Raw genomic sequence first — 284,034 nt, forward strand, 5'->3', positions numbered from 1 at the left:
CTGGGACAGTCAGCAGCACCTAGAGGAGAGTGTGAGAGGAGGACCCTGGGACATCAGCAGCACCTAGAGGAGAGTGTGAGAGGAGGACCCTGGGACAGGCAGTCAGCAGCACCTAGAGGAGAGTGTGAGAGGAGGACCCTGGGACAGTCAGCAGCACCTAGAGGAGAGTGTGAGAGGAGGACCCTGGGACAGGCAGTCAGCAGCAGCTAGAGGAGAGTGCGAGAGGGGGACCCTGGGACAGGCAGTCAGCAGCACCTAGAGGAGAGTGTGAGAGGAGGACCCTGGGAAAGGCAGTCAGCAGCACCTAGAGGAGAGTGTGAGAGGAGGACCCTGGGACAGGCAGTCAGCAGCACCTAGAGGAGAGTGTGAGAGGAGGACCCTGGGAAAGGCAGTCAGCAGCACCTAGAGGAGAGTGTGAGAGGAGGACCCTGGGACAGTCAGCAGCACCTAGAGGAGAGTGTGAGAGGAGGACCCTGGGACAGCCAGTCAGCAGCACCTGGAGGAGAGTGTGAGAGGAGGACCCTGGCACAATCAGCAGCACCTAGAGGAGAGTGTGAGAGGAGGACCCTGGGACAGTCAGCAGCACCTAGAGGAGAGTGTGAGAGGAGGACCCTGGGACAGGCAGTCAGCAGCACCGTGAGGAGAGTGTGAGAGGAGGACCCTGGGACAGTCAGCAGCACCTAGAGGAGAGTGTGAGAGGAGGACCCTGGGACAGCCAGTCAGCAGCACCTAGAGGAGAGTGTGAGAGGAGGACCCTGGGATAGTCAGCAGCACCTAGAGGAGAGTGTGAGAGGAGGACCCTGGGACAGCCAGTCAGCAGCACCTAGAGGAGAGTGTGAGAGGAGGACCCTGGGACAGGCAGTCAGCAGCACCGAGAGGAGAGTGTGAGAGGAGGACCCTGGGACAGTCAGCAGCACCTAGAGGAGAGTGTGAGAGGAGGACCCTGGGACAGCCAATCCGCAGCACCTAGAGGAGAGTGTGAGAGGAGGACCCTGGGACAGCCAGTCAGCAGCACCTAGAGGAGAGTGTGAGAGGAGGACCCTGGGACAGTCAGCAGCACCTAGAGGAGAGTGTGAGAGGAGGACCCTGGGACAGCCAGCAGCACCTAGAGGAGAGTGTGAGAGGAAGACCCTGGGACAGCCAGCAGCACCTAGAGGAGAGTGTGAGAGGAGGACCCTGGGACAGGCAGTCAGCAGCACCTAGAGGAGAGTGTGAGAGGAGGACCCTGGGACAGTCAGCAGCACCTAGAAGAGAGTGTGAGAGGAGGACCCTGGGACAGTCAGCAGCACCTAGAGGAGAGTGTGAGAGGAGGACCCTGGGACAGCCAGTCAGCAGCACCTAGAGGAGAGTGTGAGAGGAGGACCCTGGGACAGTCAGCAGCACCTAGAGGAGAGTGTGAGAGGAGGACCCTGGGACAGTCAGCAGCACCTAGAGGAGAGTGTGAGAGGAGGACCCTGGGACAGGCAGTCAGCAGCACCGAGAGGAGAGTGTGAGAGGAGGACCCTGGGACAGTCAGCAGCACCTAGAGGAGAGTGTGAGAGGAGGACCCTGGGACAGGCAGTCAGCAGCACCTAGAGGAGAGTGTGAGAGGAGGGCCCTGGGACAGTCAGCAGCACCTAGAGGAGAGTGTGAGAGGAGGACCCTGGGACAGTCAGCAGCACCTAGAGGAGAGTGTGAGAGGAGGACCCTGGGACAGTCAGCAGCACCTAGAGGAGAGTGTGAGAGAAGGACCCTGGGACAGTCAGCAGCACCTAGAGGAGAGTGTGAGAGGAGGACCCTGGGACAGTCAGCAGCACCTAGAGGAGAGTGTGAGAGGAGGACCCTGGGACAGTCAGCAGCACCTAGAGGAGAGCGTGAGAGGAGGACCCTGGGACAGTCAGCAGCACCTAGAGGAGAGTGTGAGAGGAGGACCCTGGGACAGGCAGTCAGCAGCACCTAGAGGAGAGTGTGAGAGGGGGACCCTGGGACAGGCAGTCAGCAGCACCTAGAGGAGAGTGTGAGAGGAGGACCCTGGGACAGTCAGCAGCACCTAGAGGAGAGTGTGAGAGGAGGATCCTGGGACAGTCAGCAGCACCTAGAGGAGAGTGTGAGAGGAGGACCCTGGGACAGACAGTCAGCAGCACCTAGAGGAGAGTGTGAGAGGAGGACCCTGGGACAGTCAGCAGCACCTAGAGGAGAGTGTGAGAGGAGGACCCTGGGACAGCCAGTCAGCAGCACCGCGAGGAGAGTGTGAGAGGAGGACCCTGGGACAGTCAGCAGCACCTAGAGGAGAGTGTGAGAGGAGGACCCTGGGACAGTCAGCAGCACCTAGAGGAGAGTGTGAGAGGAGGACCCTGGGACAGGCAGTCAGCAGCACCTAGAGGAGAGTGTGAGAGGAGGACCCTGGGACAGTCAGCAGCACCTAGAGGAGAGTGTGAGAGGAGGACCCTGGGACAGTCAGCAGCACCTAGAGGAGAGTGTGAGAGGAGGACCCTGGGACAGTCAGCAGCACCTAGAGGAGAGTGTGAGAGGAGGACCCTGGGACAGGCAGTCAGCAGCACCTAGAGGAGAGTGTGAGAGGAGGACCCTGCGACAGTCAGCAGCACCTAGAGGAGAGTGTGAGAGGAGGACCCTGGGACAGGCAGTCAGCAGCACCTAGAGGAGAGTGCGAGAGGGGGACCCTGGGACAGGCAGTCAGCAGCACCTAGAGGAGAGTGTGAGAGGAGGACCCTGGGAAAGGCAGTCAGCAGCACCTAGAGGAGAGTGTGAGAGGAGGACCCTGGGACAGCCAGTCAGCAGCACCTAGAGGAGAGTGTGAGAGGAGGTCCCTGGGAAAGGCAGTCAGCAGCACCTAGAGGAGAGTGTGAGAGGAGGACCCTGGGACAGGCAGTCAGCAGCACCTAGAGGAGAGTGTGAGAGGAGGACCCTGGGACAGTCAGCAGCACCTAGAGGAGAGTGTGAGAGGAGGACCCTGGGACAGGCAGTCAGCAGCACCGAGAGGAGAGTGTGAGAGGAGGACCCTGGGACAGTCAGCAGCACCTAGAGGAGAGTGTGAGAGGAGGACCCTGGGACAGCCAGTCAGCAGCACCTAGAGGAGAGTGTGAGAGGAGGACCCTGGGACAGTCAGCAGCACCTAGAGGAGAGTGTGAGAGGAGGACCCTGGGACAGTCAGCAGCACCTAGAGGAGAGTGTGAGAGGAGGACCCTGGGACAGGCAGTCAGCAGCACCGAGAGGAGAGTGTGAGAGGAGGACCCTGGGACAGTCAGCAGCACCTAGAGGAGAGTGTGAAAGGAGGACCCTGGGACAGCCAGTCAGCAGCACCTAGAGGAGAGTGTGAGAGGAGGACCCTGGGACAGTCAGCAGCACCTAGAGGAGAGTGTGAGAGGAGGACCCTGGGACAGCCAGTCAGCAGCACCTAGAGGAGAGTGTGAGAGGAGGACCCTGGGACAGGCAGTCAGCAGCACCGAGAGGAGAGTGTGAGAGGAGGACCCTGGGACAGTCAGCAGCACCTAGAGGAGAGTGTGAGAGGAGGACCCTGGGACAGCCAATCAGCAGCACCTAGAGGAGAGTGTGAGAGGAGGACCCTGGGACAGTCAGCAGCACCTAGAGGAGAGTGTGAGAGGAGGACCCTGGGACAGCCAGTCAGCAGCACCTAGAGGAGAGTGTGAGAGGAGGACCCTGGGACAGTCAGCAGCACCTAGAGGAGAGTGTGAGAGGAGGACCCTGGGACAGCCAGCAGCACCTAGAGGAGAGTGTGAGAGGAGGACCCTGGGACAGGCAGTCAGCAGCACCTAGAGGAGAGTGTGAGAGGAGGACCCTGGGACAGTCAGCAGCACCTAGAGGAGAGTGTGAGAGGAGGACCCTGGGACAGTCAGCAGCCCCTAGAGGAGAGTGTGAGAGGAGGACCCTGGGACAGCCAGTCAGCAGCACCTAGAGGAGAGTGTGAGAGGAGGACCCTGGGACAGTCAGCAGCACCTAGAGGAGAGTGTGAGAGGAGGACCCTGGGACAGTCAGCAGCACCTAGAGGAGAGTGTGAGAGGAGGACCCTGGGACAGGCAGTCAGCAGCACCGAGAGGAGAGTGTGAGAGGAGGACCCTGAGACAGTCAGCAGCACCTAGAGGAGAGTGTGAGAGGAGGACCCTGGGACAGCCAGTCAGCAGCACCTAGAGGAGAGTGTGAGAGGAGGACCCTGGGACAGTCAGCAGCACCTAGAGGAGAGTGTGAGAGGAGGACCCTGGGACAGCCAGTCAGCAGCACCTAGAGGAGAGTGTGAGAGGAGGACCCTGGGACAGGCAGTCAGCAGCACCGAGAGGAGAGTGTGAGAGGAGGACCCTGGGACAGTCAGCAGCACCTAGAGGAGAGTGTGAGAGGAGGACCCTGGGACAGCCAATCAGCAGCACCTAGAGGAGAGTGTGAGAGGAGGACCCTGGGACAGTCAGCAGCACCTAGAGGAGAGTGTGAGAGGAGGACCCTGGGACAGGCAGTCAGCAGCACCTAGAGGAGAGTGTGAGAGGAGGACCCTGGGACAGTCAGCAGCACCTAGAGGAGAGTGTGAGAGGAGGACCCTGGGACAGACAGTCAGCAGGTCCCAAAGAAGAGCAGCGGAGCTATAAAACAGTGCGAGAGCAGCAACAGTTTGAGAGCAAAGGTGACTGAGGGAGTTCAGTGAGGAGGACGAAGTGCCCCTTTCCTTTTCTACCTTTCCTCAGCTGTGGCCTTGGTAAGTAGGGCCTAGTGAGTAAATTAGAAAAGTGCAATATTTTTAAACAAGTAGCTATACTTGCATTTAACTGAGAAGCACCAGGAATAGGGGAAACTTAGGACCAATATAATAAAGTAATATAAATGATCCAAAGTAGAATAAAGTTAACGCAATGGAAGTAGAGTTAAGACATGGCAGGGCAGCTCATGCGTGTCCTGCAATATGTGTGAAGTCATGAATACTACCTGTATCCTAGACGACCACATGTGCAGCAATCAATTTGGCTAGAGCTAAGGAACAAAAAGGGTGCAATTACATTGCCTGGTGTAGCCTATAGACTGTCAGATAGTGAGAAGGATGTAGAAGAACAAATCTGCAGGGAAATTACAGAGAATTGCAAGTATTATAGAGCAGTTATAATGGAGCACTTTAATTACCCAAAGATAGACTGGGACAGTGGAAGTGTAAAGGGCGGAGAAGGACAAAACTGTAGAAGCTTGAGCACCGGATTTCAGAGCTCGAGTCACTGTGGCACAACATGAGGCTGAGAGCTACATGGATAGCACATTCAGAGAGGTGGTCACACCACAGCTTCAGGGCCTGGAGACAGAGAGAGAATGGGTGACCACCAGGCAATCCAAGAGAAGGAGGCAGGTAGTGCAGGAGTGTCCTGGGGTCCCGCTCACCAGTCGGTTTTCTGGTTTGGAAACTGGGTGAGGGTGTTGGCTCTTCAGAGGAGTGCAGCCAAAGGCAAGTTTGTAGTACCACCAGCAGCTCGGCTGGACGGGAGGGGAGGAGGAGAAAAGGAAAAGCTATAGTGATAGAGGATTCATTGGTTACAGGAACAGATGGGCATTTCTGTGATCATAGGCGTGACTCCAGGGTGGTATATTGTCTCCCTGGTGCCAGAGTCAAGGATGTCACAGAGCAGCTGCAGGACATTCTTCTGAGGGAGGGTGAACAGCCAGAGGCCATGGTGTACTTGGTATAAATGACTTTGGCAAGAAAGGGGATATGGTCCTGCAATCAGAAATTAGGGAGCTGGGTAGAAAATTAGCAAGCAGGACCTCACATGCAGTAACCTCTGGATTACTCCCAGTGCTACGTACCCGTGGTTCGCTAATGTCCTTTAGGGAAGGAAATCTGCCATCTGTACCTGGTCTGGCCTACATGTGCCTCCAGATCCACAATAATATGGTTGACACTTAAATGCCCTCTGAATAAGGGTGGTTAGGGAAGTGCAATAAATGCTGGCCTAGCCAGTGACATTCGCATCCTGTGAACAAATAAAAAAAAATAGGAGGATAACGCAGGTGAATGTGTGGCTGGAAAGGTGGTGCAGGAGGGAGGGCTTTAGATTCCTGGGACACTGGGACTGGCTCTGGGGGAGATGGAACCTGTACAAACTGGATGGGCTGCACTTGAACAGAGCTGGGACTGAGTTCTTTGCAGGGCGTTTTGCTAATGCTGTTGGGAGGGCTTTAAACTAACTCAGCAGGGGTATAGGAACCAGGAGAGAATATCAGAGAGGAATACCAGGGTGCATAAAATACTGGGAGAGACAGTTAACAGAAGAATAGAGAATAGTAAGTTAATAGTAAAGTCGGGGTAAGGGAGAAAGTAACAAAATCTAAGTCAGGGTTACTATGCATGTATGTGAATGCAGGGAGTAGGGTAAATGAGATTGGGGAGTTACAGGTGCAGATTGCCATGTGGAAATATGATGTTGTGGTGATAACAGAGACCTGGCTCAAGGAAGGGCAGAACTGGGTGTTAAATATTCCCGGGGACAAGGTGTTCGGAAGAGATAGGAAAGGAAGGACAGGAGGAGGGGTGGCATTATTAGTTAAGGAGAGCATAGAGAAAGAGGATGTCCCAGAGGGTTCAAAGACAGGATCAATTTGGCTAGAGCTAAGGAACAAAAAGGAACAATTACATTGCTCGGTGTAGTCTATAGACTGCCAAATAGTGAGAAGGACGTAGAAGAACAAATCTGCAGGGAAATTACAGAGAGATGCAACCATTATAAGGTAGTTATAATGGGGACTTTAATTACCCGAATGTAGACTGGGACACTGGTCATGTAAAAGGCGGAGAAGGGCAAAACCCCTTCGATTGTGTTCAGGATAATTTTCTACAGTATGTGTTCAATCCAACAAGAAAAGATGCACTGTTGGACCTGGTTCTTGGAAATGAGGTGGGCCAAGTAGATCAAGTGTCAGTGGGGTAACATTTATAAGGCAGTGATCATTCTATTGCATGTTTTAGGATGATGATAGAAAAGGATGATAGGCAATCCAGAGTAAAAATAATTAACTGGACGAGAGTTGACTTCGATGGGGCAAGAACAGGCTGGGCCAGATGGACTGGAACAAAAGACTGGTGGGAAAAACTGTAGCTGTAGAATGGGCTACCTTCAAAAAATAATTGTTTCAGGCACAGTCAAGGTATATTCCATCGAAAGGGAAAGGTAGGGCAAGCAAATCCAGAGCTTCCTGGATGAAGAAGGAGACAGAAATTAGGATAAAGAAGAAAAAGTGTGCTTTATGACAGGCGTCAGGTAGAAAGTACAATTGAGAACCAAGAGGAATACAGAAGGTTCAGAGAGGAAGTGAAAAAGCATATTAGAGAAACGAAGAGGGATTATGAGAAAAGACTGGCAGCCAACATAAAGGGGAATCCCAAAGTCTTGTATAGACATATAAATAGTAAAAAGATGGTAAAAGGAGAATTAGGGCCAATTAGGGACCTAAAAGGAAATTTACATATAGATGAAGGGGCCATGGCTGAAGTATTAAATGAATATTTTGCATCCATTTTTACCAAGGAGGTAGATGCTACCCAGCTATGGTGACAGATAAGGAAACTCTGTCACGAGAAGGGTCCAGAATTGATAAGCAGGAAGTGTTGGATAAACTGCCAGTACTTAAAATTGATAAGGCACTGGGACTGGACAAGATGCAGCCAAGTATATTAAAGGAAGTGAGAGTAGAAATTGCAGGGGCACTGGCCATCATTTTTCAGTTTCCCTAGACTCCGGGGGGTGGGGGGTTGGTGTGTTGGGGGGTGGGGGGTGCCAGAGGATTGGAAAATTGCAAATATTACGCTATTGTTCAAAAAGGGTTGTAAGGATAAGCCCAGTAATTACAGACCAATTTAACTTCAGTGGTGGGAAAGATTCTAGAAACAATTATTTGGGATAGAACTAGTAGTCACATGGAAAAATATGGGTTGATAAGGAACAGCCAGCATGGACTCCTAAAGGGAAAATCATGTTTAACTAACTGGCTGGAGCTTTTTGAAGAGGTAACAGAAAAGATCAATTAGGGTAATGCTATTGATGTGGTGTACATGGACTTTCAAAAGTCATTTGATACAGTGCCACACAACAGACTTGAGAAAAGGCATTGCTCATGGAAAGAAAGGGACAGTAGCAATGTGGATACAAAATTGGCTGAAAAATAGGAAGCAGAGAGTAATGGTTAATGGATATTTTTCAGGCTGGAGGAAGGTTTGTAGTGGAGTTCCCCAGGGGTCGGTATTGGGACCCTTGCTTTTCCTGATATATATTAATGATTGAGATCTTGGTGCGCAAGGGATAATTTCAAAGTTTGTGGATGGTACGATGTTTGGGAACTGTGAGGAGGACAGTGTAGAACTTCAAGAGGTGGTAGATTATTTGGTGGAGTGGGCAGATAGGTGGCAGATGAAGTTCAATGCAGAGAAGTGTGAGGTGATGCATTTTGGTAGGAAGAACGTGGACAGACAATATAAAATAAGGGGTGGAGTTTTGAAGTGTGTGCAGGAGCAGAAAGACTTGGGTATATATGTGCATAGATCATTGAAGGTGGCAGGTCAAGTGGAGAGAGCAGTTAATAAACTATGTAGCATCCTGAGCTTTATTAATAGGGGCATAGAGTGCAAGAGCAGGGAAGTTATGTTGAATTTGTATAAGAAAGTCATTAGACCTCAGCTAGAGTATTGTGTACAGTTCTGGGTGCCACATTGTAGGAAGGATGTGAACATATTGGAGAGAGTGCAGAAGAGGTTTATAAGAATGATTCCAGGGCTGAGAAACTTCAGGCATGAGGATAGATTGCAAAGGTTGGGACTGTTCTCCTTGGAGGGAAGAAGACTGAGAGAAGGTTTGAAAGAGATGTTCAAAATCATGAGGGGGGGCTGGACAGAGTGGATAGGGAGAAGCTGTTCCTGCTCGTAAAAGGATCAAGAACGAGGTGGCACAGATTTAAAGTGATTTGCAAAAGAAGCAAGCGTGAGTTTTTCACACGAGTGGTTTGGGTCTGGAAAGCAGGGCCTGGACGTGTGGTGGGGGCAGGTTCAATCAAGGCATTTAGGGAGGACATTAGATGATTATCTGAATGGAAACAGTGTGCTGGGGCATGGGGAAAGGGCAGGGCAACAGCAGTAGGCCATTATGCTCATTCGCAGAGCTGGTGCAGACATGATGGGCCAAATGGCCTCCTCTGTGGCATTTCACTCTTCTTGGACGTCAGACATTCTCCCTCAGCCACTTTTTAAAAATTTGTTGGTGGGACGTGGGCAACACTGGCCCAGCCAGCATTGACAGCCCATCCCTAATTGCCCTCGTTCAGAGGGCAGTTAAGAGTCAAGCACATTGCTGTGGGTCCGGAGTCCAGACCAGGTAAGGACAGCAGATTTCCCCTCCCTAAAGGGCATTAGTCAACCAGGTGGGTTTTTACAACAATCGACAATGGTTTCATGGTCATCATCAGACATTTAATTCCAGATTTGTATTGAATTCAGATTTCACCATCTGCCGCGGTTGGATTAGAACCGGGTCCCCAGAGGGTTACCCTGGGTCTCTGGAATACTAGCCCAGTGACAATGCCACAATGCCACCAGCTCCTCCACTTACACCACCTTCTGCAGCCAGAATGCCGATTTAAGGGGTACAGGCTGGCTCTGCGTAGTTCTTGCCTTGCACAAACCTGGTCTCCCTGTTGAAGCAGACAGACACTCAGCAGTGTTTATGATACTTGGACTGCAGGCTGCTATCATTTATGTTAGCAGGCTGCTCAAAGCTTGCATATGGTTCGCATTGTGATGAACGGGTTTGGGTTAATCACACAGCCTGATCCCCGCACCCGTTTTTGAGCCTTATCCAATTTTTTCAGGCTGTAGGGCCGCAGGTGAGATTGTAAAATCTCTCCTTGCTCCAGGGCACAAGAATTAGCACGGTGCAAATGCTCCCTCCTGTGGTAGATGCAGAATTTCAGCTCACTTGTCTGTCGTGACTTCTCGAGCTATCCCCTGGAGGTACTGAGTTCCTTGAAGATACAATCCAAGACAGCTTGCCTGGAAATCTTCACATCATCTGTGATCCCAGGGCAAAGGGTAGTTTGCTTCTTTTTAGGAATATTAGGAACAGAACAAGGTCATTCTGCCCCTCGAGCCAGTCCTGCCAATTTAGATAAATTCCAATCTGTATCTCAACTCCACTTAGCTCCATGATCTCTCGATATTCTTACCCAACAAAAATCTATCGATCTCAGCACTGAAAGCTTTAATTGTCCCACACATCCACAGCCTTTTGGAGGAGAGCTTTCCAGATCTGCACTGCTCTCTGTTTCTCTTTCTGCTGCAGTTGTGGTCAGCATCACAGAGTAATATCCATACCCCACCAACATTTATATAGGTAACACGAGTTAAACGAGGCCTGACCCGCTGATATCAAAGTGCTGATAATGAAATCTTATAAATGGAAATAATGCAAGGAAGGGTCTTGAAGATTTCAAGCGATGGGGCTGTGACTGTTCCCTTTGGCAGCTTATTCCCTAGTGGGATTGTCTTTGGGAAGAAAGACTTGCTACCCTGTCTTGGAAACAAATGTTCCTTCCAGTTTGTATGGATGACTACCTCATGTTTTGTCATTGCCGGAGGGCACCAGGTACTTGTTCCTGTCAATTCCCATCAGTTCTTCAAAAATTATTTTACAGGCTGTGGGCATCACTGGTCAGGCCAGTATTTATTGCCCATCCCTAACTGCCCTTGAGAAGGTGATGATGAACCTCCTTCTTGAACCATGTGGTGTAGGTACATTTACTGTGCTGCTAGTGAGGGAGTTCCAGGATTGTGACCCAGCAACAGTGGAGGAACGGCGATATATTTCCAAGTCAGGATGGTGAGTGGTTTGGAGGCAAAATTGCAGGAGGTGGTAGTCCTATTGCATCTGCTGCCTTATCCTTCCAGGTGGTAGATGTCGTGGCTTTAGAAGGAGCTGTGGTGAGTGAGTGAGTGGAAGATATATCCCAATGAGGAAAAAGGATTCAAAGGAGGGGATAAACCAATCATGGTTAACCAAGAAAGTTAAGGATAGTGTCAAATTGAAAGAAAAAAAACAATGTGGCAAAGATTAGTGGTAAGGCATAGGATTGGGAAAGTTTTAAAAACCAACAAAAGATGACCAAATTAAAATAAAGAGGGAGAAAATAAACTTTGAGGGTAAACTAGCAACTAATATAAAAATGGACAGTAAGAGCATCTGTAAATATATGAGAAGGAAGAGAGAGGCCAAAGTGAACATAGGCCGGTTAGAGAATGAGACTGAGGAAATAATAATGGGGAATCAGGAAATGGCAGAGGAGCTGAATAAATATTTTGCTTCAGTCTTCATGGTAGAAGATACTAATAGCTTTACAAAAATACTAAATAATCAAGGGGCAAAAGGGGGAGGGAATAAATACAATAACTATCACTAGAGAAAAAGTACTAGGGAAACTAATGGGGCTAAAGGCTGTTCGGCCCCCTGGACCTGATGGGTTGCATCCTAGGATGTAGCGACAGAGAGAGTGGATGCACTGGCATTAATCTTCCAAGAATCCTTAGATTCTGGAAAAGTCCCAGAAGATTGAAGAACGGCCAATGTAACAATTGTAATCTAATCAAGCAGAGTCTGCACGGCCTCATGAAGGGGAGATTATGCCTAACAAATTTATTAGAATACTTTGAGGAGGTAGCAAGCAGGATAGATAAAGGGAAATGAGTAGATGTAATATATTTGGATTTCCAAAAGGTGTTTGATGAGGTACCACATGTGAGGCTATTTAATAAGGTAAGAGCTCATGGTGTTGGGGCATGGATAGAGGATTGGCTAACTAATGGAAGACAGGGAGTTGGGAAAAGGGGGGCATTTTCAGGGTGGCAACCTGTAACTGATGGGGTGCCACAGAGATCAGTGCTGGGACCTCAATTATTTGCAATACATATTAATGACTTAAAGGAGGGAAGTGAATGTACTATCGCCAAGTTTGTGGATGACACAAAAATAGATGGGAAGGCAAGTGGTGAGGATGACACAAAGAGTTTACAGAGGGATATAGACAGGTTAAGTGAGTGGGCAAAAACTTAGCAGATGGAATATAATGTGGGAAAATGTGAGGTTATGCACTTTGGCAGGAAGAATAGAGGAGCTGAATATTATTTAAATGGAGAAACACTGCAGAAAGCTGCAGCACAGAGGGATTTGAGGGTCCTTGTGCATGAATCCCAAAAAGCTAACACACAAGATCAGCTGGTGATAGGGAAGGCAAATGAAATGTTGGCCTTTATTTCAAAGTGAATGGAGTGTAAAAATAAAGAAGTCTTGCTAAAACTATACAAAGCACTAGTTAGACCACACCTAGAATACTGTGAACAGTTTTGGTTCCGTTATCTAAGGAAAGATATACTGGCATTGGAGGCAGTCCAGAGAAGGTTCACTAGGTTGATCCCAGGCATGGGGGGATTTTCTTATGAGGAGAGTTTGAGTAGGTTGGGTCTGTACTCAGAGTTTAGAAGAATGAGAGGTGGCCTTCTTGAAACATATAAGATTCTTAGGCGGCTTGACAGTGTGGATGCTGAGAGGTTGTTTCCCCTCGTGGGAGAGTCTAGGACCAGAGGGCATAATCTCAGAGTAAGGGGGCACCTATTTAAAACAAAGGTGAGAAGGAATTTCTTCTCTCAGAGGGTAGTCAATCTGTGGAATTTTTTACCACAGAGGACTGTAGAGGTTAGGTTGTTAAGTATATTATAGGCTGAGATAGACAGGTTTTTACTCACTAAGAGAATCAAGGGTTATGGGAAAAAGGCAGGAAAGTGCAATTGAGGATTATCAGATCCGCCATGACCTCATTGAATAACAGAACACACTCGATGGGCCAAATGGCCTACTTTGGCTGCTACGTGTCATGGTCTTATGGAGTTGCTGCAGTGCATCTTGTACACTGTGTGTTGGTTGTGGAGATATTAGATGTTGACCTGGTGCACGGGGTGTCAATCAAACAGGCTGCTTTGTCCTGGGTGGCGTTGAGCTTCTTGACTAGTGTGGGAGCTGCACTCATCCAGGCAAGTGGAGAGATTTCCATCACACTCCTGACTTGTACTTTGTAGATGGTGGACAGGCTTTGGGGAGCCAGGAGGCGAGTTACTTGGTGTAGAACTCCCAGCCTCAGACCTTCTCTTGTAGCTACAGTATTTATATGGCTAGTCCAGTTCATCTTCTGGTCAATGGTAACCCCCAGAATGTTGACAGTGGGGGGTTCAGTGATGGTACAGGCATTAAATGTCAAGGGGAGATGGTTGGATTCTCTCTTAAGCATTGTGCAATAATGGCCTGAATCATCTGGTCGGAGTGTGGGGGCGGGTGTGTGTCCCGACATCACCGCGCGTCATTTCAATCTTCGGTTCAGTGGGCGCACAGCGGAGTCAGCTGCACACCCAACGAACTGTCAAAGGCCTATTAAGGCCATTTAAATACCAATTGAAACAATTAACAGGGCGGCCCATCCAACCTTAAGGTTGACGGGCAGGCGAAGAGCCCAGGCGGCCTCTGTATTTTTTATGGAACCTCATCCACAGACGTGATGATGTTTCATGAAGGGTTTATAAATGTAATAAAATTCATTGACATGTCCCAGCTCATGTGACACTGTCACATGAGGGGACATGTCTGAACAATTTTTTTGTTTCTTTGTCTCAAGTTTTCCAAATCAAATTATTCTCCCTGAGGCAGCTTCTCCCTGAGACATCAGGGAGATTTCTGCGCTCTTTCACGTACATGCACGAAAGAATCCAGACCCCGACTCTCCCTCCTCCCCCCGCCCGCACAGGTAGTGCCAAGCTGGGCAGGTCTTAATTGGCCTGTCCATGCAAAATGACGGTGCACAGCCGATCACGGGTGGCGATGAGCTATGCACCTGCCTGTGCCCATTCCCGAACCACCTGCCTGACAGGGAGAAAATTCTCCCCAATTAGTGAAAATCCCCACTTCCGAACTTATGATGGAAGGAAGGTCATTGATGAAGCAGCTGAAGATATTTAGGCCGAGGACACTGCATTGAGGAACTACTGCAATGATGTCCCAGGACTGAGATGATTGATCTCCAACAGCCATAACCATTTTCCTTTGTATGACTCCAACCAGCAGAGAGTTTCCCCCCCTGATTCCCATTGCCTCCAGTTTTGCTAGGGCTCCTTGATCCCACGCTTGGTCAAATGCTGCCTTGATGTCAAAGGCGGTCTCACCTCACCTCTGGAGTTCAGCTCTTTTGTCCATGTTTGAACCAAGGCTGTAACGAGGTCAGGAGCTGAGTGGCCCTGGCAGAACCCAAGCTGGGCATCAATGAGCAGGTAATTGCTAAGCCAGAGCTGCTTGACAGCACTGTTGATGACACCTTTCATCATTTTACTAATGATCAAGAGTAGATAGGGTGGTAATTGGCTGCGTTGGATTTGTCCTGATTTTTGAGTATCGGTCATGCCTGGGCCATTTTCCACATTGTTGGGTAGATGCCAGTATTGTAATTGTTCTGGAACAGTTTGACCAGGGGCGTGGCAAGTTCTGGAGCACAAGTCTTTGGTACTATTGACGGAATGTTGTCAGTGCCTATAGCCTTTATAGTATCCAGTGCCTTCAGCTGTTGCTTAATATCACGTGGTGTGAATGAAATTGGCTGAACATTGGCATGTGTGATGCTGGGGACCTCAGGAGGAGGCTGAGATAGATTATCCACTCGGCACTTCTGGCTGAAGATGGTTTCAAATGCTTCAGCCTTATCTTTTGCACTGGTGTGCTGTCGTACACCAGTGTTGAGGATGGGGATATTTGTGGAACCTCCTCCTCTAGTTCGTTGTTTAATTGCCCATCACCATTCACAATTCGATGTGACAGGACTGTAGAACATAAGAAATAGGAGCAGGAGTAGGCCATTCAGCCCCTCAAGCCTGCCGCACCATTCAATAAGATCATGGCTGATCTGCCCTAGGCCTCAACTCCTCTTTCGTGCCATATTTCAAAATCTATCTACCTCCTCTTTAAATAATTTTAGTGATCGAGCCTCCACAACTCTCTGGGGTAGAGAATTCCAGATATTCACTGTCCTCTGAGAGAAGAAATCCCTTTACATCTCAGTTTTAAATGAGTGTCCCTTTATTCTATAACTATGTCCCCTTGTTCAAGATTCCCCCACCAGTGGAAACATCTTCTCAACATCTACCCTGTCAAGCCCCCTCAGAATCTTATACGTTTCAATAAGATCCCTCATTCTTCTGAACTCTAATGAATAAAGCCCTAACCTGTTTAGCCGTTCTTGACAAGTCAACCCCTTCATCCAAGGAATCAGCCTAGTGAATCTCTTTTGAACTGCCAGCAATGCCAGTATATCCTTTCTTAAATACGGGGACAAGAACTGTACACAGTACTCCAGGTGCGGCCTCACCAACACCCTGTACAGTTGTAACAAGACTTCCCTATTTTTAAACTCCAATCCCCTAGCAATGCAGACCAAAATTCCATTTGCCTTCTTAATTACTTGCTGCACCTGCATGCTAACTTTTTTTGCTTCATGCACAAGAACACCCAGATCCTTCTGTGCTGCACTTTTTTTGAGTCTCTCTCCATTAAATAACAGTCTGCCTTTTGATTCTTCCTACCAAAGTGCATGACCTCACATTTTCCTACATTAAAACCATCTGCCAAGTTTTTGCCCACTCATTCAACCTATCCATATCCCCTTGCAGATTCCTTGTATCCTCATCACACCATGCCCTCCCATCTATTTTTGTATTGTTAGCAAATTTGGATTACATTACACTCTGCCTCCTGCTCCATGTCATTAATATAGATAGTAAATAACTGAGGCCCTAGGACTGATCCTTGTGGCACTCCACTAGTTATGTCTTTCCAATCGGAAAAAGACCCATTGATCCCAACTCTCTGTCTTCTCTGTGTTACCCAGTCCTCAATCCATACATTATCATGAGGTCCTATCTTGTGTGATAACCTTTTATGTGGCACCTTATCGAATGCCTTCTGGAAATCCAAATACACTACATCTACTGGTTCCCCTTTATCAACTCTTGTTATATCCTCAAAGAATTAGCAGTTCAAAAGAGATTCACTAGGCTGATTCCTTGGATGAAGGGGTTGACTTATCAAGAACGGCTAAACAGGTTAGGGCTTTATTCATTAGAGTTCAGAAGAATGAGGGATCTTATTGAAATGTACAAGATTCTGAGGGGACTTGACAGGATAGATTTCCCTTTCACAAAACCATGCTGACTATGTTTAATTGTGTTAAGCTTTTCTAAATGTCCTGCTATTTCTTCCTTAATAATGGACTCTAGCATTTTCTCAACGACAGATGTTAGGCTGACTGGCCTATAGTTTCCTGCCTCCCCCTCCCTTCTTGAACAGAGGTGTTACATTAGAGGTTTTCCAATCCACTGGGCTGGATTTTACCGTCGGCAGGCGGGGGCGGAGCCTACTCACCGACATGTATAATGATGCATGGTGACATCGGATGGAACTCATCGATGTCACCTCACCCCATTTAAATTTTCAGCAAGGCAGGGGTGCAGCAAAATCAGCTGCACACCCGCCGACCTGTCAATGGCCAATTGAGGCCATTGACAGGATCATTTAAACAATTAAAGGACCTGCCCGTCCAACCTTAAGGCTGGCAGGTCAGCCAGGAGCCCCGGCGGGGAATAGAGAAAATATGAAACCTCATCCACCGGCAGGATGAGGGTTCATGTAGGGTTTTAAAAATTTTAATAAAGTTTTTTTGGAAACTATGAACATGTTCCAACTCACATGTAAGGGAATGTTTTTTTTCTATTTTTAATATTTTTGAAAGTAGAGGTGATCTCCCTGAGGCAGCACTTAGCCACAGGGAGATGAGTGCGCTCTATCGTGTGCGTGCGCAAAAGTGCACACTCTCGATTTTAGGCATTCCACCCCCCCCCCCCCGGCCCACACAGGAAGTGCATAGCGCTTCCCAGCGGATGTCATGATGGGCAGGCCTTAATTGGCCTACCCACGTAAAATGACGCCACGCCTCTGAATGGGGGCGCCAATCGGAAGCGCACCCACACGCACCCGCCCATCAACTTCCCCCTTGACGGGGGTAAAATTCAACCCACTGGAACCCTCCCGGAATCCAGAGATTTCTGGAATATTTTGACCAATGTCTCCACTATCTCTGCAGCCACTTCCTTTAAAACCCTTGGATGCAGGCCATCAGGTCCTGGTGACTTGTCTGCCTTTTGTTCCATTAGCTTGTCAAATACTTTGTCCCTTATGATAGAGACTGTTACAAGATCTTTCCTCCCATTAGCACCTTGATTATCTGATATCTTTGGGATGCTTATAGTGGCCTCCACTGTGAAGACCGATGCAAAATATTGGTTTAAATTATCTGCCATTTCCCTGTTCCTCATTATCAATTCTCCAGTCGCATCCTCCAAGGGTCCCACGCTCACTTTAACCACTCTCATTCTTTTTATAAACCTGTAGAAACTCTTACTATTGGTTTTTATATTTCTTGTCAACTTACTTTCATAATCAATTTCCTCCCTCTTTATTAGCTTTTTAGTCATCCACTGCTGGTTCCTAAAAAATTCCCAATCCTCTGGCCTACCACTAGTATGCTTTGTATACCTTAGTTTTTGATTGGATACTCTCCTTGACCACCTTTGTTAACCATGGGTGGTTCAACCTTCTCATCGAGTCCTTCTTTTTGACCAGGATAAATGTTTGCTGAGCTTTATGAAATATCTGCTTAAATGTCTGCAACTGTCATCCACTGACCTTCCCCTCAGTCTATTTTCCCAGCCCGCTTTAGACAACTCCTACTTCATACCTCTGTAACTGCCCTTATTTAAGTTGAGGACACTGGTTTGAGACCCGAGTTGCTCGCCCTCAAACTAAATTTGAAATTCTACCATGTTGTGTTCGCTACCCCCTAGAGGATCCTTAACTACGATATCTTTTAATTAATGCCACCTCATTACATATTACTGGATCCAAAACAGCCTATTCCCAGGTAGGTTCTGCAATGTATTGCTCTAAGAAACAATCCCTGATGCACTCTACAAATTTGTCTTCCATGTTACCCCTGCCAACCTGATTAGTCCAGTCAATATGCAGATTAAAATCACCCATGACATTGCGCAGCACTGGCACCGATCACCACTGTCATCGCCTACCAAGCCGGAGTGGTAATGTTGCTGCCCTCCTGCGGCCAGAGCGGGGTTTGAGGACATCACAGCAGGCCTCCATGACATCCAAAATTTGCTTGAGGTCTGCAGTCTTCTTGCCTTTTGGGGCCATGTCTTCTTTGCTGCAGTCCTGGGCTGGAAGCAGTGAGCGCAGCTGCTCTTTAAATGTGGTGCCTGGCATGATGAAGCGGCGAGGTGACAGCATGGCAGGTGAATCGGAGCCTGTGAGTATCCCGGGAATGCATAATTAATGTAGTGGGTTTGGGATGATATGGAGTGAAAAGCCGCCATTGCAGCCGGCAAGTAAAATGTCTTCTTTTTCCTGCCAGCTACCCAACTTGGTGCAAATCTGGCACGATTCCACTCAATGGTCTCAGTCTTCCAAATATTTAATTGGAGAAAAACTCTGCTCATCCAGTACTGGCTGTTGGATAAGCAGTCTGATAATGTAACAATAGTGGAGGAGTCAAGAGAGGTGGTCCTGAGGTAGAGCTAGGGATTGTTAATGTACATGCTCTACGAGCGCTGGACGTTACAAGATGGTTATGTCTTAAAATGTCTCCTGTGATTTAAGGTGAAACAGAATATTCTGGAAAGGGGGGTGGTGGGGTCATACTAAACACCTCTGGTCCGAGACAGTCCCACGTGATCTGGTGACCATGGGAGAAACTCACACAGAAACCTATTGAAATATCAAGTGACAGTTTTCACACCTGAGACAACTGCTTTTTGAAACAGAGAGGAGGTGGAGGTGGCAGAGAAAGAGAGAGAGAGATAGAGAGAGATAAAGAAGCTACATTTGTGGGAGCAAGGAGCAGGGAGAACCATTTTGGTGTTGATAACCAAGCAGGATGTATGTAAGATTTGCTCTTCTGTTTGAATGGAAGGGGGCAGAACCAATCAGACTTTTGGAGTTTTGAGGAACAAAGAGTTGTCACTGTGGACCTGGTTGGTGGAAATTGGACCTGGAAGACTCAGGTTGAGTGGAATAATTTTCAAAGGACACTGGAAATTTTGACCTAGCATGGCAGGGACACGCGAGCTGATGGGGAGCTAGGAGTTGCAGAGGGACAATACCTGTAAGGTTATATAACTACCACAAGTGTGGTGCATGGCAAAATGTGTTATAAAACATACCTCGATTGTGTTAGTTATTTAATGCAAAATATCTTCTCTTTCCTGTAGTTTGATGTATTAGAGGCCAGTCAAATAATGTTTGATCATTGTTGAATTTAATTTGTTTGTTACAGTAAAAGTCTAAAATGTGGAATCCTGTCCTTTGGTTATTTCTGTTGATCACTGGGAAATTCACCTGTTTTTTTCAAAGTTTTTGATCTGAGGATCGTAACAATGTGAAAACTGAAGCTGTATTTTCAGATGATGTCACCAAGGGGGCATGAAGATAAGAAATGGGAGGGGCCAAGGTTGGATTCTTGGGGGACACCAGATGTAACTGTGCATGAACAGGGAGAGAAGCCATTGCAGGTGATACCCTGGTCGTGATTAGATAGATAAGAATGGAACGAGGCGAGTGCAGTCCCACCCAGTGAAGAGGTGTTAGAGGACGATGATGCAAACAATTGTGTCAAAGGCTGCAGGCAGGCTGAGAAGGATGGGGAGGGATTTAGCTTACCTTTGTTTACCTTTGTCACAGTCACGTAGGATGTAATTATATCTTTGACAAGAGCTGCTTTGCTAACATAACGGAACCGAAAAGTGGCACTAATCAGGTAAAGTGATTTGAAGTGTTTCAATGGGATGGATATAACTGTGTCCAGCCTGAACATTCCACCAGTGAGTTTGAGGTTGTCACTGCAGTGTCAGCTGTGGCTCTGTGAGTCGCACTGTCCCTTTCTGAGACCAAGAGCGGAATCGCCTGGTCCCGTTGGTAGCGGGCGTCATGGAGGGCGGGGGTGGGGCAATCCACCGGAGGTGGTGGGGGCGGGGCAGTAATCAGTTTCACGTGGCGTGACAGCACAGCGGGATCATCTGATGGTGCGGACAGAACGTGAGTCCCGCCGGAGGCCGGCATGAACCCGATTTGCATCCTGCTGGCGGGAAAACATGCTGGCCCAGAATACACCTGGACAAGCGTGACATGCTGAAGTCAGGACTTACCATTAGGGGCCTCACTCAGATCACGGACGTCCAAGGTAAATAAACTGTTGGAGTCCTGCAGCTACCGGACACTGGAGGAGTACACACATCACGTGCTGGGTGGATCCTGATGGATGTGGGTCCACCGCGAAGCAGCTCACGGAAGGCGGAAGGTCTCTGTTGATGTCTCGGGGCCTGCTTTGGAATATCACGGCCTTGGCCGGGCGCTGCCATGCATGATTGATGAGGTGGGAGGGGACAGGAAGTTCTAGCTGTGAGTGGGAGAGGAAGGCGTATGAGGTGGGGTGGGAGAGGGAGGTGTACGGGGAGGGGGGTGAGGTTGGGAAGGGGAGGAGGGAGTATGGGGGAGGACAGTGTAATGGGGGAGAGTGCAGCAAGTGGGGAGGTATTTGTAAGGGGGGAGGAAAGTGTAAGGAGGGAGTTTGGGGCAGGGGGGCAAGGAGTTCGAAGGGGGAAGGTATCTGGGGTAGGAGGCTGTTCAGAGGGGGAGAGGCGAGTTCAGAGTGGGGGAGGTGTCCGGGGGGAAGAGGGAGTTCGGAGTGGGGGGGAGGTATCTGGGGGGAGGAGGGAGTTCAGAAGGGGGAACTGTCCCGGGGGAGGAAGGAGTTCGGAGGGGGAAGGTGCACGGGTACGGAGGAGAGAGTAAGGGTGGAGGAGGGAGTAAGGGTGGGGTTGTCCAGGTGAGCATGCGAGGAAGGGGTCTGTGGAGTCAATGACTGACTCCTGGGGAGTGAACAAGAGTGGACATGGTAGAAGGGAATGGTGAGTATGAGAGGAGGCATAGGAAGGCGGTAGGGTGAGAGGGTGAGGGTGCATCGGTAGCAGCAGAAGGGACAGCAAGTATGGTTGGTGGGAACTTGGATGCAGAAACAGACCCCAGGAGTGGAAAGGAGTTCAGGGAGGTCAGTGTAGATGGGGGTGGAATTCTGAAGAAGGAAGGGAACATGCACATTCACCTGGACATCCTGGAAAGACAAGGTTTGAGGTTAGTAGGTGACGGTGGGGATGTGGAAGGTGATGCCAGGGGGGTCGACAGTGATGGGAGAAAGGGCATGGGTGACTGGGGGAGGGGAAAGGACAGGGAAGTGAACAATATACTTCGCCAAGACCATGATTGTCGAAATTGAAAGTGAACGGAGCCTCAAGTTGGACGGGCACACGTGCTGTATGGGATTATGAACAGTGGGTGGACGGAGATGCAGGTCAGCTCAGATGGACAAATGCCCAGCACAGTGAGATGTGATGGAGGAAGGGTCTGCATGCATGGGCGAATGCTTGCACAAGGCTCCGAAAGGCCCAGCCAGACACACACTGCACTATATGCAGCTGAACTGCTAGTGGGGGTGGGGGGGAGATGCAATGGGAGGACTCGTGAAGCCTGTAAATAAAGCTGAAAGACATCATTACATATTATTCAGCAAAAGTGAATATATTTTCAGATTATAAAGTGTCAAAATGTGTTCACCCGTGCAACAACTTGCGATCAGAATTTCTTAACTTTTCTAGGCCTACCACTTCTAGGTGCTGCCCTGACATCTGCAGCAGGGGTGGAGACAGCCTGTGCAATGGTTTACCCTGTTGCCTCAGCATGTGTCCTGTGGAGAGCTGAGGCCTTGAGGGCCCCTTGCTGCCTTGGCTGTCCTGTTGGCTAGCTGCTTCTCCTGCAGTGACAGAGAACGAGGTTGAGGGGGGTCACAGGCAAATGGGACTCAGAGGGAGCAGACAGCCTGTGAGATTCCTGTGTGGATGACCCAGGGGTATCCAGCTGCTGCTCCTCCTCCCTTCAGGTGCTGGAGTGCCCTGGCCTGATCCTTGAGGGGTAGGAGCACCTGGAGGGACGTTGAGATGTCCCATTTCCCCCTCAGGTTGCCACAACAGGAGCTCACCCACGGCTAACACAATGGAGTGCAGGTATACATGCATCTCTGCATTCTGCTGGCCCAGGGTCTCCATGGCATCCACCAACCTTCCCAAGGAGACCTCATATGTGTACATGTGGGCACCATTTCACCAGAGAGCAGACGGATGCACTCCTCCAACTCATGTGCCACTCTGTTGAGGGCTTCTAACAGCCCTGCCTGATGTTCTCTGCCTTCTGCTGACTCTCCAGGATGAGTTGGAAGGCTAAATCCAGAGGCTTGTCACCTGACTCAGACCTCACAGATGTCTCTTCCCCAGCAGTCTTCCGAGTGCCGGGAGCTCGGCTGAACCTGCCTCCTCTTCTTGCAGAAACATGTCCATGTAGTGACCACCAGATTGTGAATCTGAGCCCGCTCTAGATCTAGTTCCCACCGAGGTGTGTGTCTCTGTGCTGGTGAAGGGTGTGGGTAAGTGCTATGATGGGTCTTCCAGGCTGCTTATGTCCAGTTCTTCAACGGAGAAGATGTCCTCTTCACTGGAAGTGAGGACCTGTATGGAGCTGAGACATTGGCTGGCTGAGGGCATCAATCACTTGGCAGAGCTCCGTGTGAACCAAAGTAGAGGTAATTAGTGCATGGCAGCAGAGTCAAAAACAGGAGAGGGAGCACTCACACTTGCATTGAAAGGGGGATGATGTGGTGCAGGATCTTCATGTAGGTGTTCGCCACAGGTAACGTCCACACCCACAGCAGTCAGTGCGATGGCACACTCCTCAAGGAGAGTGAGGGGTCTAATGTGGGCCACTCCACCTCCGGTCTGGGAGCTCTCCCTGCTGTTGTGAGCCAGCATCTTCTGCATAAAAGCAGATGGAGAGAGTGTGAGCAGGACGCATGGCACTGAGTGGAATGTTTGTGTGCTGAGCGGAGCCATGGGCGGGATGAGGATATGATCTCCAGAGGGTATGAGCCTGATGGAGATGTGAGGGTGTGTGTGAGAATTAGTGGTTTTGTCCCCTTGATGTGTGAGATCCCTGTGAATATGTGAGGGGTTTGCGAATGTGTGAGTTGAGAGTGATGAAATGGTTGACTTACCCTGGCTGAACAGATGAGACCATTCACCCTTTTCTGCACTGGATGGCTGACCTCCTCTGTGCTATGAGGGAGTCAGGTGACGTCATCCTCTCAGAGGCTGAGATCTTTGCAGAACTGGGAGAAGTGGTGAAAGGAACCAAACCTGCTCTGTGTGAGAGGACCATCGCTGGCACTGACCATCGCTGCCACCACCTCCCAGGCCGGATTGGTGACTCTGGTGGACCTGCTGTGACCAGAGTGGTGTTAGAGGGCATTGCAGTGGCCGTCCACTGAGTTCAGCAGGCACCCCAGAGAGGCGTCACTAAATTTGGGGGGCTGCTGTTTTCTTTACGTTTGGGGCCACCTGTTGCCTGGAGCAGGCCTGATCTGTAGATATGAAGCAGGCATGTGCCTTGGTGCACTTTAAATACAGTGCCCGGAGCGATGAAGCACTGAGGTCACAGGCAAATCTGAGCCCAACCACCTGGCGATCTGGGATGGTTCCTGTGAATGCATTAATAATGAGGCCAGGAAGGGGACGATATGGTGTGAAAACCCGCCAATGTGTCTGGCAGGTAAAATGACATTTTTCACGCCCACTACCGCACTTAGTGCAAATTTGGAATGATTCCACCCAGAAAGCTGTCCAGAATCCCTGTCCAGAAATTCAAGCACTTAAATTTAGGTTGGCACTCCCAGTAGAGTTACTGAGGGAACAATGACAGAGATACCATTTATCAGATGAGATGTTAAATCAAGGCCACTCCTACCCTTTCAGGTGGACATAAATGATCCCTTGGCACCATTTGAAAAGGAGCATGGGAGCTCTCTTAATTTAGAAACACAGAGTTTGGATACTAGGCTTGTTACTAATTGGCTAGATATAACAAGTGGTGTTCCACAGGCAAGTGGCCTTAACTTTTCACTATCTATGTTAAGGACTTGGGTAGAGGAATGTAGAGTTGTTTATCTAAGTTTGTAGATAACAGTAAGTTAGAAGGCACAGTGATTGTGTGTGAGGGAGCACAAAGTTATTAATGTACTTAATCAGAATGAGTAGAAATCCTCCTTTGTGTCATGTTGCAATATGACTGTGCTAAATGGAACAGTTTCAGAACTGATCCAGCAGCTCAAACCTGGGCATCACTGAGGTGCTGAATCCCCCACTATCAACATCCTGGTGGTTACCATTGACCAGAAACTGAACTGACCAGCCATGTAAATACTGTGGCTACAAGAGTAGGTCAGAGGCTGGGAATTCTGCGAAGAGTAATTGACCTCCTAACTGTCCACCATTTACAAGACACAAGTCAGGAGTGTGATGGAAAACTCTCCAGTTGCCTGGATGAGTGCAGCCCCAACAATACTCAAGAAGCTCGACACCATCCAGGACAAAGCAGCCCACTTGATTGGCACCCCATCCACCGCATTCACCCGACGCACAGTGGCAGCAGTGTATACCATCTACAGGTATGCAGAGGGAGTGATCCTGAGGGGAAACAGTTGGAGGGACCATCAGGTACGAGTGATGGCAGAAAGCCAACATGTTTTCTGACTGGTGGATCTTTCAGTCTTTCCAAAGCAGGTGTTTCTTTTTCTGATCAAATCAGGGACAAATCTTAATGTTATTCCTTGTAAGTTTACACAGCAGTCTACTGAATAGAGGCATTTAAAAATATTTCCAGAGTTTTAGCACTCAGTGCAAGTTACTACCAAGTGAGCAGATCGATCACAGGAACATTGGGGTTGTTAAAGTGGATGGTCATAACACGATTCCAATGCACCAGCAGCAGAAAGAGCGACTACCCCGTGAGGATCACCATGAGGTTTCCTCCCTCTTGAACACCTCCAGGAATATTGTAAATCCCACTTCGAAGGATCCGCTGCTGGGAAAATCCTGCAGGCAGAAGGTAGCTGCAGCTTTACAGAATTGGAAAAGGATTTGAAGAAGGTACGATTGATGGGTGCACCTCCTTCGCTGTTTATCACCGCCACCCAAATGGTGTTACACATCCTTGGCTTGCGGCTTGGCCATTGGTTGTAGCCATTGCTTATGTCTTCACAGGACAGGCTTCAATGAAAACAACAACCACAGGAGAGCTCCAACCCTAACAGGATAAAAGGCTGAAGCCCACACAGAGAAACCCCTCCCTCCAAAATAAAATATCACTCAAAGAATTGCAACTCACACTCCTCCTGGGAAGACCATCACAGTCTCTCCCCTGCCAGGTAAGTTAGAGAGAGAGAGATGCACTCAGGGAACTTTGGCACTACCTGCCTGGTCCTCCATGTCTATCTGGAAGTTACCCATTCCTTCTTTGCCTGCACACTCTTAAGGTGCAGCAGTCCACCTGAAATGTGTGTTGTATCTTGTGGAGGATCCACAAATAGTCCAGCTGTTATTCTATTTCCAAAACTTGAACTCCTTGCTAATGACACTTGCTACACATGTGTTTTTTTCCAGGACAGAAGAAGCATTCTGGAGTTCCCACGTGACACAGATGCATGTTAATGGAGTTGAGGTTGTATAATGTTTCTATTTATTAGACCACTAACTAAAATGATGAGAAATAAAAGTAAGACTTAAAAACTTAAAATTTAAAATGTAAAACTTCACATTTTTCAAACCCAGTTTAATCATTCTAGTTCCTTATCTTATATCCTTGCCTCAATAGTGATCTTAACTCCTTAGTATTAATTGTATCAATTGAGATTAAGTACATACAGGTGAAGGGCATTGATTGGATAGTTACTTGAGCACATATAAAGAGACACTGACACAAAAGCCAAGTGGAGTCAGGAGATATGTACCTAAACGTTTCATTCTGTGAATAAAATCTATTACAAGTAAAGACTGGCTCTGGTTTCTTCCTTCATCAACTGGCTATCAGGAGTATAATACCCAGGGCTCAGCTCTAGCTCCTTGGTTATGACGCTGCTTGTTCACTCTGTAGTTTTTTTAGTGATGTCCTGTCGATCTCTCTGTGCCTGAACTGAATTAATGTTCCCTGATCCTCAATCCTCCCACAACACTCTCAGTAGATCGACAAAAGCTGTCTCTGTTGCTTGGGGTGTCTAACACTAAGGGGTATAAACCAAAAAATAGAGCCAATTCTTTCAAGAATGAAGTAAGGAAACACATATAATCAAAAGATGGTAGACGTTTGGAACCCTCTTGCTAATAGCAATTGATGCTCAATCAATTGTTAATTTTAAATCTGAGGTAAATGCATTTTTGTTAACCAAAGGTATTAAGGCTTATGGGACAAAGGCAGGTTTATGGAGTTAGGCCACAGCCCAGCTATGATCTCAGTAAATAGTGGAACAGGCTTGAGGAGCTAAATGGCCTACTCTTATTCCTATATTCCAATGCAGCAATGTACTCAGGTTCCTTTGACAGCACCTCCCAAACCCATGAGCTCTACCTTTTAAAAGGACAAGGGCAGCGGGCGTGAGGGAATATCTGCAATCACCTCTCCAAGTCACCCACCATTCTGACTTTAAACGATATCACTGTTTCTTCACTGTCATTGGGTCAAAATCCTGGAGCACTCTCCCTAACAGCACCCTGGCTGCACTTACATCATACGGACAGCAGCATTTCAAGAAGGTGGTTCACCAGCAACTTCTCAAGGGCCATAAGAGATGGGCAATAAATGTTGGCCTTGCCAGTGATGCCCACATCCCATGAAGGAATGCCAAAGATATGAATGAGAAACATTATGGCAGATGGTGTTTAACATGAGGAAGCATGAGAGCATCATCCTTAGATTCAGGAAAGACAAACTGGACGATCTTCTTAACGGTGAGATACCCGGAATCACAGAAGGAGGCTATTCAGCCCATTGTGTCTGCACCTGCTGTCTGAATAAGCTATCTCATTAGTGTCATTCTTCAGCTTTCTCCCCATAACTCTGCACATTCTTCCTTTTCACTAACAGTCTAATTTCTTTTTGCATACTCGATTGAACTTGCCTCCGCCACGCTCTCAGGCAGCCTTTAACCACTCGCTGCTTGAAAAAGTTACTTTCTCATATCACTTTTGCTTCTTTTGAAAATTACTTGAAATCTGTGCCCTCATGTTCTCGATCCTTTCACGATTGGCAATAGTTTCTCCCCATCCAAGAAATTTCTCCCTGTTACGGTTGGGATGGGAGGAGCACGCAGTTTATCTACTCCACAGGTTGCAGCATTAGTTTGAAATTTTAACTCACCCACAAAAATAGCCAATGATTTACCTTCGCTACTGTTAGACCCAGAATGAAAGAGACTTTAACCAAGCTTCTTACAATAAACTCAGAATGATTGATCCATTATAAAACAAAACTTCTTTTTTGAGACAAGTTGCAAGAATTGTTTAAGACATAATTTATAACCTGGAAGTGTAACTATCTAACCCTCTTTAAATTCCCCAGCACCACACACACACACACACACATACACACACAGATAGGGTCACGAGAAACGGGTGGTTGCAGAAAATACTTAATAAAACAAAGGATAAAGTTCACAGGGTTTTGGCACTGTCGATCTGGAGCTCTCTCATGTAAAGACGTGTCGCTAGTTCCAATAGATGCCTGGAGATTCTCATCAATGGAGCTTCGCCTGGAGTAGGATAGAGCCGGATTAATCCTTCTCATCTTAGCCCCTCGGGTTTCCAAAGGCTGACAACTTCCGATGAGATTTGGATTCCTAACTGGGTACTCAAAACCACTCTATTTCAGGCAAGGCAAGTAGAGCGTGAGCTGGGCAGCTTCACTTTCTCAGTTTATTCCCAAACGAGTGCAAAAAAAGCCAAGTTCAAAACTTAAAGCTTATCTCCAGCAGGTGATCTCCAATAAATCACTAGTCTTTTCCTTTAAACCAATTTTTCTTCACATCATTAAAGTAATTGGAGTTCAAATAAGCAAAGAGCTCTCACCCCTCAAGGGCGATGCTATTCAGTTAGCTGAAGTTATGTGGTTTCCTAGATAAGCCATGATTGTTGGCAGTCCAAGGGGAACTTAAGGCCCTTTTTAAAAACATCCAGGTCAGCTTCCAAGTGTCCAGATAATGCAATGTCCTTGCATAATTCAACAGAAATTATTATGCTAGAAGATATGGTTTTAACATCTCCTTCTCCATCTGAAATGGGAGACTCCTTACTGTTAAACCATGCCCCCTAGTTCTAGATTCCCCTAGGAGGGGAAACACCCAACCATCATCTACCCTGTCAAGCCCCTCAGAATCCTGCGTATTATAGGTGACCTAATCAGCATGTTTTAAATGGTTGCAGGTTTGATGGGGTAGATACAGGGAAATTATTTCTTCTTATGGGGGAACCCAGAACCAGAGGATATTATGAAAGATTGGGGCCAGATTGCTCAGATGTAAAATCAGGAAGACTGTTTTCACACCAACCGTTGTAGTAATCTGTAATTCACACTGCTAAATGGGTATGGATGCTGGCAATCCAGTGAAACTTTCAAGACTCAGGTTGGTCGTTTCTTGTTAGGTAAGAGTATTAAGGGATATGGGAGAATGACATGTAAATAGGGCTTGATGTACAGATAAAAACAAAAAACTGCGGATGCTGGAAATCCAAAACAAAAACAGAATTACCTGGAAAAACTCAGCAGGTCTGGCAGCATCGGCGGAGAAGAAAAGAGTTGACGTTTCGAGTCCTCATGACCCTTCAACAGAACATAGTGAATATTAGGAAAGGGGTGAAATATAAGCTGATGTACAGATCAGCCATGATCTAACTGAATGATGAAACAGACTCAAGGGGCTGAATGGCTTCCTACTTGTTCCAATGTTCCCACAATGGTGTCGGCAAGTGTTTCTTTACTGTTGACTGCTTTAGTTCTTTGTTTTCCAAATGATGGCACATTTTGTGGTGAACAACACTGGGAAATTCCAAAGGAATCTTTGGAAAGTGAGAGGCTCCTTTTCAACCTGGAGATTAACTTGTTTTGTCGAGAAGGTAAAGCTGCTTTTATTTCCAAATTGAACAGCTGCTCGATGCTTTGGTGAAATGAGCCAGTCCAAAAGTTGCAGAAAGAGGTGCAGGGACCAGCCTGAGATTCTGGAAGGTCTCAACAGACGAGTGGGGAAATTAATACCTGTAAAAGTATCAATGTAAAGTAATAAATGAACTGCAATGGATTTGTTTAAATGCACCTTCATACACTTTCACTTTCCCATTGGGGAGTAGCAAGAGGAGCAGCTCGCTTTGTACTCCAACCTATTTTATTTTTATACCGCAAGCCTATGGAAATTCCCCAGTTTCTATGGAGAGACAATGTTAAGGCTGCAGTACTGGAGATTGTCAGTAGATGTCAGCGGTACACAGTATGAATGTAGAGCTTAAGTGACACCTACAAGAATTATCCATTGCCTTTCAGGACCTCAAGGTGTCCCAAAGCATTTTATGCTTAAATGTTTTACTGTGGCAAGGTAGCTGTTGCAGCGTTAACACAGAAAACATTTCCAAGGTGCTTCACAGAAGCCTAACCAAAGAGATGATTAAAAGCGCGGTCAAGTGTTAGGTTTTAAGGAGGAGAGAGAAGGAAAGGTTGATTGAGAGAATTCCAGAACTTAGGGCCTAGACAGCCGAAGGCATGGCTGCCAAATGAAAAATGGTATAAGGGTCTGGCACATATAGCGTTAAAGTGGGACTGAGTGCAGTATTGCCCACACAATGATGTAAGAAGGCATATGACCCAGACTCAGGGTCAGTGTGGTGTTGAGCAGGGACGTGAATGTACAAGCCTTTGGATAAAGGGGGAAAAAACGTGCCCAACATCGCCCTCATCCTGATGGCCACCTTTGTGTGCGGCTGCATCAGGTTGTGCGTAGACCCCTGGTACGCAAACACCAAGTGTCACTCCGTGCTGACATTCTACCTGTCCCCGGTGTTGCGAAGGATGGGTCTGGCCATACTGCCGCGGAACGCTCCAAGTAGTTGGACCGTGCTGTACCACCTGTCCCTCGTGGAGAAATTTATGCAGAGAAACACCTTTGACCACAAGTCCATCAGGCAGCTGTCGGCACATAACGTCATAGAGGCCCTGAAGGAAAGGAGAGGGTGGATCCTGTGGGATGGTTCACCGAGCAGACTGTCAAAGTCATTTGGCAGAATGCCTCATCGCCAGAACTTTTCCAACAAGCACCAAGATGTAGCTTGGCTGGTGGTGAGAAAGGCCCTCCCCGTCAGATCCTTCCAACATGCCAGGAGTCTCACCCCCTCTGCACGTTGCCCTCGAGGTGGCTGTGGTGGGGAAGAGACCGTTGTTCACCTCCTTGTGGATTGTGCCTTTGCAAAGAAGGTCTGGAGAGAGATGCAGTGGTTTCTGTCGACGTTCATCCCGAGCAGTTCTGTGACACAGGACTCTGTGCTCTACGGGCTGTTCCCAGGGACACACACCGAGACAAACATCAACTGCAGCTGGAGGGTCATCAATTCAGTGAAAGGCACTCTTTGATCTGCCCAAACCTTGTTGCTCTTCCAGTGCAAAGAGTTGTCCCCGACCGAGTGTTGCAGACTGGCACATTCCAAGGTCCTGGGCTACGTGCTGCGGGACACGGTAAAGCTTGGGGCAGCCGCCGCAAAGGCGCAATGGGGGAAGTTCGCTGTCTAAGACCTTTCTGCCATAGTGCACTGAGGGGCTTGGAATTGTATAGACCCCTCGGGCTGTACAGCTCACAAAGAATGTATGTAGCGAAAACTAAAGGTTTCATAATTATATTGAAGCACCTGAGAGTGCAACATGATGTATGTCGATGTATCCAACCCCATTGCACTGTCTGATTATCTGTAATGACCACACTGTAAAATGACTGTCATGATTGATTGTATTGAAGCACCTTGTGTTCCATGTGTAAAAGTTAAATCTGATTGCACTGTTTGTGATGGCCATTTAGAAATGTTTTGTAATGTTCTTTCAGATATTTTATGAATAAAGTATATTTTTCAAAAGAAAAGGGCTGTGAATAGACCAGAGCATGGAGACAGCTCCTAGCTTGTACCCTTCACTGTATATGCGTAAATAATTCTAGTAGTTAATAATGTCTTACAGTTAACTTACAGAAGACTCTGATATGCACTGTGATTGCAGTGCTGGTCTGCTCTACCGTCATCAGGGCCAGAGATGTTGGCTTCGGGGACTGCTAATCACACTACGCTGTCATGGCCAATAATTCTTCCTCAACCAACAACAGTAAAAATCTTGCCATATCCCTCATTGTTGATCTTGGGTCTTTGCTTTACACAAATTGGCTGCCATGTTTGCTACATTGAGACAGTGACTAGACTTCAAAGGGTACATCATTGGCTTTAAAATGCTTTGGAACATCCCAAAGTCATAAAAGGCACTATATAAATGCAAGTTCCTCCCTTTTTCAATGATTTTGTGGGGGGAGGGGGGATAGTGTTTGGTGAATATTCCAGTTATTGCTATAAATCAGGAGGTGGAGGGGAACTTGGTGAGATTGTAATCACCAGGGAAGTGATACTGAGCAAACTGATGGAGCTGAGGGCTGACAAGTCTCTGGGTCCAATGGACTTCATTCAAGGGTCTTAAAAGAGGTGGCTAACGAGGTACATAGATGTATTGGTGTTAATTTTCCAAAATTCCCTAGATTTTGGTTACATCGGGCTGGAAAGTAGCAAATATAACCCGTCTATTCAAGAAGGGAGCAAGGCAGCAAACAGAAAACTGTAGACCAGTTAGCTTGAAGGTCTCTGTGCCAGCTCTCTGAATGAGCAATGCACCTAGTGCCATTCACCTGACTTCTCTCCATATACCTGCACGTTTTTCCTTTTCAGTTAATAACCCAATTCCCTCTTGGACGCCTTGATTGAAACTGCCTCCACTGCACTCTCAGGCAGAACATTCCAGATCCTAACTGCTTGCAGCGTGAGGAGATCTCTCTCTTCCACCACCCCCCAACCGCCATTGCTTCGTCTGCCAATTAATTTAAATCTGTGCCCGCTTGTTCTTGACCCTTCCGCCCATGGGAACGGCTTCTCCCTATTGACGCTGTCCAGAGCCCTCATGAATTTGAACACCTCTTATCAAATCCCCTCTCAACATTCTCTGCTGCAAGGAAAACAGCCCAAAACTTTTCCAATCTATCCAGGGAACTGAATTTCCTCGTCGTTGATCTTGTATTCTTAAAACCAACTTTTTGTTTGAAAACCTGGTATGCTTGGAATAATGAGCCAGTGGACTGGAATCTTGGTGAGTACAGTGTGGGTTTTTGCAAAACTTTTCCCCCTCCCTTCATCACCCCCCACCCTCACTTCTTCCCGCACCCCCCTCCCCTCTTCTTTCCCCCTCCTGCCCCCTCCACTCTTCTTCTGCCCTCCTCCCCCTCCCCTCTTATTCACTCCCTCCCCCCTTCTGCCCCCTCACCTTAGTCCCCCCTCTTCTGACCCCTTCCCCTCTTAGTCCCCCATCTTCTGCCACCTCCCCTCTTCTTCCCCCTCTTCTGACCCCTCCTCTTCTTCCCTGTCTTCTGCCCCCTCCCCTCTTCTGACCCCCTCCACTCTACTTTCCCCCTCTCCTGCCCCCTCCCCTCTTCTCCCCCCTTCTTCCTCCCCCTCCCCCTCTTCTCCCCCCTTCTTCCACCCCTCTTCTTCCACCCTCCCCCCTCTTCTTCCCCCCTCTTCTCCCCCTCCGCCCATTCTCCCCACCTTCTTGCCCCCTCCTCCCCCCTCTTCTTCCTCCTCCTCCTCCACTCTTCTTCCCCTTCCTCCCCCCCTCTTCTTCCCCCTTCTTCTCCCCCTCCTCCCCCCTCTCCTTCTCCCCTCCTCCCAATCTTCTTCCCCCCATCCTCTTCCCCCCACTTCTTCCCCCTCCCCCTCTTCTTGACCCCTCCCCCTCTTCCTCCCCCCTCCCCTCCCCCTCCCACCTCTCTTCTTCCCGCCTCCCCCCCTCTTCTTCCCCCCATCTCCCCCACTTCTTTCCCCCTCCCTCCTCTTCCTCCCCGTCCCCCTTCTTCTCCCCACTTCTCCCCCCCGCCCCCCTCTTCTTCCCCCCCGTCCATTCTCCCCCATTCTGGCCCCTCTTCTTCCCCCTCCTCCCCCTCTTCTCCCCCCCTTCTTCCCCCACTCCTCTTCACCCCCTCCCCCTCTTCTTCCCCGCCTCCCCCCTCTTCTTCCCCCCCTTTTCTACCCCCTCCCCTCCCCCTCCCCCTCTCTTCTCCCCCCTTCATCTTCCCCCCTCCTCCCCCTTCTTCCCCCCTCTGCCCCCTTCTTCCCCCCTCTTCTCCTCCTCCCCCTCTTCTTTCCCCCCACCCTCCCCCCTTCTCCCCTCCCTACCCCCACCCCCCTTCTTCCCCCCACCCTCCCCTCTTCTCCCCCTCCCCCTCTTCTTCTCCCTCCTCCCCCCTCTTTTTCCCCCCTTCTCTCCCCTCCTCTTCCCCCTCCCCCCATGTTCTTCACCCCTCCTCTTCCCCCCTCCCCCTGTCTTCTTCCCCCCTCCTCTTCCCCCTTCCCATCTTCTTCCCCCCTCCTCTTCCCCTCTCCTCTCCCCGTCTTCTTCCCCCCTCACCGCTCTCTTCCCCACTCCCCTCTTCTTCCCCCAACCCCCCTCCTTCTTCCCCGCTCTTCTTCCCCCCTCCCCCCACTTCTTCCCCCCACTTCTTCCCCCCTCTTCTTGCCCCCTACCCTCCTCCCTCTTCTTCCCCCTCTCCTTCTTCCCCCTCCCTCCCCCTACTTCCCCCCTCCCCCTTCTTCAACCTCAGTCCCCCTTCTTCCTCCCTCCATCCCCCTTCTTACCCCCTCCCTCCCCCACCCTCCCCCCTTTACCCCTCCCTCCCCTCCCCTTCCCCCCTCTTTTTCCCATCTCCCCTTCTTCCCCCCACCCCTTTCTCCCCCGCTCCCTCCCCCTTCTTCCCCTCCCCTCCTTCCCCCCTCCCCTTCTTTCCCCCCTTCTTCCCCCTCACTCCTCTTCTACCTGCCCCTCCACTCCCCCTCCCCTTCTTCCCCCCTCCCCATTCCCCTTCTTGCTCCCGCCCCCTCTCCCCCCATCCCCTTCTCCCCTGCCCTTCTTCATCCTCTCCCCTTCTCCCCGCTTCTTCTCCCCCACCCCACCTCCGCTTATTCCCCACGCCCCTCCACCCCTTCCCTTCTTCCCCATCCTCCCCTCCATTCTTCCCCCTCACCTCATCCTCCTTCTTCCCCCCTACCTCCCCTCTTATTCCCCCTCCCTCCCCACTTCTTCCTCCTCTCTCCCCCCTCCTTCCCCCTCCCTCCCCCTCCTTCCACCCTCCCTCCTCCCTCCCTACCCCCTTCTTCCCCTCCCTCCCTCTCCCTCCCCGCCCCCTCCCTCCCTCTCCCTCCCTTCCCCCTCTCCCTCCCTTGCCCCCTCCCTCCCCATTCTCCTTCCCACCTCCCCTTCTTCCCCCACTCCCCTCACCCCTCCTCCCCCTCCACCCTCCCCCTTCTCCGCCCCTACTCCACCATCCCCTCTGCCCCGTCCTTCCCCCCTCCTTCCCCTACCCTGTCCTTGCCCCCTCCCCCTTTCTTCCCCCCCTACCTTGTCCTTCCCCCTCCCCTTCCTCGCTTCTTCCCCCTCTCCCCTCCCCCTTCTTCCCCACTCCCCCTCCTTCCCCTCTCCCCCTTCTTCCTCCCCTACCTCGTCCTTCCCCCTCCCCCTCCACGCTTCTTCCCCCTCCCCCCTCCTCCCCTCCTTCACCCCTCCCCCCTCCTTCCCCCTTCTTCCCCCCTCCCCCGCCTCCCCCCTCCCCCCTTCTTCCCCTCCTCACCCCCTCCCCCTCCTCCTCCTTCCCTCTGCTCCCCCCTCCCCCTCCTTCTTCCCCCCTACCCTGCCCTTCCCCCCTCCCCCCTTCTTCCACCCCTCCCACCTTCTCTGCCTCCTCTTCCCCTCCTCCTCCTCCCCCCTGCCCCGTCCTTCCCCCCCTCCCCTCTTCTTCCCCCTACTTCGTCCTTCCCCCTCCCCCTTCTTCCCCCCTCCCCCTCCCCCCTTTTCCCCCCTCACCCCTTCTTCCTCCTTCCCCTCCTCACCCCTCCCCCTCCTCCCTCTCCTCCCCCTCCTTCTTCCCCCCTACCCTGCCCTTCCCCCCTCCCCCCTTCTTCCACCCCTCCCACCTTCTCTGCCTCCTCTTCCCCTCCTCCCCCTCCCCCTCCTCCCCCTGCCCCGTCCTTCCCCCCCCTCCCCTCTTCTTCCCCCTACTTCGTCCTTCCCCCTCCCCCTTCTTCCCCCCTCCCCCTCCCCCCTTTTCCCCCCTCACCCCTTCTTCCTCCTTCCCCTCCTCACCCCTCCCCCTCCTCCCTCTCCTCCCCCTCCTTCTTCCCCCCTACCCTGCACTTCTCCCCTACTTCCACCCCTTCCCCTCCTCCCCCCCATTCCCCTCCTCCCCTGCCCTTCTTCACCCCCTCCCCTTCTTCCATCCTCCCCATCTTCCCCCCTTATTCTCCCCCACCCCACCTCTGCTTATTCCCCGCGCTCCTCCTCCCCTTCCCTTCTTCCCCCTCCTCCCCCCATTCTTCCCCCTCCTCCCCCCATTCTTCCCCCTCACCTCATCCTCCTTCTTCCCCTTCCCTCCCCCCTTCTTCCCCCTCTCTCCCCCCCCTCCTTCCACCCTCCATCCCCCCTCCCTACCCCCTTCTTCCCCTCCCTCTCCCTCCCCCTCCCTCCCTCTCCCTCCCCCCTCCTCCCCCTTCTCCCCCCTCCTCCCCCATCCCCTCTGCCCCATCCTTCCCCCTACCCCGTCCTTGCCCCCTCCCCCCTTCTTCCCCCCTACCTCGTCCTTCCCCCTCCCCCTCCACGCTTCTTCCCCCTCCCCCTTCTTCCCCTCCTCACCCCTCCCCCTCTTCCTCCCTCCCTCTCCTCCCCCTCCTTCTTCCCCCCTACCCTGCACTTCTCCCCTACTTCCACCCCTTCCCCTCCTCCCCCCCATTCCCCTCCTCCCTCCTCCCCCCTACCTCGTCCTTCCCCCTCCCCCCTTCTCCCCCCTCCCCCTCCCACCTTTTACCCCCTCCCTTCTTCCCCCCCCTTCCCCCTCCCCCCTTCTTCCCCCTCCCACTTCTTCCCTCCTCCCCTCCCCCTCCTTCCCCTCCCCCTTCCTCCCCTCCCTCTCCTTCCCCTCCCCCCTCCTCCTTCTCCCCTCCCCCTCCCCCCTCCTAACCCTCCCCCTCCTTCCCCTCCCCTTCCTCCCCTCCCCCATCTTTCCCCTCACACTTCCCCTCCCAGCTTCCCCCATTCCCCCGCCACCCTCCTCCCCGCTCCTTCCCCTCCCCTTCTTCCCCCATTCCCCCCCACCCCTTTCCCCCTTCCCCCCACCCACCCACCCACTATTCCCCTCCTCCCCCCATTCCCCTCCTCCCCTTCCCCTCCATTCCCTCCACCCCCTCCATTCCCCCCAAACCCCTCCCCCTCCCCATTCCCCACCCCCCATATTCCCCCCATTCCCCCTCCCCCGTTCCCTCCTCTCTTCCCCTTCCCCGCCATTCCCCCTCCCCCTCCCCCATTCCCTTTCCCCTCCATTCCCCCATTCCCCCCTTCCCCTTATTCCCCCCTCCCCATTCCCCCCATTCTCGCTCTCCCCATTCCCCCCATTCCCCCTTCCCTCATTGCTCCCCCCTCCACCCCATTCCCCCTCCCCTTTCCCCCATTCCCCCCTTTTCCCCCTCCATTCCCCCCTTTCCCCCATCTTCTCCCCTTCATCTCCCCCCCCCTTCATCTTCCCCCCCTCCCCCCTTCATCTTCCCCCCCTCCCCCCTTCATCTTCCCCCCCCCTTCATCTTCCCCCCCTCCCCCCTTCATCTTCCCCCCCTCCCCCGCTTCATCTTCACCCCCCCTCCCCCCTTCATCTTCCCCCCCTCCCCCCTTCATCTTCCCCCCCTCCCCCCCTTCATCTCCCCCCTCCCCCCTTCATCTCCCCCCCCCTTCATCTTCCCCCCCCTCCCCCCTTCATCTTCCCCCCCCTTCATCTCCCCCCCAACCCCCTTCATCTTCCCCCCCCCTCCCCCCCTTCATCTCCCCCCCAACCCCCTTCATCTTCCCCCCCCTCCCCCCTTCATCTTCCCCCCCTCCCCCCTTCATCTTCCCCCCCTCCCCCCTTCATCTTCCCCCCCCCTCCCCCCTTCATCTTTCCCCCCCCTCCCCCCTTCATCTTCCCCCCCTCCCCCCTTCATCTTCCCCCCCTCCCCCCTTCATCTTCCCCCCTCCCCCCTTCATCTTCCCCCCCCTCCCCCTTCATCTCCCCCCCCCTCCCCCCCTTCATCTTCCCCCCCTCCCCCCTTCATCTTCCCCCCCCCTTCATCTTCCCCCCCCTCCCCCCTTCATCTTCCCCCCTCCCCCCTTCATCTTCCCCCCCCTCCCCCGTCATCTCCCCCCCCCTCCCCCCTTCATCTTCCCCCCCCTCCCCCCTTCATCTTCCCCCCCCTCCCCCTCCTTCATCTTCCCCCCCCCTCCCCCCTTCATCTTCCCTCCCCTCCCCCCCTTCATCTTCCCCCCCCTCCCCCCCCTTCATCTCCCCCCCCTCCCCCCCCTTCATCTTCCCCCCCCTCCCCCCCTTCATCTTCCCCCCCCTCCCCCCCTTCATCTCCCCCCCCTCCCCCCCTTCATCTTCCCCCCCCCTCCCCCCCTTCATCTTCCCCCCCCTCCCCCCCCTTCATCTCCCCCCCTCCCCCCTTCATCTCCCCCCCCTCCCCCCTTCATCTTCCCCCCCCTCCCCCTCCCCCTTCATCTTCCCCCCCCTCCCCCTCCCCCCTTCATCTTCCCCCCCCTCCCCCTCCCCCTTCATCTTCCCCCCCCCTCCCCCTCCCCCTTCATCTTCCCCCCCCCCTCCCCCCTTCATCTTCCCCCCCCCTCCCCCCTTCATCTTCCCCCCCCCCTCCCCCCCTTCATCTTCCCCCCCCCCTCCCCCCCTTCATCTTCCCCCCCCCCTCCCCCTTTCATCTTCCCCCCCCCTCCCCCCTTCATCTTCCCCCCCCCTCCCCCCTTCATCTTCCCCCCCCCTCCCCCCTTCATCTTCCCCCCCCCTCCCCCCTTCATCTTCCCCCCCCCTCCCCCCTTCATCTGCCCCCCCCCCTCCCCCCTTCATCTCCCCCCCCCTCCCCCCTTCATCTCCCCCCCCTCCCCCCTTCATCTCCCCCCCCCTCCCCCCTTCATCTCCCCCCCCTCCCCCCTTCATCTTCCCCCCCCCTCCCCCCTTCATCTTCCCCCCCCCTCCCCCTTCATCTTCCCCCCCCCTCCCCCCTTCATCTTCCCCCCCCCTCCCCCCTTCATCTTCCCCCCCCCCTCCCCCCTTCATCTTCCCCCCCCCTCCCCCCTTCATCTTCCCCCCCCCTCCCCCCTTCATCTTCCCCCCCCTCCCCCCTTCATCTTCCCCCCCCCCTCCCCCCTTCATCTTCCCCCCCCCTCCCCCTTCATCTTCCCCCCCCCTCCCCCCTTCATCTTCCCCCCCCCCCCCTTCATCTTCCCCCCCCTCCCCTTCACCTTCCCCCCCCCTCCCCCCCTTCATCTTCCCCCCCCTCCCCCCCTTCATCTTCCCCCCCCTCCCCCCCTTCATCTTCCCCCCCCCTCCCCCCCTTCACCCTTCCCCCCCCCTCCCCCCTTCACCCTCCCCCCCCCCTCCCCCCTTCATCTTCCCCCCCCCTCCCCCCCCTTCATCTTCCCCCCCCATTCCCCCTCCCTGTGTTACATTTGTCCAGTGGCTGGGAGGTCACCGCTGTGGGAATGTTGCCCGGAAGTGACGGTGCCTGTGGGATGGAGCAGGTAGGGTTGGAGTGTACAGAACAACCTGAGCAATGGATACAAGAGGGAGCGGATTGGTTACAGTGTCTCTGCTCTACCTGTTAGCAGGTAAAAAACTCATCCTGGCGGCTTCGGAAAGAGTGAAACATTCCTCCGGGCGGACCCGTTTGATCTTTTTTTCTCTCACTTGCTTTTTTTTTTTCCTTGTATCCCACTTGCTCTTTTTATTCTCTCTCCCTTTGCTCCTGTCTGGCTCTCTCGCTCGATGCTGGTTTCTTCGTGTTTTTATTCTGCCCTCACTGCAGGATCATCTCAAACTTTTTTTTTGTGGGGGGGGGGGGGGGGGGGGGGGTGGTGACTTTTTATTAACGCGTAACTTTTATTTGGAGGGTTAAAATCTCTGTGTCTTGTACCCCTTTTCCCTTCACTTGCGAATGGTTTGTGTTAATCGTTGGTTTGGTTGTATATTTTTTCTGTCTTCTTCCCCCCCCCCACCACCCAGTCGCGTTGAGTTCGCTTTTTTTTTTTTGGCTTTGTTTCCCTCACCTCAGGAGAAACGGTTACGGGTTTTTTTTCGCCTTTTGTTTATTATTCATTCATTTGCAGCCGTCGCCTGGTTTCTTTATTATTATTAACTGCCTCTGTGGAAAGCGTCTTTACAGAGTCTGGTTAAACAAGCCTGTCAGCCCTGGGAGCGCATTCATTCCGTCTCTCAGTGGCCCCTTTATCTGGGGTCCGAAACATTGCTGCTTGTTTTCTCGTTTTGTCAGATCCCAGATAATTCAAGATTCCACCCCCCCCCCCCCCTCCAACTGACTGTGTGTGTGTGTGTGTGTGTGTTCTATATAATTAAAGCATTAATTTGTCTGAAGGGATGACAGCTGTTTTGAGGTGGGGGAGAGAAATGTGTTAAGCAGCGCAATTGTGGATTTACACACAGCATTTCAAAGCTAAACATGTTAAGTGTTTTTGGATCGAATCTTGAACTTTTTGTGTGTGCGCGCGCGCTCGAGTGTTTTTAAAAGCTTAGGTAGGAATCGGGGGAGGGGGGAGATGGTAAAATGGTAGGTGTGATAATGATGCAACCTTTCATTGTCTCATATTATCTATCCAAGCTGGCTGACCGTGCTGTGCTGTGTCTGCCTTCGGTCAGTGGCAGGAGTGGATGGGTGAAAAGCAGAGACTGCCAGAGCCATATAGGATTGATTGTCTTGCCTCCCCTTGTTGGACAATGCCTGACTCTCAATCATCTCTCTCGCAGAGGGTAGTTGTGAACTCGTCATGAAGCAGAAATGCTAGTGGGAGGCGGAATGACTTGCATCTTTAAAAGGATTCAGAGGGCGAAGTCTGAAAGGCAGTTGTGGCAGAGTTGTACTCAGCAGCATCGGTTTGCATTTATAATACGCCTTTCATTAACATAACGAAGTGCTTTGTGCTCTTGAGAGTGTTTTTGTGTTTTCGAATCTCTACAAAATGTGTACCTTTTTTAAAAAAAAACAACAAAGCGAAGGTGCTTTGTTAGGTTCTGAGGTGTCCTTGCTCATAAGTTTAAAATGTTAAATCCTATGCACCCACATTATATCCCAGTGTTCAACACTGATGGGAACTCTGCACCTGTTTTTTTTAGGGTGGCTGGGGAAGGTCATGAATATTGAGAGCCCTTTGCCGTTTAGAGCCAGTTAACAGTACAATAGACTTAAAAGCGGATCTTTTAAAAGCTGAACTGGAGTAATCAATATTGGAAACCCTGAGGCTTGTATGCATAGTTTTTTTTAACGCTAGTAAAGTGCTCAACCTGTCCATATGGAAAATTCCCTTTCCCTGTCCAGCTGAGTGACATTATTCTGACATTGCTCAGGTGTAGTGGAGATGGGGTGGGGTGCGCATGTATCACTTGTGTTGTGTAGTTTTATGGCCCTTTTTTTTGGGGGGGGGGGTGGTCTAAAGGAAGACTTGCATTTATGTTGCATCTTTCACAACCTCTGAAAGTCCCCAAGTGCTTTACGGTTGGTTAAGTACTTTCAGTAATGTAGGAAATGTGATTTTCTCATTAATGTGACCATCGACTGCACTAATTGTGCACCTGCTCTGAAAATTCCCTAATGGAAAAACTAGGGAGGGAAACATTGCCCAGTACCAAGGAAATATAGGAACCAATTTGTGCACAGCAAGCTCTCAAGTAGCAACATGATAATGACCAGATAATTTTTCTTTTAGTAATTGTGGTTGAGGGATGAATATTGGCCAGGAAACTGGGGAGAGCTTGTCTGCTCCTCGAAATATAGCCATGGGGTTTTTCATGTTTAGCTGCGAGGACAGGCGAGGCCCAGGTTTAATGTTTCCTCTGGAAATGGCACATCCTCAGAGTGCCAGTTTAGCTCATGTGCTCAAGTTTCCAGAGCACGGCATGAACCTACAACCTTATGGCTCCAAAGTAAGTGCCCTGTCGCAAAGATGGGGCCCCATGTAAATAGGACAGTAGAGCAGGGGTTCCCAAATTATGGGTCGTGACCCCCAGTAAGGTCGCGGGATGAGATTTTTGGGGCCGCAAGCTCTTGAGACAGCTGTGGTGGCCATGGAACCCGGCCTGAGTTTTGACAACTGCGTGACCCCTTTAAACATTTTTTTCTGTTGGGTGTGGCTTAATTGTCTGTCCTGAGGTTGCTAAAACCACAGGCTATAGAAGGATTGATGTTTGCTATTTTTAGGGCCAACCCAGCAGGCTTAAACCTCCTGTCCCCAATCCCAGCCCCCTACCAATTCAACCACCCTTCCTCTTGTCCAATTTTCATTCTGGGGATCACATAGTCTGAGGCATTAAAATGGGGTCAAATCAGGAATGAGTTTGGGGAGCACTGCAGTGTCACCTTCTGCTCTGTTGGAGTCGATGCGGTTGACAGAATTTCCTAATACAAGTGCAAAGTACTGTGGATGATAGAAATCTGAAATAACACAAAAATACTGAAAAGACTCTGCAGGTCAGCTGTGTCTGTGGGGAGCGAAACTGAGTTAATATTTCAGATTGACCACCCTTTGTTTCTTTCCATCCATGCGAAGGAGATACAATACCTGTCCTTTCACCTCCCTCCTCACCATTTACGACCCCAAACTCTCCTTCCAGGTGAAACAGTGATTTGCTTGTAGCTGCGGCTTACTATGTGACCTCCTCTATATATTGGGAAGACCAATCGCAGATTGGGTGACCACATTGCTGGACACAGCTGTTCAGTCTGCAAGTGTGATCCCAAACTTTTGGTTGCTGCCTCTCTCTCTCTCTCACTCTGATGTCTGCTCTCTGCCTCTGTGCCAGTGAAGCTAGAGGAACAACACCTCATCTTTCAGTTAGGAACTTACAACCTTTTGGGCTCAACATTGATTTCAATAACTTAAAAGCATAACCAAGCCACCTGTTTTTTTTCAGACAACAGGTGTTGGTAATGGTTTTGATCTCTCCATTTACACTCCTCTAAAGTCCATCTGCTGATATACTTACATGTCCCATTACGACCACACACTTTGACCTTGCACCATAATCCATTTTGCCATTCAGTCTCCCCTGCCTTCCACTCTATTACACACCCTTTTAGTCCACCCTTCACTCACTCCTGTCTCTATTTTCTTAAAACCTGTTACATCGCTTAATGTTTTTCAATTCTGATGAATGGTTGTCAGACTGAACCATTTCCTCCTGTTTCTCTCTCCACAGATGCTGCCTGGCCTGCTGATTATTTCCAGCATTTTCTGTTTTTACTATTTTAATGCAAAGTTGTCTCAGCAGTGGTTCCACGTTGGCCAGAGCACTATCAGAAGCTGCATCGATTCGCATATTATCAATGGAAGGAAGGGCTTAAGTTAATTGTCTCATTGTGAATCCTGCAGAGAAAAGCTGAGCAAAATTAAAATAAATAGACAATGGGTACTTGGGGGTAGTTGAATTTTTCATTAATGCCTTTCATTGTTTACCAGGGTATGCTGTTATTTCCTCCTCATTGATCCTACCAGAGAATGAGTTGTGTATTCTGGTAACATGCTGACACTATGCAAACATTCAAATGATCATGCTTGAAGTAAATGAACAAAACAGCTGATGTGCATTAGATTAGATCACTGCACAATTAACTAAAGCTACACTGGCCTTCACCCCTGATACTGCACTCTGTTTCCAGTGAGCATTGTCAATATAGCCCTATCTATCCACTATCCACACGTAGACAGGGCTCTTTACATGTGTTATATGGAAACACGCTGATTGATCCAACTCCTGCATTACCAAAGTGGTTTTTCTTGTTCCAAGTGTAGTACTGAGAGAATGTTGCACTGTTGGAAGTGCTGTCTTCCAGATGAAACATAGAGGCCTTGCCTATCTTCTCCCCCCCCCCTCCCCAATCCCGGCCTGGATGTAAAATAATGTGAGGCACGTTGTGAAGAGAAACAGGCCATTCTCTGTTTATTCCTCAACCAGCATTACTTCAATATATATAAAAAAAACTATCTGATTGTAACACATTGGTTTTGTGTGTATTTGGTGGCTGCATTCTACGTCAAAGGTTTTCGGGGGTAGGTGGAATGTGGAGTTGAGGCCACAATCGGATCAGGCATGATCTTATTGAATCATGGAGCAGGCTCAAGGGGCTGAATGGTCTACTCCTCCTAGTTTGCATGAAACAAAAATAGTTCGAAAAACTCAGCAGGTCTGACAGCATCTGCGGAGCGGAACAGTTAATGTTTCGAGTCCATATGACTCTTCATCAGAACTAAAGAAAAATAGAAATGAGTAGAAATATAAGCTGTTTGAGGTGGGGGAGGGGGGGGACAAGTAGTGCTGGATAGAGGGCCAGTGATAGGTGGAGGCAAAGAAGATATTGCCAAAAGCAAAAAACTGCGGATGCTGGAAATCGAAAACAAAAACAAAAGTACCTGGAAAAGCTCAGCAGGTCTGGCAGCATCTGTGCAAGGGAGCACAGTTAACGTTTTGAGTCCACAAGAAGAGTCATGCGGACTCGAAACGTTAACTGTGCTCCCTCCCACAGATGCTGCCAGACCTGCTGAGTTTTTCCAGGTATTTTTGTTTTTGTTTTAAGAGATTGCCAAAGATGTCATAGACAAAAGGACAAAGGGGTGGTGACGGTGGTGATATGAGCTAAGGAATTTAGTTTGTATGTTTGTTTCCTACATTACAACATTGTACGCTTTGAAAGTACTTAATTTGAATAAAATTTAAACACATCTTCACAAATGTTATTAGAGCACTTTGCAACTGAAATTAATTACTCCTGACTTGAGACAAATCTGTTTTCTCCTGTGCTTGGCGTGTACTGTTGTGTAATATGGGTGCTTTCTCTGTTCAGCCATGACTCTTTTAGATGCCATACTCTTCACTTTCAGGTCAATATTAATAGCATGTCCATGAAACATGTAACATTTGGAGCATGCGAGAGATAAGTAACAACATTGCATTGGTATAGCATCTTTAATATAATCCAATGCCTCAAATCACTGACAGTGCTGTGAGATGGATGAAACTTCCAAACTGAGGAATGGCAGTGAAGGTCAGATTATAAAAAATAATTTTGTGGTTAATGGTCAGCTGAGGCTGGCAAATATTCACAGAACATAAAACACCATTTTCACCTTGAGTAAACAGCTGTTAATGATTTTTTTCCATCGGTACAGTGTGGTTTTTGTGTATATTTTAGTAATGCAGGTACAGTATTAGGTTGTAGGATTTGGGAACTTTTTAAGGTGCCAAACCCTCCCACATGCCCTGATAGGAAAATTCTGCAGATCAAGTCACTGAACAGCCTGGAGCTTCCTGCTTTACTCTACTTTGATCAAGAGTCATTGTGCTTTAACACTTTGCCCATGGTGTCAAATAACAGATTGGCGTCCGTGCACCCTGTTGTTGAACTGCTTCTGCAGGTAGTGTACATGACTATATGCATTCTCCCAGCTGACAAACTGGTGGAGTAGGTTTTCCTATGACTTAATATTTAAAAAATGACATTGTGCTTTGTCATGCCAAACCTTCACAATACATTTCAAGCGACAAATTACTTCTGCATTGCAGTAACCTTACACAGCAGCATGGTACCAATGTCAGTGAGCTGAAAAACCATCTAGGCGACCTCCCTGCCCAGCTTTAACAAGTGCCCTGTAATCTATTGGTGTGGTCTTACAGTGATTTATATTACTGGTCTAATAACCTAGAGAATGTGAGCTCAGACTTCATGACGCTCGGACAAAAGCAAAATACTGTGAATGCTGAAAATCTGAATTAAAAACAGAAAATGCTGGAAAAACTCAAGCCTGTCCTCTGAAGAAGGGTCACACTGGCTCAAAACCTTAACACTCTTTTCTCTCTCCACAGATGCTGCCAGGTCTGCTGAGTTTTTCCAGCATTTTCTGTTTTCATTTCACCATCTTTGAACTTTTTTTTTAATATACCTGGAATAACTTGTATTTATGCAATGCTTTTAACATCGTAAAACCCAAGACGCTTCACAGGAACGTTATTACACTAAAATACGACACCGAGCCACGTGAACAGATGGCCAAATGCTTGATCAATAAGGCAGGTTTTAAGGCACACCTTAAATGAGGAAGGTGAGTTTTCCAGGTTTAGGGAGGGAACTCCAGAGCTTATGGCCCAGGTAACTGAACGTACGTGCACCAATGGTGGAGCAGTTAAAATCGGGAATGCTCAGGAGGCCAGGATTAGAGGAGCACAGGTGTTGCGGAGGGTTGGTTGGTTGAGGTGGTGTCAGATAAAGTGATCATGAAGCTGTTGGTCTGTCATTTAAAAACCTACTACAAATAATAAAAACTTGCATTTATATAGCACTTTTAAATTGGTAAAATGTCACAGTGCACTTTAGAGTTTTGACACCAACAGGTGACCAAAGGCTTGGTCAAAGGTAGATTTTTCTTTTAAGGAGCATTTTAAAGGAGGAGAGATGTTTATGGTATGAATCCCAGAGCTTAGGGCCATGCAACTGAAGACATGCCCACTGATGGTGGTGGAGGAGGAATGAGGTGGAACAATGAAAATTGGAGATGAGGCAGAGGCCAGAGGTCTGAGCTGTAGGGCTGGAGGAGGTTGGAGATGGGGGAGAGAGAGAGGCCATGGAAGGATTTGAAAACAACAATGAGAATTTTAAAACCAAGCCCTTTTTACCCTTTAGGGAAGGAAACTTGTCACTGACGGTTCATCTGGCCAATGTGGTTCGCTCTGAAGTGGCTTAGTAAGCCGTTGAGATGCAAAACTCACCACCAGATCTTTGAGGTAATTAGGGATGCACAATAATGCTGACCTAGCCAGTGACTCTCAGCCCAAAAATGAATGGAGAAAAAAAAAGAAATCTGAACAGATGGACGTCATTTAATGCATCATCTGTCATTTAGCGTTACCAATATTACATTGGCTTTCCAAAACTGCTGGATCACATACCGAAGGCCAAGGGTAGAGAACAGCCCTAAGTGATGCCAGCAGTCCTGGCGAAGCATCCATGATGAGGTTGCATCAGAGTTTATCCTTCACATGAACACAATACTCCTAATCACATCTACCCATAATATTCCCTGTTTTGCTTCCACCAGTCAGTTTTAATCCTGAATGATAGCCTAGTTTCTGCTTCAAATCACCAAGCTGGGAAATGAATTTCACAGCCTCCCATCTCAGTGTAAATGAGTTCCTCTTTATTAAATGCAAGAGATTTACTGATCATGTATCGACAACCCCTCAGTTACAGGAAACAGCCTGCTCCTATCTACCCAGTGGCATCCTATTGTAATTTACTTCTACCTGACCCTCAATTTGATTCTTCTGTTGAAGAGTCATACGGACTCGAAACGTTAACTGTGTTCTTCTCCACAGATGCTGTCAGACCTGCTGAGTTTTTCCAGGTATTTTTATTTTTGTTTTTGATTCTGCTAATGTTGCTTCAGGCTTTGAGAGAGGGTAGAAGGGCCTACAATTCACAGAATTTCAGTGGCACAGCAGGAGGCCCATCGTGTCAGCACTGGCTCTCCAAATGAGCATTATGACCTAGTGCCATTGCCCTGCCTTTTCCTTGTACCCCTGCACATTGTTTCTAATTATCTAATACCCTCTTGAATGCCTCGATTGAACCTGCCTCCACCACACTTCCAGGCCGTGCATTCCAGACCTGAACCACTGTGTGAAAAAGTTTTTTTTCTCATGTCACATTTGCTTCTTTTGCAAATCACTTTAAATCTGTGCACTCTCGTTCTTGATCCTTCATGAGCGGGAACAGCTTCTCCCTATCCACTCTGTCCAGCCCCCTCATGAGTTTGAACATCTCTATCAATTCTTTTCTCAACTGCCTTCTCTCCAAGGACAACAGTTAAAACCTTTCCAATCTGTCTTTGTACCTGAAGTTTCTCATCCCTGGAGCCATTCTTGTAAACCTCTTCTGTACACTCTCCAATGTGTCCACATCCTCCCTATAATGTGACACCCAGAACTGTGTACACTGCTCCAGCTGGGGCCTAATGAGTGTCATATATAAATTCAGCATAACCTCCTTGCTCTTGTGCTCTATGTCCCTATTAATAAAGCCCAGGATACTTTATTAACTGCTCTCTCTACCTGTCCTGCCACCTTCAATGATCTATGCACTTATACACCCAGGCCTTTCTGCTCTTGCACCTCCATCAAAATTTCACATTTTATTTTGTCTGTTCATGTTCTTCCTACCAAAATGCATCACTTCACACTTCTCCACATTGAACTGCATCTGCCACGTATCTGCCTGCTCCACCAACTTGTCTGTCCTTTTGAAGTGCGACACTGTTCTTGCAGTTTATAACACTCCCAAGCTTCGTATCATCTGCAAACTTTGAAATTGTCTCCTGCACACCAAGATCCAGATCATTAATGTATATCAGGAAAAGCAAGAGTCTCAATACCGACCCCTGGGGAGCTCCACTACAAACCTTCCTCCAGCCTGAAAAATACCCATTGATCATTACTCTCTCCTTCCTTACTTTCAGCCAAGTTTGTATCCGTGTTGCTACTGTCCCTTTTATTCCATGAGTAATGTATTTTCTCAAGTCTGTTGTGTGGCACTGTATCAAATGCCTTTTGAAAGTCCATGTACACCACGTCAACAGCATTACCCTCATCGACCTTTTCTGTTTGCTCTTCAAAGAACTCCAAGCTAGTTAAATATGATTTCCCCTTTGGAAATCCATGCTGGCTCTTTCTTATTAACCCATACTTTTCCATGTCACTACTAATTCTATCCTGAATAATTATTTCTAGGATCTTGCCCACCACTGAAGTTAAACTGACTGGCCTGTAATTGCTGGGCTTATCCTTACAACCATTTTTGAACAAGGGCATAACGTTTGCAATTCTCCAGTGCTGCTGCAATTTCTACACTCACTTCCTTCAATATCCTGGGATGCATCTCGTCTGGTCCCGGTGCCTTGTCAATTTTCTGTGCCAACAATCTATTCAGCGCTTCCTCCTTAACAATTTTGAACCCTTCTAGTGACAGAGTTCCCTCGTCTGTCACATGGCCTGAGTAGAATCTACCTCCTTGGTAAAGACGGATGCAAAGTTATCTTTTGATACCTCAGCCAACGCCCCTTCGGCCATGTGTAAATTCCCTTTTAGGTCCCTAATTGGCCCTACTCCTCCTTTTACCACCCTTTTAGTATTTTTGTCTATAGAAGACTTTGGAGTTCCTCTATATGTTGGCTGCTAGTCTTTTCTCATAACCCCTCTTTGCTTTCCTTATGCTTTTTCACCTCCCCTCTAAACTTTCTGTAATCCTTTTGGTTCTCAATTGTATTTTCTACCTGATATCTGTCATAAACGCACTTTTTTTTCTTTATCTTAATTTCGATCTGCGTTTTCATCCAGGGAGCTCTGGATTTGCTCGCCCTACCATTCCCTTTAGTTGGAATATACCTTGATTGTGCCCAAGGTAATTCATTCTTTAGAAATGTCTTGCCAGTGATGAGAATTGGGATCTACTCCAAATACTTGGACTTGGCAGCGAGAAAAATAATATTTCAGTGATGGGAATGTGACTCTTCCTAATTGGTGTGTTTTTATTTTGGTTTTCTGAGTTCTTAACACTTGTGTTCAAATACTCAGCTATTCGGTAGGTTCCCATTAATGGTGAAGCAGTTACTTAGCAACTAACTTTTTTTTTTGCCAACTGTGAACAGCATAATTACCCTGTGCCTACGTATGCTTGCTTGCAATTCTTAAAACTCTTACCTAGTTGTTGTTCATTCATTGATCCCTGAAATGCAGAGACAGCGCAACCGTCTTGACAATCATGAGTCTTGCACAATTGCATCTTGTCTGTCCGTGTTATCAGTGGGATTTTAGTGCTGTGTAAGGAAAAATGCTTGCAGTGCACGTCCCCATCATCTGTGGAGAAAAACACCCCCTGTGCAGTTAGATTCCACCCTCCAAACTCCGAATCAGGGGAGAACTGTGTAGACTTGCCATTCAGAATCCCTTAAATTAAACTGAAGATTCAATTTTTTGTTTTTTAGCACTATGTTCCCACTTTGCTATGCTAATTACATTGCTTATTTTAAAAATTATTTTGCAATTCAAACATGACCTACTGGTGTATCAATTTGAGATAATCCACTAAGTATACCGGAAGCTTATTGTGCAGTACAGCATTAGACGTCTGTTGGCTTGGGGTTATATTTTTACTACACACCAATAATTCAAGGCTGCTTAATTTGCGTTTTTAAAAAATATCTTGAATTATCAGGAGCAGATTTGCAGGTGTATTAATTCCAGTGAGAACACCAGTTGTCTTTTTACATTTAAATTAGAAGTTTGAAGGAATGTATGTGTTGCTCATGTAGGAGTGGAAAACAAATCTCTATCTCCATCCTCGGTTTGCAAAATAGATCTTGTTACAAACTTCTCAATTTCTCCAAAGGTTTGGAAAATAATGTTATTAATAACTTGGTTATTTTACAGTTCTCTTTATTTTGCACCAATTTGGAACACACAGAAGCAGTGCAGACCGTAGCCTGCAAATATTCCTGCAGACTCCTGACAATAGTTTGGCATGTTGCTGGGCAAATCAGGAAGGTCTCGGGTTAAGTTGTTAGCTGAGTTGGCTGATCTCCCTCTGAGCCAGGATGCGCCGAGTTTGAGTCCCGCTCCAGGATGTTGCTGCCTAGGAACCCAGCCACTGGTGCGCAGGCAAAGCCAGTCTGCATTGGGGCTGGTTCCCATCTGGATAAATGGAGGGCATTAGCAGCAGCAAGGGCATTCAGCTGTAAAACCATCCACTAAATCCAAAAAAAAGGATGGCTGCAGCACTGCGACGACGACTGGTAAAAGAGCGAATTGGCTGATCTCTGTGCAGGAGAGAAATAGCTGGAGTCATCATTAACTAGTCTGCAAGTTGACCCTACTCCTGAAAATGCAGGTTATGTGAAGACAGCCAGTGCTGGGACTTTGAGTGCTCTCTCACCACACATCTCTCACCCTTTGTCACTTAGTGAACCTCGCTTTTACCTTCATGTGTGCAATAATATTTTGAGGATCTTGCTGGGAGAAGCCTTTCATTAAACAAAATGTAATTTTAAAGTATCCATTCCATTGAGTGGCATGTTATTTAAACTGCACTGAGGAGTTTGAGCTTTAGGAGTGAAAATGCACTTTAACACTAATTTGTGTGCGCATTTTAAGGGCTATTCAGCATGTGTTCTGGCAATCCCTACTGTTGGCTTGTTAATGAGAGTGAGATAAATAGTACAGATGCATTTAAGGGGAAGTTAGATATGCACGTGGGGGGAGAAAGGAATAATAGACTGATAGGATTCGATATGAGTGGAGCCTAAATGTTGGCGTGGACTGGTTGGATTGAGCAGCCTGTTTCTGTGCCCAACATCCTATGTGAGCTAGATCTGTCTTTTGAACTGGTCGGTATTCAGTATAAACTAAATAGCAAAGAGCTAAACATATTCATTGTCGCCTAAGAGTGAAAGTTGATTCCTTTTCTTTAAAGTGATTTGATGATTGCTGAGATTTTGTTAGTATGCGCACTGTCGAAGGAGAGCCGAAGACCACTGTCAAGCCTTTTGGCAGCGCACTCGACCCTGAGTCAAAATGTTCATATCCCACTGCAGCTTCAAGTAGGCTGTAGGTTGAAGTCCCACTGCAGAGACTGGAACACAAATGTAGGCTCCAGTGCAGTACTGGGGGAGTGCTGGAAGCACTATTTCAGATGAAATGTTAAGCCCAGGCTATGTCTGTCCTCTGCATGAGAAGGGGAGTTTCAGAGTTTCAACCCTGTTAGGGTAATGTTCTGGCCAATGTTTATCCTCAACCCACATCACTTTTAAGTGCACACACTATCTGGTTACCATCACATTGCTGTTTGTGGGATCTTGCTGTGTGCAAATTGGCTGCTCTGTTTCCTATATTACAATGGTGACTACACTTCCAAATAACTACTTTGTAAAGTGACTTGGGATGTCCTGAGGTCGTAAAAGGAGCAATAATTTGTTATAAAAGTTATAAAATTATGAAGATACTGTATAAATTTATCATTCATGGTGTAAGTTCAAAGCACCGACAACCAATGAAGTACTTTTGAAATGCTGTAACTGCTGTAATGCGTTTTAATGCTGTCAGCATATTTGCTTAATGCTATTAATATGTCTTTCATTTAATTGCTCCTCCCACTGTTACTGGTAACACACCTGTAATCACAAACAATTATAAACTACTTAAGTGTTAAGTAACTCAAATTATCATTACCTTTAAGCTATTTTTCCCCTCTCTGTCTTTCACAAATATGCAATTGAGTTCTTTGCCTGCCATAGGCACTTACAATGAGACAATTGTGGGTGTTGCTTGTCTGGGAGCGCCTGTCTTTTAAAATGTTTTGTTATGGTCAAGAGGGAGCTGAGGGTGGGTGGGTTATAGTGGTTTTTGGGAAGGGGGAAGGGTGCACATTGATGGGTGGAGTATAAAATTGAAATATGGAAAGGAGGGAGGTGGCTGTGTTTTGAAGGCATGATCCCTGTTGGGTGTTGGAAGATAAAAAAAAATCGCTCTTAGCCCAGTTGATTAATCATTGTGACACTGGAATGCAGATTTAAGCAGCATGAGGAGTACAAATGAGGTCTCATTAAAGGGGGATTATCTTTAATAGTTGATCTTTAATGGTGCGGAGCTGCTTTAGGAGGCACTGTAGTCTCTATATATTTTCAATACCGAGAGGATATTTGTCTGAGGCAGGAATTTTGGGGCTGTCAACCAAGGCATCCTGTTCCTCACCACGCCTGCTGGTCTGGTCACTGGATTTAATATGGTCCAGTTTGGGAGAGGGGTGGTCAAGGGCAAGGGGTTTAACTATCCCTTCAGGCAGCTCAGAAACCGGTGGTTTTGCTGACTCTGGGTCTCTGCAATTTACAATTGCAGTATTTTGGATATCGGATCTCACTACGGAGGCAAAGTTTTTTTTTTCTTACGTGAGATGTGGTGTCATTGGTAAGGCCAGCATTTGTTGCCCATCCCTTCATTGCAAATGAACTCAGTGGCTTGCCAGGCATTGCAGGGGGAAGTTAAGAGTCAACCACACTGCGGTGGTTCTGGAGTCACATTTAGACCAAGCTAGGTAAGGGCAGCAGATCTCCTTTCCTAAAGGACATTAGTGAACCAGATGGGATTTTGCAACAATCGATAGTTTCATGGTCACCATTACTGAGACTGGCTTTATATTCCAGATTTATTAATTGAATTCAAGTTCCACCAGCTGCGATGGTGGGATTTGAACCCATGTCTCCAGAGCATTAATTTGGGTCTCTGGATTACTCGTCTGGTGACATTGCCATTATACCACTATCTCCCCCCAAGTGTGATTGCAGGATTTGTTTTGTGTTTTTTGTCCTACCTATATTTAAGTAAAACAATAAACTACTTGATAGTGGACTGATATGGTGTCTGTATGCTCTACATGACTGTCTTCAATTTGCTGCCACTACTGTCAACCTGAAAAGTGGAAGTCGAGTTATAGTAACATCGAATCTTACAACACAGAAGGAGACCATTTGGCTCAGGTCTGTGCCTACTCCTTGAATTGATCTAATTAGTCCCACTTCCCTGCTCTATCCCTATGGTCTTAAATGGCCCTTTTTCAATGCCTTTGCCCAATCCCCATTTGAAAGTTACTATTGAATCTCCTTTCGCCACCCTTTCAGGCAGTGTATTAAGGATCATATGAAATGTAACTCTTCTCATGGACTCTTTTATTATAAAGGGAAGGGCAACACACTGCAATTTGGATATGACACCTTTTAATTTAATCAAACATTCCAAGGCACTTCACAGTGTAATCAAATAAAATTTGATGCCAAGCCTCATGAGATATTAGGATAGTTGACCAAAAACTTGCTAAAGAAAGTTGACTTCAAGGAACTTGGTAAAAGGTAAGAGAGGTGGGTTTAGGGAGGGAGTTCCTGAGCTTGAGGCCTAGGTAGTTTACTACTGGCATCTTTAATATTGTCATTTCAAAGCTGGCAGGTTAATGCACTATCTGAACCATCAGATTTTTTTAAACCTTAACTACAAGGAAGCGTAACTTTGTCATTGAACTAATAACCATGTTACCTACTTGCTGTAAATTGTAGTTTTCAACATTGGCTCCATAAAACATTCCCTTATAAACAATTACTGAGTTTAATTCTTGAAGCTTACTGGAAATTGAGTGATTGGCAACCTTTCCACCACCTTAAACATTCACTTGCTGCACCATTGATGCACAGTGGCAGCAGTGTGTACCATCTAAAAGATGCACTGCAGAAACTATCCAAGGCTTTTTTGATAGCACCTTCCAAACCAATGACCTCTACTATCTAGAAGGACAAGGGCAGCAGATGCATGGGAGCATCGCCAACAGCAGTTTCCCCTCCAAGCCACTTAACATCCTGACTTAGTGAAGGAATGGTGATATATTTCTGCCACTGGGTCAAAATCCTGGAACTACCTTCCTAATAGCACCGTGGGTGTACTTAAGCCACATGGACTGCAGCGGTTCAAGGAGGTTCATCATCATCTTCTCGGGGGGCAAATAGGGATGGGCAATAAATGCTGGCCGAGCTAGTGGCACCCAGATCTCTGAATAATTAACAAAGTAAATTGCTGATAAAGCAAACTGGCTGTGAAAACCCAATCCTTTAAATAATTCAAATGTTGTTTGCTATTTGCGCAGAAGTCATAATGAGTACCATGATCATCACTGATCCCTTTGACAGCGAACTCTGGCCCAATATGAAATACCCCAAACTGTTGCAAATAAGTGTCAGGTTTAGCTCATTGGTTCACCCCCCACAAGTCATTATGTCATGGGCTCAAGTTCCAGTTCACAGGCTCAGCGTCTAATGTGCACTGACACTCCAGTGTGATGCTGAGGGAGTGTTGACCTTCTACAACAAAAATACCTGGAAAAACTCAGCAGGTCTGACAGCATCTGCGGAGAGGAACACAGTTAACGTTTCGAGTCCGAATGACTCTTCATCAGAACTAAGGTAAAATAGAAGAGGTGAAATATAAACTGGTTTAAGGGGGGAGGGGTGGGACAGGTAGAGCTGGATAAAGGGGCAGTGATAGGTGGAGATTACCAAAAGATGTCATAGACAAAAGGACAAAGAGGTGTTGATGGTGGTGACATTAGCTATGTGCTAATGGTGACATTAAGGGTAAAAAGCAGGACGAGCAAGGTACAGGTAGCCCTAGTGGGGGTGGGGTGGGGGGAAGGGATCGAAATAAGCTAAACAGTAGAGATAAAGCAATGGATGGAAATACATTTAAAGATAATGGAAATAGGTTGGAAAAGAAAAATGTTGATCTTCTGTCTCCTCCCTCAGGATTCCACAGCCCTATTCAAAGAAGACCAGGGCACTTGTCCCCATTGTCCTAGCCAATATTTCTCTCTCAACCAATATCTTAAAAACATGAGAGATGGCCATTTGTATAAAAGTTTCTCACTATCTAGTTCACCATTGAAATGCATTGAATGTCATGATGTTGTTGTAGATACGACACGGTAGATTTGAACTGAACTTACAAAAGGCTAAGGCCTTTCTAACATTCCTTCTAACAATGTGATAATGTTAATTGCCAGTCAACCTCACTGGCACTGGAAATTAGCTATTACAATTTCAGTCTCATTCCTTCAGGCTTTAAGTGTTGTTGGAAATTTTTAAAATATTACATTTAAAATGTTTTGATTTTTTTTAAATATTTGTCTCATCTATTTATCTCAGTCTAATCCTTCATTCCTTTCTTTTATCTTTCTGTATCCTGATTGCACTTGAGCTCATCCATCTAGTTTACACTTTCTTTTTAGCCCCTGCATGGTTAATTTCACATTGCATCAATCTGATCATTTAAGGAGATATGCTGTCATTGCTCAGCGTGTGTGCTCACTGTGGCATTATCAGCTTGCTCTTTCAGCAAATTACCTCATAAAAATCATTCCAAAGCACTAAGTCCGGTCTAACTCTCTGGTTCTCAACTGGGGTCTGTGGTAGGGTTCAATATACACGTGGGTGGCAGGAGAATTAACTCTGGAAACCTCACAAAAAAGCTCCTGAAAACTCAAGGGGAGAAAATAATTTAAGAAAGGTCATCACTGTGTGTTTTAATTGGAAGATCAGCAATCCTGGGAGACAGAATCGGAGGAACTGCCCCTCCAGTCACAGATTTTGTGTCTTTCATGTAGCTGCTCCCATCACAGATCTCTTCCCACCTGCTTTTTCTTTCTGATCTTGCCCTTTTACCTTGCTGAGGTGCCTGTTTTTTTTTTTCTGGGCCACAGCAGGGCCTGAATGTTGGGAAGGACTCTGCCCTGAGCTATGGTGAGTCGCCCCAGCACCTTGTTGAGCTCCTTGCCATTGTGGATGGCCAGCTAAAGGTGAGGGGAACGATGTGGGTCATCTTGTTGTCCAGGGCCACTCCAGGACCTCGAGAGCAGTCAGGTATGCGGGTGCTCCAGCCTTGACACGCTTTGTACGGTGACCCGTGCGCACTGAGCTCTAGCCGGTGGATGTGGCCCACAGGCAACTGGAAACTGGCTCTGTGGGAGCAGGTCTTGCCTTTGGTCGGAGCAGGGACCAGCTGCTGAGGCTTTGTCTTTTGGAGAGGAGTCACTGTGGGCTCAGCGCGCACTCTGTCCTGCTTTTGTTCCCCTGCAGGTGGAGGCTCAGTAGGCCTGGGAGGATCTACCTATAACTGTGTCCAGATCAGGCTTCAACTTACACCTTGGCAAAGGCAGTGTTGGGCAACCACCCAGACACTGGTACTTAACTCGTATTTCTAACAAGGTGTTGTAAATCAGAATTGAGTTGTAAAGGTATTATTTATCCTGTACCAGCGGCTCTCAAAATTTATTGGTTGAAAGACCCTTTTCTAGATGGATTAGTAATCATGGGCTCCCCAACTAAATTAATGTACTATAATCTCCTTGCACATTTACATTTCAGAGTGCAAAGTAAATCCCTGCCCTGCTAAAGGGGCTTGCATGAAATCTTGCCAGGGCTGTCTGATATAGTAAACCTTAATTTGATCGGCGATGTGAAAACTTTCAGCTCCCAGCCAGCTGAAAGGCCCCAAAGGCTCAGCAACATGCCTGTTGAATACTGCATGACATCTCCCTGTTCTTGTTGGAGTGGGATTAGGCTCTGTGGTTCCTGTTGGTAACCCTCCACTGCCACCTATCACTGCACAGCTGATGAGTACTGTCGGCCTTTTTACACCCGTGGTGGGGGGGGGGGGGGGGGGGGGGGGGGGGGGGGGGGGGTGGGTAATATTTTGAGCTCCTGATCTGTGAAGACTTTCCAAGGGCTGTATGAAATATCATGATCGGGTCAGGCTTGTGTCGTTAGCCACAATTTTATTTTCATAGAGAGGATGAAGCAGCGAGCTCGCACACCAGCAAGTTCATTGCTGTGCCCGGGTGCGCACACCCACAGCGAGGCAGGTGGCAAGTGATCACCTGGTGAGCACTGGGGACTGAGGCGTTTCCAGAAATGGACAAAATACGCAGGGCCTTGGGCTGAATGAGAATCCTGAGAGGAGGCGAAAGGCCTTAGACAGTGGGAGTGGATTCGCAGGGCTAGGGTGGTGGGGGTTTGTGGTAGTGTAGGCAGGTAACTGCCACGTCAACCTTGTCCTTGTGCCTCTGGAATGGTGTGGAGCAGCTGGGGGTCCAGGACCAGTACTTAAAGCTGAGGTCCCAGCTGCTGGTAACTCATGGCAGAAATTGGCAAGTGTGTGAGCGAAATTCCAGTGTAGATTGGCCAGGAAACACTAGTGCGGGTGTAAAAAGGCACACAGTACTCAGCAGCTGTGCAGTGATAGGTGGCAGTGAAGGGTTACCAATAGGAACCACAGAGCCTAATCCCACTCCAACAAGAACAGGGAGATGTCATGCAGTATTCAACAGGCATGTTGCTGAGCCTTTGGGGCCTTTCAGCTGGCTGGGAGCTGAAAGTTTTCACATCGCCGATCAAATTAAGGTTTACTATATCAGACAGCCCTGGCAAGATTTCATGCAAGCCCCTTTAGCAGGGCAGGGATTTACTTTGCATTCTGAAATGTAAATGTGCAAGGAGATTATAGTACATTAATTTAGTTGGGGAGCCCATGATTACTAATCCATCTAGAAAAGGGTCTTTCAACCAACAAATTTTGAGAGCAGAATTACCTGGAAAAACTCAGCAGGTCTGGCAGCATCGGCGGAGAAGAAAAGAGCTGACGTTTCGAGTCCTCATGACCCTTCGACAGAACTCTGTCGAAGGGTCATGAGGACTCGAAACGTCAGCTCTTTTCTTCTCCGCCGATGCTGCCAGACCTGCTGAGTTTTTCCAGGTAATTCTGTTTTTGTTTTGGATTTCCAGCATCCGCAGTTTTTTTGTTTTTAAATTTTGAGAGCCGCTGGTCTAGCTAATAGACACCATTAGATGTTCTGCTACAGCAGAATTTGGCCCGTTAATTTTCAAAGCGTCTGGTTCATGACGCTAACTAGCTTTGATGACTGAGGCAACACTTGTGCAGTTACTGTGAGCAGCCTATGTTTTTGTTTGGGGCGAAAAGCTTAACTACGTAATTGATGCTTTTGGTTTCAGCATTTAATTGGCAACTCAGTTGATGAACTATGCACAACTCAACAGTTTTTCTTAAGAGAATAAGTATTCTTTCCAAAGTCTGGGCTCTAATGCGCAGGTTCGACTGTTCTGGAGTTGTCTGTGCCTGTGGTTACGAGATTATAGGTTACTTTTTTTAATGAGATGAAACTAAGGAGACGAAAGGGGGTTGATCAGAGCTCGAGTTGCAAGATCAAAAGCTGATTATTTTTGAAAGGTTTATTGATGATTCTGTGGTTGGTTGGTTAATGGTTTGCTGAGTGAAATTAAACTTTCTCCTCTTCTCTCTTTAAAACATCTCAGTTTATTTTTTTTAAAGAATTCTGCTTTTGCTTCCCTCTAACTTTTTATCCTCCAAACATTCAAGTAATTTTTTAATGTTGCAGTAAAACCTCTGCCTCTCTGCATTATTGGAGCCAGAAGGAGGGTGATAGAAAACAGACTGCTTTTGAAAGAAATGTTGTTTGGTCTCTGGTTTATTATATAAGTTCACTCTTATGGCAGTTGATGTGGATCAGGATTTACTGTCACAAGATAACAGAACAGTGGCCCATCTTGGCTGACTCATCCAGAAAGGGCCAATGATCGTTCCCTCACTACAACTGATTCCTTGTCTTCATCCCTTGAACATTTACCATCTTGAGTTAGCAGTTTTTTTAATAAAATGTCAGTCCTACTTTAAAGTTGAACTGTTTCTCATTTGAATGACCACACATAGGAAACTCTGCATGGTTCTGGTCTCCATAATGTAAGCATGATGTATGGGAGCAGAGCAGATACGAGAAAAATTAACAAGAATGATACCCAAGTTGAAGTTATAACAACTAGAAAAGACTGATGCTCCTTTTATCTGCAGAGGTGAAGTTTGAGGGGATAGTCTTTGAGAAGTTTTGATAGGATAGATGTAGAGAGAATATTTCTACTTGAGAACTAGGGGTCATTAAATATGAGTCACTAACAAATTCAATAAGAAATTCAGGAGAAACTTCTTTATACACGAAGCGGTGAAAATGTGGAATTCGACCAAATGGAGTAAAGTACTTAAATGCACTGAAGGGATAGTAGATAAGGGCACAAGGGTGAAGGAAATAGAATATATTGACCTGGTAAGTAGAGGCTTGACATTGGCATAGAGCCATGGATCAATTAGGCCTGTGTCTGTGCTGCAAATTCCCTGTAGACATTGAACATTGGATTGTACATTGAGCTGTGGCTTTCATCAGAACAAATCTCAATGCAATCTTAAGTTCAGTTTAGCTGCAGAAATGTGATTGCAGATAACAATGTAAACTGATGCCTCTGCAAAAGAAGCAGATGCAATGTGGAAAAAAAAAACCTTTTCACACGGCGAATTGTTCGAGTCTGGAATGCACTGCCTGGAAGTGTGTTGGAGGCAGGTTCAATCACTTCATTCAAGAGGGCATTAGATGATTATTTAAATAGAAACAATGTTCAGGGTTATGGGGCAAAGGGAGGAGAATGGCACTGAGTCATAATGCTCATTTGGAGAGCTGGTGCAGGCATGATGGGCTGAATGGTCTCCTTCTGCACCATCACAATTCTGTGATTCTGTGAAGTGAGAAATGGGATTATTGTCTTCAACAGAACTTGTCAACCTGGGTTATAGCTTGGAGAAACTTGACCAGTGTTCTCTCTGAGCGTGTATCCAATTACCCTAGCCCTCCATGTGAGGTCATCCACCTGAAACTTCCAAACGATATTGCACAGTTTGGATGCACCAAATTACCTTCCAGGAGTTCTTAAATTATGATTTTTAAACAATTGTTGGAATTTAGAAAAGGAAACTGCTGGAGACACACCAAGTATATCGGGGATCTGGCTATTTAAATCCAGCTGATGCAGCTCCTTGATAGGGGTCAGTAATCACGCTCTGATACATATGCATGCACCTGAATCCTGAAGGACATGGCTACCGGATTAGTGATGAGAAAACCAAATTGGATATAACTTCTTTGACCTCATCCTCACCAATTAACTTGCAGTAGTTGCATTTTCCCAGGATGGCACAGATAAGAGTGACCACTGTACAGTCTTATTGGCGACAAAGCCCCATCTTCACACTGGCAGCACCCATCATCATGTCATATGCCTGTTATGACCCAGCAGTTGGTAAAGCTGAGTTATTTAAAAATCCCAGAGAGAAATTTTAAACAACTGTCATAACAACCTATATTTTTTAAGTGGTATGTTTGAGATGCAACTCTAAATTCAGGAATCAGACCACCAGTTCTTGAGAGGTTTTATATTAAGCTAAAAGAAACATTTTATTAATTTGCACAAATTATATATATACACATGGATAGAAATTACTACTATCATAACTTTTAACAAATTCCCAAACTAATCTCTATTAAGGCAACAGCAGCCCATAGACTTAACCAGACACCAGGCAAAGCATTTTCACCTTGCAAATTCAAAATGAGGTTCTTCTCCCTTTGGTTCCTGTGGAGCCAGATGTAGGCTTACAGCTACTTTGATTTTACATTGCTCTTGCCCTGCACACACACAAACTGCTATCGGTTATATCCAGCACACCTCATTAAATGTAAATTCTCGTTGTATTGCCAGCCTCTTTGAACTCCGCCTCTTCTAACAATCAAAACCCCTTTCATAGTAACAATCTTATTAGTAATATAAACATATTGCTTGGTCTCTGCTAACTACGTGCCAGATTTCACCCCAATTCTTGAATGCCTTATTCAAAATTGGGGAGGCGGTGGCATAGTGGTATTGTTACTGGTCTGGTATTCCAGAGACCCAGGGTAAAGATCTGGGACCCAGGTTCAAATCCCACCATGGCATATGGTGAAATTTGAATCCAATAAAAATCTGGAATTAAAAGTCTGATGAGGACCATGAAACCATTGTCGATTGTTGTAAAAACCCATCTAGTTCACTAATATCCTTTAGGGAAGGAAATCTGTCATCCTTACCTGGTCTGGCCAACATGTGACTCCAGACCTACAGTAATGTGGTTGACTCTTAAATGCCCCTGTTCAGAGGGCAGTTAGGGATGGGCAATAAATGCTGGCCTAGCCAATGACACCCACATCCCATGAATGAATTTTTTTTTTAAAATGCCGATGCAATCAACCTCTCTTACATCTCAAAACTAGTACACATCATTTTAATAACCCATTTTAATAACTTATTACACTATTAGCTTACCATGCCTTATTGTAATGTATATACACAAGTCCTTGGCATCAACAGAAATCACTCCAGTGTCCAGGTGTTTTTTTCTAATTGTCCCATTTTCCTTTTAAGCTTCAAACTCTTGATAATGCATCTGCGAACAGATTTTCTCTCCCAGCAATATGTATAATCCGTAGATTAAAAGGTTGTAATAATTGACTCCCTCTGAAAAGCCTTGCACTTTTGTCCCGAACTTTGTCCAAAAACTTCAAAGGATTATGGTCCGTATAAACAATTGTTTATGATGAATTGTTTGCAACATAAATTTCAAAATGCTGCAATGCTAACACCAAACTCAGTCTCTTTTCCGATCGTTGAATATCTTCCCTGTTGTATGTTCAACTTCCATGAAAAATACCCTACTGGTTTTTCAATTCCAGTGTCGTCATCTTGTAACAACACAGCCCCAATGCCTATATCGCTTGCATCAACTGCCAACTTGAATTGCTTGGCATAACTGGGTATTCCAACACTGTCATAGCTAATACAGTTTTCAAATTATCGAATGGCTTGTGACACTCCAGTCTCCATTGAAACTGCTTGTTCTTTTTTAATAGTTCAGTTAAAACTATTCAGCAACCACTTGGCTAAAATTTGGTATGAATTTCCGGTAAAACCACTCATGCCCAGAAATATCAAAGCATCCCATTTTGTTGTAGGCACTGAGAAATCCACGATAGCCTTGATTTTCACATCTCTCGGAGCCACCTTACCATGTCCAATGGTATAGCCTAAATATGTAATTTGCGCTTTTGCAAATTCACTTTTAGCCAAATTCATCACCAGATTAGCTGCTTGTAGTTGAGTAAGTAATTCTTCCAGATGCTTTAAATGTTCCTCCCACGTCTGACTGGAAATGATAGGATCATCAATATAAACCCCACAATTGCTTTGACCCACAATTACCTTGTTTATCAGCCTTTGAAATATCACAGGAGCATTCTTCATATCAAATGGCATGACTTTAAACTAATATAGTCCACTTGGCATTACAAAAGCTGATATCTCCTTTTACTTTCTCCAACAATGGTACATGCCAATATCCTTTAGCACATCAATCTTTGTGATAAATTTTGATTGTCCCAATTTCTCAATATAATCTTCCACCCATGGTATGGGATATGAATCCACTTTTGTCACCACATTCACCTTCCGATAGTGTTCTCTCACCCTGTGTTCCATTGGTTTCGGTACCAGTACAATATGCAAACTCTTAATTACTGCAACTAGACTCAATGATATCATTTTGAAGCATGAAATCAATTTCTTTTTGTATTTGTGATAACTTTGCCGGATTTAATCTATAAGGATGTTGCCTTATTGAAGATGACATTTCTAAACATACATCATGTAAAGCTAAATGTGTCTTTCCCAACTTATTTCCACAAATAGGTTTGTGTGACTGCAATAGCTTTTCCAAATCACTTCAACACTTGTTTGAAAGGTAACTCAATATTTCATTTAAATTTTCAAGCACCCCCTCATTATCCAACTTTATTAGAGAAAATCAATTTGAGTCCTGCGCTTCTATCTCTTTCTCATCATCCACCATTACTAATTCCCCTTTTTGTTCTCCTTCCCTGTCAAAGTACTTTTTAAGCATATTTACACATCACACCCTCTGCTTTCTTCTATCTGGAATATTTATTAAATAATTTACTTCACTCAACCTGTAGAGTTCTTTCAACCCTGCAAGGCCCACTAACACTTGCATTTAATGAATCACCTAATACTGGTAACAAAATAGTACTTTCCCTCCAGAAACAAAACTGCAAGTTTTAGCTTCCTTATCTGTTTTCACTTCCATTGTTTGCTGTGATGTCTTTAAATGATCCCTAGCCAACTTGCATGCTCTGTTCAATCTTTCCCTGAAATTTGATACGTAATCCAAGAGAATAGTTTCTGAATTTTGACCCACCAATTTCTCATGAATCAATTTCAGTGGTTCCCTTACCTCATGACCATAAACTAGTTCAAAAGGGCTAAAACCAGTTGATGCTTTGAGTGTCTCTAATAGCAAATAACAAAAATGGAATTCCTGTATCCCAATCCTCTGCATAAGCCTGACAGTGTACTCTTATCATAATTTTTAAAGTTTGATGCCATCTTTCCAAAGCTACTTGTGACTCCAGATGATAAGCTGTTGATTTAAATCATTTTATCCCCAAACTGTTCATTACTTCCTTAAACAGCTGCGATATGAAATTTGACCCCTGATCTAATTGTATTTCTTTAGGTAAACCATATCTTGTAAAAAAAAAAATGTAATTAACTCCTCCACAATCATCTTAGTTGTAATATTTCTTAAAAATATTTCAGTAAACCGGGTAGACACATCCATTATTGTCAATAAACGCTGATTTCCACTTTTAGTCTTAGGGAGGAGTCCTACACAATCAACCATGACCTTGTTAAAATTCTTCAAATGCTGGCATTGAGATTAAAGGCGCTGGCTTAATCACTGCTTGTGGCTTTCCTGTTATTTGGCATGTATAACAGGTTCTACAGAATTTGACTGCATCCCTGTGCAATCCTGGCCAAAAAAATACCTCTATTTTTTCCTGTGTTCCTAATTCCTAAATGTTCCCCCATTGGAATTTATTGAGTGTTAGGGGAAAATTAAAAATGCTAAAAGAGAACACTAATAATTTACTGAAGAACACTTAAAATCTCCAGGCAGACATGGCTGCTAAACATATTAAGAGTTGATGGTTACCAGATGAACATTGCACAGCTTTGAGAGTCAGATTGGAGATGCAAGAAAGGACATAAATTAGATTAGGTGTACTCCCCTCTCACAGGGAAGGGGCAGATGGTTTTAGCTTAGGTATGGGAAGACATACAATGGACAAAGAGGGGGCTTTGATGAAACACAAACAGTCCTGAATTGAGAATCAAGGTCTTTGTGTACGTGTTTTAATTTTGATTGGATAATATAATTATGTATACACCTTTTAGAATAATTGGTTAGTAAAATCACATGTTTATGTACTCAAGAGGATAGTTTTAACATGGTACCTGTGTGTTGGATACCGATTGGATGTATTCAAAAGTACTCAAATGTATTGTGATAAGAAAAAGTACAAAAGTAGTGGAATGTAATCAATCTGGGAGCTGTGTCATTCTTAGGAATGATTGTGGCTCCCTTGCAGATGCTTGAATAAAACCAGTGAAAGGAAGCCTGAGCCTCTGTGGTCGCTGTGTGATCAGGGATTGTAATTTCTCCTATTCAACTGGCCTATGTGGTAGTTGCTGGATAGGAAGGAATACTCTTCAATGAGTAACCCTCAGAATCTCATTTCTGTACCCTAATGGGATAACAATCTGATGCACCTCCCTCTAGCACTAGTTTGCTGAGACATGATCCGACTGCCACTTTCTCATCAAAATACCTTCCCGAAGATAATAACATACTGGAATATATTTTGCTTCTGTTTCTGAATAAGCTGATATAGCTGTTTTATTTGCAAATCACTTTTCTGTAATTCCATTAACCTCTGAGTTAAACATTTCAGCTGAACTTTCCTGTATCCCTTCCTCTTGAACAATGTTACCAAATACAGTGCCAGCTAATTTGGATTTTGATACCTCCTTGCTTTTGAAGTGCCTGCTTTTCCCCTTTGTCTTGTTCTTCCCTATGAGCCTTTGATCTTGTAATAACACAATCAGGAAACAATCCAGGATGTTCCTTCAGTAACACCTCTGTTGAAAACAGTTCTACAGTCGGCTCAACTACCTTAGGCATCATCCAGTTGCAATCCAGCTATATCATTACCCAGAATAAATTGAACAGTGGGCAATTTTTCCACCACTCCAACTATAACTTCACCATTCTTCCCTTTGATCTTTAAATTTACCTTCCACAATGGAATAGATTTAGTATCTCCATGATCTCCACTTATTATTTATTACCTTCTGCAATACCCCCTTTGAACAACAAGTATCAGTATCCCACAGCATTAAGGATTGACTAGCCCCTGTGTCTCTTAAAATGTTAACATCTTTGCCAACTTCACTTTGTACACATGGAAAGACTTTCCCTTCACATACAAAGTCTTTAAACATTCCTGCACCTTGCTTTGCTTCTCAGAATTCTCTCGAGTAAACTGTGAACACATTCCCACTTCTTCACCTATCACTGATTCCCCCTGTTTCACCTGTACACAAACCATTGGTTTCTCCTGTGCCTGAACCTCAGAACCCACAGTACTTTTACTTCCAGAACCTTGCTGTACCCCAATAACTCCAACAGATTTTCCCAGTAATTTCCAACACACTGACTTCATGTGCCCTGATTTATTACAATGAAAATACCTCAATTTTCAAATGTCACTTCTACTTTCAGCACCTTTCCTTTTTATTCTGAGAAAAAACTTCCTGGGAACTTCAAGCTACTCTTTCTTCCCTGACTACCTACCTTCCTTTAACCTTCCCACTTTTTATCCTTTTCCAATTTGAAAGAGAGACAAAAAAAGGTTTGGCTCTATGAACTAACTCATAATCATCAGCTCTCTCTGCTGCTTGTCTTACAGAATCAACCCTCTGTTCCTCCAGATGAGTTCTCACAATTGAAGGGAATGAATCTTTAAATTCTTCCAAAAGAACTACTTCCCTAAGAGCAGCATAGGTTGTTTCAATTCTTAGTGCCTGTACCCACCTGTTAAAATTACTTTGATTTGTTCTTTCAAAATCAATATGTTTGCCCAGGTTGTTTTCTCATATTCCTAAATTTCTGCACTCATATGCACTGAAAAAAGCCTTTTTCATCACATCATAATTCACCAACATGTCTTATAGTGAAGCATATACCTCATGCACCCTACCTAACAACTTAGACTGTAATAATGACATTCAATTTTCCTGTGGCCATTTCACTGGTTTAGCTAGCTTCTCAAATGAAATAAAGAATGCTTCAATATCTTTTTCCTCAAATTTTGGAAGAGCTTGTACAAATTTAAATATCTCCCTACTGGGTTCTAGTCTAGAGAGAAATCCTTCCTCACATAGCGGCATCACCTTTTTAGCAGCCAACATTTTCAATTGCCTCCCTCTGCCTCTGCCTCTCCCTCTCCCTCTTCCATTTCTAATTCCCTTTTAAAAGCCATTTCTCTATCTTTTATTTCTAATTCAAGCTTTTTAATTTGCAACTGAAGTCTCACTACCTCTCACTCACTAGTGTCAAGTTTTATTTCCAACTGTGGATGCTGTATCTGATGTCTATGTCTGATTTCCTAGTGCCCTCGGGTAACCCCAACTCTGTTAATTTACTTTCGGTTATTTTTTTCCAACCCAATCCGAGTTATATCTTCTATTCCCAGACAAGTTTTAGCAATTGTCAAAGCCATCTTGCAGTCTCACCTTCTAAGATATCTCACCAACTCTTGAACTCAAAGTGCTTCTCATAATTGTTATCTTTAAGATTCACCAATTCCAAGCCAATCAAGGAATTAGAAATATTTTTATCCTGGATGAGCCCTGAGTTGTTATGACACAGCAGTTGGTAAAGCTGAGTTACTTCAAATCCCAGAGGGAAACTTTAAACAACTGTCATAGCCAAATTTCTTAAGTGTTATGTTTAAGATGCAACTCTAAATTCAGGAATCAGACCACCAGTTCTCGAGAGGTTTTATATTAAACTAAATGAAACATTTTATGAATTTGCACGCGTTAAATATATATACATAACTACAAATTACTACAATCATAACTTTTAACAAATTCCTAAACTAATCTCCATTGAAGCAACAGCAACCCATAGACTTAACCCGACACCAAACAAAGTGTTTTCACCTTATGACTTCTCACTTTGGTTCCTGTGGAGACAGATGTAGGCTTACAGCTACTTTGATCTTACGTTGCTGTTGCCCTGCACACATGAAAACCGCTATCGGTCATATCCAATACATCTCATTGAATGTAAATTCTCATTGTATCACCAGCCTCCTTGAATGCACCTCTTCTAACAATAAAAACCCCTTTCATAGTAACAATTTTATTAGTAATATAAACATATTGCTTGGTCTGTGCTAGCTAGGAGCCAGATTTCACCCCCACTTCTTATTCAAAAAACGCAAATGCAGTCTACCTCTCTTACACCTCAAAGCTATTACACATCAAAGCACCCAGACTGGCTGGCTTTAATCCAATTAAGACACACCTACAGACTAACGCTCTGTTTTTAAAATAAAAATATTTTCCAGTGGCATTACATATTTTAATCGCTTCATGACTTGACAATCCTCTTCACCCTAGCAATACAGCATTTCTAAGTAGTTCCAATTATTTTTCCAGAGCTACAGAAATTGTTTATAATATTTTGTATACTTCCAATTGCAAGTAAGTGGTTTTGAAATGAGCAAAGCCTTAGTAGCGGTGAGTAACTTGGGGTGTAACACATTGCAGCTTGTTACATACATAGTTTGTGAAGTCTGTACTTTTATTCTTGGGGAGTGGGTGTTGCTAGGCGGTTATTTTGCCAAACCTAGTTGACCTGAGAAGGCGGTGGTGTGCCTCTGCCTTAAACCACTGCAGTCCTTGTGGTGGTGATGTTTCCAAAATTGATATTGGGTAAGAAACTCCCAGATATTGACTTGCCAATGATGAAGCAATAGCGGTGTGTGTCCATTTACTCAGCCTCTCAGCCCTCATTACTTGCTGAACCTGCATGCTAACTTGGTGTTCCTTGAATGAGCATACCCAAGCCCCTCTGAAAATCAACATTTACAAGTTCTGCACCTTTTTAAAAAGTACTTTTCTTTTCTATTCCTATGACCAAAGTGAATAACCTTAAACTTCTTCAGATTATACTCCATCTGTCATCTTGTTGCCCACTCCCATAAGTTGCCTGTATCTCTGCAGACTCTTTGTCCTCTTCGCAGCTTACATCTCTGTCTGGCTTTGTATCACCAGCAAACTTGGATACAATACTCTCTCTCACTGCATCTAAGTCATTGATATAGATTGTATATAGCTGAGACCCCAGCACTGATCCTTGTAGTATTTCATTAATCACAGCCTGTAAACTTGAAAATGCCCCATTTATGCCCACTCTGCTTCCTGTTGGTTACCCAATCCCCCATCCATGCTGGTATATTAAACCCCAGCTCCATTAGGCCTTATCTTGCCTATTAACCTTTTGTGTGGCGCCTTTTCAAACAACTTTGGAAATGCAGGTCTACGACATCTACTGGCTCCCTTTTATTTACCCTCTTCATGGCTTCATCGAGAAAAGCTGATAAATTTGTCAAACACTATTCCCCCTTTTGTCAGCATTAAAACTGCTGTATAATTGAGGCAAAGAGAAGCGTCATCACAAGAAATGGAATGATTCAAGTATAACACTCCCCACCTCTAACTCACCAACTAGGAATGGTCATTCCTGGCATCCCAAGATAGAATGCATACATAAAACTGGTTTTGGGAAAATTGAGTCATTTCCCTTTGAATAGCGTAGATCAATGTTTGTAAAATCACTAGCCCTTGGCGTATTATTGTTTTTCCAACTGTCAGTATCACCCATAACGTTACTTTTTATATATTTGACCTGGAGACTAAACATTCCCAGTTATTAATAAGTTTCGGTAAGTGACAAAAGAAAAGTGTGGGTGGGATGGGGATTGGTCTGGATAAAAACCACTTTCGACCTTTGTTAATCCTCAACCTGGATTATATTGTACAGTGCTGGATTCTACATATAAGGAAGGCTTTGGTGTAGAGAACTTTGGAGAAGCTGCAGTTGTTCTCAGTGCAGAGTACCGTCTAGAGGGACAAGGGCAGTTTGCAAGGGACACCACCACCTGGAAGTTCCCCTCCAAGCCCCACACCATCCTGACTTGGAAATATATCACTGTTCCTTCATTGTTGCTAGGTCAAAATCCTGGAACTCCTCCCTAACACAAATGGGATACTGACAAGAGAACCTGTATTCGTGATGCTGGTTGGGGTATAAATGTTGGCTAAGGCACCAAGGAGAAATCCCCTCTGCTCTTCAAATAATGCCATGGGACCTTTTACATCCACCTGAGGGGGCAGACAGGGCCTCAGTTTAACATCTCACCCGAAAGTCGGCACCTCCCTGGAAAGTGCAGCGTTCCCCAAGTACTGCACTGGGAGGGACAGCCTAGATTTCTTCAAGTCTCTGGAGTGAGAATTGAATCCACAACCTTCTGATTTATAGGACAAAGTACGACCCATTAAGACACATTGACAATAGCAACCGCACCCTGAAAAGTGAAGGCAGGGTGAACAAGGTAATGAGCCAGGAATGCCAACAATGTTGTCACATTGTCATCATTCTCACTAGAATAACCAGTTCTACAGAAACTGAAAAAGAATCTGAATGAAAGAACAAATGATGCCTTGAAGCCCTATCCAAAGGCAAGGTTACAAAACTGTTTCAATTCAGTATTCTCAGCCCAAATTGATTTTTTAAAAAAACCCACATCTCCAGTGTGTGGGGTATCTGCATGTATACATTTATCAAAAAAATATATACTTCCGATAGAAAGTCTCATTGTTTTTCCACCTCCTCCTCTTCCTTCCTTTAACCCAGTTCCAATTTTTTAATTCATTCATGAGATGTGGGCATCGCTGACTAGACCAGGAGTTATTGCCCATCCCTATTTGTGCTCAAAGTTGGTGGTGAGCTTCAGGAACCACTGCAGATAATGTGGTGTAGATTCTCTCTTGTTGGAGATGGTCATTACCTGGCACTTGTGCTGCACTTTAGGAGGTTCTGACTTTTGGGTGAGATGTTAAACTGAGGCCCTGTCTGCTCTCTCGGGTGGATGTAAAAGATCCCATGGCATTATTTGAAGAGCAGAGGGGATTTCTCCTTTGTGCCTTAGCCAACATTTATACCTCAACCAACATCAATACAAGTTAGCTTGTCGTTATCCCTTACTGTTTTTTGGAACTTGCCATGTGCAAGCTGGCTGCTGCCAATTAATTTCCTACTTTACACTTAAAATACTTTTTTTGACTGTAAAGTAGCTTGGAATATTGTTGACTTCATTCCTGTCTCAGCTCATTTGTTGCCGAACTTCTCATCCGTGCCTTCTAGACCTCTGGACTTGGCTATTTGAATGAACTCCTGGCCGATCTAGATTCTACCCTCCATGAACTCGGTTGTCCCATCCGCCTATCACCCCTGTACTTGCTGACCTACGTCGGCTTCCAGTCAAACCAAGTCTTGTTTTTAGAATTCTCATCCTTGTTTTCCAATCCCTCCTTGGCCTTGTCCCTCCCTATCTCTGTAATCTTCACCAACCCTCTTGAGATCTCTGCACTCCTTTAATCCTGGCATCTTGTGCATCCCCAGTTTTAATTGCCCCACCATTATTGGCCTTGCCTTCAGTTGCCTAAAGCCCAAGCTCTGGAATTCCCTCCCTAAACCTCTCTGCCTCTCTACTTTGCTTTCCTCCTTAAAGAAGCTCTTTAAAACCAAACTCTTTGATCAATCTTTTGGTCATCTGACCTAATATCTCTCTGTGGCTTGGTGTCGCACCTTGTTTTATAATACTCCTGCGAAGCCCCTTGAGACGTTTCATTTATGTTAAAGGTGCTGCATAAATATGAAAGTTGTTGTTGAATATCCTGATGCAGTGAAATACATAAATGTAGGTTTTTCTTTGTAATCACCTGGATGAAGTATTCAAAGTTTGAGTAATGCCACATTGTTGACTATGGGGGGAGGTGGGGGGGAGGGAGGAGAGGTGGGGTGGGGGGGAGGAGAGGCGGGTGGGGGGGAGGAGAGGCGGGTGGGGGGGAGGAGAGGCGGGTGGGGGGGAGGAGAGGCGGGTGGGGGGGAGGAGAGGCGGTGGGGGGGAGGAGAGGCGGTGGGGGGTGGGGGGGAGGGAGGAGAGGCGGGGGGGTGGGGGGGTGGGGTGGAAACCATCCCCCAGAACTACCCTCGTTAATGTGTAGGCTTTCCAATTGCAATGAATATGATCGAGGACCCTAGCTGGCTTTTACGCAAGTTTACAGCATAGAAAGTGGTAATTTAGACTCACCATATCTGAGTTGGCTCTTTGATAGAGCAACACAGAGCTAATCCTATTGCCCTGCTTTCTCTTCATAACCTTCTTGGCAAATGTTTATCAGCTTCTCCTTTTATGATATTGCAGTGTCTGCTGTGCTATGGCACCAATGGAAGGAGCAATTACAGCACTGGAACACTTCAGATGTTTTTCTGGGGTAGCGGGGTGTGGAAGTTGTTTTATAGATCACTTAAATTTTTTTTTAAAATTCAGATATCATCAAATATGGCACTGGGTCTCACAAGCCAGAAAGGTGTTGTGTTTGTACATTTATAGAGGGAGGCCATTTGGCCTGTCATGTCCATGTTGGCTCTTTTAAAAAGCTATCGTACATCCCGGCTTTCCCTCCCCCATAACTTGTAAATGAGGCATCTTCAAGTGCATGTCCAGTTGCTTTTTGAAAGTTCCTTTGGAATCTGATTCTAGCACATTTTCAGATGTGGGATCATTTTATTGTGCAGTTCTTTCCTGAAAGCATGGTACTCATTAAGGCTTGTCTGAACTTGCACCAACTTCCTTTGGAGTCTGGTTACAAAGTATTTGCAGCACAAAAAGAGGCCACTCAGCCCAACTGGTATATACCACTATTTATTGCTCCACATGAACCTCCTTCCACTCTTCATCTTATCTCATCAACATATCCTTCTATTCCTTTCTCCCTCATGTACTTATCTAGGTTTTTCTTAAATACACCTATGCTATTGGCCTCATTTGCTCCTTGTGGTAGTGTGTTCCACAATCTAATTACTGCCTGGATGTTGAAGTTTCCCCTGGATTTCCTATTGGGTTTATTAAATTTTAGTCAAATTCTTTGACTGTGATCATGGTAACCTATCTCTGATTGACCTGTCTGCAGCTTTTGCAGCCGCTAACCACACCATCCTCCTCTAAATGCACCTCTTCCATTGCCTAGCTATGTGGAACTGCCCCAACTTGGTTCCCCTCTATACCTAACTATAGCCAGAGAATAACCTGCATTGTCTTTTTTCACCCACTCTCACTTAAGTTCCCCAAGGATCCATTCCTGCCTCTCTTCTATTTTGCAAGCTACTTACTACCCTGTGACAATATCATCCAGAAACACGTCAGGTTCCACAAAATTGATGAAAGCTCTATCTTGCCACCAGCTCCTTGGGATACTTAATGGGTCTCTGTCACATTGCTTGTCTGACATTCAATATTGAATGAGCAGAAATTTCTTCCAACTAAATTCTGGGAAGACTGAAGCCATTGGGCGGAATTTTTGTTCCGGAGATTAAGTACGATGGTGGGCAGGAAAAGTGGTGCATTTCCCGCCAACCGTTGTGGTGCCAGGTCCGTCCACTTTTAAGTTCACTAAATATGCGTGAAAGTGAAACACGTCGTATCTCATGGCGTGGTGACCTGGGATTTATCCGCCCTGCCATTACCTCATTGGATCTTCCTTCCGGGCACCATATTTAAACTGCACTCGCGGACACAACCCACTGCATCCCAGGACTGGTCGTGGCAGACATCAAAATGGCTCCTAAGAGAACAAAGCGCACTGCTCCGAAGTTTAGTGACACTGCACTGGCAGCGCTCCTCGGCGCAGTGGAGGACTGGCAGGAGATACTTCACCTCTGTGATGGGAGACAGAGCCCCGGCAACCCCTCAACGCCAGCTTGGGAGCAGATCACCAGGGTGGGCAGTGCCAACGTGCCCCAAAAGAAGACCCCCACCCAGGGCAGGAAGAGGATGGATGATCTCATCTGCTTTGCCAGGGTAAGTCCACCTTCTCCTCACTCTCAAACCCATCAGCCATTCACAGGGTTACACTCGACAGGGATCTCTCTCTCTGCCACCACAAGGGACATCACCAATGAGTCTGTCACACACACTTTAACATCTTCTTCTCTTCTCACATCCTGGACAAGTTGCATCCTCAGCCCTTACACAGGTCCACTCAGCACACATGGAAGGCAGACATCTTTATCATCTGCCTCGCTCACAGACTGGCCATCTGCCTTTATGCAGGACAAGATCACCCACAACAAATGAGAGATCCCAGACTGTAGAAGTGGGGGAGATGCCTGATGCCTGAGCTCAGTCCCTGCACTCAATATGGAGAGCTGTGGGACAATGCCTGCGCCGAGGGTGAGATCGGTGTCTCCCAAGCCAGTGAGGACCCATTGTCAGTTCTTCAGACATGAGCCCAAACTGAGTGCTTTTTTTGTTGGTGCCTTTGCTGCCAATCACTCATTATCCCTTCCCCCTTTAACAGGCGCCAGAAGGAGGAGGAAGAGGCCCAGCAGCAGCCAGCCCCACAATACCTCGCACGAGGATCCCGAGGACCCGCTAGATGTACAGCCATCACAGTATTCACCCGCACCCTCCACCAGTGCAGAGAGACACCTCAACGGGACCTAGTTCTAGAATAGGCTTGGGATCGCCATCTGGTGAGCACTGCATAGATTCGGGTCCACAGGGCGTGGGGACATCCAAGGTCACCTTGGATGGTACTTGGAGTACTGCCAGAGGCCAGACTCCTGCTGAGTCTGAGTCCAACGAAGAGCCTTGGACTCGGCCCTAATACAGATATTAGAGCTCCAAAGACAGACACAGGACCATCAGGCAGGGTGGCCAGATGCTGTCGTCAGATTGCAATGGAGGATGGTCTCCGCTTTCACTCTGATGTCATCGTGCTGATATGCCAGCATACACAGGTCGACACTGGTTGGGTAGCAACCGCCATGGGGACCTTGGTCCAGGAGTTTGCACCTAATCTGCATCAGGACCTGCACTCCATTGGTCTAAAGGTGCATGGGGTCCATCAGTGGCTCGGTGAGAGGGGGACAGGGTACCTTGACCTTATTCCAGGTGCCCTTTCTCCTCAAGAAGTCAGGTAGGGGCCCTAGCGCGCGCGCCCCCCCCCCCCCCCCCCACCACCACAACCCCATAGGGAGGAGGACCATTAGCTGGACACCCTGGGGCCATCCACCCAGGTTACTCAGAGCCCAGTTGCTCCCAATCCCCTCGGCCTGTGACCCCATCAGCTGCAGCTCCGCAGGCCAAGGAGCACCTGTCCTGCAGCAGGAGTCCCAAAACAGGCCAGGACTCTCCAGGCCTTGGCCCCCCAAAGGCCAGCCAAGATCATTACAGGCAATAGTGTAGCAGTCAACAGCTGCCTCCACCTCTGCTGTGGATATTGGAGATGCACCAAGACATGGTAGAGTAAGAATAATTAAGAAATACTGAGAGCACGTAGGTAGCACTGATGTTCACAATCTGTATGTAAATAGCACAAATGTAAATATAACTTGTTTCCATCTACTTAACTACTACTGTATGCCTCTTCTAGCTGATGATATGCTCCGTGGTCAGTCAAGTGTCGCAGTTGCCTCCCTTCCTCCTAGACATCCCGTTGTGTGCATGCACTCTATTTTGTCTCAATCCATCTTATTACGGTGCCTGATTGTTCTGTGCACCACATCGACATGAGTAAAGCCTCTGGCTCTACGAACTTTGTGGTTGGGCAAGGCACCTCTTGAGACCTGCTTCAGATATTCATGTAATGTTGCTTCATGAGTTTAGAAGCTGGAGAATGCTTGAGTCTCCTGATGTTTTTGCAGTGCTCTATGTGGATCTTAGAGGATTGAATATTGATATGTATTGCAGTCGATCTCAGTCGGGATATCTTTCATTGGCCTCCATGTAATCCCTGTCAGCCTTGAGCTATGAACCAAAAGCTGGGGCTATTATGCACTTCTGATGGTCTGCAGCATTACCTCCAGTCCACCTGTACCCTTAAAGGTCAACCCAACTCAACCTCCATGATGCGGAGCTATGGACCTTGCTGATGCATGTTGAGCCTTGCCAACTGTGCTAGATGGTTAGAACTATGTGAGATAGGAGTGTGAAAAGGCCCCAGATGCTGGACTTTGACTTAGGAGGTTGCCGTGCTGGGCCAGAAGGTCTGACTAATGCCTCGTTACATTAAGCCGTGCCAGCTCTGTCATTCGACATGGTAATGTGGCACTTACAATGACATCGGTGTGGCCTTGTGGCCACGTCAGGGACTGATGGAATAAAAATGTGGAGGCCTCACACGGGATCAGAGCAAAGTTCCCCTACATCTGATGTGTGGTTTTTATTATCAGAGATTAGAGTATTTAATACCTAGATGGAATATCATCATTTTTGGGGCCATAGATGCTAGGACTAGGCTGAATGGCACTTGAGAGACTCCAAACAGGTCCATGGTCATGAGTGCTTGACAGGGGGCATACCATACTGCTGCCGCTGAAGCTTTCACGGTCCACTGAAAGGTGAGATGAAGTGCAGGCTCTCATCCATTACTGAGAGTTGCAGATGACTGCGTCCTAAAGAGATCTCATGCTGGGGACTCATCATGAAGATGAGGCCTGAGGACTTGTGGTGGTCTGCAGCGTTACCTCCTGTCCAACTGTACACTTAAAGGTCAACCCAACCCAAGACATGAACAATTGCCTGTGCGGAAATACCGCACTCTGGATTCAGATTAGACCTCCGATATCAAGGCGAGAGCCACTGAGTGAGGATTGTCCTCCTTGAGGCACCTTGCTACACTGTAGGCATACTGCCATGAGTGCACTGAGGATCGCAGTGCTGTTCCTGCCTCTTGAAGGCTCCCATAGGCATTGGGATGTTGGCAAGGTGCATGAAGAGACTGCACCATCTCAACTCTGCTCACAAAACTCGCTGTTGTAGTAACCATCCCATGACAGAAAGGCCACATGCTCCAGAGGCTGCCTTACATCCCAAGGATGAGGGTATTGTGACGTATGAGTGCAACGACTCATTCAGAGATTGATGTGCTTTAAGATGAGGATCACAATGACCGTATTAAGTTGGACCCAGCATGGAGGGCACTGATGAAAGAGGCTCATACAAGGTATTCTTCATCATCCTCCTGGAACCTGGTGGTTATAAGCATGGCGTATGCGCACCCACCTTGCCTGGCCCATACTATGGTCTCTTATTCTGGAACCGCAGCTTCCTCACTCCCACCGAGCTAGGTCCTCTCAACATCCTCATCATTGGAGGAGATGTGCAGCTCCTCCATCTCTCGTTCTATCAAGTCACCCCACCTTTGGAGCGCCAGGTTGTGTTGAGAGCAGCAAACCACAGTCGTGGAGGTGATGGCGTAGTGGTATTGTCACTGGACTAGTAATCCAGAGATGCAGAGTAATGTTATGGGGACCCAGGTTTGAATCCCGCCATGGCGGATGGTGGAGTTTGAATTCAATAAGCGTCTGGAATTAAGAGTCTAATGAAACCATTGTCTTCCTGCATTTCAACAGTTACTATGCTTCAGAAAGTATATAGCTTCAAGTCTTTACTTCTGAACCCAGAGCAGAATCAGTGGATTCTGTAGCTTATCTTAGAAATTTGAGATGGGCTGGAGACTTGTGTTCTAAGGTGCAAAAAAAAAATCATTAAATACCATAAGTTAATTTAGCCTCACTGCGCAAACCATCTTTGGTGTGGAATCAAGAGTGAATGGCACAGAGTTTAGATTCTTTATGGTATCTGGTTTTAAATCCAGTCCTTTAATCATCATAAACACGCACACTACCAGAGGTTAATGTAAATATACTGAGGGATTATTTATTGAGCATCTGGTCTTAGTTTAAGTCTTTTTCTTCTTTTTAAATAAAAGAAAGGAGGAAACAATTTTTTCACATTGGAAGGTGCCCATCTGTAAGTAATTGGACTGTGAATTAATTCATTCAAGAGGGCATGTTGGTCTCACCTTTGACCTCTGCTCCACATCTGCTTGGGGCTAATCTTCCAATAGAAGGAACTACCTGCTGATGGTTTTTGAAATTTTTAATTCGTGTCTGGTAAGTGCAGTTCAGTTCAAAGGAATTCCTGGTAGATGCCCCAGTATGCTGAGTGTTACTTTTATCTTTTCCAGGCAACAGTACTTGACATGCTAGGGGAGTTTTGAGTGCATTATAGATGACTGCTTTGTATAACTTTCTTACTCTTAAACAAGATCATCATATTAGTAGAAAATCTGGCTGGCTTTGCATCCAGAAGATTTGATGAAGGAGCGAACATACGAACATATGAATTAGGAATGAGAGTAGGCCATTCGGCCCCTCAAACCTGCTTTGCCATTCAATAAGATCATGGAAGAGTTAGATATGGGTCTTGGGGTGAAAGGGATCAAAAGATGTGGGGAGAAAGCGGGTGCAGGCTGTCGAGTTGGATGATCAGCCACGATCATAATAAATGGTGGAGCAGGCTCGAAGGGCCGAATGGCCTACTACTCCTATTTTCTATGGATTGTAACCTCAACCCCATATTCCCACCTACTACCCGCCTCCCCCCAACCCAACAACTTTACACCCCCTTGCTTATCAAGAATCTATCTAGCTCTGCCTTAAAAACATTCCACCGCCTTTTGGGAAAGAGAGTTCCAAAAACTGGTCCCCCTGCGCACTCCAAATTGACAAGGTGAGCAGATCTGTTTGGAGCAACTGAAAGATCCAGTGCAGTGAAGCTTGCAGTTATAATAGTGTCAGGCAATGAGAATTCACCCCTCAGCCTTGTCAGGAAATTATTAAAATCTGACTTAAGTTAGTTGAAGCTCCTGCTGCAGAGACAAAACCTTACAGATTTTCTGCACAAGCGAACATGGTACCTAACTGCAATGACATCCCTCTCCAATGTTACCTGATGGTGTATATGGAGCATGCCTCATGATGTAGATATTATCCCTTTCTTTTGAGAGCCAATCTTGTGCAACATAAATCTGTCCAGGAGGAAAGATGAACGTGTGGTAAAGGCCAAGTGAGCACATATACCTTTTCCCTACCAGAAAATTCTAAAAGCTAACTTGAGTAACCTTACTACCAATCACCTGCTGACTTTCAGACAAGATGTTAAAGCTGAGGCCTGCTTTGCCCTTTCAGGTGGATGTACAGACCCTATGGTACTGTTCAAAGAAGAGGTGGGGGTTACTGACCAACATCCCTCAAACGGCATCAAAAAGAACAGGTGATCTTATCATTACCATTTGGCAGTTTGTGGGATCTTGCTGTGTGCAATTTTGGCTGCCCTTACTTCAAACAAGAAGCCAAGTCTCCAAACATCCCGTAGTATTCCTACGTGCTAGCAACCTCCTGCTCCTGACGTGCAATCATCTGAGATCTTTGTGCTCCTCTTGTGAATTGCCAACTTCCTTACCCCCAGCCCCAACCATTGGCAGCTTTCAGCCATCTGGGCATAAACTCTGGAATTTCCTCAACCAACCTTCCCTGCCTGTCCAGCCTCTTTTTTTTTTACCTCCTTTTAAGATGTTTCTCAAAACCTGCCTCTTTGATCAAGTTTTTGGCCACCTGCCCATACCTCTCCTTATGTGGCTCGATGTCGATTTTTGTTTGGTCTTGTGCAGTGCCTTGGGATGTTTTACTATGGTGTATGTGCTATATAAATGCAAGTTTTTGGCAGGATGCTGCATTACACACTTGCAGACTGGCACCTGGCTGAACTGTGACGTGGATAGGGTCCTCTGTAAAGGGAACAGTTTTACAGTGTGGGGGTGGGGGGGTGGGTGGGGTGGTGTGGTTGGGTGCAGTGCAGGGAGGAAGAGCCAATTTGAATGATTTTTTTGAATGGGTTGTGCTGCGGAGATTTGCAAGTTGTGTTTCTTTTATTAAAATATAACTATATCTAAAACAAAAACAGAATTACCTGGAAAAACTCAGCAGGTCTGGCAGCATCGGCGGAGAAGAAAAGAGTTGACGTTTCGAGTCCTCATGACCCTTCGACAGAATATATCTAGTTCATCGTAATCTCTCTCTAGGCACGACTGTGTTCTTGGCCAATCTTTATTTTGGGTTCAACTCAACTATTTCCTACTTTTTACTCCTTTTTTGGATTTTTCTTTCCTTCCACTCCATATATATATTTTTGGCACGTGTCATTCCAGAATTCAGAAGTGTGTGTGTGTGTTGTATCATATCCTGGATACTGCTTTTTCAATTGTTTGAGAAGACCCACCGATGACACTAACTCTAGGGTTACTCTTCGAACACAAAGTTGAGGGGATGCTGTATTTTTCAGTGAGATAGTAAAACAAGGCCCCATCTGCCCTTTCAGGAGGCTGTAAAAAAAAAGAAGCATTCTAATGAAGAGTAAGGGATTTCTGTCCTGGCCAATATTTACACCTTAACTGTGGCTCAGGAGATGAGAGGTATACCAACTGTGTCACAGATTCTGGGTTCAAGTTCCAGTCTATGGCTTGAGCAGAAAAATCAAGGTTGGCGATCCAGGATTGTCCGAGGTGCTGTCTTTCGGATGAGAAGTTAACTGAAGCCCCATTTGCCAGCTCTGGTGGATGTAAAAGACCCCATGGCACTATTTTGTATAAGAGCAGAGAGGTTATCTCCAGTGTCCTGGCCAATATTTATCCCTCAGTTAAAGGGGCTGTAAACTCTGTATAACTTGCACAGTAATTGTTCTAATTTTTAAAGATTCATTCTCTGGATATGGGTGTTGCTGACTAGGCTGCCCAGCCCTGGCTACCCTTGAGAATGTGATGGTGGGTCACTTACTTGAACCGTTCCAGTCCATGTGGTGTAGGTGCCCCCACAGTGCTGTTAGGGAGGAAGTTACAGGACTTTGACCCAGCGACAGTGGAGAAATGGCAATATATTTCCAAGTCAGGATGGTGAGTGACTTGGAGGTGAACTTGGGAGGTGGTGGTGCTCACATGTGTCTGCTGTATTTGTTGTTCTAGGTTGTTGAGGTCATGGATTTAAGAGGTGCTGTTCAAGGAGCCTTGACATCTTGTAGATGGTATGCACTGCAGCCATGGTGAGGAGGGAGTGGATGTTGAAACCAATTTATTACAATTTTTATCAGAGTTTCTGTTACTTGCCCTCTTAATGCTTCAGGACTACTGATAAAAGAATTGGTTGATGCATTACATATGTGCTGCCAATAGCAGCCAGCTTGTGTGTGTCTCAGGTGTAAATGACCAATGGTATTGTAAATTCACAAAAATGTGAGGTTCGAGATGGCCTGTCTTCACAAAATTGGAGTCAGGAGCTGGTTTTTTTTCGTTGTTTCCCCACCACTCCTTCATGTTGATATTAAGTACAACCAGATGTCATTATCCAGTTGATCACCATGTGACTGGCAGTGGACTAGATAACAAAAGCAGAAGTGCTACACTCTCTTGTTTATGTAGGAGCAGTTCAAAGGTAGACCAGACTGTGGTGTTTTATACACATGGATGTGGAATTCAGTAAAACGCATTTTTAACCAAAAAGGCACCTCGCTCACATTGTTAAGTATTTTTATTTCCCTTTTCTTACACTCGGGCAAATCCAGGAGTATAATTATTTTCTGATTGAACTGTAAACCTCTGACTCAGGCTGTTGACTGGTTAGTTTGCTGGTCTGGTTGATAAGTGACAGCACATCTGAGGGGAGAGGAAATCTGGTCCTCAAGTGATGCAGACAAGTATTGAATGATATAGCACAGGAGGAGACCATTTGGCCTATCGTTCCTGTGCTGGCTTCTTGCTAGAGCTATCTTGTGCTTCTCATTCCCCTACTTTTTCCCTATAGCCATGTATTTTTGCCCCTGAAGTATGTATCCAATTCCCTGTTGTACGTTGCTATTGAATCAGATCCCAGCACCCTCTTGGCAGTCCATTCCAATTAACTTTTTAAGTTTAAAAAGAAAGTAAGTTTTCTAATGGCAGCTCTAGTTCTTTTGCCAATCACCTAAAATCAGTATCCTTGGGCTACTGATCCTTCTGCCACTGGAAACTGTTCCTTTGCTTTATTCTACCAAAGCCCTTCTTCAAATCTCCTCTTAACCTTCTCTTTGATACAACAACCCCAGCTTCTCCAACACCCCCAGCCAACCATCTGAGGGTAACAGCCCTTCCACTATGTTTTCAGGAAATGCCATGACTAACCATGGACTGACAAGCAGCAAGTAAGGTTTGCACCACATCAGTGCGAAGCAATGACCATCTCCACCAATGACCATCGCCCCCTGACATTCAATGGCATTACCATCACTGAATCCACCACTATCAACATCCTGGGTGCCACCATTGACCAGAAACTGAACCGGAATAGCCAAATAAATACTCTGCCTCCAACAACAGGTCCAGGTCAGAGGCTAGGAATCTTGTGTAACTCACCTCCTGACTCCCCAAAGCCTGTCCACCATCTACAAGGCACAAGTCAGGAGTGTGATGGAATACTCCCCATGTTCCTGGATGAGTGCAGCTCCCACAACACTCAGGAAGCTTGACACCGTCCAGGACAAAGCAACCTGCTTGATTGGCACCACATCCACAGACATTCACTCCCTCCACTACCAACGCACAGTAGTAGTGTGTAGCATTTACAAGCTGCACTGCAGGAATTCAACAAGGCTCCTTAGACAGCACCCACAACCGCTACCATCTAGAAGGACAAGGGCAGCAGACACATGGAAACACCACCACTTGGAAGTTTCCCTCCAAGCCACTCACCACCCTGACTTGGAAATATATCACCGTTCCTTCACTGTTGCTGGGTCAAAATCCTGGAACTCCCTAACAGCACTGTGGGTGTACTTACACCATGTGGAATGCAGTGGTTTAAGAAGGCAACTCACCACCACCTTCTCATGGGCAACTAGGGATGGGCAATAAATGCTGGCCCAGCCAGTGAAGCCCACATCCCGCGGATGAATAAAAAAACTTGGCTGAATTTAATACCATCCTATCCGAGCAATTTCTCATTATAGAACAAACACTCCCTGTTCTCTCAACTTTTCAATGCTTGGCCTGTTAAGTGTTCGCCAAGGTTTGTGTGGGGGATGGAGGGGGGGGGGTGGTTCAAAGAACCTTTACATCTGCAGAATACATCAATGTGCTGAATAGCATGAAGTACTTGACTACCAAACTGCACCAGCCCCTATTCTTTCTTCTCCCTATACTCCCACAGAGACAGATTCTTAATTGTTTAAAGCAATAGTTAGTAAGGATGTCTTACTGCAGCTGTACAGGCCTTGGTGAGACCACACCTCTGGAGTATTGTGTGCAGTTTTGGTCTCCTTACCTATGCATATATTTGCTATAAAGGCAGTGCAAAGAAGGTTCACCAGACTGATTCCTGGGATGGCAGGATTGTGTATGAGGAGAGATTGGGCTGACTAGGCCTGTATTCACTGGAGTTTAGAAGAATGAGAGGGGATCTCATTGAAACATATAAAATTCTGACAGGGATGGACAGACTGGACGCAGGGATGTTATTTCCTCTGGCTGAGGGTCTAGAACAAGGGGTCACAGTCTCAGGATATGGCATAAACCATTTAAGACTGAGATGAGGAGAAAGTTCTTCACTCAAAGGGTGGTGAACCTATTGAATTCTCTACCACAGAAGGCTGTGGGGGCCAAGTCACTGAATATATTTAAGAAGGGAGTAGATTTCTGGACTCTAAAAGTGCCAAGGGGTATGGGGAGAGTGCAGGAGTGTGGCATTGGGATAGAGGATCAGTCGTGATATTGAATGGCCTAGCTGTTCTGAAGGGCTGAATGACCTACTCCTGCTTCTATTTTCTATGCATTCATGAGCTTTTTGCTATTCCTTTCCCCGGCTCTAATAGGACCTATTCCCTGGACCATACCTGGGGAATTCCAGGTCATTTCAATGAATAGTATCTGATTTCCCTATTAGTTATCAATTTACAGTTACAGTGTGAGTAATAGCCACTTGCCTATTAAAAGGATTTCAGCAGTTAGCCAGCATTACTTGCATCTGTTTTCATTAGGGGTCAAGCAGATTAGAAGGCATTAGGATAGGTGACCAAAAACATGACCCTGTGTTAAAAGTATTCCATATTTGAACAACTCTCTTACTTTAGTGGGGTTTTTTCCCCAATCCTCACACTCAGCAACATTTTAAATGCTGTTATGTCACTGGCTCCATATGAGCAGAAATCGGTTGAACAAGCAAAGGCTGTCAAAGCTCTTCATTATTCTAAAACTTAAAAACACAAGTTTAAGAAAAGAAGTGACTGACATTTAATGGTCTTGTGTACCTTGTTCTAATTAGGCGTGAGGTATTTATTTTAAGATCAGTTCAAAATTTTTGACAACTGCTGTTGGCCATTGATTATAACAGCTATTAAACCTGAAGGTTGTTTTAAACAGAAGGATGTGCTTTTTGTTAGCAAAGGGCAGTCAACCTGAACATTGACTAATGGCATTGCTAGCAAAACCACCCTTCACCCTTTGGACTTTCTGCCCACACTGCTCCAAATCTTTGCTTTCACTTTTCTCAGTACTGAAACTGGGCTTGCTATTCTTTACCATCTCTTTGATCATTCCAGTTTTAGACTCGGTCTCAAGGTCACAAATTTGCGTGAAGACTTTACCCTGAACTTCAAAGTTGCAGGTCGCAACTTGAAATGGAATTGGTTGTTCCTTGTTTAAGGAACTGGTGTGGTTAATCGGTGTCGCTGGCTTAAGGGGAGGTAAAGTTTGACACAGATTCCAGCTCCTGATTGTTATCCCCTGGCTCCTTACACGGAAGTGCCTGTATGTGCACATTTATTGAAAAAAAATCTTCTATGCTTTAAATTAGAGCCAGTGTGTGTTGTAATATCCCTTTAAAGGATAGCAGCATGACAGGGAAGTATGCCATGTGGCCCAGTCTTAGTTTCACTTTTGCCTTTGCGCAGAGCACACAAATGCTGGTCTGCTGCTGATGTCTTCAAACTTTCTATCTTTGTATATCTGTTCTCATATGCCTAGCCTAAATAAATGAACCCACACTGTGTTTAACCAATCCCCTATGAGCGTTTGGTGCCCTTATATCATTATGGCAACGCAACAGTATGGATCAGCAAGGACAGGATGTTGAGTGAGCGAGATTTCGTGCGACAGGATGTGGGCAGTGGAGCTTTCAACGTGCTGATGTTTAAAGAGGTTGGAGGCCTACCGGAGGAGAGTTGGAATAGTCCAGTTTAGGGGTGTGGGTGACAGTGTTTGAGCAATAGATTTTCTAAGGCAGGGGACAGAGGTGGAAGCGAGAGATGGAAAGGGTATTCAGTCAAAAGCCCACCTAGGGGCTGAATATGATGTTGAGGGTCTGAATGTTGTGGTTCAGCCTGACTGGCTAGGGATCGGATACAGAACATTCTATAGCAACAGTGACTGGGCTAGCAAACAGAAGAGAGGATTGCATGCCCTTGTTTATTGCAGTAGACCATAAATGTTCAATGTGTTTGAATTGAAACTGATGAGCACACCAACCAAGTCACAAGCTTCCAGGGAGATACAAGACTGGAGGCTGATAACATTATCTCTACACAGCAGTTCTGCGAGCAGGCCCTTCATTATATGCATTTAATATGATAACTTACCGTATTAATCTCCTAATTTAAGGAAGGGTGTAAACGCAGTGGAAGCAGTTCAAAGAAGGTTCACTAAACTAATACAAAAACAGAATTACCTGGAAAAACTCAGCAGGTCTGGCAGCATCGGCGGAGAAGAAAAGAGTTGACATTTCGAGTCCTCATGACCCTTCGACAGAACTTGAGTTCGAGTCCAGGAAAGAGCTGAAATATAAGCTGGTTTAAGGTGTGTGTGTGGGGGGCGGAGAGATAGAGAGACAGAGAGGTGGAGGGGGGGGCTGTGGTTGTAGGGACAAACAAGCAGTGATAGAAGCAAAACAAAAACAGAATTACCTGGAAAAACTCAGCAGGTCTGGCAGCATCGGCGGAGAAGAAAAGAGTTGACGTTTCGAGTCCTCATGACCCTTCGACAGAACTTGCGTTCGAGTCCAAGAAAGAGTTGAAATATAAGCTGGTTTAAGGTGTGTGTGTGGGGGGGCGGAGAGATAGAGAGACAAAGAGGTGGAGCGGGGGGGCGGGGGTGTGGTTGTAGGGACAAACAAGCAGTGATAGAAGCAGCTCATCAAAAGATGTCAACGACAATAGTACAATAGAACACATAGGTGTTAAAATTAAAGTTGGTGATATTATCTAAACGAATGTGCTAATTAAGAATGGATGGTAGGGCACTCAAGGTATAGCTCTAGTGGGTTTTTTTTTATATAATGGAAATAGGTGGGAAAAGGAAAATCTTTATAATTTATTGGGAAAAAAAAAGGGAAGGGGGAAACAGAAAGGGGGTGGGGATGGGGGAGGGAGCTTACGACCTAAAGTTGTTGAATTCAATATTCAGTCCGGAAGGCTGTAAAGTCCCTAGTCGGAAGATGAGGTGTTGTTCCTCCAGTTTGCGTTGGGCTTCACTGGAACAATGCAGCAAGCCAAGGACAGACATGTGGGCAAGAGAGCAGGGTGGAGTGTTAAAATGGCAAGCGACAGGGAGGTTTGGGTCATTCTTGCGGACAGACCGCAGGTGTTCTGCAAAGCGGTCGCCCAGTTTACGTTTGGTCTCTCCAATGTAGAGGAGACCACATTGGGAGCAACGAATGCAGTAGACTAAGTTGGGGGAAATGCAAGTGAAATGCTGCTTCACTTGAAAGGCGTGTTTGGGTCCTTGGACGGTGAGGAGAGGGGAAGTGAAGGGGCAGGTGTTGCATCTTTTGCGTGGGCATGGGGTTGTGCCATAGGAGGGGGTTGAGGAGTAGGGGGTGATGGAGGAGTGGACCAGGGTGTCCCGGAGGGAGCGATCCCTACGGAATGCCGATAAGGGGGGTGAAGGGAAGATGTGTTTGGTGGTGGCATCATGCTGGAGTTGGCGGAAATGGCGGAGGATGATCCTTTGAATGCGGAGGCTGGTGGGGTGATAAGTGAGGACAAGGGGGACCCTATCATGTTTCTGGGAGGGAGGAGAAGGCGTGAGGGCGGATGCGCGGGAGATGGGCCGGACACGGTTGAGGGCCCTGTCAACGACCGTGGGTGGAAAACCTCGGTTAAGGAAGAACGAGGACATGTCAGAGGAACTGTTTTTGAATGTAGCATCATCGGAACAGACGCGACGGAGGCGAAGGAACTGAGAGAATGGGATTCCTTAACCGAGGTTTTCCACCCACGGTCGTTGACAGGGCCCTCAACCGTGTCCGGCCCATCTCCCGCGCATCCGCCCTCACGCCTTCTCCTCCCTCCAAGAAACATGATAGAGTCCCCTTTGTCCTCACTTATCACCCCACCAGCCTCCGCATTCAAAGGATCATCCTCCGCCATTTCCGCCAACTCCAGCATGATGCCACCACCAAACACATCTTCCCTTCACCCCCCTTATCGGCATTCCGTAGGGATCGCTCCCTCCGGGACACCCTGGTCCACTCCTCCATCACCCCCTACTCCTCAACCCCCTCCTATGGCACAACCCCATGCCCACGTAAAAGATGCAACACCTGCCCCTTCACTTCCCCTCTCCTCACCGTCCAAGGACCCAAACACTCCTTTCAAGTGAAGCAGCATTTCACTTGCATTTCCCCCAACTTAGTCTACTGCATTCGTTGCTCCCAGTGTGGTCTCCTCTACATTGGAGAGACCAAACGTAAACTGGGCGACCGCTTTGCAGAACACCTGCGGTCTGTCCGCAAGAATGACCCAAACCTCCCTGTCGCTTGCCATTTCAACACTCCACCCTGCTCTCTTGCCCACATGTCTGTCCTTGGCTTGCTGCATTGTTCCAGTGAAGCCCAACGCAAACTGGAGGAACAACACCTCATCTTCCGACTAGGGACTTTACAGCCTTCCGGACTGAATATTGAATTCAACAACTTTAGGTCGTGAGCTCCCCTCCCCCATTCCCACCCCCTTTCTGTTTCCCCCTTCCTTTTTTTTTCCCAATAAATTATAAAGATTTTCCTTTTCCCACCTATTTCCATTATAAAAAAAACCCCACTAGAGCTATACCTTGAGTGCCCTACCATCCATTCTTAATTAGCACATTTGTTTAGATAATATCACCAACTTTAACTTTAACACCTATGTGTTCTATTGTACTATTGTCGTTGACATCTTTTGATGATCTGCTTCTATCACTGCTTGTTTGTCCCTACAACCACAGCCCCCCCCCCCACCTCTCTGTCTCTCTATCTCTCCGCCCCCCACACACACACCTTAAACCAGCTTATATTTCAGCTCTTTCCTGGACTCGAAATCAAGTTCTGTCGAAGGGTCATGAGGACTCGAAACGTCAACTCTTTTCTTCTCCGCCGATGCTGCCAGACCTGCTGAGTTTTTCCAGGTAATTCTGTTTTTGTTTTGGATTTCCAGCATCCGCAGTTTTTTTGTTTTTATCACTAAACTAATACTTTGATTCGGTGGGTTGCCTTATGAGGAAAGGTTGGACTCACCAGGCTTGTATCCGCTGGAGTGTAGAGTAAGAGGTGACTTGATTGAAATATATACGATCCTGAGAGGTCTTGGCAGAGTTCATGTAGAGAGGATGTTGCTCCCTGTGGGAGAATCTAACACTAGGGGCCACTGTCTTTAGAAAAAAAAGTCATTTAAGACATAGATGAGAAGAAAATATTTCTCTGAGGGTTGTGGAAGTAGAGTCTTTGAATATTTTTAAGGCTGAGCTAGATAGATTTTTGATGAGCAAGAGGATGAAAGGTTACTAGGGGTAGCCAGTAATGTGGAGTTGAGGTTACAATCAGATTAGCCTTGCTCTTGTTGAATGGCAGAGCAGGCTCGAAGCACCGAGTGGCCTACTCCTAATTCCTATGCATGTCTGCTGTTTATGTGTAAATATGTATAGTAATTACACTGCTAATAAATTAATGGTATTGCAGATACCAGTGCACTCTGTCTCCCTCGCTCACTCAGTATTTGGGGCTAAGTTTGCTTGATGCTAATTGACTTGTGTCAGAGCATGTTGGGTTGAGCAACATACCCTGTCCCCCCGCCCCCCCCCCCTCCCCCCCAACTTAAATTTATTATGTGATAACAGGACATGCTTCAGAGTGTTGGTGGCATATTATGCTGTTGTTTTAAAATCAAGGTTGTTTGACAGTGCGGTATTGCTGGCATCGATTCTTTCTGGCACAAAGAATCCTTTTTTGTCCTCATCTTGTCAGATCCCAGATAGAAGCTGCATTCCTCGTTCAGCAAGTACTTTCTGGAAGTGCAACTGGCTGCAGAACCTTGAAATAGTTTCCGATAAGCTCGGGATGAAAATAAACCAGCCTCTGCTGTTTAGTTTCACTGTTAGATCACAGCTTTACCCCCACCACAGTTTTCGCTCCTAATTGACTCTAGGGCACAGTTCCAACTGTGGATATCTTGCCCAAGTGGGGGGGGGGAAAAAGCTGCAGTTAAAGGATGGAACCTGGTATCTCTGCAGCACCTTCCATGGCCAAAACGCAAAATAGCCAATGGACCCTGTTCGAGTTTTAGGCATTGTTGTAATATAGAGAATGTGGCATCAAATTGTGCACAGCAAGCTCTCACAGACAGCACTGTGACAATGGCCAGATAATCTGATTGACAATGTTGGCTGCGGGATAAATATCGGCCATTCATGTTCCACTGTTTAAACTGGGTTATTTTGAGCCTCAGTTTGATGTCTCATCAGAAAGGCAGCAGCCCCACGGTGGGAATCGGCCTAAATGTTGTACAACCATATCTCTGGAGTGAGGCTTGAACCTGTGACCTTCCATTGATCCCACGGAGTTAAAGTTGTCACATTCGTTTCATGTCTTTCACATCCTCAGGACGCCTCAAAGTGGCTTGCAGCCAAGAGTTTATCAATTTCAGCAGAACTACCTTTCCAAGTAAACATGGTAGCTGATTTCTGCACAGCGAAATTACTCCTCCTAGTTCTTAAGGATTCTGCAAACAGGGATAAGATAAATGATTGATTGATTATATTCTGCAGAATATAGGAAAGCTGGTTTGCTGCTGTGTATTGAACCGAGTAAGACTGACACATGCTCAACTGCGGACAACCATCATTGTACTAGGCAAAGAGGTTAAGGAGAGGCCTGGGTCGAACTGGAAAAAAGAATATTCCACAAAAAGGAAGGAATAGCTAGGACTTGTGGGTTTCCAAAGCAACAGCTGTTTATCGGAGGAAATGACTGGAGCCAAAGGAAAGGTTCAATTATGTTATCGTGTTTTCGGTAGCCTTGGTTCAGGGATTAATTATTAACTAGGACACTAGGTGAACTCTCCCGCTGTCCTCCGACCGGTAGCTCATTCTTTGTGTGACACTGAACGCTGTGTATTGGCAGCCTATTTGACTGTAGCAAGCATCTGAGTCGGACATTGTTCCCCCCCCCCCCCCACCCCCACCTGTGTATTCCACCCGTGAATGTGGACATGTATGGTTTTTAGCAATGGATGAATGGATAAAGATCAGGACCGGGGCCCCAGATGATTTTTTTTTTTTACTCTCCCCAGTCCTGAAGTGCCACAATCTCCATTGTGTGGCCATTCATCATCCCGGTAATCCCACGGTATATCGAAAAATTTATACTGCGTCTGCAGTGTTTTCGAATTTGAGCTCTAAACTTACCTAGCTCAGTAAGTGTTGTGTAAATAGAGAGCAGAGTGCAAACAAGACAGCATTGTTTGGTGATCTTTCAAAACAGCTCTGGGGAGGTGGGCATAGGGCTTAAGGACAATGTTTCAACCTCGTTCTCACTTTTTATGTTAAATGCTCTCGGCTCTCTCATTTATCCCGCCCACTCCTGTCCTCCACCATTTTACAGTCCCTCGGCACTCAGGCTAATTTTGCTAACATAACTTTCCCACAGAGTTATTGGAATCCAAGGGGATACATGTTGACATGTCTAGTTCCTTCCAGAACCCCATTAAGGTTTCTCGTTCCGCTGCTGATCTTTCCCACGTATTTAACCAAAAGAGTTCAGCCTGCATGTCAAAAAAAAACAAGGGGGAAGATTTTTCTATGCAGTAATTTATGATCTGGAATACGCTATTGGAAAGGGCATTGGAAGCAGATCCAATAGTAACTTTCATTCAAGGAATTGGACAAACAGTTGAAAAGGAAAACAAAAACAATTACCTGGAAAAACTCAGCAGGTCTGGCAGCATCGGCGGAGAAGAAAAGAGTTGACGTTTCGAGTCCTCATGGCCCTTCGACAGAACTAGGTGAATCCCAGGAAGGGTTGAAATATAAGGTGGGGGTGGGGGGGGGGGGGGGGGGGGGGGGGGGGGTCGGAGGAGAGAAGTGGAGGGGGTGGTGTGGTTGTAGGCAAAAACAGTGATAGAAGCAGATCATCAAAAGATGTCACAGACGGCAGAACAAAAGAACACACAGGTGTCGAAGTTGGTGATATTATCTAAACGAATGTGCTAATTAAGAATGGATGGTAGGGCACTCAAGGTATAGCTCTAGTGGGGGTGGGGGAGCATAAAAGATTTAAAAATATTTAAAATTAATGGGAATAGGGAAAAAGAAAAATCTATATAATTCATTGGAAAAAAACAAAAGGAAGGGGGAAGAAACAGAGGGGGGGGGGTGCGTGGATGGAGGAGGGAGGTCAAGACCTAAAGTTGTTGAATTCAATATTCAGTCCGGAAGGCTGTAAAGTGCCTAGTTGGAAGATGAGGTGCTGTTCCTCCAGTTTGCGTTGGGCTTCACTGGAACAATGCAGCAAGCCAAGGACAGACACGTGGGCTAGAGAGCAGGGTGGAGTGTTGAAATGGCAAGCGACAGGGAGGTTTGGGTCATTCTTGCGGACAGACCGCAGGTGTTCTGCAAAGCGGTCGCCCAGTTTACGTTTGGTCTCTCCAATGTAGAGGAGACCACATTGGGAGCAACGAATGCAGTAGACTAAGTTGGGGGAAATGCAAGTGAAATGTTGCTTCACTTGAAAGGAGTGTTTGGGCCCTTGGACAGTGAGGAGAGAGGAAGTGAAGGGGCAGGTGTTACATCTTTTGCGTGGGCATGGGGTGGTGCCATAGGTGGGGGTTGGGGAGTAGGGGGTGATGGAGGAGTGGACCAGCGGAGGCTGGTGGGGTGATAAGTGAGGACAAGGGGGACCCTATCATGTTTCTGGGAGGGAGGAGAAGGCGTGAGGGCGGATGCGCGGGAGATAGGCCGGACACGGTTGAGGGCCCTGTCAATGACCGTGGGTGGAAAACCTCGGTTAAGGAAGAAGGAGGACGAAGTTGAAAAGGAAACGTTTGCAGGGCTTTGGGGAAAGAATGAGGGAGTGTGGCTAACTGGAAAGCTCAGCCAAAGAGCCAGCATTGACACAATAGGCTGAGTGGCTTCATTCTGTGATTCTATTTTCATCAGTTGTCTTTTTGGTTTTTAAATACGATGCCTGGTGCTCATATTCTGTAGAATATAGGAAAGCTGGTTTGTTGCTGTGTTTGAACCGAATAAGACTGACACATGCTCAACTGCGGACAACCATCATTGTTCTAGGCAAAGAGGTGAAGGAGGGGCCTGGGCCGAACTGGAAAAAAGAATATTCCACAAAAAGGAAGGAATAGCTGGGACTTGTGGGTTTCCAAAGCAACAGCTGTTTATCGGAGGAAATGAGTGGAGCCAAAGGAAAGGTTCAGCGATGTTTAGCCAAGCTGAAGGAGGGCAGTGACTGGCTGATGAATGGTTGGGGGTTCCATTCAAAAATGAAGCAGAGGTCCCACAGGCTGTCCTGGTGGTTGAATAGAGGATGAGAGGCACTGCGTGTCCATGGTGAAAAGGCGAGAGTAGCAATGTGCATAGAAAATTGTCTGAGTAATAGGAAACAGAGAGTAACGGTCAATGGATATTTTCGGCCTGGAGGAAGGTTTGTAGTGGAGTTTCCCAGGGATCGGTATTGGGACCCTTGCTTTTCCTGATATATATTAATGATCTGGACCTTGGTGTGCAGGGGACAATTTCTAAGTTTGTGGATGATTCAAAAACTTGGAAGCATTGTGAACTTGAGGACAATGTAGAACTTCAAAAGGAAATATACAAGTTGGTGGAGTGGGCAGTTAGGTGGCAGATGAAGTTCAATGTGGAGAAGTGTGAGGTAATGCATTTTGGTAAGGAGAACATGGAAAAATAGTATAAAATAAGGGGTACAATTCTTAAGGGGGTGCAAGAATAGAGGGACCTGGGCAGATATAGATAATTGAAGGTGGCAGGACAGGTGGAGAGAGCAGTTAGTAAAGCATGTAGTATCCTGGGCTTTATTAATGGGAGCATAGAGTACAAGAGCAGGGAGATTATGCTGAGCTTATATAAGATGCGAGTTAGACCTCAGTTGGAGTATTGTAACAGTTCTGGGTGCCACACTGTTGGAAGGATGTGATCATATTAGAGTGCAGAAGAGGTTTACAAGAATGGTTCCAGGGAACTTGTGTTATGAAGATAGATCAGGACTGTTCTCCTTGGAGAAGAGAAGGCTAAGAGGAGATTTGATAGGGGTGTTCAAAATCATGTGGCTGGATAGAGCATGGGGAGAAACTGTTCCCGCTCGTCAAGGGTGCAAGAATGAGAGGGCACAGATTTAAAGTGATTTGCAAAAGAAGCGCATGTTTTTCACACAGCGAGTGGTTCGAATCTGGAATGCACTGTCTGGAAGCGTGGTGGAGACAATAGATAATTATTTGAATGGAAACAATGTGCAAGAGTATAGAGAAAAAGCAGGAGAATGACACCAAGTCATGATGCTCAATTGGAGAGTCGGGTCAGGTATGATGGGCAGTAACAATTCTGTGATTCTTGTAAGGCATAGCAAGCCTGAAACTGTTAAAATTGGCATTGGAAATGTTGTGGACATGCATGGGAAGAGATGGGATAGGGAAGAAAAAGATCGGGTGTCAATATAACATCTCATCCAAAGGGTAGCACCTTCGAAAGTGCTGCAGTCCCTTAGTACCGCAATGGTGAATTGGTCTGGATCATAATTTTTAAGCTAGTCCTGGCAAGTTTGTGTTGAAACTTCAGTTAACTCAGTGGGATACCAGCAACTTGATGCACAATGGACAAGCAACTCGTACTCTACTGTGATTTGGTTGCATTTGGGGGAAGAAAGGTCAGCAGATGAACTACTGAGGAAAACCTCGTAATTTCTCCTGTCATGTTTGCAAACATACATTTAGAACTTGTCATTATTTAAAAATTGAAGAAATTAGAGGTTATAAGATGTAAATTTGTTCCTGTCTACACTGTACCTCAGCAAATGATTGATGTTGGTTGCTAACTTAGTGCCAATGTAGCAAAGGGTAACAACGCAGACAACAACAATATAGACCCAATTTACTCAGCCTTGCATCACAGGACAACTTCTCATCCCAGGAACCAACCTAGTGAACCTCTACTGTATCTTTTTAAATTTATTTATGGGTTGTGGGCATTGCTGGCTAGGCCAGCATTTATTGCCCACCCCTAATTGTCCTTGAGAAGGTGGTGGTGAGCTGCTGCCTTGAACCGCTGCAGTCCATGTGGTGTAGGACAGTGCTGTTAGGAAGGAAGTTCCAGGATTTTGACCCAGTGACAGTGAAGGAACGGCGATATATTTCCAAGTCAGATGGTGAGTGGTTTGGAGGGGAACTTCCAGTTGGTGGTGTTCCAATGTGTCTGCTGCCCTTGCCCTTCTCGGTGGTAGAGGCCATGGATTTGGAAGATGCTGCCTAAGGAGCCTTGGTGAGTTCCTGCATCGCCTCTTGCTGATGGTACACATTGTTGCCACTGTGCGTCCATGGTGGAGGGAGTGAATATTTGTGCATGGGGAGCCAATCAAGTGGGCTGCTTTGTCCTGGATGGTTTCCAGCTTGAATGGTGTTGGAGCTGCACTCATCTAGGCAAGTGGATAGTATTCCATCACATTCCTGACTTGTGCCTTGTCCTTCTGTGGACAGGCTTTGGGGAGTCAGGAGGTGAGTTACTTGCTGCACGATTCCCAGTCTCTGACTTGCTCTTGTAGCCACAGTATTTATTTGGTTAGTTCAGTTTCTAGTCAATGGTAATGTGCAGGATATTGCTTGTTGAGGATTCAGTGATGGTAATGCAATTGAACGTCAAGGGGGCAACGGTTATATTCTTTCTTGTTGGAGATGGTCATTGTCTGGCGCTTGTGTGGCACAAATGTTACTTACCACTTGTCAGCCCAAGCCTTGATATTGTCCAGGTCTTGTTGCTTCTGGACATGGTCTGCTTCAGTATGTTGGGTGTCACGAATGGTGCTGAACATTGTACAATCATCGGCGAACATGCCCACCTTATGATGGAAGGAAGGTCATTGATGAAGCAGCTGAAGATGGTTGGGCTTAGGACACTACTCTGAGGAACTCCTGTAGTGATGTCCTGGAACTGAGATGATTGACCTCTGACAACTACAACTATCTTCCTTTGTTCCAGGTATGACTCTAATCTGTGGAGAGTTTTCCCCCTGGTTCCCATTGACTCCAGTTTTGCTAGGGCTCCTTGATGCCACACTGGGTCAAATGCTGCCTTGATGTGAAGGGCAGTCACTCTCACCTCACCCCAGGAGTTCAGCTCTTTTATCCATGTTTGAACCAAGGCTGTAACACCATCAGGAATTGAGTGGCCGTGGCAGAACCCAAACTAAGCATCAGTAAACAGTCTTTGCTAAGCAAGTGCTGTTTGGGCATTGGTGCTGATCCTTCCATCATTTAACTGATGATTGAGAGTAGACTGATGGGACGGGAATTGGCTGGGTTGGCTTTGTCCTGCTTTGTGGACAGGACATAGCTGGGCAATTTTCCACATAGGGTAGATGCCAGTCCTGTAGCTGTACTGGAACAGCTTGGCTAGGGGTATGGCAAGTTCAGGAGCACAAGTCTTCAATACTATTGCCGGAATATTGTCAGGGCCCATAGCCTTTGCAGTATCCAGTGCCTTCAGCTGTTTCTTGATATCAGTGGAGTGAATCAAATTGACTGAAAACTGGCATCTGTGATGCTGGTGACCTCTGGATCATCTACTTGGCACTTCTGGCTGAAGATTGTTGCAAATGCTTCAGCCTTATCTTTTGCACTGATGTTCTCGGCTGCCCCATCATTAAGGATGGGGATATTTGTGGACCCTCCTCCTCCAGTTAGCTGTTTAATTGTCCACCACCATTAACAACTGATGTGGCAGGACAGCAGAGCTTAAGATCTGATCCATTGGTTGTAGAGGTGCTTAGCTCTGTCCATCACTTGTTGCTTATGCTGTTGGGCATTCAAGTATTCCTGTGTTGTAGCTTCACCAGATTTGCACCTCATTTTTAGGTATGCCTGGTGCTGCTCCTGGCATGCTCCCCTGCACTCTTCATTGAACCAAGTTTGATCCCCTGGCTTGATGGTCATGGTAGCCTTCTGGACTTGGCGTTTAACAGCTTCAGACCATGAACTCTGTCCTCCTTTTCCCACATCCCCCACCCTGCCAAGGGCCAGTCTGTAACTTGTTCTCATATTTTACTTTCAGAAAGTGCTGCCCCTTGTTCTGCTGTTAACACATCAACACATCTGTCCTTTATGCCAGTAGTAACACCTGCCTTAGATCTGAAGAAGAGGATTGTGGACTCGAAATGTTAACCCTGGGCAGAATTGTCCATGCCCTCTGGTGTCGTACGTTTGGTGGCATGAGCAGACAATATGGTAAGGCGGCCAGAAACCAGTTTCAAGATGTTGTGAAACCAGTTTGCGAACGTCCGCTCAGCCCATCGATGGCAGGCCACATTTCCCACCATTGGGCATCTCATTGTAATACATTGCATATCATTATAAGGCTAGCCCGCCGGACTCATCTCTTCCCCCTCCTCCAAACTCTGAATTGTCCACCCATCACGCTGATGTGTTTCACAACAGATAAGCAACGTGCGCCTGATGAGCTGCACTTCACTAGGGGCTTCAAGGTTTGTTTTGCCTACCTTGCTTCAGGCAGCACTCACCGTCATCAGTGCCAGGCTTTGCAGGCAGCAGCACGTCACTTTTAGAGGGGCTCATGGGCAAGTCTCTACCCATCAGACCCAGCTGTGAGGCGGGGGTGGCTTTTCAATGGCTGCAGGGCTAGGGCTTGCTTGGAGAAGGGGAAGAAGTGGCCTCAGGCAAGGGAAGAGGCTGCAGGGCGAGAGCTGTACTGGGGAAGGAGGGTATCCCGGGGTGTGAGTGTGGGGGGCACATGTTGATCTGTACAAGTGGCCTCGAGATGGTGAGGGCTGAGGAGGCAGTCTCCAGAGGAGATGGGGCCAGATGGAGATGAGGGTGAGAGAGAGAATGAGTGGTGATGTTCCTTGAGTTGGCAGAGAGTGAGATGCCAGTGCATGTATGATGGGCTTGAGTGTGAGAGTTTAAAATGATGAGATAATTGTCTTAGCCTGGTGGCATCGGTGAGGTCATTCATCCTCTATCTGCATTGGATGGCCAACCTCTTCTGTGCAGTATTGGCATTGATCACTGCTGCCATCGCCTCCCAAGCTAGAGTGATCATGTTGCTGCCCCTCCTGCAGCCAGAGCGCGGGTAGAGGACATCACTGCAGGCCTCCATGGCATCCAAAAGGCACTTGAGAGACATGTCACTAAACCTGGGGCCTGCAGTCCTTTTTGCCTTTCGGGGCCATCCTGTCTTAGCAGCACGTCTGTGCTTTCAGCCCAGGACTGTGCACGTGGCTGCACTTTAAATACGGTGTCCGGCGGTGAGTTGATGGTGTGGCGGGCAAACGAGAACCCGGTCAGCATGGAAATGGAGTGTTTCCCAGGAATGCATGTTTAATGCGGTGGGTTTGGGACGATACAGCATGAAAAGCCGTCATTGCTGCCGACTGGAATAACGCTGTCTTACCTGCCCACTACCGTACTTAGTGCAAATCTGCAATGATGTCACCCTTTTCTTTCTTCGCTCTCAGCAGATGCTGCTGAGTTTTCCCAGCATTTCCTGGTTTTATTACCACCCCCTTTGCCTTGTCCGTGACACCTTTTTCATTTAATTTACACTACTGCGACTTTATTGCTAACTCCCTGTGTCCCTTGTATGAGCACACCCAAGTCATGCTGACATCAACATTTAGAAGTTTCACCCCTTTCTGGTTGAAATGAGAAAACAACAACCGAATTCAACAGCTTGGTTTCATTCCCCTCCCTCCCTCTTTGAATAATTTGAGTTCAACGGATTTCCAGTCAGATACAAGACTCTTTCTCATTCAGTCAGTCTGCCTTCAATGGCCTATATGCAGTCTGGCCTAGCAAAGGCCCTCTCAGGTCTTCAATTTCCCAAGTAGGTAATTGCCATCATGTAGGAATTCCCCTGAAGCATCGACCTTGCAATAAACTTGTGAATCTTAAGGGTATTGATATCTGTATCCTAACTCGAGCCAAGTGTCATCCGCTATCCTCATTCGCTCACTGACTTACATAGGCTCCCGGTTTACCGATGCCTCAGATCAGCCCATTGATCTCTCCACACTCGTTCTGTAATCTCCTCCACCTCTTTGACCCCCTGTGACCTCTGTCTCCCTCCAACTCTGGCCTTTTGCACAATCTCCTCTTCCTTCCTCCCTCCACAAGTGGCTGTGATTTCTGCTGTCCAACTCTAAGCTCTTAAATCCCCACCCCCCACTAAACTTCTCTGCCTCTTCTCCATTAACATTGAGGACCATCACCTCCTTTGGCTTGGTGTCAGTTTTTGCCTCATAACACTCTTGTGAAACACCCCTATAAAAGGCATAAGTTGTTCAAGCTTGGGTGCATGCATACCACAGATAAGTTTCAGTTGAAAAGTTGGGGAAAATCAGAGCAATATTGGGAAGGATTTGGTTTACTTTTTTCATATTTTTTAAATTGGAGAATTTGGCAACTTAGTCGGAGAAGAGTGAGAGAGAAATAGGCGAAAAAAAACTTACTTGATCCTGAAAGAAAGGTACTTTTTTTAGTAGAGCCAATTTTTCACCTGACATAAAGGAGTATGGAACTGCCTGTGAAACAAAATACTTGGGAGCTTAATACCTGAGAAAGGAGAAGTAGTTCTTGTGTACTTGATGAAAGGTGAATAGATTCAGTTTCCATGACCCATGAGAGTTAGGTGAACCATCTGCGTCCTGCTCTGCTTAGAAACATTAGATGATGAAAGTAAAAACAATGTCCTGGTTCGGGGGGGTGAGTGGTAAAAAGTCAAGAAAACGCCCCCTCCCCCCTCCAAGTTGCTCCCCAAGGATATTCAAAGATAGAAGGAAAGTTTGTGTTGGTTTTTAACCCATTGTGGTGTGTATATTTTTGATCAACAGTCAAAAGATGTTTCCCTGATATTTGGGTTTCTCAACGGGAGTTAGGCTGTGCACTGGAGCAAAGGGCAGTAACCAAGCAACTGAATATCCCAGTGAGAGAGCACTTTCCAGTCTTTTTGGGGACTCTAAAAGGAGTGCTAAACAGTGGTCTTGCTGTATGTGACACATCAGGCTACATGCGGAACGCACTCTGCCTAGGAAGAGTCTTAATACTTGGGCAACTAATTGTTGTCAACTTCCAGATTTGACAGGGGGAATAAACCACATGTTCATCCATACAAAGAATTTGAATAGTACAGTATAGTCCAGACTGTAGGTGATTCATGACCTGACCTTAATTCATGCTGTCACTCCAGTGGTCTTCTACCTGGCCTAATTGGATAGCTCTTTCAAAGAGCTGGCTCAAGCACAATGAATGGAAGGTCCGCCCCTGGAGTATATGATTACACCTAGTGTAACAAAGAAAACCTGTTCTTGCTGGACGCAGCACCTACAAGTATTCCAAGTTTTCCCCAATGTAGTGTATCCAGCTGCTGCCTGGTGGCAAGCTCCCCTGGCTGAAATAAGGCCTGAAATGGTGTTTTTCTTTGGTGCATCAGTAGAATGCATTTCTCCAGAAGTTCCAATTCTATTTTTAGAGAGGTTGGAGGAAGAGATTGGGAAGATTGGGTTGTACTTTTCCCAGTTCCTATCCTCTGCACGACACCCCATCCCAGTTGACGTCTGTGGCTTGATTGCGGCATCAGAATTTGCCCAACAGCCATGAAAAGATGCCTTCGGGGATGGTGTCCTCAAGCATTTGGGTATTTCATAAATGATTCCAGGGTTTTCGCCTTCACTGCTCCATCTGGAAATTTGTTCAAATTTAAAATTCCCGTCCGCCTGTTCAAATCCCTATCTCTAATCTTCCCCAGCCCTACAATCCTCAGAGGTATCCACGCTGCTCAGATACTAGCCTATTGTGCATGCTCAATTTTAATCGTGCCACCATTGGTAGCTGTGCCTTCAGCTGCTTCAGCCCGGAACGCTAGAATTCTGAAGAAGAGTCTTACACACTCCAAATGTTAGCTCTGTTTCTCTCTCCACGGATGCTGTCAGACCTGCTGAGTTTTTCCAGCATGTTCTGTTTTTCTTCTAGAATTCTCTCCTTAATCACGGAGTTGTTACAGCTCGGAGGCGATTTGGCCTGTCATGTCTGCTCTGGCTCTCCGAATAAACATCTGACTTAGTGCATTCCAGATCCTACCCACTCGCTGTGTAAAACTCTTTTTCCTCATGTTGCCATTGCTTCTTTTACCAATTACTTTAAATTTGTTCCCGCTGGTTCTCAGTCCTTTCACAAGTGGGAACAGTTTTTCCCTATCTTCTCTGTCCTGACTCCGCATGATTTTTGAATACCTCTATCAAATCTCCTCTCAGCCTTCTTGCCTCCAAGGAAATCAGTCCTAACTTCTCCACCTCACTGAAGTTCCTCACCCTGGAACGACTCTTGTGAACCTTTTCTGCGTTCTCTGTAATGCCTTCACATTCTTCCTAAAGTGTGGCACCCAGGACTGAATGCAATGCTGTAGTTGAGGCTGAACCAGAGTCTTATACGCATTTAACATAATCTACTTGCTCTTATACTCTATGCCCCTATTATTAAAATCTCTTGAACCTCCCCACCCCTCTACTTTTCTCTATAAAGCATACCTCTTTGACAAAGCTTTTGGTCACTTTTCCTAATGCCTCCATATGGCACAGTGTCAAATTTTGCCTGATAAAGTTCCTGTGACGTCTCTTGAGGTGTTTTATGATCATGAAGGTGCTATGTATATGCAAATTGTTGTAATGTGTGCAGACCTTTTGGTGGACAAGTTGAGTTGTTTGTCCTGTACCAACACCCAGTGTGTGGGTGCTTTATGAAGCTGGGAGCATCTCTGAGCTAAGCTTTGCACATATTTTAAACTAGAGTCCTCCTATGGAGTCACACTTGAGGAATCTGACAGTTTACTTTGGGATTGGCATTAGTCGCATAGAATCCGGACGCACCTGAGGAACTGACCCACTTAGCCTTGTATGAAATTGGTTTTCTTTCCGTCTCTTTCTCCTTTTTCCTTTGAAGTTTTAGAAATATTAGGGGGGAAACTGAGAGCAAAAAGTTACTTCCGCTGGTTGGCGAAGTTTAGGATGAGGGGTTTTAGCCTTAAGAATTAGGACTGGGCCTTTCAGGAGTGAACTTTGAAAATACTTCTTCATGCCAAGATTGGTAGGTGACTGAGAACTCTCTTCGAGCACCAGTTAATAGGTCAGTTAATTTTAAATCTGAAATTGGTAGACTTAAGTTAGCCAAGTTAATAAGATATGGGGCAAAAACAAGTGTATGAAGTTAGGGCACAGATCAGCCATGCTCTCATTAAATGGAGGAACAGGCTTGAGAGGCTAAACAGCCTCCTCCTGTTCCACTGTCCCTAGTGCCTCTTCCTTCTCCATTTGTTCCAAATAACTTGATAGAAAATTGCAGGTAACCTTGTAGCAAGCAAGTACAACAGGGGCCATTGCATGTGATTTTGCTCTCAAGCTCCAAGGCCATAAATGGCGTCATGGAGCAGAGACTCTGTCAGGAAAGTCCTGGAAATGGCTCCAAGGTCCCATGATACACGCACCCAATTTTTCCTGCTGTTTTGTTATTTTGGCACAAGCTCCCTCCCAGATTTTCACTCTGACTGACGTCAAGCCAAATCTGAGTGATTAAATGGGTGTCACGGCAGGAAAGAGTTTGGGAATGACTATGTGCATTGTAGTCTGCTGAGATGACCACCTTTAGGGAGGTGCGAGTACCATTCTCGAGGTTACTAAGTATCGTGTAGTTGGTTACATGATTGATCTGTCTCTCCAAACAAATGACTATGACCTGCAAGTACTTTTAAACACAAGTTTCCAAAATGATTGGGAAAGTATTTTAAGAATGTTACAGAAATCTTGTTTTCAGCTCATTTCTTGGCACCTCATTTGGTTAGATATTCCTGGTTCTGCAAATGTGGAAATGGAACACACACAGGCGCTGAAGGTCCCAGCCTCGATCCCTTTCGTGTTAGGTCACTTTTTATGTACTGGAGTGGGGGGGGGGGGGGGTTCAATGGAAGGAAAGTAAAGAACGTGTACAGCGGGCATGTTATGACCTCCAGAAATACCAAATTGCTTCATGGCCAATGGTATAAATTTGAAGTGTAATCACTGGTGTAATGTGGGAAACTTGGCAGCCATTTTGGACACACCAACCAGCAATTTGATAGTGACCAAATCAGGTCTGCTCCGTGTGGCCATGTCATAAATTCCTGTCCATCTTCACATCACAGCCCATATTGCCTGCATGTCTCCTTGAACCCAGCTATAAGGTACCAGTAAGTAAATATCCATTTGTGGGGTGAAAATTGTGGCCAACTACTATTGCTAGTATAGCATGTCATGACTGAAAGAAGGAGGGGTTAGTTTATATGCCAAGTATATGCAAAACATAGTTTTTTGGGGTTTAAAAAAAAATGGGTTGGTCATATACGCTGGGTCGACTTCCACTCTTCAATATATGTATTCTCTCATCTGAAATACAATGGCACTCTTTTCTTCTGCCTTAGCCTACGAGTACAAAGGAACCCATGTTCCCACACGCATTGGCTATTGGACAGTGCGGAAACATCCCCTAATCTGAAACGCACAGTAGGTCAGACTGGAAAGCAAGAATTTGTAAATCAGTAATGGCATTCAGATGCAGTAAAAATGTTGCAAAACCTTTTATACATTAAAGGGGCCAAACAATGAGCTTAGAGGAGATGGGAAAGCTGGAAAGGGCTAGAATGAGTTGTGGAAGTACACTTTCAAGTCAGGGCATTTGAAAGCAGAGAGGTAGGTGGGAAAGTGAAGGGAACTAGACTGGAATTTAGTGGTTGCACCAATGTAGTGTGTTGGGGAAAGGGTGTAAAAAGAATGGATCTGGAAGCTGTTGCCTGGAAGCAATAACTTTGAAAAGGGAATTGAATCAATATTTGGCCGAAAAAACTTTTCACGAGAGTGCGAAATGACACTAATTGACAGCAAAGAGCTGGCACAGATACAGTGGGTCAAATGGCTTCCCTTTGTGCTGTACGTTTCTGACTGACTGCTTGTAATGATATAAGGAATTTGGTTACTAAGATGATGATGGGGTGAAATATTGGATGAATTTTAAGGTGAGAATGAAAATTGAAGCAAAATACTGCAGATGTCGAACCTTATAAAGCCTAGCACTTCATTTCAAACAATGTGGTTGTTTACCACTGTCCTGTTCCCCTCTCAAGTTGCCCCATTAGCATGTATTTAGATGGATTGCAGGGTTGTTCACCTGCTCCCTGCATTTATATTTGTCAAGTCGCTTTTTTTGTAGATCTTTGATTCTGTTGTTGGGATAATGTAGCATTTCTTAACACTAATCATGGTGGGCTGGCTGGCTAGAGGCTGACCTTCCACAATCTTTAATTAATTTTTTAAAAATGTAGATAGACCCAAAGCGATGTCATAATGCCAACACCATCGTTGGGTCAAAATCCTGGAATTGTCTGACAGTCCCGCGGGATTAGACATAGGAGCAGAAGTTAGGCCATTTGGCCCATCGAGTCTGCTCTGCCATTCAATCATGTCTGATAAGTTTCTCAACCCCATTCTCCCACCTTCTCCCCGTAACCTTTGATCCCCTTACCAATCAAGAACCTATCTCTCTCGGTCTTAGCTCCACCACACAGGCTGCGCAGTTTCAAGGAAGTGGCCCTCCACCACCTTGTCAAGGAGCAACTCGGGATGGGCAATAAATGCCAGTCTTGCCATCAGCATCCACAACCCAAGACTGAATTTGAAAAATAAATAGTCCCCGTACCTCTCATTCCTTTCACTCTTACCAGGGACTCACTCACCTGTTCCTGTGCTGCCTGGTCCCCTGCTTTTCCACAGGAACTTATTCCCTGTGCATTTCCACAAGATAAAGCTTCCCTGAGTTCTTTTTTTCCTGTTGAATCTTGGCATCCTTGACATTTGAACCCTCACTGAGCTGACATGAATCAACTTCACCCATTCCCCATTGTGGCCCTGACAGCTTGGTATCTCAGATAACTTCCGAGTTAACTTACTGAGAGCTGACGTTTGCTGAAGTTTGATGCTTGGCTACTCTCCCTGTAATTTTTTTTTTAAATTTCTCCTCCTACAAACTTTGAAGTGTTTCTGATGTTAAGCAATCTGGAACGGCCCGTGAGTAAAGCACATGGTGCCTTGGGTTGCAATGCTTTATATGGGCAAAACAAGTGAGCAAGTAGTTGGCAGCTCCATTTCACGTCCCTCTCAAGATTCCTTTTTTTATTTTCAAAAAGTGGAAAAAATGTACCATTGTTTAGCTGCATTCATGGCCTGTTGACGTTAGCTTCTGAGGTGTGGGTCACTGGCAGCTCCACAAACCTGAATGTAAAATTGTCAGGATCTGCCAAGCCTGGCACCAAGAGAAGCCTGGTAGAAACAGTTCCTCTGTCGCCCTCTTGGTACTTCCAGGTTTCAGGCTTCCTTGCCCACGGAACCTGTCATTGCCAGCACCAGTCTCGAAGCTACATAAAAAGTAGCACCTTGCTTTTGCTGAGAAGTTCGAATCCTAGAACCTTTAACATAGAAGGCCACTCAGCCCTTTGTGCTTGCTCCTTGAAAACTCAGCCCTGCTTGGCCCAACACCCCCGCTTTCTGTCCTAAACCATTTAAATTCCTCATCCCTGTCCAGCTTTCTTTCTTTTTAAAAATTGTTGATGGAATCAGCTTTCAGCACCTTTGCAGGTAGCGCATTACAGATCCCGACAACTTGGGTAAAAACTATTCTCCTCATCTCCCTGCTAGTTCTTTTTTTAACCAATGATTTTAAACCTATGACCTCTGATTCTTGATCCACTGGCCAGAGGTAATGTTTTCTCAATCATTTCATTACTTTGAAAACCTTCAATTGGGTCGCATTTTTAACTTTTCTGTTCCAAGGAGAACAATCCTAACTTTGACTACCCCCCCTCCCCCACCCTGCCCCACCCCAGGTAAGCCTCCTTTGTACCTGTTCTGAGATCTATTTTGGATTCTAAGTGTGGGATTTGTTTCTTAGACTGTAGACATGATCTGGTACCTGCTTAGCACTTATTTATTAGTACTACATCTAAACAGGTTACAGAGTAGGCACATTGTTCCTAGGCATGATGCCAACCTCTTTCTCAAACCTAACACCTGACTGACTGTCAGTAGTACATCATTATCTACGTCATACACTAGCATATGCCACCAGTTAACCCTTTACACTACAGTACCCTTTACATCTTCTGTGAAGTGGTGCCCAAAATTGTCCACAATGTTCCTGGGACCATTTTGTTGGGAGAGAGAATGCGAGGGGCAATCCTCACACTCAGTGGTGAGCTATACTCCTTATGTGTATGGGGCAGAGGTGGGGCTGCAATTTTGCCATCCCAATTCTCTGAATCATACTTCCTGTGTACACCTTTCATTAGGACTGAGCAAACACCTGACCTGAAATAAGGTGTCAGTTGTTGCTCAGTGGGTAGCAGTCTTGATTCTGAGTCGGAAGGAAGGTTGCAGGTCCAAGTCCTGCTCCAGGGGGTTGGATCCTGTAACCCGGTGAAGACAGTATTGGATGCATCATCTCTCAGAAGAGATGTTAAGCTTAGGCTCTGTCTCCAACCTTGTGTTTGCATAAGATACAAGGAGAGCTCTTCTCGTTATCTTGACTAACATTTATTCCTCAAGTAACATCAATGAAACAGATTATTTGTCCATTATTTTATTGCTATTTGTACGCGTTTGCTATTTTTTTACATTACAACAGTGCCTACATGGCAAAAGTATGTCAATGGCTGTAAGATGCTTTGGGATAACCTGAGGTTCTGAAAAGTATTTGAGGACAGATGCCTGATCCTACTTGCCCTAACTTGTAATTACGTTATACAAGCAACAGAAGTTATTTCTGGAACAAAATTACCCTCTGAAATACAGTGGGGTTTATTTGGATCATTTGATTATTTCTCTGCTACTTTTAAAATTCTACTCCCCTGTATGTTGGTTCAGTAGTTGATGGTTCAGTGATATTGTACACACAAGGATTTCCATTCCTTGCTCATCCCCCAATATGGTGCAAGCATTTGCTTTTAATCCCAAGCTACTTACCTACAAATTCTTCTCTATCTTCCCCCTTCCCCTCTGCTACTGCCCCCTCCCCCTCGACATTACAGAATTCTATCCTGGCACATGAATCACAAAAAGTAAGCATGCATATACAGCAAGCACTTAGCAATACGAATACAATGTGATCGTTCATTGCAAGCGGAATGGAATATAAAAGTAAGGATGTTTTGCCACAGTTGTTCAGGACATAGGTGAGACCACATCTGGAGTACTGTGTACAGTTTTGTTTTTCATATTTAAGAAAGGACATAATTGCTTTAGAAACGGCCCAGGGAAGATTCAGTTGGCTGATTCTTGGAATGAGGGGGTTATCTTATGAGAAAAGTTGGTCAGGTTGGGCCTGAACCCATTTGAGCTTAGAAAAATGAGAGGCAACCTTTATTGAAACGTATAAGATCCTTCAGGGGCTTGACAGGATGGTTGCTAAGAGGATGTTTCCCCCTTTGGGAGAGACTAGAACTAGGGGACACTTGTTTTTTAAAAAAGGGGTCTTTCATTTAAGGTGGAGATGGGGGGAAATTTATCTGAGAGCTGTGAGCTTGTGGAACTCTTTCCCCAGAGAGTGGTAGAGGTAGGGCATTGAATAATTTTAAGGCAGAGGTGAATTCTTGATGAACAAGGGAGTCAAAAGCTATCAGAGGTAGGTGGGAATGTGGCATTGAGGCCAGAATCTGATCAGCCATGATCTTATTGAATGGTGGAGCAGGCTCAAGGGGCCGAATAGCTTACATCTGCTCCTAATTTGTATGTTCTCTACTTCCTTTCTCTCTCATCTTTACCCCATGGTGTGGGGCTGGAGGGGACAAGAACATATTCAATCAGTTTTATTTGCTAACACTCCAATAAATTGTTTATGATGGTCCTCTGTAATTATTATTGTAAAGTGAAGGCTGTTCCCTTTTTAGCTTGTGATAACATGAAATCTTGTGTTTCTTTATATTGATCTCAACATACCACCATACCATACCTAGAGCTCCTCATTATTTGTGTAGTCACATCCTCTTACCTTCCCCATAGAAAGTGGATTGTGTGAAACTCTGGTGAGGACAGAAGTGTGCCTGGCAGGAGGAAGTGGATGTGAAAGTATGCCTGGTCAGGATGGGGTGGTGGGAAGTTATTGTAGGAAATGTAGTGTACAATTGTTCTGTTTTTGATTGAGTCTGATAAACTGATCTCTGCTTGATTGGTTAAGCCTGGGTGTGAACTTGAAGGAAAGTAAGCAGACACCACAGAAGCTGAACTGTAAGCATGAGTGCAGACGTTTTGTGATTGTAGAGATATCTTAAAACTCTTATAAGTAAACTTGCTGCACGCTTAGAAAATAGAGTCATCTCTGCATTGCTCTGAGATATATGAAATATACAACAGAGTTTGTGCCTGGAAGACAGAAGCATGGGGGTGGGTGTGCAGAAGGCATAAGTGTGCCAGAGAGCTTGCCAGTGCTCTGAACTCATGTGCAGAATGGGTAAATGCCAGTGTGTTCCTGTTGCCAGGTCACAGTCAAATGCAGGCAACCTTGAAGAGAGAAAGCCAACCACATGTCTTGTGATAATCAGTGGACTTTCGTTGCAGGGCAGAATGTTGATGTAACTTTATTTTGTGCTGCAGGCTGGTCTCAAGGTTTGGAAATCCTCCCAACACAAGAACGCGTCGAGGCAGGAGATGGAGACAGCGTGATGTTGATATGCCAGTTCAAGCTGGACAAAACAGACATTGGGCCATTGGATATCGAGTGGTCACGCACTCCCAGTGATCCAGCAGATTCACCAATAATTGTGTGTATTAAACCTGAGATTTAACCAGCTGAACATTATGGATTGAGGCGCATTCATTGATTATTTAAAACCAGTGCACCAACCCGTCGACTTGTCCAGAAGTCCTGAGTTTAGATAATTCTGAGAATATAAGTGGATGTCAGGATTGTGTCTGTCTACTTGTTTCCTTCCCTTTGTTTGCTTTTGTACTCTTGTCCTGGTGTTTGTGTTTTGCGCATTCTTGCTTTCTTTCTGCACACATGCTTTATCTGTCTGTCATACACTCTGTCTGTGTCTTCCTGCCGTCTGCCCCACATGGTCTTCCTCTGTCTCCTGGTTTGTTCACCCCGTCTCGCCTACTGAGCAGGATTGGCCTATGTTCTCTGCATATAGGAGAATTTGAGGTGACTTCATTGAAGCACAGGATTCTGAGAGGAGCTGATAGGATTGAAGCTGTGAGGCTCTCTCCCCTGGTTGGAGAGTCTACAATATGGGGTCATAGTCTCCGGGTAAGGGGTTGACCATTTAACACCGAATTTGAGGAGGAGTTTCTTCACTTGGGTGTGAATTATTTTGGAATTCTCTATCCCAGAGAGCGATAGACATTCAGGTATCGAGTATGTTCAAGATAGATTGATAGATTTTTGAACTCGGAAGGCAAGCGAGGAAATGGTAATCGGGTGGGAAGGTAAAGTTGATAAGGGAGGTCAGCCATATCTTGATGAATGGTGGAACAGGCTTGAGGGGCCATATGGCCGACTCCTCCTATTTGTTACGTTCTTAACTCCACAAACCCCACATGCTCTGCCTTCCATCATCTATGGGTATTCATGCTCTTAAGGCTGAAAAATACCCCAGCATGCGTCATGCCTTCTGGAGGCGAAAGGGAGATACATTTCTCTGCTCAGGCGCGATTCTACCTGTATTGGTGAACTTGCCCCTGTCTAACTGACTCACCTGGGCTGCTAAGTGACTGAAGTGTTTTATAATAAAACAGGTCATTGACTATTCGGGGGACAGAACCTATGAAACACGTCTTGAAGATATGGAAGGCCGCGTGCACTTCAGCTCACCAGATCCCAAAAATGGTGATGCTTCACTCAACATCACCAGGTTGAAATCCAGTGACTCCGGAAGATACCATTGCAAAGTGAAGAAGTCTCCCGGCTCAAAGACCATATCAATCACACTGAATGTTTTGGGTAAGGAAGTTGTAGTCTGGTGGTATCAAATGAATTGTTTTGCTAATTGTTCGCAACAGATCTTTATCGTGGTGATTGGCAAACATTCATTGACTCTTCACTTAATGTGACACTTAAAAGTTAAGAATGCCAGGTGTAGGGTACAGCCAAGGTTGGAAAGATTAGGAGAGTAAATTAACTAAAGGAGGAAGATGGTGAAGAGATGAAAGCACCTTGGTGATTGTAAGAGCTTAAAGATTGTTGGTGGAAGAGAAGATTGATGCGGGCTGTGGATGTAGGCAAATAGAAGAAGGTGGGAGTATGAGGCTGCAGAGGATTGGGGTATGCACAAGAGGCTGTGTGCTTCCTTGACAGGACTTGGGTGAGTAAGTACTCCTGCTCCTCATGGCACACAAGAAGTGTGAGAAAAGGCAATTGTTTTGTAGAGTCAGCAGCTCCTGCCTCCTTTTCACTGTTGGGTTCTCCAACTCCTAGGAAACCTGTGGGGAAGACAGGGAATTTCCAAGTGGGCTCTTACTTTCACTGGCACCTGATTTAAACACCATGTGTCAGTTGTTTCCCGCCTCTCCGGCGCCCCAATATCCGCCACCATTAAAATGGCAACTTGCATGGCATTCTGGGGATGTGTTCCCCATGCTTATCTCTTCAATCAGTTCTTCCCATCTATTGTGGGGAGGGAGGTCAATATCAATGCCTCACCATTCAAATGGACAATTCCACCCCTCCCCCCCCAACAGCCCTCCCACAAAAAATAGCAAATGTCTTCACCATACGACTGCCTGGGCTCTAGCACATGCTCGCCATCCTCTGAGTGAAATATGTCAAATCTAAATTTTGTCCATGCATTTTCCTCCTTTCTAAATGTCACACCTGTCTCCTGAGTTTGTGGTGATCCACAACACATGATGGAAGTTCAATTTGTCCCTCCCTTCAGAACCTTGGAATACTTCTGTACTTCATGTTTGTTCCACAGTGAGACCATCCAAGCCAACATGTTCCGTGGAAGGAAGTCAGGAAATTGGAAAGGATATAATACTGAAATGTTCAAGTCAAGGAACTCTCCCAATTACGTACATTTGGACCAGAGGGGGATCTTCAACATTACTGCCTCCCACCGCAATTTCAGGTAAATATATTTTCAGGTGAACTTATTGGGATTATGTAGTGTATCTGTGAACGCAGTGGCAGGTGAGAGATTTTTATGTAGAGCACTAGCGTGCGCTAGCATTGTGTTGTCAGGTTCGGTGGTGGGAGGTAATCCAGATTGTCGTCATCTTCAGGTACGGGTGTTGATGGTTGCCAGGCTGTAGGGTAAAAACAAAGCTACCGCCTTGAATGGCATGATGGCTGCCCCGCCTTTGCCTAATATAAGAGCAAAATAGTGCGGATGCTGGAAATCTGAAATTAAAATAGAAAATGCTGGAAATGTCCAGACCTGGCAATGTCTATTTGGAGAAAAACAGAGTCAAATAGTCTAGATCGATGGGATCTTTTGCTGTCAGAACAGCCGAGGTTAGCAGCGCAGCCGGTTTTAAGCAAGTTGCAGATGCAGAGAAAGTCGGAGATGGGAGGAAAGAAGGAACGGGGAAGGACTGTGAGCGGGTGGCTGTTAGGAGAGATTAAATGGCAAAAGGAATGAAGCTGCAAGGCAAAAGGGAATGGGAGTGGGACAAGTAAAGAAACAAAAGATGGGGCTGGAGGCGGTGTAGATGGGGAGGTAGAAACGTCACCAGTAGCTGCTGTCAAAATAAACTGGAGCAGGTGTTATGAGCTGAAATCGAACTAAATATTGCATCTGGAAGGCTGTAGCATGTTTAATCAAAAGGTGAATTGCTGTGTTTTTATTCATTCGTGGGATGTGGACGTCGCTGGCTAGGCCAGCATTTATTACCCATCCCCAATTGCCCTTGAGTCAGAGGACATTTAAGAGTCAACCACATTGCTGTGGGCCTGAAATCACATGTAGGCCAGAACAGGTAAGGACAGCAGATTTCCTTCCCTAAAGGACATTAGTGAATCAGATGGGTTTTTACAACCATCGACACTGGTTTCATGATCGTCGTTTGACTTTTATTTCGACATTTTTTTTTTACTGAATTCAAATTCCACCTTCTGCAATGTGCAGAGCATTACCATGGATCTCTGGATTTTTAGCCTAGCGACAATACCACTACGCCACCACCTCCCCTTGATTATTTCAGCTTGCATTAAGTTTCATTGGAACGGTGACAGTCAACTGGAAGCTGGGGGGGTCACACTTGTAGACTAAACGTAGGTGAACCATCGAGCAAGCACCCATTCTGTACTCGGGCTCTGCAATATAAAGGAGACAGCATCACGAGCAGCGATACAATATACTAAATTAAATGAATGAACAAGTATTCCCACTCGCTGTCTGGCTTGCGCAGTCTGTGCCGTGCCCTGCCCCTGCCTCCACTGATGCGTTCATGACTATACTGAAGCTGACTTTCTCAATCCTTCCTTATAGCCATCCCATTCTACATGCCTGCCATCCCTGAAATTGAGGCTCATGGTAGCATAATTTCTTATAACTCTTTATTTTCCAAGGGGCGTGAAACAGTGCTGCTTCCTCCGTTCTCTGCTTTTTGCTGATTAGAAACTTTCAAAGCCCAAGTATGAATGTCACCAAACACCTGGTTTCTGATTTTAAACTTGTTGCCACTATTTCCAGCCTTCACCTAGGTTTCTCCAATTTTAAATAATTGCTTTCTCTTTCTGTGCAGATAACACGTTAGGAACTCTGAAAGTGAGAAACGCATCAACAGATTACTCTGGCGACTATATATGTGTGGCTAACAATAGAATTGCAAGTTCGCAGTGTGTTGTCAAGCTGTTAATCACTTCCTGTAAGTACTTTATTTCCAGCATATTCCCATTTTGCCGGTTCACTGTTGTCCCTTTCTGAAACTCTTCCCAGCAGCTTATAGTTCCAGGTTTGTTCCCTGGGACAGAAGTTTGGAGAAGTAGAAAGAAAAGGCTCGCGTTTCTATAGCACTTTTCACACACTCAGATTGTCCCAAAGCGCCTCGCAGCTGATGGATTTTTTGACGTATAGCCACTGTTGGAGACATGGCAGCCAATTTACATGCGGCAAACTCCCACAAATAGTTAATGACCAGATAATCTGTGATTTTCTTTTAACTTAGGTTGAGGGATAAATATTGGCCAGGACACCCCAGACTACTGCCATAAATGAATTTTTAAAAATTTCAAAAAGGCAATGTTGCCTTCCTTGAAGGACGTTTGTAAACCAGTTGGGCTTTTTTGACCATATGCTGCCTACTGTGATTTTTGTTCTAGTACTAGCTCACAAACCACTGTAGCCTTGACAACTCTTGCTCACTGTCCAAGCAATATTGAAAGAGCAAAAGATGAGATGAGAAGTGTCTTTTTTTTTAATGCAGAGAGTTGTTGCAATCTAACTTGCAAAATGAAATTGGATAAATACTTTGGGAGCACATTAGTAAGGCTATTGGGAAAGGACAGAGGAGAGGCGATAATCGGGTAGGTCTTTTAAAGAGCAAGTACGATGGGCAGAATGGTCTCCCATGCTGTATGATTCTTCATGCGAAGAATAGCCATTTGAATTAATTCCCCAAGATTGTTGGAGTCTCTGGAATTCTTAATATCAAGTAGGACGTTCAGGAGGTGAGTTACAGAATCGTTACAGTGCCGAAGGAGGCCATTTGGCCCATCGTGTCTGCTCATTCAGAGAACTGGCGCAATGTAGGATGCAGTTGTCAACCTCCTTCAGGTTGATGGGGCAAGGAAAGTGGAAGATTTGCGTTTATTGTGGAAACATTGCCAATCTTTAGCGAGTAAGAACTGTAGTGCCTCACATTTTATTTATTTCTTTTTAAGCATCAAGCAATGGTGGGATGATAGCGGGAATCGTTATAGCAGTACTGCTGTTTTTACTCTTACTGATCATCACCATTTGGTACGTTTTTTGGAGAAAGAAGAAGAAAACCTATGAGAAGGAGCAGCCTTATGAAATAAGGTAACAGCAGTTTCTCCTCCCTGTCTATCACAGACAGTCGCTGCTTATCTGTCAAATGACACAAGCCATTTGCCTTTACCACCGGAGTGGATTGCAAAGCTAGCACTTATAATTTCTTCAATGCATCCACTATTTTGGGTTTTCCAATAAGTACTTCCCCTGTACTCAAGAGGATGTAGATAATGGGTAAACTTCATGCACAGAAGGTGGCCATTCGGCCTGTCATGCCTGTACCGGCTCTTTGAAACAACATTCATGCTTAGTTGCACACCTTAGGTTTTTGCCCATAAGTGTTAAGTTTCTCATCGTCAAGCAGCTGACCAGTTCCCTTTTGTTTTGCAATCGCCTTCCACCACCCACTCAGGTAGTGTTCCTGATGGTTGTGTTGGATTGATAATCTGCTGGTGCCTTATGACTTTTTGTCAGTTTCCTTTCCCAATTCAGAGCTGCAGTGTCCAACCAACTTGACAGGAGCCAGGGTTCATTCCATTTAGCTTCTGTTAGCTCAAACTGCTGATGGGGTAACGCTCCAGGGCTAGAAAGAGTGGGTTAAGTTGGACTAATTTTTGTAAAGATAAAAACAAAAAAACTGCGGATGCTGGAAATCCAAAACAAAAACAGAATTACCTGGAAAAACTCAGCAGGTCTGGCAGCATCAAGTTCTGTCGAAGGGTCATGAGGACTCGAAACGTCAACTCTTCTCTTCTCTGCCGATGCTGCCAGACCTGCTAAGTTTTTCCAGGTAATTCTGTTTTTGTTTTGGATTTTTGTAAAGAGCTGACTGGGCTGAATTGCCTCCATCTCTGCTGTACGATTCTAAATTTGCTTGGATGGAGTGGGGAGGAACTTGTGTTTCATTATCTTCAGAGATTCAGAGAGAAGAGCTTTGGGTGACTATTTTAAAGTCGGCAGTTGCTTGCACTACATTGATGGTGTGATAGTGTAAAACCACTCCACTGCTCTTTTCCCCAAAGCCCTGCAATTTTTTTTCCTTTTTTAATTACATTTCAAATTTTGAAAGTTGCCATTGAATCTGCATCTACCAGCTTTTCAGACCATGCATTCCAGCTCGTCATATGCTCACGTGAGTCTCCTCATCTCCCCTCTGGTTGTTTAGCCAATTACTTGTAAGTTCTCTGGCTATCAACCCTACTGCCAGTGGAAAGAGCTTGTCCTTGTTTACTCTGTCAAAACCTCACAATTTTGAATGCGATTTGTTCAGCAAGTGCTGCCTACCCTGAACGCACTCACAGCTACACCAACAAATTTATGATCAGTCCAGACCTTAATGTGAGTAATTTACACTTGCTCGGAGCGACACACATTCGCACATCGGGACCCGTTCTCTGCAAACAAAAGGAATATGTTCAACCCTTGCGCCTTTTTTGAATTACCCGGGAGCTTGGGGAGCCTCTACTTCCCTGTTGTTTTCTCCGTGGCAATGCCTCAGCCAATCAGAGTCGACTTGCCAACCAACCTTCACCCTTTTCTCCTGCAGTATGAATTGTTGTTTGATTGTTTGAAATTTGGCATTCTTGCATTCGGCCTAATGAGTGCAGGATGAAAAACTTTGGTGACATGTCTCTCTTTTCAGCAATATTAAATCTGGATTCAATTTTCCCTGCTCTAAGAAGAACCTTTACAACTTCAAGTGTCTCCACCTAACAGAAGTCCCTTATTTCTTTTATCATTCTAGTAAATCTCCTTTTCACGCTCTCCAAGGCTTTGAAACCCTTCCTAAAGTGTGGTGCCCAGAATTGGGCACATTATTCCAGCTGAGACCTCTCCAGTGACCTATAAGGCTTTGGCAACAGTTCCTTGTTTCTATGGGTGCCGGTTTATATTGTAAAACTGCTTATATTCAATTCGGTATGAAGAGTGTCAGCAAGTAGCACTCTAGTCTTTGAGCCAGAAGGTTATGAACCCACTCCAGGACTTGAGCGCAAAAATCAATACTTCACTGCACTGTCTGATGGGGTGCAGTACTGTCAGAGGTGCTATCTTTCAGAGGAGATGACAAATGGTCTGTGCTCTAAGGTGAACATAAAACATCATGTGGCACTACTATTTCAGAGAAGGGCAGGACAGTTATCCCTGGTGCCCTAGCCAATATTTACCCTTCAGCCATCATTGCAAAAGGAAAATGCATTATCATATTGATGTTTTTCTGGGAGGTGCCAAGTTTGCAAGATAACATTTCACTTCAAAAGTAATGTCATTGTCTGTAAAGTGCTTTTTGAGATCTCCCAGTAGTAGTAAAAGGCACTTTATAAATGGAAGCCTTGTACTTTTTGTGTTCTAGATTCTGTCTGTTTACATTGCATTTTGAATGAATTCTTGCTCCCTGTCTTAACAGAGAGGATGTTCCTGCACCAAAAAGTCGGGTTTCGACAGCCCGAAGCTACACTGTGGATTCCCAGCGTTCTTCCCTGGGCTCTATGTCTCCCTCCAACATGGAACCCTACAAGAGCCATTATGGCCCACTGGCCACCGACGACGTGGAACGCCTGCCCAATCACAGCCCGAACATCAACCCTTCGTACAAGGTAGCTGCCCCTAGTCTGAATCGGATGGGGGCTGTTCCTGTCATGATTCCAGCACAGCACCGTGATGGTTCCATTGTGTAGTGCACAATTCAAAAACTGGTCCCCGTTTTCCTTTTTAATACACTAGGTGAACTGTGAGGAATATTTCTGTTTGAAAATTCACCAATATCAATCTTACGAGATTTGCCTTTCATACTGTATGCACGTTTTAGAAAGTGTTCTGGTTTTAATCTTACTTGAAGTTAATAATAATTTCCTGTATTTGGCGAGAGTTTTGTATGTGTGGTTTAGTTTTATATATCTTTTATTAAGAAAATTCTCATGCAAACATACCAGAAAATCCTTTGGTTGCCCCTGATACATAGTTTGTTGGTTTGAGTTGGGGCTGTAATAAGGAGGTTGCGTTGTGGGGTGGGGTAGGGTGGTGGTGGTGGGGGCTGGGGTGTGTGGGGATGGGGGGGTGGGGGGCTGGGGTGAGTGGGGATGGGGGGTAGGGGGCGGGGGGGTTGGCGGTGTTGGGTTGGGATGAGGGGAGATGGTGTGATGGAGAGAACGGAACAACCAGAGCTCTTGTTCCCGATCAGTATCTAATGAATGCCATTGGATGGTGCACTGACTTGGGTGTTGGGCTGCATCCAATTCGGTGGTGGCCAGGTAATTTGCAGGTGCTGTCAGGGCGGTTGTCCAGTTGGCAAGCCAGCATATGGATGGCAGGTACTATGGGATTCACATCCTAGCACTCAGAAGGGAACTTTTATTCAGCTGAACCAAAATGTTTCCATTAGATGTCCCTCATTTGTACCGTGAACTGCACTCTTAACATCAACCCTCCAGATGTTGACAATTAAATGGCCACCTTCGCACTTTCTTTGGCTACAAATTCATTTGGTTCTTATTTCTACTGATTTTCTTTTCGGTGGGTGTGTATGTGCTTTTCTTTGTTTAAGTTCTTCGAAGTCCAGGGTTGGGCCTGGGTGGGTCACTCCTATCTCCTGTTATTCTTTTTGGTATGCCTACTGAATGTCACTGAAGCATCGTTTGCCTTTTATTAAGTTGGAGAATAAAAGTAACTTTTGAGGTTCATTAAGATGAGATTTATCGTTGTAGTCAGGAGAATTTCGCACAACTTTTTTTTAAAAAAAAAGTTAGTCGATTTATGTTTTTGTTTCCTGTGTTGTTTTATTGAATATATTTGTGTAGTTAAAGGCGACTGAGAACTTGATGAGGGGAAGTGACCATGAAGATTGAGAACTTGATGTGTAGGGATGCTTAGTTTGCTCGGGGTCGACAGGCTCAGTGGCTGAGAGGCTCAGCCTAGTGAGATTCATTGGATAATCGCACCAAGGAACTGTCACAGACATGATAGGCCCAATGGCCTCTTTTTGTGCTATATTATTTAATGATTCCAGTAACAAGCCATAACAGATCAGAAGGGCACAATGCCAATTGCTTGGTGTTGAATTAGCTGTTAGGTTGTTGGAATTGGTGAACTTAGTAACCCTGGGCTAACGGGAGGATAGGTTGGAGGGGGAAAGCTAAAGCTGGTGCTCCCTGGTATGCCACCTGGTGACCCTCTTCCCCCAAAAAACAATTGTGTGCAGCATGCACACGGTTGAATAAGAAGGAGCAGTGGAAACATGGGTATGGCTAAAGGACAAGCAGCAGAGAGTAACGGTGAAGCATGGTGCTTCAGGGGAGTGTACAGCGGTATCACTTAGTGGATTCATGTTAGGACCGCTGTGCTTGCTGAGTGTAATTATAAAGAGCAGAATAAGGGATGATTTGCGATGCACCTCCAAGGTCTTGCTGTCTAGCCTCCCGTGCTCCTGTGCATGGCCATTTGGGGGAGGTACTGAGTGGGTGGCAGTTGGGATGGTTTCCAACCAGAGCTGCATGTTTATGGAAAGAGGAGAAAGCTGAGGTTGGGGAGTGGGAATAACTTCTCATTTCTATGCCATTGGTTGAAGAACAAATGATTAGGAACTGACAGTGCTATTGTAGCTGATGGTTGAAATTACTTCTAAATTGAAGAATTCAAGTCCTTTTATATTAATACTCCAACTTGAAGGTTTCCTATTTGGTAGTATTCTTTTTTAGGAGGTGCTTGGAGGAGCAGAGTGGTAGTGGACAGTTTTATCTTTCTTTCCTCAAGTAAATTCAAACAAGTGCATTCATTATCCCAAAGCCTTGCTACAAATCTGAAGGATTTCAAATTCATGATGTAAATATTTTGTAATAAGTTTAAGTTTTATTTGAATGTTGAACTGTTTTGTGGATGTTGTTCCCAGTCTTATTTGAAACTCATTGTTTAAAGTGGTGGTTTATTGTAATACGTCAGCGTATGAAGTATGGAGTAGGCTGTATGAAGGATTTAATGTTAGTGATTGTTGCGAGGTGGGGAGTAACTGAGCAAATGGCTTATGTTGCAAATACAAATATGGAATTTTAGAGTTTTTGTGACTTCTACTTTAAAAATACCTAGTGTGGAGCCCTGGCAGGTACTTTGAACTCCATTTGGGAATAGCTCTATTTCTGCTGTCAGACAGTGGAATGGACATTGGATCAATCCCCATGTTTTTTTTTATATGGCTAGTGTTTTGGTTTGGATGCATAGAAGCTTGTATTTTTCCCCCATTTCTGATTTTGTTACCCAGCGAATTAAATTATAAAGGCTTTTGTATGGTTTAAAGCTGGCCCATAAGTTCCTGGATTCGAACCCTGGTCTCTTGAGTTTGCTGATCTCGGCAAGTGTAATGGTTTGGGAATTGTCCCATGTTCATGGGCTAACAGAGGTGGCAGAGGAGTGTGGATGGGTGTCTCCCCCTAATCGTTGGCCTCTGTTGGAGAGCAATAATGTGTGTGGATACCTGGTGAAGGCAGGATCCAGCCTGCTTTAACCTCACAGCTATGAACAATGGACACCCAGCTGAGATACTGGAGGACAGTCAAATCTCACTGAGGGTTGGCACCTTCAGGAGAAAGGTGCGCAGAGGTGATTAATGTTTGCATGGTTCGGAGAGTAATACCATTTTAATTTCTGGTTGGGTGTGAGTGTGGGGAGGGGGAAAGGAAGGAGCTTTTTGACCCTTTGTGGTTAGAAGGTCCTAGCTTTCACCCTGAGATTGAATGCCTCCTGAATGTAAACCGAGCACTACATTTTTTTTTAAAAAGCAGACAGATGAAAACCAGACAGGAGGAATGTTGGTGGAAGTGAGAAAGGTGGTGTCTGTTGCTCATTTCGCCTGTACCTACTTTCGCAAAAACATCTGAAGAAGCTGTTCTTTGTTATCTCTTGTTCTGACAAATGTTTCTCGGGCCTACAGATTCATACCAATCTGGTTCATGATTCAAGCCAAACTTCTATTTTTGCAGTAGAACCTGTTGGAGGATCCAGTGGGGCAGCTTATTTTTTTTCCCATTTAACCCTTGCTTCAGATACCGAGGACCAAGCAGCTTAACGCGCCTCCACCAAGAGAGGGGGCCCACAGAAGGACAGAGGGGGTAGAGTGAAGGGTTAACCAGAGTGCTCCCAGGAATGAGAGACTTCAGTCATGTGGAGAGACTGGAGAAACTGACATTCTTCCCATTTAGAACAGAGAAGATTTGAGGAATGACCTTAAGAGAGGTATTCAAACTTGAGGTTTTGGTGGAACAAATAGAGAAAACCTGCTCTCCCATGCCGGCTGGTAGGCAAAATCAGTATGTGGTGTTAAGGATGTTGGGTTGGGAGGGGTGAATCAGCCAGAGTTCCTGCTCTTAATTGGCAGTTGATTAGCCCCATTGGAAAGGGGTCATAGATGTTGGTGAGGTAGGTTGGCGGGGGTGGGGTGGGATTGAGACTTGGCTGTGATGCCTTCTGTGGTGGAATAGTCAAGACTGCCAGTCATCACCCTTGCATATGAAGAATGACCATTTGACTGCTCAGTTCCCATGGAAAAAAATCGCAGGAAAAGAGTGTGAGCCTTGAGAAGTGGGGAGGGGGGTTTGGAGGGGTGGAGGGGGAGCATTGGTGGGGACTCGGGCAGTTGTGAGACAAGAGAGAGTTTTCTTAAACACTTACGAAGGAAAATCTGCTTTAAGCTCACGTGCAACCATGGCAGAGTCTGCTCTGTAGACTGCGAATTATTAACAAAAATCATATGCACTGATTCTCTTCCCAGTTTCTGTTGTACTTTGTACTGATTTGTCTTTCTAAGTTTTGGAGAGGTACACTTTTTGTAATTATGCACGTTATTTCTGTGGACAAATTAACATGAAGTTTAATAAAGACTTGAGACTATGGAAACATTGGCTGCTTGGTATTTTGTAAGGGGTTAAAGGTCAAAATAATCCACTCCAACAAGAAGCAGCCTGGATTTGGGAAGGTGTTTCTTTCTCTCTTTCAGGAAGTAGAAAAGTGATTTTGTACATGTGTGGGTTCCCTGAGGACTCAAAAATAATTACAGGAGGAGGCCATTCAGTCCCTCGAGCTTGTTCTGCCATTCAGTTAGACCGTGGCTGATCTGTATCTCAATTCCACCTCTTTGCCTTGGTACTCTTAACCTGCGAAAGGTTTGTTAAGGTTAATCTCTGTTTTGAAATTCTGACCCCCCCCCCCCCCCCCCTCCCCCAGGCACAATGTGTTTCTTTTTGGGGAGAGAGAATTCCAGATTTCCACTACTGTGTGAAGAAATGTTTCCTGACACCACCCTAACAATTTTAGAGATTAATATTCAAAGGGAAAGTGCGATAACTATCGCCTACTTGAACTGAAACCATCCAGCAATATAATTGGATCATAAACTGGCAACAAAGATTTGTTTCCCAAAATTATTTTATAGCTAGCAAGCAAACCAACTCTGTTAATTCTTTCTAATTCTTTTTGTTGCTAATGTTCTCAGATTTCATACAAAGCCCTCTGTTTTGTTTCTCCCCAAACACCCTACCTGGGATTGCTTCTCCTTTGTGTTTGCAACATTCCAGGCATCACCACAAGTAAGCCCTCTTCACATAAGACCCTTCACACTGGCTCATTTTAAGAAGCTCAAGACCATCTAGGGCAGCCCTCTTGATTGGCACCCCATCCACCACCTTAAACATTCTCCACTACTAATGCACAGTGGCAGCAGTGTGTACCATCCATAGAATGCACTACTGCAACTCACCCAAGGCTTCTCCGACACAGCTTCCAAGCCTACAACCTCTACCACTTAGAATGGGCAGCAGATGCATGGAAACACCACCACCTGCAAGTTCCTCTCCAAGTCACACGCCGTCCCGACCTGGAACTATATTGCCATTCCTTCTTCATTGCTGGGTCAAAGGTCCAGAAAAAGGTTCCCCACCACCTTATGGGAAAATGGTAAGGGCAATCATAGTAGCCTTACCACTGACACCCACATCCCATGAATGAAGTTATATATAAAAAAAACTGTGATCTGATCTGTGACTATTTGGGGAAAGGTCATATTGTAGAAGTCTTGATGTGCATCTTCGGTCACATGTCTGGTTTCTGATGATCTGGAGACTGGAAGATTTGGCCCCATATGTAATATGGCTACAGAAGAGAGCAAATACTGGAAGATTTGCAACAAGTGGTTCACCTCCTGACTCCTCAAAACCTCTTCATCTACAAGGTTCCAGCATGATCATTGTTTGCATACTCACGTGAATGGGTGAGTCAGTATCCTCTCTCCACTCTTGCTGGGCAATTCCCCTGCCGCCCAGGACCTTCTGGGACTGTTTCTGTGACTGAGTTAGAACCGGAGACTTCAGATAGTTCCGCAGTAGTTACCCAGGAAATGTTAGACCGACTAAAACCTGGTCTAATGCCTGAGTAGCTCCACAACCGACCCCTCCTTCCCCAATCACTTCCCAACACCGCAGCTAGACACCTGATTATCCCCTGACCATCACCCCCCCTCACCTGACCACTCGACTACTTCCTAACACAACTATCCAACCTAACCAACCACCCACCACCACCACCGCCCCCGCCCCCGACCTGACCCCACAACCCTCCCAACCTGACCTGACTGCCCCTCCTCAGTACACGACTACCACACCCCTTCTGGATCCAACTACTTGTCCTGACTACTACATTCCCCCACCCTGCCTAGTCCAACAACCTATTCAGCCACCTCACCCATCCAATCACTAACGTTTAAAGACTGAACCTTTAAACTTATTTAAACTTGCCACATGGCAGCTAGTGCCATTAAAGAAAGAAGGGCCATGTCCTGTCTTCCCAGACTCCGCTTTGAGAGAGTTCCCCGAGGGACACTGCACTATGCGGTTCTGTGAAAGCTGGGATTGGAGGATTGCAGAGGAAATGCGGAGCAGCATTGGTCCTGGGGAATTTGAGCACAGCGACAATCCGCTGGTCATTACCGCAGCTCGGAAGATTCGGGCCATGATTACATCGGTGACAGCACAGAAACCAAATATTCTACCTAACTGGTCCTTGCTGGTGTTTGTGCAGCACGCAAGCCTCCCTCACGCTTCTTCGTAATCACCTTATCAACATATCCTTCTATTCCTTCCTCGTGTGTTTATCTAGTGCTCCCTTAAATGCACCTGTTGTTCACCTCAACCACTCTTATGGTAGGGAATTCCACATTCTTGCCAAACAGCCCATGCTTGCAAAACCCTAAACAAAATGTCTACTATTTGGTCTGATTCTGTGATTGGGCAGCACTTGCTGAACAATTCTGAGTGCACTAATAGTTTAAGATAATCAGTCAAGCTCGTAACATGGCTCATTTACACTTGCTAAACGAGATGTACATCCATACTCGGGAATCTGTTCTCTGCCACCAAAAGGTATATGTTCAAGCCTTGCACCTTTTTAGTAGAATTACCAGGGAGCTTGGAGAGTCTATAGTTCCTTGTAGCTTTCTCCATGGCAACACCTCAGCCAATTGGAGTCGACTTGCCAACCAATCAGCACCCCTTTCTCCCATAGTATAAATTGTGGTTGTTTGAAATTTGGCATTCTTGCATTTGTCCTGATGAATACAAGGCGAAAAGCTTCGGCAACATATCTCTCTCTTCAGCAATATTCAAGTTCTATAGTAACAAGCAACTGATAATATTGACAGTGGTGAGTTTGCCAGTAGTGGTGTAGTTGTACATTAGGGAGCACTTGTTCATGTTGGAGGTGGTCATTGTCAGGCACTTGTGCAGTGTAAATATTAACTGGATGATATCCATGGAAAGCATTTTTGGAGGAGTTGGGAATATTGAGTTTAGTTGCTCTATTACGCTCCTGAGCAGGGAACATCATTGATGGGAGAGTTTATGATGATTGTGCTGAGGACACAGTCCTTGTGAGATTCTCTCGAGTAGTTGCACGCAGCTCAGGACAACCACCACCATTTTCAGCAGCAGATGGAATTGAGATGCGGATCAGCCATGATCTAATTGAATGGCAGAACTGGCATGTGGGGCTGAATGGCCTGATCTATGTACTTGTGAACAAGATTGTCATGAAGATACTAATGTATATAATGTTATTAGAAATTATTTTAAATTGGACTTGTCTGTATGTGTGTGTGTGTGTGTGTGTGTGTGTGTCTTAATTGGATTAAAGCCAGCTAGCCTGGGTGCTTTGTGTACTAGTTTCGAGATATTAAACAGTAAGGTGGGGTATAGTTGCATTTCGTTGAATAAACCATTCAAAGAATGGGGGTGAAATTGTGCACCTAGCTAGGAGACGCCAAGCAATATGTTTATATGACTAATAAAACTGATACTATGAAAGGGGTTTTATTGTTAAGAGGTGGACTTCAAAGGGCCTGCTGATACAATGAGCATTCACATTCAAAGTGAAAGCTAGGTATATACAGAAAAGAGTTCTGTCTGTGTGTGTCAGAGGCATGCCACCTGTAAGTCCACAACTGTGCGAAGGAACCAAATTGAAAGGAACCTCAGTTTTGAATTTGTAAGATAAAATGTGCTTTGCCTGGTGCCTGTTTAAGTCTACGGGTTATTGTTGCCTTGGTGAAGGTTTACCTAGGTGTGATTAATTTGGGGATTTGTTTAAAAGTTATTATGGCAATAATTTGTAGATATGTGTATGTGTTTAGTTCCTTGTTAAATTAATAAATGTTTAATTTAATTTATATAAAAACCTCCAGAAACTTGGTGGTTTCATTGCTGAATTCAGAGCTACAGCTCAAACATACCAATTGAAACTATAGGTTATGACAGTTGTTTAAAGTTTCTCTCTGGGATTTTAAATAACTCGGCCTTTACCAACTGTGTGTTTATAATAGTTAACTGGACTTTTCTGATTGCTGTCTTGTGTACTTTGACTCCTAGCTACAGGCTGAGATGTGCTCAATTTGAATGCTACTTTCATGTAGCACAATGGTGACTACGTTTCAAAAAGAAAATACTCTTGTTAACCATAAAGCACTTTGTGACGTCTTGAGATTGTGAAAGGCACTGTAGGAACGCAAGTTTCTTTTTGCAGTGAGATTAATTAACAAGTTTAGTTCCACACTGAGTATTTGCCAACTGAATGGGAGGAGTGTTTTAGAAGCAATAACTCAATTCCTGTTCCTATAAAAGAATGAGTAGAAAGGTCAGCTTCCAGGGATCGTGATATTCTAAGATTAACATTGACACTTTTCTCCATTAGATTCATTTGAGCTCCCTTATCCTGCTCCTGTATTTTGCCACACCCAGTGAGGATAAGGTTCAGGTTTACAGGTAGAGGCGAACTTTATATTGTTTGGTTTTAGTTGCCACGTGATCATTCAGCAAGGCCACAAAGCTGAAAAATCTGCTCAGGAAAGAATAGTGCAGATTGTACAACAATCTGCCTTTTTCTGTGTGCGTGTGTAGTTTTTTATTTTTATTGATGTCTGCTTTTTGTTTTCATATTAATTTTTAAACCTTAGTCAAAGCTCACAAACTGCCTTGGAGGTATTTGAACTCTTGCCCTCTGCAATATTAGTCCAGGCCTGTGGATTACTGGTCTAGTCATGTAATCAGTACATTACCCACAACAATTGCCTTCCGGTACCTTGCTCAAGGCGTCAGTCTCCAGGCGTGAGTCCACACAGCGAGTGTGGATAGGGTGTTTTGATTGTGTGCATCAGTGTTGAACCTGTCATTGTTTAACTTTGCAGAAATCACTGGGATAGCTCAAATCCCGAGAGCAATCACCACATTTGGCAACCCCAGTTAGAAATAAAGCTTTGTGTTAATACAGCATGCTTCACGATCTCAGGATAGTACTTTACAGCCACGCTTTTTTAAAATGTAGTCTGTGCTGTAATATAAGGAACATGGCAGCCCATTCGCAATCTTCCATAAATACCTAATGGGGCAGAACAGGCTATCCAAATAGTTCCGCTTGCCTGCTCTTTGCTCATAACGCTGGATATTTTTTTTTCTTTTCATCCCATTCCCCTTTGAAAGTTACTGTTGAATCTGCTTCCACCAGCCTTTCAGGTCGTGTGTTCCAGATCATAACAGTTTGATGTGTTAAAATATAATCATCTTATCTCCCCGCGGAATCATTCCATGCTTCTGAATTGGACATCTTCAGCAACAGAAACTATACAACCAAACCAAAAGCCAGCTCTCCCGTGGATATGGGGGGTTTTCCAACAGCTTTTTAAGCCTATGATACTCGGTAGATGGATCATACCTGACCCACATCCGTCATCATTGGCTGCCCTTCAGCAAACGAGTGCAGATGAGGAAACTGAGTGCAAGCCTGAGTTTGGTGAGTGGGGGAGTTCGGTGAAAGGGGGGGGGAGGAGGTGTTCATTTCCTTCTGCTTTCCTATCTTTCTCACCCTGTAGGAATTGGTTCTTACTCCACTACAGGAAAAGGAGCTCCTGTTTGGTGAGTATCTGGTAAGTGGTTAAGGTCTATTCTATTCCTAACATTTGAAATAGTACACAATTTGGTGGTAAAGTTAATAAAATATATAAGAAAGCAACATAAATAAGTGATTAATATAATAAATAATTGTTTTAAACACATTAAGGATGGCAGTACAGGTGATGTGTCAAGGCTGCAGCAAAAGGGAGCTCCTGGGTAGCATTGCGATCTAGGGCAAACACGCCTGCAGTCAGTGTTTGTAGCTCTAGGATCTTCGGCTTAGGCTCATTGAGCTGCAGACTCTGTGACACATCAGGGACCTGGAAGCTTTGTGTCAGGAGGCAGTCACACCTTAGGTTATGGTCTTTTGATTTGGTCAGATGTCAGGGACAGGAGAGTGTGACAGTGAGTGACGCAGTTATGTGGACTCAGAGGGCAGGGGTGTCAGCCTCTGCAATTGTCCAATGCATTTGAGGTTCTCTCCACTTGTTTGCATAAGAGTGGGTGCTGCAGGGAGGATGAGCAAACTGACCATGGCACCGTGGTACAGAAGCCATTCAGGTGTGGGGGAGCAAACAGGAATGCAGTCGTAGGAGGGACAGTATAGTGAGGGGGATTGACACTTCTCCGCAGCAAATACCAAGAGTCCCGACGGCTGTGTTGCCTGCCTTGTGCCAGGGTTCGGGACATCTGCTCTGAGCAGGAGAGGGACTTGCAGTGGGAGGGGTTGGATGCAGTTGTCATGGTCCTTGTCGGTACCAATGACATAGGTGGAATTAGGAAAGAGGTTCTGCATAGCGAGCATGATGAGCTAGGCTCTAAATGAAAAAACAGAACCTTAAAGTTTATAATCTCGGGATTATTACTGGAGCTCTGTGTAAATTGGCACAGGCTACATAAAATTAGAAGTTGGTTCGAGTCGAACAAACTTGCTGAAAGGGTGGTGGAGGCAGGTTCGATCGAGGTATTCAAAAGGGACTTGGATTGTTACCTGAAAAATGAGAATGTGCAAGGTTACGGGGATAAGGCAGGGGAGTGGGACTAAGTGGAATGCTCTTTGAGAGCCAGTGCAGATTCGATGGGCCGAAAGGCCTCCTTCTGCAGTGTAAAGATACTGAGAGATGAATATGTGGCTCAAAGACTGGTGCGGGAGAAGTGGGGTCCGGTTTGTGGGTACTTGGAGAAACGGGGCCTCTACCATTGGGACGGTCTACACCTGAACCATGCTGGGTCCAGTGTTCTTGTGAACCACATAACTCGGGAAGTAGAGAGGGCTTTAAACTAAGTAGTGGGGGCAAGGGATCAAATGTGGAAAGATGTGGTATATCAAAGAGTAGAGACAAGGTAAGAGAGGAAAATAGTCATATGGGAAACGAGGGTCAGGGAATGGCAGGAAGGGACAGAGAAAAAAACTAAGAATGCACCAACAATCAAGACTAGATGTTCCAAATTAACAAAAAGACAAAACTAAAGGCTTTGTATCTGAATATGTGTAGCATTCATAACAAAGTAAACAAATTGATAGCTCACATTAGAGTAAATAAATATGATCTGATAGCCATTACAGAGACGTGGCCTCAAGATGACAAGAATTGGGTTCTGAATATTGAAGGGTATATGACATTCCAGAAGAATAGGAAGCTAGGTAATGGTGGAGGGGTAGCACTCTTAATCAAAGATGGCATTTATGCAATAGTTGACGATGACCCTGGTTCAGGAGATCAAGATGTAGAATTGGTTTGGGTGAAGGTGAGGAAAAGTAGGGGAAAAAAGTCACTAGTGGCAGTGGTCTACAGGCCCCCTAACAGTAACCACAATGTAGGACAAGGTATACAAGAAGAAATATTGGGTGCCTGTGTTAAAGGGGTGGCAATTATAAACTGGAAAAATCAGATTGGCAGTGGTAGTCTTGATGAGAAGTTCATAGAATGCTTTCAAGATAGTTTCTTAAGCAGCATTTTCTGGAACCAGCCAGAGAGCAGGTTATATTAGACTTGGTGTTGTGTAATGTAACAGGATTAATTTATGACCTCAGAGTAATGGCACCCCTAAGTAGCAGCAACCACAATAAGGTGGAATTTTACATCCAGTTTGAAAGCGGGAAGAATGGGGCTAAGTCTAGTATTTTAAACTTAAATAAGGGCAACTATGTGGGCATGAAAGTTACCTGGCGTTCTAGGCTGGGGGATAGATCAATAGAGAAGCAGTGGCAGATATTTCAGGGGTTATTTCAGAATACTCAGAACAAGTATTTTCCTAGTATAAAGAAAGTTCTTTAGGACCCACCATCCATGGTTAGGGAAAGCATCAAACTTATGGAAAAGCATGTAGCTGTGCAGAGATGAGTGGCAGTTCAGATGATAGGTCAGAATATAAAGAATGGCAGAGAATGACTAAAAGGTTAATCAGGAGAAAGAAGTTAGAGTATTAGAGTATAATATTAGGTGGTGATATTATCTAAAGGATGTGCTAATGGGGACATTAAGGGAAGCAAGCAGGACAAGCTAGTGGCAACTAGAGCCATCTGCCACTAGCTTGCTTCCCTTAATGTCCCCATTAGCACATCCTTTAGATAATATCAGCACCGTCAATACCCCTTTGTCCTTTTGTCTATGACATCTTTGGCAGTCTCTTCATGGCCTCCACCTATCACTGGCCCCCTATTGAGCTCTCCTGTCCCACCCTCTTCTACCAGCTTATATTTCATCTCATTTCTATATGTCTTAGTTCTGACGAAGGGTCTTACAGACTCGAAACGTCAACTGTATCCTTCTCCGCAGATGCTGTCAGACCTGCTGAGTTTTTCCAGGTATTTTTGTTTTTGTTCTAGATTTCCAGCATCCACAGTATTTTGCTTTTATCTTAGTGTTTAATTTGACTGCCACCTCTCTTCAAGGAATGTCTACCTTGAAGTATTGCTCTTCTCTCTGACAGGATTTCTGCCTGTCTCTTTTGCCCTGTTCACCTTCATTGCTTTCCATTTCTCTCCTGGTGTTTGACAAGGTGTTTACTAAAACTCGCTTTCACAGCCATATTTCATTCCTCAGTGACTGTCTCTGTCTCCGTCTTTGACTTACTCCACGTGGGTTCCAATTGAAGTTCCACCCCTCATGTTTTGAACCCACCCAAGATTACAGGTATCTCCGGGACATACAACGCTCCTCGGACTGCTGTTCTCGTTGCATCCTGAGACCCACCCTCAGTGCCGTGAGCGCCATTTGAACACACTTGACCTCTCCCTCCAGCAGCATCAATGCACCCTATTTCTAAGCTGCCCATGCCCCCAGTTTCATTTTATTCTTCATCTCATCCGACGCCTCAATAAGAAACTTTGTCTCTTTCTTTCAGGTGCTAAGGAACGCAAGCTCCAATAGCTCATCGACACCAACGCCTATCCAGGACCCTCCACCCCTGCCTGTCCCTCTGTCCCCATCCCGTGTTCCAATTCCAACCCCGGCTGTGTATTCACCATATCCTCTGACCATCCCCCCTCTGATGCTGAACGTTCAGTGCTCAACAAAAACTCAGTTTCATACCCTTGCGCCCTCATCTCAATGAATTTCGGGCTCGGCACGATGCTGAACTCTTCTTCCACCGCCTTCGTCTCCGTGCTCACTTCTTTGGGCAGGAGTCCTCTCCCTGTTCAACGGATCCTTTTACCCACCTCCAATATTCTCCCTCCACCTGGACCCCTCCCTCTGGATTCTTACCTTCTCTTGATCTTTTCATTGAGAACCGTCAGTGTGACATCAGTCGTCTCAATTTCTCTGCTCCTCTCAACCACTCTAATCTGTCTCTCTCTGAACTTGCTGCGCTGCGTTCTCTGAGGTCCAACCCTGACATTGTCATCAAACCCGCTGACAAGCGTGGTACTGTTGTTGTCTGGCGCTCTGACCTCTACCTCGCAGAGGCTGAGTGTCAACTCTCAGACACTTCCTACTACCTCCCCCTGGACCATGATCCCACCACTGAACAAGAAGCCATTGTTTCCAGGACTGTCACTGACCTCATCTCCTCTGGAGATCTTCCCTCCACAGCTTTCAAACTCATTGTCTCCCACCCTCGCTTCTACCTCCTACCCAAAATCCACAAACAGGACTGTCCCGGCAGACTGATCATGTTAACCTGTTCCTGCCCCATGGAACTCAATTCTTGCTATCTTGACTCCATTCTCTCTCCTCTTGTCCAGTCTCTTCCCACCTACATCTGCGATTCCTCTCACGCCTTACATCATATCAACAATTTCCAACCGCTGCCTCTTCACCGTGGATGTCCAATCCCTCTACACCTCCATCCCCCACCAGGATGGTCTGAGGGCTCTCTGCTTCTTCCTCGAAAAGAGGCCCAAACAATCCCCACACACCACTACTGTCCTCTGTCTGACTGAACTTGTTCTCTCACTGAACAATTTCTCCTTAAACTCCTCTCACTTCCTCCAAATAAAAGGTGTGGCTATGGGTACCCGCATGGGCCCCAGCTATGCCTGTCTCTTTATGGGGTATGTGGAACATTCCTTGTTCCAGTCCTACTTAGGCACCCCTCAGACAACTCTTTCTCCAGTACATCGATGACTGCTTCAGTTCGGCTTCATGCTCTCGTCTGGATCTGTGAAAAATTTATTAATTTTGCTTCCAATTTCCATCCCTCCATCATTTTCACATGGTCCATCTCTGACACTTCCCTTCCCTTCCTTGACCTCTCTGTCTCAATTTCTGGTGATAGACTGTCCACCAATATTCATTACAAGCCTACCGACTCCCACAGCTACCTCGACTACAGCGCCTCACACCCCGCTTCCTGAAGGACTCCATCCCGTTCTCTCAGTTCCTTCATCTCCGTCGCATCTGTTCTGATGATGCCATTTTCCAAAACAATTCCTCTGACATGTCTTCCTTCTTTCTTAACCGAGGTTTTCCACCCACGGTGGTTGACAGGGCCCTCAACCGTGTCCAGTCCATCTCCCGTGCATCTGCCCTCGCATCTTCCTCTCCCTCCCAGAACCATGATAGGGTCCCCCTTGTCCTTACTTATCACCCCACCAGCCTCCAAGTTCAAAGGATCATCCTCCGCCAACCCCAGCATGATGCTACCACCAAACACATCTTCCCTTCACCCCCCACCCCCCTCCACCCGGTGGCTTTCCGCAGGGATCGTTCCCTCCAGGACACCCTGGTCCACTCCTCCATCACCCCCTTCACCTCAATCCCCTCCAGCAACTTCCCATGCAACTGCAGAAGGTGCAACACCTGCCCCTTTACTTCTCCCTACCTCCTCACCGTCCAAGGGCCCAAACATTTTTTTCAGGTGAAGCAGTGCTTCACTTGCACTTCCCTCAATTTAGTCTACTGCATTCGCTGTTCCCAATGCGGTCTCCTCTACATTGGAGAGACCAAACGCAGACTGGGTAACTGCTTTGCTGAACACCTTCGGTCTGTCCGCAAGCATGACCTAGACCTCCCTGTCACTTGCCATTTCAACACACCACCCTGCTCTCATGCCCACATGTCCGTCCTTGGCCTGCTGCAATGTTCCAGTGAAGCTCAACACAAACTGGAGGAACAGTACCTCATCTTCCGACTAGGCACTTTACAGCCTTCCAGACTGAATATTGAGTTCAACAATTTTAGATCATGAACTCTCTCCTCCATCCCCACCCCCTTTCCTATCCCCCTTTTTCCAATAATTTATAATTTCTTTACACCATATTTTTTTCTTTTCCCTCCAATTTTTAAATTTATTTCGATCTATTGTTTCATCTCCACCTTTTAGCCCATTTCAGTGCAGTGTTTGACAGGTGATCATCAGGTACATCCAATTTGAGTTGGCAATCTTGGCCTGTATGTATTTGAATTGCTTTGCATAAAGATGAATGCAGTCTGCTTCATGCAAATGTTTCCTGGTTCAAGGCTGACTGATGTTATCAATTGGCAGTTGGATCACCAGATTGACACAATCAGCCTCCTGGAATAGAATAGTCACAGTTTGCAGTGTTGGGAGATGATTTCACTCGAGACTGAATCCAACCAATAGCATTGGGATAAAAAGCATCGGCTCAGTGTCAGGGCAAAAGCACAAAATCTAGGTTGACACGCCAGTGCAGTACTGAGGGAGTGCTGCACTGGTGGAGGCACTGTTGTATTAGACGTAAATGGCATCCTTGGTAATGGTAAATGGTAAATTTTCCCTCCTCTTCCTCCTTGACCTGTCTGCAGCCTTTGACATGGTTGGACATGGTTGACCATGTTCTGCATGTGAACCAGAGCGGGACTAACATCCTTGCGGGCAGGTTTGCTGGTGCTGTTGGGAGGAGTTTAAACTAGTTCGGCAGGGGGAGGGGACACAGAATGTTAGCAGAATAGGGACACATCATACAGTAAAACAATCAAGTCAGAGGGAGTACAACTGCAATAAGCTTCAAGGGAGTAAGGTAAGGCTGGATGGCCTCTACCTTAATGCCAGGAGTATTACAGGTAAAACGGATGAGTTAAGGATGAGGATTAACACGTGGAATTGTGATATAGTAGCCATCACTGAGACGTGGTTGAGGGAGCAGCAGGATTGGCAATTCAACATTCCGGGATATAGAATCTTCAGGTGAGACAGGGGAGGGGGTAAAAGAGGAGGAGGCATTGCATTATTAGTTAAGGAGTCAGTTACTGCAGTGAGGAGAGATGATATCTTGGAGGGGGCATCGAATGAAGCTTTGTGGGTAGAGTTTAGGAATAAAGGACAGCCACATTGTTAGGTGTTTATTATAGACTCCCAGATAGTCAGCGGGAAATTGAGGAGCAAATATGTGCACAATTTGCGGAGGTGTGTAAAAACAATAGCAATAGGGTACTTATATTAGGTGATTTCAACTTTCCCAACATTAATTGGGATAGACGTAGTGTTAAGGGCTTGGATGGAGTGGATTTCTTGAAATGTGTACAGGAGAACTTTTTAGGTCAATACGTAGAGGGTCCAACAAGAGACGGCGCATTGCTGGACCTAATTCTGGGGAATGAAGCCGGACAGGTGGCTGAGCTGGTAGTGGGGGAGCATTTTAGTGATAGCGACCACAACATGGTACAGTTTGAGCTTGTTATGGACAAAGAAATAGACAAGTTGCAAAAAAATGTTTTGGATTGGGGGAGAGTGGATTTTAGTAAAATAAGGCAGGATCTAGCCAAGGTAGACTGAGAACAGCTACTTGTGGGGAAATCTACAGAGGAACAGTGGGGGGTGTTCAAAAAGGAAATGGGCAGGGTACAGGCTCTAGGGTGATAGGAAAGAGTAACAAGCCCAGAGAACCATGAATGACTAGAGATATTCAGGATACAATGAGAAGAAAAAGAGAGGCTTTTAGCAGGTACAAGGGAAGCAAATCAGCAGAGGCATTAGCGGAGTACAGAAAGTGCAGGGTGGAGCTTAAGAAAGCAATTAAGAGAGCAAAGAGGAGATATGAGAAAGCTTTGGCTGGTAAAAGTAAGGAAAATCCCAAAATATTCTATAAGTATATCAATGGGAAGAGGATAACCAGGGAAAGAGTAGGGCCCACAAGGGACCAAGGGGGTAATCTATGGGTGGAGCCAGAGGACATCGATAGAGTGTTGAACGAATACTTCACATCCAAGAGAATGAGGATGAAGGTATCGAACTCGGAGAGAGACTGCGAGGTTCTTGAGCAAATTGATATTGGGAGTGACAAGGTATTGGAGGTGTTGGCAGGCTTAAAGGTGGACAAATCTCCAGGTCCGGATGATTTGTGTCCCAGACTGCTGAGAGAGGCAAGGGTGGAGATCGCAGGGGCTCTGACCCAAATTTTTAATTCCTGTCTGGCCACAGGGGAGGTGCCAGAGGACTGGAGAACAGCTAATGTGGTTCCGCTATTTAAAAAGGGTTGTAGAGATAAGCCAGGGAACTACAGGCCAGTGAGTCTCACGTCAGTGGTAGGGAAACTATTGGAGAAAGTTCTGAAGGAGAGTATCTATCTCCACTTGGAGAGGCAAGATTTGGTCAGTGATAGTCAGCATGGCTTTGTCAGAGGGAGGTCATGCCTAACAAATTTGATTGAATATTTTGAGGACGTGACCAGGTGTGTAGATGAGGGGAGTGCAGTTGTTGTAGTTTATATGGATTTCAGCAAAGCCTTTGACAAGATCCCACATGGGAGACTTATAAAGAAGGCAAATGCACATGGGATACTGGGTAATATGATAAGGTGGATTCAAAATTGGCTTAGTTGTAGGAGACAGAGGGTGATGACAGAAGGATGCTTTAGTGACTAGAAGCCAGTGTCCAGTGGTGTACCACAGGGATCTGTGCTGGTCCCCTATTATTGGTCATTTATATAAACGACATGGATGACTATGTGGGGGGGTAGGATTATTAAGTTTGCGGATGACACAAAGATTGGCCAGATGGTTGAGTGTCTTGGGCTACAGAAAGATATAGATAGGACGGTCAAATGGGCAGACAAGTGGCAGATGGAATTTATCCCTGAAAAGTGTGAGGTGTTACACTTTGGAAAGAGTAATTTGACAAGGAAGTATTCGATGAATGGCATGACACTAGGAAGTTCTGAGGAACAAAGGGACCTTGGCGTGTGTGTCCATAGATCTCTGAAGATGGAGGGGCATGTTAGTGGGGTGGTGAAAAAGGCATATGGGACACTTGCCTTTATCAATCAAGGCATAGATTACAAAAGTAGGGAGGTCATGTTGGAGTGGTATAGAACCTTGGTGAGGCCACAGCTGGAGTATTGTGTGCAGTTCTGGTCACCACATTATAGGAAGGATGTGATTGCACTGGAGGGTGTGCAGAGGAGATTCACCAGGATGTTGCCTGGGATGAAACATTGAAGTTATGAAGACAGGTTGGATAGACTTAGACAAAAACAGAATTACCTGGACAAACTCAGCAGGTCTGGCAGCATCGGCGGAGAAGAAAAGAGTTGACGTTTCGAGTCCTCATGACCCTTCAACAGAACTGAACAACTTAAGTTGTTTTCCTTAGAGCAGAGAAGACTGAGGAGCGACCTGATTGAGGTGTGCAAGATTAAGAGGGGCATGGACAGAATGGATAGGGAGCAGCTGTTCCCTGTAGTTGAAGGGTCAGTCACGAGGGGACATAAGTTCAAGGTGAGGGGCAGGAGGTTTAGGGGGGATGAGAGGAAAATCTTTTTTACCCAGAAGGTGGTGACGGTCTGGAATGCACTGCCTGGGAGGCTGGTGGAGGCGGGTTGCCTCACATTATTTAAAAAATTCCTGGATGAGCAATTGGCACATCATAACATTCAAGGCTATGGGCCAAGTGCTGGTAAATGAGGTTAGGTAGGTAGGTCAGGTGTTTCTCACGTGTCAGTACAGACTCGATGGGCTAAAGGGCCTCATCTGCACTGTGCGATTCTGTGACCACACCATCCTCCTACACCTCTCCACCATTGTTCAGCTGCTGGGACTGCTCTCACCTGGTTCTATTCTTATCTATCTAATTGTAGCCAGAGAATCACTTGCGATGGCTTCTCTTCTACTCCTGCAGTGTTGTCTCTGGTGTCCCGCATGAATCAATATTTGGCTTCCTCCTATTTCTCATCAACATGTTGCCCCCATCATCCAAAAGCACAGCTTAAGGCACCCAGCTCTACCTCAGCCTCACCCACCTCAACCCCCTCCACTGTTGCTACATAATCAGACTGCTTATCCAATGTCCAATACTGGACGTTTCCTCCAATTAATTATAGAGAAGACTGAAGCCACTCCAAACCCTGTTCCCTAGCTACCAACTCCATCCCTCTCCCTGGTAACAGTCTGAGATCAAGCCAGTCTGTTCACGACCTTGGTGTCACATTTGATCCTGAGATGAGCTTCATGCCATCATTAAGACCAGCTGCTTCCACTTATGTGCAACATAGCCCGACATCTTCGCTATCCCAGCTCCTCTGCTCTGAAACCCTCACTCATATCTTCATTACCTAGATAGATTTGGCTCTTCTGGTTGGTCTCCCACACATTATCCTCTGTAAACTTGAGGCCATCCAAAACTCTGCTCTCTGTGTTTTAACTTTCCCTATCAACCCTGTGCTCGCTGACGTACATTGGCTCACAGTCAAGTAATGTCCTGATCTTAAAATTCTCATCTTTGTTTTCAAATCCCTTTGTGGCCTCCCTTGTCCTTATCTCTGTAATCTCCACCAGCCCCAAAACCCTCTGAGATATCTGCGCTCCTCAAATTTTGACCTATTGTACATTCCCAATTTTAACTGCTCCACCATTGGGAGCCATACTTTCAGTTGCGTAGACCCCAAGCTCTACAATTCCCTCCAGACCACCTCTCTACCTCACTTTCCTCCTTTAAGACTCCTCAAAACGACCTCTTTGACCAAGCTTTTGGTCACCTGATGTAACATCTCCTTATGTGGCTGAGTGTTGTACCTTGTTTTATAATGCTCCTGTGCAATGCCTTAGGACGTTTCATTATGTTAAAGACGCAACACAAATCTGAATAGTTGTTGTTAAACCGAGACCCCGTCTACCCTGTCAGGTGGGTGTAAAAGATCCCATGGCACTATTTAGGAGAACAGGGGTGTCATCCACAGTGTTGGGGCCAATATCTATCCCTGAACTAAGATTATTTCCGTTGCGGTTTGTGGGATCTTACTGTACACAACTTGGCTGCCGTGTCATCCATATTACAACGGTGACGACATTTCAAAAAGTAGTTTATTGGCTGCAAACAACTTTCTGACAAAGACACGAGGGGGTAGGATGATCTGGAACGACATGACCCATTTAGTTTGAACCAGAATTTCACCGGTTCCATTTGATTATTTCCAGGTTCTGGGGACATGGGTTCAAATCCCACCACGGCAGCTGGTGGAGTTTAAATTCAATTAATAAATCTGGAATATAAAGCTAGTCTCAGTAATAGTAACCATGGCAACTATCATCAATTGTTGTAAAAACCCATCTGGTTCACGCTTGTCCTTTAGGGAAGGAAACCTGTGCTTACCGGGTCTGGGCCTACATATAACTTCAGACCCACAGCAATGTGGTTGACTCTTAAGTGCCTAGAAAGCCACTCAGTTCAAGGGCAATTAGGGATGGGCAACAAATGATGGCCTTGCCAGAGACACCCACATCCTACGAAAGAATTTAAAACAATTAATGATCCTCCTTACAGCTCAGCTTTTGATCACCATTCCTAATGTGTCCTTTTTTGGCTTGATGCCCATTTCTATCTAATAATGCTCCTTTGATGTGCTTTGGGATGTTTACAGTATGTTGAAGGTGCAATTTAAAGGCAAGTAGTTGTTGGTGCGACTAATAAGTATTGTGATTTGCTGCCCTGTGGTGGTGACAGTTTAATTACCAGTAAACCAACAGTTACAGCTAAGCTAATAACCCCATCAAGGACTCTGCTTGGAGACAAGCAGCAGAGTTTCAAATTCATGGCTTACACATCTTTGGGACAGAGGCACTTTTGAAGGGGCCTCGGCAAGCGCTGCAGTGCATGTGGTAGACGGTACACATGGTAGCCACTGTGTGCCACAGTGATGGAGGGGATGAATGTTTAAGGTGATGGATGGATGGTGTGCCAATCCTGAGTATTGATCATTACTAATTGAATGATTCTCACAAGATGATGAGCTAGATGTGGGTAGGGAGGATTGTGTTCTACTTAGGACATTCTCTCAGCTTATTCGTTCAGATTTCCGTAAGCAGACCTGCTTTTACTTTATAATCTCACTTTTACCTTAAAATCAGATCATGGGTGATCCTTAACCTCAACTCCCCTTTCGCACCCTATTGCCATATGTCTTTATTCCCAAAAATCTATCAATCTCTGTCTTGAATATTCTCAACAACTGAGCATCCACAGCTCTCTGGGGTAGAGAATTCCAAAGATTCACAACCCCCAGTGAATGAAGAAATTTCTCCTCATCTCAGTCCTAACTAGCTGACCCCTTTTACTAAGACCTTGTTCCCCCTAATCCTAGTCTCTGCAGCCAGAGGAATCAGCCTCTTACCATCTACCCTATCAAGTGTACTGTGGCTTGGCATCGCATGTCTCAGTGCTAACAGTTAACCTTTCACCACAAAATTCACCTTCGAAATTGCACCATCTACTCTATAAAATGTCACATTGTCATATTTTATCATTCAGGCTAAAACATAGTTGTATTTATGTACAAGGAATAGAGTTACATAGAAGCATTAGAAGACAGAGGGAAAGAAATCTTAATTTGCACACAACTGTTTTGGAAAAGTTCAACCTCAGTGTCACAATGACGTAAATGGTATTTCCTTAAAGTGGTCTATGAACGAAGAGAGTTTGTGTGTGTTTGTATGTAGCCCTTTTTAACTTGCGAGTGGTTCAGTTTCAAAACAACCAGCCACAAAGTTATAGCCTTAAACAAGACAAAGGTAAGTTTATTACAAAATGCTGCTGTAACTTACTTAAGCAAAATGAACAAAGTTACTAACTAAACACATACTAAGAGTAAATGCAAATAAGGATGTAAGATACTTATAAAGATAAACTCAGTTCAGTCCTTTAAGGTGGTATTGCAGTCTCTTAGCTTGCAGTTGAAGCGTTGGTTGCCTGGAGTGAAGGGTTGAAGTTGGAGAGTTGTGTTCAGCAGCTGCGATGGCTTCTGTAGTCGGAATGGTCAGAGGTTACCTTTGTAGGTGGACTTAGTGGGGCAGCAGGTTTTTGGGAGGTAGAGAAAGGTTTCTTGTTCCTCACTAGTTCTGTGCTTATGGGATTTGCAGATTGCCTGGACTCTTTCAGCAGAATAGCTGCTCATTTCTGAATGCCTTCCTCTTTGCCCTCCCTTGGCCAAGAACCCTCTCTGATGATATCTCTTCCTGGGGCTCTGTACAAAATGGCTGTTCCCAGCCAGATTTTAAAACAGCTCAAAACTCAAAATCATATGGACTCGACACGTTAACTGTGTTCCTCTCCGCAGATGCTGTCAGACCTGCTGAGTTTTTCCAGGTATTTTTATTTTTGTTTTGGATTTCCAGCATCCGCAGTTTTTTGCTTTTATCTTAGTTTTTAATTGACTGTCAATGAGTTTCTGTTTACTGCTGTGGAAATGCACATTGAATTTCAAATGTCTTCGCATGTCTGGGTATATCTGTTCGCAATCTACGTGGAGCCTTCTAGAAGCTTGGCAAACATTACAGTTGTAAAAGATCAGGGGCCTTTTGGAGGCCATTTTTAAGGCTTTTTGTGTCCATTTAAAAGAAAGATTAGCTTTTGTTTTAACAACACCTATAATATAATTACACGTTTTAGACATCGGTCTCCTTTTGAGAATCCTGAAAGAGGAACATAATGTGGGCACTTCACCTCTCGAAGAAGCCCCTCCCCCCACAGACGTACATTGAGGTAGACAGGTGACTATGCTAAGACGCTGCCTGGCATACATGTGGTATTGCTTTGAAATGGAGCTTAGCTTCTTTGAAGAGGACACAAGATCAAAACAATCCTGCTACAGTAGACATATTGAAATGTTATTCAGTGAGTACAGCATAAACAGCAACCCTTTGGTCATCTGTCGGTTTACTTTTAACGCCTGACTTGTGTATTAAATTGCTCAGTTTGTGGGGGTGTCCAACAAATGCCACATGCAACAACTTGCATTTATCTCTGATGGCATCCATCTGTCTCAGGAGACTATGGGCTGCGCCTGGAGTGTATGTCACTTCTGTATTGAATGAACTGGAGGAGGAGGCTCCACCAACATCCCCATCCTCAATAATGGAGGAGCCCAGCATGTCAGTGCAAAAGACAGGGCTGAAGCATTTGCAACAATCTTCAGCCAGAGGTGCCGAGTGGATGATCCATCTCGGTCTCCTCCTGAGGTTCCCAGCATCACAGATGGAAGTCTTCAGTCAATTCACTTCACTCCACATGATATCAAGAAACAGCTGAAGGCACTGGATACTATAAAGGCTATGGGCCCTGACAACATTCCCGCAATAGCACTGAAGACTTGTGCCCCAGAACTAGCCGAACCCCTAGCCAAGCTGTTCCAGTACAATTATAACACTCTGGAAAATTGCCCAGGTTTGTCCTGTCCACCAAAAGCCGGACAAATCCAACCCGGCCAATTGCCGCCCCGTCAGTCTACTCTTGATCATCAGCAAAGTGATGGGAAGGGGTCTTTGACAGTGGTATCAAGCGGCACTTACTCAGTAATAACCTGCTCACTGATGCGCAATTTGAGCTCCTGGCCTCATTACAGTCTTGATCCAAGAATGGACAAAAGAGCTGAACTTGTGAGGTGAGAGTGACTGCCCTTGAAATCAAGGCAGCATTTGACTGGTTGTGGTATCAAGGAGCCCTAGCAAAACTGGGGTCAATGGGCATCAGGGAGAGAAACTCTCCACTAGTTGGAGTCATACCTAGCACACAGGAAGATGGTTGTGGATGTTGGAGGTCAATCATCTTAGTCCCAAGATATCACTGCAAGAGTTCCTCAGGATAGTGTCCTCAGCCCAACCATCTTTAGCTGCTTCATTAATGACCTTCCCTCCATCATAAGGTCAGAAGTGGGGATGTTTGTTGATGATTGCACAATGTTCAACACCATTCATGACTCCTCTGATACTGAAGCAGTCCATGACCAAATGCAGCAAGATCTGGACAATATCCAGGCTTGGGCTTTTAAAAAGAATGTACTTATGGGGTGTGGGCATCACTGGCTAGGGCAGCATTTATTACCCACCCCTAATTGCCCTTGAGAAGGTGATGGTGAGCTGCCTTCTTGAACCGCTGCAGTCCATGTGGTGTAGGTACACCCACAGTGCTTTTAGGGAGGGAGTTCCAGGATTTTGACCCAGCAACAGTGAAGGAACGGCGATATATTTCCAAGTCAGGATGGTGAGTGGCTTGGAGGGGAACTTTCAGGTGGTGGTGTTCCCATGTGTCTGCTGCCCTTGTCTTTCTAGATGGTAGTGGTCGTGGGTTTGGATGGTGCTGTCGAAGGAGCCTTGGTGAATTTCTGCAGTGCATCTTGTAGATGGTACACACTGCTGCTACTGTAGTGGTAGTGGAGGGAGTGAATGTTTGTGGATGACAAGTGGCAAGTAACATTCACCCCACACAAGTGCCAGGCAATGACCATCTTCAACAAGAGAGAATCTAAACATCTCCCCTTGACATTCAATGGCATTACCATCACTGAATTCCCCGCTATTAGCATCCTGGGGGTTACCGTTGACCAGAAACTGAGCTGGACTAGCCATAGAAATACTGTGACTCCAAGAGCAGGCTAGGAATCATGCGACGAGTAACTCACCTTCTGACTCCCCAAAGCCTGTTCACAATCTACAAGGCACAAGTCAGGAGGGTGAGAGAATACTCTCCCCTTGCCTGGATGAGTGCAGCTCCCACAACACTCTAACTGCTGGACACCATCCAGGACAAGGCAGCCCGCTTGATTGAAACACCATCCACAAACATTCACTCCCTCCACCACCAATGCACAGTAGCAGCAGTGTGTACCATCTACAAGATGCATTGCAGAAACTCACCAAGGCTCCTTCAACAGTGCCCTCCAAACCTGTGACCTCTACCACCTAGAAAGATTAGGGCAGCAGATACATTGGAACACCACCACCTACAAGTTCCCCTCCAAGCCACTCACCATCCTGACTTGGAAATATATCGCCGTCCCTTCAGTGTCGCTGGGTCAAAATCCTGGAACTTCCTCCCTACACCACATGGACTGCAACGGTTCAAGAAGGCAGTTCAACTCCACCACCTCGGGGAAATTAGGGATGGGCAATAAATGATGGCCCTGCCAGCGACAGCCGCATCTCGTGAACGAATAAAATAAGCATCATTTGTTGTGGCTGTAGAGGCCGATTTGTGACTGGCAGTCCCTTCTGCAGCTGGCACAGATGAATACTATTGGCCAGAGCTCAACTGGTGTTTTTTTTCCCTTCCAGGAGGCTCCCTTTTCCACCATTTGATCATTTCTTTCATCCTCTGCTTTTTCTACACTCTTCCTGACTGCTTGCTTCCAGGCACTGCGGTCAGCCGCAAGGACTTCCCAAGCATCGACACCAATGCTGGTCAACTGGGAGACTTGCTTGCGGATATCATTGTATTGTAGACATGGACAATCTATTGGCCTCATGCCTAAAGCAAGCTCACCATAGAACATGCCTTTGGGGATGCAGCCAACATCCATTCGACTGTCATGACCCAGCTAACGGAGTCACCGCCGACTCAAAAGAACGAACATGCTGGGGAGCCCTGCACGTTGGTGTACTTCCATATTCGGCACTGTCTTGCCAGGCCCAATATTCATCTGTGGCAGTGGAGGTGGAAGCTGTTCAGCCACTTTTCTTGGCATGCATAAGTTTAGCATTTATATACCATCTTTAGTGTTAAGTAAAACATCCTAAGGCACTTCACAGGAGCCCAATTATCAAACAAAATTTGACACAGCATATGGGGAAAATATTAGGTCAGGTGACTGAATACTTGGTCATAGAGGCAGGTTTTAAGGAGCGTCTTCCATGAGGAGCAAGTAGTAGAGGGCTGGGTAGGTTTAGGGGAGGGAATTCCAGAGCTTTGGGCCCAGGCAACTAAAGGCACAGCTGTCAATAGTGGAGTGACTAAAATCAGAGGCTAGAATTAGATGAGTTTAGATACCTTGGAGGGTTGTGTGGCTGGAGGAGATTACTGAGGTGGGGAGGAGTGAGGCCAAGGAGGGATTTGGAAACAAAGATGAGGATTCTAAATCCTCAACTGCCTTTAAGATTTCAAAGACACAATTGGAATTTTTGATGCCATTAACTTGCTGATGGGACAAATACATGGCAGAAGAAGCAGAATCACTTGGGTGACTGGCGGAGTTGGAGTAAATTCTTCCATTACTGACCTTGACAGCCCCTCTTTCAATGTTACACACTCCCACACAGGTGGGTTTTAGTTTAAGACCTCTCCGTGTCTCTCTCTACGTGCGACTTGGCTGAGTCAATGCTCTCTCTCTCTCTCTCTCTCTCCCTCTGTCTCCCTCTCTTCAGGAAAATTGGCAATGGTCAGAAGAGAGATCCCGGGGCTATAACTCGATGTCCATCGTTTGAGGAAGCGGATCGCATCTGGAAGGATCACTGGTGTTAAGGATCACTCGCAAATGGTTCAAAACACTTTGGCTCGTGATTTTCAAATCATGCAGTGGACGCGTAGGAGATGGAAATATCTGTCTTTGAGAATAAGAACTAGCCAATCAGTACTGTACAATTGTAATGTAGAACGCTAACTCATCTGTAAATTTTGATCTTCTTTCTTGTAAAAGTTATTTTCCTGTAAAGTTGTGGCTCAAAGGAATGAAATGTGTCTACCAGTAACTGCTTGGTGCAATATGCTCACCAACCATCACCATTAATCCAGGGCATGTTCCCAACTAAACAGCTTGTAGAAAACCATCCTTGTGTAGAGCTGAATCAATGCCCTGCTCCTCACCATGCAGCTTCCTGGCACTGAGACCAAAGGGAGTTCTGTCTTTCCCAGCAGCTGAACCCATCACTTCCTTGCTGGTACATTAAGGAACAGGAAGAGGCCATTCAGCCCCTTGAGCTTGCTCCGCCATTCAGTTCCACCATGGCTGATCTACACTTCAACTCCAATTAGCCACTTCTTACCCCTTAGTTCCCTTACCCAACAAAAATCGATCCATTTCGGCCTTGAAGGTTCCAATGAACCTTTAGCATCCACAGCTATTTCGGGGAGAGAGTTCTAGATTTCCACTACCCCGCCATGAAGAATTGCTTCCTGATTTTCCTCTTAAAATTCAAACCAGGTCATTCAAAATGATGTCCCCTTATTCCTTCACCAGAGGCAATAGTTCTTGCAATCTTACCGAATACCTTTATCGCTTTAAATACCTCTGTCAGATCATCCATCAACTTCCTAAACTCAGGGACGTACAATGTCTGCCCGTCCAGACTTGTTCCCATGCATCTGCTGCTCTCGTCCTTCTAGGTGGTAGAGGTCACGGGTTTGGAAGGTGCTGCTGAAGGAGCCTTGATGAGTTGCTGCAGTGCATCTTGTAGATGGTACCCACTGCTGCCATTATGCACTTGTAGTGGAGGGAGCGCCAATCAATTGAGCTGCTTTGCCCTGCTGTACATAGCAACTTGCATAGGAAAACGAGCAAGGGGATTGAAATTTAACATGGATTGTATGACCATATAGTAAAAAGCAGATAACCCTGGATGTGCACAGTGCCAGGACAGACAGATTAAAGTTTCAGGCAAGCTCCCTGGTTACAATCTCAAATGAAGGAACCTTTCCCCAAATCAGCTGGTCACAGTCCTTGTGTCTTTATTTTTCCTGCTGCAGCAGGGTCTAGGTTTTCTCTTCTGGATGCTTAGCTGTATTATTTCAATTAAATGGTTTTTAAATTAAACAAGTGGTTGTAGATGATGATGGGAGCTAAACTCACACACTTTTCCAGAACTACTTCATCCAATTCAGGCTTGGGAGCTAAACTAACACTTAAAAAAAAAAGGTTACTGTCTGTGGCATTAGTGGTCAGGTATTTATTTGTTGAGGAGATGTGATGTTGGCTAACACTCAGTCCCAGAAGAGGAGGGGAGTTTTCCTGGCTAACGCAAGTGACTCTCTTTCTGTCCCTCGCCATCTTTTTCTGATCCCAGCAGCTGCTCTGGCCCAGATATCGTGCAGCCCAAAAGCACCAACTAGCCTGGTCTAGCCTCACACTGACCAATCGTCCAAAACTTCTCACGAGCGATCAACATGTGGAAGACTTCCACCCAAGACTACTGAAGGCAAGAGCACTGGTATCATTTAAGAAACATTTGGATGTTTAATTGGATGCCAGGATAATGGGAGACCTTGATATGTCTCAGTGGGTGAATGAAAATTGGCCAAATGGCTTTGCAGAATGATCTTTTGGCAAGTCCTGTTCACCCTCCAGCCTTTTGCTCACTGACCCTACATGAGCTCCTGGCCAGCAACACCTCGATGTTAAAGTTCTCATCTTTGCTTTCAATCCCTCCCTAGCCTCACCCCTCCCCATCCTCCTGATCCCCTCCGCCTGTACAAACCTCTAAGGTCTAGCATTCCTCAGGCCATGTGGCCCTTGTGCGTGCCCCACTTCCCTCATCACACTAGCAGAGGCTAAGTTTTCAGCCACATAGAGAGCCATAGCCCTGGTAGCCCTGGCATTTTTCTCTGCTCTTCAATGGAGTTCCTCAAAAAACTGACATCTTTGACCCAAGATTTGAATCACCTGCACCACGATCTCCACTGTTGGCCCGGTGTCAACGTTTGTCTCACAACACTCCCGTGAAGCACCTTGGGGGTCGTTTTTATCATCTTAAAAGTTCCATACAAAAAGCATGTCACAATTCACCGTCTTCCCGCTCTTTTACAATATCTTTATCTGTAGTGCCAAGTGGTGCCACAGGATGGCAGACTTTCAGTTCTATTTTATCGCAGGGTGCATCAGGCAATGCTAACCTAATTCTAGGCTCGCACCCACTACTTTCTAACCCTGCCCCTGAACCCACCACAAGAACTACAATTTTTTTTTTTAAAAAAAAGCTAAAAATATTGAAAGCACTGGGTAAGGAAAAGGCAATTCCCATGAAAAACAGTTAAACAATTGGAACACAAATAAAAATATAACATAGAAAAGATTCTAGGAGCGAACTATCTGATCCTGCATTTGGGATTATAGAGGAAGTGGAGTAAAATAATATATTTTAAAAATCAGTTTTATAAGAATGCATTGTAATGAAAAAGTTTGTACTCCTGTAACTGAGATTACAAACATGCCACCAGAGGGCAGCAGCAGAGCAGGTTAAAACCTTTGTTCCGTGGAAGTGTTTTTTTTAAAATCTCTCCATAGGCAGCCCGTCTACCTCTGTTACCTCCAGCCACACCACCCTCCGAGGCCTTCAGCTGCCTAGGCCCCAGGCCCAGGTAATCCCTCATTAAATCTCTCCACACCTCCCTCTCCCTTTAAGACTGTCCTCAACACACACCTCATTGACCAAGCTTCTCCTAGTGTCTTTTATTTTGGTCCAGACTAAACATAGGGCCCAGGCCGACTCAGTTGAGACTGAACTGAACTTGTGGTCCATCAGCCTCAGAATCACAGTGTTTAGGTGACCCTGGGGGTGGGGAGGAGAGAGACAGGACATGGTACGTTCATAAAACCTATCGGGTGAAAAGAAAAACAAAGAGCCTTCAACATATGTAAAAAGAAACACCGGAGGCAGGCTAAGAAAATATTCTTTATTTAAAATCTATTCTCCAGCATAGTTTTGTTTTATACAACGCAAGGTGTAAAAAGACTTGTAGGGGCTGATGGGATGCAAGTCATTACATCGTCCCCCAACAGCAGGAGAGCAACCTTAGAAAGCCTGTGGAGCAGGCAACACAGGTGGCTTAACCTAAACCAAAACCTAGTCAACACAGGCCTAACAAACCCCAGCAATATCCTGACCAAACAAACTGGGGAGAAATGGCAGTAGTTTCAAAAGCAGTGAAGTAACAGGAGATGGCAGGAAGAGTACAGCACGCTCCAAAGCTAGTTTCTGGAGGGCTTCTGGAAAAACCTAGGCAGCTTTATTCCTTCAGAAGGCTTTGCTGGCAGAATGCTTCCAACGGAGGAGGAGATTCAGAATATTGAGATGCATTCAAAATTTCACCCTGCACTGAAATGTAAGGAGGTTGTTTTATACAGTCCAAAAGACAATGTGCCAAAAAAAGGCTGGGATTTTTTTTTTTGTAAAGTTCCTTTAAAACACAGGCTGGGCCCCCCACCCTCCCCAGCCGACAGACGTTACCCCCCTCTGCCCAAACCACTGTGGCCTGGGATATTACCACTCTGGGGCTCAGTGCCGCCCCAGCACATTTATCCACTTAAATCCACCATCGTATCAAAATAAAAAAAAACAAAACCTGACCTAGAAATGACACAGGGCAACAGCAACAAACACTGCAAAAAATCGAGTGATAATTCAGACCGATAAAAAGGTCAGAGGAAATCGCGCACGATTATAGAGACAGGACAATCCCCAGAAGGATAACTGGAAATGTGAACACTAATTTGACAGTCTGTTTAAAAAAAAAGAGATACACAAACAGGCTGGGCTTCGATTAATCCCTGATAGTGTCAGGTTCTTGGACAATGAGAGCTGATTAAGGCATCCAAGTATTTGCACTATTAACCTAATCCAAAAGGACACACACACTACAGTCGCTGCATTCACCACCCATCCTCATGAGGGATTTCAATTCAGCAGAGCTAAGATCCACTGCAAATGGATTTGAGTGCCCTAGCATAGGGAAAACGTTGCATCTTGAAGTCACTCAACCCTCGTGGTTGTCACGATATAAAACACGTTGATTAAAAAAAAAAACCTCAATGCTTATAGATTCAGATCAAAATCCTCGAAAATAAGTTACAGAGAGAAACCAAAGTGTGCTGGCAAGTACTGAGCAGGTCAGGCAGCACCTGTGGGAGGGAACGCCAGCGAGTTTACATTTTTCAGGAAAGGTTATCAAGCCGAGAGCTTAAATGCTGTTTCTCTCTCCCACAGATGCTGCCTCACCTGCTGAGCGTTTCCAGCATTTTCGTGTTTTTATTTCAGGTTTCCAGCATCCGCAGCATTTCACCTGCATTTTGGAATACAGGAGATTCTCTGCATCAAATCCCTACAGGAATATCTACGGACCATCCTTCCCACCCACACTTAACACTGTACAGAGTCGCTACACAAATAATTTACCTACATTACTTTCACACATAAAAGGAACATTGAAGTGCCAAACTCAGTACTGCAGTGACTTAACAGGCTGGCCAGAAGCTTACATGGTGCAAGAGTTTTCTAAAAGGGCTGAGTCTCAGCAGGTGGCAGAAATAGGTCACTCACTCGCCTGTCTTTTTGGGCTGGATTCTCCCCCCACCAGTGCCTGCTTTGTGGAGCTCCTCTCTTTTCGAGTTGGGCATCACTTAGCAACCACAACTCGGAACAGAAGGAAGCCATTCAGCTCCTCCAGCCTCCCCCCCACCCCCGCCAATCCAGTAGATCACGGCCGATCTGGACCTTTTCAGTTACGTGGATAGATGGGAGGAGATGGGACCGGTTTCCTTGGGAGCAGGTCGAGAGGTGTTCAGAACCCATGGTAGGACTGGACAGAGCAGGCAGGGAGAAACCGTTCCCACTGGCGGAAGGATGGAGAACCAGAGCGCGCTGATTTAAGGTGACTGGCAAAAAGAAGCAACGGCAACATGAGGATAAACTCTCAGGCAGCGAGTGGTTGGGGTCTGGAACGCACTGCCCGAGATGGTGGTGGAGGCTGGTTCAATCGAGGCTTTCAAGAGGGAATTGGGTGATAACCTGCAAAGGGAAAACGTGCAGGGTTACGGGGAGAAGGCAGGAGAGCAGCTCGAGGCGAATTGCTCCTTCAGAGGGCCAGCACAGACACAAGGGGCCGAATGGCCTAACTTCTACGCTTCTACCTCGTTTCTGTGTGCCAACAGCTAATAGGCGATGGAGGTAACCCAGGTACGGCATGGTGACCCGCTCCGACCACCGGCACGATCGCTAGCTCCCTCCGAGTCACTGTTTGCAGACTGGTCAGTGAGGTGGAACACATTTCGCTGCACTGAGGGGGACTGGCCGCAAAAGCTGACAGCAGTTTCTGCAGCACAACATGGAGAGAGGGATGAAGGCCAGGAAAATTCTCCCTGACACCCCCACTCACTGATCCCTGCACTGCACTACCCCTCAGAACCACCCAAGCAGTCAGCGCAACCTGATAAAAATCCCCAAATAAAACTGGGATACCCTTCGAAACGGACCTGGTGCCCAATACAGACTCACCCTGCTCCCTTGCTGCGCAAATTCCCTACCCAAAAAAACAAAACAAGGGCTACAGTTCAAAGTGCTTAATTGGCTGTGAAGTGCTTTGGGATGTCCAAAGGTCGTGAAAGAGACGAGATCACGGAATCTAAATCCAACTCTTTCTCTATCCATTCTGCAGGCTCTGGTTATTAAGCCCTGCGTATTCTGCCTCTGCTTCACACACTGTGCGATCGACATGTCCAAGAGCTAACTGGAGAGAGTTTCCCTTTGCACCTTCACTGTCCACTTACACAGTTTGGTGAGCACAGCTCCACACCAACACGAAACTTGGAGCGTGAGCGGAATGTTAAATGCGCCAGGCGTCATCTGCATTCTGTGACTGCCCCTTTTTACAGAAGGGTCAGAATAGTACTGACTGCATTGTTCCTGAATACACATACAAAGCTTGTACCAGTAAGGCCGACATAATCGACCCTGGCATCAGTCTCACTGATCGGGAGACTTGCAAACCAAGAACAGCATAAACAAAACTAACGCCTAGTTAAATATTCCCAAACCCGTGGTTCCCCCGGGGGTGGGGGGTGGTCTCAAGTCGTTGATCTCCAACCTACGAAGCTCGAAAGCGAGTGGCAACAGGCCATTCAACTGCAGTGTGCGTCACAGCCCATTCCCAACCTTGTCACCACCACACCTTCCAGCAAATGAGGGGGGGTGGGGGGAGCGGTGGGGGGTGGTGGTGCTAAGGATTGACGGAGGACACCCAGATGGCAATCAGTCCTGGAACTTTAGCCTGCTCATCAGCTCCCCACCCTCCCCACCTCCCCCTCCCACCCCTCCAGCAACTCGAGTACAAATCAGGGACCAAGCTTCAGACCTTGGCCACTTGGACGATACATTTGGGCCGTATATCTAGCCAGCGAGAAACCCAATAAAACTCTTGTTAACTCGAATACAAAATTTTCTCAAATTACATTTGGTAATACAGTGAATCCTCTCGGAGATTCCGGGATCCACCAGTCCAATAAAAAAAAAGGTTTGGATAATCACACAGGGTTTCAAAAAAAAAAGTCGTCTTTTAAAAAAAGAACACAAAAATCGATCTAAATAAGTATGTAAAATAAGTTAATTTTTTTTTCTTTTGTAAATATAGATGTAAAATAACGTACAAAATAGTCCCCACAGCTGAGTTCAATATAACACTGTTGGGTGGTTTTCTTTTTTTTTTTGGAAAGCTGATTTCTGATCTGTGGTTTTAAGCAGTCAGCGGGTCAGTTGTCGAGGGGAGCGCTGGGTTTGAACCCTCCACGTCCCAGCCGCAGCCAGGGCAGTTTGGCACGGTTCTTGAAGAGCTGCTCAATGGCGATGTAGCGCACGTGTAGCTCCGAGGCCAGAGAGTCCTTCTTCTCCAGTTCTTGCGCGAGATCTTCGAAGACCACTTCCGGCAGAGAGAAAAAAAAAGTAAATTAGGGCGGTCTTTAAGTTTGAAAAGGAGGGTGTGTTGTACTTTTTTTTTAATCAATTAGAGGTTCGGGCTCGGCTGATTGGAGGCGGGGGGTGGGGGGTCGGGGGGGAGGTGTGGTAGACTGTACCCCAATTCTGGGGGCATACGCTTCAGGAGGGATGTCAAGGCCTTGAAGGTGGTGCAGAGGAGATTTACTAGAACGGTACCAGGGATGGGGGACTCCAGTTATGCAGAGAGTCTGGAAAGGCTGGGATTGTTCTCCTTAGTGCAGAGCAGGTTAAGGGCATTTTTTTGATAGAGGCGTTCAACATCACGAGTGGCTTTAATCAAGTCAAGAAAGTAAAACTGTTTCCCATTGGCAGAAGGATTGACGAGCAGAGAACAAAGGCTGAAGATAACTGGGGACGGAGGCAATTGGTGAAAGAACTGGGTGAGAGGGATTCCTTAAAAGGAACAAAGCAGCGAGTTACGATGATCTGGAATTCCCTGTCTGAAAGGGTGGTGCAAGCAGGTTCAATTATAATTTTCAAAAGAAACGACCTGAATTTTGGAAAATCTACAGGGTAGTGGAAACTAATTGGGTAACGCTTTCAAGGAGCTCGCACAGGTAAGTTGGGCAGAATGGTCTTCTGTGCTGTTATCATTCTACGGCTCCTCCCAGGGCATTGATCCCTTGCAACCTCGGCAGTCAGATTTCGACTGAGAGATAAATATTGGGCAGTGCACCTGGGAAAACTCCCCTGCCCACCTTCAGAACAGTCGCATGGGATCTGAGAGAGCAGAGAAGGCTTCAGTCTGACGTCCCATTCGAGAGACCGTGCCTCTGACAATGCAGCAGCCCCCTCAGTATTGCACTCTGGAGTGTTGGCTCTATACTGTTGTGGAATTTGAATCATAAAACGGTTAGAGCAACTTTTCGGACTCGGATGCGAGAGTCTCTGGGCCAACATTTGCCCCTGAACCACCCCAACAAACACACTATCTGGCCGTTATCAAATTGCGGCTTGCTGCGCGAAAGTTGGCTGTGGTGTTTCTTACAACAGTGACTACTCTTCAAAAGCGCTTCGTTGGCTGTGACGCACTTTGAGATGTCCTGAGGTTGTGAAAGGTGCTATAGAAATGCAAACCTTTCTTTCTAGGTAGTCAGCATTTTTCTGCTGGGGGGGAGGGGAAGAAGGTGGACGCGGTTGGCAGGAATATTAAAACCACGAAAATCTTTTGAATCTTACTCCCCGACTTTGGAATCATTGCCCCTCCTGCACACTCACAGAGCTCCACCCTCATCCAGTGCCCGTGTTGACTAATCACAGCTTGAACTATTTCAGGTCCCCATCGCTAAGTCTTGTGAAGCAAGTGCTAGGTCTAAGCCAATTAGCAATCAATCCCACGTGGTTTCTACAATCTCAACACTCCAGCAAAAACACAGGCACAAGAACAGAGCCTGCACAAAACAAAGCAGCCCAACGTTGAGCAAGCCTCTTTCCTAAAGATTGGCTCTAATTTTGATTCAACTCCCCCCCACCCCCCACCGACAGAAATGTGGTAATATACCTTTAATTTGTTTGAGGAGCTGTTCGTTCAAAGGCAGCAGATCATCCACTGACATGGCACTCACTGCAAGAGACATCAAAGAGCATTAGGGCCATCACGATGACCGGGCTGAGCAGAGGCAAAACAGACCACCACTCTGCGTTACAACTCATCGCCGTCTATAAGGGATACATCCTTCTAACAACCATCTGATTTTGATGATGATTAAAGGAGATGATAGGGCAGAGAAATTAGGATTGAGACAATTAGTCCAGTTGGTAAGCTGATTAGAAGTGACATACATTCAAACACAGGGTCTGGGTCTCTGCAAACAAAAGGAATATGTTCAAACCTTGCGCATTTTTTTTTTTGAATTACCAGAAAGCTTGGGGAGTCTACAGTTCCCTGTTGCTTTCTCCATGGCAATGTCTCAGCCGGAATTGCCTGGCCAACCAAACAGCACACTTTTCTCTTGCAGTGTAAACTGTTGCGATTGTTTGAAATTTGGTCTTCTTGCGTTCTTCCTGATGGGCACAAGGTGCAAAGATTTAGCGACATCTCTCTTTCTTCATCAATATTCAGGTAGAGAAATCATTTCCTCTTGCGGGAGGTGGGGTGGGAAGGGGAAGGGGGAAGGGGCTGGGGGAGGAGTCCAGGAAAAAAGTAGAGGGGGTTGGGACATTGCCTTAAATTGAGAGCGAGGCTGTTCGGTGTCGATGTCAGGGGACACTTCTTCCATAAGGAAATTCACAATTCTCCCCTCAAAAACAGATTGATAGATTTTTGTTAGGCAAAGTATTAGTGGAGATGGAACTTTAAGGTGTAGACGGAGTGAAGGTTATCCATGAGCTAATTTAATGATGGAACTTATCTCAAGGGGCCAAATGGCCACCTCCTGTCCCTTGGTCAGTTTCCAGCGTTGCTTAGCACTTCAATCAACACTTCACACGGGCAGCATTAAAAGAAGTGTTGAAGGTTAGAGTCAACTTTGCCTGCACGTGCCAAAAATTGTCCAGCAATGCAGTTGCTTTCACTGCATTCTGCGCCCCCACCCCAACTCCACCACCGCCACCACCACCACCACCAAGCACCCCCTCCCCCAAAATAGGCTAATACGGTGACACTAAGCAGTTTGAGGCGTGTTTAGACAAGATTTCTAGGTCTTGAGTGGCCGATCTCAATGTACGAAGCTTTGAAAGGCGTGTGTCGGCAGGAAGTTTGACTACAGGGTGCATCACAGGTTAATCTGATCTCGTCACCACCACGACTTCCAGCAAATGAACCGATGGCGGGGGTGGGGTTGGGGCGTGGTGGGGTGCAGACAGAGGAAATTCGGATCTACAGCAAATTTCTGCTGACCAGCTGCCACTTATTGTTCACTTCTGGTCGAGAGCAGCTCATAGACCAAGCTTCAAACCTGGGGACTTGCATGGACTGTGTGAGAGGTTGTGAAAAAAAAACAAAGTGTTGTGTAAATGCCTGTCAAACAAGCTGGTCCTGTACTTACACTCCTCCTGGGTGTAGTGCCGATGACACCTGGCCTCCATGCTACAGCTCCCCATTGCCAGCTGGGTTTCTGTCCCTTGCCCGAGCCCCTCAGTCGACCAGCGTATGTCGCCCCCTCGAAACCTGCTGGCAGCCGCTCCCAATATCCCCAGGCGAAAGTCCCCTGCTGCGTCCTGCTCCAGAACCCCCTGCCTGCATTCCGAGTAGCCCGGGGAGCTCCCATCCAGCCAGCGTGGGGAGTAGCGGGGCAGCTGTGAATTACTCAGCTGGGGGAGGTGCGTCCTGAACAAGCCTGGTTCGGGCTCTTGGCCCTTGACCTGCCCCTGCCTGCAGTCCCGGAGATCAGCGTGCGAGGGCTGGTTCTGCGCATACTGAACGATCTGGCTGATCTTCCTGCTCAGGATGTCCTTCACGTCCCTGTAGGTGCTCTTGGAGGCTTTGGACCGCGGGAGCTCCTGGTTGGCGATGAGGTGGAATTTCTCGAAGCACTCCCTGTGGCCGCGCATGGATTCCGTGTGGAGGAGGTTGGTCCTGGCCACCCCTGAAAGACACACGGCCAAGAAGAAATCAAATTACACACGTCTACCCAACTCAAAAACAGTAAATCACTTGACCACGAGTGGAACGTGGGTCAAATCCCCAGCCCTTGTCAGCTACACCACCCTGCATTTATACAGCACCTTTACCAGCAAAATCTCAAGGCGTCTCTCGGGTGTGTCATCAGACAAAAGTGGGCACCAGGTTTAACGTGGAGATATTAGGTAGCACAGATGGTCAAAAGCTTGGTCAAAGAGGTAGAGGGGGTTAGGCAGGGAATTCCCAAGCACAGGGTCAGGACTACTACAGCTGCCTTTGGTGCAGAAGTTAAAAGAGGGGCAGAGCCTCATGGAAGAGAGAAATCCAAGTATCACAGGACCAGAGGTGGCTAGAGAGACTGGGAGAAGGCTGAGGTCGTGGAGGGGTTTGAAATCAATGAGGATTTTAAAACTGTGGCACTGTCAAACCAGGAGTAAATGCAAGTTAGCGAGCATAGCGGGTGATGGGTGAACAGGACTTGGTACAAGTTACGATTAGTAGCAGAGGTTTAGAGGAGTGTATGGAGGGTGGAAGATCAGAGGTTGGCCAAGAGAACACTGGAATAGTCAAGTTTTGAGGTAACTTAAGAACGGATGAGGGTTACAGCAGAGGAGGCAATAGATGGGACTTGAAAGTAGACGGATAAGGTAGGAGGCCGGAAGTGAGTTCAAGGTTAGGTAGGATGCAGAGGTCACAAGATTATCTTGTTTTAGCCTGAGGCACAGGCCAGGAAGGAATACGGAATAAGTGGCAAGGACTGTGGATAACGACCCCAGTGTGAATGTAGTGGATAAGAACTTGGCTGTGAAGCACACCATGATCAAACAGCTCAATGACTTGGGAAAAACACCTGGAGAGCTGGTGGAACAGTATGCCAGCAACAGTGAGCAAACAGGGGCAAAACAGTGAGAATGGGGAGAAAAAAATAATCAAACTGTGCCAATGTAACTTTAAATAGGTCAAGATTCTATAAACGAAGATTAGAGATCAAAGAAAAAGAACTGGCATTAAAAAAAAAATACCCTATGTTGTATATCCTGAGAACGGAACACTGAACAGTAATGGGATGATTCAGTAATTGTGTGGTGTCTGCAAAAATTGAGTCTGGTTCAGTGCTGAGTCACTCAATTACCTGTCTGCTCTGTTAACTTAAATGCAGTACAAAGGCCCCGTTTTCAATGACCGCTGCCTGCCTAATCTGTCAAACCCACAGAGATGCTGCTCAACCAAGGGAGCGGAGTCCCAGTTTCCTCCGCTCTGCTTCACCCCAAAGCCTCACCAGGGGGAAGAGCTTCACGGGGCTGGCAACAAGCCCAGCTCTTCATCCACGCCCCGAGACAGCAGGCGTGGCTCAGCTGTTCTCCCACAGACGACACCACATCCGCCTGCAGCAGCAGCAACAACAACTTTACATTGATGCAGCACCTTTAAGTGCAAGGAAAAGGTCGCAAGCCACTTCGCAGAGAGAGCTGCCAGGCCAGCTGACCAAACGTTTGGTCAAAGAGGTAGATTTTAAAGGAGGGTCCTGAGAGGTAGAGGGGTGGACAGGTAGACAGTTGTAGGGAGGGAATTCCCGAGCTTTGGGCCTTGGCAACTGATGTCATGGCCACCGATGCTGGAGTGATCAAAATCGGGGATGTGCACAAGAGGCCAGGAGTAGAGGAGTGCGGATATCTCGGAGGGTTGTGGGGCTGTAGGAGATTACAGAGATAGGGAGGGGTGAGGGGAAATTGTAAATAAGGATGAGGTGGTAAGCCAGCATCGCACGAAGTGAAATGATGCACAAAAATGCATTTTTTTTTCTTTAAAAATGAGCCGGCTGCACCACTCTTTTAAAGTTTTAAATGTGCATTTTCAATGCCAAAACTGGCACTTGTTACCCATCGCTAGTTACCCTGAGAACATGAAAACGCAGCAGTCCTTGCGTGATTCCCTCCGTAGCAATTTGGTACAACCGGTCACCAGACCACTTCACGGGGCAGTTGAGTCAGCCACATTGGTGGGGGACTGGAGTCATGGGCAAGCACAGCAGGTTTCCTTTCCTGCGTAACCAGCAACTGACCTGATTCACATGAAATTTGAAAAGAATGCCAATGTACCGCTCTAGTGTTCCAGCTAATGTAATTAGCCCCCAAATCATAAAGACTGAATATTCAGTGTGGTGAGAGGAAACAGTTCAGGTGACATTCACGGGTAGAGGCTGTATCCAACAAGAGTAAGGCACAGTTGGAAATTAGAACCGGAAGCCGGAGGAAAGAAAGTGGTTTGATATGAAATTACATCAAATTCATAGCATAATAATAGGCCATTTGGCCCAAATGACCAATGATAATGCTTCACACAAGCCACCTTCAAACCCTCTTTGGTTGAACAAGTTGGGCCAGTATCCAATGGAGTTTAGAAGAATGAGCCACGATCGTACTGAAACACAAGATCTTGAGGGTTCTTGACAGGGTGGATGCTGAGAGGACGTTTCCCCTTGTGGGTGAGACTCGAGCTAGGGGACTCAGGTTAAAAATAGGAGGTTTCCCATTTAAGACAGAGATGAGAAGAATACTTTCTCTGAGGGTCACGAGCCTGTGGAATTCTCTCCCCCAGTGAACGATGGAGGCAGAGTCATTGAATATTTTTAAGGTGGAGTTCGATAGATTCTTGATTGACAAGGAAGTCAAAGGGTACAGGGGGTGGATAGGAAAGTGGAGGCCACAATTAGATCAGATCAGTCACGATGTTATCAAATGGCAGAGCAGGCTCGAGGGGGCCAAATGGCCTACTCCTGCTCCTAAGTTGTACGCTCTATGATGGGTCAAAATCCTGGAACTCCCTCCCTAACAGCACTGTGGGTGCACCTACACCACAGGGACTGCAGCAGTTCAAGGAGGCAGCTCACCACCATCTTCAAGAGCAATTAGGGATGGGCAATAAATGCTGGCCTAGCCAGCGACACCCACGCCCCATGAACAAATTTAAAAAATATCACCCTATCAGCATATCCTTGTATTCTTTTCTCCTTCATATACCCAACTAAGCTTTCCCTTAAACACATTGGTGTTATTCACCTCAACCATTCCCTGTGACAGTGAGTTTCACATTCGCACCACTCTGGATAAAGAGGTTTCTCCCAAATTCCTTCTCTGATTTATTACTGACTATTTTATATACAGGGCCCTGACCTTTATTCTCCCCCAACAGCAGGGGGGGAATCTATGCCTAACCAATCAAACCTAAAGTCACCATTAAATTGGTTTTCTTTGGTCTTTTTTTTTGTTTTTTTTCTTGATACTTACAACCTCTCAGCTCTGCTATCACCATTTACTGTAGGGTGTCAGCAGAAAGCCCAACTGCTAGTTAAAAATAATCTCCCACCACCCCCCACCCCCGCCCCCAGCACCCTTCCTATCAGGTACCACGTGTCCGTGCAGGTTATGGCAAGTTTACCCACACAAGTTGCCACAACTGCAGTTTCTTCAAAAGCTGCTGAATTTCACCAAGTTCAGCAGCTCACACGAGGCAGAACCACACCAGTCTGCAATCTGTAGCTATACCTGTTCCGACATGATACACACCACCAGGGCTCAGGCAGGATTGAGGGATTTGAGTCAGTCACTTGGAGCAAACAAAGTGCAGGGTTTTTGGGGTTTTGCATTGTTCTATTGAAGGGCTCTTTGTTTTCCTGTTTGGAGGTGTTTGTTTTTAAATTAAAGGCTATATCATTCTCTCTCCCAGACACCAGCTGTCTCAGGGTTGCACAGGTGGGTGTGTGTCTAGACAGAGAGTATCATCAGCAGGTATATTTTTCAGGAACACAAGAAACAGCAGTTGTAGGCCATTCAGCCCTTTGAGCCTACTCCACGATTCAACTAGACCCAATGACTGACCTCCTACCTCAACTATATTTTCCCCCACAATTCCCAAATCCCTTGAAATCTTTAATACCTGGAAATTTATTGACCTCCATCTTGAACATACTCAACGAGCTTCCATAACCCTCTAGGGTAGAGATTCCCAAGGCTCATAGCGCGTTTAGTGAAGAAATTTCTCCTCATCTCAGTCCTAAACGATCAACATCTTACCCTGAAAATGTGCCCCCACATTTTAGGCTGTTTCCATTGGTCAGGGAATTGATCAGTTTCTACCCTGTTAGGCCCTCTAAGAATTTTATACATTTCAATGAGATCACCTCATATTCTTCTAAACTCCAGAGTATAAATGTCCATTCTGCTCAATCTCTCCTCAAAGGCCAACCTTCTCATCTCAGGAATCAGCCTAGTGAACCTTGGTTGCACTCCCTCCAAGGCAAGTCTACATGCTATTAGAAACCAAGCTTAGCCACTTAAGTCTTGATTCGCTTCCTCTTTTTCACTTGGTCTGGTCTTTGTAACTTCTTATGTGCTGGACTTCTCAATTAAAAAGCGAAACAAATGCATTTTTATAAAATTATTATTACATTACAGGGTGTGATGTCAGACATATTTCTTCACAAAAGAATTAGCTCAGTTTCTGGGTTCTTGACTGGCTGGAAAATAAAAACCGAGCGAGATGTAAACCAAGTGCTGATTCGCTAAGACCTGTTTTGAGCTCCTACCTAACATCAATTTCATCCCCACTGAATCTTATCGATAACAGATTTGGGGGGGAAGCGTTAGAGCAAATTCCAAGACTTGGAGAGTGGGATATAACCGGAGGCAAAAAGAGTTCTGGAGGGATGGGAGCACGTTCATTTCCCACCACCCCCCATACTCACCCAGTGCTCGAGGGGATGTTAGAAACCCGCAGAGGGTTTAACTACAATTTCCTATGAGGCAGGGACAGGCTGTAAGCATGTCCAGCATTGCTTGCTGTGGCACACCTCATCGTATTTGCACCTTGTGTTTATCCTTTCCTGCAAAGCCTCGGGGTTGCTAATATTTTGGAGCTAACTGACTCTCACTGCCTGCTGTTGTTTGACTGATGATGAACTCCGAGCTAGCCATCCGGGCACTTTGGCTTTTCATATCATTTCCTCTCCTCCGAGATAGGGGTGGACATGAGCTGAAAGCTGCTGTCCAGCGCACAGCTACTCTGCCGACCCCCAGGTGAGCTCAACTCCAACAGCTCTCCCCACGCAGACCCAACTGACACCTTGGTCATTCCCCTATTAATAAAGGTACCGGCCTCATTGGCCGACCGAGTCTTGGCTTTTGGAAAACGCACGTCCCTCCCTCATCTGGGGTTTCAAAACACTGATACGCGTAACCCTCCATGTTAATGAGCTCCTGCATCTACATCGTCATGCATTTAAAAACAGCATCCACAACTTCCATCTTCACTGCACCCTTAATGTTGTAAAACATCCTTAAGGCACGTCACAGGAGTGTTATCTAAGCCACATAAGGAAACAGGTGACAAAAGGCTCAGTCAAAGAGATCGGCTTTAAGGAGGAGAGAGCAGCTGAGAGGTTTATGGAGGGATTTCCAACGCTTGGGATCTAGACAGCTGAAGGCATGGCCACCAGTGGAGGAGCGATGGATCTCATAAGAGGCCAGACTTGGTGAAACGCAGAGCTCTTAGAGGGCTGGAGGAAGTTAAAGAGTTAGGGAGAGCTGAGGCCACGGAGGAGAATTTCAAATTTGAGGCATTGCTAGGCCAGGAACCAATGTTGGTCAACGAGATCCCGGGTGATGCCAGTACTGGATTTGGTGCAAATCAGAATCTGGGCAACAGGGTTTTGGATGAGCTGAGGCTTACAGAGGGGGATGATGGGATATTGGATGAGTTGAGTTTGGAGGTAACAAAGGCATGGATGAGCGATTTTAGGAGCAGATGGGCTGAGGCGATGGGGGAGACAGGAAATTTGCAGATACGGAATTAGGTGGTCTCGATGACGGATAGGAAGTAGAGTCGGAAGCTCAGCTCATGGTCGAATAGGATGCTAGGTAGAATTTATGATCTGAGCATTGTTGGCCTAGCATTTTAACAATATATTAAAGAAGCATAGAATCTTATAGCATAGGAGGAGGTCATTCAGCCCAATATTCCTATACTGGCTCTTTGACTTAGCTATCCAATTAGCTTGATTCTCTCTGCTGAGATTTCATGACTGAGGTCAGAGCTTTCACTGCAGCACTCAGACCCTGGTGGATTCTGCCTCTGAGTTAAGAAATTCCTCCTCATCTCAGTCCTAAAGACCTTCCTATTAGTCTGAGACTGGAGTCTAAAAAGATGATAGGAGGATTAATTAAAAACAGTCAACTCCAATCCTCTAGTTGATCTTCATGCACACGCACTTTCACTGGGTTGCAATCAGAGCTTTCTCCTCGCTATCCTAGGAATATGATCACATTGTAATGCTCGAGTCACTCCTTCAGTTCAGTATGGGGATGGATTCTGCCTCAGCCTACCCTCAATAGGTCTCTAGATTCTCTGTGTCATGTTAGAGCTTTGAATATAAGTTGAGAGAGGTGGACAGTCAGGAGCCATCTGCTGACCATGAAACAAGTTTACTTTTACAAAACTGAAGAAGTTGAACAATGTGACCATTGTTAAACTGGGGATTCAGGCAAATTTCTCCCAACCCTTCATTTTCAACCATTAACACTCTTCCCTGATGCCTGCTCATGACCAAGAGCTGTTACTTTTGCAACTTTGTTAGGGAAGGGACTCTGCCACCCTTAACCCACCTGGGTCTGTCCGTGACTCCAGTCCCACACCAACGCGGTTCACCCCTAAATGCCTTCAGAAGCGGCCTTGTGAGCCACTCAATTGCAACAAACAAACAATTGCATCAAGGGCAATTAGGGATGGGCAATAATTGCCAGCAGTGCCCATCTCCTGATGAATGAATAATAAAAAACTGCTGAGGAAACAGCCACTGTTATGCCCAGACTGAATCCAATTAACGAGCAACAGCTCTGAGCTCACTCTTCCAAATGCTCGGAATAAATGTGGCAACACTCCACAAACTCTTTGGCTGCTCCACTGTTATACTGAAGCCTCCCCACCTCCTCTAATCCCATTACAGCAAGGACAATTCAGAGATGCTGCAGCATTTTGTGCTGATGCTACACATGGTCATCTAGTGCCGCACTCTGCCATACCCACGGACTGGAATAACTGACTCTCTAGCCCACTAGACTCTTGCCTCCACTAGATGCAAGCATGGATCTCGCGCTATGGGAAAACTCTTGCGCATAACTGTTGGCTCAGCCAGTACAAGTAACCGTGACAAAGCAGCCAACTTGTCATGTCCAAACAATACTCTGACTCCCTACCCCTCTTTATAAATGTACAAGAGCTATTTAGCAAAGGGATCTCCACAGCAGGGTGCTTTGTTTATAAAAAAAACGAAACAGCTCTTTTCCAGTCATGCCACATAACCAGGAAACATCTGTCACTTTCACCACTGTGTCCTCAAAACCAAGCACCATATGTAACGAAAGGGAAATTGCATCAATACATTGACAAGAGACACAGACAGAGAGCTGATGAGGGTGAGGTGGAGAGCACATAAGAAATGGAAAGGGAGAGAGAGGGAGGGAGAGAGATAAGAAACAGAAATCCCCTAATGAGATTGAAAGTAGCTGACTGCCAATGTCCATAATTCCCAATGCCCCCAATGGGCTTTCCTGTATCTTCTGCAGCTTGCACAGAAGAGCTTCCAATGATTTCTGTGGTATTAATTCTTAATTTGACTCTTGTGTCTAGGTACTTGTGCAGTTTTGTCATTGCACTTATTCAGACCATTGGCTCCAATAGGCAACAAAAGCACAAATTGGTGCCAAATCCATTCAATTTATCCCTTTAAAGCACACTTATCACTGTCAAAGGGAGGCAGTGCCATAGTGGTATTGTCACTGGACTAGTATTCCAGGGACCCAAGATAATGCTTTGGAGCCCAGGTTCGACTCCCATCACAGTAGATGGTGAAATGCGAATTCAGTTAAAAATCTGATGATGACTATTGCCAATTGTAAAAGCCCATTTGGTTCACTAATGCCCTTACCTGGTCTGGCCTCCATGACTCCAGACCCACAGCTTAAAAATGCCCTCTGAACAAGGGCGATTAGGGATGGGCAATAAATGCTGGCCTAGCCAGCGACACCCACATTCCATGAACGAATAATAAAAAAAAACAATAGACAGTGCTGGGCTGTCTATTTGATGTTAAACTGAGGTACCATAATGATGGACATTAAAGATCCCCCAGCACTATTTTCAACAAAAGAAGGAGAGATAATTCCAACCAAAAGTTTTCCCTTAATCGACATCACCAATTGTAATTATCACATTGCTGTTCATGGGAGTTTGCTGTACACAATTTGGCTCCAAGAGGCAACAGAAGTACAAAATTAGTGCCAAACCTATTATCCTACATTACAATAGTGGCTACACTTCCAGAAGTACTTCATTTGCTGTTAAGTGCCTTGGGTTGTCTTTAGCTGGTGATAGGCTTTATAACTGAATGTCCTTTGTTCTATTAACAGTGCCACCCAAGTGTTAAACAGCTAAAAGATTCCTAAAATCATAGAAACTTACATTGTGGGAGGCCATTCAGCTCATTACGTCTGCTCATTACAAAACAACCATCCCGCCTCATCCCATTTTCAAGCTCTTTTCATTTTTCAAGCCTTGTAGGTTGTGGGACTTTGAAGTGCACATCCAAGCATTTTTTAAATGCTAGGAGGTTTCTGTCTCTAACACGCTTTCAGGCCAGGAATTCCTAACCCCCCCCCCAACCGCCCCCTCACCCTCAGTCTATACACATAGCTGAAGTTGGAAGGAGAGAATTTGTAATGGCAATACTGGATCTCCCCCCATTGATCACATATAGATACTATTTCATACATTCTGCAAATTTTGTCATAGCTCATGCACACACACATGAGACATCAGAACAGTGTGTTATCGGATAGCAGTCAGGCTATTTTTAAACTGCTTCGCAAGGGGTTTGCAGCAAACTGGTCGTAGGGAAAGCAGTGGGGGGGGGGAGACAAAATCTCTGCAGAAGCAGATTTGCTCAGGAATCCAAAACCAGCATCAAGCATAGTGCAGACTCTGCTCTAGGGGATGACTCTTCTACCCACACCACCAACCCCCTCCTCCATCCATCTCAGTTCTTTGGCAACGCGCCCAGATACTTTAGCACTGGTGAGACTGAACCACGGGGGTGTTGAGTTGGGTTTGGGAGGGGAGGGGGGAGGGTGGGGCACAGCAAAGAAAATCCTTTGCCGAATTTTAATTTTCATAATCAGACCAAAGCAAAATGTAGACCTGATATTAAAAAGGTGTTGAAAACCCAGCCAGGCGGAGTGCTATGTTTTCCTGTCTTTTTCTCTGTGTCCCTCTGTTTGTAGTTACATGCTTGTATAGAGTTGGGAAAACAAAGAGCAAGCTCAAAACTATGGGTGTCCAATGCAATTGGGCTCAGAGTCCCAGTTTCACATTAAAACAGTGGGTAACTTGCATGTCACCCATTAACACAGGAACACTCTATATCACTTACTAAAACCAGGACTTAAAGTGAGCAAGGTAGCACCCGCTGTCACTGAAGGACTTGGGGAAAAAGATAAAAAAGATTAAATAATTGTACCACATTGTAACCTCAAGGGATCAAAGAAGGTTTTGTAACCAATTAATTACTTTTCAAAGGGCAGTCGCCATAATATAGGTACTATGTGCAGCAATATCCCACAATCAGTGTGTGAACGAATTACTAGACAATCTGCTTTGATGGGTGTTGGTTGAGAAAGCATCAACTAGAGAACTCGCATATTGAGATGCCCTTTTTACATTCACTTAAGCTAATAAATGGACAGGACTTGAATTTAGAGTCTTGTCTGGGAGAGAACACCTCTAACAAAGCTGCACTCCCTCAGTATTGACCCTGCAACAACGCAGCACCTCACTCCCTCAGTACCAAGCCTCTACCAATCCAGCATAGCCTCGGCACTCAATAGCAATCCTCCGACAGGGCAGCACAGCCTCAGTAGCGACCCTCCGACAGGGCAGCACAGCCTCAATAGCGACCCTCCGACAGGGCAGCACAGCCTCAATAGCAACCCTCCGACAGGGCAGCGTGCTCAAGAGTGGCGAGAATGCAGAACCTGCTACTACATGGAGGGCAATAAAAATGCTGGCCTAGCCAGTGATGCCCATGTCCTGTGAAAAGGTAAAAAAAACTAACAAGATTGGCTTCAGATAAAAGCTTGAATGTAGCCATAAGCACCAGAGGGCAATCAGCACAGGGAGCTGTGCCAAGAGTTAGTAATTTCAATGACAGAAGAGAAACAAAAGAACCCTCCTTTCCCCTAACCATTTTATTTTTGTAAAAGCAGGAACATTTGTACATTTACAATTAAGCCTCAAATGCCCAGTAATTAAAAAGAGTGAAAAATGGTGCTGTTTCATTTCGTTCTGTTGAAGGGTCATGAGGACTCGAAACGTCAACTTTGCTCTTCTCCGCCGATGCTGCCAGACCTGCTGAGTTTTTCCAGGTAATTCTGTTTTTGTGCTGGTTCATTGGCTGCCTGGCCTTAAGGAAATGTACTAACAGTAGCTCATCAACAAATTAACTGAGTAAAGGTGTGAAGTGTGTTGCTCCCTGCAGCTTTAACTCCAAGCACCTATTTAACATAGCCCAAAATAAAACTGCCTGTTGGTGTTGATAGTGTTCTATTTATAAATGTGAAAACATTAACAGCATTGAAACAGCTTACAATTTACACCACAAAGAAACTACACCAGGCAAATTTGTTTGTATGCATGAGTCAGTCCTGCGTGCAAATCCCAATTTATAAAATAAAAAATTAGCCTCATGCCGATCACGGAGTCAAATGCATGATTATTTTAAAAATAGCAAAATACTGCAGATGCTGGAAACCTGAGATTTAAAAAAGAGAGAAAATGCTGTAAATACACCAGTCAGTAATGGAGACAAAAAGTTAAAAACTTTCAGGTCCATTGATCAAAACTAGTGAAAGTTTTAAGTTCAATAACTTCAGACCATGAACTTTCCCTCTTCCATCGTCACCGCTTTTTTAATCTTTATCTTTTATTTATTTATTTATTTTTATTCATTTATTGTTTTATTCCCCTTTGTTTATCCCTTTTTTAAATCCCCCTGTCTATCCTTTTCCCCAACCACTGTCCCCGCCCAACAATCACCAGCGCCCCCCCCACCCCCCCGCAAAGGACCATCTGTCACTTATTATATGTTGCTCTTTCACAGTGCTGACCCTTGTTCTGCTATTCACATGTTCTCATTTCTTACCTTTATGCCACCACCAGCACCTTCTTTGGCCCTTCCCACTACCATTAACACTCCCTTTTGTCTTGTGTCCACGACATCTTTGTCAATCTCTCCTTAGTCCCCACCTACTGCTGACTTTCTATCCTGTTTCAGCTGGTCCACCCACCCTCCTCCCCCTTAAACAGTATAAATTCCAAACACATTTCTACTCCTTTCACTCTGAAGAGTCGTACTGACTCAAAGCGCTAACTCTGTTTCTCTCCCCCCCGGATGCTGTCAGACCTGCTGAGTTTTTCCAGAATTTTCTGTTTTCATTTCAGATTTCCAGCATCCGCAGTATTTTGCTTTTACCTTCTTCTTCTTCTTATTATTATTATTATTATTAATAATAATAATGAAACTTTTACCTGTTTGTTTCTCTCTCCACAGTTGCTGCCTGGCCTACTGAGTATTTCCAGCATTTCTGTTTTCATTATCTTAAGAAATGCTGAGGCAGTAACATCAAGGATTGCACTGCAAGGCAGCAGCAGGAGCTGTTGCTGCCTTTGGCTAAAGCCGTCAATTCTGTGTTAGCCACGGCTCACTGAGTAGCACGTTCGCCTCTGGGCCAGAGGGTTGAGTTTCCACTCTGAAGCCTTGAACACGTAATCGAGGCTGACACTCCCAGGAGCAGTACTGAGGGAGGGCTACACTGCCAGAGGTGCCGCCTCTCAGGTAAGACTTTAAACGGAAACGTTGTCTGCCTCCTGAGGTGGATTTAAAGATCCTGTGGCCATTATTTTGAAAACCATCAAGGGAGCTCTCCCCAGTGTTCTGGTCCAATAGTTAGCCATCTGAAACGGACTATCTGGTCATTTATCTCATCGCTGATTCCATCGCTGTGTGTAAACTGGCTACCTTGTTTCCCTGCATTACAGCTTCAGATATATATCCATTTTCTCTCAGATAGCAGGTACTGGCAATGGCTGCACTTAGAATAACCTGGATGGCAGGTAATGCAGGCTGGTGCTTGTGTGTGTGTGTGTGTGTGTGTGTGTGTGTGTGTGTGTGTGTGTGTGTGTGTGTGTGTGTGTGTGTGTGTGTGTGTGTGGGGGGGGGGGAGGTGGAATCCCCTATTGTTAATGTCCCGGGCTGGGTGGTCCATAAGCCTGGGGTCTTGCCAGCTTTCTCTGACACATCTCTGCACAACAATTCTCTTTGTTATTTAATCTCTCCTGCCTCTACCATATTACGGCCCTTCCCTTTTGTCCTTTTCCTGCATAAACCCTCCTTTTCCTGACTCTGTACTAGCTGAAAAGTTGTTCATGTTCCAGTTTCACAAGGAAAAGACACAGGTCCAAAATGTTAACGCTGTTTGTCCACAGATGCTGCCAAATCTGCTGAATGTTTCCAGCGTTTTCTGTTTTATTGAAGAAATTTATCCTCTTCAATCATGGAGAGGGATAGAAATGTTTTTCTGCAAACTCATCAAGCTCACGGAACCAGTCATCCAGAGGCCCAGGCGAATGCTCTGGGGGACACGGGTTCAAATCCCACCACAGCCGCTGGTGGAATTTAAACTCAATTAGTAAACCTGGCATTGAAAGTTAGTCTCAGTGATGGTGACCACGACAACTATCACTGGTTGTTGTGAAAATCCATCTGGTTCACTGATGCCCCTTTAGGGAAGAAAATCTGCCGTCCTCACCTGGTCTGGCCTACATGTGACTCCAGGCCCACAACATGGTGGACCTTTAACTGCCCTCTGAAACAGCCTAACAAGCCACTCAATTCAAGGGTAATTAGGGATGGACAACTGGCCTTGTCAGTGTCGCCCTCATCCCATGAAAGATTGATTTTTTTAAAAAAAAGCTGTGATCTGGAATGTGTTACCCGAAATGATAATGGAAGCAGATTCAACGGCAACATTCAAAGTAGAATTGAGTAAATACTTTGGAAATAAAATGGAGGGTTCAGAGGGGAAGAGCAAAAAAGTCCTCTTTCTGTGCTGTAAAAGTCTATGAATTAGACATTCCTCCTCTGTGTTCCACAGCTGAAATCAGTTCCACCTGGGCTGCATGTCTTTATGTGCCCAGCGCTACCTTTGTGGAGCGGTTCTGTCTATCTGATGTAACGCAAGCATTCTGCCTCAAGTCGTAGGTGAAAGCTTCAAGTCTCAACATGACAATGATACAAAAAGGCACTGAATCATCAATACAGCCAAACTGTTTCAAATTTAGGAAGCTGAATACTGGCTTAACCAGAATGATAGACTGTTTCAGCTATGAAGAAGTTAGAATTGTTCACTTTAGAGCAGGGAAGGTTTGGAGGAGATTTAACAGAGGTGTTCAAAATCATGAATGCTATTGAGAGAGTAAAGAAAGAGAAACTGACAGATCAGTAACCAGAGAACACAGGTATAGGATAATTGGTGAAAGAACCAAGATTAGCAGGGGGAGAACTTTCTTTTTAAGCATTATGATGACTTAAGTGTTACGGTTTATGATGATCTCGAACAAACTGCTTAAAAGGGTGGGAGAGGCAGATTCAACAGCAACTTCTAAAAGGGATTTGGACAAATATTTGAAAAGGAAAGAATTGCAGGGATATGGGGAAAGAGCAGGGGATGGGACTAATTGGAAAGCTCTTTCAAAGAGCCAACAGAGACATTGTGGACAGAATGGCCCTTCTGTGCTCTGATTCTAAGTCTCTCACTTCCTCCCCAACTGGTTGAACTGTCCTACTTAGCTCAGTCACTCAGCACCAAATAGTTTTCATTCACCCTTTGTAAAGTAACTTTTACATCAGAAGGATGCAGGCAAGCGCAGAACATGGAATCGTGCCATTGCTGCTCTCACTCAGAAAACCCAACCGGAATTGCTCTGGTAACAGCAGGAACTTGCACTTTACAGGTTTTACCGAGTTCACCCCCGTGCCTGCCAAACACAGTCTGTTTAGTGATGCAAGGTTGAAATTGGGAGGTGGATAAAAATATTTTAACTGCGGGAAATGGGCCCAATGTCAGGGGGAGAGCGAAAGGAAACAATTTGTATTTCTATAGCACCTTTAACATAAAAAAGTCCCAAGGCACTTCACAGGGACATTCTAAAATGTAACACCAAGTCACAAAAGGGGATTTTAGGGCAGGCAATCAAAAGCTTGGTCAATGAGATAGGTTTTAAGGAGTCTCTTAAAGGAGGAAAATCAGGTAGCGAGGCAGAGGTTTAGGGAGGGAATTCCAAAGCTTAGGGCCTTGGTAGCTGGAGGCACAGCCACCAGAGGTGTAGGGATGTTCAAGACAGCAGAATTAAAGGATACCACAGGGTTGCACAGTTGGAGGATACTAGAGGTACAGAGGGGGCGAGACCATGGAGAGATTTGAAAAGGCGAGAGTTTTAAAAACTGAGGCATTGTTGAACCAGGAGCCAATCTAGGTCACCGAGCTTTGGATGACCTCTTACAATAAATAAGAACACAGAGCCAGCCGAGTGCAGTCCCACCCAGCTGACACCAACACTGGGGAAGTACATGAGAAAGAAGGTTCAACCGTGCCAATGGCTGCAGAGTGTAGAGATGGATGAGGAGGGATAGTTTACCCTTTTCACAGTTACACTGTATGTTAGTGATTTTAATAAGAGATTTTTTTTTAAAAAAGAAAAAAAAAATGTATTTACTGAGGCTGAATCTGGTTCCTGTTTCTGGCTTACTGCCAAACAAGCAAAAAATAAATCAGCCAACCACAGAAAACTAGGAGACGCTAGAGAGTCCATTGTTGAGAAATCTAAATGCAAATGCATGCACAATATCCATTTAGAAACATCACTTACTGGAACAAAAATTGCCAGGTTCAGCCAACAGCCAATGTTAAACATGCACGACTAGTCACAATGTGTCGTATAAACAGCATACCAACAATGTAATGTAGCATGTAGCACACTAAAGACCAGTTGAAAGATATTCAACGTCAGACCCTTAATCAGTTTCATTGCCTTCTTACATTACTGTTTATAACTCTCTACCAATTCTTGAAAGAAGGTCATTATACTAGTTAATCGGTATGTGGCGAAGACAGACAGTGGCATAGCTGTAATGTAACTAGACTAGTAATCCAGAGGCCCAGGCTAATGTTCTGGGGTCGTGTGTTCAAATCTCACCACCTCAACTAGTGGAATTTAAGATTCAGATAATAAAATCTGGAATTGAAAGCTAGCGGCACTCATGGTGACACTGACTACCGACTGCCATAAAAGCCCATCTGATCCAGTAATGTTCTTTGGGAAAGGAAATCTGCCGTCCTTACCTGGTCTGGCCACAGAGTTATGGTTGACCCTTAATCAGCCTCTGAAATGACCTAACAAGCCACTCAGCTCAAGGGTTATTAGGTATGGACAACAAATGCTGGCCTTGCCAGCAATGCCCACATCCCATGAAAGAATAAAAAGTAATGTTGGCTGGTCTTATAGGTACCAACTCTGTATCACCTTCAAGTTGGATTGGTTCTTGTCTGGGGCAAAAGATTGCACTATGTAAAGGTAAGCGTCACAAGTGACACTTGGTCTATGTGATGTCCTGGACTCATTTTGGTCTCATGGGGGGCGGGTAGAGAGGAATTTTTACTAGTGCATTTTGCTGGAGCTTTTGTCTCCCGCAGATAACATGGCTGTAGAAGGACAGGGGAAGGGAGTGTTCAGCTACAATAAACCAGCTACGATTGTCAGACAGGCTCATTGTACCAGCTAGTCCATTATTAAGGAAGAAATAGCAGGACATTTAGAAAAGTTAACACAATCTAACAGAGTCAACGTGGTTTTGTGAAAGGGAAATCATGTTTGACGAATTTGCTAGAGTTCTTTGAGGATATAACAAGCAGAATTGATAAAGGGGAACCAGTAGATGTGCTGTATTTTGATCTCCAAAGGCATTCGATAAGGTGCCACACAAAAGGTTATTGCACAAGATAGGAGCTCACGGTATTGGAGGTAATGTATTAGCATGGATTGAAGATTGGTAACACAGAAGACAGAGAATCCGGATTAATGGTTCTTTTTCAGGTTGGAAATACGCATCTAGTGGAGTGCCACAAGGATCAGTCCTAGGGCCTCAATTATTTACTACCTATATTGTAATGTATCCAAATGTGCTGATGATACAAAAATAGGTGGGAAGGCATGTTTTGATGAGGGCATAAGGAATCTGCAAAGGGATATAGGTAGGTTGAGTGAGTGGGCAAAAACTTGGCAGATGGCGTTTAATATAGGAAAGTCTGAGGTGAGCTATGAGTGTTGGGCAGGCTCATTGCACCAGTTAGTCCATTATTAAGGAAGAAATAGCGGGACATTTAGAAAAGCTTAACACAATCTAACAGAGTCAACGCGGTTTTGGTAAAGAAGGGTCAAAAGGCAGACTATTATTCAAAGAGAGAGGTACTTCAAAAAAGTGCAGCACAGATGGATCTGGGTGCTCGAGTGCGCAAAACACAAAAAGTTAGCATGCAGGTACAGCAAGTAAGAAGGCAATTGGAATGTTGGCCTTTTTTGCTAGGGGATTGAAGTTTAAAAATAGGGAAGTCTTGTTACAACTGTACACGGTGTTAGTGAGGCTGTACCTGGAGTACTGTGCACAGTTTTGGTCCCCGTATTAAAGAAAGGCATTAGAGGCAGTTCAAAAGACATTCACTAGGTTGATTCCTGGGATGAAGGGGTTGACATATCAAGAATGGCTAAACAGGTTAGGCCTTTATTCATTAGAGTTTAGAACAATGAGGGGTGATCTTATTGAAATGTACAAGATTCTGAGGGGGCTTGACAGGGTAGATGTTGAGAAGATGTTTCCATTAGTGGAGGATTCACGACTTAGGGGACAGAGTTACAGAATAAGGGGACAGTCATTTAAAACTGAGGTGCGAAGGAATTTCTTCTCTCAGAGGGTAGTGAGTGTCTGGAATTCTCTACCCCAGAGAGTTGTGGAGGCTAGATCACTGAAAATATTTAAAGAGGAGGTAGATAGATTTTTGAAATATCGGGGAGTTGAGGGCTATGAGGTGTTGGCACGAAAGAGGAGCTGAGGCCTGGGGCAGATCAGCCACGATCTTACTGAATGGTGGGGCAGGCTTGAGGGGCTGAATGGCCTACTCCTGCTCCTATTTCTTATGTTCTTATATCCTTTCCTACTTGTCAGTATTTGTCTGATATTTGATAAATTTTGAGTGTTCTTGATATTGGTACAGAGTCGTTCAGGCAGCAAGTGTAGTTTAGCAACGGATGGGGGAAAGCAAATAAATTGACCTCCGAAGACTGATTTCTGGTTGCCTTACTTTTTGGAAAGATATTTCAGGACTGAAAAGTGCAATTTCACCATCAACATGTCCAGCTTCATTAAATTTGAAAATTCACCTCTGGACTCCCAAAGCTTGTCCACCATCTACAAGGCACAAGTCAGGAGTGTGATAGAATACTCCCCACTGGCCTGGATGAGTGCAGCTCCCACAACATTCAAGAGATTCGACACCATCCAGAACAAAGCAGTCCCATTTGATTGGCACCCCATCCACAAACATTCACTCTGTCCACCACCGATACACAGCAGCAGTGTGTACCAACTACAAGATTCTTTGCAGGAAATCACCAAGGCTCAACAGCACCTTCCAAACCGATGAAAGCTACCATCTAGAAGGACAAGGACAGCAGACACATGGGGCCACCACCACCTGGAAGTTCCCCCCCAAGTCACTCACCATCCTGATTTGGAAATATATTGCCGTTCCTTCACTGTCACTGGGTCAAAATCCTGGAACTCCCTCTCTAACAGCACTGTGGGTATACCTACACCACAGGGACTGCAGCGGTTCAAGAAGGAGGCTCACCACGACCTTCTCAAGGGCAATTGGGGATGGGCAATAAATGCTGGCCTAGCCCACATCCCATAAATGAATTTTTAAAAATTTACCCACGGATGGGCTTCAGAGGAGTGTTATCAAACAACATTTGACACCAAGCACGATAAGGATACATAAACCAAAGCTTGCTCAAAGAGGTGGGTTTTAAGGAGCATCTTCAAGGAGGCCAAAGATGGAGAGGACGTGGGAGGGAACTCCTGAGCTTAGAGAGTCGAAAGCACAGTTTCCAATGATGGAGCAACGAAAATTATGGATGCACTAGAGGTCAGGATTGGAAGGGCACAGAGATCTAGGGAAGTTATGGTAAGTTACAGAGGGGCAAAGCCATGATCAGATTTGAAAAAAAGGATGCAAATTTTATATTTGAGGTGCTGATGGAACAGGAGATGCTGACATAAGTTACTAAAATCATACTGACAACACCTCATGATCATTTGCTTTGGTTACTCAGTCGCAAATCTGCTTAGCAAAAAGTGAAATATTGTACCAAAGAATATTTATAAAAACAGGAAACCGCATACACCACAGTCACCGTGAAAGGGCCAGCTCCCTCTATACAACAGAAGGTCACGGTGACTGACTGTTTACAAAGCTTAACCTTGTACAAAACATGAGTGACAATTTAAAAATAGAGGTACTTTAGAAGATTAAAAATCCCAGGAATTGAAAACAGGAAAATCCAATTTCTCCGATGACCTCGTATACACCAAACAAATTGTGGGCTGTTTTTGCAGCCAATTTGCATTCTTCAATACCTGACAGGTGGTGACTGGTACAGCAGGTACGATTTCACACTGCCTGAAGGCCTTTGTACAAGGCTCCGCTGCAACTTGTCTTGAAAGTACCAGCAGGTTCACTCTGCCATAGGAATCGCTTAGAAACAGGAACAGAGTACTGCAGCACAGTGGTTATTTTACTGGACTGGTGATCCAGAGACCTGGAACACTCACCTGGAGACATGAATTCTAAGCCCACCAGAGCAGCTGGGGAATTTAAATTCAGCTAATTAGATAAGTCTGGAATAAGGAAAGCTAGTCTCAGTAATGGTGGCTTTGAAACTGCTGGCTTGTCATAAAAACCCATCCGCGTCACTAATGACCTTTTAACAGAAGGAAACCTGCCATCTGTAAGTGACCCCCGATCCACATCAATCTGGCTGATGTTTAATTTCCCTCTGAAATAGCCCAGCAGGCCATTTAGGCGCAACACAACCACTACAATGGACCATAAGATCGCCACAACGTTCAAGGGCCGTGATGGCCAATAAATGTCGGCATGCACATGTGCACCCCGCACACACACATACTGTCCATAATTTGTCCGCAGTAAGAACCTTATTTTTATTTTTCCTCCCCCAGTTTAGAGAGGTCTTGAGGTCAGTTGCAGCTTCCCAACTGACTGAGACCAACCACAACCATCTGGGTGAAGGGCTAATGCCTGGATCCTTTGTTCTGCAATGCTTCAGGGGAGATACCTTTGTCCAATATGCCTCCGAAAGAGCTCCTGACAAGAAATGTTTAAATGTCACGTCTGGGGACCAGGTTCTAGGTAAAGCACTTTCAAAAAGCTCCGAAGATGTGCACTTGTGCACTGTGCTCCACTTTGCGGTATTCAATGGGAAGATTTTGGATTGACACAAAATGGTACCAAAGCAGGAACTGATCTTAACACAGGGGCCTGGTTTAAACATTTTCAATCTTGGTCCCTTAAAGAGAGTTATCAGCCATCTCACTTTTCTTAACATTGCACAGATGGCATGGTAAATCTTTAACATTTTTGTCGAACAATGCCTTGTTTGAGTGACTTGCCATGAGAATAACGCAGCACAGTGTCCTTCCCTCTGTCAGTGAATTTTTAAAAGGAATTTAGCCACCTTTTCATCCCCCGAATCCCTGCACCTGGAGCTGAAGTCTAAGGACATGGGGCAATTTGGGGCTGGCACTCTGCAACTTCTCCAATTGCTGTTGGAGGGCCTGCATGTGCCTGTGCCCATGGCAATCCTGCACTATTAGGTACGGCCAGTTTACTTAAATATTTACATGTTAAATGCTTAACTTGAGTGTTCTGGGCAAGACCAGAAGTGTGGCCATAAACATAAGGTATTAACAAATAAATCCAATAGAGAAATTGGGAGAAATTTATAATCTAATTGAATGGTGGAACAGGTCTGTGGGACAGCCTCCTTCTGTCCCTGTGCTATTCCTTTCATCAGATGCTGATTGACCGGGACTTCATTCCGGGCTCTTGTTTTATTTGCCAAGTCTAGAGTATAGATAAATAGGTTCCCTCTCATCACACCCCAGGTATTACCCCTACCTTCGATGCTGAGCTCAAAGCAGACGTGGCAAAACGAAAGCATCTCCTTCGCAGTCTCAAGCTTACAGACGCCGCAGATATTGTCATCATTTAGGTCAATGTTAACAAACTGCTCCTCGTTCATAGCGAGTCTGAAAACAGCAAACAAAGCGACATGATGCATCAAGCAGAATAATCGCCCAAAGGCAACTTCAACTGCAACTGCGGATTAGATCACACAGCTGAAAACATGGCTTATTTTAGCAGTCATATTAAAATATATCCCCAGGAAGTGTTTCACAAGAATGTCAAGGGTTAACTCAATGTCACCTGTTGAATAAACAGTAACGTTATGGTCCGTGCTGCGGGCTTGGTGCGGAATGGTGCTATCTTAAGGCATGCGCCACAAAAAACAAAAACAAAATTGCGTTTATCAAGTGCACTCACCACCTCAAGATATCCCTAACCATTTCATAGCCATGAAGTACTTTTGGAGTAGTCGTTTGGAGTACAGAACTTAAGTATTGCTGAAAAAAAAGGGACATGTCGAAGCTTTTCCACTCATTAGGGCCCTCACGAGAGTATCAATATAAGGGGAAGACAACAATTTATACTGTATGTGAAGAGAGTGCTGATTGGTTGACAAGTGACATTGTCATGGAGAATGCAACACTGATGGTACTTGGCAATTAATTGTCAGTCACCATCAGTAGTACATTCTCCATGACAATGCCACATGTCAACCAATCACACCCTCTTCATAATGCAATATAAATTGTTGGTTTTCCCCTTATACTGGTATTCTTGCGAGTGCCCCGATGACTGCAAGACGAAATCTTATATTTCACCTCTTTTCTATTTTTACTTAGTTCTGTGGAAGAGTCATTCAGACTCGAAACGTTAACTGTGTCCCTCTCCACCGATGCTGCCAGACCTGCTGAGTTTTTCCAGGTCTTTTTGTTTTTGTTTTGGATTTCCAGCATCCGCAGTTTTTTTTTCTTTTATCTTAGTGAAAACTTAAGCATGTCTCTTTTTTCAGCAATGCTTTTGGAGTAGTCAATGTTAAAATGGAGGAAATGTGCCGACCAATTCCACACAGCAAGGTCCCTAAACAGCGACGGGGGAAGGCAAGGCCTCAGTTTAATGTCTTATCTGAAGGATGGCACCTTTGAAGGTGTGGGACTCCCAAGATCAGGTTAGATTCCAGGTTTCTGCAGAGTGAACTAAGCTTAGTTCCAGCATTTGAAGTTAGTGTCAGTGCCCCTTGGGTTCTGAAGAGGAGGAGGAGGATGAGCATTAAAAAAAAAGCAAAGCCAAGGCTTGTGCTCAGGATCACTAACCATCAACTCTCCCCCACTGCTCCTTAATAGAACACTGGGGAACAGGAAGCGGTTCACCATAATAAGCTACCACCTCAATGTAAGGCAACCTGCCAACAACACTTGCATTGACAGGTGAAGAATTTTCATGCTGTAAAGCTTCTGACAGATTGATGGAAATATATGCCTTTATAAATCAAAGCTTCAGTCACCAAAAGGCAGGAGTTCTTTTTTGAGAAGAAAAGACTGAATAGTAACCCAATAGAGTATATTTTAAATTATGCAAGAGTTTGCTAGGTAGCTGCAGGGAAAACACTTCCACTTATTGGGGGTGTGTTAACCTAAGGGCAATTTCAATGTAAAATAGTCACCAACCAATCCACATTGGGAATCCTGGAGAAGCTTCTTCACCAGTTGAGGTAAACAACTGAGATGCATTTTGGGGGAAGTTTTGATAAGCACAAGGGAGAAAGGAATAGAAGAATATTTTGATTGGGCAAGAGGGTGAGATGGGCATGAAGGGACTCATGTGGACCATAAGTTCCAGTACAGACTAGTTTGGTCAAATGGTCTTTCTGTGTTATAGACTCAACATAGCAAGATAGAACAAGCAGGGGTTTGGGGAGGAGGGTGGAGAAAAAGAAAGCAAGAGGTGCGAGTGCGCACTGGGGGATGAGGGGGGGGGGGAAGGCTAGCCGAACAGATAACCATTCACATGAGCTATTTTAGCTTGAAATTTCAATGCAGATAAAAGTAAGAGTCAGAGGTGGTGATGAAACAAGATCCTCTTGACACCATTATACACAAGCCCATTGTACCTTAACCTCCTTTGAGCAACCCTGCTCTAGCTGGTATTAGTCTGGGATTCATTTAAAAACGTCAAATAGACATTAGTTTAGAGATTTTGGGAGTTTGACAAACTGCCTAAACCATCAACGTCTGCTTGGAACAAGAGCACCAATTTTTTTAACTTCGGCATTAATGGGTTCACTATAGTTCATGGTGACTAAATGTTAAAATCCTGTCAATGGGAAGGGAGTTTAAAAATTTTAAACAGCCACTTGGAGATCACATTATTCATTCCGTGATGAGGATTAAATCATAGCTTAGGTTCAAGACTGTCAGCGCAGTGCCTTGTATCCCTCAGCTTGTCCAACAGTGCTTCACCTCCAGTGAATTAGGTATTGAAGTACAGTCACTGCCACATGGGTACCAGCAGTAAATAACATGAACAAACTCCCACATCCACAAATGAGGGAACAGCCAATTCATCTGATTTTTGGTGATGTTGGTTAAGTAAGAATTGCTGGTCATGCTTTCTTTTGAATAGCGTCAGGGGAAACTTCTACTTCCTCCTCCTCAGGCCGACAGGACCCCCTCCCCCCCGCCTCCCCCCACACCTCAGTTTGATATCTCATCCAAAGGCCTCCACCAACATAAACTCCCTCAGGACTTCAGTGAAATGCCAGCCAAGGTTACGTAGATGTGTCTGCAGGAGTCCCAACTCTATGCTTGGAAAAAGTCTGTAATTTTGTATCAAGTTACACACCATCTCACGAAAAACAGGTTGTAATGATGGTGAAGTTAAAGTAGAATTTGTATTTATATAGCGCCTTCCATAATCTCAGGGCATCCCAAAGAGCTGCCCAATTAATCAAATACTTTTGACAGTAAAGTCACTGTTGTAACATAGGAAACATGGCAGCCAATTTGCACACAGCAAGCTCCTACAAACAGCAACATGTTAATGACAAGAACATCTGTTTTTAGCAATGTTGAACGAGGGACAAATACTTACCCAGGGAATTGGGAAGAACTCCCCTGCTCTTGTTCAAAAGATAATGCCGGGGGATCTTCTACATCCACCTAAGAGGACAGGCGGAGGCCTTTGTTTAATATCACATCTGAAAGATGCGTTACGTGGATGCAGAGGTGATACTCTTATGTTGGGGCTAACAGGAGTGGGGCAAACACAAGACCTGTGTCCTGGGAGTCAATAAAAATTGGCACAAAGGATAGTCAGAAGAGCAGGCTGCAGTTTTGTCACTGGGCCTATTGGTAACACATTGCAGAGAACAAACAAGGAACACCCAGTTAAGCCAGTCGACTGCAGTGTTTCTCACGTAATCCTCTTAATTCATCATAAATGATTCTCTCCGTTGCCACCCACCAGTCGACAGACTTGCAAACACCAAATACTCCACCCTGGCGTTACAGGACTCCGATTGATCCCTGCAGACGCAGCCCAATTTGGAAGAAGGAAATCTAAAGGGTCATTTATACAGTTCAAGCAGGAACTGGGCAAAAATTTCACACGCTTATTATGCTTCATTGTAATCCTCAGTTTCAATGCCGTGAAGGATATGACTCATTGCCGCTGGCCAGAGTACCCATGCTGTTCATAGCCCAGGGGCCAGCAACCTCCTGTCACCTGAAGAGGCCTTTTGAAACAATTTGCTGAAATAAAGGATCAACAGGAACCACAAGATGAAAATTCAGCACTTCTAAACCAAATACTTGGCCCAATTTTGATTTTTGCATTATTTGACTTTTAAACTTCAATGACAAAATTATAATTTATCTTTAAAGCAAACTATAACTTAGAAATGGGTACAATTAAGACAACTTTTATGGCTATTGATTCTTGCAAAAAAAAGGTTCCAATAGCACATTCAGAATAATTTATCACCTTGGCTATATTAGAACTGGCCACAATCATAAAATCTTGTTCTTTGAACCAAAGCCATTACCTATAACCACAATGTAGCGTCCACTGTAGCAATACCAGTCAAGCAGGAATGATGTTTTTTCTTTAAAATAATCATTTGAAGCTGCGCGGCAAAACTCATCAGCTTTTGGCCCCCACAATAAAAATACAGCTCTTGTCTCGGCAATTTATTTTTCGAGGCTTTTCCCACATTACTGCGATTCACTGGAAAAGGGTGGGTCCACAAATGAGATGCTAAAGAGCCAGATGTGGCTCCAGAACTGTCAGAGTGCATCATCACATTCGTGCTGTGCACAAATTCAACAACTGTATAGCTGTGCTTCAAGCTGCCCAGAGCTCGCAGCGTCGCCACTCTTACTCTCAGGAAACTCCAGGTACAACACCTACTAAGACTGAAAATTAAAGGACATTCCAGTGTAGCACGAGATTGAGCCGCACCATAGAATCCTACAGCCCAGAAGGGCAGCATTTGGACCATTGTGTCTATTCCAGTTCTTTTAAAGAACTATCTGATTATTCCCACTACTCTCTACTCTTTTCCCGTAGCCCCGAAATTTTTACCCTTTCAAGTATGTTTGTAATTTTGTTTTGAAAATTGCTCTTAGATCTGCTTCCACCACTTTTAAGCAGTGCATTCCGGATCATAACTCTCTGCCAAAAAATACCTAATCTCTTCACATTTTCCTTTCGCAAATCTAAACCTGCATCCTCTGGTTACCAATCCTCCAGCCAGTGGAAAGTGTTTCCAACCAGCCCTTGGCTCAATCTTGGTCTGTGAAGCAGTAGATGATCTCAACAGGTCCAACAGTCAGGACAGCTACAATTGGCAATGGTAGGAATTATAAAGATTCAATGTGGGGATATCAGACAGTCCCTGCTGCTGGTTACCACAATGATCCCAGCTATAAAATGCATGTGTAGACATTTTTCATCTTTACTCTTTAATGGGATATGGGTGTCACTGGCAAGGCCAACATTGGCTGCCCATCCTTAATTGCCCTTGAACTGAATGGCTTGTTAGGCTATTTCAGAGGGCATTTAAGAGTCAACCACTTTGCTGTGGGCCAGACCAGATAAGGATACCAGGTTACTTTGCCTAAAGGACATGAGTGAACAGATGGGTTTTTAAACAACAATCAATGATGATTGTCATGGTCACATTACGAAGCCTAGCTTTATATTCCAGATTTATTAAAATTTATCAGTTTAATTAAATTGATTTGAAATTCCACCAGCTGCCATGGTGGGATCTGAACCCATGTCCCCAGAGTACCATCCTCAGCTGCTGATTATTAGTTAAGTGACATTACCATTACACCACCACCTCCTCCTGTTCAGACAAGAACAAGATCTTGATGGTTTCTAATATTCTACCACCACAAACTGAGCTTCACCCTGATGAATGGCCACTTCATTGAGTTATTGGATGACCGCCAGAACTTGGTAACTGACTGTGGGTTACGTTAACATTTACAGAAGGGGAAAAGTGAAGCAAAAAAGAAAATAGGACTTGGAACAGGATATGGCCTCATTCTGATTTTAAGATACGTCCCCTTGTTCTTCAATTCCCCCAGACAGGAAGAAACAGTTTCGCCGTTTCTACTCTACCCTATCACAAGGGCAATTATGGATGGGCAATAAAAGCTGGCCTAGCCAGCAACACCCACATCCTGTGAACAAGTGAAAAAAAAATATGCAAACCATCACAATTTAACCCTTTGAGCATTGGTATCAATCTGGAGGATCGGCTCTGCATCACACCCTCATCAAGACAAGGGACTAAACACCAGATCAGTTAAGTCCTCTAAAGGGCACAAAGAAACTTCAGCCATTGAGAAAACCCAATTTCAACTTCTAACGTTTTAGTTTCTTGCAATCAGGAAACTACTTGTAGTTATTTTCACTCTTTCCTTTCAGCCCATTAAATCTATTACAGAACCCAGCTAAGAGACTGTTCTCGTGCCCTAGACTTTTTTGATGTTGCCCAACCCAGAGCTGGGAATGCATTGGTTCAGTGAGGATCCACAACCCCCACTGCCTCCAGTTTACTGGAACTAGTGTCACCGCTTCCCTCAAGCACTTCTCTCTACTCCCAGTTAGAAGTGAGATATACCTTCAGAGCCCTTTGATGCACAGCAAATTGATTGCACAACTTGACATGTTCTGTCTCGCTGCATAGCCATGAAGCTTAGAAAGAACATTGCTCCCAAATGTTGCTGTTCCAACTTATTCATGTTCAGTTGGATGTAGCTGACTGCAGGGCCATGTTGTGTGTATTTTTTTTTAAGATCACCTTTCTCCCCCCCCATGGGAGAATAGTCACCCAATGTAAAAGAGCCAAGATGGGGATTTTTTTTCCTGGGTGTGGCAGGGGAGATCTTAATGTAACACATTGCTCGTTATACAAGCTCAGAATATGCCCATGTGCTTAAAACCAAAAACAAAGCTGCTGATCTGAAACATTTATTGGTCAAAGCACACATTCAGACTTGAAGACAGCTGTCACACTGAAATGTAGAGTAGGAAAGACAGTATTCGCTTGTCTGACGGGTTTTCGCTCATTCAAATTTGCTTTTCATTATTCTTTCACGAGATGTGGGCGTCACTGGTTAGGACAGTACTTTTATTGCCCATCCCTAATTGCCCTTGAGAAGGTGGTGGTGAGCTGCCTTCTTGAACCGCTGCAGTCCATGTGGTATAGGTACACCCACAGTGCTGTTAGGGAGGGAGTTCCAGGATTTTGATCCAGCGACAGTGAAGGAACGGCCGATATATTTCCAAGTCAGGATGGTGAGTGGGGCTTGGAGGGGAACTTCCAGGTGGTGGTGTTCCCATGTGTCAGCTGCCCTTATCCTTCTAGGTGGTAGATATCGCAAGTTTGGAAGGTACTGTCGAAGGAGCTTTGGTGAGTCGCTGCAATACATCTTGTAGATGGTACACACTGCCACCACTGTGTGTTGGTGGTGGAGGGAGTGAATGCTGGAGGTGGTGAATGGGATGCCAATCAATTGGGCTGCTTTGTCCTGGATGATGTTGAGCTTCGAGTGCTGTTGGAGCTGCACTCATCCAGGCGAGTGGAGAGTATTCCAACACACTCCTGACTTGTTCCAAGTGGATGGTGGATAGGCTTCAGGGAGTCAGGAGATAAGTTACTCGCTGCAGAATTCTCAGCCTTTGACCTGCTCTTGTATAGCCACGGTATTTATCTGGCTGGTCCAGTTCAGTTTCTGCTCAATGGTAACCCCCCAGGATGTTGACAAGATTTGCTGCCTGCTCTCGTATTCATCATGCCGATCAATAACTTGCATTTTTATAGCACCTTTAATGTGCTGAACCATTCCAAGGTACTTCACAGAAACATTATCACACAAAATTTGACACTGATCCACAGAAATATTAGGGCAGGTGGAAAAACCTTGGTCAAAGAGATTTTAAAGCAGAGCCTTAAAGAATGAGGGAAGGGTGGAGAGGTTTATGGAGGGAATTCAGGGAGGGAGCCAGCTGAAAGCACAGATGCTGGAGTGATGAATATCAGGGATGTTCAAGAGAACATAATTGGAAGAGCACAGGGGTATCAGAGGGTTATGGAACTGGAAGGGGAAACAGAGATGGTAAAGGCCGAGGCCACGAAGGTGCTTGAGAACAAGGATTAGAATTTTAAAATTGAGGTGTTGCTGGCCTGGTTAGCCAGCAAGAAGATAGGTGAGTGGGATTTGACTGTGTCAGGATCAGCGCTCAGAGGGTGCAGGAAGGACAGGACGAGGGAGAAACGTGATCTAAAAACATACAGGACCTCAAAGTGCCATGTTGTACGTGTGTCACAACTGGTTGCTTAATACAACTATTAGAAGACACATGGGGGGTAAGTGTATTCGGAATTTCAGCTTGCTTGAAACAAATAGGAATATCCCAACAAGTTGGCACATAATCGGACTTAAGGATCCAGAAAAGGGCATAGTGGAAAAATCCCAAAAGCCATGGTCATAGCAGAAGCCGTTCTTCAAGTTGGGACGGAGGGTGAGGGAACATTAGGGGCAATCCCAAGATTGAAAGCCGAAGGGGAGGAGGGCACATACCAACCTCTTCACTCCCCCTAGATATTACACGCATCTTTCCAGGATGAAGTGCCTCCAAACATGCTTCTCCCAAGAATAAAAGGCTTGCTTGTTGAAAGAAAAACGTCTCTGTCCTCCGACTCCTCATCTGACAACACTAATAGATCCTGTGATATGGCCCAAAGGTAGCAGCCCCCTTCTTGTAACAAACCCAGCTGCTGGTTCCTTTTAAGAAGGGCTGCATGGACTATTCGAAATGGGAAGAATCACAGGTTCAACAAAATCCCCTCCTCAACCCAGCATTCAGACATCCACACTTTTCAGCAAGGCTCACACAGGAACAAGAGTAGGCCATTCAGTCCCTCATGTCCATTCGAAGCACTGAATGATATAACAAAGGAGATCATTTGGCGCTGAGTTCCTATCCCAGCACTTTGGCAGAGCTGTCCAATCAGTCCCACTGCTCAGCTCCTTTCCCAGAGCTCTGCAAATGTTCGCCATTCAAGCATTTGTCCAATTCCCTTCGGGAAGTTACTACTGAATCTGCTTCCCCCGCCCTTTCAGACAGTGCATACCAGATCATAAGTTGCTGCGTAAATTTATTTTCCTCGTGTTGCCTGATACTTTTGCTAATCACCTTAAATCTGTGTCCTCTGGTTAACGAGCATCCTTCCACCATTACTTAAATCTTTCAAAGCAGTTAATGATTTTGAACACTTCTATTAAATCTCTTAACTTTCTCCGCTTTAAGGAGAACAAATCTTGCCTTCTCATCTAAGGGAGGCCCCTCACCCTTGGTCCAATTATAGTTAACAACTTCTGCACCTAAAGACGCGACACACACAACTGAACACAATATTCCAGTTGAGACCTAACCAGTGAGTTCTAAAGGTTTTGAATTACTTTTGCATAATCTACTCTGCCAATCAATTAGATCATGACAAACCTGTATCTTAACACCATTTACCTACTTTGGCTCGCTAACCTTTAATATCGTTACCTAACAAAACTCTGTCAATCTAAGTTTTGAAATTGTCAGTTGGCCCCCCCAGGTTCAACAGTTTTTGGGAGAAAAGAGTGTTCCAGGTTTCTACTAACCTTTGTGTGAACAAGTGCTTCCTGATAACACCCTTGAGTTGCCCGGCTAGAATTATAAGCTACGCTTATGGAACAGTAATAGAGCGGAACAGTAATAGAGAAACAGAATGCTGGACTATTTATCCCCTTTCTGAAACTTGGGCAGGATGAGCTGCTGTACATATCTGGAAAAACCCATCTGACGCCAACTGTCTCAGTACAGAGCAAAAGTTTGATACTTTCATTTCCCCTTTCAAAATAAAGTCAAGCAAACCAAATCGAAGAGTTATGCACAAAACAGCCAGCCCTGCTTTCAGACAAGCCCAGGACATGCTACCAGATATACTGCTCAGCCACGTATTGTTTTGATTCTCTCGATTGAGCTGCTCGCACAGTGTTTCTTTGTATTGGACTGAGGAACTCACAATGGCATCTCCCAACCTACTCGAGTTCTACAATATGCCTACAACACACCTCGCTGAGACCCCGTGGCTCCAGCCTACAAAGTTGACGAGAAACCACAAGACAAGTGTATGACCGATACAGTGAAAGAACTGAACCCACACGAAAAAGGCAGTTAGATCACATGTGGTTTCAAACATTTGCTCCAACATTGGAAAGACCAAAACCGACGTTTTTGGAAAGCACCACAAACTCTGATACCTCCCCATTGTCCCCACCCACCTCCCTGGCCACTGTAAGATTTGCATTTCCAAAGCACCTCTCGCAACCTCAGGACCTCTGAACCACTTTACACTCCCTGTGAGGTACCTTGAGTCATTTTGCTACATTAAAGGCGTTATACAAATGCAAATTGGTGTTAGGCTACTTGATATCGACTGACCCACACGTGCTGGGTACAGCCACAGCGCAGAGGTAAAACATTCAACAGAAACACCCTGAGCCTGAACCCGAGCTGACTTCATCCACTTGGTCCAACAATAAACCTTTACTTCAAAACCAGAAACTTTGTGACATCGTGAAACACAAAATGCTGGAAATACACAACCGGTCCATCAGCATCTGGAAGCTTTAAATACTTTAACCAAATAATCCCTCAGCCTTATCTTGAAGGGCAAACAGAGAGAGTCCCAGAGTGACTGACTGCTCCCTGTAACTCCTAACCCTCAGATCTGCAATTGATCATGTCGCCACTCTCCCCGTGCTCCAGGATAATTTCACATCCTTTAACAGCAAAAGGGAGACATCAACACTGCAATCCAGACATCTCTCCAGATATAAATTTTTAGATTTGTTTGTCCTGACTTGTAAATAATATCCCTAGCTACAAGCCAAGTATGCGAAGGCAAAGTACCTCATCTCTATTGTCATGGCAGCCAAGATCAGAAATTCAGCTTGGGGTCCTTCCAGTTTCACACCAATCCCAGACCATGAGTTTTCTATAACCTCCTCCACACACTCAAAACGCGATCTGTGTGGAGTATTGATGTCAACAGCACCAGTAGTGTAATGAATTCCATCTCCCCCACCCACAATGGACCACTTCCTCCACCTGTAATATTCTCTTCATTTCTCCTGCTCTTCAAAGCACAGCACATAAGCCACCCACCCCCTCCAACCTACCCACAATTTGAACATAATTACAATTCCACTTTGCAGTTAAAAGTTACCCAGGCATTCGCCTGCTGTGTTAAGCTCTAACCCCATCCATTAACTTCAAAGCTACACACCGAGTCCTTTATACTTGAGCTGTAAAACATCAAGTTTCTGGCAGCTGCCAGCTCCACTAAGTTTCTTCGAGTTTATTAGTGGACTGAATAGTTGCATTAACTGAAAGGTGCTTCAAAGGTCAGCCTGACGGTTTTTGGTGATTGAATAATGCACACCACAGCTTTGCTACTAACTGCATTGAAACTTGGCCACAAAATGGAAGTGCAGAGCTGTCCCCCACCCCTGTCTTCAAAGTCACACAGTTACAGAACAGAGAAAGAGACTTAAATGAGGTGTTCCAAACAATGGCGGGTTTTAATAGACCAAGAAAAAAAGAAATGGGCAAAAGGATTGGTAACTGGGGGGGGGGTAACAGATTTAAGATAATTGGTAAAAAAAAAATCTAGAGAGGGGTGGGGGAAGAAAGTGATGGGGAGTTTCTTTTTTAAAAATTAATGCTACAAGATTTGGAATTCTGTGCCTAACAGATTGGTGGAAGATGAACACCAAACTGTGTGGGGTGTGTGCACGTGTGCACATGTTGCGTGTGCATGTGCACATGTGTACACATTATCTGACATTATAGTCTGCCTGCATTTCATCTGCCACATTACCAGACCCAGAGATCCTTTGCAATACCACCACCGAATTTTCCCATGCTTCCCCTCCATCTCTGCTGTTCTGAGTAAATATTTACAACTCCTCTGGACCCATTTTTTGTTTCTTTCCTTGCCCCATTACTACCTCACACCATCATCCCCTGTTATTCCATCACCCCCTGTTATTCCATCACCCCCTGTTATTCCATCACCCCCTGTTATTCCATCACCCCAGCCTTCCACCTTATCACAGACCTTCTCCTTTATCCACATGCCCCTCTCTCCACTGCCCTCCCCCTTCCCCAAAACCATTTTTCCTCACTCTGTACTTGCTTAAAATCTAACACCTTCTCATTTGGAGGAAAGGTCACTGACCTGAAACATTAACTCTGGCTCTTCTCTCCACAGACGTTGTCTGACCTGCTGAGTATTTTCTGTTATTTCAGATTTCCAGTATTTTGCTTTTGATGAAACAGAGGGGAGGCCAACAATGACATTGCCTAATATAATCAGTGGAAAGTATGGAATACAGAAGTGATTATTTTTCTGAAATATATGGGGGGGGGGGGGGGGGGGGGGGGAAGGAAGTGGGGTGGGGGTGGAGAAGAGACAGGAATCACAGGCCCTCAGGTTTGCTGCACAGCAAGAGGGCATTCGGCCCATCACATCAGTGGTGGCATTTTGCTAAAGCATTCCAAACTAATCCAATTGATGTATTCCCTTTCAAGGCTCTGATCTTCCTCCACTCGACATATTTATCCTCTTTTCTCTTTATCCTCTTTTCTCTTAAAAGAAGCTATGCTATTTGCGTCAGTGGCAAAGTGTTTGAACTCAGTCCGAGGAATTTTCTCCTAACCTCTCGACACTAACTCCCTAACCAGAGGGAATAATTCTCCTCTATTCACTCTTTGAGGATCATGATAAAAGTCTCTATTACCTTTCTCTGCTCTAAAAGAAACAGTGTCAGTACTTCCTCTCAGCTCCTGTCATCATCCCCAGTTAATCTATCCTGGATGTTCTGTCATTTTAATGCCCCTTTTATAATGAAGCACTTATAACTATACACACACACACACGAGCAAGAGGACAACTAAGGAAAGGGTAGGGCCTATCAGAGTTGTATATGGTAACTTGTGCATTGATGCTGAAGATGTGGGCAGGGTTCTCAATGAGTACTTTGTCTCTGTCTTCACTAAGGAGAAGGATGATACAGACATTCTAGTTAAACAGGAAGAGTGTGAAATATTAGATACAATAAGCATTCTTGAAGGTGGATAAATCACCAGGGCCAGAGGGATTGTATCCCAGATTGTGAAAGGAAGCCAGGGAAGAAATAACAGATGCTCCGAGGGTCATTTTTCAATCCTCACTTGATACCGACGAGCGAATGCTGTCCCAATATTTTAAAAAGGATTAAAGGGATAGGCCAGAAAATTATAGGTCGCTCAGTCTGACTTCGGCAGTGGCCAAATTATTGGAATCAATTCTGAGAGACAGGATAAACTGTCACTTAGAAAGGCACGAATTGATCTGGGATAGTCAGCATGGTTTTGTTAGGGAAGGATTGTGTCTTATAAACTTAATAGAATTTTTTGAGGAAGTAACAAGGAGGATTGATGACAGTGGTGCAGTGGATGTTGATAACATGGATTTTAGTAAGGCATCTGACAAGGTCCCACATGGCAGACTGGTCAGAAAAGGGAGACCCATGGGATACAGAGGAAGGTGGAGAGCTGGATCCAAAATTGGCTCAGCGACAGGAAACAAAGGGTAATGGTCGATGGATGTTTTTGCGAATGGAAAACAGTTTCCAGAGGTGTTCCACAGGGCTCAGTGTTGGGGCCCTCGTTGTTTGCTGTATATATTAATGACTTGGACATAAATGTGCAAGGCACGATTGGGAAGTTTGCAGATGATGCAAAAATTTGCTGGGTAGCTGATAGTGAAGAGGATAGCTGTTATCTCCAGAATGATATCAATGGTTTGGTTGAGTGGGCGGAGAAGTGGCAAATGGAACTCAATTTGGAGCAGTGTGAGGTAATGCATTTGGGTAAAGCCAACAAAGCAAGGGAATACTCAATAAATGGGACAACATTGAGAGAAGTTGAGGAAGTGAGAGGCCTTGGAATGCAGGTCCCTGAAAGTGGCAGGCGAGATGAATAAGGTGGTAAAGCTATTATATGGAATGCTTTCCTTTAATAGATGAGATATCGAATACAAAAGCAGGCCTGTAGTGTTGGAACTGTATAAAACGCTGGTTAGGCCACAGCTGGAATTGTGCACACAGTTCTGGTCACCACATTACAGGAAAGACATAATTGCTCCAGACAGAGCACAGAGGAAATTTACAAGAATGTTGCCAGGGCTTGAAAACTGCAGCTATGAGGAAAGATTGAATCGGCTAAGGTTGCTTTCCTGAGAACAGAGGTGGCTAAGGGCCGACCTAACTGAGGTGCACAAAATTAAGAGGGGCCTAGATAGGATAGACAAGAAAGACCTGTTTCCTCTAACTGAGGGGGTCAATTTCCAGCGTGCATAGATTTATGATGATTGGTAGAAGGATTAGAGGGGACATGAGGAAAAACTTTTTCACTGCCTAAGTTGGCGATCGAGGCTGAAACACTCAACTCATTTAAAAAGGTACCTGGACCTGCACCTGAAGTGCTGTAACCTGCCAGGCTATGGTCCAGGTGCTGGAAAATGGGGTAAAAATGAGCAGCTAGTTTCTTCTTGCTTTTTCTGGCTGGCGCAGACACAATGGGCTGAATGGCCTCTTTCCCTGCTGTAACTTTTCTATGGTTCTACTATTGCTGCATCTGGCAAGATCAAAAGCTAACCGAAATTACTACTAACGTAGAGGTATTTTCCCAACGCAGTGTTGTCCAACAGGAATTACTGACTAGTCAAAAATGTGGTTGCAATGGCTTAGGTTTATCCACAGGCACTAATTTTAATAGACAATGCCTCAGATGAGGTAAATGTACTTCACATGTCTATGTTCATTTAAATATCTACCACCAGTCAGCAACCAAATAACTCTTAAGGTCAAAAATAAACACATGCAAGCGACCTTTCATCTCTCCACTTCTCCAAGGAATATACACAAAGGATAAAGCTCACATACATATGCCGTGTAGATATGGACACTGCAGTCATTTGCCTAAGAAGAGTCTGTTTGCTAAATACAAATAGTTACATCTGGACTTCCAATTAACCCAGGTGTGGTGCTGTCCCACATGCTGGACAACTATGACTAAGAACAGTCACCCTCGTCCGAAAACCAAGTCACACATAGTGCTTTATATCAGGGCCAGGAAAGTACATTTCAGTGCTAATTAGCAGGTCCCAGTATTTCAGATGTTTTGACACGGCAGCGCTGTATAAATGGAAGTTCTTTATCAGTTTTAACCCAAATCAGATATTAACAAACCACAAAAGCGTCTGCACAACCAAGGCACACCAGAAATTGCTGAAACATCTGTTTCCTTCCAAAGGAAAAATTATACCTAACAAAATTCTATTTTATTAAAGGCTGTCCTACTGGGCGATGTTAATGGATAACTGTTTGTAGCTGACATTAGTGTGATGGAAAGGTGAAACGTATTCGACTCTGGGAATGAAGTGAAGGAAACAAATTTAGCAGAATACAATTGTTGGGCCCTTTCTAAAGCCATGGACAAAGAAAGATAGAAATCTACAGACAGATAGAAATCTAACTGACAGAAACATAGAAAATGCACAACACTGAAGGAGACCATTCAGCCCGTCATGCCTGTGCTAGCTCTTTAAAAGAGCTACATAATTAGTCCCACTCCCTCCAGCTCTTTCCCCATAGCCCTGCACATTATTCCTTTTGAAATAAACTTGCTGAGCCTTTCCAGTTTTTTTTATTTGTTTCCAGATAGCCAGCAACTGCAGTATTATTTATTTGAACAGTGTTTTGTGTAATTCCAGTCACTATCATGCAGTCTTAGTCTTGTTTTGGTTAACAAATGGTGGGGGTGGGGGGGCAACAAGTTGTAACAGGTTATGGATTGAAGTGCATTTAGCAATACTACTTGACAAAAAATTATTCTTACATTTAAAAAAAAGATTTGTCTTTACACCTTTCACAACCTCAGGATAACCCAAAGCACTTGCAGCTCCTGGAATACTTTTGAAGTGAAGCCACTGTTCTTTTTTTAAAGCACAAAATATACTAAACTCAAAATTTGTAAAAAAAACACTTCAAAGAACATATCGACTTGAAAATTAGAGAAATTACAACAACTTGAACTTTTCTCCATACAGCAGTCCATGTCCAACTGCAGCAAGACCTGGACAATACCCAGGTTTGGGCTGACAAGTGGCAAGTAACATTCACCCACACAAGTGTCAGGCAATGACCATCTCCAACAAGAGAGAATCTAACCATCTCCCCTTGACGTTCAATGGCATTACCATCACTGAATCCCCACTATCAACATCCTGCGGTGGGGGGGTTACCATTGACCAGAAACTGAACTGGACTTGCCATATAAATACTATGGCTACAAGAGCAGGTCAGAGTCTAGGAATCGTGTGATGAGTAACTCACCTCTCAACTCCCTAAAGCTTGTCCATCATCTACAAGGCACATGTCAGGGGTGTAATGGAATACTCTCCACTTGCCTGGATGAGTGCAGCTCCCACAACACTCAAGAAGCTTGACACCGAGACAAAGCAGCCCACTTGATCGGCACCACATCCACAAATATTCACTCCCTCCACCACCGATGCACAGTAGCAGCAGTGTGTACCATCTACAAGGTGCGCTGCAGGAATTCACCAAGGCACCTTCGACAGCACCTTCCAAACCCATGATCACTACCAGCTAGAAGGACAAGATCAGCAGATAGATGGGAACACCACCACCTGGAAGAAGTTCCCCTCCAAGCCACTCACCATCCTGACTTGGAAATATATCACCGTTCCTTCACTTGTCGCTGGGTCAAAATCCTGGAACTCCCTTCCTAATAGCACTGCGGATGTACCTACACCACACGGACTGCAGCGGATCAAGGTGGCAGCTCATCACTACCTTCGCAAGGGTAATTAGGGATGGTCAATAGATACTGGCATAGCCAGTGACACCCACATCCCATGAATGAATGAAAAAGTTATAATAAGCCACTCTTCTAATGTGAAACAGAACAGTCAGTTTGAACACAAGATTATACAAACAGTAATGTGAACAAAATCAGATAATCTGATTATTCTTTTAAATGATCAGGGATAAATATTAGCCCAAGACATGGCAAGAACTCGTGTGCTTCTGGTTCATTAATTCTCCACACGCATATACACACACAATGTAGGACAGCAGAAAAATAGGGGCTCGAATAGTCTAAACAGGATGGAGGAGAGGGGAAACATGAAGGCGAGGCAACAATGTGCCAGAACTCGTCTACCCGGTCCGGGGGGATATGACACTCACCAGGTGCTACCCCTCAAAAGGAGGGGAGCGAGGGAAATAAACCCTAAACCAAGGACAGAGGGGAGTTGGTTGTTTAAACAAATCAGTCAGGCCCATCAATAAAGTTCCTTCGTTAAATAGACATATTAATCAGACTACAGTGGGATAGAAAGAAACAGCTGGGGGTGGTGGGCGGGGGGGGGGAGATGAGGAGGGAGACGGGGGGAGGGGGGAGACAGAGGAGGGAGACGGAGGGGGGGAGACGGAGGGGGGGAGACGGAGGGGGGGAGACGGAGGGGGGGAGACGGAGGGGGGGAGACGGAGGGGGGGAGACGGAGGGGGGGAGACGGAGGGGGGGAGACGGAGGGGGGGAGACGGAGGAGGGAGACGGAGGAGGGAGACGGAGTGGGGGAGACAGAGGAGAGACGGGGAAGTGAGATGGGGGGAGACATCGAGGGGGTGAGGTGGGGGGAGACATCGAGGGGGTGAGGTGGGGGGAGACATCGAGGGGGTGAGGTGGGGGGAGACATCGAGGGGGTGAGGTGGGGGGAGACATCGAGGGGGTGAGGTGGGGGGAGACATCGAGGGGGTGAGATGGGGGGAGACATCGAGGGGGTGAGATGGGGGGAGACATCGAGGGGGTGAGATGGGGGGAGACATCGAGGGGGTGAGATGGGGGGAGACATCGAGGGGGTGAGATGGGGGGAGACATCGAGGGGGTGAGATGGGGGGAGACATCGAGGGGGTGAGATGGGGGGAGACATCGAGGGGGTGAGATGGGGGGAGACATCGAGGGGGTGAGATGGGGGGAAGACATCGAGGGGGTGAGATGGGGGGAAGACATCGAGGGGGTGAGATGGGGGGAGACATCGAGGGGGTGAGATGGGGGGAGACATCGAGGGGGTGAGATGGGGGGAGACATCGAGGGGGTGAGATGGGGGGAGACATCGAGGGGGTGAGATGGGGGGAGACATCGAGGGGGTGAGATGGGGGGAGACATCGAGGGGGTGAGATGGGGGGAGACATCGAGGGGGTGAGATGGGGGGAGACATCGAGGGGGTGAGATGGGGGGAGACATCGAGGGGGTGAGATGGGGGGAGACATCGAGGGGGTGAGATGGGGGGAGACATCGAGGGGGTGAGATGGGGGGAGACATCGAGGGAGTGAGATGGGGGGAGACATCGAGGGGGTGAGATGGGGGGAGACATCGAGGGGGTGAGATGGGGGGAGACATCGAGGGGGTGAGATGGGGGGAGACATCGAGGGGGTGAGATGGGGGGAGACATCGAGGGGGTGAGATGGGGGGAGACATCGAGGGGGTGAGATGGGGGGAGACATCGAGGGGGTGAGATGGGGGGAGACATCGAGGGGGTGAGATGGGGGGAGACATCGAGGGGGTGAGATGGGGGGAAGACATCGAGGGGGTGAGATGGGGGGAGACATCGAGGGGGTGAGATGGGGGGAGACATCGAGGGGGTGAGATGGGGGGAGACATCGAGGGGGTGAGATGGGGGGAGACATCGAGGGGGTGAGATGGGGGGAGACATCGAGGGGGTGAGATGGGGGGAGACATCGAGGGGGTGAGATGGGGGGAGACATCGAGGGGGTGAGATGGGGGGAGACATCGAGGGGGTGAGATGGGGGGAGACATCGAGGGGGTGAGATGGGGGGAGACATCGAGGGGGTGAGATGGGGGGAGACATCGAGGGGGTGAGATGGGGGGAGACATCGAGGGGGTGAGATGGGGGGAGACATCGAGGGGGTGAGATGGGGGGAGACATCGAGGGGGTGAGATGGGGGGAGACATCGAGGGGGTGAGATGGGGGGAGACATCGAGGGGGTGAGATGGGGGGAGACATCGAGGGGGTGAGATGGGGGGAGACATCGAGGGGGTGAGATGGGGGGAGACATCGAGGGGGTGAGATGGGGGGAGACATCGAGGGGGTGAGATGGGGGGAGACATCGAGGGGGTGAGATGGGGGGAGACATCGAGGGGGTGAGATGGGGGGAGACATCGAGGGGGTGAGATGGGGGGAGACATCGAGGGGGTGAGATGGGGGGAGACATCGAGGGGGTGAGATGGGGGGAGACATCGAGGGGGTGAGATGGGGGGAGACATCGAGGGGGTGAGATGGGGGGAGACATCGAGGGGGTGAGATGGGGGGAGACATCGAGGGGGTGAGATGGGGGGAGACATCGAGGGGGTGAGATGGGGGGAGACATCGAGGGGGTGAGATGGGGGGAGACATCGAGGGGGTGAGATGGGGGGAGACATCGAGGGGGTGAGATGGGGGGAGACATCGAGGGGGTGAGATGGGGGGAGACATCGAGGGGGTGAGATGGGGGGAGACATCGAGGGGGTGAGATGGGGGGAGACATCGAGGGGGTGAGATGGGGGGAGACATCGAGGGGGTGAGATGGGGGGAGACATCGAGGGGGTGAGATGGGGGGAGACATCGAGGGGGTGAGATGGGGGGAGACATCGAGGGGGTGAGATGGGGGGAGACATCGAGGGGGTGAGATGGGGGGAGACATCGAGGGGGTGAGATGGGGGGAGACATCGAGGGGGTGAGATGGGGGGAGGCATCGAGGGGGTGAGGTGGGGGAGGGGCGAGAGACCGGGGGGAGAGACGGAGGTGGGGGGGCAGACTGGGGTGGAGTGGGGGGGGGGCGCAGACGGGGGTGGGGGGGGGGGAGCGGAGACCGGTGGGGAGGTGGGGTGAGAGTGAGAGAGAGAGAGGGCGGGAGGGAGGGGGAGAGAGAATGGTCTCTACTCACTCTGCTCTGTGGGCTGTAGCAGCGCTGTAGTGACCCAGGGTTACACTGGGTCCCTCACTCTGATACACTGGATCCTCTCTGTGTTACACTGTATCCCTCACTCTGATACACTGGTTCCTCTCTGTGTTACACTGTATCCCTCACTCTGATACACTGGACCCTCTCTGTGTTACACTGTATCCCTCACTCTGATACTCTAAAACCTCTCTGTGTTACACTGTATCCGCTCCCCTCACGGAGATACTCAGCGTTCCAGCAAAGAACCCTGGGGATCCAGCTAATAGCACACACAAAGAGGGGGAACGGGTGTCAGATAAATCCCAGTCATATCCTCCAGAAGAAAAGATCCTGCCCCACATCACATCAGATGTTACGTAATTGAATAAATATGAGTCTTTATAAATTCAATTATTTCCCAATTAGCCATTGCGCTAATAGATAAATATTACATGATGGCTTCTGGCTTCCCCCCCCCCCCCTTTTTGCATTTGGTTGGATCTACGTTTCATGTTCCATTTTAGAGAAAACTACTCTGCTCTACTTTTCGGGGGAGAATTGTAAAATATAAAATTTAAAATATTAAATGCAGGAAATGGAAAGCAGTATTTTTTATTTCAGTTTTTTTTCGTTCATCATGATACGTTTGATTTTAAGTTTCGTATGGAAATATCCGGGGTGATTTATTAAGCATGTTACCAATATTTACCCTCCTTTCTGAGTTTCAGTGGTGTGTTCCTGGGGCTGGCACCAGAAGCCCCGCCCCCTCCTCACTCTCTCCTCACTCCCCCTGCTGGGGAGTCGCTGTCAGCGCAGCTTCGGGAATTCCCTGCTGTTTTTCTTATGTAGAGTAACAAGTAACTGAAGGGCTGTATTAAAACAGAACCTGGGGCTTTCCCCATCTGTAATCGTTTTAAAAACAAACTTGATTTACGTCAATTTCCCGGAATTTCTTGGAATGGCAATCCACACCCTTCATAAATGGTGTTTAGTAACAAGGTCTGATACTCTCCAGTCTGATCCCCCATTCTATTGGATTATGGCTCATCAGTATATCAAATCCATTTATTTATTTTATTAATATCATGACCAGGCTCCGGATGTCTCCAATAGAAGAAAGCCGGAAACCATGCCATTGCAAATTAGAGACTGCTTATTGACCATTTAAACTACTTACAGAAATGGATTTTAGCACAGGGCTCCCTGAGAAACTTCTTCCCTCATTTTCTAGTTACGTGATTTAATTTCACTGATGATTTACTTATTTTTATTCATCCACGGGAAGTGGGCTTCGCTGGCTGGGTCAGCATTTATTGTCCATCCCTAGCTGCCCTTGAGAAGGTGGTGGTGAGCCTCCTTCTTGAACCGCTGCACTCCATGTGGTTACTACAGCGCTATCAGGCAGGGAGTTCCAGGTTTTTGACCCAGCGACAGTGAATATATTTCCAAGTCAAGGTGGCGAATAACTTGGACGGGAACTTCCAGATGGTGGTATTCCCATCTATCTGCCACCTTTGTCCTCCAGATTGTAATGGTCATTGGGTTTGGAAGGTGCTTTTGAAGGAGCCTTGGTGAATTCCTGCAGTGCACCTTGTAGATGGTACACACTGCTGCTACTGTGCATCGGTGGCAGAGTGAATGTTTGTGGATGTGGTGCCAATCAAGCGGGCTGATTTGTCCTGGATGGTGTCAAGCTTCTTGAGTGTTGTGGGAGAAACGCTCATCCAGGCAAGTGGGGAGTATTTCATCACACTTCTGACTTGTGCCTTGTAGGTGGACAGGCTTTGGGGAGTCAGGAGGTGAGTTACTCGTCGCAGGATTCCTATCCTCTGATCTGCTCTTGTTATCACGGTATTTATATGGCTAGTCCAGTTCAGTTTCTGGTCAATGGTAACCCCCAGGATGTTGATAGCGGGGGATTCAGTGATGGTAATGGCACTGAACATCAAGGGGCGATGGTTGGATTCTCTCTTGTTGGAGATGGTCATTACCCGACACTTGTGTGGCGTGAATGTTACTTGCCACTTGTCAGCCCAAGCCTGGATATTGTCCAGGTCTTGCTGCATTTGGACAAGGACTGCTTCAGTACCTGAGGAGTCGTGAATGGTGCTGAACATTGTGCAATCATCAGCGAACATCCCCACTTCTGACCTTATGATGGGAGGAAGGTCATTAATGAAGCAGCTGAAGATGGTTGGGCCGAGGACACTGCCCTGAGGAACTCCTGTGATGATGTCCTGGAGCTGAGATGATTGTCCTCCAACAAACACAGCCATCTTCCTTTGTGCTAGGTGTGACTCCAACCAGCAGAGGGGTCGTCATCATCAGACCTTTAATTCCAGATTTTTACTGAATTCAAATCCTGCCTTCTGGCGGGATTCAAACTGGGGTCCCGAGAGCATTACCTTGGCTCTCTGGATTGCTAGCCCAGCCACAATACCATGACACCATCGCCTCCCCTGAGTGCTAGATGCACACTAGCTATTAGCATAGTCCCTTTATATGACATCTCCCCCGCCGGTCTTTTGTTCTACTCAAAACATTTACACATTCATGATACTCCTACTACCCCCCCCAACCAACACCACCCCCAAAAGTCTCTTGTGCCACTGGCATCAATCTCCCAGTGTGCTCTTCTCTCTTTGAGGATGTGTAGGACGTATGCTCTGCAGAACCTACTCCTTGGAAGGCAGAAATTTCCTCAGGCAGAGATTTCTGTTTCTGGTCCGCAGTATAAAGGTGACATACACATGTTTTCTTTCTCTTCTCTTTTTTTCTTTCCCTTCTCCTTGGTACTTCGGGGAAAGGCTGGACTGCTGGCTGCTCTTAATTGAAAGAATGAACCTCGTTCAGCTCCGGTGAAGATTTGCACAGCTGTAGAGGATCTAGAAGCTTCTACAGTTGCAATGAACTGAAGTGTTATGTAATGCATGATCCATGAATGAATCAGGTGGACAGAGAATATTCTGAAGGGAAAAAACGGATGATTGTCCTTCTAATACATTTATCTGTGGGCACCTTCTCTTTGGTATGAGTTTGCTCCTCAGCAGGCATGAACATCACTGGAATTTCCATAGAACCATAGAAACATTTCAGCACAGAAGGAGGCCATTCGGCCCATCCTGTCCATGCCAGCCCGAGGACACCCAGGTGCCCTTTCTAATCCCACCTTTCTGCACCCAGCCCATAGCCCTGCAGCTTACAGCACTTTAGGTGCAGATCCAGGTACTTTTTAAAAGAGTTTAGAGTTTCTACCTCTACCGCCAACTTGGGCAGCGAATTCCAGACACCCACTACCCTCTGCGTAAAAAAATTCTTCCTCATTTCCCCCCTACACCTTCTGCCACTTGTCTTGAATCTATGTCCCCTGGTTCCAGAATTCTCCACCAAGGGAAACAATTTTATCCTGTCCACTCTATCTATTCCCCTCATCATTTTGTACACCTCAATCGAGTCACCTCTCAGCCTTCTTTGTTCTAAGGAAAGTAACCCCAACCTATCCAATCTCTCCTTGTAGCTACACTTTTCTAACCCTGGCAACATTCTTGTAAACCTCCTCTGCACTCCTTCCAGAGCTATTACGTCCTTCCTGTAATGTGGTGACCAGAACTGCACACAATACTCCAGTTGTGACCTCACCAGTGTTTTATACAATTCCAACATTATATCCTTACTTTTATATTCTATACCTCTGCCAAAGAAGGACAACATTCCATATGCCTTCCTTACAACCTTGCCTATTTGAACTGCTGCCTTCAGGGACCTGTATACTTGTACGCCAAGATCTCTCACTTCATCTACCCCTCTTAGTATATTCCCATTTATTGTGTAATCCTTGTAACTGTTTGACCTCCCTAAATGTATGACCTCACACTTCTCTATATTAAAATCCATCTGCCACTTTACCGCCCACTCCACCAACCCATCTATATCGTTTTGGAGATTATGGCTATCCTCTACACTATCCACTACTCGGCCAATCTTCGTGTCATCTGCAAATTTCCCAATCGCGCCCCCCACGTTCACGTCCAAATCATTAATATATAACACAAACAGCAAGTGTCCCAACACCAAGCCCTGTGGAACACCACTTGAGACAACTTTCCATTCGCAAGGGCATCCATCGACCATTACCCTTTGTTTCCTGTTACAAAGCCAACCTTTTATTCAGTTTGCCACATTACCCTGAATCCCATGGGCTTTTACTTTCCCGACCAATCTGCCATGTGGGACCTTGTCAAATGCCTTGTTAAAATCCATGTACACAACATCCACTGCACTACCTTCATCAACTCTTCTTGTCACTTCCTCAAAGAATTCAATCAAGACCTTCCTTTAACAAATCCATGCTGACCATCCCTGACTAGTCCATGCCTTTCCACATGACAGTTAATCCTACCTCTCAGGATTGATTCTACTAATTTGCTCACCACCGATGTAAGACTAACTGGCCTATAATTGTTTGGCATTTCCTTTGATCCCTTTTTAAACAATGGAACTACGTTTGCATTCCTCCAGTCCTCCGGTACCTCCCCTGTATCTAGTGAAGATTGGAAAATCATCCTCAGTATCTGCTATCTCCTCCCTGACTTCCTTCAGCAGCCTCGGAAACAATCCTCTGGCCCTGATCACTTATCAACTTTCAAGGATTTCAACCCTTCGAGTACTTCCTCTCTCTTTATAACTATCTCGTCCAATGTCTCGCAGTGTTCATCCTGGACTACTACATCTCCATCCTCCCTTTCCTTTGTAAACACGGAGACAAAATATTCATTCAAAACCCTTCCCACAGCCTCTGCATCTACATACAAGTTTCCATCTTCATCTCTGATAGGTCCCACTTTTTCCTTAACTAACCTTTTAGTATTAATTTATTGGTAAAACATCTTTGGGTTATCCTTAACGTTACTTGCTAATCTTTTCTCATGCCCTCTATTTGATTTCCTTATTTCCTTTTTTACTTCACCAGAATGTATGCTGTCACCAGCATCAGCAGTGAAAGAAACATGTGGAGACAGAGAAATTACACTTTCTTTTACACCTATGGTGTTAGTAAGGTCTGTAGTAAGTACCTCTGTAATTTTTTGATTCCAGATTTAACTTGAGATTCAACAATAGGAGGGATTTGTTCAACAACCGTTGCAGCAGCAATAGTAAAAATTTCTGGTCTCGGCTCTTCATTGTACAAAAGAATGGCTGCTTCAGTTTGTTCTAGGTCGTTGGTGTCTTCAGCAGAAGAACTTGCATCTTTACCACCTTTTTCAAAAATATGCTGATGCTGCTCAGCAGAGGTATCTGAGCTGGTATCATCATCATCCACACTGTTTTCAAAGTAAAGCAAGGTTCAGAACACCTCCTGCAACAAACCATCAATCTCAGTGGCATCTTGGATAACATCCTCTTCCACTCTTTCCCAAAAGAGCCAACTAAGCTCTAGAAGTTCATCTTGCAGCTGGTCACCTTCACCCTTGGTGCACCTGTCTCCCGCTTCATCTAGCCTCTCCTTGAAGAAGATCTACTATGGTTCTCCTATGGTTGTAGGAATGAAGTTTTGTCTATGAAGACTGATTCATGGCCTACTGAGTCAACTTGAGTTTCTTTTGCAAGAAAGAAGGATGTAAAACTAAACAAGCTTCTATGCTCAACAAAGAGCAATGTTAATCTGGAATTATATACAGAGAATCACTGAACTCTATACCATTACAATGAAATGTAGCAGTCATTTCTTCTCACACCTCGAGTGGAATAGATCCTGAGCCATGAAGTTGAATGGTAGACGGCTGGAGAAATTCAGCCACACATGAACATACAAGTTAGGAGCAGGAGTCGGTCACTTGCCCCCCTGTCCCCAAGCCTGCTTCACCAGTCAATAAGATCATGGCTGACCTAATTGTAACTTCTCTGTCACAGTCTGGTAAAGGAAAGAATGGATACTCTTGCTCCTTTGTCCAATTTAAAATTCCCCTTCCTGCCATTGACCATGATAGCTGCTTGCAAGGAATACTAGTGCAGCTTTGCCACTTCACCTAAGAAGAATACATCCTATTCTTCAGTATCATCTATTTCTTGGACAGTTGCAGATTGGAATGATCTGTCTTGAAATTTTTGACTTGAATATGGGAGTTTCCTGCTGCTGCTGAAGCTATTTTAAAATGCCCCCCCTTGTGGCAGGAACAGCACATTGCATTAATGGCAGGGCAAACTTTCCACTGATGATTTTTTTTTCACCTCCGCAATGTGGACATCGAACAATGGTAGCAACTTTGCCCTCTTCCTACCAGCTCTGTTTTCTGGCAGGCACACTGATAGCTCTATGGTTCACACATTGGACCCAGTCAGTGGTCAGCCCCCAGGAAGGCTCCCCATCACCCCGGATGAATAGCCTGATTTGCTTGCATGTTTCGGTTGTCCGACTAACTGTGTAGCTTTGGACAAAGTGAGATCTCCTCTGGACAGTAAGAAGTCCAACAATGCTTCATCGATCACCCCCAGTATGATGCAGTCTCTGATGAGCTCCTCCCTCAATGTCCCATACTCGCAACTATCTGCTAAGTGATACAGATCGTTTATAAAAGAGTCAATATTTGTTCCAGGTTCCTGGTTGCGCCGGCTGAAATATGCCTGGTCAATTGTCATATTACAAAAAGGCTAAAATAGGAATCAAACCGTTCTCTTCTTAAGATGTCGTCAGCACAGCTGCCAACTGATTAAAGGAGAGCACTGACCTGATCCTTATCTGGAGCCCAGAGGCAGTCCATTATTGAATTGAATTGGCAATGGCAGAGTCTCCAGTGTGCAGCCCATTTAAGGTCCTACACGAGGCCCAGGGGCCCAGGCAAAGGTAAGACTTTCTCCACAGCTCTGTGTACTTCTAGTCAGCAGTCGTAGGACTCAGGTATCAATTAGTTGCACCAATTACTGCTGCTGGTATTTCTCAAGTGTGATCTGCTGGGCTTATGGCTTTCACTTTGACTGAGATCCTTAATAAACATTTCGCAGGCCGCTGCTGCCATGTATCAATATCATGATTGGATTCTGGGTATCTCCAGCAGAAGAGAACTGGAAACCATGCTGTTGCAAACTGGCGAACTCACTTAGAACTTTCTTCCCTCAGGTTCTAGTTACATACAAAACATACGAGTTAGGAGCAGGAATAGGCCACTCGGCCCTTTGAGCCTGGCTCCGCTATTCAATACAATCATGGCTGATCTGACTGTAACCTTCACTGCCCTTTGAGGAAGAGAGTTCCAACGACACACGATCCTCTGATTATTTTATATGAACCATAAAGGCAAGAAGCAAAGCTCGCAGGTTGCCAATGGAAGGGAAGGGTTCCTTTTTCCCTCTTACAGTTTTTCTTCCCACTCTGGAGGCCCCAGAGATAATATATATAAGGTATGTTCAGCAAAGGTCTGACCTGAACTATGGCAGTACATGAGATATTGAGCTTTGATTGGTAGAAGGGCGTTGGTGGGGGGAATTGGATGTCAACTGATATTCGTGATCCTAATCTGTAGTGACCAGTGCTGGAATGTTTGGCTGCTTTACTGCTTGTAAGGATTCGGAAACTGACATATTTTGATGGTTACTTTACCATCATTATTTACGGTCAAAGAGACATGCCAGTTTAAACTTAAAAACAACTGCTGCTGCATTAGTGGTCAAAGGCAATTGAACCATAGAAAAGCTATGGCACAGAATGAGGCCATTCAGTCCAGCGTGTCTGCGTCAGCCAAAGAAAGATGAGAAAAAATAAACTAGCCACTCATTTTAACCCTACTTTTCAGCACCTGGTCCGTAGCCTTGCAGGTTACAGCACTTCAGGTGCAGACCCAAGGTACTTTTTTAAATGAGTTGAGCATTTCAGCTTCAATCACCAATTTAGGCAGTGAATTCCAGATGCCCACTATCCTCATGTTTTTCCTTATGTCCCCTCTAATTCTTCTACCAATCACCATAAATCTATGCCCCCCGGTAACTGCCCCCTCAGTTAGGGGAAACAAGTCTTTCCTGTCTACCCTCTCTAGGCTCTCATAATTTTGTACGCCTCGATTAGGTCACCCCTCAGCTTCCTCTGTTCTATGGAAAATAATCCCAGCCTATCCAATCTCTCCTCTTAGCTGCAATTTTCAAGCCCTGGCAACATTCTTGTAAATCTCCTCTGTACTTTCTCCAGAGCAATTATGTCCTTCCTGTAATGTGGTCACCAGAACTGTACTCAAAATTCTAGCTGTGGCCTAAGCAGCACTTTATACAGTTTCAACTCTATGTCCCTGCTTTTGTATTCAATACCTCACCCAATAAAGAAAAGCATTCCAAATACTTTCTTTACCACCTTATCCAACTGTCTTGCCACCTTCAGGGACCTGCACTCCAACGTATCTCACTTCCTCAACCCCTCTCAACCTCCTCCCGTTTATTGAGTATACCCTTGCTTTGTTGGCTCTCCCCAAATGCATTTGCTCACATTTCTCCAGATTGAATTCCATTTGCCTCTTTTCCACCCCACTCAACCAAACCATTGATATCATTCTGGAGGTAACAGCTATCATTTTCACTATCAACTATATGGCCAATTTTTGTGTCATCTGCAAATTTCCTAACCCATGCCTCCCACATTTAAGTCCAAACAATTAATATATACAGCAAACAGCAAGGGGCCCAACACTGAGCCTTGTGGAACACCACTGGAAACTGCTTTCCATTCGCAAAAATATCTATCAAACATTAACCTTTGTTTCCTGTCGCTGAGTCAATATTGGATCCAATTCACCACCTTCCCCCGTATCCCATGGGATCTCACCAATTGAAACTTGCATTATCACTCTAGGAACTCATCATAAGGAAGCTCTCTTTAGTCTCTGTGATTGGCTGAAGATTGTGTCCACTGACAGCAAAACATCAGAAGGGGGAGCTTCTTGCTCAGTTCCAGTTATTTTTTTGCATCATCATATTCAGTGAATGCAGGCTGTTCAGCAGCTCCCAAACTGTGCACGCTTCCTGGAGTGTAAAGATGGTGGAGGTGTGAATGTCCCAGATAGAATAGCTAATCAACTAAATGATAAGCATGCACAACCAGCAGCTATGACTAGACTGTCAAACTTAAAACCGTACCCCAAAAAATTCCATTGCCCCCAATTCCAAAAGAAGAGTAAGGCCTGCCCTGTGAGAGACTTAACAGCAGACCCATCGATCCACCCCGCCCCCCCCCCCCACCCCCAAACACTTGCTGAATCAGTCAGTGAGCTGCAAAGCTGTGCTGCTGCCTGGGAACTTATGGCCCAGGATTTGAGATCTCCAGGGTGTCGTACCTGGGAGATGCCCCAGAAGATGCATGAGGGACCACCCAGCAGTCCCCACGCAAAGACTGCACGGCAATTGCTCAGAAAGTTCAAACTTCCAATGGGCAATTACATTGCACTGGGAACCATCTGAAACTCTGATTTAGAATGGAGACATCGGGTGGTTCCCAATCTCTTAGCAGAATAGTTATCCAAGAGAAGTTAAAAGAATTAAAACTACTTCTAACGCCTGGGAAATTGACCCCCCCCCCACCTCCTCCTCTGCCAACCATGCCCCACTGAACCCCCGACTACCTCCCACACCTTGGACTACCCTCCTGACCCCACAAGTAATTCCCCACCTCCTCGACTACCCTCCTGACTCTCCAAGTACTCCTCCGACTCCGGCTCCCCCGTCTATGATCCCAACCCCTTGACAAACCCCTGCCCCCCTCAACTACCACCCATCCCCAACTGACCACCTGACCCCCTCGACCAATCCTACCCCCAACTTTTCTTACCCCCCCTACCTCATCCTACCCACTTACCTTGTACACTTAGCATTGTCTTCATTTCTCAAAGTGGCTGGGTCCTTTAAGCTTATCTGCTTTACAGCAACTAGCGCTGTAAAAAGGGGGCGCGAGTTCACTTTTCCCAATGCGATTACCTTGTACTGAAGAGCGTCAAGATCTGGGACACTGCACATTTCTCATCAGGCCTGAGTCGAAAGGTCAGGTGAGAAATGAGATGTATAGCTCCTGACTAAGGTGAGTAAAAGGGAGTGGAGTGGCAATCCGACTGTGATTGCCGCTCCCCTGTGGAATTACAATAGTTTCACAGGATCCCAAAGCTAATTGCATTAGCTGTTTGGAGGGGAAAAATGTTTTGGATCAAACCCTTCAAATAAGATAGAAATTAGTTGTGATGAATGTACGTGGGAAGAAATTGTTCAAAAGATTGAGGCACGAAAGGTCTGTTGTTCACATGTGACAAACTGTGATTTTACCTGGCAAATTATTGCATCTGGCGCATGGATAGCCAGCTGTTCATTCCACAGTAACAGTGAGTGTTGGGCAGCAGAGTTTCTTTTGTAGTCAATCATAGCTGAGTTGGCAATAGTATACATTGGGATACTTTGATTTGATATCCATTCTCAACACGGAATACTAATGCCAAGGGATTTTAGTTTCAGAGCCACTCCTGCCAATGAACCTCCAACACAACTTGCAGACCACAGTTATGTCTTCAGAAAATACGCCGCAGGTTTAGCCATCATCTTAAGACTGCCAAATTTAAGAACTGTCCTGGAACACACTAGAGATAAAATATGGATCATTACATTTTATTTGTGAAACTTGCCCAAATAGCGAATCAGTGGAAATTTTTTCTCTCAGAGGGTTGTGAGCCTTTGGAACTCTCTTCCTCAAAAGGCGGTGGAAGCAGAGACTTTGAATATTTTTAAGGCAGAGCTAGATAGGTTCTTGATTAACAAGGGGGTGAAAGGTTATCCGGGGGTAGGCAGGAATGTGGGGCTGAGGTTGCATTCCGGTCAGCCGTGACCTTATTGAATGGCGGAGAAGGCTCGAGGGGCCGAATGGCCTACTCCTGCTCCTAATTAGCATGTTCATATGTGGTCATTTTAATTTCTTCCACTGCTTATGCCAGCTGAAACCACAAGTATGTTGCAACAAGCAGTACAATAATATGACCAGGGAAACAAAGCAACTGCTAGGGTACAGAGTCCCAGTGAGAAAATGCCCATTTAGTTTTGACACAACAGTTATTATTGGATTTTCATTTCAACGTGGGGACATAAATGTAAGTCTTTCCCTTGTCTCCATGGGGACAACAGATAGCTGAAATACTTTGAGAATAGATTGGCAGATTTTCATCTAATACTACTAACCAAAAGATAGTTTAATTCCCTACATTAGGGGGAATGGAGGTGCAGAGTATTTATTAAATGGGAAGAGATTGGGAAATATTGATGTCCAAAGGGACCTGGGTGTCCTTGTTCACAAGTCACTGAAAGCTAACATGCAGGTGCAGCAAGCAATTTGGAAGGCAAATGGCATGTTGGCCTTTATCACAAGAATTGGTTACAGGCATGTAGGTGACTTGCTTCAACTGTAAAGAACCTTGGTTAGAGCACCTCTGGAGTATTATGTACAGTTTTGGTCCCCTTACCTAAGGAAGGATATACTTGCCATAGAGGGAGTGCAGCAGAGGTTCACCAGACTAATTTTGGGAATCCCTATGAGGAGAGATTGAGGAGACTGGGCTTGTATTTTTTAGGGTTTAGAAGAATGAGAGGTGATCACTTTGAAACATACAAAATTCTAGAGGGGTAGACAGGGTAGATCTGTAGATAGGTGTTTTTCCTGGCTGGGAGTTCTAGAACTCAGGGATGTAGTCTCAGAATAAGAGGCAAGCGAGGTAGATAATCAACCATGATCTAGTCGAATGGCAGAGTGGGTTTGAGGGGCTGAATAGCCTACCACTGCTCCTATGTTCCCAACAGATTTTGGTGATAAGGATGGGATCAGAGTGCAAGTAACATCAGTAGGGATTGTGCTCCTGGTAGCTCCTAATGACTTAGCTGTTCAGTTGGCAGAGACTTCAGCTGGATTGTGCTGAGCCTTACTAATCCTGAGAACGTGCAGCTACGTGCAGTCAAATAGGCTGCTGCAGGGTCCTAGTGTCCATCCCACTCAACACTGGTTAGTTTGGTTTTGAGTGGGTTTGCTGTACGTAGGTCAATTTAGACTCCTTATGGAGCACAATTAACTCACACTGTGAAAGGCGCTCTTTGGTCTGCCCATAACTTTCATTTATTCTTTCACAGGATATGGGCATCACTGACTAGACCAGCATTTATTGCCCATCCCTAATTGCCCTTGAGAAGGTGGTGGTGAGCTGCCTTCTTGAACCGCTGCAGTCCAGATGGTGTAGGTACACCCACAGTGCTGTTAGGGAGGGAGTTCCAGGATTTTGACCCAGCGACGATGAAGGAACAGCGGTATATTTCCAAGTCAGGATGGTGTGTGGCTTGGAGGGGAACTTGCAGGTGGCAGTGTTCCCATGCATCTGCCCTTGTCCTTTTCGGTGGTAGAGGTCACAGGTTTGGAAGGTGCTGTCTAAGGAGCCTTTGTTGAGCTGCTGCAATGCATCATGTATATGGTACACACTGCTGCTACTGTGCATCAGTGTTGGAGGGAGTAAATGTTGAGGGTGGTGGATTGGGTACCAATCAACTGGGCTGCTTTGTCCTGGATGGTGTTGAGCTTCTTGAGCTTATTGAGATCAAATAAATAAAAGCTACTTATGTGAAAGTAAATACCACTGATTCAACAAAAGCAACATTGAACAAATAATTTTTAAAAATGACATCTCCTTAAATATTTCTATTTTTTCTGTTCTTTGATGTATAAATTATGCTATTTATTTCAGTACGAAACAAAACAATCACGAGGCATGATGGTACCAGCATAACCAACTCAGGTAAAGGCAATAATATCGGGAAACGGACGAATGTCGCATAATCAAATGTCATGTGACTAAATAATGACCAGATGCCATGTGATAAAACGTTTACTGATAGATTTAGGAACACATCCACACTACCCATACTCAGTCACAGGTATGCACTGAGAAAAACCAAGGCACCTTTCAGCTGTGTAAGCGCTGTTTCAGGCACCATGGGTTATCTGCTTCTACATATGATCCCAAAGGCAAGCAGCAGGACCCAGTCACACCAGTTGTAGGAGTGCAGGAAAATTAACAGCTCCCCTGCTGAACTTGCCAATGGTCAGAGCTTGGGATAAAGAAAGGGGGGGGTGGTGATCCCAAGGGGACCCTGGGCTGTTTTTGGAGGCTCGGGGTTTGGGGGGGTGGGGTTGGTTTGGAGGCTCGGGGTGGGGAAGGGAAGCAGTGCTGGTTCTCCCTGGTCCCATCCAAAAAGAAAATCCTGCGGCATTTTGTGTAAGGTCTGCAGCAATTATTTGAAGGGTCGCTGGCAGAGAGTGGCCAGTTCATTTGTATCTTTAACATAGTGAAAATGGGGCAGTATAATGATGAGCCATCATGATTAAGCTGTGATGGGGAGAGTTAAAATGGGCCCTTGTATTTTTACTGTTTAATATTGTAGAGTTCAAAGAGTTAAACTTCGGGCAAGTCTTGAAATTGAAAGCAAATAGATACGGGTCTTCCCGGCCACTGGTTTGCTTTCACTTTAGGCTCTGGCTACACCATATCCTTTGCACGGGTGTTATCTTTTCAGGGTTGGAAGAATGGCAACTGCCGAAGCTTTAGCAGAGGACTTGACTTGTGCTGTGTGCCTGCACATATACCGGGACCCGGTCATATTGCCCTGCCAGCACAGTTTCTGTTTGGAATGCATAAACAATGTTTGGGCGGGCTCAATACTTTCGGTGGAAGTGAGTTGCCCTCAGTGCCGCAGAAAGTTCAGCCCTAGGCCCAGTCTGGACAAAAACTTCACTCTGGGGAGCATAGTGGAGAAATACAACCTGTCCCAGTCCGCTGAGGGTGAATCTGCCCCTGTTATGTGTGAGTACTGCTTTGAGAATCCATCTCCAGCCGTGAAGACCTGTCTCAAGTGTGAAACCTCGTTTTGTTCTCTTCATTTAAAACCACATTTGGCAAAGAAGACCTACAACGATCACACCCTGATCGAGCCTGTGGCTGACCTCACAAAGAGGCTGTGTACAGATCATAAGAAAATCCTTGAGTTTTACTGTGAAACGGATGAGAAGTGTGTGTGTATATCCTGTACAGTAATCGGGACGCACAAGTCCCACACTCTGCTGAGTCTGGATCAGGCAGAAGCTAAAATCAAGGTGAGTTATGATTTTTCAGGGGCTGAGTGAAAGGGGTCAAGGTCCTTATTTGTCGGACAGTCAGGGCCGTAAAACAAACGTCATTTTTAAAGGACTTTCATGATTAAACAGTTTAGTTCTAAATGCTTTTCCCACCTGTGAAAGGACAGAGAACAGGAAGGCACAGAATTAAAAGTAGTTTTCAGAAGAAGCAAAAGCAATGTGAGAAAACTTCTTCACACAGTGAATGGTTAAGGCCTGGAATGCACTGCCTAAGAGCGTTGTGGAAGCAGTTTCAATCGAGGCTTTCAAATGGGAAATTACTGCTAATGGAAAAGGAAGAATATGCATCGTTACCGGGAGAAGGAAGCAGAACGGCTCATTCGGAGAGCTGGTGCAGACACAATGGGCCAAATAGCCTCCTGCACTGTAACAATTCTGTGAATTAAAGATAAATCATAATTTTTAATTATACTAATATACTTTCACAATACTGGTATACAATAATGTGGCAAAGAAGATCAAAATTCCATTCATTAAAAACAAACAGGCAAGTTTATTTAATTCTTCAGTAACCTCAATAATAATGGGAGATAGGGGGAGAGAGCCTGAGAGAGCAGTGCCGAATTTTTCCATTTCAAAAATAATTCCCTGAAAACTTGCGAGGAAGTAATTAGATTTATATGCAACAGAAACATTCATGACGTTCAGGAAATGAAGTGAACTTTCATCATACATTGCTATCACCTGAACAGGAATGCTATCTAAAGGATAACCAGAGATTGTACTTCAAAAATGAAACAAACAGGAAATGGTCAGGAAGCAAAATACTACGGATGCTGGAAATCTGAGATATAAGCAGACAATGTTGGAAATAAAGCTCATTCAGGTTAGGCAGCACCTGTTTGGGGGAGGAACAGAGTTAATGTTTCGTGGCGGTAAAGTCACAGACCTGAAACATTAACTCTTGTTTGTCCCACTACACAGATGCTGCCTAACCCGCTGAGCTTTTTCCAGAATTTCCTGTCTTTATTTTAGGGACAGTCGGGAATTCATTTTCAATTCGTGTTAATGGTTGTTACTCTCTAGGACCCTAGGTGCGACCACCGTTACCATGGGTTTTGCTGGTCTTATATCTTGCCTGTCTTATGTGACACATCCATATCTTTTTCCAGGGTAATTGGTTACACTCTGATCGCATTGCTTTCCCATTAGATTGCTTGTTACAACTGCCTCTTAATAAATTATCTTAATTGCTTTGAAGTTCAATTTTAGATGTCACACATTGGCGTCTATTTTTAATTAAAACTAGGCTGTAACTGAATCATCACAAAGAGAATGTTCCTATGATGTGCACAATGTAAACTCAGTTCTACCTATCATATATATTCTATCAAATGATAAAACGATTCTAATGTCCTTTACTCCACTCACATTAGATCAATCTTAAACTTAACCACTCAAATCTCCCCAGAATTGAAAAAAATTGCTCATATTCCAACTATTTGCAGGAGGTTAGGAGTCCGGTATTTTTTTTTGGCTCTTTCACTAGCAGTCGAGCAGAGAGAACAGGCTGGCTGCTGGGAAGATGTGTGACAGGAGTCCAATCTGACTGTTCTTTCACTCTGCATGACATTTCCTGCTGATGAGCAGGAACTGACTGTAAACATTTTGATGTCTTTCGAGTCTGCAACAATTCGGAATTCATTATTGAAAAGAATGTTGACGTGATTATTTGTGACCCTATTTCTTGATGATCATAATTCATTCCAAAACCTAGATTAACCATTTTATCTGAGGTAATAGGGAAAAGCAGCAAGACTCAATTTGTCCAGTCACTGGACCACTTTCTATCAATGGCCAGTCCTGGAACTGAATCATTTTCTGTTTAAATTCCTTTTGGGAATCCACTTTCTAAATTATTTCAATTGCCGTTTTTAAGGACAAGTTAAAGAAAAACGTTAAGAACCTTCATAGAATTCAGGAAGATTGTTCAACTGAAATGCAAGGCTTGAAGACATCAGAAGATGAAATAAAGGTAGGAAAATCGTGTAACTGGGTTTAGAAAGGATTTCCTTGGAACTGAGTAAACACATGCCTCAGAAAGAGTGCTGATAAATCAGGCTGGTCCTGTTAGGGACATGTCACTGATTACACCAAGTAGCCAAGCATTTAACGTGGGGGTGGGGTGCTTAACTCCACCCCCCACATCAGACAGAATGTTATCATGTCATCTCTGAAAATAACTCAGCCAAAAACCCAATGTGGTTGCTGAGAAATATGTCTCCTAGTCCCTCAGGAGTTTGGGATGTCACTCAGCTCCACCTGGCTTCTGGCCCCATTCACTCTGGCTGTGGCTGGGGTTATGATCATTCACCCTCCCAACACGTGGGTTTTTTTTACGGTGGAGTTCCCAGGACCGCAAAAGAATTGATACCCCTCACATGCCTGTATGTTCCACCAGGCTGGCTATGTTCTCTTGAAGTCAATCACCATCTTCTTCACTGTTCACAATACTTACAAGATTTGTGTCAGCTGCAAATTTTGAAATTGTGCCCTGCACACTAGAGTCTAGGTCATTCATTTTTTTTTATTCATTCAGGGGATGCGAGGGTCACTGACAAGGCCAGCATTTATTGCCCACTTCTAATGGCCCTTAAGGTGTGTCACCTTCTTGAGCTGCTGAAGTCAGTGTGCAATTCTTCAGTACTCTGACACTACCCAAGTTTTGGTGAGTCACTGCCTTGAACTGTTGTATCCCATGTTGTGTAGGTATAGTCACAGTGCTGTTCGGTAGGGAGTTCCAATATTTTGACAATGAACAACAATGAAGAAACAGTATAGTTTCATGTCAGGATGGCAGAGGGGAGAGGAACTCGCAGGTAATGGTGTTCCTGTGCATCTGCTGCCTTTGTTCCTCTAGGTGATAGAGTTTGGAAGGTTCTGTCGAAGAAGCCTTAGTGAGTTGCTGCAGCATATCTTGGAGAAAGTGTGCATGTGTTGCCAATGTGCACCAGTAGTGGAGGAAGTGAATTTTTCAGGTGGTGACTTGTTTGCTGATCAGATGGGCTGCTTTGTCCTGGATGGTGTTGAGCTTCTTGAGTTATGTTGGAGCTGTATTCCATCACACTCCTGACTTGTGCCTTGTAGATGGTAGATGGGCTTTGGGGAGACAGGAGGTGAGTTACACATTGCAGGATTCCCAGTCTCTGACCTGCTCTTGTAGCCACAGTCTTCATCTGGTTGATACTATTAAGTCTCTGACCAATAAATTAATCCATCCAGATTACAAAGCTGGTCTCAGTAATTATATTTATGAAACTACTGGATTGTGGGAATAACCCACCTGGTTCGCTAATGTTCTTCAGGACAGAAAATCTGCTGTCTTTGCATTGTCTGGCTGGCATATGCTTCCAGACCCATAGAAATGTAGTTGATTGTTAATTGCCCCTGTAATGGCTGAGCAAGCCGCTCAGTCACCTTAAAGAGATTTTGTAATAAAAACGTAAAATTCTGGAAACGCTCAGCAGGTCAGCCAGCATCTAGAGAGAAACAGATTTAATGCTTCATCAGAATGTTAGAGATGCAATAGGTTTCGAGCAAGGTGTGGGGAGAGACAAGAACAAGAGGAAGCTCTGTGATAGGGTGGAAGACAAGAAAGATGGAGTGAGAGGAACGTTAGTCTTCCAGGGCCAAAGAGAATGGCAGTGGGGCTATAAAAGAAACAAAGGAACAAACGATGTGCCTAGAGCGGGTGTGCTGCTGCCTGAAACGAAAGCTAAATAAACTAAGGGAAGGGAATGGAACACAGGTTATGGTCTGAAATTTGTTATGCCTGCAGCAGGTATTATTTACCCAGCAAGCCAGGTCCCAGAGGGGAACCTGTTTTACTGCTCATAAACCCTTCTATTCGCACTTTGAAAACAAGGAAGTAAAACTAACGACCACAGCTGCACCTCATCTTTCGATTCGGCACTTTACAGCCTTAGGGAACAATTTGTGCATTTTTAAAAATTCTGTGTGTGTGTGTGTGTTTGTGTGTGTGTGTGTGTGTGTCCATGATTAATTAAACTGGTGGAGGTTAATAAAGACAGCTTGTCTATGAGAACTGAGAGATAAAAGGGTAAAGGTGTTAGGTTCATGCATTTGGAAGGAGATATTATGGTGAGGATGGATTTACAAGTAAATAGGTTTGATTTTAAATCTGCATTATGAGATAAGTGGAGACTTGGGTCATGAAAGAGTGCACTTATCTCCCTGAGGCTAAGTGCAGCCTCAGGGAGATTGCCTCTACTTTCAAAAATATTAAAAATAGAAAAAAAAATTCCCATTTATGTCCCCTCATGTGACAATGTCACATGAGTTGGGACATGTTCATAATTTCAAAAAAAACTTTATTAAAATTTTTAAAACCCTACATGAAACCACATCCTGCCTGTTCCATGTTTTTTCTACTTCCTGCCGGGGCTCCTGGCCTGCCTGCCAACCTTAAGGTTGGACAGGCAGGTCCACTAATTACTTTAATTGCTCTGTCAATGGCCTCCAATGGCCAATGACAGGTCGGCGGGCCCGCAGCTGATTTTGCTGCGCCCCCGCCTTCCTGAAAATTTAAATGGGGCGCGGTGATGGCGGGAGTTCCGCCCAACGTCACCACGCGTCATTTTATGCATCGGCGAGCGGGCCCTGTCCCTGCTTGCCAACAGTAAAATCCAGCCCTTGGTATTTCAGCTGCTGAATTCCAAAGGGAAGTTTAGAAGTGACAAGGAACTTTTACAACTTACGAAGATTTCATTGGTAAACAGGAGAAGGTACATTCAATTTTATTGACCCGAAAGCAGAGGCAATAGGAGAACATAACAGCTTTTTATATTTGGAGAAGTTAAGTTCAACGAGATGTTGAACTCCAGCAATACCTTTAGGATTTTAAACATTAAAAGATTTATTAAAAATTAGAAAAAAGCTAAGCACATAAGATTAAAGTTAAGACAGTCTTGCAGAACAACCCCCAAAAAACCTACTTGGCCAAAACACACAAGTATACTACTTTCTTGGCAACAACTCCCTTATAGATTTTAACTATAAAAATCTGGTAATATTACCCAAAGCAAAGAATTGTTGTCACTTTAATAAAAGTATACCACACGACTCCTCAAACACTTCCGATAAGACCTGGAAATCCAAAAGAAATGTTCAGGAACAGACTGCTATCTGAAAAATAAGACTTTTCTGGCTTGAAACTGGATGGCTGCTTCAATTCAAATCCTTCACAACTTTTCAGCACTGCAGCACACAGAAGCTATCTTCACTGAATTCTCCCCCTAAAGCCACACTCAGCTAAACATCTTTACTTAAATATCTTTTATTCCCTGTAAAAGTTCCATTGTCCTCAACATCTCTTTGAACTTAACTTCTCCAAATATAAAAATCTGTTATGTTCTCCTATTGCCCCTACTTTTGGGTCAATAAAATTGAATGTACCTTCTCCTGTTTACCTATGAAACCTTTGTAAGTTGTAAAAGTTCCTTGTCACTTCTAAACTTGCCTTTGGAATTCAGCAGCTGAAAATCCATGTCTCCGCTTATCTCATAGGTTTGATTTAAAATCTGCATTATTTACTTGTAAATCCAACCTCACCATAATATCTCCTTACAAATGCATGAACCTAACTCCTTTACCCTTTTACCTCTCAGTTCTCATAGACAAGCTGTCTTTATTAAGCTCCACCAGTTTAATTAATCATGGACACACCCATACACGCATCCTTCTTTACAGAATAGCACCTTATTCCAAAAAGTATTTTTAAAAATGACATCCATCATCACAAATTGTTGAACTCAATGTTGATTCCGGAAGGCTGTAAAGTGCCTAATCGAAAGATGAGGTGCAGCTCCTTAAGCTTATGCTGAGCTTCACTGGATTTGGTTAGATTTCCTGACTATTGTGTGGTGCAAATGTTACTTCCCACTTATCATCCCAAGCCTGAATGTTGTCCAGGACTTGCTGCATGCAGGCACAGACTGCTTCAGTATCTGAAGAGCCGTGAATGGTACTGAATGTTGTGCAATTATCAGCGACTATTCCCACTTCTGACCTTATAAGATAATGATGAAGCAGCTGAAGATGATTGAGCCTAAAACACTACCCCGGGGAACTCCTGTAGTGATGTCCTAGGGCTGAAATGATTGACGTCCAACAACAAAATACCTAGCACCTAAAACCTGCATTGAAAGGTAATGTGTTTACTGAGGAATATGTTACTTAGGCCCTGGGTATATGGAAAGACAGAAATGTATTCCGCCATTCCTTTGCTAAATACGACTCGAGCCAGTGGAGGATTTTCCCCTAATTCCCATTGACTTCTTACTAGGACTCTTTGATGACACTCAGTCAAGTGCTGCCAAGGCAGTCACTCTGACCTGGCCACTGGAATTCAGGTATTTTGTTCATCTTTGGACAGAAAAATGAGCTTTGGAGCTGATTGGTGCTGGTAAAACCCAAAATGAACATGGATGAGTAAGTGCTGTTTGATAGCAGTCTCACCCCAACCCCAGCCCAGCCCATCCCGTCAGCACTGTGCTGACCAAAAACCTGGCTGCTCTGCTGTGTAATATGCTGAGGGTAGCCTTAAGTGGATCAGAGTGGGACTTCTGCCCCTCAAGAGACAGAAAGTCCCATCCTAGAGATCAGCCGACTAATCCGATTGCAGCAGCGCTGTAGTCCTGACAGCGTGAGAATGGAGTAGTGGCCACTGCTACAGGGAGTCCCTAAAATGAGGTACCAATGATCCTTGAGTTCAGTTGAGTCTGGGGGTTATGGACGTGCCTGCCTGGCAGATCCTAGTGAGGTAGTGGGGCGGCGGGGGGGTCATATTTTCAAGGCTGGGGCGAGGGATAAAGGGGGATCCTGGGGTGGGTGCCCCTGATGGGCACTGAGGACCTCCCAAAGGAGGTAGCCCTCCTTCCTGCCCACCAATAACTCATGCAATGAAAGCTGCCAGGCTGCTAGCCAATCCTCTTTAGACCAAAAAATTATGGCTGAGGTGGGTTTAGGCCCTCAAGTGATGGTTAATTGGCTCCCTAAGGGCCCAAATAGGCCTGAGGGCAGCCGGACTGCCTGATGCCTTACCCAGCTCCCGTATTATTGGGGATGGGGTGGGGGTGGGTGGGAAGGTGGGGGGCTGTCCCTCCTACTTTATTTTACATTCACCAGTGCCCCATCCCAGCTTTCAACTACACCAGTCACCAGTAAAGTTGTGTTGGGATTGGTGGGGGGGTCATAAAATTCTCACCCTAGAAGCAGAGGCACAGAAAGAGGCTATTCAACCCATCAAGTCCATGCAGGTTCTCTGTAGAGCAATTACTCAGGGTTGGTGCTTGACAGTAATGGGAGAGTGATGTATATACTGGACCATGGGGTTACAGATTGTGGTGGAGTATGATTCTGCTGCTGCTTTTGGCCCACAGCACCTCATGGATGCCCGGTTTTGAACTGCTAGATCTATTCTGAATCTGATCCATTTCAAATGCAAATAGTGCCACACAACACAACAGAGGGTGTCCTCAATGTGAAAACAGGACTTTGTCTCAAGGACTGTGCAGTGATCACTCCTAGCAATACTGTCATGGCCAGATGCAACTGAGACAGGTAGCTTTGTGACAATGAGTTCAAGTCAGTTTTTCCCTTGTATTGGTTCTCTTACCATCTGCTGCATGCCCTGTCTAGCAACTATGTCCTTCAGGAGTCAGCCAGATCAGGCAGTGGTAATGCTTCCATCTTGGTGATGGACGTTGATGTCCCCTGCCTGGAGTATATTTTGTGCCCTTGATGCACTCAGTCCTTTTTCCAAGTCGTGCTTAACATTGATTCATCAGCTGAGTGAGGGAGACAGTTGGTAATCAGCAGGAAGGTTCCTTGACCCAATACGATGAGGCTTCATGGGGTCCAGATTCAATGTTGAGGGCTCCCAGAGCAAATCCACCCCCCCGCCCCCCCACCCGACTGTGTGCCACTGTCCCTGGTGGATCTGTCTTGCTGATCAAGATATCAGGGAAAGCAATGATGGAGTTGGAAGATTTTATCTTTGACAAAACACCCACTTTACTTAGAGCTCTTTTGACCCGTGAATTACAAGAGAACAAATTGATGTCTCAGTCAAAGGTGATTAATCTTAAAAGGCTTAAACCAAGTGTATCTTGGCTACAGTGTTTGCTATTTGCAGAAAGCACTGCAGCAACTCATCAAGGCTTTTTCAACAGCATCTCCCAAACTCATGACTTCCGCAACTTAGAACGTCAAGTGTCTCTGGTGCATGAGAACGCCAGCGCTCCTAAATTCCCCTCCAAGTAACACACTATCCTGATTTGGACACATATTCCTATACCTCCATTGCTGTTGGCTCAAAATCTTTAAATTCCCTATCCAATTCCTCTCTGGGAGCACATGCCTTCATCACCATGCACTACACTGGTTCAAGAATAAATTTTACCACCACTTTTTCAAGCTCATGAAATTAATAACAAAGAAGCTAATTGCTCTACACCTGCACACTTCCTATGTTCAGAGTATAACAGTTTGTAATGAAAGTGTGGGGTGGATTTTTAGACAATCTCCAATGAACTGAAAGAGAAGTTATCGAAGAAGTTCTCCGAGTGGAGGAAATGGTTGGAAGAAGATGAAGAGAATGTACTGAAACTGATCGATGAGGAGGAGTGTCGAGTGCTCTCTGAGATCAGGAGCAATTCAGAAACACTGACAAATAAGATGGAAAAGATCAGGATAATACATGCTGAATTACAGAATCAACCGCAAATGGATAGCCTCTCCTTTATTCAGGTACAGTTCATTTCTTCTAACATCACCCTTATCCTCTTGTAAACTCATTATTGATTGCTTCCTCAGCCACCTACAGCTTAGTGACCATTCTGAATGCATGAAAAAGCAACTGATTAGTGAACTGCGGAAGGTTTGACAGCTGAGCACCATTCCATTTCTTATACCTGATAATGAATGGGAATGTAGTGATATAGGAAACAACATAAGAGCAAGATTAGGCCATTTAGCCCCTCGCTACTGCTCTGCCATTCATTGAGATCATGGCTGATCTGCAGCCTAACTCAATAGGTTTTGCCCCATATCCCTTAATATCTCTCAATATCAAAAACCTCTCAACCTCAGGTTTAAAATTAACAATTGATGGAGCCATTTTTGGAAGAGAGTTGCAAACTTCTACCATTGTTTGGGGGAGGGGGAGGGGGTGGGGGGGGTGGGTTTGGTGGTGGGGGGGCGCGTGCGGGGGGACTTTTCAGTCCCTGCCACCAGCGAGATCTTCTGCCGAAGTCAATGGGCCTTTGGCTGGCTCACCACATCCTCTGTGAGGGAGCCTGCCGCAGGTAGGCCTGAAAATCCCGCCCTTTACGTGCAGTGTTTCACTATTTCACTCCTGAATGGCCCGGTTCCAAGTTTTAGGTTATGCCTCCTAGTCCTAGACTCTCCAGCCAACAGAAGTAAATTATCTCCATCTGTCACCTTAATATCTTGAAAACTTTGATCAAATCGCCCTTAGCCTTCTAAATTGCAGGAAGTATAACTTTAGCTTGAGTAACGTCTGCTTATAACCCTTGGAGTGCAGGTATCATTCTGGTAAATCTGCAAAGCACTCCCTCCAAGGTCACTGTGGGTGTACCTACAACACATGGACTGCAGCAGTTCAAGAACGTGGCTCACCACCACCTCAAGGGCAGTTTGGGATGGACAATGCATGCTGGCCTAGCCAGCGATGCCCTCATCCCATGAACGAATATTTAAAAAAAATCCTTCCTAAGGTGTGGTGACTAGAACTGCTCCAAGTGTTCCAGATCAAGTTCTGGAACTGCTCCAGACCTAACCAGGGTTATGTATAGCTGTAGCATAACTTGTACCCCCTTAAGTTTAGTCCTCTAGATATAATGGCCAGCAGCCCACTCGTCTTTTTGATTACACAGGTACCAGTACTCTGTGTGTTTGTACCAAGAATGCTTTTTTGGGCCATGCACCCTAACATACCTTTCTACTTTAATGTTTTATTCAAATGTTTCTTATTTCCCTCTCCTGTTTTAATCCCCTTACATCTTTTAGTTTTCCTTTTATCTGTAGTGCCTAAAGCAAACTTTCTGACTATTATGCTACTCTCTTCCCTAACATTTGTTTTGAAACTGTCATTAATATGGCCTTTCCTACCCCCCTATTTAATAGCTTCCAGCCCTTGTGACTGCCCTAAATATTCTTTCCACTAAGACCCTGGTTCAGGTGGAGCTGTCCCACTGGCATAATTCCTTCTTGTCCTAGTGATATAGTTCTTTCTCGTCCCAATGCTGCTGCCAGTGTCCCATGAAGTGAAGCCCCTCCTTTCCACACCACTCCTCCAGCCATGTGTTCAACTCCCTAATCTGCTTATCCCTATGCCAGTTTATATGAGGCTCAAGTAATAACCCAGTGATAATAACCCTTCTTTAAGTTAGCTCATAGTTCTAGGTTATCTCCAAATAGGACCACTTGACTACCTTTATGTTGTAGGCCCCAACACTGACCACAATGAATGGATCCAACAGCTCCCCCTTCATTATCTTTTCAAGCTGCTTTGAGATGGCACCAAGCGGGCAGCACAGCATGTAGGGATCTCCATCCTGTTAGAAAGGATATTTGTCTCTGTAGTTACTTAATCCCCTGCAACTACCACATCATGCATCCCTTCCCCCTTCTCTTCCATGTCCTGGATATCCCATTCAACAGACCATCTTTCGTCATTTCCATTTAACACGATCCTATAACCAAAGATTGTCCCCTTCCCATCGCTTTCAGAATTCCTAAAAGAATGGCGACGTCTCTGATGTTGGCACTCCTTCCCTTTGCAACTTCCAGCATGAGCATGGAGATGTGACATCTGCCATTTTCCCTCCTCCCATACCACTGTCGAGGGCTCCACATTTCAGTGGTGAGGTATCAATTTACTTGTACCTCTTCTAATCCAGTACACTGTATTTGTTGCTCACAATGAGATCTCCTGTACATTGGAGAGATCAAACACGGACCAATTACTTTGGTGAGCACCTTGGTTCTCTCCGTAAGTGTAACCTTCAGCACTCGGTTGCTTGCCACTTTAATTCATCATCCCACTCCAGCTCTGGCCTCTCTCTCTTTGGCCACCTATGCCCTGCAATGTAAGCTCAAGGGACAAGATCTCATCTTTCTACTCGCCACTCATCATTGACTTCAGCAACCTCAGACCTTAACCACTGCCCTAATTTTCTCTCAGACAGAAGGCCCTGGTGATGTAGGAGGGGTGTATAAGCAATTGGGAGTGGGTGGAGGTTATGAGTTGTCCAGCATGGGAATCCCGTCAGATTATGATGGCAGAAATGGTCCCATCCATGGTACCCCACCCACGTTTCTTTTCTTTTCCGCCACTCTCTCTCTCTGGTCACTTTGCCTCTTTCACCATGTTTCCTCTGCTACTTTTCTTCAACTATTCACACATCCTCTGTGTAGCCTATGTGGATTTAATTTCTCTTATCATGCCTCCTGTTGCCTTAAGGTATCGTCACTTCTGTTATTTTACCATCTCCTGTCCTCCGCCTAACTATCTTACAGATTTTTTTTTCCCCTCTGGGGTATGGGGTCCATTTTGTGCCCCCACCCTTTTCCCTGGCCCCATTCCTCCTTACAAGCAGCTCATCTGTGACATCTTCCAGTTGAAAGAAACGTCAAAGGCCTGAATTGTTTTAATTTGTGAATTATCCGCACGTTGTTGTTGCTGCCTCATGCCTGACTCAGTTTGTCAAACGTCTCATCATTCAGTTACCGGGCAGAATTTAATGGCCCCTCCCGCTGGCGAGATTCTCCGGTCCCGCCGAAGTTGGTGGGCTTTTTGAACAGCTTGCCACATTTTATAGCCCCACCCCCGCCACGACAGGAAGAGTAAAATTCCGCCCACTGTGACTCACTCTACCTCCTGAAGTCTTTGACCTGAATCACCTTCCCTTTGTTGCATTCCACTGTTGATTGATCTCTTCTCCTTTTATTTACAGGACTCTAAGCAACTCCTTTCCAGGTAAGTTTCTTTCGGTTGTACAGTTAGTGTTGCTGGCGAGAATCTTTCTTAGCATCTGGGAGAGGAGTTGACGCAAGAGACCAGGGCCAGAATTTTCCCATCGGTAATTTGGGGGCGGGGCCCGCTGGCCGAGGGGAAAGTGATGCGGGATGACATCGGGAGGAATCCCCGACGTCATCCCGGTCCCTTTAAATATTGAGGAAGGCGGGGGGGACAGTGAAATCAGCTGTCCGCCCGCCGACCTGTCAATGGCCAATTGAGGCCATTGGCAGGGTAATTAAAGTAATTAAAGGACCTGCCCGTCCAACCTTAAGGCTGGGTTGAGGTTTCGTGTTCCTTTTTAAAAGCTTTAATAAATGTGATGTGACATTTATGAACATGTCCCATCTCGTGTGACATTGTCACATGAGGGGGACATGTTAATAATATTTTAATTTCTCTATTTGTTTTAAACTTCTGTACACTGTCACTAATCTCCCTGAGACACGAATTAGTCTCGGGGAGCAGTGTGCTCTTTCGCACTTTGACAGATGGGGAATCCCCCCCCCCACAACCCCCGGCCCAGGAAGTGCATAGCGTTTCCTGTCGGGCAGGCCGCTGGGCGGGGCCTTAATGGGCCCGCCCACTCAAAATGGCGGCGGGCCCCGTTTCGGCGATGCGGGGGCGGGGGAGGGGGGCGTCGGCTGTCCACCCGCCGCTGAGCCGGTGGGGTTCACCCGCCATCCGAGGGCAAGATTCTGCCCCAGCTTTCTCTGTGACGACTTTGTTAACTGCTAGGTTGAATACTGACCAAGGGAATGCAATAAACAGTTCGGTGTTTGGAACTTGACTGAATGAAACTTCGTTCTCACTGTTGAATAAAACGGTTCTTGAGAATTGTAGCTTGGACAAAAATGGATTACTTCCTGAATGTCCAGAAAACGTTTTTTAGCCACCTCGGCTAATTAGACGCAGGCTGACAGCTATAATATTTGCTGTGTAGCACGAGGTGTACTCTTTATTTGGTCATCACCATTTGTGCCATGCCTCTAGCTGAAAGGAAAATTTCCGTTTATATAGTGCCTTTCACTGCTCCAGCCAATGAAGTAGTTTTAAAGTGTAACCATTGCTGTCCTATAGGAAAGGCAGCAGCCAATTTGTACACAGCAAACTCCGAAGACAGCAATGTAAGAATGATCAGATAGTCTGTTTTTAGTGAGGTTGATTGAGGGATAAATATTGGCCAGGACACCTTGCTGGTCACCCTCAAAATAATGCCATGGGATCTTTTACGTCCACCTGAGAGGGCAGGCCAGCCCATGGCTTAAAGTTGCATCTGAAAGAGGGCATCTCCGACAGTGACTCACTCCTCTGGACTGTCAGCCTGTAATTCTGTTCTCAAGTCTGTAGCTTTGGGGCACGAGCCCACAACCATCTAACTCAGACGTAATAGTGATAAAAACAAAAAAACTGCGGATGCTGGAAATCCAAAACAAAAACAGAATTACCTGGAAAAACTCAGCAGGCCTGGCAGCATTGGCGGAGAAGACAAGAGTTGACGTTTCGAGTCCTCATGACCCTTCGACAGAACTTGAGTGAGTCCAAGAAAGAGTTGAAATATAAGCTGGTTTAAGGTGTGTGGTGGGGGGGCGGGGAGAGAGAGAGAGAGAAGTGGAGGGGGTTGGTGTGGTTGTAGGGTCAAACAAGCAGTGATAGAAGCAGATCATCAAAAGATGTCACAAACAACATAACAAAAGAACACATAGGTGTTAAAGTTGGTGATATTATCTAAACGAATGTGCTAATTAAGAATGGATGGTAGGGCACTCAAGGTATAGATCTAGTTGGGGCGGGGGGAGCATAAAAGATTTAAAAATATTTAAAAATAATGGAAATAGGTGGGAAAAGAAAAATCTATATAATTTATTGGAAAAAAACAAAAGGAAGGGGGAAAACAGAAAGGGGGTGGGGATGGAGGAGGGAGCTCAAGACCTAAAGTTGTTGAACTCAATATTCAGTCCGGAAGGCTGTAAAGTGCCTAGTCGGAAGATGAGGTGCTGTTCCTCCAGTTTGCGTTGGGCTTCACTGGAACAATGCAGCAAGCCGAAGACGGACACGTGGGCAAGAGAGCAGGGTGGAGTGTTAAAACGGCAAGCGACAGGGAGGTCTGGGTCACTCTTGCGGACAGACCGTAATAGTGTTACCTGCTGAGACACATCTAACATACACAGTGGCACTTGAATAGATATTCCCCTTGTTAAAGGAGCAGCTGCATGGTCACATCATGCTGCACTTCCACCAGAAGGTGGAGCTACATTCCCCAGGAGTTGTACCACTTGGTAAATTAGCCACGGCCCACAAAGGATCATTTGCATCTAACTCGATTGAGTAGGGATAATTGGTTATCTATAGCTTGACAGATATCACTCCACAAACATGAAACAAGGCAAGGCCTCCCTGAACTATTAAAATAAAAGCAAAATACTGAAGTACCAGAGCCAATACAGGGATTGGCATCACTCCTGTGGCACAGTGGATCACCATTGTAGAGACAGGTTTCATTGCTTTAACTTTCTAACCTCCACCTTGGATAACAGTTGGTGGCTTCATTTGTGCTAGCCTCTTGGCTGTGTGCGTGTGTTTTTTTTCCCCCCTCAATTTTTTAAGTTCCCTTTGGCCTTTTGAACCACCTTCTTTTACCACTCTTCCAAGAGTTTCTCAAGCTTCCAGGCCCATTGGCACAATAACCCAGCCTGCAATCCCACTTCCCACTTCCCACTGCTGCTTCAGGCCCACGGCTGCGACACACAGCCGTTCCTTGCAAGGTTTGACTTCTCAAAATACATGACAAAGTGACAAAACACCACCATTTTATCAATTTAACACCCATTTTTAACACGTTTGTTATTTCCAGGCTCTAAAGCTGATAGCCACATCAGCATTTATTATCCACCTGTAATTGGACTTGTGAAGGTGGTGATGAGTCACCTTCTTGCAGCCACGTGGTGCAGATACACCCACAACCCTGTTGGGAAGAGATTTTCAGGATTCGATATTTCCAAGTCAGGTTGGTGTGTGACTTGGAGGGGAACTTGCAGGTGATGATGTTCCCATGCGTCTGCTTCCCTTGTCTGGGCTTCCCGGTTGTTCTCACACCCGACCCCAACCTCCACCTGTTGTACGATTATCCCCCTCAGTGCCAGCCTTGCTGCTACCCAAGTGCTTGTTTGATATAAGTTTCAGATTATTTGCAAACCGCATCTTCAGAAATTCGTGCAGGGATTTAAACAGTTTAATAAAGTTTTAGTGTAGATTATGAACGTGTCCCATCTCAAGTAACATTGTCACATGAAGGGGAAATGTTAAGGATTTTTTTTCTATTTTTAATGTTTTTAGAACTGTCAGCGATCTCCCTGAGGCTGCACTTAGCCTCAGAGAGATGTGGCGACCAGAACTGCACACAGTACTCCAGCTGTGGCCTCACCAAGGTTTGATACAACTCCAACATGACCTCCCTACTTTTGTAACCTATGCCTTGATTGATAAAGGCAAGTGTCCCATATGCCTTTTTCACCACCCCACTAACATGCCCCTCCGTCTTCAGAGATCTATGGACACACATGCCAAGGTTCCTTTGTTCCTCAGAACTTCCTGCTGTCATGACGTTCATTGAATACTTCCTTGTCAAATTACTCCTTCCAAAGTGTAACACCTCATGCTTTTCAGGGTTAAATTCCATCTGCCACTTTTCTGCCCATTTGACCATCCCGTCTAGATCTTCCTGTAGCGCAAGACGCTCAACCTCACTGTTAACCACCCGCCCAATCTTTGTGTCATCTGCAAACTTACTAATCCTACCCCCCACAAATTCATCGATGTCGACTAACTGTTTAACATTAAGTATATTCTTGGGTTCTTGGCGGCAAGGCTCAATTATTGTCCAGTTCTGCTTGCCTTTTTGAAAATATTATTATTATAAAATTATTTTTTCTCTTGTTTCCCCCTCCCCCCACCACAAGGCCACCTGTCACTTGTTTTCATTTTGTGCTTTCACAGAGTGCTGACCTTTGCTCTGCTATTAACACATTCTGCTACCTTACCTATATGCCACTATCAGTACCTTCTTTCGTCTTTAACACTACCAATAACAATCCCTTTGTCTTGTGTCCATGACATCTTTGTCAATCTCCCCTTAACTCCCACCTATTCCTGACCGTCTATTTTGCTCTACCTGCTCCACCCTCTCTTAAACAGTATAAAATCCCTCACATTTCCACTTCTCTTCATCTCTGAAGAAGAGTCATACAAACCCAAAACATTATTAACTGTTTCCCTCTCCACAGATGCCACCCGACCTGCTGAGTTTTTCCAGCATTTTCTGTTTTCATATTAGATTTCCAGCATCTGCAGTATCTTGCTTTTATTTACTTGCCTTTTTGTTGAACCATTGCCGTTCTTGTGATATTGTTCTCACAGTGGCATTAGGTAGGGTATTCCAGGATAGTGACACAGTGGCAATGAAGGAGCTGTTATATACATCTGTCAGGTGTGTGACTTAGAGGGAAACAAGCAGGCGACGTGGTTCCCACAATATTATAATTATTTACCAAGAGGATTCAGGCCCAGCCAGGGAACAAATGTTTTTTTGTCAATATGTACAGTATTATTGACATTGTTGGCATCCTTCCATCCACGAAAGATGATGGACACATGGCAAACAATGCACTTCAGATGGATTGTCTTTATATGGCATACCTTTGCTGGTGGCTGCAGAGGCCAATCCTTGAGAGGCAGGTTCTGTCACAAGTGCCGCACATGAAGCTGCCATGTGACATTGTGGAAAGTTGTTTTTGGTGTTGGCACCTGTTGCCAAGGCACCGTAGCCACTGGTCATCATGGTTGTGCACGCCAGCCCGCAAGTGACCTTGCCACTTTCCTCTTTCATCGTCACTCCCGGGTGCGATAATTGATGTCTGCGCTTCCAAGCATCCCTGAAGGAGGACTTTGGGCACCCTGCTGGTCACCTGGCTCCGGGTACCTCACCAGACTGAAATTCCTTGTGTGTGCGCGGGCATCTTCCATCCTGCGGACGTAGCTGAACCAACGAAGCCGGCAGTCTCCCCATCTGGTGATGGGCCCTCCCAACACAGGCGCAACGCCTGCGGAAGTGGAAAGTGGCCCTTAATTGGCCAGTGAGGTGGCTCAATTGGTTTCCCGGCAGACATCTCAACCATCAACTTTCCTGCCAATGGCAAAGTGGCATTGCAGGGGCAAAAGATCAGGCTCCCCTCCCTACACCTTCTCCCTCCATTTTGCCAGCCCTCCTACATCCTAATCAATCTTTACAGGGTCCAGAAAATTCAGCCCATTATGTCAAATTTTCATTCTCTTTTTATTATTGCTAAAGTATTATTATTTCTATTATTTTAGATTTCTGCAGTTCGAAGATACAATGGAACCACAGGATATATACCCAGCTCCAGGGTAAGAGAATTATACACTTTTCCAGCTGTCCCTAAGTACATGTGAGTAACAACCTATATCTTCTGACTCACCATAAGCAATGCCAAGGGATATCAGCTCATTGTTCCAAAATAATTGAACCAAAGCAGATTATTTAAATCTGTGTTACGGCCTGTAAAGATATAAATAGTTGTTACATGTGGACCAATATGAGGCACTTGGAGCGCACAAAATATTTAAATCCAGGCAAAAGATAGAGGTGCTATAAAGAATAAAGATTGAGTAACAGTCTCAATATTTTTTCAAGGGAAATTAGGCATGGGCAATGAATTCTGGCCTTAAAGTAACACTCATATCCTCAGAATGAATAAAAAAAATTGAGGCCCAGATTCCCTGGAATTTAAAAGAACAAGAGATGATCGAATTGAAACATATAAAATTCTTTAAGAGCGTGAAACGGTAGCTGGTGAGGAAATGTTTTCCCCGGCTGGGGAGTCTAGAACACAGCCAGTTAGGACTGAAATGATGTGAAGTTTCTTCACTCAAACATTTGGGGATCTTCAAAATCCTTTACCCCAGAGAGTTGTGGATGCTCTGTTGTTGAGCATTCAAGACAGAGGTTAGTAGATTTTTGGGTACTAAAGGAATTAAGGGATAAGGGGTCAGTGTGGGAAAGTGGTGTTGAGGTAGGAGGTCAACCGTGATCTTATTCAATGGTGGAGCAGGCTCGAGGGGCCAGATGGCCTACTGCTGCTCCTGTCCCTTATTTTCATTTCCCTCCCTGCATAAAAATGTGAAATATGAAGGGAACGTAGATTTTATGGGGCAAATCCGACATCAGGAGAGTTAATTGGCTAATTTCTAATGGCTTTGAAATAGAAAACTAGATCCTGTGAGTATCAAGCATTGTGATGGACTCAAACGACAGGATATGTTAAGCATTGTAGATATCCATTAGAACTATACTTCAGAAAAGTACCCTTATCCTTTAAAAGTTCTGCACTCATTCAGAGTTGCAGCCAACCTCAATGCCTTCCACCACCAACTCAAAATAACTTTGCGATTCGACTCCGTAATCATTCTTGCCTCCGTTCTTGTTGTTCCTGACACCTTCTGCCTCCATTTGCCAGCCCTCCAACCTCCTAGTCCATCCCCACAGAGTTTGGAAGATTCAGCCCATTCCTTCAATTTTTCATTCATTTTTTATTATTAAAAAAAAATTTCATTATTTCTACCATTTTAGATTATCTCAGATCATAGATCATGATTTCACCCCATTACCTACCGTGGATCTAGGTAGAGAAATGTACACTTTTCCACCTGCCCCTAGGCACAAGTGAGTAACAATCTATATCTCCTGACTCACCATAAGCAATGCCAAGGGACTGGATACTGCAAAGCCTATGGGCCCTGACAATATTTTGGCAACTGAAGATTTATTCTCCAGAACTAGTCGTTCCATACAGCTACAATACTGGCATCTAGGTGGCAATGTGGAAAATTGCCCAGGTATGTCCTGTACACAAATAGCAGAGCTAATCCAACCCAGCCAATTACCGCCCCATCAGTCTACTCTCCATCGTCAGCAAAGCGATGGAAGGGGACATCAACAGTGCTATGAAACAGCACTTGCTTAGCAATAAGCTGCTCACTAATGCTCAGTTTGGGTTCTGCTAGGGCCGCTCAGCTTCTGACCTCATTACAATCTTGGTTCAACCATGGACGAAAGAGCTGAACTCCAGAGGTGAAGTGACAGTGACTGCCTTTGACATCAAGGCAGCATTTGACCGAGCATGGCATCAAGGAGCCCTAGCAAAACTAAAATCAATGAGAATCAGGGGAAAAACTCTCAGCTGGTTGAAGTCATACCTAGCACAAAGCAAATTGATATTCTGTAAAATTCTGGAAAAATTTATTAATTTTGCTTCCAATTACCACCCCTCCATCATTTTCACGTGGTCCATCACTGACACTTCCCTTCCTTTCCTTGACCTCTCAGTCTCAATTTCTGGTGATAGACTGTCCATCAATATTCATTTCAAACCTACCGACTCCCACAGCTACATCGACTACTGATCCTCACAGCCCGCTTCCTGTAAGGACTCCATCCCATTCTCTCAGTTCCTTTGCCTCCGTTGCATCTGTTCTGATGATGCCACTTTCAAAAATAGTTCCTCTGACATGTCTTACTTTTTCCTTAACCGAGGTTTTCCCCTCACGGTGGTTGACAGGGCCCTCAACTGTGTCCGGCCCATCTCCTGCGCATCCGCCCTCACACCTTCCTCTCCTTTCCAGAACCATGATAGGGTCCCCCTTGTCTTCACTTATCACCCCACCAGCCGCTGCATTCAAAGGATCATCCTGCACCATTTCTGCCAACTCCAGCATGATGCCACCACCAAACGCATCTTTCCTTCACCCCACCCTGGCAGTTTTCCGCAGGGATCATTCCTTCTAGGACACACTCCATCACTCCCTACACCTCAACCCCCTCCCACGGTACCTTCCCATGTAACCGCAGAAGGTGTAACACCTGCCCCTTCACTTCCCCCCTCCTCATTGTCCAAGGGCCCAAACACTCCTTCCAAGTGAAACAGTGCTTCACTTTCACTTCCCTCAATTTAGTCAACTGCATTCGCTGCTCCCAATGCGGTCTTCTCTACATTGGAGAGACCAAACGCAGACTGGGTGACCGCTTTGCAGAACACCTTTGGTCTGTCCACAAGCATGACCCAGACCTCCCTGTCGCTTGCCATTTCAACACACTATCCTTCTTTTATGCCCACATGTCCATTCTTGGCCTGCTGTATTGTTCCAGTGAAGCTCAATGCAAACTGGAGGAACAGCACCTCATCTTCCGACTAGGCGCTTTACAGCCTTCCGGACTGAATATTGAGATCAACAATTTTAGATCATGAACTCTATCCTCCATCCCCACCCCCTTTCCTATCCCCTTTTTCCAATACTTTATAATTTTAAAAGTTAAACTTTTTTCTTTTCCCACCTATTTTTAAATTTATTTCGATCTGTTGTTTTATCTCCACCTTTTAGCCCATTTTGATCCCTTCCCCCCACCCTACCCCCGTGAGGACCATCTGCCACTAGCTTGTCCTGCTTGCTACCCTTAATGTCTCCATTAGCACATTCCTTAGATAATATCCCTACCGTCAACACCCCTTTGTCCTTTCATCTATGACATCTTTGTCAATCTCTTCTTTCCCACTACCTCACTGGCCACCTATCCAGCTCCACCTGTCCCACCCCCCCTCTACCAGCTTATATTTCATCTCATTTTGCTATTTCCTTAGTTCTGACGAAGAGTCAAACGGACTCGAAACATCAACTGTGTTCCTCTCCGCAGATGCTATCAGACCTGCTGAGTTTTTCCATGAACAAGTAACAGATGGCCCTTTTGGGGATGGGATAGGGGGAGGGGGCTGTGATGGGGAAAAATAGGATAGAAAATGGGTTAGAAGGCAGGATCATAAAAAAGGGATAAAATCATGGATAAATGAATAAATATAAAAATAAAAACTTGGATAAAAAATAAAAATGTAGAAAACAGGGGATTAGAAAGGATTTTTTTTTTGAGTGCTGGCTCTGGTTCTGCTTTCTTATCTTTGCCACTATCGGCAACTTTTTAGCCCTTACCATTAACGCTCCCTTTGTCCTTTAGTTGATGACATCTTTGTCAATCTGTCATTTGTCCCCACTTATCGCTGGCCTCCTGTTCTGCTTCACCTGTTCCACACCCCCCCCCCACCTTAAACAGCATAAATTTCATCACATTTCTGCTTCCCTTCAGCTCTGAAGAAGAGTCACACGGGCTCGAAACGTTAACTCTGCTTCTCTCTCCACAAATGCTGCTGGACCTGCTGAGTTTTTCCAGCATTTTCTGTTCTTATTGGATAAAATAATTGTGGTTACCAACACAATGCCTGCAGCCAACAGAAACCCAGTTATATGGTCCAGGAGGGATTAAACAAAGTCAAGTGAGAGTTACAGATGGCCAATACTCCAGTACAAGGGAAAACAGGATTTGGAGACATTGTATGTTCTCTAGAATCAGATTTCTCGCTTTTAAGTAGAAAAGCCTGTATAGACCTCAATCTTATCAGGAAAGAGGGCGAATCAATCAGCAAGAATCCAAGGGTGATTTTGGGCATGAATCCCTGAAACTATCCAACTGCAATGACGATCTGGATTGTTACTTCAGCTCTGACTTTTTGACACTCTTCACAGAGATTGATAATCCAGGTGTTTTGCAGGAACATGTTCGGGAGGGGGATGGGGGGTGGTGGTGGTGGGGGAGAGGGGCAGTTCACAAACTGACAACGAGCACACGGTGAAAAAATTAGACCAGAATAAACATGAGAATGAGAGTGATCACTCATCACTCAGTAGCACTGCTTCGAAAGTGGAAGAAGGAATTCTGGTGATGGAATACCCTGTTCAAATACCACATTCCTCCAACAGTGGTGACCTTCTAAGAAGTACATCTGCACCTATCCATCTATCAAAAGTGGTCGTCAAGATTCTAGCAGTCAAGCGAGTCCAAAACTAGACACAGACCCAAGCTGCACAATGTCCAGCTTTTCTACATGGGCAGAAAGTGAACTTATTGATAAACTAGGACTTTTGGATTTTGAGGCAAACCAAGGCAGTGATCAGGTGGATTCGTCACGGTTTCCCATCCTACCCAAAGAGTTTCTTGGAGAGATAGAAGTCCAAAATTATCCGAGAGTTCAAGAATGAGTGACTGCAAGGAGTAGTCAGCCCAGAGGGGCGCCAATGGTGTAGTGGAATTATTGCAGGATTAGTGACCCAGGGTAATGGGGACCTGGGTTCCAATCTTGCCATTACAGATGGTGAAATTTGAATCCAATAAATATCTGGAATTAAAAGTCTAATAATGACCATGAAACCAATGTCAATTGTTGCAAAAACCCATCTGGTTCACTAATGCCCCTTTAGGGAAGTACCTTACCTGTTGTCCTTAACAGGTCTGGCCTACATGTTAAAGGCCCCCTGAAATGGCCTAGCAAGTCACTCAGTTGTAACAAAGCACTGCAATGTCATAAAAAAGACCACCATGGCATCGACCTAGGCAATCTCTGCCCTGTTGACCCTGCAAAGTCCTCCTTACCAACGTCTGGAGGCTAGAGCCAAAATTGAGAGAGCTGTCTCACAGACTAGTTAAGCAGCAGCCTGCAGAGGTTCAAGAAGGCAGGTCACCACCATTCGGGATGGGCAATAAATGCTGGCCTGGCCAGCAAAGCCCACATCCCATAAATGAATAAAAAAAAACTAAGGTTAGACAGAGGAAAAAAAAATCCTAAGGAATGTGGATACTCTCAGGAAGCAAAGATAGGCAAAATGCAAAGAAAGGGATAAACCAGGAAAATCCAATCAAGCGATTGAGGAAAAATATAACAGCAAAATGAGGAAGAAAGGAATCGAGTCCAGTTCCAGGAGGCAAACCAAGCCAAAGAAGGAGCCCAGAGAAACGTCAGCAGAAATCTTTCTTGGTGCTAAATAGGAAGAAATCGGAAGATTCTTTTATCTATTCCTCAAAAATGACCGGACATTTGGGAGTCACAGTATCTGGTCATCTTTGAGGACTAGAAATAAGATGCTTCGGTTTTCTTCCTATTTAGTATGGGTTTCCGGGTGATGAAAGTGGGAACACAACGTGGATTTGGTCCTAGTTCCGGATTCCTGCTTCTGACGGGAAAATCCAGCCCCAAAGATTTGTAACAAGGACTGAAACTAATGAACTTGCACATTCTTGTTGGTCTCTTAAATTTAAAAAAAAATTGAAACATTCATTAATTTAATCATTGCTAAAATTTTTGTATAATTTTAACTATTTTGATTGTTCAATACTTGTTTATTAATACGCTGTGCCGTTTTTAGATTCTCAATTCCTAGGTATCCAAAACTGCTACCTCTGTTCTAATTTGCACAACATCCTGTTCACCCATCACCCATGTGCTCGCTGAGCTACACTGAGTCCCAGTTCAAAACTGCCTTGCTTTTAAAATTCTCATCCTTGTTTTCAAACCCCGTCATGGCCTCATTCCCTTCCCATCTCTATAATCACCTCCACCCTGCCAACCCTCCGACCTATTAGTGCTCCCCTAATTGAGGCCTCTTGAGCATCCCTGATTTCAGTTGCTCCAACATTAGTGACTGTGCTTTCACTGCCTTGGCCCTAAACTACTCTTCCTCACCGCTTTAAGATACTACTTCAAGTAAACCTCTTCGGCCAAGTTTTTGGTTATTTGCCCTAATCTCTCCTTATATGGCTTGGCGTTATAATGGCTCTGTGAAGCGCCTTGGGATTGTTTTATTATGCTAACGGCACTATATAAATACAAGTTGTTGTTAAATCTGTTCCTTTGATTTACACACATATTGAAGAATAGTCGGTTGTAATTTATTTTGACCATGATCGTTTTAATATTTTACTTTGTCTCAGTGTATAACAGATAATTCCTGTATCTTTCTATTTAATATTTCATTAATTAGACATTTCTACATTTTACTCAATAAATTGAAATAACGATTTAACAAGTATTCATTCATTCTTTATTCAAAATAACAATTTTCATTGTTTCTATCATTTTAGAGCTTTGAATACTACAGTGTCCCAGTACATTTCAGCAGAGAGCAATGTCTTTCAACATCATTGGAAAGCAACACTGTCAGATTTCTGTATACAGCCCCAGGCCAGGTACATATGACTGACAACCTAATTATTCAGAATCACTATAAACATTGCTGAAGAGTATTAAGTAGCATTTCAGAAAATTAAAAATGAAATCTTTAAAAATTAATTGAAGTGCATAAAATTATGTGACCTAGATGGAGTAGATAGGAAGGACCTATTTCCTTAGCACAGAGGCCAATGACCAGGGGCATTGGTTTAAAGTAATTGGCTGAAAGGTTAGAGGGGATTTCAGGGGAAACATTCATACCTGGAGGGTGGGGGCAGTCTGGGACTCACTGCCTGTTAGACTGGTGAGTCAGAAACTCTCATTGCAGGTATATTAAAAGACACTTGGATATATATTTGAAGTGTCATAACCTATAGGGCTACAGATCAAGAGCTGTCAAGTGGGATTAGACTCCACAGCTCTTTCTGGACCAGCACAGGCCTCAATCAACAATCCTGGGGTTACCATTGACCAGAAACTGAACTGGACTAGCCAAATAAACACTGGGGCTACAAAAGCAGGTCAGAGGCTGGGAATCCTGCAGCGAGTGACAGACCTCCTGACTCCCCAAGGCCTATCCAACATCTACAAGGCACAAGTCAGGAGTATGATGGAATACTCTCCACATTGCCTGGATGAGTGCAGCTCCCACAACACTCAAGAAGCTTGACACAACCCAGGACAAAGCAGCTTACTTGATTGACACCCCTTCCACAAACACTCACTCCTTCCACCACCAACGCACAGTAGCAGCAGCGTGTACCATCTACAAGAGGCACTGCAGAAACTCACCAATGCTCCTTAGGCAGCACCTTCCAAACCCAAGACCACTACCATCTAGAAGGACAAGGGCAGCAGATAGATGGGAACACCACCATCTGGAAGTCTCCCCCCAAGCCGCTCACCATCCTGACTTGGAAATATAATTAATTGCCAATTAAAAGCCGGTGAGCGTGAAACGCGCCAGGACATTGGCTCAGCGCTGCCAGTGTGGTGGGAGCGTGGCGGGCGGAGGCAGCATTGAAAAGGGCACAGGTAGCAGCTCCCTGAAGGCTGCCGGGAGCTGGGGAGGAGCCTGAGGGAGCTGTGCACAAGCTTGGCAAGAGTGATGGCCTCAGCACCTGCTGGACACGCCAGGCGGGAGGGCAGGTGCTGGTGGGCACTCTGCCCGCCGGTTCTCTGACGAGTGCCTCTACACTCGAGTGGAGGCAGTTGAGTACCCACCGTGACATACACATGCCACAGGATGGCAAGGGGAGGCCACTCCACTCCAGAGAAAGGAGGTCTGGACAGAGGTGGCTGTCCAGGTGATTGGACATGCTGCTGTGCACCACAGATGGATCCAGTGCCGAAAGTGGTTCAATGATCTCTTGCACTCTGCAAGAGTGAGTACTGACTTGGCATGGAACTGTGTATAGATATCTCGGAGGGCGGCCATTCTTCATGGCGCTCAGTGGTGTGAAGTAGAGAGTGTCCAGGACACCGGCAGTCAGAGTTCTGCTGGAGACCAGGGCCATGCTGAGTCCGAGGCAAAATGAAGAGCCTCTGGAGTCATCCATCAGGTAGCAGTTGCTGGATGTCCAGCGGGATGCACAGGAGGATCTGGTGGAAATCCCTGAGGATTTGTGTGCCATGGTCTCTGTCATGGAGGAGCCCATGCTGAGCACGAGCACTGCGTTGAACCTGGAGCTCCGAGCGGACAGCCTGCTCCTTTGAGGGAGTGTTGACTGTTATGGAGAGGCAGCTCCAGGAACAGAATCAGGGGGCAGAATTTTACCAGTCGGCGAGTGGGGGCGGGGCCCGCTCGCCAATGCGTAAAATATGCGCAGTGACTCCCAATGTCACCGCACCCGATTTAAACTTTCAGGAAGGCGGGGGTGCAGCAAAATCAGCTGTGCGCCCGCCGACCTGTCAATGGCCAATTGAGGCCATTGACAGGATCAATTAAGTAATTAAAGGACCTGTCTGTCCAATCTAAAGGTTGGCGGGCAGGCCAGGATCCCTGGCGGGAACTAGAAAAAAGCATGAAACCTCATCCACCAGCGGGATGAGGTTTCATGTAGGCTTTAAAAAATATTACTGAAGATTTTTGTAAAAATTATGGACATGTCCCAACTCATGTGACATTGGACATGTATGGGAAATTTTAATTTTCTATTTTTGACTTTTTTAAAAAAAAACGTGCAGCCGATCTCCCTGAGGCTGCACTTAGCCTCAGGGAGACAAGTGCGCTCTTTTGTGCACGTGCGTGAAAGAGCACACTTTTGATTTTGGGATTCCCCCCACCCGCATAGGGAGTGCATAGCGCTTCTGTGTGGATGTCTCACTGGGTGGGCCTTATTTGGCTCGCCCACATAAAATGGTGCCGCGCCTCTGATCAGGGGCACCGATTGGAAGCGTGACCCTACGCGCCTGCCGGGGGGAAAATGCAGCCCACGGTTTCTGGGGCACTGTTCAGACCTGCAAGCTCACACGCTGGCAGTGACTTCAGCACCTACCTGTAGATTCTGGCCGCAGGATAATGACATCTTCTGCGGACCCTTCCGTCTTGCACTACCCGCTGGCCCTGCACTCCATTTGGCTAAGCCTCTCTTTCCAAAGGTTGGTCTCTGGGACGGTGCCTGCGGACACCAGCCCTCCTCTCCCTTCTAGTCCTCTTTCCTCAAAGGAGGAGGTCCCTCCAGCGGAGTAGACAATCCCCATTTGCTGCAGTACAGATGACATAGGATAGTGCCCTGAAAGATGCGCTTGGCAGAAAACCTCTAAAAAAGCTTGTAAACCAAAGAGTCCCCCAGAAAACACAGAAAATGTAAATAATTGTCAGAAAAGGACCTACAACCGACTCCCACATACGCTCCCTGACTGTAATATGGCACAACGGCCATGATAGCATCGAGAATGCGCGCCCAACATTTTCTCGCGCAATTTCACACGATATTGGGTCGGCCCTGGTTTACCAACCTCCTTTAGAGAAGCAAATCTGCTGTCCTTGTCTGATCTGTTTGTGACTCCGGACCCACAGCAATGTGGTTGACTCTTAACTGCCCTCTGAAATGGCCTGGCAAGATACTTAACATTGCAAAAGTCTAATTCCCTCCCTAACAGCACAGTGTGTGGATCTAAATCACATGGACAGCAGCGGTTCAAGAAGGTGACTCACCACCCCCTTTTCTCAAGGGTAATTAGGGATGGACGGTAAATGCTGGCCTAGCCAGTGATGCCCACATCCCGTGAACAAATCAATAATAAAAAAAAAAAGGTTTTTACAGAGGGTACTGAAAAGATATGATAGAGCCATTACTAAGGAGAAATGTTCAAAAGGAAGCTTTTTTTTGAAAATTTAAAAGAAGTAGAAACCTTTTTCTAGGTTGTTTACATCCCAGAATACTAAAGGAGGCCAGAGAGCTGATATCTGAAGCACTAATGCAATTATCAGATGTCTTTAGTAACATGGATTTGTGCCAAAAGGCAAGAGGGTACGGCAATATTCATACATGGGGAATGATATAGGTTAGGGCATGATAGGCTGATTAGGCAATAAATGTTGGCCTAGCCAGCAACGCCCACATGCCATGAAAGAATACTACGATGTGTTTAGTAGATGGTGAGTAAACTGCTGAAGTTCATTATAAGGAATGAAATGAGTGAACTTTCACTACCTTATTGGCCTTTGTTATTTTTTAAATTTGGAAATATCAATTCATTTAATTATTATATATTTTATATAATTTTGAACATTGTGATCAACATTTACTTTTTAATATTTTATGCCATTTATTATTTGTTCATTCTAATTTGCACACAGATGAACAGTACTCAGTTGCAATTCATTTTGAAAATGACAATTTTAACGTTTTACTTAGTTCCATTGCATAACAGATTTTTTCTATTTTCTCTATAACATTTTATTAAACGTTGCTATAGTTTACTCAATTAATTGCTGAACCATTATTCCAAATTTTATTATTTCTTTGCTCTAAATAAGAATTTTCATTATTTCTTTCATTTTAGAATGGTGGACCAATGTACCCAAGCAACCATGGCACCAAAGAACAATCCTACCACTGCACCATTTATATTAAATAAAGCCGGGTACAAGAATTATGCACAGTTCCAGCCAGCCTCTAGGTACAGATGGCTGACAACCTATATTGTCTGAGTCCCCATTGGCAATGCTAAGAAATATCAACAAATATTATGACACATCCGATGGTAAAGGCCGAGTTGTTCAAATCCCAGAGGGAAACTTGAAACAACTGTCATAATTCATTTTTGCAATTTGTATGTTTCGAGATGCAGGCTTTGAATCCAGTAGTAATAAGACCACCAAGTCTCAAGAGGTTTTTGATATAAATCTAAATTAAGCATTTACTAATCAAACAACAAATTAAATAGATACACATGGCTACAAATTCCTACTATAATATTTTTTAAACACATTCCTAAATTAGCCACTCCCAGTTAAATCTCCGCTAAGGCAACCATAGATTTTAAAAGACCCCAGGTAAAGGATATTTGATCTTATGAATTCAAAATGAGGATCCTTGCAGACACAGTTGGAGGTGTACAGGCTGGTTAGATCTTAAATGCCCCTGCCTTACAGACACAAACTCCTTTCTATTTGTACCCAGCTTTTCATTTGAATGTACATTTTTCGTTGTATCACTAGGCTTTTAACATTACATCTTCTAACAGTTATATCCTTTCATTCCACCAATTTTATTAGTAAGATGAAAACAATAAACACATTGCTTGGCATCTTCTAGCTAGATGCAAGATTTCACCCATTCTTTTGAGTGGTTTATTTAAAAATGCAAATTGCCCCCTTGACGCCCATGTTTATCTAATTACCATTTCAAACCTACTTCTTTCTCTACATCAAAGCCCCTAGACTAGCTGGTTTTATTCCAGTTAAGCCACACACAGACATACACACAGATAGGCCAGAATTTTCCCGTCAGCGATTTGGGGGCAGGGCCCGCTCGCCGACGGGAAAATGATGTGGAACGACGTCGGGAGGAACCCCCGACGTCATCCCGGTCCCTTTAAATTTTTAGGAAGGCGGGCCGACAGCGAAATCGGCTGCGCACCCGCTGACCTGTCAATAGCCAATTAAAGCCATTGACAGGATCATTAAGATCATTAAAGACCCTGCCCCTCCAACCTTAAGGTTGGCGGGCAGACCAGGAGCCCCAGCGGGCTTCTGAAAAAACATGAAACCTCATCCACTGGTGGGATGAGGCTTCATGCCCGTTTTTAAGAAGTGTAATAAAGTTTATGTTGTTTTTATTAACATGGCTCATCTCGTGTGACATCGTCACATGAGGGGGACATGTTAAGAATATTTTTATTTTTTGGATACAGACACCACTAAATTCTATTTAAAAAAATAATTTCCAATAACGTTATAGACATTAATCTCTTCATGACGCCAACATTTCAGAAAATTTGAACTAAGCTAATCTAAAAAAATTAATTTAAGTTCATGAAAGTTTGAAGGACCTAGATATATTAGCTAGGAAGGACTTATTTCTTTTAATAGAGAGATCAATAACCAGGAGCCATATGTTTAAAATAATTGTAGGCGTTACAGACAAGAGGGAATTTAATTTCAAGCAGCACGGATTTCTCCATTCACTACCCGTCTGTAAACAGAAAGGTGTTTTTGTTTTTTTGATTTCCCCCTTTTATAAGTAGTGGCATATGTTTCCCAACCCTTCGCTTTGGAGTGATCCAATCCTCTATTAATAACCCCACAGCAATCTGGAGAAAAGGCAAAATAAGAAGGCTGGTTTATTTTACACACAACACACAAAATGCGGGAAAGGGATTTTGCAACACCCGCCCCTTTTTGCATTCATGCAATAAAAGTGGGATAGGGGAAAGAAAGGGGTTCAGAGCAGAGATTTTGCTAAAAATAAGAATTATGGCTTCATGTGAGTCCAGAGTCCAGTAAGTTAATGTCCAAAGAAGGTTCTTTTAGGTGGCTTTATCTGGCAGAATTCGTGGTCTTGGTCTTAGGAACTTGGCTGCAGGTTGAAGATGCAGCAAAGTATTCCTGTATCCTAGAAATTAGTTCACTCTGGAGGCAAAAAACAAGGTTCTTTCTGGAAATCAGATTTGGAGAGAGATGGAGGTCAAAGGCAGGTTGCTAGTCTGGAGTCCAATTCTCTTTAGAGGTTAAACCTCAACTGAAGATATAATTAAAGGAATTCAAACAGCACAAGCTCTGGTTATGTGGCAGGGTAGTTTTGGGTTGAGCTATTCAGCTAATGAGGCCCCTTGTTAAAACCCATGCACGTGAAAGAGTGAACTTCTCCCTGAGGCAAAGTCCTGTCTCAGGGAGATTATTGAAAGTTTCATAAACCTCAAAAATTGAATAATGAAAACGTTATTAACATGTCCCCCGCATGTGACAATGTCACATGAGATGGGACATGTTAATAAATATGACAAAAACTTTACTAAAGATTTTTTAAACGGACATGAAACCTCACCCCGCCAGTGGATGAGGTTTCATGTATTATCAGAAGCCCGCCGGGGCTCCTGGCCTGCCCGCCAGCCTTAAGATTGGACGGGCAGAGCCTTTAATTATTTTAATTATCCTGTCAATGGCCTCAATTGGCCATTGACAGGTTGGCGGGTGTACAGCTGATTTTGCTGACTGCCCGCCTTCCTGAATATGTAACTGGGATGGGATGACATCGGGGATTCCTCCTGATGTTATCCCGCGCCATGTTCGCATTGGCGAGCGGACCCTGCCCCCAACTCGCCAACGGAAAAATTCCGACCTTAGTTGCTGCAGTTATTACTCATTACTCTTTAGGTTTCTGATTTGAAATGTCCCCACTAACAAAAGATTTGTTTCCTCTTTCATTACAGAGCTACTGTCACTCAGAATTTCACCCTGAAACTGCACAGTATCCATCAGCTTATCAGGCAGCAGGTGCAACGATCTCAGGTGTACCAGTCAGACATGTTGAAAATTCTAAGTAAGAGAGTTCATTATTTTAAAGTTCATTTGCTGCACCATCGGCACTATGTGACTACAGTGTGCACCATCTACAAGATGCACTGCAGCATCTTGCCAACAATTCTTAAATGTTATCTCTCAAACCCAGAACCTCTACCACATAGAAGGACAAGGGCAGCAAGCACATGGGAACACCATCATGTCTAACTTCTCCCCTATTACGCGCACCATCCTGGCTTGGAAATAGATTGCTGTTCCTTCTTCATTACTTGGTCAAAATCATGGGTCTCCTTACCTGGCAGCACTGTGGGGGTGCCCTCACCGGAAGGAGTGCAGCAGGTCTAGTGGAAACTCACTACCACATTCACAAGGGCAATTAAGGATGGGCGATAAATGCTGGCCTTGCCAGTGACACCTATAAATCAGCCCATTTAGCCTTTCAACCTAGAGCTTGACAAATCCTATAAAATCTACACTGTCATGAATTTCATCCCACCCATTTAATCACATGAGAGAAAGTATTCCCGGATCTCAAGTTTTATGAAAATAGCCAGCATACCCATCGCTCCGACATCTCCAATCTTGAGCTGTTGTCTGCTGCTCTCTGCAGACTCTTGCACCACCTCTGCCACAAAAACATAATACCCATTGGGCGGAATCGTCCCATATTTACACCATGTGCGATAGCGGGCGGGGAAAATGACATTTTATATGTTCCCAGGAAACACGGCGTTTCAATGGCGGGCGGGCAAATCGGAGCCTGCCTCCCATCACCTCGCCGCTTCGTCACACTGGGCACCATATATAAAGTCCACACACCTCAGCCCATGACTGCTGCAGGGGAGATGTCCATGAAAGGCAAAAAGACTGCAAACCCCAGGTCCAGTGACGCATCATTGGAACGCCTTTTGGATGCCATGGAGGCCCGGCGCGTTGTCCTCTACCCCTGCGCTGGCTGCAGGATTGGCAGTGGCGTGACCAACCAGGCTTGGGAAGCGGCGGTCAGTGCCAACGCCCTGCAAAAGAGGACAGCCACCCAGTGCTGCTACAGGATGAATGGTCTCATCCGTTCTGCCAGGGTAAGCCAGTCTTTTCATCGCTCTCAACTCACACACGCACAAACCCATCACACGTCCACAGGGATCTCACACCTCAAGATACAACACCACTAACTCTCACACACACCCTCACCTCTCCATCAGGCTCATATCCTCTTGAACTCGCATCCTCATCCTGTCCATGGCGCCGCTCACCACACAAACATTCCCCTCAGTGCCATGCGTCCTGCTCTCACCCTCTCCATCTGTTTTCATGCAGGAGAAGCTGGCTCACCTCAACAAGGAGAGGTCCCAGACCAGGGTTGGAGTGGCCCACATTAGGCCCCTCACTCACTTTGAGGAGCGTGCCATTGCACTGACTGGTGAGGATGTGGATCGTGCCTGTGTTGACGGTGAGGTTGGCAGCGAACACCCACCTGAGGATCCTTCCCCACATCATCCCTCCCTCAACACAACTGCGAGTGCCTCTCTCTCCTGCTTTTGACTCTGCTGCCGTGCACTACTTACCTCTACTTTGGCTCACAGGGAGCTCTGCCAAGGTACCAGCACTCTCAGCCAGCCAGTCCCTCAGCTCCATTCACGTCCTCATCTGCGGCCAAGAGGACACCTCCTCCAGTGAAGAGGTGGAAATAAGCAGCCTTGAAGACCCATCACTGCAGAGGGAGCAGCCGACCCACAAGTGATTCTGGAAGGGAGAAGTGTGTGAGTGGCAGGGCCTTTCGGAGCCTCGTGCAAGCACTCTCTCACGCATGCGGATCCTTCACATTTCACACCTCAATTTCCTGAGCATTTTGAATGCTGCCTGCTGGGGTTCGCTTTCAGTTGTCCATCTGAGCTGACCTGCATCTCCGTCTACCCACTGATCACACTCCCATGCAGCACCTGACCTCGCCCACCACGACTGTCGTTTCACTTTCGATTTGGACAGTACGGTGCTAATTCAGTTTTACTTTCGCTCCCTGGTCCTTTACCCTCCCCCAGTCACTAGTTTCCTTTCCCCCATCTCGGTTGATCTGCCTGGTATCACCTTCCACCTCCCCTCTGTGATCTACCAGCCACAACCCTTTTCCTTTGGGGATGTCCAGGTGAATGTGAGGTTCCCTTCCTTCCTGAAAATCCCACCCCCATCCACATTCACCTCCCCGGCCTCTTTCCTATCACCAGAGTCCATGTCTGCCTCCAAGTCCCCACTAACCACCTTCGTCATCCCTTCTATCGCGACTGTCAAACCCTCACCCTCCCACCTCATTCTACCCTTGGTCATTCTCACCCTTCTTCCATATCATGCCCACCCTCAGTTCACACCCCAGGAGGCACACATGGACCATCCAACACCTCCCGTGCACGTTCACCTGTACATCCCCACCTTCCACAACCCTTTCCCACTGGAACCCCTTCTCCCCCATCCCCCGTCGTCCCACTCCCCCCAGACTCTCCATCCCCAATTAGTCCCTCCCCCTTCCTGACTCTTTCCACCATCCTTACCTCTTCAGCCACCCTTAGTCCCTCCAGCCTTACCTCTTCCTCCAGCCTCACTCCTTCCTCCAGCCTCACTCCTTCCTCCAGCCTCACTCCTTCCTCCAGCCTCACTCCTTCCTCCAGCCTCACTCCTTCCTCCAGCCTCACTCCTTCCTCCAGCCTCACTCCTTCCTCCAGCCTCACTCCTTCCTCCAGCCTCACTCCTTCCTCCAGCCCCACTCCTTCCTCCAGCCCCACTCCTTCCTCCAGCCTCACTCCTTCCTCCAGCCTCACTCCTTCCTCCAGCCTCACTCCTTCCTCCAGCCTCACTCCTTCCTCCAGCCTCACTCCTTCCTCCACTCTTACTTCTTCCTCAACCCTTACACCCTCCCCTCTCCATTGCCCTTCCTCCCCCTGGACACCCTCCCCTCTCTGCACCCCTTCCCCCCCACCACCCGTACACCCTCCCCTCTCCACACCCCTTCCCCCCCCACCACCCGTACACCCTCCCCTCTCCACACCCCTTCCCCCCCACCACCCGTACACCCTCCCCTCTCCGCATACCTTCCCTTGTACCTTCTACCCTCCAAACGCCTATCTCCCCAGCTGCGGTGTTCTCCCCTGTTACCCCCAACTCCCCCTGTTCACCCTCCTCCCAACCTTCCCCCCTGACACCTTCATCCGCACCCCCCTCACCTCCCCCCGCTACCTTCATTCCTTCCCCCAACCCCAGAACCTCACCCCTCCGTCGACACCTCTTCCTTTTCCAGCCAATCCTAGCCCTTCCTTTCCCACCCCCTTGACCATCACCAACTGTGAGCATCAACGGTGACTATCTAACTTCCGTGGGCTGCTTCGTAGCAGAGCCATGTCCTTGCGAATCAACCCAGCATGCCGTGGACATTCCTCCCGTGTGTCGTTGCTGTCGAGCTCCGGCATCTTCTGCTCCTCAAATGTCCGCGATGTAAGCAACGCCCTGCTGGGTAAGTCCTGACTTCTGCACGTCACACTTGTCAAGACATCTTCTACACGTGCTTTCCTGACGACATGGATGGATGATCCAGTGGTGGTGGGGGTGGAGCGATTTCCAGTTTGCAGGCCTGATGATGAAATGCTGATGTTTTATGATGAGGTTCCTGACATCTGATGGCGGGAAACACAGCACACCATCAGCGGGCTGAGCGGAAGATCGCGAACTAGTTTCACGCCGTCTCGAAACCCATCGCGTCACGTTGTCCGCTCACCCCACCGAGCACCCCCGACGCCGGCGGGCAAGAAAATCCCGGCCATTGTGTTCCATGGAGGGTTTGGTCTACTTGTTTCTAAGCTTTCACAGAATCACACACTGCAGAAGAGGCCCTTCAGCCCATCGAGTCTGCACCGACACGTGAGAAACACCTGACCTACCTACCTAATCCCATTTATCAGCACTTGGCCCATAGCCTTGAATGTTATGATGTGCCAAGTGCTCATCCAGGTACTTTTTCAAGGATGTGAGGCAACCCACCTCCACCACCCTCCCAGGCAGCGCATTCCAGATCTCTGAGTAAAAAAGTTTTCCTCACATCCCCCCTAAACATCCTGCCCCTCACCTTAAACTTATGTCCCCTTGTGACTGACCCTTCAACTAAAGGAAACAGCTGCTCCCTATCCACCCTGTCCATGCCCCTCATAATCTTGTACACCTCGATCAGGTCGCCCCTCAGTCTTCTCTGCTCCAAACGAAAACAACCCAAATCTATCCAACCTCTCTTCATAACTTAAATGTTTCATCCCGACAACGTCCTGGTGAATATCCTCTGCACCCCCTCCAGTGCAATCACATCCTCCCTATAATGTGGTGACCAGAAATGCACACAGACTCCAGCTGTGGCCTCACTAAGGTTCTATACAACTCCAACATGACCTTCCTACTTTTGTAATCTATGCCTCGATTGATAAAGGCAAGTGTCCCATATGCATTTTTCACCACCCCACTAACGTGCCCCTCTGCCTTCAGAGACCAATGGACACACACGCCAAGGTCCCTTTGTTCCTCAGAACTTTCTAGTGCCATGCCGTTCATTGAATGCTTCCTTGTCAAATTATTCCTTCCAAAGTGTTAAGTTCCATCTGCCACTTATCTGTCCATTTGACCATCCTGTCTATATTTTCCTGTAGCCCAAGACACTCAAACTCACTGTTAACCACCCGGCCAATCTTTGTGTTATCCGCAAACTTACTAATCCTACCCCCCACATAGTCATCTATGTCGTTTATATAAATGACAAATAATAGGGGACTGAGAACAGATCCCTGTGGTATGCCACTGGACACTGGCTTCCAGTCACTAAAGCATCCTTCTGTCATCACCTTCTGTCTCCTACAACTAAGCCAATTTTGAATCCACCTTATCAAATTACCCTGTATCCCATGTGTCTTCTTTATAAGTCTCCCATGTGGGATCTTGTCAAAGGCTTTGCTGAAATCCATATAAACTACATCAACTGGTCACCTCTTCAAAAAACTCAATCAAACCTCTTAGGCATGACTTCCGTCTGACAAAGCCATGCTGACTATCCTTGATCAAAGCTTGCCTCTCCAAGTGGAGATAGATACTCTCCTTCAGAACTTTCTCCAATAGTTTCCCTACCACTGAAGTGAGACTCACTGGCCTGTAGTTCCCTGGCTTATCTCTACAACCCTTCATGTATAGCGGAACCACATTAACCATTCTCCAGTCCTCTGGCACCTCCTCTGTGGCCAGAGAGGAATTAAAAATTTGAGTCAGAGCCCCTGCAATCTCCTCCCTTACCTCCCTCAGCAGTCTGGGACACAAATCATCTGGACCTGGAGATTTGTCCACTTTTAAGCCTGCCAGCACCTCCAATAACTTGTCACTCCCTATATAAATTTGTTTAAGAACCTCACAGTCTCTCTCCCCGAGTTCGATACCTTCATCCTCATTTTCTTGGGTGAAGACTGATTTGAAGTATTTATTCAACACTCTACCGATGTCCTCTGGCTCCAATCATGGATACTACTCCTTCCCTGGTTATCCTCTTCCCATTGATATACTTATAGAATATCTTGGGATTTTCCCTACTTTTACCTGCCAGATCTTTCTCATATCCCCTCTTTGCTCTGCTAATTGCTTTCCTGAGCTCCACCCTGTACTGTCTCTACTCCACTAATCCCTCTGCTGATTTGCTTCCCTTGTACCTGGTAAAAGACTCTCTTTTCCTTCTCATCGTAACCTGAATATCTCTGGTCATCCATGGTTCTCTGGGCTTGTTTCTCCTTCCTATCACCCTAGAGGGAACATGTTGAGCCTGTACCCTCCCCATTTCCTTTTTGAATACCCCTCACTGTTCCTCTGTAGATTTCCCCACAATTAACTGTTCCCAGTCGACCTTGGCCAGATCCTGCCTTATTTTACTAAAATCCACTCTCCCCCAATCCAAAACATTTTTTTGTAACTTATCGATTTCTTTGTCCATAACAAACTTAAACTGTACCACGTTGTGGTCGCTATCGCTAAAATGCTCACCCACCACCACCTCAGCCACCTGTCCGGCTTCATTCCCCATAATTAGCTCCAGCACTGCGCTATCCCTTGTTGGACCCTCTATATATTGACCTAAAAAGTTCTCCTGTACACATTTCAAGAAATCCACTCCATCCAAGCCCTTAACACTATGTCTATCCCAATTAATGTTGGGAAAGTTGAAATCACCTAATGTAATTACCCTGTTGCTATTGTTTTTACACACCTCTGCAAATTGTGCACATATTTTCTCTTCAATTTCCCACTGACTATCTGGGGGTCTTTAATAAACACCTAACAATGTGGCTGCCCTTTATTCCTAAGCTCTACCCATAAAGCTTCATTTGATGCCCCCCCAAGATATCATCTCTCCTCACTGCAGTAACTGACTCCTTAATTAATCAAGTAACGCCTCCTCCTCTTTTACCCCCTCCCCGTCTCCCTGAAGATTCTATATCCCGGTTACCAATCTTGCCCTTCCCTAAACCACATCTCAGTGATGGCTACTATATTACAATTCCATGTGTCAATCCTCACCCATAACTCATCCGTTTTACCTGTAATACTCCTGGCATTAAAATAGAGGCCATCCAGCCTTGCCTTACTCCCTTGAAGCTGTACTCCCTCTGACTTGATTGTTTTACTGTATTATGATGTGTCCCTATTCTGCTGCCATTCCGTGTCCCCTCCCCCTGCCAAATTAATTTAAACTCCTCCCAACAGCACTAGCAAACCCTCCAGCAAGGATCTTAGTCCCGCTGTGGTTCAGATGTAGACCGTCCCGCTTGTACAGGTCCCACCTTCCCCAGAAACGGTCCCAGCGATTCAGGAGTCTAAAACCCTCCGTCCTGCACCAACTTTTAAGCCAACTATTCATCTGCGCTATTCTCCTATTTCTGAGCTCGCTAGCACATGGCACTGGGAGTAATCCAGAGATTACAACCCGAGAGGTCTTGCTTTTTAGTCTACTTCCTAATTCCCTGAATTCCTGATGCAAGACCTCATCCCTCTTTCTACCTATGTCATTGGCACCAACATGTGCCATGACCTCTACCTTATCACCCTCCCCCTTCAGGATGCCCTGCAGCCGTTCAGTGACATCCCGGACTCTGGCACCAGGGAGGCAACATTCCATCCTGGTGTCACGTTGACAGCCACAGTAGCACCTATCTGTTCCCCTGACTGTAGAATCCCATATTACTATTGGTCTTCCTCCCTACCTGTACAGACAGGCTGCTTGTGGTGCCAGAATGTGGAAGCAGCACCATCATCAGCTTCCAAAATGGAAAACCAATTTGCGAGCGGGACCCCAAGGGACCCCTGAACCACCTGCCTGTTTCTCTTGGACTGCCTGGTGGTCTCCCATTCCCTTCCTTCCTCAAGTCCCTTCATCTGTGTTGTGACCACCTCTCCAAACGTGCTATCCACGATGCTCTGAGACTCACGGACGTTCCAGTGTCTTCAGCCGCCGTTTCAGCTCTGAAACCCAAGCTTCCAGGAGCTGCAGCTGGACACACTTCCTGCACACATGCTGGTCCCGGGTCACTGGAAATGTCCCCGGCTTCCCATGTTGAGCACACCATGGCTTTGAACTCTCCTGCCATGACTTATCCCTTTAAATTAAACCTTTTAAGTCAATTACCCTAGGACCCTTCTTTCCTGATCCTTGTTACTGTAGAATATACAAACTGTAAACCACAAAAGGACCTTAAACTATAAGTGATTAAAGTAGTAAATACCTTACTCACTACTTACCAGTGATTCCTTTTCCTTGTAGCCTCTCCTCCTGCAGCAAGCTCTGAAATTTAAGAAGTTGGATAGTAAGGAAAAAATTCAAAGAGCACCTCGTCCCCAAGCACGGAATTCCTGCTTTGCACCAAATTCCGAATACCCACTCTGGCTGTGCCCCACTCAGGATGTGCCACCTCTCCTGTTCCTGTGCAAGTACACTGTAGTGTGCCTCCAGATTGTCCCTTTCTTAAATAGAGCTGAGTTGACTCACCACTAGTTATGCTTCAAATAGCAATTAACCCCTATTCAGTCCCTAATCAGGCTTCAGGTGATTGACAGTTAACTGTCACACAGTCAGCTGAGTCAGCTACCTTACCAACCTTTTAACTAGACTATTGAACTTACAAAAAGTAAAGAGAAATTAAAGAGAAAAACTTACCAGTTCAATTCCTGCTTTGCACCAAATTCCGAATACCCACTCTGGCCGTGCCCCTCTTCACCTCCTTTCATAATTAGATATTTACCCAGCGTTTTCATGATGAAGATAAATCGTTCAGGAAAATTATTTCATGTATCTAGTGCTCAGAGGGAAGAAGTCCTTCTAATCTCTGGTCACACTGTAAACTTATCAATTTTAAACCGGTGTCTTTGCTACCTCTTGTACACTAATGGAGATGACTTGCAAGTTAACAACTCCATAATCATTTTATCCTGTGAACAGCAGAATTACAGAAGGAAAATTAGATTGAGTCTGTCGAGCAGTTCCTGTGTTGAGTACGTTGCTTCCAGAGTTGACTTGCTCTGCCAGAGTCAGCCATGCCTTTTGGCCAATACTGTGGGTTATTGATCTACCTGTGAGAAGGAACAGCACAAATCTTCTTTGTTACACAGCTTGCAGGAGCAAGCTGATGCTATCATGAACTAACTTCACTGAGAAAGGTTGTTGAAAAATGCCTAAATCCAAAAATGTTCTGTTATGCATAACACCCACATTGCTTTTATTGGAGCAGGGAAGGAAATCCACCATCCTTACCTGGTCTGGCCTACATGTGCCTCCAGACCCACAGCAATATGACTGGCTCTTAAAGCCCCTCTGAACAAGGGCAATTAGGGATGGGCAATAAATGCTGGCCTAGCCAGCGAGGCCCACACTCCATGTACAAATAAAAGAAAGCAGCTTTGGTTCAGACATACCTGTACAGGTGCCAGTCAACTGATGGAGCAGATAATTATTTTGCCGCATTATTTTTCTATAACATTTCAGTCCCGGGAAGTGGAACAGTGGCATCAGGTATGCCATTTCTGAAGTGGAGTTTGTGTGCTAGTTTTGTCCTCACTGATTATTTTGTATATGTGGGTCATAATGTGTTGAAAACAGATGTTAGGATCCCCATAGAGGTTGATAACTTTTTATTCCCCAAATAGTCCAATGGAAATAACCAAAGGGCAAGGTTTCACTTTTTAAAACATTTACTGTAACAAACTAAAATTGTCATGATTCAAATATTAACTAACAGGAAAATGGCACATCAATGATAAAATTATGCTATGCTTTAGGCACACATGTAGTATTAAAAGGCACTCCAAAAATTTTTCCCAGCTCTCTGGCTGAGCTCAAACACTCCTCACCATGCCGAGTGGAACCTTCTAGTGTTCATCGATAATGCTCCATTTCCGTTCAGTTTTCTGGATATATTTACCATCAGCAAGGCAACCTATAATGAGCCCCATTCCCCAAAGGTAACAACAGTGCTGTTGGCACAGGTTCCCAGAGAATCCTTTATCTGACCCTTTTAATAGACCACCAAATTGTCTAGTCGCCTCTAATAAAAATGAAACAGAAGCAGTGGAACTTATCCTTCCGAGCCCTGTTGTAAACTTGTCTCCAACTTTATGTTCTCCTTTCTGGTGGTTAGGAAGGCAAATGGAATGCAAGGAGAATTGAGTAGGGATGTGTTGCTACAGCTGTACAGGGCCTTAGTAAGACCGCTTCTGGAGTATTGTGTACAGTTTTGGTCTCCTTATTTAAGAAAGGACATAATTACGTTAGAAGTAGTTCAGAGAAGGCTCACTTGACTGATTTGTGGGATGAGGGGGCTTATCTTATGAGGGGAAAGTTGAGCAATTTGGGCCTGTATCTATTGGAGTTTAGAAGAATAAGAGGTTATCTTATTGAAACAGATAAGATCCTAAAGGGGCTTGATAGGATGCCTACCAGCAAGATTATTCCTCCTGTGGGAGAATCTTGAATTAGGGGGCACAGTTTAAAAAGTAGGAGTCTCTCATTTAAGATTGAGATGGGGAGATTTTTTTTTTAAAGAAGGTTGTTAGTCTGTGGATAAAAGCAAAATACTGTGGATGCTGGAAATCTGAAACAAAAATAAAAATAGCTGGAAAAACTCAGCAGGGCTGACAGCATCCGCGGAGAGGAACATAGTTAACGTTTCAAGTCCGTATGACCCTTCATCAGTTTGAAGACTCTTCTGATGAAGGGTCATAAGGACTCAAAACGTTAGCTGTCTTCCTCTCCGCAGATGCTGTCAGACCTGCTGAGTTTTTCCAGCTATTTTTATTTTTTTTGGTCTGTGGAATTCTCTTTCCCAGACAGCTGTGGAGGCTGAGTCATTGCATATATTCAAGGCTGAGTTGGATTTTGATTGACAAGGGAGTCAAAGGTAATGGGGGCAGATAGGAAAGTGGAGTTGAGGCCACAATCATGATCTTATTGAATGGCAGAACAGGTTCAAAAGGCCAAAAAGCCTGCTCCTAATACTTTTGTTCTTTCCCTGGATCCCAAGAACCCAGTCTACATTAGAAACTGAGCCCTTAAAACTATCCTGTTTGGTTTCTGAACACAAAAACTTTTTCCCTGCTCCACAAGGCCATAAGACATATGAGCAGAAGTAGGCCATTCGGCCCTTTGTCTCCTCTGCCATTCATTGAGTTCATGGCTAACTTGAAAATGCTCAACTCCACTTTCCTGCCTTTTCCCCATAACCCTCGACGCCCTTACTGATTAAAAATCTGCCTATCTCAGCCTTGAATGTATTTAATGACCCAGCCTTTACAGCCCTCTGTGCTGATGAATTCCACAGATTGACTACCTTCCGAGAGGAGAAATTCCTCCTCATCTCTGTCTTAAATGGGCGGCTCCTTACTCTGGGATTATGCCCTCTGGTCCTAGACTCTCCCACAAGGGGAAACAACCTCTCAACATCTACCAAATCAAGCCCCTTAAGAATTTTATATGTTTCAATAAGGTCACCTCTCATTCTTCTAAATTCCAATGAGTATCATAAGACCATAAGTCATAGGAGCAGAAATTAGGCCATTCAGCCCATCGAGTCTGCTTCGCCATTCAATCATGGCTGATAAGTTTCTCAGCCCCATTCTCCCGCCTTCTCCCCATAATCTTTGATCCCCTTACCAATCAAGAACCTATCTATCTCTGTCTTAAATAAACTCGATGACCTGACCTCCACAGCCTTCTGTGGCAATGTATTCCATAGATTCACCACTTTCTGGCTAAAGAAGTTTCTCCTCATCTCTGTTCTAAAAGGTCTTCCCTTTACTCTGAGGCTGTGCCCTCGGGTCCTAGTCTCTCCTACTAATGGAAACATCTTCCCCACATCCACTCTATCCAGGCCTTTCAGTATTCTGTAAGTTTCAATCAGATCCCCCCTCATCCTTCTAACCTCCATCGAGTATAGACCCAGAGTCCTCAAACATTCCTCATATGTTAAGCCTTTCATTCCTGGGATCATTCTCGTGAACCTCCTCTGGACCCTCTCCAGGGCCAGCACATCCTTCATGAGATATGGGGCCCAAAATTGCTCACAATATTCTAAATGTGGTCTGACCAGAGCCTTATAAAGCCTCAGCAGCACATCCCTGCTTTTATATTCTAGCTAGTCCTCTCGAAATAAATGCCAACATTGCATTTGCCTTCCTAACTACCAACTCAACCTGCAAGTTAACCTTAAGAGAATCCTGGACTAGGACTCCCAAGTCCCTTTGCACTGCAGATTCCTGAATTCTCTCCCCATTTAGAAAATAGTCTATGCCTCTATTCTTCCTACCAAAGTGCATAACCTCACACTTCCCCACGTTGTATTCCATCTGTCACTTCTTTGCCCATCCTCCTAATCTGTTTAAATCCTTCTGCAGACTCCCCGCCTCCTCAATACTACCTGTCCCTCCACCTATCTTTGTATCATCTGCAAACTTAGCCAGAATGCCCTCAGTTCCATCATCTAGATCATTAATGTATTAAGTGAAAAGTTGTGGTCCCAACACTGACCCCTGCGGAACTCCACTAGTCACCGGCCACCATCCTGAGAAGGACCCCCTTATCCCCACTCTCTGCCTCCTGCCAGACAGCCAATCTTCTATCCATGCTAGTACCTTGCCTCTAACACCATGGGCTCTTATCTTACTGAGCAGCCTCCTGTGCGGCACCTTGTCAAAGGCCTTCTGGAAGTCCAAGTAGATAACATCCATTGGCTCTCCTTTGTCTAACCGACTCGTTACTTCCTCAAAGAATTCTAACAGATTTGTCAGGCATGACCTCCCCTTGATGAAACCATGCTGACTTTGCCCGATTTTACCATGTACTTCCAAGTTTTCTGAAATCTCATCCTTAATAATGGACTCTAAAATCTTACCAACGACTGACCTCAGGCTAATCGGCCTGTAATTTCCCGTCTTTTGCCTCACTCCCTTCTTAAACAGGGGGGTTACATTAGCGATTTTCCAGTCTTCTGGGACCTTCCATGACTCCAGTGATTCCTGAAAGATCACCAGTAACGCCTCCACTATCTCTTCAGCTATCTCCTTCAGAACTCTGGGGTGTAATCCATCAGGTCAGGTGATTTATCCACCTTCAGACCTTTCAGTTTTCCTAGCACCTTCTTCTTGGTAATGGCCACCGTACTCACCTCTGCCCCGACTCTCTTGAACTTTGGGGATGTTACTCGTGTCTTCCACCGTGAAGACTGATGCAAAGTCAGTCTTAATAATAGACTCTAAAATCTTACCAACGACCGAGGCCAGGCTAATCAGCCTGTTATTTCCTGTCTTTTGCCTCACTCCCTTCTTAAACAGGGGGGTTATATTAGCGATATTCCAGTCCTCTGGGATGCTCTGCCATTTCTTTGTTCCCTACTGCTACTTCTCCAGCATCATTTTCCAATGGCCTAATGTCCACTTTTCCCTCTCTCTTACCCTTTATATATCTAAAAAAAACTCTTGCAATCTTCTTTTATATTACTGGCTAGTTTACCCTCGTATTTAATCTTTTCCCTTATTTATTTTTTGGTTGTCCTCTGTTGGTCTTTGTAGGCTTCCCAATCCCCTGGTTTCCCACTGCTCTTCGCCACATTATATGCTTTCTCTTTAGCTTTTATGCTGTCCCTGACTTCCCTTGTCAGCCATGGTTGCCTCGTCCTCCCTTTAGTATGCTTCTTCTTCCTAGGGATGAATTTTTGCTGTGTCTCCCAAATTACTCCCAGAAACTCCTGCCATTGCTGTTCCACTGTTTTTCCTGCTAGGCTCATCTCCCAGTCAATTCTGGCCAGCTCCTCCCTCAGGCCTCTGTAGTTGCCTTTATTCAACTGTAATACCGTTACATCTGATTCCAGCTTTATCCTCTCAAATTGCAGGGTAAATTCTATCATATTATGGTCACTTCCTCCCAAGGGTTCCTTCACCTTTAACTTCCTTGTCAAATCTGCCTCATTACACATCACTAAATCTAGAATTGCCTGTTCCCTAGTGGGCTCCACCACAAGCTGCTCCAAAAAGCCATCTCGTAGACATTCCACAAATTCGTTTTCTTGGGATCCACTACCAACCTGATTTTCCTAGTCTACCTGCATATTGAAATCCCCCATGATCACTGTAACCTTGCCTTTCTTACACACCTTTTCTATCTCCTGGTGTATCTTGTGCCCCACATCCTGACTACTGTTCGGAGCCTGTACATAACTCCCATTATGGTTTTTTGATCTTTGCGGTTCCTCAACTCTACCCACACAGATTCTACATCATCTGACCCTTCATCATTTCTTGCTATCGATTTAATTTCATTTCTTACTAACAAAGCAACCCCACCCCCTCTGCCAACCTGCCTATCTTTTCGATAGGATGTATATCCTTGGATATTTAGCTCCCAGTCCTAATCCCCTTGCAGCCATGTCTCCGTGATGCCCACCACATCATACCTGCCAATTTCAATCTGCGGCACAAGATCATTTACCTTATTTCGTATACTGCGTGCATTCAGATACAACACCTTCAGTTCTGTATTTCCTGTACCCCTTCTCATTGTCGTTCCTTTATCTGATGTGCTTGACGTTAGATTCCAAGCCCTTTCCAAACACTCTGTCCTATTTTGTGTTGTGGGGACTTTAATAGCCTCTCCTGGGCTCTCCTTCCTTTTCAGTTTATTCATAATTTTCCATGAAGTTGAATCCATCTCCCCAAACACTAACCTGCTGCTTTGTTTCCCATTAGTCATACTTCTTGGAGTTTTACTCTTACCTCCACCCCCCACTTTCTAGTTTAAAGTCCTGTTGACCTCCCTATTTACCCTTTTCGCTAGAACATTGGTCTCAGATTGGTTCAGGTGGAGACCGTCCCAACAGTACAGATCCCTCCTGTTCCAATACTGATGCCAGTGCCCCACGAAATGGAACCCCTCTTTCCCACACCAGTCCTTTAGCCACGTGTTTATTTCCCTTATTCTTGCATCCCTATGCCAATTTGCACGTGGCTCAGGTAGTAATCCAGAGATTATAACCCTTGAGGACCTGTTCTTTAATTTAGTTCCTAGTTCCTGATAATTCCCAAACAGGTCCTCTTTCCTAGTCTTACCTATGTTATTTGTCCTAACGTGGACCACAGCAACACAGTATATGCCCAACCTACTCAACCTCTCTTCATAAGAAAACCCCTCCAGTCCCAGGATCAACCTAGTGAACCTTCTCTGGACTGCCTCCAATGCTAGTATATCTTTCCTTAGATAAGGGGACCAAAACTATTTACAGTATTCTAGTCCACCTAGTTTCACAGTCTAATTTGTGCCTTGTATAGTTTCAGCAAGACTTGCCTATTTTTATACTCCATTCTCTTTGAAATAAAGGCCAGCATCCCATTTGCCTTCCCTATTACCTGCTGAACTTGTATGCTAGCTTTTTAGGATTCACGCACGAGGACCCCTAAATCCCTCTGCGCTGCAGCTTTCTTCAGTCTTCCTCCACTTAAATAATATTCAGCTCCTCTCTTCTTACTGCCAATGTGCATAACCTCACATTTTCCCACATTATATTCCATCTGCCACGTTTTAACCCACTCACTTAACCTGTCTACATCCCTCTATAGACTCCTTGTGTCATCCTCATCACTTGCTTTCCCACCTATCTTTGCGTCGGCCGCAAACTCGGTGATAGTACATTCACTTCCCTCGTCTAGACCAGGCAGCTTGACCCTGTTTGGGCAACACATTTCCCTGAGGAATAAGTCAGTGGGTGGCTGTCACATTTTGTTTAGCTGAAACATGTGCAATGTGTGTACATGTGCTTGTCAGCGCAATTGGTGTTGTCCACTTGCCGAATCACGCACACTACTAGTGATGGAGGCATTTGGCCAAAGGTTAAAAGTCAATGGTTCAAGGGCAAAGGATCGACAGTAGAGCTCTTGAAATGGTGTCTGGTTTATAGGGTTGGTCTCTCAGCAGTGACCTGCAAAACAACCAATGGCTCTGGCACTGCTTTTGAGGGGAACCCTTAATTTTATGTTTAAACTATTAAAACAATTCAAATTTGCAGTCAAGCAACAAATGGATTCTGGTTATTCAGAAGGAAACTGGAAGCATCTTTCTCTTTAAGTATGTGTAATTGACAGCTTTACTTGATTTTGTTTTGATTTTTCTTGTTTCTGATTCACTTTCAGATAACTATCCATATCAGTAAACCACAAGCTGTGGTAAGGCTGCCCGGAAGATGACAATGTGTTTGTCAGGCAACCAACGTATGATTATTCCGATTAAAAATACTATTTTCTGCACTGGAAGGGATATCTATAGTTCTATAAACATCGTGCTAGCTGCTTTACTTATTTTGTCACCTGTCATGGCTTACTTTAAAAAAAAGACTACCCCCTAGTTTATAATATAAGTTAATGTCTGACTGGAATGCTGCACAATAATCATTCTAAGATCACAAGTGGAATCCTAATATATCAATTACTTGAAGCTAATAATAGGGATTCCTGATCAACCCTGGGCACTCTGCATTACCAGATACCAGGCACAGTAAAGTCACAAGAGAAGGGCAAAATACTGTGCATGCTGGAAATCTGAAACAAAAGCAAAAAATGCTGGAAAAACTCAGCAGGTCTGACAGCATCTGTGGAGAGAAAGACACGGTTAACATTTCGAGTCCGTCAGACCTGCTGAGTTTTGCCAGCATTTATTGTTTTTGTTACAGTGAATTAACACTCTGGCTCATTGGGAACAAGCAGTGACAGTGGAGTGGCCTTCAGTGCTTTACACCAAGGAATGTATCTGAGCGTTAAGTTCAAGACCGTTTAGTTCATTTAATCTCATCCTTTGGGAATACTAACACCCCCATTGTCCCTTCCTATTGTTTCTTTAACTGATCTTATGTTCTGGCCTCAACCAGTTGTTGTTCACCCTCGGAGGAAAGAGAAACTTCCTGGCTTTTGTCCTAAATTTCCTTTTGAAAACCTTGAGCTTGTGCCCTTTTTGCTGCTGTGGCACAGCTGAAAGGATTAGCTTTCTGTCTCCCATCGCCAGTGTCTTGCGCCCCCGTGATTAGATGGTCCCAAGACATCCATTTTCGGTTGAGGGCCCGAGGTTTCTGGAGCCCTTCCTCGAGGTTCTGTGATCGACCTTGCTGGTCTCCTCTGCAGCCCCTCTAACCTCTATTTTTTTTTCACCTGCCACAACTATATGCAGTACCCAATGGCGTCGGCAGGCTACTGTGTAGCTCCCCAATGACCCCACGGGATTGGATTTCAACTGGTTTGACTGAAAAGCACGCCCTCTGCTTTTTATTCTGCTGAGCCCCGCCGTGTGATGCTTGAATATGTTGAGTCATGAATCAAACAGTTCCCCAGATCCCCTTTTTGGCAAGTTTCATCCCACCCTATTCCATCTCGACTGTTTTTAATTCGCAACTAACAGATTTCCTGCTGCTTTGCTCACGCTAGGTCAGGGATCCACGGGCAGGATGTTTCCTACGGCGGGCGGGCTGGGCTGGAGGGGGCGGGGGCAGAGCTGATCGCCTCCGCTCCGCCACTTCATGTGAGGCCGGCCCACCGCGATACGCAACCGGTAGCGCCGAGTGCCACCTGTGCGGGGCAGGGGCGGTTGGGGGGGAAGAGGGAGAGCATGCGCATGAAAGAGCGCAGCAACCTCCCTGAGGCACAGAGCTGCCTCAAGGAGATTGAGCGGACATTAAAATGATTAAAGAAATGATTTGAAAATTTATTTAAACATGTGCCCTCGTGTCACATGAGTGGGGACATATTTTTCCACTTCTGGAAATTTATTTATTAATTTTATAAAAGCTCCAGGAAACCTCATTCTGCTCATGGGGTGAGGCTTCCTGAACAACACAAGGGCAGCTTGGGCTAGCTCCCACTAACCTTAAGGTTGAATGGGCAGTGTTCACAAGTGGCTCAATTAATTTCTTCATGGCCTTAATAGGGTTTTTACATTTCGGTGGGCGAGCAGCCGACCCTGGTGAGTGTGAGTGAGAAACCGGAAATTGTTCACAAGGCAGTTTCACTCTCCCCGCACTGCCCACACCAAACCCTGTCTGTCGCACGCAACCACCCCAGACACACTCGCTCTTTCCCCCCTCCTCACCCCGCAAAGTCATGCTTGCTTATTGCCCCCCCAACACACCCCCCCACACAGACACACTCTCTCTCACCCCCCCCACACAGACACACTCTCCTCCCCCCCCACACAGACACACTCTCTCTCACCCCTGCCACACAGACACACTCTCTCTCACCCCCCCCCACACAAACACACTCTCTCTCACCCCCCCACACAGACACACTCTCTCTCACCCCCCCCCACACAGACACACTCTCTCTCACCCCCCCCCACACAGACACACTCTCTCTCACCCCCCCACACAGACACACTCTCTCTCACCCCCCCACACAGACACTCTCTCTCTCACCCCCCCACACAGACACACTCTCTCTCACCCCCCCACACAGACACACTCTCTCTCACCCCCCCACACAGACACAATCTCTCTCACCCCCCCACACACACTCTCTCTCACCCCCCCACACAGACACACTCTCTCTCACCCCCCCACACAGACACACTCTCTCCTCACCCCCCCCACACAGACACACTCTCTCTCACCCCCCCACACAGACACACTCTCTCTCACCCCCCCACACAGACACACTCTCTCTCACCCCCCCCCACACAGACACACTCTCTCTCACCCCCCCACACAGACACACTCTCTCTCACCCCCCCCCACACAGACACACTCTCTCTCACCCCCCCCCACACAGACACACTCTCTCTCACCACCCCACACAGACACACTCTCTCTCACCACCTCCCGCACAGACACACTCTCTCACCCCCCCCCCACACACACACAGACACACTCTCTCTCACCCCCCCCCCACACACACTCTCTCCTCACCCCCCCCCCACACAGACACACTCTCTCTCACCCCCCCCCACACACACTCTCTCCTCACCCCCCCCCCACACAGACACACTCTCTCTCACCCCCCCCCACACACACTCTCTCCTCACCCCCCCCCCCACACAGACACACTCTCTCTCACCCCCCCCCACACACACTCTCTCCTCACCCCCCCCCCACACACACTCTCTCCTCACCCCCCCCCACACAGACACACTCTCTCACCCCCCCCCCACACACACTCTCTCTCACCCCCCCCACACAGACACACTCTCTCTCACCCCCCCCACACAGACACTCTCTCTCTCACCCCCCCCACACAGACACACTCTCTCTCACCCCCCACACACAGACACACTCTCTCTCACCCCCCCCACACAGACACACTCTCTCTCACCCCCCCCACACACAGACACACTCTCTCCTCCCCCCACACAGACACACTCTCTCTCACCCCCCCCACACAGACACTCTCTCTCTCACCCCCCCCCCACACAGACACAATCTCTCTCACCCCCCCCACACAGACACACACTCTCTCACCCCCCCCACACAGACACTCTCTCTCTCACCCCCCCACACAGACACACTCTCTCTCACCCCCCCCACACAGACACACTCTCTCTCACCCCCCCCACACAGACACTCTCTCTCTCACCCCCCCCACACAGACACACTCTCTCTCACCCCCCACACACAGACACACTCTCTCTCACCCCCCCCACACAGACACACTCTCTCTCAACCCCCCCACACAGACACACTCTCTCTCACCCCCCCCACACACACTCTCTCTCACCCCCCCCACACAGACACACACTCTCTCACCCCCCCCCACACAGACACACTCTCTCTCACCCCCCCACACACACTCTCTCTCACCCCCCCACACACAGACACAATCTCTCTCACCCCCCCCACACAGACACACACTCTCTCACCCCCCCACACAGACACACTTTCTCTCACCCCCCCACACAGACACAATCTCTCTCACCCCCCCACACAGACACACTCTCTCACCCCCCCACACAGACACACTCTCTCTCACCCCCCCCCCACACAGACACACTCTCTCTCACCCCCTCCACACAGACACACACTCTCTCACCCCCCCCACACAGACACACACTCTCTCACCCCCCCACACAGACACACTTTCTCTCACCCCCCCACACAGACACAATCTCTCTCACCCCCCCACACAGACACACTCTCTCTCACCCCCCCACACAGACACACTCTCTCTCACCCCCCACACACAGACACACTCTCTCCTCACTCCCCCACACAGACACACTCTCTCACCCCCCCCACACAGACACACTCTCTCACCCCCCCCCACACAGACACACTCTCTCACCCCCCCACACAGACACACTCTCTCTCACCCCCCACACACAGACACACTCTCTCTCACCCCCCCACACACACAGACACACTCTCTCCTCCCCCCCACACAGACACACTCTCTCCTCCCCCCCACACAGACACACTCTCTCTCACCCCCCCCACACAGACACACTCTCTCACCCCCCCACACAGACACACTCTCTCTCACCCCCCCCACACAGACACACTCTCTCACCCCCCCCACACAGACACACTCTCTCACCCCCCCACACAGACACACTCTCTCTCACCCCCCCCACACAGACACACTCTCTCTCACCCCCCCCACACAGACACACTCTCTCACCCCCCCCCTCACAGACACACTCTCTCACCCCCCCCCACACAGACACACTCTCTCACCCCCCCCCACACAGACACACTCTCTCACCCCCCCACACAGACACACACTCTCTCACCCCCCCCACACAGACACACTCTCTCTCACCCCCCCCACACAGACACACTCTCTCCTCACTCCCCCACACAGACACACTCTCTCTCACCCCCCCCCACACAGACACACTCTCTCACCCCCCCACACAGACACACTCTCTCTCACCCCCCCCCACACAGACACACTCTCTCACCCCCCCACACAGACACACTCTCTCCTCACTCCCCCACACAGACACACTCTCTCTCACCCCCCCCACACAGACACACTCTCTCTCACCCCCCCCACACAGACACACTCTCTCTCACCCCCCCCACACAGACACACTCTCTCACCCCCCCCCCCACACAGACACACTCTCTCACCCCCCCACACAGACACACTCTCTCTCACCCCCCCCACACAGACACACTCTCACCCCCCCACACAGACACACTCTCTCTCACCCCCCCCACACAGACACACTCTCTCTCACCCCCCCCACACAGACACACTCTCTCACCCCCCCCACACAGACACACTCTCACCCCCCCACACAGACACACTCTCTCTCACCCCCCCCACACACACTCTCTCTCACCCCCCCCACACAGACACACTCTCTCCTCCCCCCACACAGACACACTCTCTCCTCCCCCCCACAGACACACTCTTTCCTCCCCCCCACACAGACACACTCTCTCTCACCCCCCCCACACAGACACACTCTCTCTCACCCCCCCACACAGACACTCTGTCTCTCACCCCCCCCACCCAGACACACTCTCTCTCACCCCCCCACACAAACAGACACACTCTCTCTCACCCCCCCCACACAGACACACTCTCTCCTCCCCCCCACACAGACACACTCTCTCTCACCCCCCCCACACAGACACACTCTCTCTCACCCCCCCACACAGACACACTCTCTCACCCCGCCCCCACACAGACACACTCTCTCACCCCCCCACACAGACACACTCTCTCTCACCCCCCCCACACAGACACACTCTCTCCTCCCCCCCACACAGACACACTCTCTCTCACCCCCCCCACACAGACACACTCTCTCTCACCCCCCCCCACACAGACACACTCTCTCTCACCCCCCCCACACAGACACTCTCTCTCTCACCCCCCCCACACAGACACACTCTCTCTCACCCCCCCCACACAGACACACTCTCTCTCACCCCCCCCACACAGACACACTCTCTCTCACCCCCCCCACACAGACACTCTCTCTCTCACCCCCCCCACACAGACACACTCTCTCTCACCCCCCCCACACAGACACACTCTCTCTCACCCCCCCACACAGACACACTCTCTCACCCCCCCCCACACAGACACACTCTCTCACCCCCCCCACTCAGACACTCTCTCTCATACCCCCTCCCCCCACTCTCACTCCCACACAATCACCATGGCGCATCCCCTCCACGGACCCGACACGATTTCTCCCAGCCCCGTCAAAAACTTTGCCCCCGACTGGTCCTGGCCACTGCTTCGCCCCCACACCACCCCCCTCAGCCCCCCGCCGCTCACCGCCCTCCCTGGGGGCCCCCAGGACTTCGTTTTCCGCGGCCTGACGTACCTGTCTGCCCCGGGGGGCTCCAGCATCCACATTCACCTTCCCTTCCCCCTGGCAGACCCCGGTGGGCTTGAACCTATCAGCAGTCAACGTGCGAGAGAAGCAGTCTCTGATTGGTGGAGCAGCTCCATGCGGAACCTTCCATCAACACTCACCTGCGTGACTGGAATTTTCGAACACTGGCTCCGGGGGCCTCGTCGAGGGGATTTGCAGGCCGAATCCAGCCTGCAGGCCCTACTTTGGAAAAGCCTGATTTAATTCCCTCATTTTCCATCGTGTGTGTGTGTGTGTGTGTGATGGAGGGACAACCCTGCCACTCATTCTCAGTTTCGTTTGCTTGAATCTATTTGCTCCCCTTCTTTGGCTTCGTTTTCTCAACTATACCAAGCGATGGATTTTCAGGGTGAATATTTTGTTTTACCAGCAGCAAATGAGACTTTTGAAAGCTAGGACAAGAATTAAGTCAGGTAAAAGTGGGAGCTATGAGGGTATTGGAATAACATCCAAATGTATTGTTTTGACAGGAATGGCATATCTGTTTGAATTTCTATGGCAGTAGCTAGTGACTGTATTAGAAATGAAGCCTAAACCAAACATGTTAAAAGCTTTGTTTAAAAAATTAGGTGCTTGCGTTTCTTTTTATGTGCTCTAACAGCTCCTGTGGTAAGACTGTATTCAGAAGCAGGTGCACCCTGTTTGTTTGTGTGTGTCCTACAGGTGGGCCTTGAAAAATGTCCTAAATTCACTGCTAAATGACTATTTATTCACTGATAAATGAGCTTTTGTTGATTCAGCTGATTTGCATCTCACTCATTCAGCCTCTTGATGACACGGCGTGTAACTTCCGGTTGAAAACATAATCAAAATTGAACCAAAACAAAAATAGCTGGAAAAACCCAGCAGGTCTGACAGCATCTGCGGAGAGGGACACAGTTAACGTTTCGAGTCCGTATGACTCTTCATCAGAACAAAATTGAATAAGTTCCTTCAGGTAAATCTTCTTACACCTCTTGTTTCCTCATAGCAAGTGAAGAGAAGGATGAAGGTAAAGAGACCGAGCAGATGATCAAAAAGTGCATTGGCCAGGCTCCCATATTATAACTTTTGTAAATTTGAACTCATCCAAAACTCTGTTGCCTATCTCTGCTGACTCACACCAACTGCCATTCACCTATCACCCCGGCGCTCGTTGACCTATATTGGCTGCCAATCCAGCAGCACCTCAATTTTAAAATTCTCACTGTTGCTTTCAAATCCCTCATGGCCTAGCCCCTCACTATCTCTGTAAGCTCCCCCAGCACACAACCCTCCGAGATCTCTGCTTTCCTCCAGTGGTGACCTCTTCTGCATCTCTGATTTGAATCACTCCATAATTGGCAGCCATACCTTCAGCTGGCGTGGCCTTCAGCCTGTGAAGTTCCCTGCCGAAACCTACTTGCTGCCTTTACAAGATCCACGGCAGGTCTGTCCCGGTAGACTCCACAGGGGTTGTTTTCCCAGGCTGGTGGAAGCTGGTTTGGAGGTGAGCTGCGTTTGAGGGAGCAGGGGCGTGAGGTTGGTGGTGCTGGGAAATTTCAACACCTGGGACTGTTTTCTTGCCTCCTCATGTCCTACATGTGTTTTGGTAGAAATGTCCGGAATTCCTACGGCTGAGGCGCAAAGACAGTTGAAGTCGCTAAGCGGGCAATCGAAAGGGATGTTGTTCAGGATCTTCCTCTTCCCCGCCTCAGAGCATTCCCACATTGTACACCCAACCCAGCAGGATGGAGTAGATGACAGCAGAGTGGGAGGAACTGGCAAGCTGGGAAGCTGAGGAGCTTCAGACGTGACCAGGCAGAGAAGCTGCTTTGCAGGGCACTCCTTCCATCGCTGAGTGCTGTCAATGTGTGACAGGTGATCGCCGGGCTGCTTGGAAGGTACTCAATCTGACCAGCGCCTCACTCACCCCGAGCTGCATGACTCTGCTTTCAGCCTTCAGAACGGCACAGCCGCTGCCTGTGCAGCTCCACTGTCCCTCTCCGCTGGAAGTGGCGCCACACCAACAGCAGCTCAAGCTGCCTTTTCTGCAGCCAATTGCCCCTCCATAGGGCAGAGGGGATGCAACTGGAAGGAGATCAGAGTCCCAGTAGAGGATCTACAGGCGGTGAAGCAGCTACTGCAACATGCGTTAGCAGCTTTCAATGTGACTTGGAAACAGTGCAAACATGCACCCAAATCTGAATACATCACTTCGGGTGGGAAAACCTCAGGGATCTAAAGGCTGTCATTATTAGTGCAGACTCTGCAAGATCAAGATAAATACACATTTCACAAAGACATTTTGAGCAGGTCGATGCTGAAACATTAACACTGATTCTCCACAGATGCTGCCTGACCTGCTGAATATCTCCATCCAGCATTTTCTGCTTTTATTTCAGGTTTCCAGCATCTGCATCATTTTTCTTTTGTGAGATTGAGGGCAGAGTTGATAGAGGTGCTCAAAATCATGAGGGGGGTGGGGCGGGGGGTCTAGACAGAGTAGATAAAGAGAAACTGTTCCCAATGACAGAACAATCAAGAGCCAGAGTGCGTTGATGTAATTAGTAAAAGAACCAACAGCAGCATGAGGAAAACCTTTGCTACACAACGAGTGGTTAGGATCTGGTAGAGAATGAGAGCTCAGTGAATCGTGGCCTTCAGAAGAAAATTGGCTAAGCATGTGAAGTGAAAAAAAAATTGCAGGGCTATGGGAAAAGGTTAGGAGAATGGGATTAGATGCGTTGACCTTGCAGGGAGCTGACACACACCTGATGGGCCAAATGTTTCCTTTCAAGTTGTAACCATCCAATGATTCTATCAAAGAAATTCAAATATGCAGTAGAAGCAAAATACATGGGAAATGCTCGGCAGGTCAGGTGGCAGGACATTTTAATTCTTTCATGGGATGCGAGAAGGTGGTGGTGGTGAGCTGCCTCCTCGAACTGCTGCAGCCCATGTGGTGTAGGTACACCCATAGCGTTGTTAGGGAGAGAGTTCCAGGATTTTGACCCGGCGACAGTGAAGGAACAGCCGATATATTTCCAAGTCAGGATGGTGCGTGACTTGGAGGGGAACTTGCAGGTAGTGGTGTTGCCATGCATCTGCTGCTCTTGTCCCTCTAGGTGGTAGAGGTTGCAGGTTTGGAAGGTGCTGTCTAAGGAGGCTTGATGAGTTGCTGTGGTGCATCTTGTCGATGATATACACACCATTGCCACTGTGCTTCAGTGGTGGTGGGAGTGAATGTTTATGGTGGTGGGTGGTGTGCTGATCTAGCCTGCTGCCTTCTCCTAGATGGTGTCGAGCTTCTTGAGTACTGTTGGAGGTGTACTCATCCAAGTAAGTGGAGGGCATTCCATCACGCTCCTGACTTGTCCCATGTAGATGCCGGATAGGTTTTGGAGAGTCAGGAGGTGAGTTACTTGCCACAGAATTCCCAGCCTCTGACCTGCTCTTCTAGCTACAGTATTTATATGGCTAGTCCAGTTAAGTTTACTTTATTCTTTCATGGGATGTGGGCATTGTTGGCAAGGCCAGCATTTGTTGCCCATCCCTAATTGCTCTTGAACTGAGCCCCTTGCTAGGCCATTTCAGAGGGCAGTTAAGAGTCAACCACATTGTTGTGGATCTGGAATCACATGTAGGCCAGGCCAGGTAAGGATGGAAGATTTCCTTCCCTAAGGGGCATTAGTGAACCAGATGGGTATTTAAAATATGGTCAATGACAACACCTGGAATGTTGATAGTGGGGGATTCAGCAATGGAAGTGCCATTAAATATCAAGGGGAAATGTTCAGATTTTCTCTTGTTGGAGATGGTCACTGCCTGGCACTGGTGGGGCACAAATGTTACTTACCACTTGTCAGCCCAAGCCTGGATATTGCCCAGGTCTTGCTGTATTTGGACATGGACTGCTTCAGTACCTGAGGAGTCGTGAATAGTGCTGAACATTGTGCAATCTTCAGTGAGCATCCCCACTTCTGACCTTATAATGGAGGGTAGGTCATTGATGAAGTAGCTGAACCTAGAAAATATCCTGGAGTGCTCCTGCAGAGATGTCCTGGGACTGAGATGATTGGCCTCCAACAACCACAACCATTTGCTAGGTATGACTCCAAACTGTAGAGATTTCCATTGACTTCAATTTTTCTTGGGCTCCTCGATACCACACTCAGTCAGATGATGCCTTCATGTCAAGGATAGTCGTTCTCACCTCATTTCTGGAATTCAGCTCTTTTGTCCATATTTGGAACAAATCTGCAATGAGGGCCAGAATCTTCTGCCCTCCTCTGTGGTGAGTTTGGTGGTGGCGTAGCATTTAATCAGGGTAGTGAGTGAGAACCCTGCCACCTTCGTGACTGCACCCTGATTGAGTCCATGACCTACGGATGGCCTTCCTGTCTGGCCACCAGTTGAGGCCCTTAAGTGGCCAATCAAAGCCAGCAGTGGCCGGAGAGCTCATCAGACGGGGAGCACGACAATCAAACCCATGTGGGGTTGCTTGCAGGCTCCCAAGCAGGCATCGCTCATTCATAGTTGCTCAGTGCCCGATTGAGGGACCCTGCATCAGGCAGGGAGGACCCACTGAGAGCCACCTCCTGCCTTTATTACTATCTCTCTTCCACACCTCCCCCCCACCGCCCCATCTCCTCGGCCTCAGATGGGTGTCATACCAGCAGCAGCTTGGAGGCCAGGACTTCTGCCCCACCCTATCCTTGATTCTGTAGGAAGGCCCAACACTGGCCTTTCAAGTGCCTGAATGGCACAAGCTGTGGCAGGCCTTCCCCGAAATGGAGACGCGGGGGTCTTGCTGGCTTTCCAGGTGACAGCCAGGACCCCCACTGCTTTCACAAGTGTACTGATTGTGGCTAAAACCATTCCTACTGTTTTAGGGGTCATGTGATCCTACCGACGAATCAGCACTAAGCGTGAGTGGAGTTTTCTAGTCGTGGTCCTGGTTCAAGCATATAGCTTCTTCAAGAGCTCTGTAAATTAAGTTACCTGTTTCAAGTAGGGAACCTGTTTGTAATATAAAGTTAATACAATAAGATTCTGGCTGAAGTCTGGAGCTGAGTATCCCTGGGCAGAACACAATACAGGTCACTGCACTGTGGGTGCCTGGATGAGTGCAGCTTCAACAATACTCAAGAAGCTTGACACCATCCAGGACAAAGCAGCCCGCTTGATTGGCTCCACATCCACAAACATTCACTCCCTCCACCACCGACGCACAGTAGCAGCAGTGTGTACCATCTACAAGATGCACTGCAGGAATTTACCAAGACTCCTTAGACAGCACCTTCCAAACCCACAACCACTATCATCCAGAAGGACAAGGGCAGCTGATACATGGGAATACCACCTCCTGGAAGTTCCCCTCCAAACCACTCACCACCCTGACCTGGAAATATATCTCCGTTCCTTCACAGTTGCTGGGTCAAAATTCTGGAACTCCCTCCTTAACAGCACTGTGGGTGTACCTACACCACATGGACTGCAGTGGTTCAAGTAGGCGGCTCACCACCACCTTCTCAAGGGCAATTAGGGATGGGCAATAAATGCTGGCCTAGCCAGTGATGCTCTCATCCCATGAATAAATAAAAAAGTATATATAAAAATGATCACAGTGGTGATAGGTATCAGTACTGTGATTACAAAATAGTTCTGTCAGTATTGTTAATGATGAACAAATTTATTATATGAACAAAGAGCAGGAGTAGGCCATTCAGCCCCTTGAGCCTGCTCCGCCATTTAATAAAAACAAAAATACCTGGAAAATCTCAGCAGGTCAGGCAGCATCTGCGGAGAGGAACACAGTTAACGTTTCGAGTCTGGATGACTCTTCAACAGAACTAAGGAAAAATAGAAATATAGAGGTGAAATATAAGCTGGTTTAAGGGGGGTGGGGGGGGGCTTGGGACAGGTGGAGCTGGACAGAGGGTCAGTGATAGGTGGAGATAACCAAGAGATGTCATAGATGATATAGGTGGTGAAGCTGGTGATATTACCTAAGGAATGTGAAAATAAAGGTACAGATAGCACTAGTGGGGGTGGGGTGGGGGGAAGGGATCGAAATAGGCTAAAAGGCAAAGATAAAACAATGGATGGAAATACATTTAAAAATAATGGAAATAGGTGGGAAAAGAAAAATCTATATAAATTATTGGAAAAAAGTGTGATCGGAAAGGGGGTGGGGATGGAGGAGAGAGTTCATGATCTAAAATTGTTGAACTCAATATTCAGTCCGGAAGGCTGTAAAGTGCCTAGTCGGAAGATGAGGTGTTGTTCCTCCTGTTTGCGTTGGGCTTCACTGGAACAATGCAGCAAGCCAAGGACAGACATGTGGGCATGAGAGCAGGGTGGAGTGTTGAAATGGCAAGTGACAGGGAGGTCTGGGTCATTCTTGTGGACAGACCGAAGGTGTTCCACAAAGCAGTCACCCAGTCTGCATTTGGTCTCTCCAATGTAGAGGAAACTGCATTGGGAACAGCGAATGCAGTAGACTAAATTGAGGGAAGTGCAAGTGAAATGCTGCTTCACTTGAAAGGAGTGTTTGAGCCCTTGGACAGTGAGGAGAGGGGAAGTAAAGGGACAGGTGTTGCACCTTCTGCAGTTGCATGGGAAGGTGTCGTGGGAGGGGGTTGAGGTGTAGGAGGTGATGGAGGAGTGGACCAGGTTGTCCCGGAGGGAATGATCCCTGCGGAATGCAGCCAGGGGGGTGAAGGGAAGATGTGTTTGGTGGTGGCATCATGCTGGAGTTGGCAGAAATGGCGGAGGATGATCCTTTGAATGCGGAGGCTGGTGGGGTGATAAGTGAGGACAAGGGGAGACCCTGTTATGGGTCTGGGACAGAGAGGAAGGTGTGAGGGCGGATGCGTGGGAGGTGGGCCGGACACGGTTAAGGGCCCTGTCAACCACAATGGGTGGAAAACCTTGGTTAAGGAAGAAGGAGGACATGTCAGAGGAACTGTTTTTGAAGGTAGCATCATCAGAACAGATGCGACCGAGGCGAAGAAACTGAGAGAATGGGATGGAGTCCTTACAGGAAGTGGGGTGTGAGGAGCTGTAGTCGAGGTAGCTGTGGGAGTCGGTAGGTTTGTAATGGATATTGGTGGATAGTCTATCACCAAAAATTGAGACTGAGCGGTCAAGGAAGGGAAGGGAAGTTTTAGAGATGGATCATGTGAAAATGATGGAAGGATGGAAATTGGAAGCAAAATTAATAAATTTTTCCAGGTCCAAATGAGAGCATGAAGCGGCACCGAAGTAATCATCGATGTACTGGAGAAAGAGTTGTGGGAGGAGGCCTGAGTAGGACTGGAACAAGGAATGTTCCACATACCCCATAAAGAGACAGGCATAACTGGAGCCCATGCGGGTACCCATAGCCACACTTTTTATTTGGAGGAAGTGAGAGGAGTTTAAGGAGAAATTGTTCAGTGAGAGAACAAGTTCAGCCAAACGGAGGAGAGTAGTGGTGGATGGGGATTGTTCGGGCCTCTGTTCAAGGAAGAAGCGGAGAGCCATCAGACCATCCTGTTGGGGGATGGAGGTGTAGAGGGATTGGATGTCCATGGTGAAGAGGAGGCAGTTGTGGCCACGGAACTGGAAATTGTTGATATGATGTAGGGTGTCAGAGGAATCACGATTGTAGGTGGGAAGGGACTGAACAAGGGGAGAGAGAATGGAGTCAAGATAGCAAGAAATGAGTTCTGTGGGGCAGGAACAGGCTGACACAATCGGTCTGCTGGGACAGTCCTGTTTGTGGATTTTGGGTAGGAGGTAGAAGTGGGCCGTCTGAGGTTGGGAGACTATGAGGTTGGAGGCTGTGGGAGGAAGATCCCCAGAGGAGATGAGGTCAGTGACAGTCCTGGAAACAATGGCTTGATGTTCAGTGGTGGGGTCATGGTCCAGGGAGAGGTAGGAGGAAGTGTCTGCGAGTTGACACTCAGCCTCCATGAGGTAGAGGTCAGTGCGCCAGACAACAACAGCACCACCCTTGTCAGCGGGTTTGATGACAATGTTGGGGTTGGACCTGAGAGAACGGAGTGCAATAAGTTCAGAGAGAGACAGGATAGAGTGGGTGAGAGGAGCAGAGAAATAAGATCATGGCTGACCTGCTAGTAACCTGAAATCTGCATCTCACCTACCTCCAATAATGCCCTTGCTTACCAAGAATCTATCCACCTTAAAAATATTCAAAGACTGTGCATCCACCATCTTTTCAAGAAGAGAATTCCAAAGACTCACGACCTTCTGAGTGAAAAAAATTCACCTGATCTCTGTTTCAAATGGGCAACCCTTTATTTTTAAACTGTGACCCCTAATTCTAGATTTTTCCACAAGTGGAAACATCCTCCCCATGTCCACCCAGTCAAGACCATTCAGGATCTTATACGTTTCAATCAAGTCACCTCTTACTCTTCTAAACTCCAGCAGATACAATGCCTAGTCTGTCTAACCTTTCCTCATAAACAACCCACCCATTCCAGGTATTAGTCTGGTAAACCTTCTCCGAACAGCTTCCAAAGCATTTACGTCCTTCCTTAAATAAGTTGACCAATACTGTACACAGTGCTCCAGATGTGGCCTCACTAGTGCTCTGTATAACTGAAGCATAACCTCCCCACTTTTGTAATCAATTCCCCTCGCAATAAATGAAAACATTCTATTAGCTTTCCTAATTACTTGCTGCACCTGCATACTAGCCTTTTGTGACTCATGCATTAGGATACCCAGATCTCTCCGCACCTCAGAGCTCTGCAATCTGTCACCATTTAGGTAATACGCTCCTCTTTTATTCTTGCTGCCAAAATGGATAATATCACATTTTTCCACATTATATTCCATTTGCCAGATCTTTGCCCACTTACTTAAACTATCTTTGTCCCTTTGTAGCCTCCTCATGTCCTCTTCACAACTTACTTGGCTATTTATCTTTGTGTCATCCATAAATTTGGCAACCATCCCATCTACCCCTTCATCCAAGTCATTTATGTAAATTGTAAACAGTTGAGGTTCCAGCACTGACCCATGACAAACCACTCATTACATCTTGCCAACCTGAAAACAACCCATTTATGCCCACTCTCTACTTCCTGTTAGCCAGACAATCTTCTATCCATGCCAATATGTTACCCCGTACACCATGAGCTTTTATTTTCCACAATAACATTTGATGTAGCATTTTATCAAATGCCTTCTGGAAATCTAAGTACAGTATATCTACCGGTTCCCCTTTATCCACAGCACATGCTACTTCCTCAAAGAACTCCAAAAAGTTAGTTAAACACAATTTCCATTTCACAAAACCATGTTGACTCTGCCTGATGACCTTGAGCTTATCCAAGTGCCCTGCTATAATTTTTTTTAATAATAGCTTCTAACATTTTCCCTACGACAGATGTAGGTATATGATGGTTTTGGGATTCTGGGAGTCACCTATCTTATCAGATATCTCACTCACAGTTTAATGAGATTAAACCCATCAATTTACCATTGTTTGAGGTCATCACAGATACTAGTTGAATCTCCAAAGACTCGTATTTTAAACTGAGGTGGTGTTACTCCAGTATGCAATTTCGGGAGAGATTGTGAAAACCTGCTGAACACAGAGATGGGAGATCTGTGTAGGGAGGACACTTCTGTGCACATTTGGAAATTAAACTCTCATCCTGTCTCACATTGTTACATATTCTATATACAATAAATTATTTTGAAGTGTAGTGGCTGTTGTGTCCGCAAACAGCAACGAGATGAGTACTTAGTTAATCTGTTTTGAATGATATTGATTGAAGGAGGAATGTTGACTAGGTCTCCAGGAGAACTTCCATCTCCTCTATCAATAGTCCAACATGAGTTTGAACATGCACCTGAACCACTAGAACCAGCAGGATGAGTTTAATGTCTCAGCCAATGAATGACACCTCCAGTAATTTAGAACCCCAAAATATTCTACTCAATTGCAGCTTATTTTTAAGCTCAATTCTTGTCGTGGGGCTTAAACTAACAGTCTGTTGGTGAACAGGTGAAAGTGATATTTAATAAAGCCTGTATTACATTCTGAGCCGATGCCCTCATAATAAGCACAAGCAAGTAATAATACGTTTTAGAATTTAAGCAGTAATTTACAGAGAGGTAAAACAATATTACTCCATTCATCCACTGGGTAGAGCGTGTTGTGCTGCCCCTTCCAGTGCAGTATCTCAACCTCGACAATTGTTAGCTGCTTCGCCTGAGTTTTTGTCCCCATTTGAGTCGCGCGACCCCTGAAACATCAAAACTGTCATAGTTAGCACTTTCCCAGTTTCTCCCTCCTTGATCAGTGTGTATGTTGTCTGCTTTCCGACTGGATCAAATTAACCTTTAATTCTTTTTGCTGTAGCAAAGCCCAGATGGTTTGGTGTGATTGGGGCCATCTGTTTGACAGTTTTGCTTTTCCTATTGTTTCACTATATAGGTGACTCATGCCAATGAAATTGAACAGTATTCTACACTTGCATCGGGCAAGTTACCCAAATTCATGCAGACACAGTCGCGGTGATGTCATTAGTCATCCATCTTCCAGCAAGCCAAGTTCTCGCCTGTGCAAATCGACCAGTTTTCTTGCACACGTGCACATTTCCAACCTCACACAGCAACATCATTGTATCCATATGCACCTCCCCTTAAGTAACGATATCATCAGACATATGCACACGTACCTTCATCTGCCGTGATCTTCAAACACTTCAAGTTGCCGCCTCAGCAAAGGGAGCCCTCGAAACCGCAAAGCCTGTGAAATTGTTTCAAAGGCGAGCGCTTGAATATTAACTTTTAAAAATGTTCTTTTTGTGGGACGTGGGCATCGCCAACAAGCCCAGCATTTGTTGTCAGTTCTGAATGGCCCTTGAACTGGCTTGATGGGGCATTTCAGAGGGCAATTAGAAGTCAATGACATTGCTCTGGGTCTGGAGTCACATGTAGGCAAGGACAGCAGGTTCCCTTCTCTAAAGGACATTATTGAACCAGATGGGTTTTTACAACAATGATAGTTTCATGGTGACTATTACTGAGAGTAGCTTTATATTCCAGATGTTTATTATTTGAGTTTAAATTCCACCAGCTGCCATTTGAACACATGAGCCCAGAATATTAGCCTGGGCCCCTGGATAATTAGTCCAGTGACATTACGACTACACCACCATCTCCCCACATAGCCGCTTATCGTGCTATTTACCTGCCCTCTACTGTATATATTTCTAGAAATTTTAATGCTTTTCATGAGAGGTTACATGGCTCTGGGCTTGGTCTGCTCCTTTGTTGTGAATGTGAATTCTTGGCTACCCACTGCCATCCTTTGCTCTTTCTACTCCAGTCTCCTCTATTCCACTCGCCAAGCTCCTCTGTTTCTAGTAATGGGTCGATTTTAGCCTGACTACAGACTCAAATTTAAAGTTACTTGCCCCTTCCCCTAACCAAGCTTGAATTTGGCTCCCAACATGGTCAATGGCCTGCCCATGATTAAACCTGTATTCAAATACTACCAGTACTGGCAATCTGAAATAAAAAGAGAAAATGCTGGTAATACTCAGCAGGTCAAACATCTGAGGAGAGAGACAGAGTTAACATTTCAAGTTGATGACTTTTTGGCAGAATTTAAATTTTAAATCTGTATCTCCTGTCATCAAAACTGTGTGAGACTGCATTGCTGGTTTATCAGCTTCATTTTGCTGCAGTGGTCAGAAAATGATCCCCTGGACAGTCTCTCTCTTGCTTCTGGACCTCACAGTACTTTTCGAATTCTGCACCATTTTTGCACCACAGTCGATTCCGTCACGCTTCCAGTAAAAGTTACGTATTCAAAAATACGTGTGTTAAAATGAATCAAGGTATGTGTGAAGTTATCACTATGCCTTCTATCTGTTAAAAGTCATCAGGTAAATCTTCTGTAAATACAGAACTGATTGCACAAAATACTTCCTCGTTACAGATTCAACAAGTGGCCACATGTTGGTCCCCAGCATCACAGATACCAGTAGCAGAAACATGCTCTGGGAGGCTTCTTGGTCAGACAAAACAAATTTTACTTACACAAGAGCTTCCGTGGCTGCTTGTATACAGGCAGCAACCCTCCTATACTGCCATTTTTTCTAGGAATCCCCTACCCAGAATTTACTCCCCCTACTCTAGCCACACATTGGCTGAACAAATCACGTGACTCAGTTGAACCGATCTTACAGTCATCACACTGGTCTTCAGTCAGTTCGGTTCACTCCACATCTACCCGGCAATGTGGAAAATTGCGCAAGTATGTCCTGTACACAAAAAGCAGAACACATCCAACCTGGCCAATTACTGCCCCAGCAGTCTACTCTCCATCATCAATAAAGTAATGGAAGGGGTCATCAACAGTGCTATCAAGTCCCACTTGCTTAACAATAACCTGTTCACTGACATTCAGTTTGGGTTCTGCCAGGGCCTGTCAGTTCCTGACCTCATTGCAGCCTTGGTTCGAACATGGATAAAAGAGCTGAGCTCCCGAGTTGAGGTGAGAGTGTCTGCCCTCGACATCAAGGCAGCATTTGATTGAGTATGGCATCAAGGAGCTCTAACAAAACTGGGTCAATGGGAATCCAACCATTGCCCCTTGATGTTCAATGGCATTACCATCACTGAATCCCCTACTATCAACATCCTGGGGCTTATCATTGACTAGAAACCGGACTAGCCATATAAATACTGTGGCTACAAGAGCAGGTCAGAGACTAGGATTCCTGCGGCAAATAACTCACCTCCTTACTCCCCAAAGCCTGTCCACCATCTACAGGGCACAAGTCAGGAGTGTGAAGGAATACCCTCCCCTTGCCTGGATGAGTGCAGCTCCCACAACACTCGGGAAGCTTGACACCATCCAGAACATTTCGGTGGCATTAAATCAGGCTGAATGTGGACAGTCTCCTCCATCCTCTGTTCGAATCTGCTGCTGGCCTCTGACAGCCCCGCCTGCTGTGCCCCTGTCTGTCCTTGGAGCTCCAACATCCCTCTGATTCCGGAGGCTCATCATCAAGACTCGGACTGTGCAGGAGCCTGGCCTCCAGCAGTCCTCCGAGTGTTGGCGACCTTGTCTGTCACTGCCTCCACCTGCTGCGGGCCCGAATCTTCGCTGTGCTCAGCAAATGGGGACCCCGAGCTTGCTCTAAAACTACCCCCACTGAGGCTTGTGTCTCCGCACTGGTGGGGAACGCAGGTGAACACTGTGATGGCTCCACATTGAGTGGGTGCTCAGGGCCCTTGTCCGGGGAAGTCTGGGCGCTGGGGCTGATGGGCTGGCTGGCAAGTGTGTCTCCTCCTTTTCTTCCTGGTGTCTGTAATAGAGAGAAGAGGTCGTTAGTGATTGGCCGGATAGTCACCTACACTAAAGAGCACTCTCAGTTTTGGCGGGTGGCGAAGACTAGTTGCTGGGGGCCCCCACAGGCTTGTGGCGAGATGCCAATCTCGCCTTTGGTGCAGGAACGGTCCCCGTCCTTGCCAGTCAGCTCTACCACCTGCTCCTCAAAGCGGGTGAGTGACCTGAGCATCCCCACTCCGATCCGGGATCTCTCCCTGTTGCTGTGGGCGATCCGGTCCTGCATAAAGACAGATGGACAGACTGCGAGCAAGGCAGATGGCAAAGCTGATGATAAGCTCGCCTGCCTTCTGTGTGGACCCATGTAAGGACTGAAGACATGACTTGTGCAGGATGTGACATGAGTTGAAGGTGTAATAGTGTGTGCGAGAGAATTGGTGGCGACGTCCCTTGTGCTGTAGTGTGCTAACCCCGCCATGAGAATAGGATGTGCTTCTCATTTATGCATACATAATGAGGTGAAAAGCAGATGATCTGTCGCAAAAGCCTGCCACACCAGCTGGAGGGAACCATGCGGATTTTCCCGGCCGCCACCACACTTAGTCTCCTCCGGAGAGGGAAATTCCACCCGTTAACTGTGTTTCCCTCCACAGGCGCTGCCTGGCCTGCTTAATATTTCCAGCAATTTTTGAACTTGGATCCTGCTGATAGCGGGATTCCGTAGTGGATGTGTACTCTGCAGACAATGCCGGGCTGTGACAGAGCTACCACCAAAAGCACTAACACTTAAACATAAAGATTCCTCCTCGTGCCTAAGATCACAAACCACTCATCCATTCTCTTCCCTGCTTCCATAAGCAGCCACTGTTTCCCATTCCAGATACAGCATCCTGAAAGGAAACTGAGTGCAAAAGATTCAGCAATAATGGTAAACCCCTGCATCAAGTGAATAGGGCTGTCCCTAATGACTTGTGCATTATTAATCTCAGATTATCAGAGGGCAGTCAAGTCCAAGTTTGCACTCATTGGATCCATAGCTACTGCCGTCTTTTCTCTGAATGATTTGTCAGTCAGACAGATTCATCAGACAGTGTTATTACACAGTTCAATGAATTATGGTTTCAGGTTAAGACTCTGGGTATTTTCTGGACAATGGGAGCGCCAAATCAACCGGCTCTATTGTATTATACATATTGGTACAGAAATGTTTATCATTTAAAATGCATGTTAAATCACAGTGTACTTTCAGTCAGCAAAAAGAAAGCACAGTTCAACAATTGTAGCCAGTTATTTATTTATTTTTCTTAGCCTGTGAGGAGAGGAGAATTTGTTGTTTATTTTGCATGGTGCAGGGGAGGGAGAGGAGGCAAATAAGTTACTTAATTTTTTTAGATCCCAAATTTAAGAAGAGAATTGAATGAAATGTAGAATTCACTACTTTAAGGTTTGGAAATCTGAAGGGCCAGGTTTCAAAGCAGGCACTAGCTGAGAAATTTTCACAGTGAGTGAACAGATCACTTGAAGGCTTCTAGTTAACGCGTTTGATCAGAAGTTCAGCAATGCCACCAATGAAGGAAGGATGCATTACAGATGTGACTTTGTCTGATTGAAATAAAAAAATATTGCCTAATGCCTTTTATGATCTCAGGATGTCCCAAAGCACTTTACAGACGATGAAGTACATTTGAAATGTAGTCACTTCTGTAGCGCAGGAAAGTGACAGCCAGTTTGTGCACTGCATGATCCCACATACAGCAAAGTGATAACGACCAGGCGATGTGTTTTAATCATATTGCTTGAGGGACAACTATTGGTCACGACGCCAAGGAGAAGTCTCCAGCTTTTTTCCAAATAGTGTCATGTGATTGTTAAGGTCCACCTGAGAGGGTAGACTGAGCCAGAGTTTAACGTTTCCAGCGATGCAGCACTTCTTCAGTTCTGCATTGGAGCTGCAGTCTAAATTTTATGTCCAAGCCCTGGAGTGTGACTCAGAGGTGAGAGAATTATCACTGAAGCACGGCTGACATCGCATTCCAGTAATTAAAATGAACCTGAGTCTAACACTGGACTGGCTGAAGCATTTTAAGAATAAAACTGAGCCTTACCACATTGTCATAATCATAATGAGCTAAAAAAGCAAGGATTTTAATATTCCATTGATAAAAAATGTAAAGATAGATGAGATAAGAAAGGAAGTTAATAGGTTATTAGATGAGCATACCATGTATTGGTACAATATAGGAACTATGGTCTATTCATTCTGCCCAATATCTGTGCTAATATTGATAATATGTTCTATTGCCCATGAATTACATTTTTTATTTCTTACCTTTTTTTTAATAAATTCAGACCAAATAGCAAGATGGTTTTCAATATGTATTAGCTGGGGTTAGAATTGTATTTTTTGATCATTTATAGAATGTGAGCGTTGCTGTCACTGCTGGCGTTTATTGCCCAGCTCTAATTCCTGTAGGTTATTCCTACCACCTGGGTTCGGAGGCCTACTCTGGATACCAGTGACCCAAAACTCGAGTCTTCGCCCTAAACAACTGCACTTTATTAATTGATTTCTGCTACAGACAGTTCAATAATGTTGTTATGATGTGGCAGATGATGTGTGGGCCAAATCCACAAGGGAAACTTGGTCGCGCTGTCACAACTGTTTTGCAATTTGTATTTATTACAAGATGTGTGCACTGAATTCAGAAATAATGAGTCCACCAAGATCTTTAGAGATTTTAAAAAAAATAATTTAAGTATTTATTAACAAAATTAAAGAATTCAAGCACATACATAAGACTGCAATTACTTAATACTATGACAAATCCTAAAATTCATTAACCTGACTCCCATTTATATACTCACTTTAAAGGCCAAAATAGATTTTAGATTTAAAACAAACCCAGCAAGTTAACACAGTACCCACTTGACAGTGGAATTCCAAATGTTTTTTTTTCCAACTTCAGTTATTTTACATAGCAGACTTATGCACAAATGGCTGGAGGCTTCTTGAAGGTTGTTTCACACACTCCTGTTAGATCTTACATGGCCTTCTTTACATAGCCTTTCATTCTCCTTTAAAAATGTTTCTCTCCCTTTAATATGTAAATTCTATTGTTCCATATGTCTTTGAAAATGTGTCTTCCTCATAATATAAAATCTTTCATGTTGCTAATATTGTCAGTAACTTTTGGGAAAAATAAACACACTCCTTAGCCTTGCTTATCCGGCTAATTGTAAACAGACTAAGATCCATTTGAAATCCAAACAATCCTTTCATTTATCTAAAAATGCAAATCCCCTTCACACCTTACATACTAAACCAGCATCCATGTTTAGTCATTAGCATGTCAAGACATTTTTACACCCAGCTTTTTTTGATGATATCAAGCTTGCAGTCTACTTGACTCCAAATGTAATTAAACAACAGAGCCACCTATACTTACCCCCATAAACCTACTTCACAATAAACCATAAAGAATTATGAAAATTATTATACTTTTGTCACAATACTTATACCAGTGACTATTCAACCCATGCTTTAGTTGCTTGGTTTCCCCGAGAAACAGGCAGGATTTGGGTGGTCGATCCATCCTTGACCATTCTCTGTTCTTATAGCTGACCAGGCTAGCCCCTTTTCTTGTCTGGCTACAGTGACGACCTCAAACTTAATGAACACCATGCTCAAATAGGTCTCTGCTTCCTGCCCTGTCATGTACACACTTGCTGATTGGTTTATCCCTCTGATAGCAACAGTCCATGATTGCTCCTTTCTCTGATAGTGACGGTCCATGATTGGGTCTTTTCTCTGATAGCAATGGCCCATGATTGGTTCCTTTCTCTGATAGCGACAGTTCACGACTGGCTCATTTTCACCCCCGGCAACCCTCCCTAGAGCAGGAAGGTCCCGACAGCAAGATTGGCCAATCTCCTCCTACATCTGCTTGCTTCAGCACCTTCCCCATCTGTCCCCAATTCCGCTAAGCAACAATTGTGTAAGGATGATTACAAACCATTGAATTTCTACATGTTCAGGGATATCAAACAGCAATCATTAGTTGCATTATATTAAGACATCACCTTTTGACCTTACTTCGAGTTTTAAGCAAATAGCTTTACATGATATTGAAAAGGTCAAAAAATGAGAAGGAGGAAAAAATTGTGCCTAGCTTTTAACTAGTTACCTTCTTAATATTAGCACAAAATGGTGAACACTGCATAAAGATTCCCTGTTAATTCATTTGCAGAAGTTAGCTTATGTTAACCTTATAAATAATGTTCAATAGTATTTGTAGACTTAGTTTTTCCCTGTATCCATAAAAAGCTCCTACAATGTAATGACCTTTTTATTATATTCGAATTGCAACAGCTGCCTACATTCCTCTTGAAAAAGTAGTGCAGAGTTGCCTTCTTGAATAGCTGCAGCTTGTGTGTAGTAGTTACAGCCACAGTGCTGGTAGGTAGGCAGTCCCAGGATTTTGACCCAGTGACAATGGAGGAGCGGTGAAATATTTTCAAGGCAAGATGGTGTGAGAATTGTGGGGTGATGGTGGGGAGACCTTGCAGGTGTTTAGCGATGCTGGGTGGGATGGGGTGGGTGGGGGACATAGGGAGGTATTGGGCACAGGGAAGTGTTGCGTCCAATTGGCTGAGACATAGTCCTTGGTTTTGTGAGCACTGGGAATGAGGACCCTGGCATTTTGCAGGTCTGCTTTTACAGTAGAATTTCCTGTTAGTATTGTGGCTATGAGTCTGATAGGATTGGGGATGCAGTCCTGGGATGTGTTTGTGGTAATGGGAGGACATGTGGTGGGTCTAGTAAGACTTATAAGAGGTATTCAGTTAAGTGTATTTTGATTGGTTTCCTTTGATAAAGAAATAACATGGTGATGAAATAAAGACGTAATCTTTTAACTATCTGGAGTAGCAAATAATCTCATAACTGGTTTAAAGACTGGTGGAGTAGCAAATAATCTCATAACTGGTTTAAAGACTGGGGTCCAAATTTTCACCGTGACAAAGAAGCTCTCCATTGTGGCAAAAATGACGGACGAGCCTGGAAATCCTAAGTCTCGCGCCCGAACATGGCACTTGCTATTTTCTCAGGGGTGGCACTAGAGTTGGGCTGGTGTTTGCAAGTGCAAATCTTATTGAGGCAGCTGCATCCACTGAAATGGGATTTTGATAGGAGTGTGAAAAGTGATGTGTGCAAACTAGACTGGTAAGAGCTGGTCTGAACTTGGTGAATTAATTTGTTTAGCCAGTGAACACCTTTGGAGAAGTAAGGTACCCCTTTGGATATGGTTCCAGGACACCTTTGGGAGAGATAATGCACTTTTTGGGATTGTTAAAAGTGAACATGATTATGCACATAATCATTGGAACTGTCAAAAATGTCAAGGGATTTAACTCTGCTGGGCTTTAAAATTCTGTAATTCAAAAAAAAAATTCAGTGCTTGATGTTTCATTCTGTCTGAGGGTTTATCATTAATGGATTTGCACAGCAGTGACAGATTTTGCAAAGTAACATTATCACCATGGGGTGCGTAAGTGAGCAGCTTGATTGACAGCTCCAAGTGGTTATAGAATAGATATGTTTGTTTTTGTAAAAGATTAGATGAAGGAAATTCAATGTATTGAACGGTGTTTTATCAATGTGGGTGTTTTTTGTTTAAACTAGTGACATCATCAATAGGCCCATTATTTCATGTCAGCATGGTTGCTGAGATGGATACAAGATGAGTTGGCATGGACTAGGTAAGGGTAAAGGGTGATGGGTGGGGGCAAGGCTTGGCATGAGTTGACACTAAGTTGGTATAGTGGCTGTAAAGGATCATGGGGGTGTGGGGGGTATAGGGGATATGTGGGGCCATGGTGGGGGGGTGGGTGGGGGTTCATGAGGTGGCATAAGTTGGTTTGGATAGGCATGGGAAGTGTGTGGGTGTTGAGAGGTGGGGGCTGGAGGGCTTTTCTTAGTTTTAACCATTTTGTTTTTACCGAATTCAGCTAAGTGCCAGAACGCAGACGTTGGCCTCCTGCCCAGCCCCCTCCACATTCAGCAGCCTCTGCACTCATTCCTAGGGCCCAACTTCTAATCCAGCCTGCCTCCTGGAATGAATATTGGAACTGCGAGCTGCTATTTTTAAAGGTCGGGTTCACAGAGCCGGGAGTTCTCCCGAATTTTTTCTGGGAGTGAAAATCTGGGCCTAGGCTTCAGTATTCCATCCTCCTTCATTGCCTGGCTAACCAAGTTCTGAAATAAAGTGCTCAACAGTCAATGAGGAACATAGCGTGCGATCGCTATATTGTAAAACACAGTGGCCAATTTATCCCAAAGTCCCACAGGCAGCAATGAGAAATGATCAACTAATCTGTTTTAGTGATATTGGTTGCAAGATAAATATTGATAAGGGCACTTGGGAAATCTCCTGTACTTTTCTTTGAAATATCAACATGAGATTTTTTTACACACTGCCTCGAAGGAAGTAGACAGGGCCTTGGTTTAACTTAGCAAAATACTGCGGATGTGCTGGAAATCTGAAACTAAAAGAGAAAATGTTGAAAAAACTTAGCAGGACTGGCAGCGTCTTTGGAGAGAGAAACAGAGTGAACGGTTCGAGTAGAATTGTGATGGATTTTATTCCGTTTAAGAAGGAGTGGTGCAGGTGGAGCAAGATAAAAGTCAAGGGCAGGTGGGAGCTAAGGAGAGATTTCACAAAGATGTCATGGACACAGGATAAAGGGAGTGTTAATGGTAGTGTTAAAGATTAAAGGAGGTGCTGATAGTGGCATAAAGGTAAAAATGTAGAATGTGCTAATAGCAGAACAATAGTCAGTGCTCTGTGAAAGCAAAACATAAGAACAAATGACAGATGGCCCTGTGGGAGGAGGGGTGGCGGGGGGAGGTGGGATTTTGGAGATAAAGGATAAAAAAGATTAAATAAAAGAATGAATAATTAAATAAAAATAAAATAATAATTGGATTAAAAAAGGGTAAAGATGGAGGACAGAGTTCATGGTCTGAAGTTGTTGAACTCAAATGTTAAGCCCAGAAGGCTGTAAAATGCCTAATTGGAAGATGAGGTGCTGTTCCTCCAGTTTGCCTCACTGAAACATTGCAGCAGGCCAAGGACGGACATGTGGGCATGAGAGCAGGATGGTGTGTTGAAATGGCAAGTGACAGGAAGGTCTGGGCCATTCTTGCGGACTGAGTGAAGGTGCACCGCAAAGGGACAACCCCGTCTGAGCTTAGTCTCCCCAATGTGGGGAAGATTGTATTGAGAGCAGCGAATGCAGTAGATCAAATTGAAGGAGGTGCAAGTGAAGGGCTGCTACACCAGAAAGATGTGTTTGGGCCCTTGGACTGTGGGGAGGGAGCAGGTGAAGGGGGCAGGTGTTGCAGATTCTGCGAATGCATGGGAAGGTGCCCTGGGAGGGGGTTGAGGTGTTGGGGGGAGTGATGGAGGGGTGGACCAGGTTGTCCCAGAGGGAACAGTCCCTATGGAATGCTGATGGGGGGAGGGGCGGGGGGGTAGTGAAGGGAAGATGTGTTTGGTGGTGGCATCATGCTGGAGTTGGCAGAAATGGTACAGGATGATCCTTTGAATGCGGAGGCTGGTGGGGTGAAAAGTGAGCACAAGGGGGATCCTATCATGGTTCTGACGGGGGGGAAGGGGTGAGGGCAGAGGTGCGGGAGATGGGTCGGACATAGTTGAGGGCCCTGTCAACCACGGTGGGGGGAGCCATCAGCGAATGAAAAACAAAGGCATGTCAGAAGCACCGTTTTGGAAAGTGGCATTATCGGAACAGATGCGATGGAGGCAGAGGAATTGGAAGAATGGGATGACGTTCTTACAGGAAAAGGGTGTGAGGAGCTGTAGTCGAGGTAGCTGTGGGAGTCAGTGGGTTTGTAATGAATATTAGTAGACAGTTTATCACCAGAAATGGAGACAGAGAGGTCAAGGAAAGGAAGGGAAGCATCAGAGATGGACCATGCGAAGGTGAGAGGAAATTGGAAGCAAAATCGATACAGTTTTCCAGGTCCAGATGAATGGATGAATTGGCACCAATACAGTCATTGATGCACTAAAGAAGGGATTTTGGGAGGGGGCTGGAGTAGGACTGGAACAAGGATCTTTCACATACCCCACAAAAAGACAGGCATAAATGGAGCCCATGTGGGTACCCATAGTCACACTTTTTATTTGGAGGAAATGAGGCAAGTTGAAGGGGGAATTGTTCAGTGAGAGAACAAGTTTAGCCAGATGGAAGAAAGTGGTGGTGGATGGGGATTGTTCGGGCCTCTGTTCAAGGAAGAAGCAGAGAGGCCTCAGGCCATCCTGGTAGGGGGTAGAGGTGTAGAGAGACTGGGCGTCCATTGTGAAGAGGAGGAGGAAAACAGAGATTGTTGATATGTAGAGTGTTAGAGGAATCGCCAATGTAGGTGGGAAGAGAATGGACAAGTGAAGAGAGAATGGAGTCAAGATAGGAAGAAATAAGTTCCGTGGGGCAGAAATAAGATGAATGATGAGTTTACCAGGGCAGTCCTGTTTGTGGATTTTGGGAAGGAGGTAGAAGTGGGCTGTGCTGGGTTGGAAGACTATGAGATTGGATGCTGTGGAGGGAAGATCTCCAGAGGTGATGAGGTCAGTGAAAGTCCTGGAAACAGTGGCTTGATGTTCAGTGGTGGGGTCATGGTCCAGGAGGAGGTAGGAAGAAGTGTCTGTGAGCTGGCGCTCAGCCTCTGTGAGGTAGAGGTCAGTGCACCAGACAACAACAGCACCAGCCTTGTTGGCAGCTTTGATAACAAAGTCAGGGTTGGACCTGAGAGAATGGAGTGCAGCAAATTCAGAAGGAGACAGGTTAGAGTAGGTGAGAGAAGCAGAGAAATTGAGGCAGCCGATGTCACGCCGACAGTTCTCAATGAACAATTGAGAGCAGGTAAGAGGCCAGAGGGAGGATCCCAGATAGAGGAAGAATACTGGAGGTGGGTGAAAGGGTCTGCCCAAAGAAGTGAGCATGGGGACGAATATGATGGAAGAAGAGTTCAGCATCATGGCAGGACTGAAATTCATTGAGGTGAGGGCATAAGGGGATAAAACTGATTCCTTTGCTGAGTACAGAGCTTTCAGAATCAGAGGGAGGAAGGTCAGGGAGTATAGTGAATACACAGCAAGGGCTGGGATTAGAAGAAGGGATGGGGTTAGAGGGACGGGAAGAGGTGTAGAGTCCTGGATTTGCATTGGTATCAATAAGTTGTTGGAACTTGTGTTCCTTAACACCTGAAAGGAAGAGAAAACATTTCTTCTTAAGGCATCGGATGAGAGTAAGAATATAATGAAATAGGGGCCAAGGAAAGCTTTGAGGTAGGGTGAGTCGGCACTGCTGGAGGGAGAGGTCGAGTGTGTACATATGGCGGTGCATGGCACTGAGTGTGGATCTCAGGATGTGGTGAGAACAGCAGTCTGAGAAACATTGTATGTCCCAGAGATACCTATAATCCTGGGTGGGTTTGAAACATGAGGGATGGAACTTCAGCTGGAATCCATGTGGGGTAAGTTGAAGGCGGAGGAAGGAAATATGGCCGTGAAAGCGAGGTTTGGTAAACACCTAGTCAAACTTATTTAACTTGTTTAACTTATTGTCTGTAGCTCAGCCCCTCCAACAGTTTGGAATTCTCTCAGTGCTGCACTGAAGTGTCAGTCTGGGTTTTGTGCCTTAGTCTCTAGAATGGGACCCACAATCTCCTGACAAAGAGGTAAGCCACAACGATGCCGTTTTGCAATGTAATCTCTGCCAGGGAGTTTCCCTTCCCTTCTTGCATTTTTTTTGCCAGTAAGCAGTCCTGTTCAGTCTCATTGTTCACTTTTGGAAATTATATTGTTGTGGTCACATTGACAAACGGACCACAGGAGTTTCAGGTATAGGTCACGATTGTTAATTCGAGCAATTGCAAGGGGAGAACGATCTCAATGCAGCTTGAGCTAGCACTCTGCTAAATTACAAGTGTTCAACATATTTATACATTATTGGTCACGTACAAGAACAGTTTCCAGATTCCGATCTTGTCAACATATAGGTTCACATTAAACAGACATCTCTGGTAACAGGTACATGCATCGTATGTCCCTGTTTTTCACCCAGGCAGAGACCTTCCCTCCTACCTAAACTAGGACCATCTGTATTCCCCTATCTGCTGGAGAGCACACTTAATCTTAGTTGTTATTGCCAATGCTCTGACTGCAGTCCAGCTCCCAAGGCCTTTCTGTTGCTTGCAGGCCCTAAGGCTGTGCAAGGTTCATCTGGTAATCTTTAACTGCCAGTGTGCTTGGTAGCCCTGGTTGCCTGGAGATTTTAAATAATTCATTCCTTTTCAATAAATTCTCCCTTACCATAAATTCTTACTTACTTTCTTCCCCCTAACAATATGAGGGAGAGCGCCTCTTTGGTTGTTGA

General features: G+C 46.0%; 3 protein-coding genes across 16 annotated transcripts; 2 read left to right on the forward strand and 1 right to left on the reverse strand.

Annotated features, from left to right (window-relative positions):
* Positions 1-38,919: 38,919 nt before the first annotated feature.
* On the forward strand, positions 38,920-143,489 carry cxadr (CXADR Ig-like cell adhesion molecule). 9 transcript variants are annotated; one of them, XM_041211082.1, is made up of 8 exons: positions 39,003-39,065; positions 95,775-95,890; positions 107,341-107,507; positions 108,484-108,688; positions 109,662-109,814; positions 111,433-111,555; positions 112,571-112,709; positions 115,066-115,521. In XM_041211082.1, exons 2-8 carry the CDS (start codon positions 95,821-95,823, stop codon positions 115,334-115,336), a joined length of 1,128 nt encoding a protein of 375 aa, XP_041067016.1. In that variant the 5' UTR covers positions 39,003-39,065; positions 95,775-95,820; the 3' UTR covers positions 115,337-115,521. The 9 variants fall into 9 exon arrangements, with proteins under 9 accessions (XP_041067017.1, XP_041067016.1, XP_041067023.1 ...); XM_041211081.1 differs by lacking the exons at positions 39,003-39,065; positions 95,775-95,890 and adding exons at positions 73,680-73,791; positions 142,105-143,489 and having other exon boundaries at positions 115,066-115,255; XM_041211083.1 differs by lacking the exon at positions 95,775-95,890 and having other exon boundaries at positions 38,920-39,065.
* Positions 143,490-145,327: 1,838 nt separating this feature from the next.
* Positions 145,328-193,254, reverse strand: c18h21orf91 (chromosome 18 C21orf91 homolog). Of its 6 annotated transcripts, none has more exons than XM_041211783.1 (6): positions 193,056-193,253; positions 185,219-185,343; positions 173,416-173,546; positions 152,424-152,963; positions 150,938-151,000; positions 145,328-149,359 (listed from the first exon to the last, which is right to left on the reverse strand). In XM_041211783.1, exons 3-6 carry the CDS (start codon positions 173,537-173,539, stop codon positions 149,193-149,195), a joined length of 894 nt encoding a protein of 297 aa, XP_041067717.1. In that variant the 5' UTR covers positions 173,540-173,546; positions 185,219-185,343; positions 193,056-193,253; the 3' UTR covers positions 145,328-149,192. The 6 variants fall into 6 exon arrangements, with proteins under 6 accessions (XP_041067717.1, XP_041067718.1, XP_041067720.1 ...); XM_041211784.1 differs by lacking the exon at positions 185,219-185,343 and adding an exon at positions 190,299-190,341; XM_041211786.1 differs by lacking the exons at positions 185,219-185,343; positions 193,056-193,253 and adding an exon at positions 189,767-189,785.
* Positions 193,255-206,518: 13,264 nt separating this feature from the next.
* Positions 206,519-254,223, forward strand: LOC121290594 (E3 ubiquitin/ISG15 ligase TRIM25-like). Its single transcript, XM_041211210.1, has 9 exons — positions 206,519-207,189; positions 209,111-209,206; positions 215,770-216,000; positions 219,231-219,253; positions 224,663-224,716; positions 231,327-231,431; positions 235,426-235,542; positions 238,297-238,406; positions 254,111-254,223. The coding sequence occupies exons 1-9, from the start codon at positions 206,623-206,625 to the stop codon at positions 254,128-254,130; spliced, it is 1,323 nt and encodes a 440-aa protein (XP_041067144.1). The 5' UTR covers positions 206,519-206,622; the 3' UTR covers positions 254,131-254,223.
* The last annotated feature ends 29,811 nt before the right edge of the window (positions 254,224-284,034 follow it).

Source organism: Carcharodon carcharias, chromosome 18 (genome assembly GCF_017639515.1).
Source record: "Carcharodon carcharias isolate sCarCar2 chromosome 18, sCarCar2.pri, whole genome shotgun sequence".
NCBI lineage: Eukaryota > Metazoa > Chordata > Chondrichthyes > Lamniformes > Lamnidae > Carcharodon > Carcharodon carcharias.

Excerpts from the sequence above, each read along its gene's own strand:
- cxadr (XM_041211080.1), top strand. The coding sequence starts at position 73,695 with ATGTACAGCCATCACAGTATTCACCCGCACCCTCCACCAGTGCAGAGA. Across the intron at positions 73,792-107,340 it reads AGGCTTGGGATCGCCATCTG|GCTGGTCTCAAGGTTTGGAA; the intron begins GTGAGCACTGCA and ends TTTGTGCTGCAG. Across the intron at positions 108,689-109,661 it reads AATCACACTGAATGTTTTGG|TGAGACCATCCAAGCCAACA; the intron begins GTAAGGAAGTTG and ends TTTGTTCCACAG.
- c18h21orf91 (XM_041211783.1), bottom strand. The coding sequence starts at position 173,539 with ATGAACGAGGAGCAGTTTGTTAACATTGACCTAAATGATGACAATATC. Across the intron at positions 152,964-173,415 it reads CTTTGAGCTCAGCATCGAAG|GGGTGGCCAGGACCAACCTC; the intron begins GTAGGGGTAATA and ends TGTGTCTTTCAG. Across the intron at positions 151,001-152,423 it reads GCACTACACCCAGGAGGAGT|TGAGTGCCATGTCAGTGGAT; the intron begins GTAAGTACAGGA and ends TGTCTCTTGCAG.
- LOC121290594 (XM_041211210.1), top strand. The coding sequence starts at position 206,623 with ATGGCAACTGCCGAAGCTTTAGCAGAGGACTTGACTTGTGCTGTGTGC. Across the intron at positions 219,254-224,662 it reads TCTAAGCAACTCCTTTCCAG|ATTTCTGCAGTTCGAAGATA; the intron begins GTAAGTTTCTTT and ends CTATTATTTTAG. Across the intron at positions 231,432-235,425 it reads TGTATACAGCCCCAGGCCAG|AATGGTGGACCAATGTACCC; the intron begins GTACATATGACT and ends CTTTCATTTTAG.